The sequence below is a fragment of the Oryzias latipes genome, chromosome 21, assembly GCF_053564925.1.
Source record: "Oryzias latipes strain Hd-rR chromosome 21, Olatipes_Hd-rR_3.1".
Lineage (NCBI taxonomy): Eukaryota > Metazoa > Chordata > Actinopteri > Beloniformes > Adrianichthyidae > Oryzias > Oryzias latipes.
The window spans coordinates 26,534,818-26,797,504 of record NC_136257.1 but is presented as its reverse complement, the minus strand read 5'-3'; the positions used below and the strand labels follow the sequence as shown (position 1 = coordinate 26,797,504).

Here is a 262,687-nt window from a genome sequence, read left to right as displayed (position 1 = left end):
TTATGGGATTTGAGCCTAACTGTAAGAATTAAACCAAGTAAAGGTGAAGTTCAAAGGAATTAAGCTTTGAATAATAAGCATTTATTTTTACACTATGAGGGAAAAGCAGAGGAGTCAATGTTTTTACTTTAAGGTTCCTGAGCAGCACATTACCTCTGATCTTAGCCTGAAATCGACTGTCACTGGCTGAGGTCAGAAGGGGTCAGGCCTATTGATTATATCTACAACCTAATGCATGCATGTGCAATGGACACATCATTTATTTATCAACGTAGCTGTAATATACGTTTCATTTAAAAAAAATGTAGAATAAGAACTCTTATCTATGGTGAGTGTATTTGTGTGTTGAGAAAAAACATTTTCAATCAAAATAAAATAGAAAAATCCTCTAAAAGCACACGTTCTTCACATATATCTTGGAGTACATAATATATATAACACTGAAATAAACTACAAATGCTATTAACACACAATTTCTTGCAGAAATTCATTATTGTAGCATAGAAACCACGATCGCTATATTTGGGGTGAAACACACGTGTTAGTGTTGCAAAAACCAAGAATGAATGGTCTTAACTTCATTAAATCCCTGCTTTTCTCTCACACGGGCCCTATAGGCAACTGTGCAGTTGCTATGGCAACCCTCATTTTACTCCCAGACCTTACAAAGCTGCTCAATAAAGCTTATGAACAATGAGAAGTAGTTTCCCCCCCTTAAACAGCTGGGCATAAGCTTCCCTTTGTACTGTTAAAAAAAAAAGGCACGATTGCGTCAGAGCTTTAAGTGATTGGTGTGAAGGTCCAGAAAAGAGCGAGTGATGGAGAGAAGGAAGCATCATCATGTAAAGAATATACAGTATTGTCTTTTTGGGTACAGCATGCCTGTGATCAGAAGAATCCAACTGTTGAGAGTCAGGAGTTTCCTTCAAATATAAATACAGATACTTTTGAAAATTGGTACATATTTGTGACACAAAAAATATCCTTTATTCAACAAATAAATTATAAATATGTCACTTTTGCTGCGTAGTGTTTTATAATCAAACATTTGTAAAAGAAGATCTGCATGATTTATTATTACCCGAGAAAAGGAGAACTAAATTGTCCCAAATTTTTGTTCTATATATCATTTCTTTTAGAGATTTCAAAAGGTAAACTGATCATGAAATTACATTTTGTAAATATTTCTTTAGCTTTTGCAGGACTTTTGAGAATAAATGAGTTCAGCTTGTTGTTCTTGTTGCCCTCAGAAATAAAGCAAACGCGTTTATGGCTTCTAGACGCTTGGAAAGCGGCGTTCAGCATGAGACATTAAACATTTAATATGCAGTCCTGCTCTGTGGTGTGTTTACAAAACGAAAGATTAGCAGAGTTCATGTATTTTTTTAAACATGTATTTCATTCAATAGCAATACAAACATCGATACATTACAAAATAGTTCATAAATGAAAAGGAGCAGAAGGAAGAAAACTTGTATAACTGCCCCATCACCCCAGTTCCATCTGAATGAAGCTGCTACACTATTCAAATATACCGGTAGTTGTAGAGTTAGATAAGCCAATTCCTTTTTAACAGTTCTGGTACATCGCCTGTCCGTCCTGGGAGAGGATCCCTCCTTCATGTGGACATCCCTGAGGTTTCATCTTTTTTTTTAGGAGTTTTTCCTTACTGAGAAGGAGGGTCGAAGCGCAGAGATGCCAATGCAGTTTAGTTCAATTTAGCAATCAGCGATTGTATTTTAAAACTTATTTAAATTTTTGCACAATTAGTGAAACCCGTTTAGATATCTGCAATTTGGGGCTATATTAACATCAAGCTGCTATTGACTCAACAATTGTATGTACTGAATATCTTATTTTTGTTTAGTCGTTGCTGTGTTTCTTTGTGTACTGATGTTGCACTTTGGTAATTTATTTGGTGAATCTTTTTTTTTCCAGCTTTGAAATAATAAGGGTGATTGTTGATGCTCCAGATGCAATTTCGTTGTTTTAATGACAATGACAAATAAAATGAATTTTGAATCCTGAACCGTTATATAAAAAATACTGTTTTGGTAAACAATTGTTTTCATTATTTTTCTATTTATTTGGGAATGTTGTTATTTAGAATAGCTTAATTAAAGGTTGGTTGAGTTTTTCTATATAAAACAAATGCTGATAATGAACAAAGCTCTATACTATACAATAAAAATAAGTTGTGTTTCAGTTTTACATGCTGAACCCCAGACTTACAATACAGTAAAATTAACTTGATGTAGATTTTTACCTTCCAGATATGATTATGACTCCTAAAGAAGTGGTTCCATTTCTCTTTTTAAATTATGAAAAAGAGAATGAAGGTGTAAAAAGTGTGACTTGGCCTACAGAAACAAAGTAATGCATCAGTCTCTCCAAACTTGAAATAATTTTTCTCTTGAAGATTAAGTATTTTTATACATTTGCTATGTAAATCTTTTTCTAAGACACCCTAAAACCTCTGAGTGGAACCAGTAAAGAATAAATGAACCAGACTAGCTAATTATTTACAAGCAAAGGTTTAACAATCCATCTCTTTCAAACCCATTGAACCCTTTGTGAGGCCTTGAGGTTGCTGGGGCCTATCCTAGCTACTCTTGGATGAAGGCAAGATAGCCTGGAGAGGTCTGTTTCAGGGCCACACATTCACATGTACACCTAGGGACAACAAGCTAACAACAAGCCAAAGCCATCGATTAACCTATAACCTATACATTTTTTTGGACTGGAATCCATAGTGCCTGGAGAAAACCCACTGATGCACGAGGAGAACATGCAAACACACAAAGGTTCCAACAGGGATTCAAACCAGGAATTTCTCACTGTGGGACAAGCGTGCTGATATATCACTGTTCTTTCTTTTTTTGGATTTATTTGCACCTTTGTAATACAGCTTCTGGCTTGAAACTCTTTTTTTTAACGTATTTCTGTTGTTAAATAAAATGTATTTACCAGTACTTTTCTGTGGCTGTTAAACAAAATGATCAGATCATCAGTATCTCATCTGAATCAATCAAGAGAGGCAGACGAGGTGTGTTTATCATGTTACCTGCAAGGTGCAACATCTTGAGGTCTTGCAAACAAGCGTCAAATGCAATCAAACGGGGCACAGCTGATGAACAACTGACGCAATGTGTTTTTCAGACAACTAGTGGGCAAACACCAAGTGACAGGATCTCTGAACTGCAATTCAAAGTCCATTATCCTCCATTCATAGAAGCCCCTCTGTCAGATTGAATCTGTGTCACCCCAGGCCACCCAGACACCCTCAGTTGGTGTCACCTCCAACCACGGAGTCTTTGTCACTTTCCTTGATCCTGATCGCAGTCGAGTAAATGAAAAACAAAACAAACAAAAAATTGAAACCATTTGTTGAACACGAAATGCAGAACAATACAAGAAAATTACTTTATTCTAAATGACACGAGGTGAAGTAAACATGGTGCACACTCAGTTTTATTGATGTACATGTAAATGATCTATTTTCATTCCAGAAAAAAAAAAAAAAAAAAAAAGAGTTCTTCACCACAGTTTTTTTAGGAGTGCAATTGCATTTAGCTGCTCTGTGCCACAAATGTTTTGTAGACTTCTTCTTTACGGAGTCCATGCCCAAACACACAAGTGAAGGAGAACAGTCTGAAGAACTTAACAGAAATATATAGTTTCATAAATGGAACCTCCCACTCAAACACAATAAATATTTCTTTGACTAAAGCTACAAAAAAAAAAAAACACTTCTTGGATGCTAAACCCCTCTTAAGATAACTGGATAAATATGGAGTAAATAAATACAGGTAACGACACTCAACAATGTGGTTCAGATATTGTGGGCTCACCTGTACACTTGCTCATGACAGAAGTAATTGAATAAAAGCAGTAATAAAGGAAACACTGACTTTATATGTGACATCAGATATCCATGAATACTAGAGAAAAGGAGGACTTTGGCCACAGAGAATTTCAAAGGGTTGGATGAGACCACGAGAGAAGATGCTTGAAAAAATAGAAGAGCACAACACTTTGTCTCACCAAGTCTCTGATATCTAAGGCCTCGGGTATTTCATAAAAATGCATCCTCCAGCTCCCGATTCTTGTATTGTTTTTTATCTGCTTTGCTTCTGGCTGACAGATTGATGCCTGTGCTCTGCGTGTGAAGTTTTCACAAAAGGAGAGGATATTTCCTGACTGTCCAATGTTATAAAACAGATTAACAACCTGGGTAAGAAGTCCTCTTCTCACAAGAAAAAAACCCCAAAATCCTAAGCTGTCCTTGGACCTCGGACGCCAAAGCAGTGTGATTTAGAAACATTCTGCTCCGTCTTCTCTACTTGATAAAACCGACTATAAAACTTTTCTGCAGCAGAGGGAATAAAGCATCTGGATCTCAGGAATCTTCACATTATCTGAACAAGAGCTTTGCTGTGTGATGCACTGTACAATATCCCTGAAGGAACACCTTCACCACGGTTCCTCTCACTCCATCGTTTCTCAGTCGGAGAAGGGAGGAGTCGCATTGACTGGGAGAAAACCCTTCACTACTTGTTGATGTCTTCATTGCGGATGATCTTGTAGGTGATCCAGTAGAAGACGTTGAAGATGAGGAAAGCCAGAGGGAAAGCCGCCCTTGAGATCGTGTCTATCCTCTTGGCTCTGTCCACAAATTTTTTCCTCATGGCGTCAATGTCCTTGGGAGTTGGTGGTTGAGGGTTTGGAGCGGGAGTCGTGTTCTTGACAGCTGAGCTGTTCTTGGTGCTCAGACACTGACTTATGTTGTAGCTCGCGTAGTTAAAGCGGCCGTCACGCATGTCCTCCTCCTGAGAAACACAGAAAAATTATACAGTTTTCCTCCGAATGACCAGAGGCGTCCAGAACAGTTATTTTATTTTATTTATTTTTTACATGACAATTAACCGTGAGATACTCCAAACACCTCTGAGTTAATTAAAAGTCAGGGGATAACTGGATGCAATTTAATGAAACGGCTCTAGAACGACTGCTTCGGGGGACAAATCCCAATTCCAGCCAAACAAAAATAAGACTACACTTCAGTCATGAAAACACCTGCAGCTGTCAGCAAAGTAACAAAGCAGAAAGGAGACTCAGGGACCGGTAAATAGTTTCAGTTATTCACACAACGTTCACTTCATGGTTAACACTTCTGAAGATTGATCCCTACACGGCTGCACCTGAATTATTCAGCAAAGAAAATAACAGAAGGAAGAACTGAAAATTTTAAGCGCACGGTTATGAGTCTGACAGGCCAGAGTTTGACTTAGATGAAGCATTTTTGAAATTTAGCTTCACTATCATTTCATGACTGATGATATAAATCAAAATGATTTAGATTCATGCAGGTTCTTCATTTGATTTAGCAACGAATGGTCTGCAAGATTCAAGAAATTCCTAAACATCTTCGTATACTTTGAGATTCCAATACTATACAACTTAAAAGTGTAGCTTCCTTTTTGGGAACTAGAAAGTAAAGAAGAAAGTTGATCTAAAATGTTTTCCTTTTATCTTTGCTTGTATGTCATGTGTTCTATATTTGAGAAGAATAGTTACTAAAAATTAACTGTATGCCTGGTAATACAGTCCATTCAGTTATGTGTATTTTACAAGACTTTTGATCTGTTTGTGAAGTTTTTCTTTGAATATGTGGCTCCAATGAAAAAAAGCAACAACTTTGTAATATTCTCCAAACCACACTGGAAAGTTAAGCCTTTCTCAAAAAGGCTAAAAATATAGAATACTAGATGTTTTTTCCTTGTTATAAGTGAAAGAATCTGCCAAAAAACTAAAATAATTTGTCCTAGGGAGATTCCTTAAATAAGCAGTGATGTCCTGCTGTTTTAATACAAATACATTTGGAAATTAGCCATAAAACACTCATATTTAGGTTTATTGCTCAGATAATTGGAAATATTATGTCTAAAATGTGTATTGCTCAAAAAAGAGATTTTTTTTTTATCTATAAAGTAGGTCTCTTAAACACTTTTGTCCCTAAATATACTCTAAAATTTCAATCACTGCATAAGTCCCACATTCCCTATGTCTCGCCCATGGTCAAAAATTAAACTTCTATCCTGGTGTTGTTAAATACATTTGTACAGTGTTAGGAGTCACATAAAACTTCTTATTGTCCTTAACTGCTGATCCTTTCCAAATCCAACTTCTGTTTTAAAACATTGTTGTCGTTGTTTTAAAAAAAAATAAAAGCTTGATTAAACATTCGCTTAGGATTATATTCATTCAAGGTCAAATGACTCAACAAGAAAATGAAAATTGTCTTAAATCAAGTTTGTTGCATAAATTTGAACTAAACTCCTTTTGGAAAAATAAATTAATCACTCTCTTCTGAATTGTAAAAATCTCACCTTCCCTGCAACAAACCTACATCATGATGCTGCCACAACCATGCTAGACTCTTTGATCTTGGAGCTGTTAGAATATAATATGATATATAATAATAATAATATAATTTAATAATGAAAGAGAAAATTAAATGCAGCAGCATCTCCCTTGTGCAAAAAGACTGCAAGAACAAGACTTGTAAAAAAGTAAAATGAAAGTGATAATTTCTGTCCACATCTAGGGCTGAGACAGCTCTGGGGTAAAAACTATCTTATCTGTTTGTTCTTGTTCGTGGTGTCACCCAGAGGGCAACAGGTTAAAGAGGTGACGTCCAGGGCAGAAACTGCATTTGGTGACATTTTGTGATTTAATACTGTTTAGACATGAACTTAAAACATTCAAACTGTTCAATCTCATCATTTTGTTTCTTTGTGGTGTTTCAGGCACTGGATTATATTGTTCACCAAACTTAAGTGTCTTTTATTGAAAAATTGCTTTTGTGCGATTATTTATCCACAACACATTTTGTGCTTAAGCTGCTGTATTGTTTTTGCTAATTTCCACATCAGATTTCTGCATTTAATCATCATAATTTGTCTGGTTTCTGTCTGATTGTTGAAAAATGTATATGAAAACTCAAAAATGTCATCAAAATGTTAGGTCAAAAATATCAGAATGGAGTTTGAGGTTGACGTTTGAGCCGGATGAGAATGCCATAAGCTCCATGATGATTCATCTTAGAACTAATGCAGAGAATGTGTGACGGACTGTTGATCGTGGCTTAGGCATTTCAATATGCTGCTGTGCCAAACAAAGTCTAGTCTGCAGACAGGATACTTGCAAACAGTTTTTGGAAACCAACCTTCTGATTCCGTCTTTGTCTTCGCCTCAGTCGGAGAAACTCTTTCTGTTGCCTGGAGACAAAATTAACCCCGGCGTACTCCAGTAATGCGGCAAACACAAAGAGCAGACACACGGCCATCCAGATATCAATGGCTTTTACGTACGAAACCTGAGGGAGAAAACAGAGATATTATGATTGACCACATAACATAAAGAACAGATAAAAATTTGACTTAAAAAAGTCTTTATTTCCATCAAACTTTCTTTTTTTGCATTTAAAATAAGTCTTCTTGTGCAGCGTCCCTGATTTAAATTCATTTTCCTCATATTCTGTTCACTCCTCCAATGAACTGTGACATTTAAATGATTGCATTTGTGCAGCAATATCTGTGCTTGGATAAAACGTATCTGTGTTGCCTGCAGTGTCAGGTACAGCAGAGAATAAACCGGTGGGAAATCTTTCAGCATCTACTAGACGGAAAAATGAATTATTACGACAGTGCTGGACTGGATTTGCTTCTTTCAGAAAAACATCTCAGCTCTTTGAGAACACGTCAAGTAATCATTTTCATGATTTGCAGGTCTCAAAGGCTTCTTTTGAAATATTTATCAGTGTACACGTCTTTTATGTTTTTCATGATGCAGCTGATGCTGCTTAAGACAGTGACGGCAGTGCTTCTTCAGATTGGCTTTGCTGTCAATATGCTTCATGACTGACAATAATAACCTTCTGCAGACTGGAGGTAGTGCTTTCATGTTAAACATCATTTGAATGAAAGCATCTCGTTTGCTCTGACACAACTGCTAAAGATCATGGGATGTGGACATGATATTGAAGGAGCTGCTTGGCTCTGCATTTGGTTAGTTGGAAAAAAAAAGGATGATTGACTGACATTTGAGTCTGACGCTGCTAAAGTCAAATATGATTAGTTTGAGTTAAAAAACTAAGGGCAGACATTTCATGGAAGGATTAGTCAAAGACCAAAAAGTCAAGGGTTTTTAGTGAACTTTCAGTTGCCCTACTTAGAAGTTAACGTCAAAACTTCAAATACTTTTTAAATGCATGTGTTTAATGTCTTTGTGAAATAAGCGAGGGCTTTTTCTGGGTTCAAATTCTCAAGTTTTCTCAGAAAACTTCAGTTCTGATATCTTGATCTATTTTATAATCGTTTCCCGTGGTTGTTTAACTACGGTTATGTAGTTTGTTTTGTTGATGTTGCCAAAATCAAAAATCAAAAATCAAAAATAACCTAGTTTCTGCAGAGAGGCAGGAGTTGATCAGAAGTTCGCCTCTGAGTTGTCCAGCCCCGTCCCGATTTCCCATCATCCTTTTGTTTACACTCTCTCCTCATAGCTCACAGCCCCTCACAACCCCAAGCTAACATTACCGGTGCAACAAAAATGGTGAGCCACATTGGAGTTATCCAGCTGTACAGTTTAGAGCCAGATGCCAGCTGAGAGTAGGAAAACAGAGATGCACATTAATATATTTTTCTACAAGTGGATGCATCAGAATCGAGTGGAGCTGGAATCTTGTGGCCCACCTACCGTAACACCTGCATCACAGCTACAGGCTTTTTGCAACCACATTTTTTTCTCATTCACAATAATCTGACCAAAAAACTAGTCAGAAAGGCAATTTTAAACTTCATTTCCTTAATATATATCCGCTTTCATCAGAAAAATGCCAAAAATGACATGTCAAAAAGACCAAAACCACCATTTTCGTTGGAGTTGGTCATCAAAAGCTATGTGAAAAAGATCCGTTTGAAGTGAAGTTTTTCTTAGACTTGTTTTTATTGAAATTGATTTTACTCATAAATAAACAGAAAAATACATTGCAAAAAAACCCTTAAAGGAAAATCATTCTCTTTTTTAAAAGGCAAGTGCTCAATATTTTTCTATATTGGGGGTTGATGCTGCTGCGTGTGCGGAGTCCGATAGATGGTTCTAGCATCATCACAGATTTATGATCTTTTACTGTGCTGTGGCGAGATTTCATCATCTGCTGGGAATTGGTAGAGCACAGCGAGCAGGTGGGGTCATGGACCTGGTGAGGGTGGTGTTCAAGTATGAAGATGCTGAGTGTCAATTGAATCTGGCCTGGGGATCCACAGAAGCCAAAGCAGAGATCTGAACTGTGGTCTGAAGTGTCTTTTTTGGGCTGCTTAAAAGGTGCAGCAACATTTTAGATCACCTAGGCGCGATAGAGTGGGAGCCTTTGTTGAAGAGCATAACAAAATCAAGCTGGGAGATGATGAACCCCTGCACAAGGAGTTAGGATGGCTAATCTGACTAATAGAGTCTGAAATACCTCGTCTAGCAGAGGGCATCACTGCATGTGCAAGAAGTGGTGAGGATGCTTTCGGCCCAGACCCAAAACAATGTTCTTTGGAGGAGGTGTGGAGCACAACGAAAAGCTAAAGTGAAGGAAAGAGAGCTGCTCTCTTTATTATTAACAGTTCATGAGGACAACACGTCCCTAGTTATGGATGAGAGCAGATTTTTGCCATAACTTCAGGTTAAAAGCATCAAATTTGTTTGAATTACACATCATTAAATGATGATGCCACTATTTTTTTCAAGTAAACAGGGCAGAATGAAAATCTCTCCACAATTATGTATCAAGCTACATAATAAATATCAAGGCACTGGTGTTAAATAATTCAAGACTGCAACAATACAACAAAATTAGCTCCAACACCATTCAACCATGGGAAAACTATTTAGTATGGTCCTGACGATTAGGCACATACATATTTTTCTTGGGAGCCTTGAGTGATAGATCTAACAGATGATACTTCAATGTTGGTGTTTATGCTGATCGTTCTGGAAACCAATGCTTTAAAGGGTTTTATTTTGAGAAAAACTGAACACAAATCCATATAATTGCTGCTTCTCTTTTTGTTTTAGAATGATCAAAAGCCATGTACACTATAACCGTATATGATAAGAAATAGGTTTTCTTCTTTACTATGAATAAAAATCAAAATCATACTTCATGTGTGGTAATCAAGTACAGAAAACCTCCAAAAAATACAAAATATAAAACATAAATTTCAGAAAACACAAGTTGAAATATCCATTTATATATAAAAGTTTAAAATAAGGGAATATAACAGCTAAATATATTCACATTACGGAACTAAGCTGTAACTTCAAGGTTTTAAAGTGCTTTTGCTTTCATCAGGTATGCTGTTTCACAGTTTTGGGGCCGCCATTGAAGAAGATTTATCCCCTTGAGTTTTGATCTGAGACCCAAGAACAGCCAGAAGGAACCGATTTGAAACCCTGAATGTTCCAGCTGTCGAATGAGTCCGTGAAAGCTCAGATAAACAGGAAGCTACTAAACCTTTGAAACATTTGAAGCATTTTTATGTTTTATTTTTAACTGCATTCGAAAAAAAGGCAGGGTGAGAATGAAAGGAACAACACTGGGTTTGTTTTAAGGCAGCAGTTGTACTTTGGACAGTTTGAGGGCATCTTAAAGATGACAGACAGCAACATAGACGGAGATGAAGGCGTCTCAATGTGCTGTGATAAATCCTAGTCATCTCTTGGTGGTTTAGCTTTCACCAATGACAGCGTTTGAGGGTAATAAAACTGGTTTCCACCACTAACCTTATTTGATTGTTGAACTTCAACTCCCAAATGACAACATGAATTTTTTTTTATTATTTGCCAAATTTGATCCCAAAGCTAAGGAGGCATATTGCATATATCACTAAAACAAAATCAAAAAAAGAAAATTACAAACTAAAAAACATGATGGGCACCAACCTCATCTGCTAATTAAAACAATTAGAGGAGCTTTAAACAAACGTAGAAAAGTCCCACTGTGTCCATTTCATAGGCATGACCTGTGTCTCTTTCTTTATGTGTTTGTCATGATGTTGCCAACCTCCTGTTTGGTTCTTCCTTTGTTGAGGAAGTATTAGTTATATTAACCAGACAAACAGTTTTAAGCTTGACAGAAATATGGAAAATTTGAAGAAATTGAAAGAAATACTGAAAATTTAAATGAAAAAAAAAACAATAAACCTAAAATTTGTCAGGGTTTGGGTTTTTCTGCCATTTTCGCTTCAGAACCACCTGTGACATCCCTCCTCTTATGTGGTGTACTGAATAAATGTCCCATACATTATCAGTACTTTATACCATAGTCAGGGTGAATGCTTGATTCTGATTGGCTGCTACGTGTGGATTGAGAAAGCGATAATGAACAGTAATAACGTACACCTAAAAATGGAGTTCCGGTAACATAGATTACATTTTCTACATTTTTTGCTGCCATCTTTGAAATAAACTTTTGCCTCCTCATCTGGACTAAAACACACAGTAGGAGGTGAACTTTCTCCCTGAATTGATGCTTTATTAAACCCATCGTGACAATCAGATCAGAGTATATATCGCTTAAAAGTGATTTAAACATAAAAAAAGTAACAAGAATAGAGTACTAAAAACAAAGTACAAAACATTGAATACTTATTTCTCTTCTAAGTGATCATGGTATAAGTGGGAGGATGCCTTTCTAAGTATCCATTATCAGGGAAACTAACAGACTTCATGAAAGCAACTGTTTCTCTGCTTCATGACAGGTTAATTTTTGATAATGGACACCTTGGCGGCATTATCCCTTACGTACGCTTACGTACGCCATGATGATGAAGCCAAAAAGAGAGGAGAATTCACCTTTGGAAGAGAAGCTCTGGATCCAGAGCTCTGAGTGGTCATGGTGAGCACGGTGGTGATGCCCAGCGCCACTCTGGCAGGAGCAGCATCCATGTTGATCCAGAATGAAACCCACGAGAGGATGACAATGAGAAGAGACGGAATGTACATCTGGATCAGGTAGTAGCCCATCTGGCGCTCCAGGTGGAATTTAACTTCAATGCAGGTGAATTTACCTGTTGAACCACAGGATGCAAGTGAGGCGTTAAGTTCAGATGGAAGAAAGCTGAAAATGAGCATCCATCTCACCGGTGTTGTAGTGTTTGGTGCAGTAGCCCAGCTCCTTCTCCTCCTTCATGATGAACTGAGGCAGAGTGAGACCTTCTGAGACCTGCACCGCGCCGTACTCCAACCACTCAAAGACCAAGTCATTCATGGTGTAGCCGACTAATGATGACAAAAGCACATCCGTCAGAAATGGGGCTGACTTGGCCTTCAGGGACGACATATTTAAGTGAATCCTTGCTTACAACTTTCCAGCTGCATCGTGCAAGTCTGAACATCCATCGGAAAGTTCTTCAGATCCATCGGGCATGACAGAATGAGAGTCAACCTGTGATGTGAGACAATATCAGGGGGGGGTTTGTAAGAAATGGATTTATTATGCATAGATTTTGAGTTACAGATTGAAAAAAAAAGAATTTAATTACATATGTAATTTCTTTTCTGTCTCTTCCAGCATCTCATACAGGATTCAATCACACCTTCATCACCAAAACTTATAGTCTCAGTGATGCAATTTGAGGGGGACAGTCTGCCCACTCAGTTGTTTCTCCAATGCAGGGAGAGCACGGTTAACCACTTTTCATTTCTCCTGTCCGCCAGCTCTACCTGCACACCTGTGCACCATCAGCTGCTCCCCACACGGACCTAAAATTGATCTTTGTCGCATCCCATCATTGCAGAGAAAATTGAAGGCTCCATGCTATACGAGATGCATGGAACTGAAAGACAAGGCATTTTCCAAGCTGAATCTTGCTTTAATGAAGGTCTGGCAGGGGATTGAAACACCACCTTGTTCTGAATGCAAGTGTGTGGTGGTTTTACTCAACCCTGACTCTTCAGTATTCACTCGATTCCATGTTTAGAGAGGCTATGAAGGAAAATACTCACTTCTCTCTTTGCTTTGGATTTTCAACCAAAGCCTGTGAGATTAGTTTCTCCTTTTAAACCTGTTCCTTTACCATTGAAAAAAAAACGATCGCACTTTAGAGTCCACTGATGTTCAGCATATTATGCTTTTTCGAAAGAGTGATTGTAACAGATAAAATCAATTTAAAACTGCATGCTTTGGACTCTTTGATGTATGAATGCAAGGAAAGAATTGAGTGAAGGCCACCTTGAGAAACCTTTGCATCAAAGCTTAACGTTTCTTCTCTGTACTCCCCCGGTTAAAACGCAATACTTAATATTCCGCACTGCAGATACACTCAAAAATTATTTTAACTAAGAACTGACTTTCTGTCAGTTTTCAAAGTTTAGCACTTCAATGAAAAAGATGTTTTGAAAATGTTCTTGTAGCGTTTTATGGATGATGAAGGACATAAAGAAATTTAAGCTTAAAATTGCTTTTCTGAGTATTTCTTTATTTATAGATTGTGAATAAGGAGCAGAGGGGAAAAAAGCTGTTTGAAAAAGAGCTTATTTGTGACCCCCGACAATATACTAGACGGGCCACATGCAGCCTGCTCTGTTCCATTCTGATGCATACACTTGAAGACAAATGGATCCCTGCACTGTATGTCTTTTTCTTTGTCCGGGTGGCTTATAACTGTACGTCATAATAGCTTCAATATCGCTCGCCAATCAATCAATCAATCAATCAATCAATCAATCAATCAATCAATCAATCAATCAATCAATCAATCAATCAATCAATCAATCAATCAATCAATCAATCAATCAATCAATTTACTTGTTGTCAACAAGGTAGAGAGTAACAGGTAAATACTCTAACACAGCTACCGTGTAGCATGTAACAAACATGTTCTAGAGTTACTGTTAATAAAATCTGACTGACATATCTATCTGACTTTTTTGTCTCCCTAAATACCCGTTATAGTTTGATGTATCTTATATATGATATAAGTTCATACGTTTTACTGATTTGCACAGATGCTTTTTTTTTTACACAACCCTGTATTTTATCCGGGCTAGGGACCAGCCCCCCTTGTGGCTACATAGTTGGGCAGTAGCACAAAAGGTCTTGCCCAAGGACCCCCACTAGGTGAAGCTTATCATGCCCCCTGGGAATCCTGATTTCCCTTGTGCTAGTCCTACAACTGAGCCATCCAGCCTCTGTACAGTGTGGAAAACATGGTAAGTAAATTCCAAATATGTTTCGTCCAACACCTCTTAATGATCCCTGTTAAAAGTGAAGCTACTTTTTAATATTCTGTATCTTGCATTTTGTGTTGCCTCATATTTATTGTCCACTGTACCACCAACATGTCAATGGGCAGAACCTCAATTTATGAATGCTTTGGTTGCTTAATATGACAGATTAACCCTTACAACCCGGTGCTTCACCTGATACTGTAGAGCACAGTTCCATCCTTGAAGATGCGCAGCAGCTTGTTGTCTGTGGTGACATCATGGAAATTGGCTCCCTTCTCATTGGCAAAGAAGAGGTCGGGCTTCCATATGGAGTCCAACATGGACGGGTCCAGGTCGAGGGAAGAATCTGGGTATTTACTGTACGCCAGCCGAGGGTCATTCCACTTCTGCCGCAGGAAGATGTTCACTCTGTAATCCTGCGGAGAACCAAAGCGGCTTTGCATATTTTGTTTTTGCAGAGGCTTCAGCTGTGTGAGAACGTGTGCTGAAGACATGGAGTCAGCCACATGCATCCAGTTTTATATCATATGACTTCTTCCTCTAAGTAAAAAAATTAGGAAAAGAGGTTAGAAATGACTAAAAATAACATAATCACAGTAGATTAGTCTAATAAAATATATATTTACTGAAGTAGCTGGTTAATTTGATAAATAATACAAATAGAAGCAAAAAGGAATACTTTATCTAACAATATTCAAATGTTTGATCAACAAAACGTACTTGGTATTTAAATTAAAATTATTTTTGCATCTATTTTTGACATAAAACTGTGTTGCATTCATTGCTGTCATAAGGAAATGAATGATGAGTGGAAATGCTTCCTGCCATGCTATCACCTGCATGATTTTGGAATTTGCATTTTAAAAAACTTTAAATTTTACGTCTTTTATTCTGTCCTGAATTTCACAAGAGCTGTTTAATGAAGTTTAAAAAAAAGTGACGGATTAATTAGACGTGCCTGATGAGAGAATGTTTTAATCCACTGTTAGCCGCTTAAACTGTGTGTCAAAACGCTCAATTGTGAGGCGTAATTGATGTGTCATGATGATGGTGAGAAGCCTGTGTGTTGTTTGACGTTTAATCGGCATATTGGCGGCTCCGACTATTTGTACTGAAACTGTTTAATTCCCTGGCAGTCTAACAGCTCTTTAAACATAAAATATCTCACATCTATCAACCATTTAGTTATTATGGCTCCTTATTTATCCTGATTAGTTTTAATTCAGCCTCCTAGGTTTTATGTTTTGGGGGCTGGATGCCTCCATAATTCACACATTGTACTTGTTTAAAAACTCCCCCCAACACCACTTATTAGCTCCACTAAACTCTGAATATCTTGTTTGGATTTGTTGGATAAATTATTCCACCAGAGCACACAGAGGACTACCGGTAGTTTGGAAAGTTGGTCTCTAAATTGATCGTGAAAAGAAAAAATGAGTTAAAAAGTAAAAGGTGGATGAAATTTAAAAAAAGAGCGAAGGGACAGCAGGTTGATTAAAAACACCTGCAGAGAAAAGGCTCAGGACTTCACGACACTCCACTCACCATTGTAGTTTCTGCTATTGAACCAAAGCTGTTGATAAATATGTTGCAGGTAACATTAACTGGTGGACCTGCAGGTTGAGGGATATAAATAATACATTGACACATCGTACAGTGAGGAAATCAAGCAAAATGCCAAAACAACTCACCATGGTGGTCTCTGTGACAGAGCCGAAACTGTTGATAAAAATATTGCATGTAACGTTTACAGGGGGACCTGTGAAATGGAATGAAAGTGACATGACAGGAGAAAGCCTTAAGCCAGATGTATCAGCAAGGATAGCTGGAATAGACATGGAAGGGGGAAAGGGAGGGGAGGGGAGGGGGGTTATAAGGAAAATTGGGACTGCTGGGTAAAAAAAAAAAAAGAAAAAAGCTGCTTCAACATGTATTCAAACATGCATCAATACAACGAGCAGCAGGTGTTGGTTAAATGGTGACAATGTTTGCCAGGTTTTCCTACATTCCTGATGAAGTGAAGGTGATTTCATGATTGTCAGGGGGGAGATTTTGTAATGACGTCTGCTGTCGTCCTTCCCAGTTGTCTTGTTGTTTAACAGGTAGGTTGAAAACACATGCACACACACACAAAGCCATGCAACCAAAGAAAAGGCAAGGTAACAGATAATTTATTCACTTGATCAGAAAAAAATCACGTCAGCAAGTCGGACAACTATTGTTGACAAGTATTGTATTTTTCAGAGTATAAGTCAAGAGGGTTTTTTTTGTTGCATAGATTGGGTGCAGGACTTATATTTGATGTTTGAAAAATCAATATTGCCTCATAGATTTTTTGTTTTCCCGCTAACAACTGGTAGCGCTTTAGCAGTTGTTTCCTGCTACACTCAAAAAAATGATTCAAGCCCCTCTTTCATGTAACACAAGTAAATGCTGTTTGTTTTATTTAAATATATTTATTTTTAAAATATGTATCTACATTTAATAGGCCTAACATAAAATGTATTAATAATTTCACCTATAAACTCCAGTTATCCAAAATAAATGGGTTCAATCAAGGGGGCATGCTGTGCACATGTGCTGTGGCTGCAACGGAATTGAGGCACTCCCTTTTACACGTGCAAAATCATTCTCCGATGATTATTCTTTTATTGGTTGAATGCCGTTTTCCTGTTTCTCTTTGTTTATTCTTTTTATAGTATCTTCCGCCATTTTGCGGGCACAATTTTTCCCCTTTTTTAACCATTCAACTATTAAAATGTTCAGCTCTTTCGTCTATTGCCTGCTATGACTATTAGTCCTTCGAATCCTTCGACTTTTTGAAGAGAGAAAACTGTCGTTTGTGTTTTTCCACGTAAAAAAACGTACTGTGGCTTGGAATCATTTCAACTCGGTTTCTCACAATAAGGTTATACGCGATGAACCTCATTTATAGAAAAATGATTATATGTCATTATACTGGCGAGTTTAAGTAGCCACAGAAGAGTTAGATCAGTGGATCAGTCAGTTGCATCTACATGCTGAGGTTCTAGGTGCGAGACTGATGTCACACAATGTTTTTTTGCTTTGCCTTCTTTTGCAGTAAGTATGTTTCATTAAGTTAATGGATTTCTTTCTGTTTGGCTTTTGTGATAAAATTGAGCTCAAGTAACTCAATCATATTTCATTACATGGAAGAATTTTCTTTGAGTTGGGGTTTCTCATATTTATTGGATGGAAATCCTGCCCACAATTAAATTGAGTTCATCCAATTAGTTATTTTTTTGAGTGTAGCAACCGCCAGAGGGATTTGTGGGTAAGTGAGTCAGTATTTGCTACTGACAGAAACGCAAAAGAAGAAACGTCGTCTAAATCAAACATGGAAGAGAATCTGATCATTCTCCTCCTGAACTTTATGATATTTTTCGTATTTACGTTGAGACATTATTATTCGTCTCAATTTTATTGTTTCCATCCTCGTACTACCGCGGGACAGCAAGTCATCAAGCTGGGTAACAGAGAGATGAAAGTACCGCTGGAAGCGCCGTCCTTTAGATGCAGCTCCTGCAGTAGCAGGTAGATCACCATTAAAAGACCAAACCCAACATGGAGACGTGTTCACAGATAATTCTGTAGAACTTTTAAAGATAAATAAACCTGCTCTCTCAACATCATCCGTGTCTTCTGTTCATTGTAAATGATACAGTCAATGCTTCCATGTAGCGATGAGGCTATAAACTTGACAGTAGCTTCTCCCACCCTCGACGGGAGTGTTAAGTTTATAAACACATTTTTAGACAAGCGTTTAGCATCAGATTTGATGCAAATTGATAGAGAGGCATCAGACGCGAATTTGACGTGTGAATCACGTTCAGAATGAACGCAGCATCACACTGAGCTTGGCAGATTAGTTCAAAAGTGTTGCACTTTTCTCCCGAAAGTGCGACCGATGCTCCAGAGTGCCATGTACATGATTTTTTTCTTTTTTATAGTGCACTTTTTGGCTCCTGTGACTCATACTCTGGAAAATACAGCACTCGTTTAGCCACAAGAAACTCTAAATATGTTTCATTTTGAATTAGTTCAAAAATAAAACACTGCCTTTCATAATTTTCTTCAATTTATACTTAAAAAATTATCAATTTTTACATGTTTGTTTTTGAAATACCAATAAAGTCAGGTCATTTCTTTTTTCAGCACCGTTGAATGGGCTTAACAAGCTGTTATAAATAATTTTCCACCACAGAACGGTCTGGAGTTTCATCTCCGTGGCTCGCTTTCCTCGTACAGTCACAGTAAAAAAAATGTTCTCCCCTCCAGCACAGATGTGGAGTTGTAAGTCCTTCCCGGTGCCCTTCCCCCTGTGTTTTTCTCATCAATATTGCATGACTCTCAGTATTAATATTTGCTTGAGTTTGTTGTCAGGTTGCAACATTTTAACAGCAGAAGGAAAGAAGGAAGGCAGCTCCTTCTCACAACAAACTCAGCAAGAAAATCTGGGTCAGACTTCAAAAGCAGCGTTCAAAACTCTTCAAAGATTGACTCGCAGGTTCCCAACCCAAAACCATCTGTTTACACCGCAGCCGCTCCATCAGGATCTGTTTGTTTTCTGTGTGTTCAAGACTTCTGGAGTCCAAGAATATGGCACAGATCGAAGCACAAACATCTAGGAGTGTGTGTGTGTGTGTGTATGTGTGTGTGTCTCTTAATAACATCTCCTTTCATCTGAGGTCCACCTCAGCCTTTACTTGTCATGCTAAATGGAAGGAAAGGATCTTGTGTTTTTTGAATCCCACACTCAGGTTGTTTTGCCAGCTGGAGTCCCCAAGTCCCACCCCACCTGACCCAATCTGGAGTGAGAAAAAGCTCTAGGCTCTTCACACTCAAAAGAAGCTGCGTGTGTCCTCTGCATGTCAGCAACAACAACAGAGGGACAGAGTCGCCTGCAGCCTTCCCACCAGGCCTCCATCCATAATGTGGGATGTCATGGGGGTTCTCCCTGATGTCAGAACCAGCCTTTGGGAGTGTGGCAGTTTTATCTACAAGCTCTGTCTTCTTTTCTATTTTTAAAGTGTAACCCATCCATCTCAAACAATCTGAAAACAGATTTGGAGATGGTTTATGATTTAAAAACATATTTAAAGTGAGAGGACTAATAATTCTTAGTGTTCTCTCACAGTCTTAAAAGTACATTTGTGTCCACACTTTCAGTGCCAGCTTTGTGCCTATATACGTTTATGCTAACACGTGGGAAGTGAAGTGTGTGCATTTTTCCTGAGACAACAATAAGGTAACAGACAAACCTTTAAAATTGGGTCTTATGCGTGCATCGTACCCGGACGTACGACCCATGAGCGAGTCCAGAAAGTCTGATGGCGACATGTTGGATGATCTGGAATCGTGCTCCTTTGCATTCACAAGTCTGGAAAAATGCATGAACGACAGGAGGAGGAGGAGAGAAACAGCTCAGAAGCTAGAAGATAAACCATATCTCTTGCCTAACAGCTGCCTGGGAGGGATGGGTGCGCACTGGAGAGCCAAGAAACGCGTCAAAGCAGAACTGGATCATTTTGCCTATAATTTATCTCTTACACAAAAAGCAAAGGGTTTTTGTTAATTGTGAAGGTGGAATCGCAGCAACATAGTTCAGGCCAAAGATAAAAAGATGATTAGCATTAAGTGCGCATGCAGCTACAGGTTCGTTATATCAAAAACACGTCAAATGCCACCGGGATGGACAATGCGATATTCATCAGGACAAACATTCTTACGTATGAAATAACATAAAAAATGACTAATTTAAATTAAAAATAATGAAAGCTGGGGCTAACTTTTAACGTTTGTCGGAACTTCTTTTATTTTTCCATAAAACAGCTTGAGAAAAATTAAAGGTTTTTGAAAAAAATGTTGTGTTATTTATGGAAAGGATTTGAATGAAAGAAATGATTAGTGAATACATGAGCTTACCCGCAATTTCTTGTCTCCATCAAGTATGTAAATAAAGCTGCCAAGACCTTAACGAAGGAGTGATTCATTCCCGATGGTTTCCCCATCTGTTCACTTTTTTATTTCTCCCATATGTTTACATTAGTCAAGCACATAATCCAAACAGGGGCGCCGCTTTTCTCCGGACCACGTTGTTTCGGCTGCCTTGTGTCACACAAAAATACAGGAGACATTCCTCGATGCAGCCACAGATCATAGTTTACTTCCATGAAACTCTGACTCCCCGAAGCGCATGGCAGAGGGATGAAGGAACAAGAGTCCACCGTTCACGCGTGGAGGAGACGCAACTCTCTGACGCGTCGGCTGGTTGCTCTCATCTGGCGTCGTTGGAGAGCTAAGGACTTGTTCTGTTAGAACCCCATCCTTGGCTTGGGAGAGAGAAATCTCTGCTCAGGTGGGGGACCGTCAAGGAATGGAAGAGGAACGCCTTTTTCTCAGTTCAGCACCAGGACAGCTCCCGGTTCCGTTACGCGCAAGCGCAAGATTTTTTTTTTTTTTTGGAAAAAAAGGTGGAGGGCGTGTGTTGGGTTTGAATACGTCTGATAAATGAAAAATGTAATCACTAGAAGGGTATCCAAACGTTGCCTCTGGTTACTGTTACATCAGCCGTGGTCACATTTGAATGTTGTCTTACGAGAGCGCGCAACAGGGAAACTCCCAGCGCGCGCAGATGCGCATTGGGATTCACAGTTTTTTCAGGTGTTTCGGGTTGAAGGAATTCAACATGAGCTTAGATAAAAATTACATTTACAATCAGGACATTTTTTTCCAAAGACGCATGTCATCTGAAATATACATCTAGATGCTGTAGGTGTCAAAGCGCACGATTGACTGGCTCTGTCCTTGAGCCCCTGAAATATCAGCTCATTGCAACTGTAAGTCATCATGGATATGAAAAGTGTAAACAAAGGACGCACCGGCAAGTCGCCGCTGGGAGAGTATTTGGTACCCTGGTTGCCGTGGAAACAGATTTCCGAGGCAATTCAACGGAGATGCTGAAAGGTTGGCCTCCTAAAGCGAGACCAGGGAGAGCCGACTGGAAGACGCAGAAGGAAGGGAAAATAAACTACAGGTCTGGCAGAAGCTTCAGGGTGAAGTCTCTGAGGTTTACTGGGCCACCATGCACACTAATTCATTTATTCCGTTTGAAGAATCCCTCAGTCTTGGTGCAGAGGTTGGATGGGGAGCTGATAGTTTAACAGTGTGGGTGGGTTCATGGAACGCAAGCCTGAGTGACTCATCTCACATGAACAAGCTTGTACGTGCAGAGGAGGAAGCAGCTAAACTTACAGTTTCATTCATTCGAGTCCAACCGGATCACATGCTTCACCGTTACCCACAGCTAACATTTCAGTCGGATTCTACATCTCAGCTCAGCCTCAGGAAGAGTCATCGTCCTCCTCCTCCTCCTCCTCATTACTTTTTGTCCAATGAAAGGTGTCACATTGTATCTGCTGCTCAGGAATGCCACCTAAGACCTGCTCCTAAGGGGATTTAACATCACAAACACAAGTTGAATGCATGTTTTTTATTTTCTACATGTTCTTAAGCATAAATTGTTCATGTCTTTGTTTATTATTCATTAGATCATTTGCTTTAAAAATAAAACTAAAAGTAAACTTTTTTCTTTTCGTGGCTACAAGGGAGCATGTGCATATGCAGAAAGTTAAGGCTCTGGGTAAAAATAACAGAATAATAAGAGCAGCTCTCTTCTTTAATGAATACAGCTGCTAAGACCTCAAAGTAGCTCAAATCCATTATTTCTCATCTCTAAGACAGCTGCAGTTGGCCTTTCTCTATAATGACAATTTGCAGGAGCTTCATTTGGCCCTTGGTTTCCACGAGGAAGAACTTTAAATCGGGGGGGGGGGGGGGGGGGTGTCATGTAATTATAGTAGAAAAGGTCAAACCTTCACAGTAATGAGGGGAGAGATGGAGGTGTGCCCAGCCCCCCTTCACTTTGAGCAGAGAGATAAAAACATAACAATCCTTTTGACAACAAGTGCCTGTCCCTTTACACAAAGCTATTAAAATGACAGTCTGAAGGCGGGTCAGCGGGCCATTTCACAGCTGCCCACACACAACAGAGATCTGTGCTGCCTGATTGTGAGCTGGGAATTATGGGATTTATATGATCTGGTTTATTAAGTCATCTGAAAGGATTTGCTGCTCGATTTGTAGCTAAGAAATGAAACCAAAGACTCTTGTTTTGGCTGTGGGAAGCAGGTTAAAGCGGTTGGTCTGCCACCAGCGCACAGGTGGTTGTTACTGATCCCCATCAGGATTTGATGACTGGACAGCTCACCTGGAAGCAGCAACAAATCAGCTTCACCGCGCTGGAGCTCGTGTGCGCTGGGCTGGAGACAATCGAGAGCAGCGATGTAGCCGTTGCTCCATCGATTCCCAGTCTTTATCCTGCCTAATGACTTTTTTACTCCATAATTCAACTTGTGGAGCTGGATTCAGGCCTGCCAGGGACATGTGGAGGCAAGGCCAGATATAGACATGGGCGGAGGGGGGAATGCCCCCTTAAAGGCTGTGACTACCCCCCAAATCCAAAATTAACAAAATAATTAAAATTTACAACAAAAAAATTAATAAATAAGCAAAAACCAAAAAAAAGAAGTATGGATGGACAAATGGGCAAATAGACAGACATAAAAAGGAATAAATAAATAAAAATAAATAATTTCAGCCTCAACAGGGCACAAACTAGTGTCCTGCTTGTGCCTGTCCCAAGCCCAGTAAATGCAGAAGGTGGTTTCAGTAAAAGCACTGAGCTACTCATGAAACAGATGTAAAAAAATGATCAAAAGATATATGGATAGACGAACGGATATGGTGGTTTTCTAAACATTTTAGGGGCTCAGAGGGATGTGACACCCCGAGCTCTCAGCACACCTACTAGCCCCCCCAATATTTTACCTGCACCCCACAGTGAGGCTGGCTAAATCTGGGCCTGTGTTGGGATATTTTTGATGGCAGCGTGCTGCCGGAAGAAAGCAGCGGATTTAATGAGAGTATTTGTGAGCAGAAAGAAGGATTTGGCAATAGTGTGGTGCCAAACGACTCCACACAATTATCATAAGCTCTTTGTCACTGCAAATTGAAGCTATTTTGAGGTTCCAATACAAGGGAGTGATAAACTCACTTAGATTGCACAGTGACACACTAACTATGGAGTAAAAACAACCGAATGCACATGAGGATGTTAGTCCTTCTCCCTCAGGCTAAGTGTAAGAGAGCAGCAGTGGTCTTCTCTGTAACTCGTCTGTCAATCACGCTGTTTTCTTATCAGTGGGAGCACTCTGACAGCCACAGAGCCTTTCCCCTTCACTGAGCACCGAAAACCCCCTGATCCTCCGTCTAGACCTCTCATACATCCTCCACAGCCACTCCGTCTCCATGGGATCAGCCAACACCCAAAAGAAAAAGAAAAATATTAGAAAAGGCCACAATGCTTTTACAGGAAATATACATCATCTTAAACGCTGACAACTCTGCCTACTTTGTTAAGCAATTACTCTTCAAGCGACAGCATCTCCATCATGTTCTCATCGCTGATCTACACGTCGGGATGTCTCCCCTGAGTTTGTGTGCTAAGAGCATGCACATGTTTCTTCTCCCACATCAGACGTCTGCTCCGGGTTGACACTGCCTCACAATTTTTCTATTTCCAGCTCACAGGCTGAGCGTCGTCGCCGGGGCTGTGCAGCTGTCAAACTGATGAAGAATAGATCAAAGATTGAACACAATTCCGTTGTTCGACTGGCTTCCGTAAACTTTTACTTTTATTGGAGCTTAGATGAATATTTTGGCCCAATTATCCATCAGAGGGACACTGGCAGAGCAGTGGTCTGTTTTTCCTGAGATTTTTCAGAAATCTATCCAACGCAGAGCGCCTCACTGAATATTGATGCTTGCTGATTTCCTCCGCCTTTTACCAGAGTTTTTTCGAAAGTTGCTGTTTGCAATCTCTCAAGCGGCTGTCAAACAGGTGGACATTGTGATTCATGTCACACAGAGGATGAGTGGGCTTTCTGCTGCAGAACCATGTATGTGGCACCTATTGCATAAACTTGGTTTCATAAAAGCGACAGGCGTGCGGGGGGGGGGGGGGGGGGGGGGTATATTAAAGGTGACATGCTCAAAATGAATCCAGTTGTGCTGAAATGAGCAGCATGCGGTCGTAAGGGAGAGATGTCTTTGCTGTTTCTGTCTCGCTGTGCATTCAAACTATATAGTGTCTGACTCTTGGAACTTGAATTGTCCCAGGATTTCTTTTTATTGATTGTAGATGTAGGTATGCATGGAAGGCTGTGTGTCCCTCACATAGTGCACCCCACCTCTCTAACAGTGACAGCTGGGACATGCTGTTGCCCCCCACTCATGACCCTGACAGGAGGATGCAGAGACAAACATCGGATGGATGGGAGAAGCAGAGGTGGTCAGATCACTGGTAGGCCTGAATAACAACATCTTTTGTCTTTAGTCTTGACTGAAAGTGGAGATTTTAATACATAATCAAACAATGGTTTTATTCAAACAAACTGTCTTTAAATAAAAATAAAACCAAGTACATTATATTTGGATATAGAAAACTGGAAAATATTTCTGAGTTAAAAATTGAGGATGTTGTTCTTGAAAGAGTAAATGAAACAAAATTTCTTGGAGTCATTTTGAATCATACATTATCATGGAAACCACACATAACGCATGTTCTCTCTAAATTGTCCAAATCATTAGCCATTCTACATAAAGTCAAGTATTTTTTAAACACAGCTACAAAGTATATTCTATATTTTTCCCTCATAATTCCTTATTTGACCTATTGTTTAGAAATCTGGGAGCATAGTTACAAGTCAAACACAAAACCTATTTTTATTCTGCAAAAAAAAGCAATTAGAATTGTAAACCACTCTTCATACAATCAATCCACAAAACAAATGTTTCCAAAATTAAGAGCAATAAAATTTTGGGATTTAGTTGATCTTAGTGCTGGAATTTTTATGTTTAAAGTTAAAAAACAATGTGTACATGCCAAAATACTGAGTTTGTTTGAAATAAAAGTTAATAATTATGATTTTCGGGGTAAAGATATGTTTAAAAAGAAAGTGGTCAGAACTAATGCATTAAGGAATAGTATTTTTGTTCAGGGTGTCAACATGTGGAATTTATTATCTGACGATCTGAAGAATGCTAACTCCATATTTCAGTTTAAGAAAATGTATAAATTTAAAATATATCAAAAATACCTTCTGGACTGAGAGACTCTGGTGGTTGTGAGGTAATTTTGTGTTTGTGTTTGTTTTGTTCCTTGTTTTTTTCCTCTTCCTTTTTCTTTTCATATTTACGGTTCTAACAATTTGTAGGTAGATGTGATGTTTGTATTCAGGGTTGGGGAAATAAGCCTTGGCTTCACCCAACACCTTTTTCGGTTAATTTTGTTCAATGTTCATGTTTTTTTTCAATGTTTATGTTGACATTGTTCAGTGTCAATGCCTATGTTGATGTTTTTTTAAGTTTTTTTGTTTGACATAACCGAAATAAATATCTCTAAAAAAAAAAAAAAAAAAAGCTACTTTTACTGCTACGCTTGAGCTACATTCAACTGGCCACTTCCAATAAAAAGTCTATGTCAATGAGCGTGATCACGCCACGTTTGGGGCTTCAAAACTCTCATGTTCACGCGTCGCTACACAAGTTCCTACGACTGATTTCGAGCTCTACAAATAAAGCGCACAGCCTTGAACGCAAGGTGCAACTTAAACGAGGTCTAGCTTTGACCAATCAGGGACTCAGATTTGGTAGTGACGTACTGATGGTATCGCCTATAATTCACAAAAGTGCCAGCCGTTTGAAAAATTACCATGGAGGAAAAAATAATAATTCTTGTTTTTGCCCACACGGAATTATATGACACTATCTCTGTCATTTTTGGGAATAAAGCTTTGATCTTTGACATTTTGCAACCAGCATCTTTCAACTGTAGGTGGCTGAAATGCGCTAGTATACAATAGAAAAAGAAGAAGAAGGCTTTCCCTACTTGTCCAGTGTGAACACCATTGGCTAAATACGTGTTCAAACATGCACGTTTAGCATGTTCTTGAATGTGTGTACGTAGCTTTAAGCTATGTTCACAACAACCTCACCAGAAAACGACTAGTGAGCACTTCCAATGAAAAGTCCACGTAAATGAGCGTAAATTAGTGTTTTGGGCTTCCGGGTTCAAGACTCTTGTGTTTAGATGTAGCTACACAAGTTTCTACAAGTTTCAGGCTCTAGGTACAGAATGTGTTACTATTGAAGGTGCTTTGCAAGGTAAACGAGGTCAAACTTGGACCAATCAGAGACTCAGATTTGGTAGTGACGTATAGATGGCATCTCTTTTTATTTACGGAAGTGCTAACCATTTAGCATCATGGAGGAGAAATTAATCATTTCTGTTTGTGTCTGGCTGGAATTACAGCATATGACACTAAGTCTTTCATGTTTTGGAATAAAGATGTGATAGAAAAAGCCTGGAGCAATATTTACGACATTTGCACCAAATGCTCTTCCAACTATTGGTGGAAGAAATGAGCCAGTAAACAGTAGAAAAAAACAAAACAAGAAAAAGATGCCCCCCTCCCTGCTTGTCCAGTGAATATGCACGTTCAAGAAGGCACATTTACATTTCACATGCCCTTTTCTGCTCATAGATTTACACAGAGAAGGGAATTTATTTGTCCTTTCCTCTATTTTTAACCCTTGTGCTATCCTAGGCACTTTACCATTGGGAGTTGGGTCATCTAGACCCACTAGACAGTGCATGAACCTATTTTCTTCAATGATTTGTGATCTTCACTGGTGTCCATGGATTACATGAAATCTTTCCACCTTTATCCACCTTTGACATGGTAGGGAGAACACGTCAAAGTAAGGGTGGGGTCATCTAGGATAGCACCAGGGTTACGTAAGAGCAAAATCTTTTATAGGAATGGTTCTGCAGCCTACTGAACTATTACCAAAAACAGGCATTATAGCTGAAGGGGATAAAACTCCAAGTTTCACATTTCTAAATGAACTCTCAGCGCACAAAATCAAACCGGGCTATGCAGAATTTTTGAGAACTCGGTAAAAAAAAGTCAACTTCACAGTCTACCCATTTAAAAAAAAATCTTTTCTGTGAAGTGCACCGTTTCTGGTTGGTATTCGTAACATCGCGTTTGGTGTCGTCAAAGGAGGCTCTCTGTGAGAAGAGGATTCGTGCTCCGAAGATTTTGGGGGTAAACATAGAATCTATGTAAATTCCTGCCTTAAGCAAACTTTAAGAATGTCACGTCTATTTTCAAATGTAATACCACAACCCCTTAAATAACTGCTCTTTAAATAGAAATTTGTCTTATACTTCATTCCATTCACGTATATAATATATATATATATATATATATATATATATATATAAGATGCTGGAAAAAGGTTACTCTAACAGAGCAAAAGGAAGATTGTACTTCTATATTTTACTTGCTTTATTAGTTTTTTAAAAATTTGCATTATAGTTGCACAAAATCAAGGATTTTAATGGATAGTGCTTTAATATAGCTATCATGAATGTTTTTATTTCATTAACAAATAAATTTCTAAAAAAATAGTTCAAATACAATTGTTAATCCTGTATTTTATGACTTTCCAGACAGTTTTGTGAACATGACAGAGGCTTGGATTTGCTGCTGTGAAAGCCACCTTCAAAGTGGGAGGTGGACACAAAAAGGAGCTGTCAAGATCGTCTGATAATAAAACCCGACAGCTTCCTCTTCTTCATTTTACTTCCTGCCTTTTATAAAGCCGAACTCATGGGTAATTTAAAAGGCAGCACCTGTTCCTCCATGCGGCGACGTCTCCACAACACAACAAACTACATAACAAATAAAATGTTGTTGGAAAATGTTGGAGACAGGCTATGCAGGGGTTTCACCGAAGCCCTGATGTAAACTTTAGTTCACTGCAAAGTTATTTCCAATCATTGCCATGGGAACAGGGCTGTAGCTGTCACTTCTCTGAACTGAAGATCGCCTTCCTATAAAGTCTTCATTCAGTGCTTAAAAAAAATTGTGCCAAAACTAACTTTAAGTAATGCTAAAGTCATTTTTTGGATTTTAATGAAGCTTGTTTGAAAACTTCTGCCATGTATGCCATCCTGAGATAAACATTCGGGAGGCTAAAAAGGAACATTTTGGAGCTGGTTGACAAAAACTTAAATTATTCCAGGAGAAAAGAGTATTAAATGACATTAGTTAGCCTTTTTAATTCCACAGTTTGGACTTCATACTGAGCTCTGTCTGCTGCAAGGCCAACCTCATTTTCGGTTTATAATTTGTATTTCCTAATGACACCCATCAGCTCAGTTCTCCTTTTCAGCAGCTGTGCTGAACTGCAGGTTATTTTCATAAAGAAAATAAAACGGTAGATTGGAAATATATATGTTTCTAAGCATAGTTTTATTTTTTACATCTAAAGATTCAATTTAAAGACGCCATAATGTTTGAGCTGATGGTCTCCTAAGCAGCATATGCTGAGGTGTAAATGTACACTGGGCACAATGTCAATCATTGTCATTGCTCATCACATCTTTGCACTGCTTTTCCCACTCCAGCCCTGTTATCACTTTGGAACCATTTATAGAACACTGTGGGGCAGTAAACACGGTTTCCATGGAAACATCACAGAGACACACGTTGATAAGCGGATCGGAGCATCTGCATTTCTCTGATGACGAATGAAACCTCAAAAGCTGGGAAGGTTTCAGCCGGCAAAGCAATTAAACGCAGCCTGCGTGTTGGCCAGTGTGTAATTTAAGGGATCCACGTAAACACAGACGCATGTTTGATTTCTCGTCAAGCGATAAATAAAATCAATCTTATCTGCTTTTGCCACCAGCGCACTCTGGCTTTGCCTGACCAGCTCGGCGGCCAGCAGGGCTGCTGCTGCTGCTTCTGCTTCTGTGTCTGAGAGAAGATGCAAATGAACAACAATCTCCAATTAGATTTAACCTCACAGATTGATATATTGATCTGTTGCTGCTGTTCTCATTAAGCTGGAGAGAAGCAATTACGCCCAGTTTCATTTGGCGTCATCATAAGTCTTAAGCTAGTGGAGAGGACAGAGTGATCTGTTATATTTTAACAGGAGTCATCCCAAAAATAATAGTAAAAGAACATACAGAATGAAAGAAATGTCTGACATAAATGGTGGCAAATTTTGCTCATTTTTGCTTACTTAAAACGTATTTCTGTATCTGGGTTTTGAACCAGAAAATTGCAAATATGGGCAGAATATAAATGAAAAAAGATTGCAAAAAATAAATATACTACAGATAATGCAAGAAAAAAAAATCTTTTAAGTTTTAAAACAATAATTATTTAAAAAATACATTTTGATAAAAGCAATAATGAAATTAAAAAAATTTCTTTATTATTTTTTTGTTACTTGGAGCTGTTTTTCATTTAAATTGATTAAGTTTTTCTAACTTCTTCAAGTTTATAAAAAAAAATATTTTTTTTCAGGCCTTGAAATAAATTAAATATGACATAAATAGCTCAGGAGATTTCCAATTATTGAAACTGCAATAAGAATGAAATCCTAATTTTTTGGTATCTTTTAAAAATGAACAAATGTACAGTTATGCTTTTTGAGTTTTCCCTTTTTGATTGAGGGTTTCACCTTCTGTCAGTAAAAACCTTTTAGGTTCTTTCTAACAACTCTGTAAAGTGCAGAGGACAAACATGGGTTTAGAGAATTGAGAGGGGGAAAGAAAGTAAAGTCCTGTCATGATGTAATCTTTGGTAAAGCTTTGATTTTGGAACTTTTCAAACCAGAAGATTCAGATTCATGCAAACAGTTTGGAGAAGCTTTTTTCCACCCATCATGATATTTAACAAATTGAACTGAACATCACTTTTCTAACACTGTTAAAGCTACATGGACGTAGCCTCGGACTACATTTGTCATTCTGTTGTGTATTGAGCTCCAATCAATGAGTGATGAACTCTTCCATTGGCTGTTTCCTAATGAAGCTAAGTCTCCAGGGGAAAACGTTTCTAATGGCCTCTGTCAGCAGCTCAAGTTACTGCCTTGTTTTTTTGTGAATGTGACCCAGATTTACAGAGGTCATTAAAGGCAACACATGTGGTGAATTCAGTGCGCTGTGTGTAGGTCTAGAAATGGCTCAAATGAATGTTATGGGGTAATTCATGAGAAGAAAAAACTTTTATGGTGCCGAACCACACCAACCAATCAGTAAACGCCAAAAACCAATATAAAGAACACTTACAAACGCAAAATAAAGGCTGAAAAAACAGCATTAGATTTTAGGAAACAAAACACAATTCCAGAAACAAAAACACAATTCCAAGAAAAAACGGAAAACAATTTTTTTTTTCCAGAACGATCAGTGATGGCCCATGGTACCTATCTTTTCCAGTTTCTTACTTTGTTTCATTTTGTTAACATTTAGTTTTGATTCTTAGAAATTACTTATGTTTTCCAAGAAATTTTATTTATATTTTGAATTTTTGTTATGGTATCTGGAATTGTGTTTTTATTTATTTAAAAGTGTAATGCTGCTGTTTTATTTTTTGTTTTTGCCTTTTTTAATGGTCCGAATTTTTTACATGTTTTGGCGTTGAGTGATTTGTTGCTGTGATTTGCACTTCAGGGCCACCGTAGCTTTGTCAGGTCAGCAATGAGTTAATCTAGCACCTGTTTAAATTGTGGAAACCCATTTTTTTCCCCATGATGCAATGGAGCCACGCACAAGAAAACATAAACAACCTCATCTGCATAAACAGTGTAACAGCAAAATTGCACGTAAATCATGTTAACCCCGTCTTGGGAAGTTGATTTACTGAGACAATAAAAAGGAAGTAGAAAAAAATGTGCAGTGTAATATGTAAGACAAAGAAATAAGGCCATAAATCTGCTCAACTTCCCTGGTTTTCACCATGACAGCCGCCAAGACTGCTTCATTTTACAGAACAAGAGCTGTGGCAGAACCTCAGAGGAACCTGTTGGAGAAAAGTGGCCAGTTAAGAAGCAATCACCACACCAATGGCTTTTCTGGACATTACGATGTGTCCTCTTCTTTGATGGAGTTAGCATGAAATCACAATTTTGAGGTCGGCAAAACTTGTGTGGCAACACGAGAAAACGGGTTGACAACGCCACCTGGGGCTGCTGAGCCCCAGGAAAATATTTTGAAGTAAGGCAGGTGCAGGTCCTGCTCTAAACCAAGGCAGAGGCTGTGGTTTTGTTTTAAAATATAATTTATTAGGATTCAGTTAAAAACAATGTTAAGAAACCTTTTAATAAAACAATCCTTGATAAAAGTCAGTTAAAAATGTTCTGGAGGAGGAGCTTACCGAGGTGGCTAAAAACAGCGTAAAGACAATGCAAACACCCTTTTGTGAACCACTGCACACGTGAGGGAAACCACACAGCACACTGGGACCCACCACCAGACACAGCAGTCCACCACCTCGGCCTCCTACCTCCTGAAACAAGAATAAAATTGGCAATATCAATAAAAGACACACAATTAAAAATAAAGATTAAAAAGATGATTAGTGTTCCGGGGCGCTGGTAAGCCGCCCAACCACCGCCGATCAGCTGGTGGGAGCCGTCCACAGTCCGGTGAGATGCCGCAGCAACGAGGTCTCCGTGAGCTGGGCGTTCGCTCCAACCGGTTCCGTCGTGGCGGGGGTGGGACCCGGACAGAGAAATCACCGCAAAAACGATAAAAGCAAAGCAGCAGCAGCGGGCTCCACCAATCACCCAGTCAGTGGGGGATATCACCAGGAACCGGAGCGATGCGCTCCGTTCCCATTTCGCCTCCACCCCAGTCACAAGCCCACCGGCTGTACGACCTGGAGTGGTGACATCCACGGCACTGCACTTCCAGGTGCAGGAACCCAGGGAGGCAGTCTCAGGCAGGAATGAGCAGAAGCCAGCTCCGTCCCGCTATATAGGTGGCCTGGTGCTAATTAGCAGCACCAGGACTGGAGTGCCTACACCTGGGAGCCCAATTAACTCATCCTGCTACACTTGGATCAAAAAATTCTAATTAATAAATAAAGAAATAAATGAACGAAATGAGATGCATTCATCTCTAATTGGCGCTAACAGTGTGTCGGGGGGACGATACAGCAGCGAAAAAACCTGCTGGAGACCAGAGGAGAACTATCACAATGTTAATGGCTTCTGGAACACACAGTTTTAATGAAACTTGAAAGATGCCTCATTACCTATAAGCACTCAGTTTAACAGAATGGATACTGAAGTTTGTATTTAATGTGTAAACATTTTTTCAAAAAGTACTGGCTGCGCTTTTTTTTTAAATTGGCAAAAATATTTAGCTCTGTCACAAAATAAATGAGAAATGAATGAAAATATGTAATCAGTTTAGTGGCTCCTCATAAAAATCAGCCATTAAGATTCTATTTCAAGCTTTTGAGTTCTACATCATCCCCCCCACTGAACTGAAGTAATTGATCTGAATGGCTCCTTTAATTTTTCATTGATTATGTTTGACAATTTCTATATTAATCCACCTTAAATTTGTTTTCAATCTTTAGATATTTTAATTTTCATTTGTATTTCTATGATTGTATTGTCATAGTTTATAAATGGGATTCTCCAGCCTCTGCTTGCACACGTTTCCCAATCCAGCAATCGACTCCAAGCAGCTTTGGTTTATAGTTTTCAAAACTGGGGATCTCAAGAGTTCAAAAAGCTGGGAGATGTGAGACGAGCACACAGGCACCTTAACACAAAACTACATGCTTTCATTCCTCAGTCAAAACCAGTGCAGCTGCTTGGATGTGATACCATTCAATAGACACAAGACGCCTGTTATCCAATAAATTCATAATTTCCCTCAGGTACAGTGGAGCTCACCACTTAATCTCACAGTAACACAACAGGAGCCCCGAGAGAAATATAATTTTCAACATTTGTGACAAGAAAAAAAATCACAAAAATGCCTTTTGTTAATTGAAAAATGCCTAGTAATCTGCTGATAAGTGAGCCATGCAGAGGCTCCCTACAGCTTTGGCTTCAACAATGAGCCGTCCAGGTTTGACTCTTGTGAGTGCTCGTCCCAGAGAAGCATTTTGACAAATGAAAAAATGTGATGGGTGTTCAGGTGGTGAGTGAGTGATAAAAAAAAAAGACACAACCCCCCCTGAAAGAAAACAAACGTCTCAACAGGCAAAACCGACAAACATCCGTCAGTTGAGAAATCATGGAAGGAGCTTAATTGCTGGAGCCCCTGCTGATCCCAGCAGGAAACTGCAGAGATTGTGATGGCACACATTCATCACAAAATACACAACGGCACATGACAACTTAAGGTATTAAAAAGTATTGTAGTAAAAAAAATATTATTAAACTACTTTATTATTACTTTGTGTGTTCATCTTTACAATAAATTAACAGATTCTTTAAGTTAAAGTTTAGATACGCTTAATGTTGTAGCTGTTAAAGTCTACGACTACATGTTTAAATAGTCCAGCAGGTGGGCTTTAACCAGATGGAATTGGGGGACGTGGATGCGAGACGAGCCAAAGGGGGGGTCCACGGCCAAAAACAGGAGTAGAAAAAAAGTGTTTCTAGTGGTCTTTTCATTATGAAATATGCCATTTTAGCCATTATTTAAAAATCTGTGTTGTTTTCTTGGACATAGTTTCTGCAGAGCAGTAGGAGTTCATCAGAAATTCAACTCGGCGTTGTGGCCGGGACTGTTGGCGGGGAGTAAGCCTGTGCTCATTTTCCATCATCCATCTGTATTCTCCTGCAATCATACAGCCCCTAAAGACCCTAAGCAAACATCACAGGTGCAACAAAAAGGTTGAGCAGCATTGAGTTTTGAGGCAGATGTCAGCCCACACGAGGAAAACAAAGATGTATTTGGATTTATTTGTCTGGAACTGGAAGCATCGGAATGGAGCAGAGCAGGGCGATTGTGGCTCTCCGTAGTAACTTCTGCGTCACATCTACAAGCTTTTTCCGACTGCATTTTTTGTCTGCTCCTGATTCCCAATGACTTAAAACAGTAAACACTAAGAAATGCAATTTTCTTAACTTTATTGCCTTGAAATGCAAAGAGGCAATTAACACAACTGCAACAAACAAAAACAAGCGTTGAGATAGGGCATATTCCAGTAGACATAAGAGCACATGTAAAAAGTATATATATATATTTATATATATACTCATACATACATGCTTTCACATCCATCTTTTAACACATAGTCACATGTACAAAATAGGGGCATTAGGACGGCGACAATCGTTCAATGACGTGGTAAACCTTTTTCACACACAGTGGTCACTCCCATCCATCATTTTGAAAAAAAACATCATTTTTTATTGTAGTTTGGCAGTCAGATATTCCATCATGTAGACTTAAGCCAATTTAGAGTAATAATCTTTCTTGCAACCATCAGTAAGACATGTAAAATATAACATTGGTCCTTTGTTAGAGAATTTTTGTTAAACAAATCTAAAAGGACTATAAGATGATTCATGGGTAGATCTGTCCTTCTTTTTTTTGTTCTCCCAATTTGGGACAGACCTAAAAGGCATAGAAATACAATTTTAAGCTTAATTTTCTTTATTTTTCTTTATGTATGTCTTCATGAGAAAAATGCTACAAAAACATTTTTAAAAAAAATGCTAAAAACAAAAATTTCGTTTGAGTGGGTCTTTAATTTGTAAAGCTTTCCCAGAGTAAACATGATCAGCTAAACGTCTGTTTTTGAATATTAGGAGTTTGATACTGAACAAAAGGAGATTTTTGAACCACAGCGAGATGGAAGATTTGGAAGATTTTCCAACTATGGTTGCATTGCTACTAGTACAGGTGTGCTGCGTGTTTCACTCTGTGAGTGACTCAAGTAAAAGTCTAAGCCAGAGGTCTGCAACCTGTGGCTCTGGAGCCACATGCGGCTCTTTTAGCCTTCCACTGTGGCTCTTTGATTGAAGAAAATATTTTTTTTGAAAGATTTATGAATTTATGGTTTCTATAACAGTACAAAAACTTTTTGACAAAATATTTTCACCCTACTGAAATGACCTTACATCAAGAGGCCTTGTATTTCCTCCAGAGTGCACACATTTCAAATACTGAAACATTCAAAATATTCAACTATGGTTCAAAAGTTTGAAATTCTTCAAGTTCTATTTATTATTAGGACAAATTTAAAGCTAATTGTGCTATGCTGTAAAATGCTGAGTTTAGTCCAGAGGGAAGAAGATAAATATATATATATATTTGCATGTACTTCATTTTTCCCTTTCAAATGGATCTGAAACCAATGAAGTGATATTTACATTCAGTTTAACATTAGTAAGTAGGAAAAAGGAAGGCTGCCCACTAAAGTACACCTAAAATAATTGGGAAAAAATGCCTTTATTAATTTATACTGTATTACATTTTTCATTGAAGTAAATTTGCTACAGCAGCTGTAGTCCAGGGTGTCTTATTTTTTAAAAGAGTAAAAACCAAAGTAATGAGTAGAATAAAATGCTATCTTCTCTTTGTTTATCCATTTTTTAAAATTTATGTCTAATAAGCTAAAGTTCAGTTATGTATATCATGAAAGAAAGTAACAAAATTACAAAAAAATCTTGATTATTTTCCAGAGGTTTGAAACAAGATTTTGTGGCTCCTACCAAACTGTGGTCAATGAGAAACCAGCCTGTATGGCTCTTTTTGTGTTGAAGGTTGCAGAAAACACTCGAGAATTCTGTAGTTATTGTTGTTTTCTTGCATTTGTTTGTGTAAAGTTCACAAGTTGGTCCACTAGGTGGCAGCAGAGCATTATTGGGAAATTTTCTGAAACTACAACTTTATAACAACTTAGTTTGTTACCAGTGACGCATAATTATGGTGTAAACTCAGCAATAGAAGAACTGAACACACATATCAGATATTTTGAGGAAATACTTTATGGGATAGAAACAAAGGGAGTATGTTTTATTCTGGGATCGATAAACTTTTTTTTGCACGTTTTTTCCTTCTTTTTATGCTTGCGTGAGTTAAGCATTTCGTCTTTGACTTTGTGAGTGTTTCCTTGGGGGAGCTGCAGTCACCCAGCCATTGCTGCAGGCAGAGTCACATGACTGTCTGTGTGGCAACTTTGTTTTTTAATCTCTTTGCTGGATTTTCAAACTGTAGCCACTCCCAACTCGTTTTATTGAAACCAAATAGGGGGCTGCAGATGGATCATACTTTGTTTAAAGTCACTCTTAGTTTTTTTTCTTCCCCAAAGCATTTTGAATACATTTGAAAATATGGCATTAGTATAGGAACTTTTTTGGCTTTACATTTGAGATCTGAGCAATCATTTTAAGATCTTCCAACTCCCAGCTGTGCTGCTTTGTGACTACCCTCCAGAGCCTCCTGGGTGATAAATCACATTAGTGCAGTGCTCCCTTTTATGTTCATATCTCCCCTCGGGTTCCTGCTGTTGGTCCGCTGAACTTTTTCAGGGTCTGCTTTGACTTCCCAGCAATCCGCTTTTTGCTGACCCACAATCCTTCCAAAACTTGACTTTTATTACATTAGGGTAAGCATACAAGTAAGAGATCCATTTAAATGGAGTCCCACATGTAAACAAGACTCAGTTTTATTGGGAAACTAAACCATATAAATCCTTTATAAAACTGTTTGTGAGCTAAACAACATCATTCTTTTCCACTTATTTTTGACTATTAAACCAGATGTTGGTTCCACACAAAACTTCATGTGAGTTCAAAGTCCTGAAAACAGCTGAACTGTTGTTTGTTTCAAAAAGATAAAAACGTGCATTTCTTCAGCTTATTGAATCAGCATCTGAAGATAAGAATGCAAAGTCTCCACTGCATTTTCTCTGGTGTATCTGCCTCTCACTGGATGACTTCTGGCAGTCTGAAGGTAACTTGAGCTTCTTTTTTGAGCTGAGGCACATTTTTGGTGATGTCTTTGGGTGTTTTCAGCCTTTCAACATTAGGTGACCCAGCCAGAATTAATCTAGTTCTGGCTTTTTCCCTTAGTATTGTCGGTCCAGAAGGGACTCCACCTAAGCCATCGAAGGCTTTTTTTTTTAGCTGCTTCTAGGGATTTTCTCTTAACGGGCTCGTTTTAGGTCAAGCTGCATGACGGTCCTCCACATAAACAACCAGCAAGCCTTTGCAACCCACCACAATGGGCTCACAATGTTCCCTCCACCCTGATCTTCCAGCTTCCTGGTACACGTTAACCACATGTCTAAAGTCCTACCAGACAACAGAGAGTTCAAGTACCAGGATAAATTTCCTGAAGTCCAATAAAGCACCAGGCCAGACTTTAATGTGGTAACCACCATGAAAAATGTCGGCCTTCTCAAGTCCATTTGCAGCTCCAAACATTCACGGCCCCACTTGTTCTTGACCTCAGCTCTCATGTCTTTAAGGGCTAAAATGGTACCTCTCATTGCTTTGAGCTTTGTTATAGCATGATGTTGTAAAAGCTCCTAACTCTTCTTGCCCCATTGCCGCAGTGCCAACCACGGTCCTGCACCTCAGCAGGACCCCTGTGCATCACACTACAGCCAGTTCACACCAGGAATCCCACAAGTCCTGCTTTGGAGTCCAGGTAGAGCAGCGTCTCTCCAATGAGTGTGACTCTGAACTCTTTCTTTTAGATGTGTTGTTTCCTCAACACGGAATTCTGCTTTGCTTAGTCTGCGTGGGAATCCCAGCTGCCTACAAAAGGGGATAAAGACTTCCCTTCATCTCCACCAACAACATCTTTTTGTATTGATATAAACACACACAAATGGAACTTACAAAAAGGATGTTGAAGAAGCCTCCAAGAGAAAAATAAATCACACTCGTGATAAAGTTTATAGTCTTCTAAACTACTAAACCATTAAAGAGGGAAAACGTTTAGTCATATCTGTGTGAAAGGCATTTTAACAACCTCTAAAGATCAAAAAAATTATTGATCATCAGAGGTTGAACTCTGGATAGACTGTTTCCCAATGTAGTGGTTATTAGTGACCCTAAAAAACTGATTGGGCATCAACCTTTGTTTTAGGGTGTGATAGATCTTTAAGATTTTATTAAGACTTTTTTTCAGGCATACCTTCAAACACAGGAACCTTACATTAGCTAAACCATATCTATCCAGAGCAATCTGTTGTGGGAATGTAAGATGATAACACCTGATGTATTCGAAATTATTACAAATGACCCTAATGATTATCATATTTTTACACATTTGATACGTTTCTCAACTTTCTTGACATTGCAGAAAGTGTTTTCTTTTTCAGATTTCTTCTCTTACAAATTAAAATCAAGAAATTCTTAACCTTTTTTTTCAGCTGTTCTGAAAAAGAGCAGAATAATTTCAAATCCAGATGGTTTACTGTGCTGCAGAAAAACACAGGCGAGAGATTTTTCAAAGCTTGGGAGATTTTTAAAGAATTTTTTTTTTCCTTTTGATTGATTAATTATATGTTGCATTATAACATAGCACATTTGAAAATGCCTGCAGGCCAAACCAGCTCATAGCTTCTGATTTGGTGCCAGCTTTGGCATTAAACTGCTTCTCATGGTGAGCTCATTCACACAGACCGCCTTTTCTTCTATCATCATTTTGAAACTATACTGGAGTTAGACGCCTTTAACTTTGTCTTTATCATAACTATCTAACTAAACTTACTTTAGATTTATTAAGAAACTTGGCTGTGGTCCTCCCCCATGGGTCGTCTGTGGCCCTGTACCTGACCGTGTACCTCATCTCTGACTCGTCTCTACTCCTGCTCCTAGACTTGGCTGTGGATCCTGCCACTGGCTCGCCTCGCACCCCCAGCTGTACCCCAACTCCATCTGGATGAAGCCCATCTGCTGGACTATTTAAACATGTAGTTGTAGAGTAAGATAAGCTAGTTCTTCTCTAAGAGTTCTGGTACATTGCCTGTCTGTCCTGGGGGAGGATCCCTTCTTCATGCGGACATCCCTCAGGTTTCTTCTTTGTTTCCGGAATCAGTTTTTTTAGGAGTTTTTCCTTACCGCGAAGGAGGTTTTATGGGCAGGGATGCCCAGTTTAATTAGGGCAGTTTAGAATTTTCCGATTGAATTCTATGTATTCATGATCCTTTTGATTTCATATATACTTTACAATTACCGGTACGAGGCCCATTGAGACGACTGTTGTTGTGATATTTGGGCTATATGCAGTACAGACCAAAGGTTTGGACACACCTTCCTATTTATTTGAATGAAAAAAAAAAATGAAAAAAATCTGGGACAGACATAAAGGATCATTTCTCTGAATAAGATAGTTTGATGGAAGCTTAAACTAATCAATCATCTCAGTGAGAAAACAAACGGTCAAGAGTCTGATGAATGCAGAACAGCAAAACTTCTTAAAGGACCTCTTCTGTGATACTAACTTAGTATTGAAACTCATTTTAATCTAACCTTCTAAACTGTTTAGAGTGTGCTGTTCGTTTGTGTCTTTTGAATACCTGCTGACTGCCTGCTGCTGTGGATGCTGTAGCAGCCAGCGCAATGCTGGAACATTCCCATGTAGATTGTCTATTCACCTACTCACATTGCTGTAGCAATGTGCACACACAAAAAAAGCACAAAATGACTGTGGCACTTTGAACTGGTGATAACAAAATTACCCGCTAGACTTCCAAGCCCACATGAGAAAAATGCTTGAACAGCCAAACAGAAGCAAAAATCTTTGTGGCAGGTCAAAATTGCATTTATTGTTTTTTCCTCTTGATTACTCTGAATAGTATTTTAGGTGATGCTTTGCTTGAACCAAAATCGGGTCACTTCTTATTAGAAACTCAATAACATCCAAACCTCTCACTCCTGGTTGTTTTTAATTTGCTCACGTTTCAGAGGTGTTACCCACTGCCTCTTCCAGCACAGAAATACAAACACTCTAGGGGAGAAATGTAAATCAACAGAAAGACGGGGGCTATAAATTCAATGTTTGCATTTTCTGCACTCCAGAATTGTCTTTTAATTTTGAAAGGCACTGGAAGAACAAGAAGCCTTTGTGGAAAGATGGAGAAACTGCAATTTTTAACTAAAATTATTGACACCTGACATAGGGTAAAGCTGCTGATGCTTTGTCTTTAATCCTACTTAATCCAGAATAGTACATTATAGTCAGCATAGTGTTACTTTGCTCAGTTGTTAGAAACACAGACATAGTTTTTGTTCCAGAGAATAACAAACTGCATCCACTGCTGTAGGGTCAAAATTGTAACTTTTTGCTAAAAAATAAATGAAAGAATTAAGAAATTGGTTAAAAAATTAGAAGATATTACTCAAAAACTCAAAAACAAACTTATTTTTAGCTTTTTGGCAAAATGTGTCAGGAGTTGACAGATCAGATGTTCACAGTTGGGCTTTTTTTCATTTGTCACATTGGGAATTTGCCCTGTTTGACCGTAAAACAAACCACGGAGATTTCCCTATATTTTTTTATTTTGCAGGGAACTAAAATAATGGATTGGATCAGGGGATGCTCTGACCTCCTTGGATACCAGATACTAACATGAGTGGATGGATATTGGCATTTCTCCTTGAAGACTTTCCAGCTTTGTGTCACCACCCACAGAAGCAGAAGAATTTAAGATAAGATTCAAATCAGAAAGCTCAAGCAAACACGCAGGCAAGTTTTCACAAAAAGTGATATGTAGGGTTCAAATACAAACATTCCAGACCTAAAGCTCTGAGTTCCTCCCTGAATTCATTTTGTTCAAATGTTCCTGCTCTTTGGTAACAACCTTTTTGGATCATTTATGAAATTTTTGAATGTGAAACGATTTTGTTCTTCCTTATGTTACTTGTGTCTGTTGTTTATCTCCTTTTACTGCATTGTTTTTATTTTCAGTTTGTTTACAAAGTTATAAATACTTGTCACTACTTTTGACACATTTTGCCCCTCTTTAATTAAGCTTTATTTAGCCAATGCAATTTTTTTAATGCTTCACTTTTACCGCATATTTTGCATCCATGTTGGTAATTTATTGGCTCATTTGTAACCTGAAGGAATTTTGTGGTCATTCAATAAAACTTTAAGGCTGTTATGGATTTCACTTTGGTCGATCGACAAATCTTTATGGTTGATTTGTCTTCCATTTAGCTAGATTTATTGTACATCTCTTGTTGCAATTTTTTTTTATCTTGTTTTGATCATTCAGCTTGTTGAAATTTGTGGCTATTTGGGGAGTAAGATAGATGCATTTTTTTATGATAAATCATACTTTTGGGATAAGATAAGAGGCCAAGTGACAAGGAGTCAGGGGGCTCCTGGGTCTGTTCCCAGTATTCAATAATATTTCCATGAACAGTTTGACTTGAAAACAAGGAGAAAATAAAAGTTTGAAATGAATTTAATTTTTAAAGAGTCATTTTACAAGACATAATGGAGCCAACATGGAACCTCAGAGTGTTTCTGACTAAAGTTCATTTCTCTGCTCAGGTTGTTGCGACAACGCTGGCGCGTCAATTGTGTTATGAAGGACTCTGATGGGATTAGAGGTGATGAGTAAACTTCTTGACGAGGACTGAGGAGGTGAGGAAGGAGGAGGCAGGATGAACGATCCTCCCATCATCTAATCCCCCTCCGTGGTGACGTCAGGCTGTCCGCCTCCACAGGGACGCGGCGGAGCGCGCGCCGAAGCAGCCTGCAGTCAGCGTGCAACCGAGGACGCGTCACCAGCCGAGCTGCGCATCAACTTTCCAGCTGGTCGCTTTTTAACTTGCTGGTTTTTCTTTTTTTGGAAACTCCTGAGACGCAAATAAAAAAATGGGTAAGTTTAAACATGAAATGCTGCTGTAGCTGTATGGATTATTGCATGACAGCGCGCGCCGCTCCAACTTTTGGAGCGCGCAGATTTGTTCCACGGCAGTGAACTTTTACTACTTGTTGAAGAGCTGCAGAAGCAGATCGCTGACCTGACCCGGTTTCAGACGAATCGGCATTAGATCAGCCTGCCGAAGCAACTCGAAGAGCGATTAGGGAGATTATGGAGATTCCTCCAGTCAACTCGGAACGAGTCAGTCTGCGGAGGTGTTAAGTCCAGGTCAGCCAGCCTGCCTGTTGCCTCCTCTGCACCGCCTCAAGCTCAAACTGCCACAATCAATCAAATCAAGTAATAACAAAAAGGTATCTCGCAAGTATTGCAGCCCGTTTCATAATCAATGTCATTGTTTGCCGTCCTCACTGATTGATGATCACGTGAGCGTCATGGTGAAAGGCTGGTATCCAGCTCCGCCTGCTTTCTGATCAAAAATCGCTGAATCCTGCACACAGGTTTTATAAAAAAGCCCTTTAAATGACTGTTGTGACCCTGCAGTGTGAGGAGGATTTAGGTGCTGTGGATATTCATTGAGCTTCAAATGACTCACAATGAAGGATGTCAAATTTGATCAAGTACTTAAAAAAAAAAAGTACTTTTTTCATTTTTGAATGTGGTCTTTGACATTATGCTCTGTCTGCTTCAGTGAAATTGAGGTTAGGGATGAACATTGTGTGAGAAAGTGTTCCAATGCTCATTAATTTGCCCTGGAACACACACAGAAGGTCTTTGTGCTCCTAATTTGAGGCTGTTTCTTTGTGTGACTTCGGCAGCTCTTAATGTGGAGGGAGAACTTTTCTGGATTGCAAGTTTTATAGCGGATGTCCCGTGTTAGTTATTCCCCAAAGACTGTTATTCACTGTCTCACAGCGGATATTCATCTGAATAGCAATGGAGTTTTGTGCATTGTTCATTTGCTTAAAACTCCCATTTCATTCAGACATTCTGTGAGGCCTTCTTATGAAAAGCATCTTTTTGAACATCAGGATCATGTTTAAATAGAGGTTGACATATCACTGTAAACCAGCTTTTTGTTACCCGAGCCCCAAACAATGCGGAAATCAGATGTAGAGAAATGAAAATAAAAATCCCTTCTTATCAAACTTACATTTGACTCATGTTTATGGGACTTTTTCCATGAATAAGACACAACTTGGTCCCAGAGCTTCTCCTCCGTTCGTGTTTGGAATGAATTTACAGCAAATTGGTCTGAGTGAATGCTGAGGGAGGATAACCTAACTTCAGCCCACCGAAGTCTTTTGATGTTTGTTCTGTGAACCCAGCTTCAGATCCACTTATCATTCAGCCCGGTGTTTGCGGAACATGTTGGCATGAAGAGCATTTTCTTTCAGTATTGTGGTCATGCACACACGGGGCAAAAGGTCAACTTAACAGAGTTCTTTCATTTTTTTCAGCTGAAATTCATGTCAGTTGAGTGCATTTTGGGGAAAAAAGGGAAATTGATAGGAAACTGAGCTGTTCAAATCCTGCAAAATAGTCAAGGACGTTGGCTATGTCCGAATTCCCTCTCTACTCCCTAACCCCTGAAATACTATCTAGTACAGGGCTATCTAGTGCCCTAGATTTTAATGGATATTTTATAAAAAATTGAAGCTACATTTATTTTTTCAATTGAAAACGTGAAAAAAAAAAAACCACTGCATCGTGGTCTATATATGCCAATCTAGTGAGCTTTGATGCTCAATAGTTTTTCGCAGAGACTTCTGGGAAATTTCTAGGATACTGGATTCAGACGCACCAAAAAACAAAGCTGATTGTCCTATATATTGCACAAAACTGCGAGTAAAGATGGAATTTAGACAGAGCCATTGTTGTTTTTATTTGAGATGAATCCAAATCACAAAAGCTATAGCGCCATTCTTCCTCATGGAAACTCATACAGTTGTCCTTCTTCAAATGTCCACAAGGGAATCAATCATTTAGGTTGGAACCAATAAAAGAAATCCAAATATTACACAAAAAAGGCACAAGAATGACCCAATTGAACAAAATTCAGAGGTTCTTATTTTTCCAATGTCACTTATTTCTGGTGTATCTTAGCAAGGATGTCTGGAAAGTGTTGCATCAGGAATGGCTGTCACCGACTCACTTGGTGAACCTTGTGCGTTTTGACCCCACATCCTGAGCCTGACAGGAGGAAAGACTCGTGGCTGCTGAGGCAGATGTGGCTTGGTACTCTCAGAATCGATAGCTCGTCGACAAAAACAAAGCCAGGTAGTTGATTTCCTACTTTTGCTTGACTTGTGATTATTTTGCTCCAAAGCAAACTGGAGGTCAAAGTCTTGAGTTGAAGATACAAGAGAAAAACAGAAGCCTGATCCATGCGTATTTTTGTTTTTTGTGGACTATAACCTTCATGTACAGCCTAAGCTCTTCTTTAAAGTCCCACTCTGATCATCTTTTGAGAAATTTTAAAGGTGTTCCCAGTGGTCTTTTAACTATGATGATGCCATTTTTAATCAAAGTCCCCCAAAACTGTGTTGTTTTCTGGGACACAGTTTCTGCAGAGCAGCAGCAGTTCATTATAAATTCACCTCTCAGGTGGGCGGGACTGTTGGCACGAAACAGTCTCGCCTCCCCCTGCCCGCCAGCCAAAACTGAAAGTTTTCTGTTTATGTGCTCTCACACAAGTTTACAGCCCCTCACCCCCCCACCTAACATTACAGTCATGTACAAGTGAATGCATCAGAATGGAGTGGAGCAGGGAGCTTGTGATCCACTCAGCACATTTCTATGTTAAGAAAACGATCTTTTTCAATCTGCATTTTTTTCGCCTGATCCTGATTCATAACGGTTTGAATAAAGAAATACTCAGAAATGCAACTTTAGGCATAATTGTCTTTGAACATGTCCTCCTTCATCAGAAATATGCCACAAGAACATGTTAAAAACACAATTTTGATTGGAGTGGATTTTTAATTGTCCATAAATTAATATCCTTCATAATGAGGTAGCCATTGTTACAATTGCAGCATTTCTGGGCTTCTTTTCATTTGGCGAAAGAAAAAACTGTGTACGACAGCAAAGTCCCACTCTGTACTTTCTAAAAGGAAACATGCTACAGTTCAGCGAAGACCTAATTTATCTCCAGCTGTCCCTCCTCCTCCTCCTGCTCCTCTCTTTTAGGGGTTCTCTCCTCTTCAGTGTGTTTCTCCTTGCAGGTCTGCTGAAGCATGCCTGTAAATTTGCAGAGTTAATAACTTTGCAGAAAAAAGATAGAGAAGCACTGATTATGGTTAGTTGAGAGAAGGAAGGCGATATTTCTGCGTGGGGATGCTTGCTTAAGCATGTGCCCCAACTGTGACAAAAGCCTAGGGACACAGAATGAAGAGCGTGGGGACGTGACCGTCTGCCACAGAAAGAGGATGACATTTAAATGTTCCCGCTTTGAGCAGAAAAATGAACTTTGATGACAAACAGAAGCAGCTGATTGTCTGTTGGATAAATAAAGCTGTGATACAGTCTGGCCTTTGTTGTTTGTAGACGTTAGAGTGGCCGTGTTTAGCAGGAAAACACGGACCTGCACAAGTTGATCTTTAGTTTTGCTCTTGGAGCTGCCATTCGTTCATGCTCGCTCAGTGGGGATGGCTGCATCAGTGCTTTGTTCACAGTCAAATGATTGTTCCAGAGGGCCTGCGGGAAATAATGGGTATGGGTCATCAAAGACACGCTGCAGCTGATGAACATTTACTCAGTGATCCAACATGGATTTTTCTGCCCACTGTGCAGCACTTTCCATAGCATGCCAATGAAAGCAGCACTCTGATATCCTGTTGATTAGGATAAAGCAGGTTGATGCAACTTGATGCATGTAGAGTTAAATAATGCTCTACAAGTGCACTGTAGCAGAGGAGCTCGCACTAACCAAAGCCTTCAATCTGTAGAGGATGGGATGTGAGAACAGGAAACCTGGGATCTCCTCAAGGCTTCTTTAAAGACCCACTGCGATGAAAACTGTGTTTTGGTGTTTACACATGTTCTTGTACATTAGGAAAAATAAGCCCAAAATTGCACTTCTGAGTATTTCTTTATTTAAAGTTTAGTGAATCAGCAGTAGATGGAAAAAAAAGCAGTTAAAAAAAGATCGTATTCCCATTTTAATGCATCCACTTTTAGACAAATGGATCCATGTATGTCTTGCTTTTCCTCATCTGAGCTGGAATCTGGATCAAAACTGTACAGCTGGATAGCTCAAATACTGCTTGTCATTTTTGTTGTACTGGTAATGTTAGGTTGGGTGTTAGGTGTGAGGGGCTGTAAACAAAGAGAGAGAGTAAACGGATACATGATGGGAAGGGAAGGGTTTACTTTATGCCAACAGTCCCTCATGTAACTCAGAGATGAATTTCTAATGAACTACTGCTGCTCTGCAGAAACTGTGTCACAGGTGTTTGGATTTTTAATCACAATTATGCCATTTTAAATATAAAAAGTAAAAGCCCTTAAAATATTTTTTCAGATGTAACCACTGATTTGTTTTTGAGAATGAAAAGAAGTCCAAAAAGCCTTTGGATGTGTGGATATTCAGACTTCTCTTCTCAGGATGAAACCTCTGTACTTGAAGAGCATGTCGATGACAGTTGTGTCAGTCAGTAGAAAGGAATGCTTAATATAGCCCACAACAGAGCTGATTAGTTTAAGCTTCTTCCTGTTGACTTTTATAGATTTTGAACTATTGCAGGCTCTTTTGTCTATTGTTGAAGTCATTTAAAGAGGCTACAGACGATTTAAACGTTGCTCTCTGATACCAGACTGGGTCTGTAGTCCTACATAAACCGCATCCATGTCTGTCTGTATGTGGATTTAAAAAGCCACATCCCTGAAGTTCAAACCTTTGAACAAAAATGACTGGGAAAGAAACAAAGATGCACAGTCAAAAGCTTTTAGCCATACGTGTTGCTCTGCATCCTTGCACAAAGCAGATTCAAATTGTCAGGAATCGGTATTTCTTTCTTGTCTTGCAGTTTTTTGTTGTTGCTTGGTGCAAGTACGACTGAATAAATGATGAGGAAAATGCACCACATTCCACTGATTTGATTAGGTCACCTGCTGACTTTTATATTTGCTTTTAATTAAATCTGCACTTAATAACCAGTTGAGCTGTATTTTTTGCATTATTTTATGGGTTAACATATATAAAATAGTAAAATAAATACAAATAAAATTTAAAATAATGTGTGGTTAAAATAACAGACTTGATGGTCATTATTAATTTTTAATTATTATTATTATTTTACAATAACTTTTTTTTAAATAACAATGTTCTGTTAGTTTTAATGTAAGAATCTAATCCACAGAATCCAATTCGTATACAAGTTTATTTGTTAACTTTACATCACTGGTTGTGTGAAAACTGTTCCTATAGCAATTTTTGGGATGAATTGATTCAGTGATTTGGCAGCGATGCACAGAAATAATTTTTAAAGAGATTTCTGTGTTCAGATTAGATAACCTAAATATACTCTGAACATGTTGGAGCTACTTTGTGACATCGACTCCCGCAGTTGGAGCATTTTAAATGCCGTGTTTACACAGTAACCGGGGCATTGCAGGGGCATTTGGAGGAGTTGGGGAGGAGACGGCGCAGGATGTAGTGATGCATGGCTGAACGTGCAGGTTTAAAAGCTCAAGGATAAACACTGGTTTTATTACAAAGGTTTGAGCTGCTCTTCACAAGGCATGAAAGGATTTTTAACTGATGAGAAAAAGCCCCAGCCTGTTTAACTTCTTGATCTTTTTGGTCATAACGTGCATAACAAAAAGTCATCCTGTTCCATCATTAGACTTTTGCTGTGCATAGATTATCTCATAGGTTTTTTTGGGGGGGGGCATTCATTCGGATCTTTTTGGGGCTGCAGAACCAAATTATTTTGGTAAAATGTAATCTTACAGCTGTACTGATGGATCTGCGCTGATGTTTGGGTCTGATGTATGGAGTTGTCTATTAGAGGGAAAAAAACCTAAACAGGTTATTTTCAGAGAAAATATGTTTTAATTTCACAATTATTTCACTTAAAACTATTTTTTTCTGCCTTCATTTATTGTGCTTCCATAAACTTTGATAGTGAAAATAGAAAATGTTTGGATTTTTTGTTGTGTGAATTCCTTTGCTGTCCATTGCTTGTGCAACCTTAGCCACGGTCAAATGACTTAGAAATAAGTCTACAATTCTTACTCTATTGGCAGATTTTCTTTAAATATGCAGAACCAAGAGTTCTTATTTTCAGAAAAAATTCTAAGATACGTTTTCTTAAACTAAGATTATTTTGTTGCTGAAAAACTTTCTTGATAAGCTTTTTTTTTTTTAAACAAGGACTTTTTACTTTCTTAAAAATTCCTTTTTGCAGTGTAGCAGTTGCCTATAAGACTTTGCACAAGTGAGGATCTTTGTAACCTAAATTAGGCACCGTTGCACAAGCAGGACTTCAAAATCATTGCTGACATGCTTCCATCTTGTGTAAATGCTCACTAATCTGCACTAAAGTAAACTAAAAATTTTCTTTGAATGAGGTACTTGTTGCAAACTCCAATTTCTCATATTTTATCATCAGACTGTTTGTGTTCTTGTTTTAATCTATTATTTCCTTCTATGGAAAAAGAAAAAAAGAATGCAGATTTTATTTCCAGATTCGGAAAGATTTGAACAGAAAGTGAACCAGAAGCCTGAAGTGACCGCAGCTCACATGTAGAAATACTTAAGTGAGCTGGGAAGAAATAAAGGGGCCTCTAGCTTATTCCCCAGTAAGATCCTCTGTCTGTGGTGAGAGTAGAATGCATTAGTCTGCTTTTCAACAGTAGGAGTCTATAGGATTGAGCTGTTGGCTGCGAGCCCACGGAGTGTATTCAACCCTCCACAGATAGGTCTTTGTCCACAGCCTTTAAACGCAGCTGCTAAACAACCCTAAGACAAAAGCATCTGGGGTACCCCGGCACACCAATGAGGAATGGTCTCCATATGAAGAGCTGTGCCAGACAGCCTGGGATCCCTGGGCTGCGGCCAAATTCAACACTTGGGAAGAATTAGGCAGCAATTTAAATGAATATCTACACCAAGCCTCTCATGACCGCTTGCACTCCACGGTGTCTAGAAATGTTTGCAAAAACCCCGTTGAGGATCTTCAGCCTCGGGCATCGGCATGGTTGACACGAGACGCTGGAAATGATGACTCATCGTCACTCCTCTTGCTGTGCTGTGGACCCACATCATAACAGTTATAGGAGTCACTTCGTCTTTCCAGTTAAATATTTTCTGTCCAAGAGGTATTAAAAGTTATTTACCTCCAGAGCAAAATCCAATACAAAAAAAGATCCATTTACATTTTTCACGCTGATGAAAATCTGCAATAAAAAAAAAAAAACTGGCTAGACTGACATTCATTTGCATAAGATGCACTGAAAGATATATATAAAAACATTTGAATTTTGAACCAGGCGAGAGGCTTGAACCGCATGCACATATGTTTTTTTTGTTGCTCAGTGTGGGTTCACTACAGGAGAAAAGAGAAATACCAGCTCAGGGAAGAGGAAATCCCAGATGTTTCTGTCTGAAAAACATGTTGGCCGCGTAAGCCACACGCAGACCAGGGCGCAGATCAGCTCACTGTATAAGTATTGTAACTGCACCACTGAGAGGCCTCGTAAGTCTCTTTGGCTTTTGGCCTCTGCACTATGAGAAAACAATACGGTGAAAGCTGAAATTCTGTAAGAGAGCAGCTCATGGACTGTGTGAATACTGCTTTATATTCTGGATTTTATCTGTGTAAATTCTGAGTATCTTAAAGTCCCACCCCGATCATCTTTTCATCTATTTCAAATCATTCCCAGTGGTCTTTTTATTATGATTTTTACCCTTTTAGGCAAAATCAAAACATCTGTCTGGTTATAGGGCACAGTTTCGGCAGAGCAGCAGGAGGTAATTAACAATTCTCCTCTAAATCGGTGTGGAGTGAGCCTGCCTTCATATCCCATCATCCCTTTGGTTACAAGCTCTCCCACATACCTAGAGCTATAAACGCCAAGCTAACATTACCAGTGCAAAAAAATGGCAAGCAAAATATAAACTGTAATATTCTCAGTTACAAGACATCCACAGCGCTTGGACTAATCAGTGTGGTCACTGCAGTTTCAACTTCAGGACCAGGTGGTTCGGTTGCAGATGCACTTGTGGCTAGTCACCCAGAACTGTTCAAAGGCATCGGGAAACTGAAAAACTTTCAGGTGAAGCTTCACATAAATCCTGACATCAGACCCACAATACAACCACATCGACGTGTACCCTTTCATATTCGAAAGAAAGTGGACGAAGAGCTTTACAAACTTGAGGCAGATGACATCATTGAGGATGTTACTGGACCAACACCAAACATGTCACACAAATGTGAACACCACATAAACAAGGAAACTAAATACATGGATCTAGTCGTCTACAAGTGGATGCATCAGAATGGAGAGGAGCAGGGAGCTTGTGGCACCACCAATTGTAGATTTTATGCAACAACTGCAAATTTTTTCCAACTGCATTTTTTTCGTCTGCTCCTTATTCACAACGATGAGAATGAACAAATACTCAGAAATGCCATTTTGAGCTAAATTTTCTTTATATATGTCCTCCATCATCAGAAGAAGGCCACAAGAACATCCTAAAACACAAAGAACACCAATTTAATTTAGTAAAACATTTTTGTTTGTTTTGAAATGAGTCTTTTCACAGTAAGAGTCGTTTTTTGTCTTAGCCTTTGCATGCACTGGTCACTGAGGATGTCATTATTTAGATGCCAAATGATGGGACCATAAATCTGTCAAAGGATTTCCCTAAAAACAAGCAGTAAAGGGACGAGTGTCCATCCTTTTCCCGTGTTTGTCACATGTCGAGCAGGTTGTGAGTGCAGGAAACAAATGAATCGATGCAGGGAAGATGAACCTCAATGCCCAGGATCCAATTCCAGGATGTGGGAGACACCAGAGGAGCCTAGTGCAACAATGGCATTAAAGTAATATAGGTATTACCCCCTCTGCTGCCACAGAGCTGACCCTTTCTGACTTGGAGGGGTCTACCCAGCTTTGGTGAGCGGGGCTCCATCTCATAAGGTTTGGAAGTCGCCGGAGGGTTTGTTAGGGGTTAAAGTCTGAGGTTAAGGGTGAGAGGTTGGGAGTGTGATGCAGCGGACAATAGGACAGACGGGGGAGAAAGCAATCCCAGCAGCTGAGATGGAGGGGAGGGGGGTATATGGGAAGGTGAGGGGTGCTCATGGGAAGAAAACCCAAGATAAGCCATAGAGCCACGTCTGCTGTCTCTGCGCTTCATTATATCTCTATTGTCTGGATGTGTTCACATGTCTTCATGCCGAGCAACAAGTGGTTCTCCAAACTCTATTTGCTGTTCAGGCAGCTGCACTTTGGAGGCTTTATCTGTGTGGAGTGGACATTTATCCATCCACTGTTTGATTTCTTCTTTAGAATGTCGTGCAGAAGATTTATCTTACGAAAACACAACAGCAGCACCTTCAGAGCAAATTGCTTGGGTCAGGCGAGGATCCATTCATTTGACTTAAGAATGGTGTCATGTACTTAAAAGTAAAAACTCTCTGTTTGCTTTCCAATCACTCTCCTCTCAACAGAGGAGGCAATTCAGTGGTCTTGTTGCTGAGCTCCTTATAAATATGCTTACATGGGAAGGTATTATCTTTAAAGGATTAACAACTCTAAAAGAGGACAGCTGTGATTTCATTTCAGTTATAGTAAATGCCTGTCATACATTGTTTTAATGTTAGGTAGTTCCAGTTTGTGATTTTGTTTGATTTTTTTTTTTTTTTATGTTGAAACTAAAAAGTAAGTAAGTAAGATTGGATCCACTCCAATCAAATTTGTGCTTTTGGTGTTTTTAACGTGTTGCCTTTTTCTGATGATGCAGGACAAATATTAAGAAAATTAAGCTCAAATTAGCCTGTTTGAGTATTTCTTTCTTCAAATTGTGGTGAATTAGGAGCAGACTACAAAATGCGTTTGAAAATGATCGTATTTGTGTCAAAGAAAGCTCCGCTCCATTCTGATGCATCCAACTTGAAGACGACTTGTCCTAGCTGGCAGCTGGTTCTAAACTGTACGACTGGATAGCTCCTGTATTGCCCGCCGTTTTAGTTGCAGCAATCACATCAATAGGGAGGGGAATGGAAACAGGGTTGCTCAGCAACAACTGCCCCCCCCCCACCATAACTCAGAGGAAATTTTGCAGTGAACTACTGCGGCTCTGCAGAAAATATGTCCTAGAAAACGACACAAGTTTTTATTTTATTTTTTAAATTTGGCTAAATATCATAGTTAAAAGACCACGAGGAACACTTTTAAAAAGGATCAAAAGATGATGAGAGAGGGTCCTTAGAAGGGCAAAGTCCTCACATATTGAGCTTAAAAATGTATACAAATAACTTAAAAGACATTTACTACTAAACTAAATCTTTCTGTAACACTCATAAGACTTTCCTGTTATTTAGATAAAAATTAGAGAAATATGTATCTTTGATCTATAAACATGAATTTACTTCACAAACTACTATTAGACTAATTTTCTACTGGAAACCTTTTAAAACTTTTATCATGACTAAAATCAAACATGAGCATTCCGTAGGAAAATCGTCTGTAAAGCTTTTTGTTTGGCAACATTCCCCTTTTTTGTTGAAACTTTTTACACATTGAATCAGCTAATTAAATATTCTATTTTTGGTTTGCTTGAGGATCTGATTAGTTTGTATTAAAGTCAAAACGTCCTTTTGCAGTGAAGAGACATAGAAACCAGTACAACTTTATCACAACTATAATCAGTCCTCAACTTATTGCCCTTTTGACAGTTAAATCAAAGCAAATCCGAGTAAGTGGATTATGTTTTTTGTTTAAAAGGCAGGCTTAAGCCTCATGATTCTTCTTACAGAAGACTTTTTTTAAAAAGATTTTTGTAATAACTAACTTTTCAGATCACGACTGTTTTCATTTAGTTTTAAAGACACAAAATAGTTTTTTTTTTCACTTAATTAAAGTTCTGTTCTGATGAAAAGCGTGTTTTTGACATGTTCTTGTGGCATTTTTCTGATGATGGAGGACATCTATAAAGAACATTTTTTTTTTTTTTTTTTTGTGAGTGGGCCATTGGCTCCCTGCACCACTCCGCAATGGGGAAAGAATAATGGGGGCGGGGTTTCTCCACAACTGTCCCGCCCACAACTCTGAGGTGAATTTCTAATAAATTACAGCTGTTCTGCAGAATCTATGTCTGAGAAAACAACTCAAACGATGGACAACTTTAGATAACTTCTTCTGCTTACTGTCGCACCAAACCAAGGTGGCAGTATCCAAACCCATGTAAGCTAGAGCGGCAGGATAATGGGGAGCATGTGTGCCTCTGCCTCCAGCTCACTTTGGCCCAAAACCGCAGCAGCAGCGGAGGTGCCAGAGACTCTGGCTTGTAAAGTCAATTTCAGAGTAACAAAAATGGCTGCCAGGCATCCCTGAGTGAGTGTTGCTTCTTTTCCAGTCCAAAACGCGATGGTAAGGCAAACATGCAATTAAAGGAGTGCTGAGTCAGGCGACCTGGCCATTGTTTGGTCAAACACTGGAGGGAGAAATAAAACCTGAATTCAGATGTAAAGCACGTCTCTGCTGGCGCTGTGTCGATTAATAAGAAACGATTTATTGGTTGATGGATATTTTATATCTCCTCAAATGGTATGGTGGTTGGTGTAAAGACAATATCTTAGAGGTTTAATAATATTGGGTTCATGGTTTACTTAAACTCAACAAGTGGAAACTAAAATTCTTCACATTGCTGAGCATTTTGAACCCTTGAACTAAAGCTGGAAGAAGACAGTTTGAGGTTTTTTGTGTTAAAACTGCTTCTTGCTTGATGATCAGAAAAAAACATCGACTTTGACCAGTTCATGTGATTGAAGGTCTTTGAGGTCACATTTAGATGGATTGTAAGGAGAAAAACAGCTTCATTTAGCCTTTGTTCTTTACTCTGCTGTGACACTGAGCATGGTGTCTGATTTTTTTTCTTTCTGTGTACCCAAAAAGGTTACAAGGAAAAAATAAATGAAAAGTTCCCTGTTCTTAGGATTGTGACTGAGCACAAGGATCATTATAAAACCTCAGTCCACTGTGGTTTCTCCTCTCACTCCACATATATCTCATCATAATGAAATTTGGCCTTTTTTCTTTTTTTTTAGGGATAAAGCTCTGAATTTTTTTCATAGAAAAAAATACAGCAATTGTTTTTTTTCTTCTACAAACCCATAACTGTTTAGCCAAAGTTTTGCATAACTTAAAATTGTTCTTCCACGGGCCTGAGGAAGAAAATGGGTCAGTAAACAAATGGATCCATATAATTGGTTTGTTGTGCAGAGTTCCAGTAATCAATGAGTCGGGTTCATACCGAACATCCCAGTGACACACAGCCCAGATCGACAGATGAGGAGATCTGAAAGTAGGTCAGCCTCAGTCCTCTGGAATGAAGCTTTGTGACAGCAAGAAATTGCCAAAACAATGTTTACAAAAATCTTTCGTCCAAATTCGGGGAATGTTTCTTCCATGAGTGCAGGAGAAATGTTCCAGGATGCTTGGGCAGTCATTCCAACTCTCTGCTGCAGGCTTTTTTTTTTTTTTACTCATATTAAACCTTGAGTTCTTGCTCACACAATCCACTCTTCCAGATTGGCTCGATCCATCCTCTCTGTCTGCTGCAGTGAGCCTGTTTTCTCAGGCTGTCATTGGGTTTAAGTGGTACCCGAGCTAAGGCACAGAACTCTGAGAACTCTGTCAGTGTGAACGAGGCAGAGTGTGGGTCTTCATGGATGAATGAGCACTGTGGAGCATTCAGGCCCCCCAGTTTCACAACTTTGAAAGGTTGACCCACAATGAAGCCTCCTTCATCACTATTCAGATTGTGTTCTCAAAAAAAGGGAGTGGCCCTGCCTCAACGCAAAGCCTGGAGCATGCAGGCTTCACTGCCTACATTCATTCACATTAAAGTTCTATTTTTCCACTGGCACCGAGTGTGTCTTGAGTTTTTGGCAAAGCCGAGGCTGATCCATCTGTATTTCTTTGGCTTTAAGTCTCAAGGCCCGTTCACACCGGGACGAATTTCGCCGGCGATTTTCGCCGACGTTTAACGCCTCGTGACTAAACAAAGGGCACCAATGAGAGTGTGCACACCGACGCGAAAAAACGCCAGGCGTCAAAGCGTCAAAAAAAAAAACGCCTCGGGTTCGTTTTCTTTTTTTGACGCCTCGCGTCGAAATCTATTCGACCAATGAGAATGGCGCTTTTGCACACGCGTCTGGAGCTTCTGAAGTTACAGTAAAACACAACTTGGGGGCGCTCAAACACAAAACTGCCTTTCTGAGCACACATACCAGCGAAGAAGATAGACGCCAAGTAGCGTCTACACTGCCGCGAAGAAATAATGACGGACATTCTAAAATATCCGCGAACCAAGCACCAGTTGGAGCTACTGATGCTTGAAATATTCATGTTTTCTTTGTATTATTCTGACAAGCGCGTAAATACTTGCTCTCTTCTTCTGAGTGAAAAGCGACTTTAAGAAGCGTAAAGTTGCGCAGCGCCACCTTGTGTACAGGAGTATTTCTGTTTACATTAAGCGCCATCTAATGTCAGGGAATGAAATTGCATGTTTGCTCGGCTCATCGTCAGCGAAAATCGCCTGGGTGTGAACACAAAAAACATGGCGAAAAACGCTGGCGAATAACGCCTGGCGAATATTCGTCCCGGTGTGTACGGGCACACTGATCATCTTTTAATCTATTTTCAAAGCGTTCTCAGTGGTCTTTTAATTACGATCATGCCATTTTTAGCCAAAATCAAGAAATCTGTGTGGGTTTCTTGGACATAGTTTCTGCAGAGCGACAGTAAGTCCTTAGAAATTTGTCCCTAAGTTTCGTGCGGTACCACTGATGTGGAGAATGCCTACCTCTACTTTTCATTGTCCCTTTCTTTACAATCTCCCGCAAGCTTGCAGCCCCTAACACCTGTAACCTAACATAACCAGTGCAACAAAAAGTGGAGAGCAATACAGGCGAAATCCAGCCGTACATTTTTGAGCCAGGAAAACAAAGATATTCATGCATCTATTTGTCTCGAGTGGATTCATCGGAATGGAGCAGAGGAGGGAGCTAGTGGCTTTCTTTCCATTGTAGGTTCTACGTCACACCGACGAGCTTTTCCAACAACATTATTTTTGTCTGCTCTTGAGTCACAAGGATTTAAAAAAGTAATTATCAGAAATGCAATTTGGAGCTTAACTTTCTCAATATATGTACTCCATCATGAGGAAGAAATGCCACAAGAACATCTTAAACACGCCAAAAACATTATTTTCTTTGGAGTCCTTAACTTACTTATTAAGGTCCAAATTTGAAAGAAAATTCATAAAAAAATGTATACATTTTTACTAATTTTGTTTACATTAGCAGCAGAGATTTTTTTCAGCTTTTTTGAATGTGGCGGAGTAATAAAGCTCTGGTCGTTCTTGCAGCTGTTGTTTCTACAGTGCCATTTATCCAGGTTTTCACAGGACTTGCACACGAAATGCTTCAGGATTAGTATAGCAGTTGTTGTTATGGGATCCCCATTAAGTTTTCTTCCCTGACCCCTGTTGCTCCCCTCCTGGGCTAACCCCCCCCCCCCCCCCCCCCCCCCCATTTCTGAGGTTTAGCATCCGTGAGAAGAGTCCTCTCCCCCCTGATCTGAAAGGCCTCTCTCATTAGCATGCCTCTGGGGCTTCTTGGCCTGTTGTTGCCAAACAAACACAGCCAAGATCCTCTTCTCCGTCTTCCCCACTATCTATTGTCCAGGCGTCTCTCATCATCACATTTGTCTCTGTTATTCTAGCTGCTTCTCCTCCTAACACCCTCACGTCTGCTTGCTTTTAAAATCTCTCAAAATTTAGTCTGCCTTGTTGAATCTGTTTCAGCCATTTTCACGAGGTGCTTCCTCTGTTGTCCAAGTCAGCCCAGAGGATGCTGTGCTTCCCTGTTTGGATCCGTCTTCTTTTCATGTGTCCGCTTTATGGCTTAGAGGTTAGCAGATGTAGGGGAGAGCGCGGTCAGGGGTCTGTTAATGTATGCTGCAGGAGCAGAGGGCATATGGTGGCAATCAGAGGATTAAGAGTTCACCCTCGACCACAACCCCACATAGTCGGCCCCCGCTTAAAGACTGTAGTCCAGTGGGAAAAAAAGAGCTTCCATATCCTTTTTCAGCACATCAGCTTTCCCTTAGCAAAAGGTAGTACACTTGAGGTTTATTTTATTAAGTATACTTGAGTACATTATAGCAATTAAACTATAGACTAGGGGTGTCCAAATGTACGCAGCACTGTGGATTTGATACCCATATATCTGTTCCTCTTGTTTGGCCCCTTCAGGTTGTTGCCATAGATTTACAATGACTCATAACATAATTTAGTCAATCACAATCAAGAAATTGTTCACACAGTTCCTAGAAAATGCTGGGAGCTGCATATTATTGATTTTATGACAGGAGCCTGTGGGCCAGTGGAATTTTCAACGCGGGCTGCATTTGGCCCACGGGCCAGACTTTGGACATGCCTGCTGTAGACCATAAGTGTATTGTAGGAAGTATACTAACTTAATACTTCTTCAGAATAAATTAGAACAAATTTATTTTTCATTATATAGATAATATCTAAGAAGTAAATGTCTAGTGCCTCACTTTTAGTATAGACTAAGGTTGTATCTGAATTTCTTCCCTATGCACAACATGCACTATATAGTGCGTACGCCATTTTAATTCCAAAATCCAGTGTGTTTGAAATTTCCCAGAAGCCTCTGAGAGAAAACGGTGAGCATCTATGCTTACTATATTAGCAAATATCATTATTGTGAAGAAGAACATGTTCTTAATAGCTTTCCTGGTTAAATAAAGGTTAAATTAAAAAGAAAAAAAATATATATATAACCACAGTGCATTGCAATCAAACAATTTTCATGTGAAAAAATATATATTTAATTAAAAAAAAATCAAGTTTTCATCTTCAGAACACAGTGGATTCCTAAATAATTTTGGTAAAATGTTTATATTTTTAGGTTTTCACTTCGGGAAATTGGTCGTAGTGAACATAGTGTCCGAATTGCACTATATAGTCCCGCACTGTAGTTTTTTAGTAGTTGGAGAGTAAGGAGGGAATTTGGACACAACCTTGTACACTTAAATGGAGCACTTTTTGCTTAGGGTTTACATGGAACTAAATCGAATGTCCTGAATTTCTTTTTACTGAGCCTGATAAAGCGTGACTCATGATCTACAAGCAGCACCTCGCATTGTTTCTACATGAAACCCAGCACAAAAATGCACCTTTTGTTTTAGGAAACCAGAATGAAAACAGGAAATACAGTGCGAAGGTGGAAGCAACAGGGATGGAAGAGAGAATCTGCTGAAAAAAAACATTTTCGTTGGATAGAAGGGAAACAGCCATGAAAACTGCACGCAGAAACCAAGACTGGAGGCAGAACAAAAGAGAAATCCCAGAGCTGACTCTGGGCTTTCAATGCTGATCAGACTTTCTTCAGCTTGATTGCTTTGTTTCCATAACAGATCAGCAGACATCATTGTACATTTGTGTTCAATATATTGTTAATTTAATAATAATTTAGTTTGTGCAAGATTGCTGTTGCTTTAGCTGCTTTGCATCCATGAGCTTTGTTTTCTGAATTCAATCAACGCAGGAGGTGTTGAGTATTGCCGCCGGTCACCATTATGGAAGAGGAGATCAGTCAAGTTAAACAGATGAGATGAATGGAAAGTGTAGTGATGCATGAACCAGTTTGAGTGCCAAAATACTTAGCCACAAGTTATTAAAGTTATTAAACACTTCTGCACTGAAACATTTACAATTAATTTCCCTAATTTGGGTTATTTTTATGATCAATTTAGCCTTTTTTTAAGCTTTCAAACAACAAACTCGGCAGAATGTGACTTAGATGGGTTGAATTAGTGGAGGAAAATGAGGAGCAGCGGCATCTGGCAATAAGCTGTGCTTCATGAGTTGTTGTTCTGTGCAGAGATTTGACGTGAGAGAGGAGCGTAAACAAAAACAAAAAATCATACAGTGTGTTTATCCATTTCTCCTCATGACATATCTAGATGTCACCAAAGCAATCAGCTGGAGGTGAGTCCTAGTCAATCCTGCATCCTTCTTTTAAACGATATTTTGGAGATTAAATTAAAATATGTTCTTCATTGGAAAAAGCATTTGAGCCAACAACATCCTGCACTTTTCCACCATATGTTCTCAAACATGGTTTTCTGACAGGTGGTTCTGATAGAATAATAAACACAAATGCTTAGCATTAGCTGTAAAAGACACATCTGCTTGTAATGAGCCAGAATTGGAACAGAATGCTGTTTTTTCTAATGGACCTGGAAGGCTGTTAGTGTTTCAGCTCAGAAAATGGAAAACTGGTTTTGTCTTTAACTGAAACGGTTTTTCTTAATGTAGATTTTTTCTCTTTACCCCTTGATGACTGAATTTATTAGCTATGAAAAAATGTTTTATGCTAAATGGAGGTCATTTTGGAGTTGAAGTGGTTTGATGCATATTTGCATCAATAGGCATTGATGAGTAAATAGATGTCGGATTGTTTTATTTATATTTTTCTATAAATATTGTAAAGAGAATGCATTAATTTTACTCATTGGAGGAAAATCTAAATTAATTTCTGCTGTAAATCCTATGGGTAGCATATTTTTCATTCTTTCATCTTCTAAACAGTTTGTTCCCTTTCGGGGCCACTTGAGGACGAAGGCTATAGGGACACTCTGGACAGGTCGACAGTCTGTCGCAGGGCCACAATCACACACCCATGCACACTCACACCTATGGACAATTTACAGTAACCAATTAACCTATGAAGCATGTTTTTGGACGGGGGGGAGGAAGCCAGAGTCCCGGGAGAAAACCCACGCATGCAAAGATGTTCTGTTTCAGGTCCCCCAGCCGAGACTTCAACCAGGGGCCTTCTTGCTGTGAGGCAAGAGTGCTAACCACTGTGCTACCGTGCAGCCCAGGCGTATTTTTGCATTTGCAATTTTCAAGTTATATAACTGAACTGATAGCCTGTTTTGTAATTCTGCATTTAAAGTTAGTTAATTAAGCTAACCCAAATGTGGAAATATCGAAGCCAAGGTCCCAGTGGGAAAATGAAGCTGTGATTACTCAATGACTGGGTTTCTCAAGAAGCGCCGTCAGCTGCAAGAGTTAACGATGATCCCGAGCTCCAGCAAGCTGCAGTGACGCACAGCTGTGATAATGTATTTAGAGGAACCAGGACAAACATTTGCTGTGAGTCAGCCAACTATGACTTCAAAAGATAAAATATTTCACAAAAAGACAACAAAGAAAACTGCAAAAAATATTAAATAAAAACATTTCTGTGGGGATTTAACTGGATTTAAATGGATATAGTGTTGTTGTAAATCTTTGGAACTTTTTTTTTTTTTTTTTTTTTTAAACTGCATTTTATAATCCCAGGAATATATATTCCTTTTTTCCAGCAACATCTTTAAATATTTATTTTGGTGCATATTTCCCAAACTTACGGCTAAACTTGTTTCATGTAGTTTTTCCACTACTTTTTTCTTTCTTTCTCATTAACCGTCTGTATGAGCGACAGATTTGATAAACAGGATCCTCTCGGAGAGAGGGTGGTGGCTTCTGTGGTCCATTGTAGCCACTCTGTGTGGAGGGGCACACAGGATGGAGCCCGGCAGTGGGCTTTTTACTGGACCCTTCAGCCTTTGGACCGGAAGAGCAGAGTCATGGCTCACTGCTGCTCTGAAAGGCCTCTGAGAGTCCAGTGTGATGGACAGTCCTGGACTTCACACACTGGCCCTTTGTGTTGAAGTTTCTCGGACCCTCAGTCTTTTTTATTTTTCTACTTCCCCAACTTTTTTTCCACACAGAAACTACTCTCCCTTCTCTCCCTGTGACCCTAAAGTGACAAACAAATGTTCTGCTTTCAGACCAGACACTGTCACAACCAATAGTTGCTAAACTTATCAATCTAACACTGTTTTGATACCGTCTGCTCTTCTTGCATTCCTGTCCTGCTGTAAGTAGATGAGGACTGAAGTCTGTTGAAGAGTTTTCAGTTCTACCAAGCAGAATTAGTCAAAGATTGGGAGCATGTGAAAGCCATTGGAGGGCCCAATGTGATTTTTTTTCTTCTCCCCCCCCCCCCCCCCCCCCCCATGCGCATGCTACACTGTGCTGAACAGGCCAGTAGGCTCAGGGTATCATTCACTCTTCTCATATCCAGCTGGGAATCATAAAATGCAGAGACTGGTATTTCTTTTTGGCAAAAAAGATAAATGGGGTTTTTCTTTTTTCAATGCATCTCTGTACTGAACAGAGCTTTGACAGCTTTGTGAGTTGTCTCCTTTAGAGAGGAAAAGCTGCTAAGGTAAATCTAAATCATATTTCTCGACTCTTCTTTTTAGTTTAGCAACTGCAAAATAATCTCAGTTTAAGAAAATCTTTAAGAGTCTTTTCGAAGAATTCAACTCTGCTTTTCATCAGTTTCTACCAGAATAAAAGTCATTTGTGTCCTTTTTATGGATATCAAAACTTACCCAACTTCTTCAGCTAAGAAAGATTCAAAGAAAGAATAAATTGGACATTGATGAGACATGTTTGCAGATTTCTGCTCACTTAAAAACTGGTTTGTGTTTATTAAAGTAATCTGATATCAGCACTGATCTGTAATAAAATCTTGTGTGCAGCGTTGCATGTTTGCGGCAGTATTTTCTGGTTGTGACATGATTAATCTGAGCCAAAGGTGTGGCCACCTGCCAGCTTTTTTCTTAAGAAAGAAAAAAAGCTGAAGCAACCCTGGAGACTAAAAAAATCAGACTTGATTATATAATGTCAGACATAATCCCAATGCTTACTGATCATGACTGTTTCAAAGCTGCTTTCATGGTGACTGACCAACTCAATAGTTGAGAAACAGCTGTTCAAGTTATCTCTTGACACAGGTCTGACAACATGACTGTTGATCTGGCGAGATTTTTCTCACCACTTAATATGTGACTCAAGATTTCTGCAGTGAGTCATCCCAGCAGAAATCTCCAGGCACTTTCCTAAGTGATGACTGAATATTTATGCTTTGGGTTTAGACATGTCCAGGCTGTGCAAACATTAAAACCGTACGCTTATTATTGCTTGTTGGCAGTTTGATTCTCTTTTATAGCAGAGCTGTTTAGGTTGATATTTCAGAAATATTATGCATTTTCGTGGTACAAGCACCAAATTTTGCATGGGTTGCACTTCAGGATCTCCTCTTTCGGTAAAACATGTTTGCCACGAGAAAAATCCAAAATGATGGCTATACGCTCAATTGTAACAAAAACTTCAATGTCTATCTGCCCCAGTCTCAACATGCAAATGCAATCTTTTAACTTGAGGGGTACCTATAGAATACTATGGTATTTCGGAAAGAGGGGGTACTATTAATGCAGTTTATAACTGTGCACTTTTAACTGTATGCAACTGTATTGTCTTGCATTCATCTTAGACCTGTTGTTCTGAAGTCTTCTGCTTCTTTTACTGTTTTGATTTGTGGAACATATTCATAACAACTGTCTGAACAATCAGTTCAGGAAGTTCCAGAGCCATCCCCAAAACAGAGCCAGCTAACTTATCAGCTCACTCAGAGCCGGTTTGGCTTTAACTCAGCTTGCTGCTGAAGATAATGCAAAGAAATATGAGCTCAAAGAAAATTTAAATATCGGTCTCTTTTGACTTTTGAGGATTTGTACTTTTTTTTTCTTTACCTCCATGATTTAATGTCTGATTTTATACCCAGTATGAAGTACGTTTTTTTTAAGACATCCACAAAGTAGTCCATCATTTATCTGTACGCACTGTACTTGGTGTTCTGTCCACCATTGATAGACCCAACAACTTCAGGGTCATCTGAGTGCTTCTGCAGCTGACAGGGGCAGGACTGAAAATCTGTGAATTGCACAGCTATTTTGTTCATTTACTTGAAAGCATCTAGACCGCATGTTAAATTCCATAGTTGGGATTAGTCAGAACGAGCAGCGCTTTCCTTCACAGGGATTTTATTTACTTAAAAGCTGGGCTCCTGTGGAACGTTGTGATCTGCAGCCCCCTCTCCCCTCTGATGTTCTCGCAGCAGAAATGTGGGCTGCGGCTGAAGTTAGTGTCTTTGCTGAGGGAACCCTTGTTGAGTTGTGGTCCAAATGCCTCCATGGCAACTCATCTCCGCTCAATGTGGGATGGAAATATTTTTCTATCTCCCGGTGCAACACAAACAGTCAGTGAGGTTTGCGACTGTGAAGGTATTGGCTCAGCAGTGTTAAAACAGTATTTATCTGTTCTTGTGTATCATTTTTAGGAGTGTAAACATGGATGAACTTTAAAAGTCGTTTCAGGCAAACAAGAATATCACATATTACCGAAAGAGGGGATCCTGAGGTACATTCCATGCAATCATTTCCATGTGTATGTAAGTATTTAACAACATACAAATTGGCAAATTATAAAGATAATTTAACAATATCGAGTATTTTTTGCCAAGGCACAAATTAAATTAACCGTTGTGCTATCTTAGATGACCTTACATTGACATGTTCTCCCTACCATGACAAAGGTGGATAAAGGTGGAACGATTTAATGTAATCCATGGACACCAGTGAGGTTCACAAATCATTGAAGAAAAAAGGTTCAGCCCACTGTCTTGTGGGTCTAGATGACCCAACTCCCAATGTTAAAGTGCCTAGGATAGCACAAGGGTTAAAGCTGCGAGCAGCGTAGTTTGGCCCACAGGACCCTCACTGGCTACATGCCCTTACTCTTCCCCTTTTTCCCTCCCACACTGATCAGAACTGCACATGACAAATTCATTAAAAAAAAACACTTTTTTCAAAATGACGGTTTTTCTATTGGCTTTATCTCCATAGCAACAATTTTATTTTTTGATCGCCTGGGGTGACGACAGGTCTATATACATTTTTTTTTAAATCAGCAAATGTGAATTTTTTCATTTCCATGGAAACGTAGGTTTTTGTCAACTACGCCCATGTCCCTAATATGTGCACATCATATGTTATACAGTATAGTTTCATTCAGCTTCAGCCAATGACTTGTGTTAACCTTTTTTTTTTACTATAATCTGCTAAAACGTCCAAGCAACAGGGGAACGCCACCTGCAAGCTTGTCGTTCAAAATCTACAACATATTTCCCAAGTAGCTTCCCAATGATGCTTTTTACACAAGTGATTTGGTCCCAATTAATCTCTTTGTAAAACTGTCCATCTTTAAAGTATAAGACCTCTTTAAAAAATGTTTTTGTTTTTATTTATTGTCCATGACATGGTACATTTTTATGGACCTAATTCTTCAGAGTTTGAGATCAAAACAGTTTTAAAAAGGGGCGAGGCCGTATTATTGCTGGTCTAACACTGGGTTGGCGTTTGGGAATGTAAACTGCAGAGCTTTGGCTAAACTAAAAACATCTCTTATCCATGCACACCTTTGGAGAATCCGTTGTGTTTTTGCACCTGTGACTCTGTGACATCAACCTGGTACTACGCTGCGACTGTTTTCTTGTTTCTGTAGTCACTGTGGTGACATTTCAGACTTCAGAAGATCTCATTGGACGAGGCCCACCCATCTGGGTCATTTCCCGCTCATTGCAGTTGGCTGACATAGATTTCCATTACAGAACTCTGACTGGCTGGACTTTCATTGGCACACTTTTAAGTGTGGTAATGAACTGTCAAATGCAACATAAAGGCAGTGGAGAACAGAGGCCTCAGGGGTAAACATGGCTCAGCTGGTGAGGTGTGCAAAGGAAGCTCGCTCCATGAAGCATTACAGGCAAATTTTGAGATATACCAGAACAAATTGTGGTGGATGTTGACAGCAGTTCCCCTCATGTCCGCAAAAGGCCGCAAAAGTAAGAATTTGCATTTCCATGTTTTTTGTCCACAGGTTGCTTTGAGTGCTGCATCAAGTGTTTAGGCGGCGTGCCCTATGCATCCCTGGTGGCGACCATCCTCTGCTTCTCTGGCGTGGCTCTGTTTTGTGGATGCGGCCATGTGGCTCTGACTGGCACTTTGACTATCCTGGAAACCCACTTTTCCAGGGTCACAACCGATCACGCCATGCTCACTGATGTGTAAGTGACAAAGCAGGCTTCAGGGCAGATCCCTGTAAACTCCCAAGAGGAGGATTTATCCGCAAACTGGAAAACCGAAATGTTTGTAACTTTAAAGTAAAGCCCAAACTTAACAGTTTTTTTTAGTGCGGTTTACATTATCAGCTGATATCTTCCCCCACATTCAGCTGATCTCAAAATCTATCCATATATGTTTTTTTTTTAAAGCAGGTCCATAAGTTCCAACAATAAAATAAGACAGTAGATGGGAGTTAGCACATGTTTTATAGATCAGGAAAAACTCAGATTCTCCTTATGGTGGACGATTCCCAGAAACAGGCATCAGCTGTCATCTCCACGTTAAGGTATCTCAGTTAATCACATTCATCTGTTTGCATTTAAGTGATACAAGTTCCTTCTGTTTAATAAATTTTAAGCAAAATAGTAGAGCATGTAGACATTTTCTTGTGCTACATAAATATTTAAGTGCAGCTTAGGCATTTTTTTCCATGTTATGTTGGAGACGGACTATTTTTGCCTCACAATTCTTGACCTTGATGTTCCTCTTTAACAGAATACAGCTGATGCAGTATGTCATCTATGGCATCGCTTCATTTTTCTTCCTGTATGGAATCATTCTGCTTGCCGAGGGCTTCTACACAACCAGTGCTGTCAAGGAGCTCCACAGCGAGTTCAAGACCACCATCTGTGGACGCTGCATCAGTGGAATGGTATGTTAAAACAACCAAGGAGCTGCATGGAACTTTTTAAACAACTCCGTTTTATGGCACATGTGCAAAGACCTTAAAATGTGCACAACAGATCTGATGAAGCAAGCGTTGTGCTGTTTTTTTGCGTTTTCAGTTTGTGTTCCTCACGTACATCCTGGGTGTGGCTTGGCTGGGCGTGTTTGGCTTCTCCGCCGTACCCGTCTTCCTCTTCTACAACATGTGGTCCACCTGTAATGCCATGAATTCTCCAACGTTCAACATAACTAGCATCGACTCCATCTGCGTGGATGTTCGTCAGTACGGTAAGAAAGAAAACGTCTCTTTCAGATCAACCTAAAAGTCCCATTACATGTAGATGATGAGAAAATTATGCATTTTGCAGAGCGACAGTTTTTCACCAAAAATTAATCTGAGTTGTGGGTGGAGCAACCCCACCCCCCTCCCTGTCAACCAACTCTAGGAGCTGTTTGTACGCTCTCCTGCTAGCGTACAGCCCCTGACCCTCCCAACCTAACATTACCAGTACAACAAAAATGGCAAGCAATATTGGAGCTATTCAGACATACAGTATTGAACTAGATTCCAGCTCAGACAAGGAAAACTAAGACGTACATGGATCTATTCTACAAGTGATGGAGCGGAACAGAGAGCTTGTAATCCGCCCAGTATATTTTCGAAGTCAGAAATAAAGTCATTTTTAAACGGCATTTTTTTCCATCTGATTCACATTGGTTTAATTATATAAAAACCCAGAAATGCAATTTTGAGCTCAAAGTCAGACTAAAAAGTCATTTAACCCAGAAACATATTAAAGATCAGAACAACAATTGAAAAAGCAAGATAATTAATAAAAAACATTATATTTTAACAAAAATAATTTACAGAAATCAAAATTATGCGTTAAAAAACAAAGCACAAAATGAAACCGGAAAAGGTAGGTACTATGGAAATGATTGAATCATGAAGCTTGATTTTGGAATTTTGAGTTTATTAAATGCATCTTGAATGTCTGTATGCTAATACAATTTTCATGATTAGTACAGATTATAGTTTTCAGTTGAAATGATGGACGTATGGCAGCGAAACCTCATAGTACTAACCTTTTGTCGTTCTCAATTTACCTTGGTTTAGCTTTTGGTTGTTTATATTAAAATTAAAAGTCTGAAAATAAAAAAATTAAAAATGTTACTAAAAAGCTTTTGTTGCTTTGTGTCCATCCAGATTTCCTCAACAATCTGTTCATTCTGAATATAGAGTTGAATTATAGCCTCTTAGAATCTATTTGTAAACTGTTATCTTCCAAATTTAAATGTTTTGCTTCTTGTAAACCTTTTGCTTAAGCGTGTTTTAGTTGCTAAAATAAATCAAAATTAAAAAAGAATTCTGTTGTTGCAGGAATCATCCCATGGAACGCCACCCCAGGAAGGGCCTGTGGATCTGCTCTTGGTGAAATCTGCAAAACCAGCGATGTAGGTTGACGTTCCACCTCTCCGTTTTTTTTTTTTTTGTTAAAGTGTCCACAGGGACACGTTTTAACTGTCAACTCTTCTTCTTCTCAGTTTTACCTGTCCTATCACCTGTACATCGTGGCGTGCGCCGGGGCAGGAGCCACCGTCATCGCTCTGGTAAGCTCCTCCCTGCTCCTCACCCTCCTCCTTTTAGTCCACCTTTGCACCGTTTGAATGAGCAGCATCAAATGCTCCTTTTCTCCTTTCTGTGTGGTCGATGTAACAAGACCGGAGATGATTATAGGCTAGATTCTCCTCAGCTTTATTTCCATTTGCTGTTTACTATCTGCTTAGCGTTTGTACTTCAATGGGTGGGACCAGTGTGGGGTTGCTATTTCAGCTTTAAAAAAAATTTTTTGGTAATTTTATATATCAGAACTCAGATTTTAAAACCGTTATTTTTTTAAATTTTTCAACTAAAAAGTGACTGATCGCTAACTTGTGGTTACATTATTGAGGTCAACCGCATGTTCTCTTACCACCTTCTCTGTTTTCTTCCACCAGCTGATCTACATGATGGCTACTACTTATAACTTTGCTGTTTTGAAGTTTAAGAGTCGGGAAGACTGCTGCACTAAGTTTTAGTCTGGTCCACAGCGTTTCATTTGGCTGTGCCGACGAGTAGAGACAGTTGCCACTGACGACAAACTAAAAAAAACAAAACAAAAAAAAAAAAATAGAAAGGTCAAAATCTCTTCATTAGTAATCCCATGACTTGTAAATAGCTGGTTGTATGCTTCCTTTAGCATTTGGTATCCAGGGATTTCGCCTGTCTGAGGGCATTTGGTGAAAGTTGTTGGGAGAGTGAGGCGTTGCTTAGTTCACTGGTTTTGTTTCGCTTTTCTAGACTCTTGTTTCTGGAGGTTTGTCTCCATTGTATTCTAGAGAAATGTGCACAGGCAGACATCCACAAAAGTGTTATTTATATGCGTTATGTGTGAAGCTGGTCCTGGCCTGTGAAAAGGTGCCAACTGCACGGAAAATGCAGACACAAAAAACAGTGTTTAGCACGCATCAGTCGGCGGAAGTCAGAGCTGAAATGCAAATCTGCATGAATTTCCCTTTAAGATACTTCTAAGACAGGGATGTCTTAAGGGCCATACTCCTGGATGTTCTCCAACATGCCCTGCTCTAACATGTTCAAATTGGCTGGACAAACCTGTACCAGGTAATCAGTCACGACAAGGGCTTGGTTATCTGGAAATCATGCAGACACGCCGACCCTCGCAGCATGGAGTTGCCTTTAGTTGGTCTAAGACATGGAGCAAACTCACACACATAACCAGCATTAGCCTCTGCTGTTCTGACAGGTGTCTGATGACAACCCACACTTTTATGGCTCCGTGTTTTTGATTCACAGATCAGCCATCTTGATGAGACCGTTAAAAAGTGACTTTGGTCAGTGCTAAAGCAGTAGTCGAGTGCCTTGAGTTTTCTTTTAATTTATTTCTGCAGCCTTTAAATCTACGGTGCCAACCCTTTCACAAGGAAAAAAATCAATATAGTATTTTTTTTTGCACAAATTTAAACTTAAATTGATTTTAAAAACCTTTTCTATATTTTGCTGATGAGAAGATATTTCAAACACAAACTACACCTGCCTACAGTGAAGCAGACATGATTGGGGAAGGTTGTGTAACTCTGCATGAGCCTCAAGCTGCAGTTTATTTCACATATCCTGCAAAATAAAATAAAAAATCCTGTTTTTAGTGTGGCATGAGTTGATTTCTTTTGTATTATGACAGCTGATGCTGGTATAGCTTCAGCTATGAAAATGTTTTCTTTTTATCTCAAAGTGCCATTAAAGAGCCATTTGTAATTTTAACCTTGAGACTGCATGCTTACAATTACTTATACTCCATATTTCATATATTTAATTTCCTCTTAAATGTTACAGAACTGTAGCTATTACTTTCTATATATAAAATAAACAGTCTTTGTTTACAAATGTACTCTTACCTTGTGTCTTTTTTTCTATTGAGGAGTGTGCAGAACTGTATGAAGCACAGACGGGTCGCTGAATTTCATGCTTTGCACTAACCTTCTGCATTTACAGCTGCACAATGCATGCATGCATGCACCACCGCTGTCTTTCTTCCATCACTTTTCCCCCCTATTAACGGTCACGTTCTGGTTTCCTGCAGTTATTGTAACGTCAAAAGTTACAAGAGTTGTCTTTCTGTCATGTCCGGAGATAATCAGTCTAAAAAAAAAGTGAACTGTATGTTCGTAGAGTAGCTCAGTCCTGTAGCTTGCTTTGCATCTCTGACATGCTCACCGGCCATCCACCTCACCCTTCTCTTCCAGATCCACTTCCTCATGATTCTCTCAGCAAACTGGGCCTACCTTAAGGATGCCAGTCAAATGCATGCCTACCAAGACATCAAATTGAAGGAAGAGCGGGAGCTGCAGGACATCACCGCACGCTCAAAGGAATGCCTCAATTCCTACACATAAGGATTTTTCATCCGTGCAAACACACGCTACGTGACATACAAAACACTGCGGGCCTACTACAGCAGCCTGTTTGGACCAACACTCTGCTCAAATAACCGGCTGGCTGTGTACACTGTGCAGTACTAACCCAGCTTCTAACCTCCTAATGCATCCGAGCTGCTTCCTGCACTAACTCAAAAAGACTTGCTACATACAGATTGCAGACTTTTTTTTTTTTTTTCCCCCCGATTTTGCAGGAAGAAACAATGCCGATGATCCTTTTGTGGTAGTCATTTTTCCTGCTGAACCTTGATGGGTTAGACTATTTTTATGCAGTGGATAACAACAGGTTTATTTTGTCTGTCTTATGACCCTCCAGCTTTTCCAAAGTAAGAGGTTTGGTTCTTGTTCTTTCCCTCGTTCACAGGCCTTAAACCAAATTCCAGTGTCAAAATGTATTAATGGAACAAATATTTAAAAAGTAGACAAAAAAAACCCTGCTCTAATAATATACTAAGAATTTGACTGCATGGCTGTTTCAGCAAATGTTCTAATGTTAAGGATGGGTCTGTAATCCAATTCTGTTTCACAGATACTCAGAATATTAGCCAATTTTTTCCATTAAAAAGGGTTTATTTGAAAAAGATGTCTCAAATTTGGGACAAAGGAGGAAAAAAAAAAACTCCACATGCAAAAATATTGCAATTTACATGTGAATGCTACTGCATTTATTGGCAACATAAAAAACACAATGTTAAAAAAGGAATCAAAAGTTTAGATGTAAATAGAAAAGACTGCTGAGTTCATAACACTGATAGTGGTTGTAAATTGTCATTTCTGTACAATGTTATTCAAACCATTCTGATTTCTAAGAAATAAAAAGCCATCCCCTATATATGGAACAGCAGGTTCAACAATGATTAATTTGTTTTTTAATGACTACATTTCTATTTCTTTTGATTTTCTATAATTGCATTTTTTATGTGCAATTGTAACATGTAAGAATTACTTATGTAATCTTTTTCTTAGTTACAGCGATAACTTGATGTTTTGTTGTTGCATGAAGACGACTGTTTCTGCAGAAACGTGATGTACAGTGAGATATTCTGACATCAGTAGTAGGCAGCTTTTGCCCTATATTCTTACCAATTAACTCCTTTTATAGCAATATCATCAGTGTAGATTCGTAGTAAAGTCTTAGTTCATTTGACTTCTTTTTGTAATATTTTGAATTATAGTATACACATTCTGTATGAATGTTGAGCGCCTCTACATTTTAATTGTAATGTACCATTAAAAAGAAAATTACACCACCAGTCATTGAAAAATGTGTGTAAAGTAAAAACAGAAAATGTAGCCAATGTATGCTTATGATACAGAATGTGTTATTGGGTGTATGGGAGGGAAATAAGACTTGTGTAAAGATAATGGGAATTCAGTGTTATCTTTTTGTTCCTTGTGTTTGAACCAAAAAAAAAGTAGTTTCTAAATCACCGGGAGGACATCAATCAATCACCGAGCACCGTCTGACTGGAAACCCCCTTTGTGACATGACTCAAATGGCCTGATGACTGTTTTTATGGAAAGAAATAAAACAAATGGTTGTACTTTTTTGGTGCTGATATGTGATTTTATTTTACAAGTTAGTAAAATGTACAGATCTGATTTAAAAAGCAACACATTTAAAAAAAAAAAAAAAAAATAATGTAGAAATAAAAATTGCTGTTGAAGATTTTCTCACCAGAAGTCATCTTCCATTTCTTTGGGTGAATGTAATGCAGCACTGAAAGGAAACCAAGTCAGTGAATAATAATTTAGAAAATGCATAAAAACGTGCATCTATAAAGATATTAAAAAAAAAAAAGAATACATTTAAGGTACATCTGTTGAAGAAACATTGTAACTTTTAACCATGATAATTAAGCTTTTTTTTAAATCTAAAATCAATTAAGCAGTATAGTATCTGTGATTGAGGTTACCTTTGTTCTGTGTCATCATTAAAACTAATGTTTTCTGGGCTTGTTTGTCCCGCCTCCTCTCTCTGAGGACTCTAAAGAGAGAGAGAGAGAGAAAAAAAAAATCAACACATGAAATGGAAACTACATCTTAAAAAAAAAAAATCACCAGGCTTCCGTCTACTTGGTGCTCCCCACCTCTTCACGCCGTTTCTCTCTTGCTTCCAGGACCATTTTCATGTACTTCTCCAGTGGATTTTCAACTTTTGACTCCTCCCTGCTTTGATCTGCCTCTTTTTTCTGCCCATCGTCCTCTTCTTTGTCAACTTCACTTTCTTTTTCTAGTTGCTCAACATTCTGCAAAAGCTGGTTTAAGCAGAAAAATCTTAACATTTATTTAAGGCTAACTTTTTTCTGAAACATTCCTGTCATTTTCATTAAAGACCCACTCCAGCAATCAAAGAGTCCCCAGTGTTCTATTAATGATGATTATGCTGTTTTTTAGCAGTTTTCAAGCACATTGTTTCTGCAGAGTGGCAGTAGTTTGTAAGATTTTCGCCTCAAAGTTGTGGGCGGGACAGTTTTCACGTTCCTGATTCATCAAGATTTGAATTAAATACTCAGAAATGCGATTTTAAGCTTACTTTTCTTAATATATGTCCTCCATCATCAGAAAAATGCCACAAGAACATCTTATCACCAAATACCCTTTTTATCGGACATTTACCATCTCTTTCTCAAGCCTCTCCAGTTCTTGCTGCTCTCGCTCCTTGGCTTCTTCCAGCTCCCCCTCTCGTTTTTCTTGTTGGTCTTTGCGTTCCTTTTCCCACCTCTGCTCCTCAACATCTTCCTCTTGGACTCTGGCAGATTCCCCCAATGTCTGTGGCATGTTTGGGGAACCTTTGAATTTAAAGTAGATTTACAGTCTTTAGACTCTAAAAGGTCTTGAATACCATCACGGATGCAAGAAAATCTAGACACAACAAGAAAATGTAGTGCAATATGAACCATAATTTGAGGTTAACAAAATGTGGGTTATTACTGGGAGGAACTCACCCTCTCGAGCCTCAGAGTCGCCTGGGTCCTCCGGGAGGTCCTGTGGGTGGGCGGTGGAGGGGCCATCGGGGGCCTTCTCCGAGTGAGAACCAGCAGTGTCCAGGAGAAGCTCTGGAATGTGGCTGGACTCTAAAGGGAGACACGCACAAAGAGGTCTATTATGCAGCACCATAATGAAACCGGGCCAGAGGACCAGCACAGAATTCATAATCAGCTGTCCCCTCATCTTCATCATTGTGCCAGACCGCTGAAAGGACACTTTGGAGGCCGGTCTCGCACTCACTCATTTAAACTAAGGGAAGAAATATAGTTAAATTGAAGCTCTGTTGAGCATTTATACATCTTATTTCTTTGTTTTCTGGAATAGAGTCAGTGCTTTTCTGCATGCAAAACCCACAAAAGCTTTTCATCTGTTAATGTGGTCCGAAGTTTATCTAAATAAAATGTATTTTCAATTCTATGTTGTTTGGTTTGAGCGTTTTTTACCAAGAACTTCTGTAAGATCTTCAAGTTTGATCTTCTCTGGCTGTGGGGAAGACTCTGAGCTGGAGAACACTGGCCTGGACTCCAAAGGACTGAAAAGAAACAGGAATAAACATGAGCCTATTAACATGCTACACCTTTACAGAGTGAAAGGCAGACACACAGCTTCACAGCGTCCTTGTCAAAGTCACGGCAGATGGTACCTGGACTGGTCTCGTGCTGTGCTCTTGAGCTGGGGACTGTGAGGTGGGCTAATCTCGGGAGAGAAGTCGGCGGCTGCAGCGGTGGCGGCGGGGGCCCGTTTGAATGATCCGTCACAGAGCGGCTGAGGGGACACAGCCGGAGACACGACTGCCTCTGACAGAGAAACAGCCTTCTGTTAGGAAACAACACTGCCACTGGAGAGTCATTGTTCTGACACTGACATGCAAGGATGTTCAGAAGAACTCATTGAACAGCACTTAAGCTGTGTGTGGAGTTTTTAATAGATTGGAAGCGATGGGTCATAAAAAAAAAAACATGCAAAAAAACATTTTCCAATACCTTCAGCCCTTTTTTTGTGAAGCTTCTTCTTGGTGGATGACTGTGATCTGCAGGATGAGTGCTCTGATGAAACCACACTTTCATCCTGGGGTTGTTCTGCTCTCATAAATAAGGGCTCAGCCAATGATTGGTGCCTGGGAACAGCTCTGTGGAGCTGGTTATAGTCGTCTAACGAAGTCAATCTTGGCTGTGGAGCAGGTGCAGGGCTTCCTGGGTCATCAAATACCAAAATGGAGGACAGGACTCTTTGAGGAGAGTGTGGGGTAAATGGAGACTTTGATTTGTGTGAATGGTGTGAGTCTTGTTGCCCTCTATGGGGGTTGTTGTGATGTGAGGGACGTGCCTGCTGTAGTAAAAAGGGTTTTGGGGAGAGTCTGTGTGAGATGGAGGGCACTGCCCTCTGCTGGTAGCTCCTGTACGCCTCCTCCAGGCTCTCTGCCTCCTTCTGCAGCTCTTGGAGCCGGGTCTTGGCTACAGCGACCAGCTCCATGTCGGGGTCATGAGAATCATACCAGGGCGTCTTGTGTCCTTGTGAGGTCCCAGCTGTTTTCCAATCATCGTGATAGCCTGGCCTGGCCCCCAGCAGACCCCTGTCCACATAGATGTCAGGAGGAACCAGCTTGTCGGGGCTGAACTCCAGCACTGAGCGATCAACAAGAGACGGCTTGGGGTTACGCAGCACTTCATTTTCAAGAGCTGTCGGCATCGATTCAAACCCACAGAAGAAAATGAGGAGGGGGGAGAAACCAAAAAAAGGATGCTGAGAAAACCCGACCACCATTAAAACATCCAGAAACACTAAAGAACAACTAAAGTCTTGAGTTTTAATGCTAGTTAGTCTTCACAATAACATTTAGGAGCATGTTTGACAATCAAACATTTCCACTCATGCCAGAAAATATGTTTACTATGCAAGGAACATGCACAACAGAAACTAATGCAGTTTACAGGGAATTGAGCTGTGTCTGAATTCATTTACTAAAAGTCTATCCAGTGCCCTGGATTTTAATCAAATGCTCATAACTTGAAAAAAAGATCCGTAAAACCCCTTTTTGTCCTTTTTTGAGCTCTTGTGAGACGATTCTCAGTGGTCTTTTAATTATGATGATGCTGTTTTTAGGCAAAAAAAATCGTTTTCTAGGAAATAGTTTCAGCAGAGCAACAGTGGCTTATTAGAAATTTACCTTTGAGTTGTGGATGACACCATTGGCATGGAGCAATCCCACCCCCTCTTCCCCTTCCTCATTCCTGAAAGCTTACAGCACGGACCTTGTGGACAACCGAGTGTATTTTCTACTTTTTCTCTTTTACAGATTGCATTTTTTCGTCTGCTCCTGATTCACAACAACTCTGATAAAGAAACACTCAAAAATGCAACTTTGAGCTTAATTTTTGAAGTTAATATGACCTCACCCATTTGCTGAAGTAAAAATCTAATGTTGCTGTTCACCTTTTGGCATATCCCTTCAGGGGTCGCTACAGCGAATCAGCTTTCATTGATTGCACAGGTGGTTTGGCAGTGATTTTCATGCTGGATGCCCTTCCTGACAACATTATTTTATCCAGGCTGGGGACCAGCACAGGGAGACCTGAGTCCCCTTGTGGCTACATACTTAGACAGTAGCATAAAGGGTCTTGCCACACTGGATTCACGCTGGATGAAGTCCATCGCGCCCCCTGGGAAACAAACCCTGGTTTCCCATGTGCCAGCCCTACATGCAGCCAACTAAGCCATCCAGCTGCTGCTTGAAGTAAAAACTAATTAACTTTTAAATTTTTATAAAGACAATTTAGGAATTCAGTGTGTTATAATAAAGAAAACTGGGATGATTTTCATAAAATAAATTTACATCAATTTTCTTTCCATTAAATTGTTCAAACACAATGCATTGTGGCGGCCATGGTACAGCGGTAGGGCGGTCAACCCATGATCGTAATATTACAGGTTCGATTCCCGCCTTGCACACCCATGTGTCGAAGTGTACTTGGGCAAGACACTGAACCCCACCTTGCCTCTGGTGGGAGGTTGGCGCCAGTGTTTGGCAGTGGAGCCGCCACCAGTGTGTGAATGTGTGTGTGACCGGGTGAATGGATCTGTGACTGTAAAGCGCTTTGGGCCTTGTAGGTAGAAAAGCGCTATATAAATATACGCCATTTTATATTTGCCAATCTAGTGAGCATCAATGCACACTGATTATTTGCAGCAAGTTCTGGGAAATTTCCTTTTTTCTGTCTTTCTAGCTTATCCTGTCCAACAACTGAGCTAACAGATAAGAGCTGAGGGCCTTTTGTCTTGGACAGATTTTAGTTATACAATAAGGAGCTATGCATCTTCTGATAGCCAAGGTGTATATTTGGATAAACCCCCCTTTTTGGTTTTTGTATTAGCTTGTATTTATTTATTACATTTTATGTTTTGAATATGTATTTTCTGTCTTTTACAGAAGGAAGAGAGAGGGGAAAAGTGTGACAAAGAAAGACAAAAAAGGTGTGTGTGTGTGTGGGGGGGGGGGGGTGTAGAAGAAAAAAGAGAGAGGGGGAAAAAGTAAGGGGATACAAGTGCCAAGTTGCTCATTTGAGAAGGTTATGATTTTAAGGTTTACATTGTTTATACTAAATTTAAGAATTCTGGGAAATTTCCACTGGATTTTTTGGAATTGCGGATGTGGACACCCTGACAAAATGGCGAACGCCCTCTATAGTGACTGAATTCAGACACAGCGTGAGACACTGTGCTCACACACGCCCCGTCGTGCTACCTTGCTGAGTGTGCCGAAGCTTCATCTTCAGCTCTTCAACGTGGCTGTTCATCCACTGGGCTCTCTCCTGGTGATCCAAGAGCTGAGCTTTGAGCTGAGCACAGCGGTCAGACTGCAGAGATCAGACAAAAACATCTTCAACTAATTATGTACACACAGTGGAAGATCTGTGCAAAGTACAGGACAAATGTTGGCAACAGGAAACACAATAAAGCTGCCAAAAAAGAAAAATGTCGCTTCCCACAGTTAGTTCACTGATGTGAAGGGACTGACCTCATTTTGAAGCTGTGCCTGCAGCACCTCCCTTTGGTTGTCAAAGTCTTCCTCATCCAGTCTGCGGGCATTCTGCAGGCGCTGCAGCTCCACCTGCAGAGCCAGCTGCTCTTTGGATGGCGTGGCCATTTCTGAAATGGACAGTCTTTGGCTGAAACCAATCCATACTTCACTGATTTTTAAAGAAAGAAACTTTACAAAGCTGCACCTCTGTCTTTAACTGAAAGGTTAAATACATAGAACTTATCGCATATTGGCGACTTCTTTTTTTTTACCCATTTCATCCTTTAACAGCAGAATGAATACTGTACCCCATAAAGAGGAAGACTTTTATGTGTCGTTGATAGAGAGCTCCTGTTCCTGCTCACAGTCATTCCACTTCTCAACAGACTTCTATAGCTGGTTGTCTGCAGAGCTACAACCGCCACACAGAGGCCCCCCATTGACAGGCAAGACACACTCACAAAGACTCAGCCAGAGGCAGGGGGGCAGATTACCATGAATGCTGCACAGTAAAACTGAACCTCCCAGTCATGAAAGACCGGGACTCTGAATACTTCATGAGATTTGTCATTGGAATGAAAAATATATTAAGAAATTTAGCTTGCAATTACATTTATGAGTATTTCTTTGTTCAAAGTTTTGCGAATGCTGTAAGCTAGCAGGAGAGCCTGTAAACAGAGAGCTCTCAGCAACAGGAGTAAAGGGTGGGCGGGTTCGCTCCACGCCACACTCAGAGGCGAAGGAGGTCATCGCCCTTCACCTGCATGGAGACGGCGGTTCTCCTCTCTGACTTCTTCCAGCTGCTTTTTCAGCAGCTGCATCTGCTCCTGCAGCTCCGTTCTTTCTCTTCTCAGACTGGGGTAGTCGCTGGTGCTCTCCAGTCTTTCCCTCAGCAAATCTTTCTGTTGAGTCAGCAGGGAAATCTGCTGCTGCGCTGTGTCAAGGTCAGCCTAAAAAAACCAGAGAGGACGTACGATGAAACAGCAAGTAACATCATCGAGGAAGCTTAAACAAATCACACAAGACAAAATAACGCTGGGTATTTCATGAACAGCAGCAGCCGTTCTTTCTTCCCCCCAAAAAACTTTAAGAATGTGAACTATTGTTTACCTGCAGCTGTTTCAATTTGGCACATGTTCTGCTGTGTTCTTCTGATCTGGCATTAAGGGCAGCGGATTCTTGCTGGATTCTAGCAGCTTCAACTGAGAAAAAATAAAATTGTGAAAAATTAAAACAGGACAAACAAACCAGTAATACGTTATTAGTTAAACAATAAAAATACTTGCCTCTGTTTCTGTTCTCGTTTTCGGTGAGTTTTTCTGTTCTTTTGATGAACTCTTCCTTCAGCTCGAGCTGATAACTGATCAACAACAGTTGATTGAAATAGAAAAACAGTGTCTCAGTTTACATCTAATAACAACACTCCTTCTGTTTACAAAATGACATGCATATGAAGTCCTGCTTTTATAGTATTTATGCACAAATAAAACCATTCCCACATGTGCCTAATGTTGATTAAAAACAAAAGTGGTAACAGTTCTACTGGCTAAACACAACAGCTCCATCCTGTGGAGCTAAACCAAACTATTTTTCTTATACATTAAAAAATATACATATGAAGATAAAATGTTTTTCCCTATACCATGAAAATTACCTGGATAATTCATTTTTCAGCTTTTGCTCATATGTGTCCTCCATGGTTTTCACAGCCAGTTCTCTCCTCCTCAAGAGCTCTTCAGCTGTCTTGACTTTCTCTGCATGAATCTGACAAGTCCTACGCAGGAAAATGCAGACTTTAAGTCAGCATTTCAAATGGGAAAAGGTCAAGTAGAAAAACAGAGAGATCGTACTTTTCAAAAGCTTCCATTCTCATCCTCAGTTCATTTTCTCGGTAACGAAGGCTTTCGATGTCTTTCAGCGTGGACTGTCTCTGCATATACATGTCTTTTTCTTCAATCTACCAGAGGGGAAAATAAAAGTTAACAGAGTCAAATAGACTTTTCAACTTCAGAGTATGGAGTATGTGCAATTAACAGCTTTTAGATATGTACATTCAGAAAAATGTGGCCCGTCTGACGTGTTTTCTATGAAACAAATAAGCTCTTCGTCAAACATTTCTTCGTCTGCTCCTGATTAATTTTGATTTAAATAAAGAAATACTCAGAAATAAATTTTGAAGCTTATTCTTTTAATACATCTCCTCCATCATTAGAAAAATGCGACAAAAGCGTCATACAAACACCAAAAAAAACGAGCATTTTCAAAAATCAAACTTGCTACATTATATAAAATTATTATATATGCTTATTACTCTAAATTCTAAAAACCAACAACAAAAATGAAAATATTTGTATTTGATACAAAACCTATGAGCAGCACATTAGATAAGGCTGAGTTTGTCCAACGGGAAGCGAAATGTTGCCTTTAAAATAAAAAACAAAGATTCCATCACATCTTTAGCAGTGCTGCAATGGAGCAATTCATCTTTTTTTTTTGCAACTTTTAAGAGTGGGCAGAAATGTTTCCATTGAATTGGCAAAAATTGACAAATGGAAAAAAAAAAGATGTTTGCAAATATTTACCTCTTTGTGCTTTTGTAAGCCCTCAATGGCGTTCTTCTCTCGTTCCATCAGTGCTTTTGCCTTCATTTCATAGTTTCTTTCCAGTTCTCGCTTCAGATTATCAAACTCTTTATGGAACTTTGACTTTTCTTCCAGCCTCACCTTAGCCATTTCAACTTCTTTAAAATGATGCAGCTTGAAAAAAAAAAAGACATACAATTCAGGTATGGGCGGAGCAACAAATATGAAATCAGAAACAATGCTTTGTGTGCACAAACCAGCATGCATGTAAGCGTGTGTAAGAATAAATACCTTGACATTCATTGAAGCCTCCATCTGTGTCTCAATTTCTCTTTTATAAGCAGCAAGTTTTGATTGAAATGAAAACATTTGGTCCTTATTGAAATGTTCATATTCCTTATCAATTGTTTTCATCTTCTCTACTGCAAATGAAAAACAGAAGCAAATCTTAAAACCTGTGCAGCACTTTTAGTGTTCACATTAGCAAAGCATCTTCATACCAAGAGATTCTCCATAGTTTGATGCTGTGGTTGTCTGAGCATCTGCATCCTGGCGTGGACTGGGAGCATTATGGGATGTCAGATGGGTCAAAAGGTTGAACAGGAAGCCTGTGGAATAGAGTTAAACATAATAGAGTTAAACCCAGAACTTTGGAAAGTGGAACTTTGGAAAGTGGAGCAAAACAAACTGAACATTTAACAAACCTTTGTTGTCGTTTTCCTTACATGCCTGTGATGCAAGAAAGATCATATAATGAGTAACAAATACACTTACCTTTTTTTTTTTTAAATAATGTTTTATTTAAAGGTGGGAATTACCACAGATTTGTACAGTTTTGACTCAGGGTTAATCTTGAGAATTTGAAGGAGGTCATCTTTCTTCAAAACCTAAACAAAGACAAAGATCTTCATCAGAAATGTGTTCTTCATGTTTCCAAGGCAACCACGTCGTTTACACGGGGAAAAAAATGAGTCACGTGTACCTTGTCTTTATTTAAACCGCTTTCAGGGCAGAACACAGATAGCGTGTACTCATAGCCCGATGCTTGGAGATGATCCGCTACGATGCTGTTACAGGCTGAAGCTAGTAAAGTATCGGTCTTCAGGGGGACCAGCCTGGGAACCGGTTCCTGTCCCGTTAAAGGCGGGTGCTTTAACTCCTGGATGAGCTGATTCCGCAGCTGCGCCTGAACAGGATCCAGAGAAAAACCACTGAGACAGCTTTCTAAATATAAAGAACACATAACGAAGTGCAACTTACTTTGAGGGAATCAAGAAAACCTTTGCTTTTGAAAGTTTGGTATAATCTTTTTCTAAGTTCATCTGAGGAAAACGCCTCTACTTCTTTGGAAGTTGACATAACAGCAAGGCGTGAAAAATGAATTGATCCTTGTTTCCAAACACAATTCGGGGCCTTTCAGTAAGGAAAATATAGTTTAAAACATTTTAAAATAACTTACAGTAACAAGAAAATAGCGCGGTAGCAAACAATCAGGGAAACCATTTAAATCTGTCAACGGACTACTCCAATTCAGGCGCATTGTTATGACGTCACAAAACAGACACCCTACCAAAGAATAAATAAATAAAAATAAAATAGAACCAATACCGTAGATCTACATATTTTAATGTATTAAATATTTAATAAATTTAATCTCTTATTCGTGATAAAATGTATATATGTATACATTAGCTTTTTTTTATTGACCTTTAAAATGTCATGTGATTACAACGTCATCTTTATGCGTCTTCCATCTGACTCCCAGGAAGCAAATTTCAACAAAGGTCTATTTGTTGCCGTAAAAACACAAGTAAGACTGTACTCATTATTTCCTTTTTTATTACTTATAAAACAATTTTAAGTTTAAAAACCATTCAATCTGCCCATTTTATAAGCGATCAATATTAGCCTGTGTTAGCTAAAAACCATTGCAGTCCTTACCGCGATATAAAAACTAAATCTCTTGACCCCCTCCTCATTGTTTTGCTTTTGGAAATTGATTTCAGAGGATTTGCAGGTTAGATATAAAGAAGACAAAACGATGTCGGCAAGTTTTTACTTCGTCATGGTTGGACATCGTGACAATCCTGTGTTTGAAATGGAATTTTTGCCAACTGGAAAACCTGAGTCTAAGGTAAACATACTGATACTCCAATTACATAGCATTCGTGTAAAATTAACCAGTTGAAGTTAGTCTTTATTGCGTACATTAATTCATTTAATTGGTTAGACTGGTTTTATAACTCGTTTGCTTCACGTGTGGTATTTGCTTTTGTTTATGTACTTCATATTTCATATGTAGACTTATAATTTGTCTCTTTTTCTTTTTTCTCCATTTTTTGTGTGGGTAAATACTGGACATTTGATTTTTCCCCACTGGTATTGGTAAACTCTGTGTTATCCTATTTCATTTTTGACTCCTATCGTTCTAATATGTCATAGGATGATCACCGTCACCTGAACCAGTTCATTGCGCACGCGGCCTTGGATTTGGTGGATGAAAACATGTGGCTCTCCAACAACATGTACTTGAAAACTGTTGACAAGTTTAACGAGTGGTTTGTCTCAGCTTTTGTTACAGCAGGTCATATCCTTTGTTTCTAATAATCTATTGACATTTCAAAAATAGTGTAGTTATTTCTCAAAGCTGTAACCTTGTTTTTAGTTGTGGTACATGTAAACAAAGTTTTCAAACTGCTTTCTTTAACTGTGTTCCATACAAATCCGATTTATCATGCTACATGATGTGCGACAGGAAGATGGCATTAAAAACTTTTTTAATGATGTATATGATTTATACATTAAGGTAAGTTCTTTGTGGTTAAAGTGCATCATATTTGATTGATTTGTGATATTTAGATCTAATCTTATTCCTTTATTTTTTGCAGTTTGCTATGAATCCGTTCTACGAAATCAATGCACCAATTCGCTCCACAGCATTTGAAAGGAAAGTCCAATTTCTGGGAAAGAAACATCTCCTGAGCTAATCACATTACAATGATTGGAATGCATTGTTGTGTAGTCTACCAATCACACTCATTTTTGTTCTTTCCTGTTTCTGCAAGTGTGAATTCAACAGGAACGCTGGCTTGTATAAAATGTCATCCTGTGTAAATTCTGATATCTTTAACTTGTCACTAAACATCTGATTGATAGCTTAGTGCTTGTTATACAGAAAACACTCATTAAAAAAGGGGGAGAAAAAAAGAACAACCTTGTACTTTGACATTATTAAACCTGATTTGTTTAAGGTGTTGGACTAAGAGCTGCCAAGATAAGGCTGTGGTTGATCACTGGAATAATGAGTAGTCATCAGGCTATAAAGCAAGAATGCAAGACACTTTCAAGGGTGTTTATTGATCATTCAGCATATACTAGTAAAACTGAATCTTAATTTGAACAAGAAACATTTAAACCAATAGACTAGTTCATGTTTAATCTTCTGTTTCAGACAAAGACTTTAAGCCATAAAACAGAGTTAAGAGTGCTTAATCGAGTTCAGATGAGGAACACAGCAATAATCATAACCACCACTTGATTTCAGTAAATTCATTCTGCGGTTGCCAATGGTTACTTTTTAACGTTAAAAGCAACTTAAAAAATATTCATGTTTTTCAAAACAAAATGCAATCTATTTAAGCTGATGTTTGCTTCATTTACAGAACATTCTCAACTTCCAACAGCAAATGTTCTGATGCACTAACAGCAAGTCTTCGTTTTTTAAATATTGAGCTTTCGTTTATTAGTCATAAAAAGCAGTGCAACAGCTATTTCATAACTCCAATGTTTAGAGATTTTTATGTGCAGGTATATTTTAAATATAAATATTTGTGATGAAACCACCATAAACCAAGTTCAGGATCCCTATAATAGACGCAGGTTCATCACAGTACCCGTCTAAACAGATTTGAGAAGCAAGTCATTTTTTTTATAAGGAAAAATCCATTTAAGAATACTTAATTTACGGATATACACATTTTTTTCTTGATTTAGCAAACAATCTCAACACCTATTCTAGTAAAGCTTGCCTTTGGGACTGTGGCAGAGCCGAAGTCATGCATCAGTGCTTTGAGGTTATGTGTGAAAAGAACATGTATGGATTTAGTGTTTCTTTTCGAAAGTTTCAGCAGAAGTCTTTGCCTTTAGCTTATCAAAAAGTGTCAGTAGCCTTGTTTGAGTAAGATACAGCAATGAACGCCAATGTTTTCCTTCCTTCTCACGGATTTTGAAATGGTGGCTCCTTTAACAGCAAGCAGCAGCAGAGCGGGGCTTTCGGTGGAGCTTCACTGTGTCCGTAGGGATGAGGTGAACTGTTCTTTCTTCCGCTGCCAGCACTCTGCGCACTGCTTCTTCAAAGGCTACTGCTACATTGGTGGCATCTTTGGCACTGGTCTCGTAATAAGGATAATCACCATTCTCCTGGCACCACTGCCGGGCCTCCTCAGTCGAGACCTGCCGCTCCGTCACATCCACCTTGTTGCCCAAGACGACGAACGGGAACTTTTCTGGCTCTTTGACATCAGCATAATAAATGAACTCTTTCTTCCAGTTGCCCAAGTTGAGAAAACTCTGGTGATCGTCCACACTGAAGGTGAGTAGGCAACAATCAGAGCCACGATAGAAAGGAGTCCTCAGGCTGCGGAAGCGCTCCTGACCCGCAGTGTCCCAGATCTGCAGGGTAACCTGGCGGCTGTCTACCTCGAGGTCTTTGTTTAGGAACTCGACGCCGATGGTGTGGAAAAGATGGGCATCAAATTTGTTGGTGACGTAGCGATTCATTATGGAGCTCTTTCCCACACCCCCATCACCCAGCAAGATGACTTTTAACAAGGAGGTTTTTGTTGTCATGGCTCTTCTTCAAAGCTTTTCACCACTCCTGAAGTAAAGCAACTTTTTAAAAAAAGAGGGAAAAATTATTAGTGTTATTTGGAACGAAAGGAGAAACATCCGTAACTGGAACACAGAATTTGTGTGTGTATGTGGTGCTTTCAACTCACCCCGGATTGATTTCGACTTCCCTCACTTGTCCAGATCATGTGCTGTGAGCCCCAGTCCAAAGTAAGTCACATGCTAATTTGTTAAAAGTTGATTTAGGAGAACCGTTCTCCAGCTTCGACAGCACAAACAGTTAGCCTAAAATGACAGACGGTTCAAGACATGATTAGCGGTCCAATCAATGACTTTCGAAAAAATAAATAAATATCTATACATAAAATACAGCTGTTCTGACCGAATAACTGCGTTATGGGCAGATACTTCAACTTTCTTTAATGAATTTGAAATCAAATGTGCAGATTTTTGTGTTTTAGCCTACTTGCTGTTAGCTTAAATGTTAGAAAACAAGCCAACAGCTGAGCTAAACAAGCTACAACATACAAACTCAAATTGTGCTACTCTGTCATTTTTGTCGTATGTATTTTCTTTTTACACGGTTAACCGATGTTAACGTACCTTATTGTTCGGATCGAGTTGCTGTCGAGTCGGGTCTGAATAATAAACAACCAATAAAACAATGCGGATGCATCGACTGACAGCTTGTTGTAGCGTCAGCTTCCAGCGTTTCCTGTTGAACTCCTATGCTAAAGCAACTAGCTGCTAACAACTAGCTAACGAGCTGCTTGGCTGTGGCTTCCGATCACGTGATCTAGTCAGGGTCCAGGCAAAAAATCTTTCAAAGTAAAATATTTATACTGGAAAAAACATCAAACACAAAAGTTAAAACACGTGTTTTGTTTATTTATTTTAATTTTGTTTTTAACACTACAAAATCAAATAAATTTTAAATTGCATCTTTCAATATCATCCACCAGAGGGCGCCAATCAATCCTGTTTTTAAATGGGCCAATTAACCAAACATGAATAAAACATGTGAATCTTATGTAGTGCTTTTAAGGTAAGGCACACACAGCGGAAAACATAAATAGAGAAACAAACTCCAAATCCAAGCAAAGAACTAAGATGAGAGAGGTATTCTGGGAATTCTCCCCAAATTAGATCTCATTAGAATTTGTTGTTGAGAAGTACTGTAGTCTGAGTTTCAGTTTACCATGTTTGTTTTGTTTTTTCCCCCAGTCTGTGGAGGGAAATGTACACGGTAAAAAGTCAAAACTGTATACATGTTTTTATTTTAAAGTTTGCAATAATTGAAGTGGTTTTCAATAATGTTTCGTAATAGGTGAGCAGTTGCGAGTAAATTGCAGTTAAATTCAGTCTTTCCTAATATATTCTGTATATCTATTTCTAAAAAAAATGGTTGTGGATTTCAATGTTAGCTTCAGAGATTGAACAGATCCCTTTCGTTTTATTGCCAGATAACATTATCTTAAAAGCATTGGTAAGACTTTATGTATATTTCACCTAAATATTATTCCATTAAAAAGAAGAAACAGAAGGAAGGTTGGCAAGATTGGAAAACAATGTTTAATGAGTGAATACATCACATATTTTATGCAATTAATTCACTGATTATCCTGATATTATAACAACAAAAAAGCCTTCAAAAATACTTTCTGTGATTATAGTTTTAAATCACCCTTAATTTCACATTCCATCTGGCAGAATACTTCAGTTGTGAACGAGGTGTGTGCACAATCGTGTTAAAGCCAATATTAAATGTATCCCCACTTTTTTCCTGAGAAATATGTCCTGTATGTTACTGTTCAGAAAATTAATTGTGTCCAACGGAGTGATGTAGCAGCAGGTAAATAAAGTCAGCTGCACTGACTGTACATGTTCTTTTTGAGAGTGGGACTGCACTGTTTAAGAACTCTGAAAGACTCCAGTAAGAAGAAGAATTCACAGGGAAAGGAAACTCAATCCTTGATGTGTCTTCTTTGGCAGATGATCTCATGGGAAGATCGTCAGAAGATTGGACTGGCATCCTCTTGACAGAGCCCTGAGGTCAGCGCAACATTATCCAGCCCTATTTCACCTCCAACACCTTTTCCACGCCGCGCTTCAAAGACGATCTATTCCAAACCATATTTAAATTAGAGACAAAAAAAAACACTTCCAAAATGGTCATTTTTTAAAGTAGTACTTGTGGTCATGAGTGTTGGGCTTTTGATGAAACATTTATGTCTTACACATTTGCAAATTTTTGGTTAAAGAAGTCTTAATACTTATGAAGTTAAAAAAAAATAAAAGAACAGGAACTCACAGACTGTGGAGCCTTTTCTGTCCAGGCCACAGACAGGAGCTCTGTCTGCCAACCTTCTTCTTTGCTTTGACCCTGCTCCCAAACCGGATAAGCGTTGTTCTCCAGCAGCACCTTTAATGTTCCCACATTTTGGCCCAGTATGCGGTAGTCAAACATGAGGCAGAAGCTGGCCTGCTGGGTCCGGTCACTGAGAAGCAGCTTTAACCTGGCCACATCCTCTTTTTCCCCAACAAGCCCACTCAAAGCCATGAAGTACCCACCTGAGAGAGTTAAATACTCATAAATATCTGTATCTGTGCATGAAAAAAAAGTGTGAGTGTCCTTGTTTTGTTACCATTACTATGGTACGCCACAGTCCAATCCATGTCATCTGTCTTGTCTTGGACCCATTCACATCCTCCCTGATCGAAGTTGCAGTCTAAGAAATACTCTACAGTGCATAGCAAGAAACAACAACAACATAAAATTACGCAAAAACGTCTCAATCAACAATCTACAACTCTGACAACATGTTGAATTACCATCCTGAGTTTGTCCAACTTGGATTTCCTTGATGTCCTTGGCTGGGCCAAACACAGACTCAAACTCCTGTGAAACTGTATGTTTATGATGGAACCAAAAAAGCAGTATTTGTCAGAAAAAAGCCATTGAGTTTTGAATAAATGCATCAACATGTATGTAATACAGGCAAATACAGAGGTACTAGAACTCTCTCATCTCTCATGTGTAACATTAGGAGCAACATGTTTGCTTGTGTGCCCATATTTCAACATTTTACTACTTTATGTTCATCACACATAAGGTACAATGTTTGCATTTTGTTTACCCAGTAATTGCTTAACCTTATTTTTAATTGAAGATCAGGTGAAGTGGTTTGATGCAATTATGCTGCTACTGCTCCAAACTTAATTTAATTTAGCATTTACAAGAAAGCAAAAATATTTTTTTCATAGTTTAAAATACATTCAGGAATTAAGGGGTTAAATGTTGTCTGTTCTTCTTAATTTACATAACATGATTAATATTTGGATGCTTTTTATGTAATACTTATATCTGCTGTTGCTTCTTTGTATTAATCCACCATCAGCTGCTTATTGTTCATATTAGTCAATGATTAAACTGAGTTGTTTATAATCATGCATTACCAGTCAAATTTTAAAAATAGCTTTATCTTCTTTATGTTAGGCCTTACATTCAACATTTTCTTTATAGATGTAAAGGTAGTTTTTTTCAACATTCATGTGTAGACCTGCTTCGGTCTAATGACCTAATATGCAACTACAACTTTAGGATTCAAGTCCTACCAAACTTTTAAAGCTTTTGCAGCAAATCACCCGTCGACATACAGCCTTTGGCACTCAGTTGATTGACAGCTGGTGGGATTGAACCAGCTTAGTTAAAGTGGGCTGGTGTTGCAGGGGTCTAGAGGCCTGATGACAGACATCCCCGCGGGGACTCAAATCTGTTAGCACAACAGCTGTTTTTGAAAAAAGCATAATAAAAGGCTCAGGGATTTTGAACCTGCCCGTCCCTCCCTCAGCCCCCTCTTGAGGGACGGTAAAGCAGTGAAGAGAAAAAAAAGAAGAATTTTGACCTTGAGTCTTCTCATGTCAGAAGAGGGAGATTCCTGTGTAGAGGTGATGAATGTCCTGGAACCTGTCTCCTCTTGTTAGCGGAGAGCTAATGCTTGCTCCATTTTGGTTTTTGGTCTTTTAGTTCATATTAAAGTTAACGTTTTACTCCAAGTAAAGACAAACTACTTTATGAGTGTGTCATTTATTCTTTTTGTCAATTGTGTTTTTATTTTCGTTAAATTGATGGCTTTTATTCAGATTTGATCTACTTTTTAGCCGGAATGAATGAAACCGCTCAGAGTTGGAGGGAAACCTGAAGTAACAGGTCCTATTTTTCTGTGTTCAAAAGGTTAAACCTGTGTTTACTTAATGTTCCAGGTGCTATGCAGGCAGGAGAACACAATCCCTGTTAAAACAAACTCAGTTTGGTCACCAAGCGTTCTGTCGGCCACCCACTGTGGATCCATTCCCCCCAAAACAACAGCAACTTACTGAAAACATCTCCCCTTGAATTGAGCTTGTTGTCTTCCACCTCTTCTTCTTCATCCTCCTCCTCCTCTTCCTCTTGAGGTAATTCTTCTGCCTTTTTATCCATGTGGTTGCCAACGTAGACCTCTCCATCATAGTCAAAAGGCTGCTGTGGGATCTTTGGAGAGGCTGTCGCAGCCGGTTCAGGTATGGCGTTTTTGATGTCCTCTTTGCTCAGCTCACCTCCCAGAATCACCGGCCTCACTTGGGAGTCTGGAATGGCTGCGGGCAGGAAAAAGGAATCAGATTACACACATGGATTCTCCATCATAAAAAGCGTTTTAGCAGCTGTGTTGTTTGTGTGTGCTGTGCGGATGTATTCTCTTATTAACATCCTTTCAGTTACTTACAAGTTTGTTGATTGAGTACTTTTCCACATTAGCTGCGCTCCTAAAGATGCACATTTGATGGCAACATTCAGGACTGCATGCAGAGGAAGCATTCCTCGGGATAAATTAGTCTTTTCAGTGCACAGACATGCACCCTCGGTCATGCTTTTGTGTTAAAGACCCACTCTGATGAAAATAGTTTTTGGCGCTTTTAAAATGTTCTTGTGGCCTTTTTACTGACATGTATCAAGAAATATAAGCTCAAATTGCATTTCTGAGTATTTCTTTATTCAAATAGATAATTCTGGTACAACAGAAAATGCCATTTGAGTAAAAGCTTATTTTTGATGTCGAAAATAGGTTGGGATCATGAAGGGGAAGGGGGGCGGGGTTGCGTCGTGTCAAGCGTGCTGCCCACAACTCAGAGCGGAATTTTTAATGAACTACCACCGCTCTGCTGCAACGATGTCCCAGCCCAGTTTTTTTCCAACCTTTTTAAAGCCAAGGTACACTTTTTCTTTGACAAAAATCTTGCGGCACATCAGCAACCAAAGATGAAAAAAAAAGAGAAACTCTTGTTGTAGTTTCTCCTCGATCTCACGTTCAAACAAAAAGTTTGAAGTTTCAGCTGTTTTTCCTTAAAGTTGCAATGGTTTTTAATAATAATTTTCAACTGAAAATTGGCCCAGGTGTTTTTCCCCCTCCTGTTTATTAAAATGCAATTTCATGTAAACTTCACAAAACCTAAATAAAAGGACATTCTTTCTAAACGGTAATTTAATTTTTTAAATAGACCTATTTTTTATGTTTGTGCAAAAGTAACTGTAATTTTTAAATAAATAGGTGCAGCATGTTTGATAAATATTAGACAAAAATTGTATTAAAAATCATTATATTCGTGTTTATAAGTTCAGTTGTAACTACACAAAAAATGAACACGCTGAAGTTTTATTTGTTTTTCTTTAGTCTAAATCAAAAATGTAACTTTAACAAAAATGTTGTTTTTATTTTTGGGTGATTAAATTGTTTCTTTTTAGTTAAATGTGTCTGTTGCCCACTTTACCTTAATCCCGTTTCTTTTATTTTGTTATTTCTTATATTTAAACGGAACCTTAAGTTTTTCAAAAGTGATTGAAGGCTAAAATTGAATTCCCTTCAAATAAACATGATCAGAAATCAGCTGTTTCTTTTACAAAGATGACTTGGACCAAAAACTGAAATCTTTGACTTTAATTCCTTTGTTCTCCAACACACAAATGCAACACACTTGAAGGAGGACTAAACTGTTTCTAAATTTCATTAAGAAGCTTTGCAGACTTTTAGAACAGATGTTTGCGCTTCTTGTGCTTCACAACAGCTAACAACAGCGCAGTAAGAGAAGCTGGAACATTAATGCAATGCATCATGGGAACTGTAGTGAAATGCAGTGGTCCTGATGCTGGAAAGTCTTACGTCTCTGAGCTTCTTAATTTGAGTCACTTTTTACACAGTCGGACACCGGAAGCTACTAGGGTTGCAGGGGTAATCCGTAGGGATCACTATCCCCGATTCTGCACAGAGACCTTTCACAGATTGCACCCCCTCCCTTCTCCCTCCCCCCCTCCCTCCCTCCGTGCGCTTCATTTAAATCAATTGTCTGTTTACATTGAATGCGATTTGCGCATCTAACTGCCGTCCTCCACCTTTGATTTAACACGCGTCAAAGTTGCTGCTGGATGTTTGTCCAAAAGTGCGTTTAGAAACCTGACGCCCCCACCGCATGTGGGAGGAGCTACCGTTAAACATTTTTTCCCGCCCTTATGAAAGACTCGGAAGATGCTGAGAGATCTGGTGCATTCGTTTTAAAGAGCTCCACAAAGATGTCGGCAAACTGCTTAGTGTGAAACCTGCGCCTTTTTTGACAAATGTGGTCATAAATGTTTTTGGATCAGTAAAAATGAGTAATTAGTCATTTCCGCACACATGATCATCTCACACGGAACACTAGTGTGCACACTGGTTGAAAAACACAACAACGACACAGGTTTTTAGATTCTGGCAAAAAATGCCATTATCGTAATTAAAAGTCTTCCGGAAAAGCTTTCAGATCATAGGTCATAGCTCAAAAGATGATCGGAGTGGGTCTTTAAGGTGCAGATGCTGTGTGCATTCGTCACATCCAGACACAGGAAGAGTAAGGAGGTGTTTGGAAAAGTAGGAATGAGGAAGTGAACAGATGAGGTTGCATGGCACTGAGTGGAAAAGTGAAGTGGCATTTTAGAGGCTCACCATTGAGGGAATAATCTGCACTGCCTTTGTCTCCATCCCACGGTCTCTGATAAAATGGCTTAGCTACAAAAAAATAAAGGCATCTGCATTTACACTAAAACCCCTGACCTGAAATACATGTCATTTGGAAACATCTGGCTCCTCCTGCTCCAGCTCCGTCTTTCCTCCAGCTTTTTTTTTTCCCTCAGAGAGCTGGATATTTGCACAACTGCATTTTCAATTTGTGTTCATCTAATGGTAAAGCCTGTAAAAGAGCAGGAAACCAGTCTTGGCAGGACTTGTATTTTCTAATGGTTAAAGAGTCTGAGTAAATTCTGCAGCTGTGAAACTGCTTCAGACCCGTCTGACTGACTCTGTCGTTTGAAAGAGATCTTAAACATGTGTTTTGATGTATTTTGCATCTTTTAAAAAATGATTTTAATCAGTGTTGCAGATCCTTAATCTCACCGGAGCATTCAAAGCCGTTCCCTCGGAAGCCAGAGTTGCACCTGCACTTGTAGGAACCATGAGTGTTCAGACAAACGGCGTGGCGGCTGCACTTGTGGGTACTGGACACACACTCATCTAGATCTGGAAGAGGAAGACGTCTGTTTTTACAGTCAAAGGTAGAAACTTCTGTAGATGTTTCCTGTTCATAACACTTCCTTGTGGTTCTTACCTAGACAGTCATATTTGCCATTCATGTATTTCAAATCATAGCCATCCTGGCACTTGCAATAGTAGCTTCCAAAGGTGTTGACACATTGTCTGTTGTAGGGACAAAGGTTCTTCCCAGTTATGCATTCATCAATATCTATTAGAGTAAAAAATAAAACAAGGTTAATTAAATTGAGCTTTTTTGTTGTTTGTAAAAATTCTCTTCAAACTGTAGGTTTATTTCAATTTTAAGTGTACACAAGGTTTACCAAGGTTCCCTTTTGGGAAACATAAAGTAAGTAGCATGGAACTGGCCTGTAAAAAAATGCTTTTTTGTAATCAAAGCTTTCCTGAAGTGTCTGATATTTCATCTCACTTCTGAAAAGACTTGTTTTCGCAATTCTTCTTTCTTACGGCGCCTTTGAGTGACATACTCAAAAACTCACCAAAATTTGCATGCACCTAGTACGCATTCAAAATACATTTTTGGAGTTGTAAATAAGAAAAACAGATATAAAAAATGAACATGATCCACAATCTCTTATGGGGCTCAAAAACAAATAGTTAAAACCCATAAATGAAACCCAAAGACACACGTTGGGGATATCTAAAGTAAGTTTTGAAAATATTATGGGATGACCATTGCTTTGCAACCATTTTGTGATAAAATCAGATATTTGTCTATTTTCACATTTTCCCACGACAATAATGACATGTCACACCCCTGCCACCAGGTTAAGTCTACGACCACAATTGACGTTTTGGTGACCTTTGACCTTTGGAGAGGCCGTCATCTTGAATTTTCCCCAAATGTTACAGTCCCCCCATCTGCTCAGCTAGTGAGGCCTGGTAAAAATGGAGGCAGTGCCTGTGGGCCATACAATGCTGCTCGGGAATTTAATTCCCTCCCTAGTTTCCTCCTACAACTCTGAGAACACATTAAAGTTAAAATTATATTTTATATATTTAAAAACAAATGTTTCAGTTATTCTTCCCCCCAGTTCACCTTAGGGGTCCTTTTGACCTCAGATGTCTCTATTTTTTATAACTGCACGACCTTATAGTCAGTTATGTTTTATCTGCTGCAGACAACATACTCTTTACTTGGCTGTAGCAATAACTGTTTGATAAAAATGTCAGTGTGTTCAGTTGATTAAAGTTACCCTATTCTTTTGCAGTCTGTTTGGCACTTAAGCAAAGTCATGCTCTTGTTTTGCTTTAAGTCTTTTTTTTTTCAAAACTGTAAGATCAATGAGAATATCTCTGGTTGAATACTTCCCCTGTGAGATCATGTTAATTTGGCTCCTTTGTAGTTTAGGCAATTTTATGGGAAGATATAAAACCTAATTACACCACTGATTTACAAGCCAATTATGCAAAAGTATGTAAAATAAACCCCAATTTAGTATTTTTTCCCAGAATACAAATGCTTAGAATGTACACAACACTGAAGCCAAAGTCAGCCTAATTTTAAATGTTTTTCTTTTTACAACAAAGTAATTTTGACATTGATCTAAATGTTGAGGCGTGTGTCCAATCATGCATTCCATTCATGCAAACTTTACTTGCATGAGACACATGAAAACATTTGTGAGGGACAGCTTACCCACACATGTCCTCTCATCTTGTCCCAGTTGCAGGCCTGCAGACGGACAGAGGCAGCGGATCTCCCCTTCTACTTCCTCGCAGCCGTACTGACAGTGAGCAAGAGAGCATGTCCTGGAATCTGCACACATCAACGCAGCACGCGCACATTTTCAGACACGCACAGAACAGCTGCTGCTTTATTTTTTGCCATGCAAACTAGGGACTCACTGGAGCAAGAGCCGTCCGGCATCAAGGTGTAACCATTGAGACAGTAGCACTTGTAACTACCGTAAGTGTTCATGCAGCGATGCTCGCAAGGCCGAGGTTTCAGACCACACTCGTTTGAATCTAGAAAAAAAAAGAAAGATTGGAAGTGTCATCTTCACCTGAAAGCAGACCGAAATTGTTTTAAACCACCAAATTAAGCAGATTAAAAGACTTCATTAAATAGTAATATGATAAATTTTGACATTTTGTCAAAATAGAGAAAAATATTCTAATAAATGCACATTTATTTCCTTTTATTTATTTTTTTGTCCTATGTTACACTATTTTGGTGCATGCCACCAGTAATTCTTTGTACAACTGAATAATGGATTCCGTATTAAGTATTTTATCATAAAATGGTATTATGGTGTTCATTTTCACACACAGAAAGTCTTTATTGCTCGTTTCCAAATAGTCTTAAATCAGAATTAGGCAAAAAATTGTCTAAGTAAAAAAAAAAAAAATCTACAAAAACAAGATACAGCTTTTAGCTCAGTTTTCTTTATCCTCCATCATCAGAAAAATGCAACAAGAACATGTTAAAAACAGAAGTTAAATTGGAGTGGGTCTTTAAAAAGGACAACAATGAGGCAAATCTCAAATTTCCATCTGTGTGTCAGCCTACGTGTGCAGCACTACTCAACCATTCTCTTAAAACAGAGACTTTATTGGATGCAGATGTAATATTTTCAGTTTTATCCAACCTCCCATCAGACATTCTGCTCATCTTTGCAATCGTTGTATTTCTGTCTATCAGAGGGACAGGATAAAAAAAATTGTGTTTGTTGACATAAACTAGTTTATTTGGAACTGGTTTTCTAGACGCCCTTTGACTGACCTCATTTGACCCACCTTGATTACACGTCTTTCCTGTGTATCCAGGGAAACACTTGCATTTGTTTGGGCCAACACACTCGCCGTGCTTGCAGCCGTGCTCACAATGAGCTGGTAAAACAGTTAAAATGTAGAAAAAAAAACAGTCATGAATATCTGCGGCATCGAGGAATGGATTTCAGTCAAACCACACATTTTTGGTTTAAACTGCCCCCCCCCCCCACTTTCTACTTGTATAGATCTTTGCTTCCTCAATTTTATGGTCATGAATCGAAATTGTTATCCCTCTAGTGAAACCTTAAGTATGTTTAATTGGTGGAGAGATAGGAACTTAAGAACATAATTGACTTCCTCTGATGAACTGAATTACCGAGTGACCTTCTAATAGTTTTTAAAATGCCAGTGCTTGGATTAGAGGTTTAGCTATAGAAGCATGAGACATCATTTTGATGCTTGGACAAAACACCAGAGAGCCGACCTAAACGTCCGTGGAAAAAGCGCTCGGATGCCACACAATCCTAAAAACTGTCAATACAAGTTAACTACGGTAGTCAGAAAGTGTTGGTGAAGAGTCAGGCTTTAGGGTCATTTCTTACCCTCACACAGCCCTTTGGTGTTCTTCTTCCAGCCATAGCAACACTCCAGCCTCCTGCCGTATCGACACACTCCGGGTTGGATTCCAGTGAGGACTTGTCGGTAGTGTCTTTGCAGAAGATGTCAACAGTAGAAAGTGAGACATGTGGCTTGTTATGTCCCACAGCAGTCCTGGACTGCAAGCACCATTGTTTTTACAATTCTTCTTTTTCAATTTTAGCAAGAATTTGGCCCCTGCCACATACTCAAAATTCCCCAAAATGTGCATGCATCTATTACCTGGTGAAACAAAATTTTTTGGCAATACCCCCTCCCCACAAAAAAATATGATATCACAGCAAAACTTCTTCATACAATATGAGAATAGAAAAGTTTCGCTCAATCGATCACACACACATGCCACGAGCTTACGTCTACAACCACAGCTGAAGTTTTGTTGACCTTTGACCTCAGGAAAAAGCCACTATCTTGAATTTTCCCCTTCACTTTTAGAACCTTCTACGAATTTAAACTGATTCTATGAATTTCAGTCTGTTACCTCCTAACTCGCTGAGCATCATTTGAAAGCTACTTAGGAAAACAATGTTGGTGTTAAAAGTTGTTGATCTTTAACGGCATTAGCGTGATGAGCACACTAAAGTGGTATTTCTTTATTGCTCGTACATTTTTACCGGAATATTCTGAAAACTCATTACATGAATTGTTGGCTCAAGCTGAAGGAAATTATATGACATGTGATATGAAGATATTAGAAATGTGGGCGTGGTCAACACAAAATCTCAGTTGTCAAGGAAATCAAAAAGTTTTTGTTGCAGATTCTTGTAAAAAACATTTTATTGACCTGTTCGTCACCCTCAGGCAATCAAAAAATAAACAGTTGCTATGGCGATAAAACCAACAAAAAAGTCTTTTTTTTAACATGTAGTTGTGTCATGCAACTATGACCAGGATGGCAGAAACAGAAGGGGAGAGTTTAACAGTCAATCAGCTAGTGAGGGCGGGTCAAAAGGGGGTATTTAGTGATTGCTGGGCCATTCCATGCCGCTCCCTGCTTTAATTTTTTATTTAAAGACACTCGGGTTAGAATGCAAAGCGTCGATCTACAAATCAAACTTTATTTCTGTGAAATATTATCTCAATTGCGGCGCAGAAACAGAGGTTTGTTCCCTGTTGTCAAGTCTTTTTGTATTCCTTTGGTTCACAAATACATCAAGTTCTTGTTTGCACAGCCTTTCCAGTTTCCCTTTTTAAATGGCCCCCCAAAGCAAACATCTGATGTAAAAAGTTTCATTGAAGGCTTGTTTGGTGATAGATGTGGTGCCCCCGTGGAGCAACAGCCAGCTGACAGGAAGGAGGAGCGGGAGAAAAACACACTAATCAGACACTTCCTGTGTCACACATTGAAGCCCCACACACCACTCCAATTTCAGCGCCTCTTTGATCTTTTACTCGGGTGAAAATCTTCATGTAGTTATTCTGAGTTGGGGTTAATTAGTCAGGATTACTTTATTCTTTGGAGATGCTGTTGCAGCTGTGTGTTTTCAGCCTGTTGATTAATTTCTGGAGTGGTGAGCGAATCCAAGGATGCAAGGGGGGGGGGGGGGGGGGGGGCTTGTTCATAATTCAGCTGTAGATCAAACTCTGATAATAAAAATGAAAAGAATCTGAATCTTTGGTCAGTAGGTCTTCAGGAATCTGAGACTTGATAGGAAATCCACCAGAATAGTCCTCGCAGGAGGAAACTCTGAAGTGCGACAGGTGCTCTTTGGTTATTTACAGTTGCCATGCCGCTTTTAGCTGTCACACACTCTGGGCCGCATGTGCATGCCATCAAAACAACTGCTTTTCTGTCATAAAAAAGTTTAGAAAACACTTTTACATTTTTGTGCATTGTGAGAAAAAACTGAGCTAAAGTTTTTAGGGGTTATCAGGTTCCTTGTCCTGATTTAATTGATGTTTTTTCTGCAATTGGAGAGGCTATGAAGCAGTAGATGAAAATGTGTCTGACTTGAGACAAAAGCTTCTTTAAAAGTATTTCCAGTTCTTATCCTAGAAAGTTGAGTAAAAAAAAAATCATCTCCAAACTTTCCTTCATCCGACCCACTTACCTGTGAGCGTTTGAGCTGCTTGAAATGTGGAGCAGGAGAAAAAGCACACCGATCAAAGTGAATGGCTGCATGACTGAAGTTTGTTTCCCACAAAGACAGGCTTTGGTCTGGATGTTCTATCTGTTCCTCCAAATGATTTACTGTCATAAAACTTTCTAGATGGGAGCAGATCTCTGTTGGGTTATTGCAAAAAAAAAAATCATAAAAAAAACCCTTTAAATCCAGACTACAAAATAAAACTTTTCTTTTTCAGTCTCTTTTCAGTGCTGCAGCTGAAGTCTGTGTCCCATAATTTGCTTCTCCTTCTTCCCCTCTGAAATTCCAGAGGTGGGTTGACGCTCTAAAATGACACTGCTCTTAGACTGTGAGACGGATAGGTGGTAACTTCTGGAGGTGGGTTTGTAAGGGGAGGGTGGGATCATACTTAGGGAGCTTTTTTCTTCACGTAAGCCTCACTGAATTCAACTCTTTTGTGGGGACAGCAGCAGATTTATTCATTTTGTTAAAGAATCACTAGGTATTAACTGTGACTTTTTCTCAAGTTCAAAAACAAACCTGAAATGCATTCGGCGTTCCACCCCCTAGCTTTGCTTTTATGCATATTTGGTAGTATTTGCTAATTGTGGATCTGAGGCGCGTCGAGGCCTGTCTTTAACAGATGCAGCCCTCTTTGATGCACACAGGTAGCTTGTAAAGATTCACTCTCTCATGCTTGTATACTGCAGGCTCAGGCATTAAAACGTTCTTAATGAGTTTGCACATTTTCAAAGCCAGCTCAAACATCTGGGCTTGTTTGCTTGTTCTCAACAATGTGCTTTGGGGGCAGCCACACCATTTCATGCTTGTTAGTTTTCATGTTTTATGTTAAAATGCTTTGGTTGGTTTTGCCCGAATTGACAGTTTCTGTCATGGAGTTTGTGGTGTCTGTGCGGTGGAATAGCAAGAAAAGAGTCGGAATGTCTACGATCAGACAATTGCAATAGAGTTTGGATGACAGGGAAGCCTGTGGTCAGACCCTGTAGTTGAAACTTGGGAGTGTGTGATTATTCTGCCAGACCTTCAGCTCTCGTCTGGGAGGAGAAAAGTTCCAGCTGTTGAAAGGTGCTCAGACGTCAGTCAGTTTGATACACAGAGAGATGACGGCTCTTTTGAAGAAAAAAAGGTTTGATCGATGCTTTGATTTATGGCAGAAAATATCCAGATATATGTCAAAGTCCGTGAAAGTTTGAATAAAAGATAGTGTAAAAGATGCACGGGTAAAATCGATTACTTGATGACAGATGGATGGATAAATAGATAGATGGATAAATAGACTGATGGATACATAGATGGATGAACAGATTAAAAACCTTGTCAAAATTATGATATACTGTGGCTACATCTGTTTATTATTAACAAACCATAGGAAAAAAAATACAAATAAATTATCGTTTGTGCCAACAATGTCAAAAGAACAACAAGAACAAATCCATAACTTGTATCAGTTAAGTTAAATGGGATTTTTCTTGCTTAGTTGCATAAAATGTTAGTAAAAATTGCAAGATTATGATTATGAATCCAGAAAAAAAACCTTTTTTTTCTGCGTTTTCAAAGCCTGCACACATTTGCTCGTATGCTTTTGCTTCTGAATTTGTTTAGTTTAGTTTATTAATTTATCGGGACAGCATACAAATACATTAAGCTTAAAAAGCAAAGATGCTTGCACCAGATTGTAGCTTTATAACAAATTTCCGTGTTTCAGTGTCGTCTGTGGAAAACGTATTGTTTAAGTGATCATACAGAGTAAAAAAAGCTGCCCTGCCGAGAAACGAGGAATTACTTAGTGTTAAAAATCATTTTTTACAGATCATAACTACAGTCAGGACCATAAATATTTGAACAGAGGCACATACTTTCTAATTTAGTTTCTGTACATTACCACAGTGAATTTTAAATAAAACAACTCAGATGCATTGAAGTGCAGACTTTTATCTTTTATTCCATGGGTTGAACAAAAAGATTGCATAGTCATGTCAGCTGGCTGTTGCTCCATGGGGGGCACCACATCTATCACCAAACAAGCCTGCAATGAAACTCTTTACATCAGATGTGTGCTTTGGGGGGTCTTTTAAAAAAAGGGAGACTGGAAAGCCTGTGCAAACAAGAACTTGATGAATTTGTGAACCAAAGGAATACAAAAAGATGAACACTTGACAACAGGGAACAAACTTCTGTTTCCGTGCCGCAATTGAGATAATATTTCACAGAAATAAAGTTTGATTTGAAGATCGACGCTTTGCATTCTAACCCGAGTGTCTTTAAATAAAAAATTAAAGCAGGGAGTGGCATGGAATGGCCCAGCAATCACTAAATACCTCCTTTTTGGACAATTGACTTCCATGCAATAGCATGGAAGTCAATTGTCCAATTACTTATGAGCCCATGAAATGAGGGGATTGTGTTTAAAAATGCTTTAGTTTTTCACATTTTTATGCAATCTTTTTGTACAAACCATGGAATAAAAGCTGAAAGTCTGCAATTCAATGACACCTGAGTTTCTTTATTTAAAATTCACTGTGGTAATGTACAGAAACAAAATGAGAAAGAATGTGTCTCTGTCCAAATATTTATGGTCCTGACTGTATATTGTGATAAAAATAAACTCCTGCGTGCAGTTGGCTTTTCTAGGTCATTGTTTCATAAAGTATTTAAAGTATTTACAACATCTTTGTTCTTCTACATACATTTTGAGTTATAAATTTGACATTTAATGTATTAAAATATATATGGAATAGTGGAAGGTGGCCAACAACCTGCAATCTTGCACTTTTATATATCAATGGCCTCTCTGATGTTTAAAAGTAATCTATTTCTATAAACATTTTTGTCAATAAAATGTAAGACGAGGTAGCTTGAGCTGTGGAAAAAGCACAGACACCTGGGCATTTTAAATGACATTGTATTTTATACAATTGTTCATGATATTTATTTTACAGTCCGTGTTGTGAAAGATCAGTTAAAAGATGATAGAAAATGAATAGAGGATTTTTGTACAGTGCATTTTTGCCCAATAGTGTCTAAGGTAAACCTATTGAATATGATAAAATATGTAAAGAAAATACATGAGTGGTCATATATTTTCTTGGCTTATCTGATGTTTACTGCCAACAAAACTTTTTTTTTCAACCCTTGTGCTATCCTAGGCACTTTATCATTGGGAGTTGGGTCATCTATACCCACTAGACAGTGCTCTGAACCTTTTTTCTTCAATGATTTGTGATCTTCACTGGTGTCCATGGATTACATGAAATCTTTCCACCTTTATCCACCTTTGTCATGGTAGGGAGAACACGTCAATGTAAGGGTGGGGTCAACTAAGATAGCACAAGGGTTAAAAGGCCCTTCTGGTTTGCAGCACGGAGTACTTTGCAAAGAGTCCTCCTGACAGTCTGAGAAAAAGCTTCTGGCTGGCACCATTTGAAATTCAACACTGAATCAGTAGATGTCACTGCAGCTCCCTCCACTTGTCTGCAGACAACCTGAACCTGCAGAACAAGCTTTGGTTAACCCGTTTCAATTATCTAAACCTTCAAAAAGGTTTTCATAAAATACGTTACAGCGTTATTTGTAGATTAAAAAAGCGATAAAATAAAGATGACGCCTCACAATTTAATTTCAATCCCTCATACTGTATATAATTTACCACATTCATTCACATAAAAACTAATTCACTTATGAACTTTCTTGTGTTGGAAATCTATGTGAAAATGTGTTTTTGATCCCCAGTTACTGTGCGGACCTTCAACTATGTCAGGGATAGGTGGTGTAGGACTTGAACATGTAATAAAATGACCAGAACATGACCAAAAAATATGTAGAACTAAAAAGAGTGAAACAAAAGAGTGGCGCACGTGACACCTGACAGCGACAAACTGAAAACCAGACACTTCCATAGGCTGAGGGCAATTAACTCAAATGAAGGCAGCTGTGGACCATGATCAACCTGAAACTGGTGACAGAACACGACCAAAACATAAAAATCAAACTAAACCACAGTACCCCTCCCCTAAAGGGCAGATCCCAGATTCCCAAACACCTGACAGGAGGGGACCTGGAGGAATAAAACAAAAGTCCAGATATTTGTTTGGGTTCCTGCAGCCCAGCAGAAGTGAGGGATGACATGACGAACCCCTCCTCAGAAACAGAAATTAAGAGGAGGGGTCCCGACGACTCTCCCAAGGGACAGGATACATGAAGGGGAGCAGCCCTGACCCTTCTCAGGAACAGTCATGTGAAGAGGAGCGGCCCTGGCGACCCTCCACAGGAACAGGATAGGAAACATGAAGGAGCTGTCCTGATGACCCTCCTTAGGAACGGATAAGGGGAATGGCATAAATCAAACATGGCTCCAGGAAAACCCATCTGGCATGGCATAGCATGGCGTGGACTGCAATGGCAAATAACCCTGCCACTGCAGCAAAAATTCTCCTTCTGGGCCCAAGGTGGCCAGGTCATCTGCTCTGTTATACTCTACTTTGTCACTTCTTTGTTGCTCCCAGGGTTTTGTCCCGTTTCAGTTTCTTTATTAAATGTTTTAAGTTTCTCTCACCAAGCCAAATCTCCTGCATTTTGGGTCCTACACCTCCAGTTCCTGACAAACTATTTACAATGTCTGAAGAAAATTCTTTGTTTACATACTAAGTTTAAGGTCTGACATCAACTTTTTATGTTTGCATTCTAAACTTGCAAATATTTCCAAAAAACTTGTACTGTGAAGTTATTTTATCCGTCACCAGGTGTCTCTGTTGTCTTGTTCTGTGAAAGGACTGAAGAGGAGGCATCACATCCTTAACTAAAGTGACTAAAAAAAGTATCTCCTGTTTGAACAGCCGTCTTCAAACATTGGTATTTATTATGCCAACAATGACAGTCTCCTAAATCTGGAGCCAAGAAGTGTGAGACTGCAGTTACAATGGCTACCCATTTCTGCACCCACAACTAGCTTGTAATAATAACACTTATTAATAGTCCGCTGTACTCCTTCATGACTGTATTTTCTTATCAAAGAACTCTGTCCTGTGTGTGAACATGGGTTGCAAAGGTTTTTCCATCCAGACACTGACTGAGGATTGTGGTGCATCAAGCAAATGTCTTTACTATAAAAGGGAAATGAGGCTGTTTGAGAGTTATTTTGAAAGTGATGTATGTGCACAACCACATCCTGACCTCAAAGGGAGATGCAACCAAGAGCAGACTGCAGACATCACTGACTGCTTTGGCAATCGGCCACAGCCCATCAAAGATGGAGTTGCGATGTTTGACAGAATGTTATGAGCACGGCCGTTCAGAGATGTATGTAACATTTGCTGTTAAAATCACTCTGCTCAGCTTCGAAGGATGTGCACCACTCGAAGATCCGCTTCATCGGCCCGTTTAGCAGAAGTGTCAGACAATGCACTCTTTGTTTTAAGTGTACTTGGAAGTTGTGATGGTTTCAGGAAGGGGAGCTGTCAGTTCCTCTTGCAAAAACAGAAGTGACTGAAACAAATGCAAAGAGCAGCTGGTGGCACAAATACAGTCAAACCAGGTTACTTAAACTTCTTTTGTTGTTACTTTTCGTTTAGTTACTGAATCAAACAGGCATATCTTTAAAGATTTAAAGTTCTAGCTTTTTTTGATTACCTAAAAAATCAAAAAGCAGGATTTGGCCTCAGGTCTTGTCTTCATGCAATGATAAGTCAAAAGCACTAATGTCAGAGCTGTCATGGCGGTTTTATGGGAAACTCTCAGGCAATGAAGAAAGTTAATGTGGTCACTCATTACACATTAATGAGATTTAAAAACATCGCAGTGCATTGTTCCGTTTATATAAAAGCATCACTGCACATGTTCACAGCTAAGCACCAGATAGTTTTTTTCAAGCTTGCATTTCTCAGACTTTCTTTTTTTGCTTTTAAAGTCTGCTACCCTGACCAGGGAATACTCTTTTGTGTTGGCTGCTTGTGAATCAAAACTGTCAGTAATGCTGTCTTGCTGATGCTTATTTCGGCTCTAATCTTTATTTACTTGCTTGTCTGATATAGCAACACTGATAGCCCTACAACAGACTGGCGATGTGTCCAGGGTGTCCCCGGCCTTTGCCCAACAGTAGCCAGGATAGGCTCCAGGTATTAAGCCGGTTTGGAAGATGAATGGGTGGCAACACTAATATGGCAGCTTTGAAACCCTGCCACCATTTCTATGTGTTCATCTGTTGTGAACATTTTTTCTCAACAATCAGATTGTTACCTGATCCACCTAGGGATTGCTGGGGTTTGTTTGTATTAGGTTTAGTTTTACACATTTGTTTCTAAAGAGTCTAATCCATTGTAGTGGATCATGCAAACTGCATGTTTAACAGAATGACACATGGATCCCTTTCACCTACTGCTCCGTTTCAGCATGAAAACATTGTAGTTCTTGTATTATGTCAGGGATAAAGCCTCTTAATTTAAGGGTTGCTATAATGATATTACATACCTGTTTTGTTATCACCAAAAGCCAATGAAAATGAAAACAATAAGGTTTCATATCCTGTTTTTAACCATAAAGTGCAGTTTCTACTGCAAGGAGGAAGCATTTAATCCAAGGATGATAAATACCCAGACATGGCATAAAGTGTATAGTTGCTGTAGATAAATTTGATGTGAATGTATTATATTCTGTAAATTTCAAATTAATTGTAGTGCTGCCAATGCATTGCACAAAAGTAGAAGCAGCAAAAGGAAGTGATAAAATGTCATGAATAGCAGAAGTAGGAAGTTCTGCTTCCTGCACAATCCCAGATATTTAGTTTATATGCAGGGTAATTGCATTGTGTCATGACAAGCTTTTTTAAACTACTCTAAATTTATCCCATATATTACTCCCAAAAAAGCAGTTTATGTGTATTGTAAGTCCTGTTGAGACATGCTGCATGCCGCCCACAGGATCCATTTGCAACTGTCAGAAGAGTTACATGCATCCAGCATTTATCTTTGGAATGCAGCGTGTCAGTGCAAAGACATAGACTTGAGTTTAGTGTCATCACAACAGTATCTGTCTGCATCGGTTGTTCTGACAGTTTTCAAGCTGTCATATTTCATATCCTCTGCTAACACATCTGTGTGTTTTGCACCCCTGAAAGACTCTGTGACGGAGCATGCATTTGCCACACACGTCCCAAGTACCTACTGATAATGTGATACAAAAGAGCTGCTAAGAACAACCGGATCAGTGTTATCTATTTACAGTCCATCTGTAAATTCAAGTGCTGTTCTTAAACCTGCACCTCTCTAACCACATCCTCCTTCACACTTTTGAAACATTTAGAGTCAAAAATCCAGTCATTCGGTTCTTGATTGCAATGAGAAACAGATTTGACAGGCAAGAATTCATGGCTGTTCTTTTTTGTTTTGTTTTAATTTAAACTTAAAATAATGTGTGCGCAATGTAGGAACAGGCATCTGTAATTAGGGAAACATTTTGGAAAAGTGTACTGCAAGTTAAAGAAACATCTGACTGTGTATGAGAAAATGGATGGAGCACTGTCTGGAGATGATCTGTACAAATAAAAGTACTTAGTTACAAAATATCATGTGAAGCACTTAAGCTCTTTGAATCCATCTCTATCCTGCTGGTCTCTTCGGGGTTTTCTTGAAAAATGTTCAGAGATCTCTACTGTAGACTTAACTTTTGCATGAGAACCAAATACAAACCCTGTGGTTTATTACAAAAATACAGTTGTTCCTTGCAGTGCATGTGACCCACAACAACTTTCAGGCCAAAAGTATGACTTTCACAGAGCATTAGGCTCATAGAGTAAACAAGTGTATCTAAAAATACTGCCAAAAGGTATTCATTCTACTCTCTCATCCTGTTTCTACTCACACATCCCATGATTTCTGCCCTCTGAACTGTCTGGACTTTTAATTTAGGCAAACTGATGTCTCACTTCATGCTCATGTCTCTCACTTCCTGTCTCCTATGTTCGACATGATCACAGCCTACAAATGATTGCTCTTATAAAACTAACCACCACTTTGTTCCCTGTGCTTTGCCTGTGTGATGCTGTAGTGGTCAGGAAAAAAACAATGTTTCAGGTGTAGTCTTTTAATGCCCCAGAAGCTAAAGGAAACCTTTTAGAAGTTAAACTCACAGCTGATATGTTTCTAATTTAAACTAATCTAGCAGGTCACTTTGAATTACATACCAGTCCAAAAAAGAAACACGTCCATCTAACTAATAAGACTACTAACGAGTTTTCCATTAAATATGAAAAATTACAGGCCAACTCATTTTGTTACTAGAGTATAATGTCATCAAGACACTAACATCAGTATTTAAATGCTGAGGTCAAATGACATTTATGAAAAAACTAAAGGGCCTATGTCATGCTTTTCTTAAGCCTTACAGAGGATACTATATACATATGTATGATAATATATAAAATTTGGCACACTGAAGAACAGAGTTTTTATGAAAAATGAGTGTTTGCAGCCTGTTTACCTACCCTGAAGTAATAAGGCTCCGCCTTTCGCTCCATGTGGGTGGCACCCATTTCATGGCGTCAACCCAGAGCCGGCCTCAGCAGAGTGTCTGTGTCTCTCCCCCCCCAAAAAAAACACCATCGGAATTTTTGCAAAAAAGGATGTGCATATATTGCACATAAAATGAAAAGTGGTTTGCCGATCACTGCTAGCTTCCGTGGAGAAAGTGGGCGTGTGTGATAGCCCGGGGGCGGTGCTGGCAGCACAGGCTCTTCCTGGAATGGGCTGTTCTCACTTTCATATGTATGAATGTGATAACCAGCTCGTTTTAGCGGATGGGAGGGGGGGGGGCTTCTGCTTAGAGCACAGGTTTTAAGAGGAATACTCAGAAATACTCCAATATACTCCTGGATCAAAAATACAGCATTGGGTTTGTTTGTTTTTGTTAAGAAATTCATTTAAAGTTTATTGGTGCAAGATATAGGCCAATTAAAGTAACCTCACCTGTGGTTGCCAGTCCACCTCTTAATTAACTTTTAGAATAGTAATTTTGAAAGGAAAGCATCCCTTTACAAAAAGAGTACACTTGAAGTGTATTTTATTAATTATATCTGAGTTTAAGTATAGCAGGAACAGTATACTGTATATAGACCATGTACGTGTAGTATAGGAAGTACACTAACTGAATACTTGTTCAAAATAAACTGGAACATTATTAGTTTACAAAATAGTATCTAAAAAGTAAAGTACAGTTAAACTGCCTCACTTTTAGAATAGATGAAGTATAATTATAGTACACTTAAATAGGCTACTTTTTGCTAAAGTTTGTCAGAAATCTGATGTTGTTTTTTTCAAGGTGGAGCTAAAGACATGCTGCGAGAATTTAGTCTTTTTTGTGTAGTATATTTTTTACAATAGAGAAAAAGAAATGCGTGAATTCAGGCAGAGTGAGATTAGAAAAGCAGAAATCCTTTTTCCTGACAGGTGTTTGTTCCTTATCAATGAGGCCTTCGCATCTCGGCAGCCTAACTTCGACTTTTGTGATAACTTTCCACTTTCAAAACAGTGAACTTTTTAACAAAATTGTATTTTCTTGTTTAATTATGGGTTGATAGCGGTGTATGAATAAAGTTAATTTATTGATTTGTCCTTTTTCATTTAGTTCATGTCAAATGCATTCCCTAGGGCAGGGTTGGTCAACCCTGGTCCCCAAAAGCCTCAACCCTGCCTGGTTTCCAGCTCTCTCTGGACTTCTTGATGCTGACTACCTAAACCAGGTGTGTTCAGTCAATCAGGAAGTGGAATCACTAGAGTCAGCCAATCAGCAGAAAGATGGTCAAGGAGAGCTGGAAATCAGGCTCTTGAGGACCAGGGTTGGCTAGCCGTGCCCTAGGGAATCCAGCAAGGGTGCAGCCTATATTGTAAAAGGAGTAAAGCAACAAAAACAATGTGAGGTACTATAAACCTTAAAGATAGATACTCTAATTTTCACCAAAGTAGAAAAAACAAGCTAATATCAATAAATTAATGGATGCTATCTCATGAAATAATGTGAATTCTACCGTCTTTGTTTTTCATTTTTTACCCCCACAACTCTTTGTGTAGAAAAACAGGTTAAACGTTTGTGCCTAAAGACTCAAGTGACTGCCCTGCAGCAACAACAGCAGTGCTGTGTCGCTGCAGTTCAGCTAGGTCACACCCTCAGCTTTTGTGCCTGTTTTGCACAGTGACAGCTTATTCCTGTGGGTATGAAAAGGAAAACAGAGGACTTTTGTGCGCACTTTGAGAAGTAGAATTATGAACCTCTTTTGTCTATTTTGCGCACTTTAAGAACCTGAGTATGAACTTAAATTAGACAACTGCAAAGATTGTGTTGCATTGCATGAGGTAAAAGGTGATCACATCAGATACTGTCTGGTTCTCTGAGGCCTGTACATTTTGTGTTGGAGTATCTTGACAAAAGACAAGCGCTCACTAATGCAGACTTGTGTTACATTTTTTTTTAATCTTTTGTTTTTAAGGTTGGGAGTAAAAAACAAAAGTCTTAAAATTTTCTTTTTGAGTGTAGAAGTAAAATAAAGGACAACAGCAGTGCTACAAATCACATGGCTCTAAGTATAAAAATTGATAAAAGAATGTTATACTTCAAAATATTTTATAGTTTTTAAAGTATGAAACTGTTTAGTGTTCATTTGACCTCTGCTGTGAAACATAGAATGAACTTCTTCAATGAGGAATTAACTTTTTAAATAATTTCTTGTCAGCTGAAATTAGGTAAGTTAGTATATGGCACCTTTATCAGACAAAATCACAAAACCCTTCACAAAATTAAAATGAAGGACATAATCCAAGAAAATGCAGAAAAAGTTATAAATAATGTTTACATTCAGCGGATTAACTGAAATAGTCACAGTAAGGACAGATAAAAATAAGGAAGAGCTCTTCTGAACAAAAACTTCTTCATCTGTCCTTTGAAACACTCGGCAGAGTTTATCTCTCTTAATGACAAAGGGAGGAAATTCCAATGTTTTATGGCAAGTTTTAGCGATGGTTAAACATTTTTGGTTTGCAGACCTCATCTCTTGTCAGGTCTGAATATAAGAAACAGGCAAAACAAAATTTTTCTCTTCAGAAAAAATTCAGGTAATTTCTAAACCACCAGCTAATTCACAGAAAATAGGAAAAGAGAAAGAGACGAGGAAACCTCTGGAATATTGCACATATTTACTTTTCTAGAAATCGCTTAACTGCCCCCGACTTAAAAAGAGCCAGAGCTGATTCTTTACTAGACTAAAAGACAGAAAACATGGTTTAAGAATTGAAAAAGAGACAAGAATTAAAAAGTGATGCTCCAAGAAATGTTCATTGGTCATTCTGAGTGAACATGAGCCTGGTGTCAGTTTTCTCATGCCTTGGCTTCATGCAGTGCAAGAGGTCTTTTCTTCGTTGCCTGAACCACAGCCACCCTAAACAATGTCGCTGTGTCTTATGCTGACCACACCACAATCAGGGACTATTGTCATTTCAGCCATTGGAATTGTTCACAATTCTGACAGTTAGCTTCATGTTTTCTAGCAACTATTCTCTCAACTTGACTTCAGCCTTCATTGAGTTTTAGTGTGTGGAGTGAGAATAGAAGAGTACTATCAGGTACAGTTGATGAGGCACACACAGAATCACTAAAATACAGCTACTCAGCCGATGGTGACAAAGAGGTCATGTCACAGATCTAAACATGGCTGCTCCACCATCCTGTGCAGTAGTGGGAAGCATTTTGTTGTACCAATGCCCCCACAAAGTCTTTATAAAAAAAAAATAAAAGTCACAGAACAGCTACCAAAGAGTGCATGTTTCACAGGACAAGCTGTCAACTGGTCAGTGATTTTGCCAGAGGTCCAACATTGGAAGGATGAGATGTTAGAATAACCCAAAGTTAAAAAGCACACCTGAACTAAATTGTCATTTTTAAGACAATCCTTTATGCAAGCCTGAATAAGCAAATGCAATTGGTTACATGCAGCACAGTTTTCTCTTCTAGTAACAAACCATTTTAAAGAAAAAGCCCATTAAAAGCTCAACTTTTATCTATATAGAACTGGAAGGGAAATAAAACCAAAACTGCAAGACAGTTAATTCCATTTCATTTTTAATATCCAAGTGTGAATTCCAAATTTACATAGACACCTTAGTGAGCATTCAAAGGCAGCCAGAGGTTTTAGAAGAGGATCACATTGTGCCAGGTTCTTAATGCCACACTGAAAACGAGGCCCGAGCGACAGGTGACCCAAGCTCCAATGTCCACATGAAGCCAGAGGACCATGGAGTGAAGCTGGAGATGATGGATGTAGAGCCATTATAGTTGAGTGTTTCAATGCTGAAAGTGGGAATGGATCTATCCTGTGGCTGAAGAGTGACTGGGAGGTTTGATCTTCATGAAGTAGACACTGCCTTCTCCTGTTCAATGGCTGCAAGGAGAGCAAACATTAGAATGAGAAGCAGTTTTACAAAGAAAAGGGGAGCGTTTGTGCAGATTTCAAGAGGGCAGCTTACTTTCTTTGGAGGGCAGTGTGTTTTTCTCTTGCGTCTCAGTTTTCTTCAGCTTGGTTTTGTCAAACCGGCTCACCTCAGTGATGTCGGGTTTGTCAGCCATGTTTCCAGAGAATCTAAGAAAACAGAACGCAGTACATTTTAATGCAATTCATAAAATAAATCCCATCAGTTCACATTACAAGATTTAAAAAAAAATAAAAATAAAGCTAAACCTCCAATTTCTTCTTGCAATACTAAATCCAAGCATGTAACATGTCACATTTTATTTTTATTGGGGAAAAACAAAGTAAATTAATCTGTCACAAATTTAACAATCACCATTTCACAAACTACCTAAGAGCTTAAATGAAACAAGTCAACCCATCCACCTACCAGGAGTTTGCTCAGAGAGACGACGGGACCACACAACCCTTTCCTACAAGAGCAGAGTACTGAACTGGCGCTCCATCGCTCAGTAAATACCATTCTGTATGCTAATAAATTCGTGACGTCACATCCGGAACCGAAAAACTGAAAGGTCATTTTTCCGCTTCCTTCTGGTTTACAGAAAAAATAAAACGAAGCTTTAATTCTGCCCTATACTTTTGAGGAAGCGGTTGTCATTGTATTTTAAACTTTAATATTTAGCATAATGTGGATGTATGGAGTGAGTTTATTTAAATTGACACGCAGTGGCTCTGACACGCAGTGGCTCGACTAACACGAAACTAGTTCCAGGCTTTGCCATATGCGCCATCTTGTGGGAGGACACTGTTAGTTCACTTGCAAACATTTTGCATCTCAACTTTCAACAAAAAACAGAAGAACTTGGTATAATTTTTTTTCTTTTCATATGTTAAATAATTATATACGTTCACATAAAAATAAATACCATAAGGTCAAATGCAATTTGTAGTTTTATTCAAACCCAGCAGGACCATTCCAAACATTGCAGTCTCAACATGTGTCAAAAAGAAAAAAGGTAAACCATTCATAAATATATATATATATATATATATATTTCTATACACACATATATATATTTATTAATTAATTTTTGCACATGAGTTATCAAATTTATTTTAACTACAAACATTGAAGAACAGCTCACAGTGGAAAAACAACCCATTTTATTGAACAAAAAAAAACAAACAATTATCCTCTGCTTTATTCATTGGTAAAGTATTTGGAATATGTTTTGTTGTACATCCCTTGATTATCTTTTCTAATGACAGTTTTGAGGTTTTGCCAGAACCAGGGCTCTGCAGCTGCTGTCCGTGGCCATTCCACAACACTTTTCCCACAGAGCCTCTTCCTCAGGCGCAGGAAATGAGAGTGCTGCAGGACGGGCTCTAGCATGAGCAGCACAATCACATCGACATTTTCATCCAGCAGTCTCTGGTGTGCTAGATACATTGCCATCTTGAAGATTCCTGTCTTAACATAACCCTCTGTTAAAACAAACAGGGTCTTGCGGCTGTATCGGATGCTCTGCATGAGGTTGTCTACCAGCGGGACTCCTGGGGGCCAATCTCTCTCCTCCAGACACATAGGAAGATGCTTTTCTCCGTCTTCTTCCAGTTTAACCCGCAGGTTGCTCATCACCCATTCAGATACGTGTGAGTCTTTAGTGTCATATGTCACAAAGACATCATAAGCATTGTCTGGGAAGTTCAGGGACTTGTATCCCATCAGTTTAGCTTTCAAATAGTGTGTGATGTACGAAAAGTCCCAGTAGAATAAAGGAAATGCTGTTACCAAAAGCATAAAAACAACAATTATAGATGTTGTGACGATGTACAGCTTCAGTGCTAGATCGTCATTTACACACTGCCTAATGTCAAAGTAAACTAGTGGTTTTCCCTTTTGGTTTTCTGGCGTGTCACAGGTCACTGCAGTTGTCAACCTCGGGATCTTGATGGGACTGCTTTCGATCCATAAAATGAAATCTAACGAATCACAAATACATTGGAGCGGATTCTTGTGCAAGAACAAAGTCCTGATGTTGTTCTCATCTCCGAAGCTCGAGCTGTTAACCAAAGTCAGTTTGTTAAAGCTCAGACTCAGAGTCTGGAGACTTTTTGGACCATTGAACAATCCATCTTTCAGGTGGAAAATGTGGTTGTGACTCAGATCTAGTAAAGTCAAAGACTGCGTGATGCTTGAATTGATTCCTGCAATGTAGGACAAAGAATTGAAGCTCAGATCTAAGATCTGAAGTTGATGGAAAAACTTCAGTTTGTCCCAAGAAAAATCTGTCAGCAAGTTATGATGAATGCTGAGTTTGGTGAGGTTACGAGGCAGAGATTCATAGACATTGTCGGGGATCTTACTAATTCTGTTGTGCGATATTTCTAAAACAGTTAAATTGTGAAGATTAGTGAAAAGTTTTGTGTACGAACCGTCTTTTTCTTTCCAGAGAACGCCAAGGGAATTATATGCAAACTGAAGTTCTGTCAACGATTCGCTGTGCAGCTGCTTAGTTGTTAAAGTGTGAATGGAGTTATGACTCATGTTCAGCACCTGTAGGTCAGGAAGATTCTTTAAGAAATTCAGATTATGCGTAAGTCCGAATGCTTTAAAATAGTGTGGATTGTAACTGAGGTCGAGCACTTTTAGTTTTTTTAACTCTTTGAAGGAGTTGTCATATGCCAGATCAATCTTATTGTAGGACAGGTCTAAATATGTCAGATTAGGCAGTGAGGAGAACTCTGTTCCATTAAGAGCTGCTGAAAATCCATTTCCTGAGAGGTTGAGACATGCGATATCTCCATATCCTTCAAACTGCTTTGGAGAAATAAAGAACAGGTTATTAGAGCTGAGGACAAGAACTTTTCCGGAGTCAAAACACTGCTTTTTGATAAAAGCATGTGTTATCTCATAACCTGTAGGTTGTGAATGTTGCGTGAGCGGTTTGAAGGAAAGCGGGGACCTCTGGTTGTATCCATTTCTTGGGGTTGGCGTGCGTGTCACCGGAACGGGATAAAGTCGGTTTTCTGCGAGGTATATCATTTTCAGGTTTTGGAATTTGCTAAACACAGTGGAATCAGAGTGAATGATAAAATTGGTCCCCAAATTCAGCGCAGACAAGTTTTTAAGCCCATACAGAGATTTCAGAGTGCTCTGTTCAATGTTCTGAAAGACCAAGCCCTCCAGGTGCAAAGTTCTTAATGATGTGAGGTTTGAAAACTCTTCAGAAAGATTCAGAGTCCTTGGATAACTCTTCAAGGCATAGTTGAAAGACAAGTCGACTCTTACAAGGCTGGGGAGGTATCGGAGGAAGGCTGCCTCCTGGGTGATTGCGTTTACTAAAAAATTAAAAGAAAGAAACAGCTCTCTAAGTTTGTGGAGCTTTTCAAACCAGGAAGGTTTTAGGTACTTTAACGAGTTTCCTCCTAGATTGAGAGTTACAAGATTTACTAAATTTTGAAATGCATCAGGGTGGATGGTGAGAGAAATGTTAATGCAAGTGACACAGGGATATGGAGCGTTCTGGCACCTTGGGCAATTTCCCTGTAGCTCAAGTTCCTTCAAGTTGGTCAGGTTTTGGAAATCATTTTTATGGATTTGCTGTATATAATTAGAAGCAACAGACAGGTTTTTCAATGACTCTGGCAATCCTTTGGGAACTTGGGTTAAGTTGTTGAAAGATAAATCCAGAGTTTGCAGTGAGGTCAAGTCAGCAAAAGTGTCATCTTCGATTTCAACCGAACGTCCACACGGGTCCCACATGTAGCAGTTTTGAGACAAGAACAGCTGCGTGAGATTTTTTAAGTTAGCAAGCCTCCTCCTATCCAGCAGCAAGATCTTGTTGTGGTCCAGCTCCAGGGTTTCCAAACTAACAGGGAGATTTGCTGGTATTTCTTTCAGATAAATACCTGTTAGCTGCAGCTCCTTAAGCTTTGTGAGGTTTTTGAAAGAATCTTCACCAATCGTCATATTCTTGTTCTTGTTTGCCCAACTAAGCTTCAGCCAAGTCAGATTTGACATGTTGGAAAATTCATTCCCCTTAATTGCCTTAATAAAGTTTTCTGATAAGTCAAGATCAGTCACATTATGCGTTATTCCTCTTGGCACTTCCGTCAGAAGGCGGCCTCTGCAGTCAAATTTGACTTTTGTGGTATTATAGGCAGTGACATCGCAGGGGAACTGTGCCGACATCCACCTTGGCTTGCACGCAGCGTGATGGACTTCATGATGGCAGAACAGAAACAGGAGAAACAGGTGACTCCAAGACCTGAGGGTCTGCAGACAAATAAGGAAATCAGACACTTGTGTTGAAGTCATTGCTTCTGCAGTCAATCTTTTGGATTTATTCTGGGGACTTCCCTTTTCTTTTTCTGAGTCAGAAACTTCATGTAGACAGGCACTTCTAGTAAAATAAAGTGCCAGGGTTGTCTGTATGCTCCTTCAAAATTATTTAAAAAATGCACCCATCCCCCTTTTTTGTAAAATGTGAACATCAATCGTATTTTTAAAATATCAGAAAATGTTGTTCCCCACTTAACCAGCAGGTGCCAGTAGCGTGCAACAAAAGGAGCCACAGACAGCTCTGTCATAGGAAATCTGTTTTCATTATGTCCCAGGTTTATAAAATATCTTACATACATAAAAATAAAATTTGAAAATACTTTGAATCATAAAAGTATCATAGGAACAGAAAGTATTATAAACTAAATAAAGAAAACTGCAACATGCCTAGTTTTTTTTAGTCCATTGGGATTATCTATGTTTATTTTTTGTAACAATGCTTCAAAACTGTACATGTTTAGTTCTTTCTTTTAATATTTACTGTTAAATATAGCAAAATATTGTCAAAGACTGTGCATTGTCAAAACACTGAAAATGTGTTTTTAATGCCATGTTTTGTTTTAAACTGCGATATAGTTCATTTAGCTCAATTATCGGAAATTACTTGTCTTCCTGTAGTCGAATTAGCGTGTTGTGCTTTGCTGCGAAGATATTGAAAATTTGCAGGAAGAAGCTAAATTTGTAATAAGACATTTGTTAGATACTTATTTTACAGCTTAATCTAGTTCAATCAAACTGACACCACAAATAACTGTCAAAAGCAAATCCTTACAAACTTCAACAAGGAATGTGACAACATTTATTAACATCAGGAATCAGATTGAACACGTTGTATTTGAATTCAAACAACAAATCATTCTTTAAAGGTTCCAAAAAACATCAAAACAGAAAACCAAAAGCACAAACTGTACTTAAATGAACATATTAAAGGAAAACATGTAAATAAGAAGATACCAATTCACTTTCATTCACAAACATTAAACAGAGAACTGGATTACATGGGTTTTCCTTTTGTGCGCAATAGTATTGTGTTAACAAAACTTACCATTGTGCATGGAATATGTGAGTCCTTAGTAAGATTTGAAGACAGTTCCTAACCGGTTGATTCTTAGGCACTTACAAGTACTGGAAACGTGCAAAGAAAGAACATAGTGAAAGCTGCCTTTATGTACATCTAAGGCAATCGTGGTCAAACTAATCTTGCTTAGCTTCCTTGTTCTTTGCAGCCCCATGCTACAGAGCAAAAGTCCCCATGGCAGGACTGCAATCCGAAACTAGCATGTTTGTACAAAACTCTGTGGCAGAGAAGCTGTTTGTAATTTGCAGAAGTGCTGTTTACTTCTGTTTCATTTCCTTTTTTTTCCGGCATGTTTGGAGTTTTTGCTGGCAGCTGATAAGCAGCAACATTAAGATCATATGGGAGGTCTAACAAAGGGTGCAAATCATTTTCTAGTAATTGAGGCAAAGAGGGAATTAGCCAAAAAGACAGACTTCTGCATCAGTTCTCCAAGTTCTGATATTTTAATCCGTACAAGGGATTAAACATGCTGTTATCTACAGTGACACAGAGAACAATGCCATTATATTGTTCTTTTTTCACAGTGTTTCTTTGAAGAGATTGTTGTATTGTTTGTGGCTTTCAGTGGCTAAAACACTCCTTAGGCTAAACCAGAATAACTGCTGTGCCTGAGGGTTTGCTGGCCACTCGAGGACAGAGCGCCTATATAGCCGCTTTCGTAATTGCAGATACTTTGAGTTGCAAGATACTTTTTCCAGGAAAATCAATACGATAACATCGTTTTTTTCATCCATTAGTCTTTGGTGGGCCATGTAGAAGGCCGTCCTGAAGTTCCCCCCTTTGATGTATTTTCTGGTGAGAATAAAAACAGTCCTCTTGCTCTTGTGGATGCTTTGGGAGAGGTTATCAATCAAGGGGCATCCAGGGATCCAGTCTCTTTCCTCCAGACACAGAGTCAAGCCACGGTCTCCACCCTGCTCCAGCTGAGTGCACATCTCCTTCATCACCCACTCAGACACTGCTGGGTCTTCTTTGTCATAAATCACAAATGCATCATAGATAGCACCATGAGAGTGCAGCCGGCGGTATCCTTTTAGCTTAGCCCTGCAGAAGTGGTAAATGTACCAGACGTCCCACATGAAGAGATGGCTGGAGATGGACAGCGTCAAAAAGCTGAGGACAACAGACGTCATGAGGATGTAGAGGATGATGGACAGGAAGGGATGTTGACAAGCCAGTAAGTCCACGGAGATCACCGGATGACCTCTTTGAACACCAGGAGCCACACAGGTGACGTCGGTGCCAAGTTGAGGGATGGTCACGTTGGTGGTATTGAGCCATTTCACAAACCAAGTGGCGTTGCAGGTGCACATAAATCTGTTTTTGTGAAGGAGCAGCATGTCCATCTGTGAAACAACATCATCTGGAAAGCTGGATTGTTCAATGTACTGGATGTGGTTAAAACTAAGATCCAGATACTTTAAATTGAAGGCATCCATGAGAAAATGGGGTGTAAGTCTTACAATCTGGTTTTTATGTAGTATAAATTTCTCAAGTGATGTGGTACAGTTTGACAGCACGCGTGGGACAGTAGTTAGATGGTTTTCACTGAGGTCTAAGACCTTTAAAGAGCGCAGAAGCTGTAATTCTCCCCATGCAAAGGATTTCAGTTTGTTTCCTCTGATGTAGAGCTCAGATAGCTTGTCAGGCATGCCACCAAAGACTTGACGTGGAATAAAATTGAGATTATTGTGAGAGATATCGAGGACAGTCAGGTTAAGTAGGTTTTTAAAATAATTAACATACCTAGTGTCTCCATCTCTCCACAGCATATCTAAGCGATTATCCCTGAACTCTAACCTCTCCAGGGATTTGCTCTCCATCTCTGTGTTGGTGGATGTAGAGATTTTATTGTGGTTCATGAGCAGGGTCTTGAGTTTTGTCAAATTCTTTGTGAAGTTAAGCATGTGAGTCACGCCCTCCGACTCAAAATAATGGTTGTTATTACTAATGTCCAAGATGACCAGATTTTCAAGCTCTTGAAATGCAGTAGAGTAGAGAAGGTCCAGGCGATTGGATGAGAAGTCAAGGTACTGTAGGTTTTTTAGATGAGTAAATTCTGATCCATTCAGGCTTTGGCTCATTGCATTCTCAGAAAGATTCAGACATTTCAGATCCTTGAGATTCAAAAACCTCGAATGCAGGAAGAAAATGTTGTTCCTGCTCACATCTAAGGTTTTACCAAATTTACTGCACTCTTCTTTAACAAAAGATGTGACAACTCCTAGTTCTTTATCTTTGTACTTGCAGCTGCGCGCATATTCGTCGTATCTGAAGTAATGTATCTCTCGCACTTCTTTGTTGCGGTACTGATCACTACTTGGCATTGGAGACCAGAGCAAGGGTTCTCCATCAGGGAAGACAATATCATCTTGATTGTCAGATGGAGAAGATATTTTGTTGTCAGATAGACTGATTATTTTAAAACTTTTTAGTTCCATCAGAATGCTAAGGTTTGCCATTTTAATAAAGTTTGTACCAAGATCTACAACTTCCAGGTTAGGTAGATGTTTCAAAGGAGCAATACTCTCTGGCTTTAGCTGCTGAAACACATAGCCCTTCAGTCTGAGGATTTTAAGTGACTCAAGCTTGGAAAAACTGCAGCTCAGCCTCAGCATTTTAGGATACCGCTGGAGCTCATAGTTAAATGACAGGTCGAGCTCTTCCAGTTTCCCCAGGAACCGTGGGAAGTCAGTGAATGCAATTGCTCTAGCTAAAAAGTTGGATGACAAATCAAGAACTCTGAGATCTTTTGTTGTGGCAAACCATTCCGATGCTACATGTGTCAGGGAGTTACTGTGCAGACGTAGAATCTTTAGCTTTGTCAGCTTCCCAAAAGCTGTCTTGCTAATGTGAAGCTCTGCATTATTTGGGCACGGGGTGCAAGGGAAAGGCGCATTGTAACAGCGAGGACAGTTTCCACTAATGTCAAGGATCTCAAGGTTAGTTAAGTTCTTAAAATCTTCATCAGTGACTTCTTGAATGTTGTTGTTGTACAGGTAAAGCTCCTTCAATCTTTTGGGCAGGTTATGTGGGATGAAAGACAAGTTGTTTGACTTCAGAGACAATAAAGTTAAATTGGTAAACTGTTGAAAGGCACCATCTTCAATATCATAGGAAGCGTTGCAGGGATTACGGTAGTAGCAGTTTTGACCAAGGTAGAGCACCTGAATGTTTCTTAGTTCAGAAAGGTTTGCCTTGGAAATGTAGAAAATGTGATTCACTTCCAAGCTCAGAAGAATCAGGTTTGAGGGTAAGCCTTTCGGGATACTGTTGAGCTGGTTTCCATCCAAATACAACGCTCGCAGTTTCTTCAGTGCCGTGAAGGTGTTCTCCTCAATCATCAAACTTTTGATGCACATGCGGTCCTTGGGGCCGATTTTGATGGGCACACAATTGCACCTCATATCAATCTCGGTTAAGTTGTCCAGGTTGTAAAAAGAGGTGGAGTTCAACGTCGGAATGTGGTTGATGGTGAGAGTCAGGTTGGTGGTGTCCCTGGGGATGCCAGGGGGGATTTCCTTAAGGTTTCTCTCCGTGCAATCCACCTTGAGCCCCGAGCCATTGTTGGCCTCACTGACATCGCACGGCAGAGCTTTTGGGTAAGAAAGGCCTGTTGTCCATAAAATGTCACAACACCACAGACCCAGGAATGCCAAAAACATCTGCACAGACAGATACAAGAGATGTGTGCATTAAAAAAAGCTGACGATCAAAAGGCACAAGATCCACAACAAATAGGCATCATTGCTAAATATTTTCAGCTAACTTAGATATTCCATGGTTTTCCTAAATGTACATATTAATGTGTCTTTTACTCACCAGATGGACGGGCATTCTGTTGTTATAAGGAATGTGGAGAGAGATCCTGCTTCTGTTGCCAGGTTGAACATAGTAATAAAGAGGTGTAACGCTGACAATCAGTTCTTAGATGATGACATGAAAGTAACAGATGGCTGTCTTAGCTCTGTGTGTGTATAATTATACAGAATCACTTCCTCTTAGTGTCTTAACACATATATGCAAAGCTTCTATCTTTTGTTAAATCTGTACGGGTTGATTGGTGGCCTAAGAATGATATTTTATGTTTTCCTTTAGCCTCATACAGGAAATACTGATCTAGAGTAAAGCAGAACATTTCATTCTGGCATGTTATTCTTTTCAGACTACCAATAAACACTGAGTTTCATTTCTCTTTAAGCTGCTGGGGAAAGTAAAACCTTGTGGGAATGAGGTTTGCAAGGGAGAAATCTTTTTTTTTATGTAACTTGTGGCTGTTCTTTGGTTGTGAGATTTGACTTCCATTTGCATTCAACTGTTTGTGGTTTCTAGATACAAATGTATCTATTTATACATTTATTTTTGTGTGTTTTGACTTGCTTTATTGACTAATAAAACTATTTGTTTTTAGTTGGATGTATTTGCTTGTTTGAATAAATATGTCTCAATAAAGAGAATACAAATATAAAAACAAATGTTCTTATAAATCCAAATTAACCTTTGTAGATCGATGAACAGCTGTCTTTTCCTAAAGACATTTGACAATAAAGAAGCCTATTTATTTCTGTTTCCACTTGACCACATTTCCTTTGTTTTAGGGGTGTAACAATTAATTTAAAAAACAATTTAATATCATATCATATCATAATTTTTGGTTGCTGATATCATTTTTAGTCTATATCGGTTCACCTGGAACGATTCGATTCCCTGACCTAAAATCGAATCATGACATATTTAGCCAAAACTTCAACCAGTGTGACATCAAAATGGTACAAATTAGAACATTCTACCACACTATATGGTCACATGTCTTTTCAAAGTGTTTCCACACATTGGCCTGTAACGATAGTTTGTTAATCTTTTGGTGCATCACATGTGTGTTGTCCACTGTGATGCACTTAGTCATTGCAGTCAAATAAACCTACCATATCTCAATCTAAATGGTGTTTTCCAATATCGATAGAAAAAATGTATTTCCCTTTGAAACTTTTGAATGGAATAGGCCGATTCGATTTGATTAAAATCTTGCCTCAGACAGACCCATCTGATTGGATCTTAAACACATAAATCGATTAAACAATTAAGTAGATTAATCGCAGCACCCCTTCTGGCCATAGTAACATTCCTTTGCACAGCAGACATGTCTGCAACTACAACAAATAAACATGTTCTGACACACGACCTGTGTGGACGGTTTACAAGTCATGACTGGAAACTGTTCCAGTTGTAAATGCAGCACTCATCCGATTCTTTTATAATGCCAAAGATGTTATAATTTCTGATATTTTGACAGCTAATAATCAATTTAAGCCTCAGGTTGAAATTGAAACCAGTCCCTCCTCTCTGAAATGGGAAAGTGTCAGTTGTAACACCTCTGCCAATTGAATAAATGACAAATATAAGTTAAGTTCAAAATCCTTTAATTTTTTTAACTTGCTCCCTAGACAATGCACCGCAAAACATTTGATCTGCAAATCAAAAAATAATACACGTAAGAGGTGGCTGATTGTATGATATAGTGTTTTGAAATAATCTCTCAGAAATAAAGCCACATTTCAGAAACAGCTGTCAGGTAGCTCCTGTTTTTTATGCTCCTGACTATGACTGTCATGTCAGGAGATGTGATGAAGCCCTAAGACTTTGAGGTTTGAGGTTTCACAGCCTCTCCTTCAAACTTCATGTCTGCAAAACTTTTCTCACAGGTGGAGATTTCTCTCACTTTGAGGAGATATGTCCACACATTTCTGACTGTAGAATAAATTTGTCTTATTCTGTCTCTTTTTCCCCTCTCTCTGCACACTAGATAGCACAAGCAGCCCATCAGGAAATATCCACGTTTCACGTTTTACGTTTAGGCTAGCTACAAATAAAGATAAAACCCATCTTATCTTTAAAAAGTATTGGATGTTACATTTTCGTTAGGTTTCTGCTTTTGGTTTTCCAATTAGTTTTCATGGTAAGTTTATAAAAAGCCTTCATCTGGTCCCTTCTATAACGTGTGAGAAACTTTATTGAATCCAAAAAAAAACATTATCATGTAATTAAATATGACACAGCATAGTCATGCTTACAATAGACACTAATTCTTTGCCCTTTGTGTTAAAACTAAAGCTCTGGAATCCCTACGGGAATCATAGAAACAGTTATGAGTAAAAAGCCCATTTGCTGAGACTTTATGGACCACTGTCTTTTTTAATTTTTTATTTTGAGATGAGTTATTCACCACAAAAATTGATTATAAGCCATTTAAATTCTAAATATGACTATAGTCATATTTAGAAATAGACATTTGCACAATCTGAGGCCTGACTGTGACTGTGCTCCCAAAGGAGCCTCAAATGTCCATGTGACAAATTTAGCATTTTAAAGGTTTGTCTTCAATGTAAACTTAGAGAAATAGTGCAAAGGTGTGGCTGTTTTGGAAGAGCTTCTAAGGGAAAGCTCCTTCTCTTCTGTGGTTTTGCTTTTTATGGTTTTGCCGTTGAATGAACGGACGCAATTTTAGGAAGTGCAGCAAGACTGAAGCACAAAACACGGCTACAGAAATAAATCAATTTGTCAAACAAAAAATATGAACATTTTTAATGTAAATCTGGTCCCAAGACTATTACTGCAGTAGTTGTTCTATGGTTTACTTAGTTTTCCACACACTTCTTTATATGTTTGCCTATTTTTGTGTATCTGTAAAACACAAATGCCTTTTTATCATGTGCTAATGAAAAAGACAACAAATTAATTTGTATTTAGTTATTTTCTCACAAAGTTGTGCCTGTCAGCTATCAGCTTATTAGCCTTTTCGGTCAGAAAAATTAGAATTTAGTTCTGTGAATAACCTTGACAGGTGTGTGTCAACAGCCTTCCCTTCTTACCTGCACAGTTGTTCTTTTTAGTTATCACAGAGAGAGTAACACTGTTCTCATTCAATGCATCTTGTGTCAACACAATGAAAAGCACTAAGGTTGAAATTCAATATTATTTGGGAAATGGCTGAATAACTGGTTTACATGTGCCACTCATAACTTCGCTAAAAGTGTGGTGTTGCTATGGTAATGGAAGATTTTAAAGAGAAAAAAAACAGAAGCTGACAAAAATCCTTTCTGTAACATTTTTGGGATTTTATTTAAATCTTTATTGGTGGTGACAAAAATAACAGTAAAGTATTCAGTATTCATGTGGAAAGTTTTCATTAAATTAAGTGACTTAGAAAATGAAAAAAAGAAATTTATGCATTGCCATATTTTAATAACAACTTGTGAAAATTATTTGTCTAGAGCTTCATATAGCATATATATTTGGCCAACATCATATATATATATATATATATACAACGTAGCACTGTGAAGTTATATATATATATACCGTATATATACAGTATGTATATATATATATATGTATAATTTTTACAATTTATAAACAAGGCTCTTATAAGCTTTCTAAATAACGAATGAATGATAAAATAATTGTTGGTATTTGATAATTTATCCAAGAGGTGATTTTGATAGAGGCCTTTATATAATCTATCAAAACTTCAATTCATATATATTTTTTTATATTTCCTTTACATAATAAAATACTGTATTCACAAGGCAAGGTTTTTTTGTCTTCACAGCAGTTCACATTGGTCGTTAAACCCATGTTTCAAATGTATGGCTTTGAAATCAAAATAACAGTTTGCTGTTGAGCAATGTTTCAAGTGAGTGAGACAGTGTGTTTACAACGACAGACATGGTAGCAGAGTAATGTGTCAATGCATTCACAGTTTGGTCACTGGGGGAACCTGCTGCAGCCACCTCGGCTGCTTTTAACAGACACGCGTAGTTCACGATGACCTCGTCCACTTTGGCTACCACCTCTTGCCTTTCGCTTTCAGTGTTTAGGCTTTCCATGAGTGACATGCAAGCTTGCATTAAGCAGCAGAGTGAGTGGAAGCTGTGCGTCAGTGTGAGTAGCAGCTCCTCCGGGCTGCTGTACTCTGTGGCCATTCTACTGCAAGCTCCACTCAGTACTTTGGCCTGTGCAAAAAGCAGTTGGGAACATGTTTCTGTGTCAGCCGCCTCTGGAACATCACATGTGGATTTTTTGTTCTCACTGTAGTGAAACACCCCCATCATCTCTAAGGCATCCTTTCGTGCAATTGCAAACCCTGTATGAAGACTATAGGTTTTTCCCTTCATGGAGTGTATATGAGCTAGCCTTTCTTCAAGGCTCATGTTATCCATATGCACGGTCATGTTGCTCTTTTCAGATTTACAGTCAGGATTTTCCTTTCCCCTGACTGAAACTGAGCTTTCAAAGACCGGAGCATGTGAAGGCATATCTCTGTCTTTATGGCCACCTTGAGTGTTTGGCTTTCTCCTGAGGAAGCAGTGACTGAATGGCCCTCGGCACTTCCACGTTCCCACATCCAGCCTGTGCGCTGTTGTCTCCTGTAGCAACACTGAGGCTCCTGTTGACCCACCAGGTGAATCAGAGGCAACTGAACCCTGGGACACACTCTTGGGTAGGGTTTTGGCTGAAAATACCCGTTGCATTTTCTGAAGATCTTGTGACTGCAAATTCAGATCCTCATTCTTCCCCGTAAGTGTGGCTTTGGTCTTCTCTATCAGTGCTTCTAAACTCCGGGAACCTGGCATGAGGGTGCTCCAGCTCCTCCTGACCATACGCACCTTGTGTGGCTTCCTGAGGTTACCTGTCGTCGGGTCGTCTGAAGATCCGCTTGAGTGGGAAGCCAGGGCGTGAGGGTCGGACTCAGGACTGACCAGTGTTAGCCCGCAGGCTTCTGTGCTACGTTGTAATGAGAAAGGTGACATGTTTGTGGTGCTGGTACTGGTCTTGTTACAGATGGCTAAAGATGACTCTTTCCCAGCCTTCTTCAGCTGTGTGCAAGCTACACTAGGGGTAGTAGGAGAATGAAGAGAACCGTTAAGCATTTTGATAACATTAGCAAAACGTACACCTTTTGATTATACATGGAGAAACAGTAATGCCAGAAACTCCACAGTTTTATGAAGGTCAGAAAATTAAACAGAGAAATAAAACAAAAGTACACATCCTTATTTACAGAAATCTGATGTTTTTGATCATTTAATGTTTTATTCATCCCTGATCTTATAGGTTAAGTATGATTATGATGTGTTTTTTAAAAAAACATGTTTTGTGGCATTTTTTGGATGGTGGAGAACATATTAAAATAATTAGGCTTAAAGTTTTATTTCTGAGTATTTCTCTTTTCAAGTTGCTGTAAGTCAGGAGCAGACGAATAAATGTTGTTTGAAAAAGAGCTTATTTGTAACATAGAAATAACGCTGGGTGGGCCACAAGCTCTGAGCTTTAAGCAAAGCCGAGGGGAGGAGGGGTGGGGTTGCTTGCCCCAATGTTCCTGCCCACAACTCAAAGGACAGTTTCTAGTGAACTACTACAGCTCTTCAGAAACTATGTCCCAGAAAATGACACAGGCATTCAGTCAAACTGTTACTGTTTGAGAAGTTTTGCCCCAGATGGATTTATAGTTTTGTTATAGCCATAATTTGGATGATTTTTTTTTTTTACTTTCACTTCAAGGTACTGTTTTGAAGCAATGCTACTCCAGAAAGAGTAAAAGTTCTGGATAGTCCACCTGCCTCTGATAACACCTCGTCAGAAGCCGTCCAGGTGGTGGCATTCTCATCAGATGTCCAAACCACCTCACCTTTCTTATCTTGAAGTTCTGGAGTACTGACTTTAGTCCCAGTTTTTATTGAATCACTAAGATTCAAGTCTTGTCTCTTTAGGATAGTTCAGCTGTCCTGCAGAGGCAGCTTATTTCAGATGCTTCTTTTATTCGCTGCTTTCACCCATAGCCCTCAGCTGTGGGTGTAGGCAGCGGATGATGGTGACAGGTAAATCTGTCATCAAGAGGCTTGCCTTTTGCTCAGCTCTCTTTTACCACAATGTACCAATACAGTATTTGAATTACTGAGCAGCTGCACTGATCTGTGATCCAATTTCATTTGAATTCTTTCCCAGAAGGCAAACAACATGCTAAAAAACTGCTCCACTCTTTAGAGAAATTTCTGTCAAACCCAAAGAGGGCACTGCAACTTTTTTCAGGCAACCCTAATCATTAGACCTAAAGGTATTTTCCACCCTGGTCACTAAAATCTTAATTGCAAACCACTGTTGCTTGAGCTGTAGACCATGCCTTGATGAAGAGACCACACCAATGGTAAAGGTAGCGACGGTATTCTTAGGCTTTCAAACCAGTAATCCCTCTGCCACTTTGGTGTGCTACAAAATTTGGTCCTTAAACGTTTTGAACGGAATCTTCATCAAAATGAATCCTTGGTGAAGTCCAACTATAACCAACTGCAACCGTTTAACTGCTGGAGATACAAACCATGTTTCTGCTCTCTTTGTAAAGTAAAGTGGTCTACCGGTTGTGGACTATGGACCCATTATTTGCAAATCAGACCCCAACTAGGATATCTAGAGTAACACACTTAATTTCACTTGTTTTATCCAGAAAACATTAAAATCAGATGTGCAAACTGTACTGTTTCTTGAACTCTACAAAGGATAATTAAAGACGTTGCAGCCCTCTTCACAATCAAGTGGAAGAAAGTTCTCTTTGCCATCACAAAAATGGCCACCTGGCACAAAACCCCTTCCTACAGGGAAACGTGGTGACAGAATATCATGCTAAAGGAAGGTTTACTGTCAGAGCCTTTATAGAATTCAGATTTGAAAGTAATTGTGCTAAATTTGAAACAGTTTTAAAGAAAAGCTGATTTTCTTAACCCTTGTGCTATCTTAGATGACCCCACCCTTACATTGACGTGTTATTCCTACCATGACAAAGGTGGATAGAGGTGGAAAGATTTCATGTAATCCATGGACACCAGTGAAGATCACAAATCATTGAAGAAAAAAGGTTCAACACAATGTCTAGTGGGTCTAGATGACCCAACTCCCAATGTTAAAATGCCTAGGATAGCACAAGGGTTAAGAAGAACAGAACACAGGCCTAGTTACAAACACTTGGAGATGCACTCAGATAATTTTTTGATCTATTTTTAAAGCGTTCCCAATAGTTTTTTAATATGATTATTCCCCCCACAAAAAACAAAAAAACTGCGTCGTTGTCTTGGACATGGTTTTTAGCGTATTTTCTACTTCCCAAATTAACTCTTTTCAAATGATATTTATTCCTCCTCTCCTGATCCACAATGATTTAAATAAAAACATATTGAGCTTATTTTCTTTATATATGCACACTGTTAGCAGTTGGATATCCAAAAAAGGTAATTTATTCCCAGTGACTGCATTTGGGAATCGTATACATTTTTAATACTTTAAAAAAAGTTTTTTTCCTAGGAGATTTGGACAATATCTTCACATTCACACTTAATGCAAAAATATGAACCCAAACACCGTCCTGTTTAGTCTTACCTGTGGTTTCTTTTATCTTGGGCACTCTGTGACTGCTGTCTCTTGTGCTGCTATGCCCAGGCTCAGCACTTGTGGCTGCATGGATCTTCCGCAGCAAAGTGGGGTCCATTTGGTGCCCAGATTTACCCTGCATGGCGGGACCGTACGCCTTTTCATCAGCAGCGATGTAATTCAGTCCCTTAAGGGAGGACTCTGAGAGTACATGCAAGTTGTCTGTTGTGCAAAGTGGGGAATCCATAGGGGTGACACTACTGCTGCTGCCAGTGCTGCACCCAGCATCTATAGAAGAGCACTGCGAGCTTTGGAGAACATGAACTCCCTCACCTTGGATAGATGACATGCGCTTGTTTACATGGTATTCATACAACCGTGTTGGATCTTGCTCTGCCTGCGAATGCTTTATCTGCTTCTGCTCATTATCCTGTAAAGTGGCATCAGTCTCTGCAGGGATGGGCCTTTTGGTTGTGCTGAGGAAATGGGCATTTAACTGTTGACTTCTTTCATCTAAGTCTTGTTTCTCTCCCTTTGCCGTGAGTCTGTTTGCGTGGGAAGCCTGTGAGTCATTCACACATTCTGGAGCAAGATTCTCTGCCATTTTGTTTCCTGGTGCTCTCTGCTGCCATTTTTGCTGTCTGTCCTTACAGTGAATTCGTCCCAGATCAAGCTGGTTCACATAGAAAGAATCCCTCACCGTAAAGGTGTTGTACCTCCCTACAAGGTGAGGGGGTTCCTCTTTAACTGAATCTTGAGAAGACTTGAGAGATTTATCTGAGGAACTGCACACATCTCCTTGGATTCTGCTCTCTGTCTCCCTTTGTTTTCCTTTCTGCCTGCTCGTTACTGAGCCCATGTGCATCTTAGTGAGGAACTCACTGACAGACTTTATTTCCATCGTTTCTGGCTCCATCTCACCGCCATCAGAGGGAAATATCTGCGAGGAGCCGACAGCAGAGGATTTAGTCTCCTCCTGACGATGGTCATCTGCCGTGCTCCCGGTTGTCTTTTCCTCACAGGCATGGTATCCCTCTGCAACATGGATTCTCAGGTGGTTCTCTGAATGCCTCTGAGCAGATGCCAGCTCGGAGCTCTCCGTCATCTCAGAGGAGTTTGTCTCATTGCCAGAATCTGACGAATCTGGACTAAATGCACGTGATATTTCTACACCTGTGTACCACAGAAAGACAAACACCTCGTTAACATTTTTAAGCCAAAGCAAGAAAATCAAAGAGTAAGTCACTTATAGTTGGTGACGATGATGGGAAATTAACAGGAGGGAAAAGCTGAATGACACACAAAGATGAGCTGTTTTGTCTGACGAAAACAGCACTGTTTTGTGATGATATTTCAGGCAGATAATTGTCTTCAGTTTTCACTGAGAGTTTTTAGACCTACAATCAATCAAAGTCATTTTTCTATTCGACTGCATTTAACGGAAAAGCAGTCGTTTAAAATTTCCTCTTGTCTAATTCTTTCCTGTACAGTGAAGAAGGAAATAGAACGAAGAAGTGTGTGTGAGGAAAAAAAAAAGAGGCAGCTGCCATTTGGACAAAACCGCAACTCAGCAGCTTGATGTTCCTGTGATCACAACTGCTAATGTCCTCCGGAAATCCAGGGTCCGTGGTGTGTAATCAAACCCTTTATGGTACTTTAGATGATTATTGGTCACATGGAAAAAGAACCTCAGTTACTGAGCATTACAAAAAAAAGTTGCATTTGAATGTCAACATGTCACTCTGACTCTGACATCTGAAGTGAAGCAAAACGAGAGCATTCACAAATAAAAAATAATCATGCGGACTGATTTCTCCCTCTGTGAGACTTGCAGGAAGCCTCTGCATTGAGGACAGGGTGCCTCGACACTCAACTGGATGTAAAATCATATCATTCAGGCATATTGATCATTTTTTCTCACATTCTTGTGAAGGGTTTCTCAGGTTATAGCTCTCCCGTCAGTTAAACAGCACAATTATGGTAACTGGAAATGTTTTGCTCTCAAATAAGAATCAAAGAGGTAGGAAAGCAACCATCAAACTTGGAAGAACTGGCAAAGTACAGCCAAATTATTAAAGAATGTAGGACAGAAAATACTGTTTTATCTTATCAGCCGCATCGTTTCAAGTAGTAAACATGTAATGAGAGTGAAAACTACATGACAAACAAAAAAGAACACAAATGTTTAAATGAAATAACCAAAACTCACAAACTGAAACATGGAATAACATGAGCTTTATTGAAAAAAACAAAACAAACAACAAAAATAAAAGTTGAAATGAATGCCAGGGGATTGTGAAATGTTAGTGGATGAATGTTACAATAGTATAAGAAGAACCTCTGCTGCTCTCTGACTGCGCTGGACTCTGCTCCTCCGAAGCAGCGAGGGCCTCTAGTGCCTGCAAGGTTGACACCACTGCATTGTCCAGAGGCTGCCCGGGGGCCTCTGCTCCATGGGTGGGCACTGAATCTATTAGAGACACTGGGATATCGTTGCAGCCCTCCTTGGCTTGAGCTCGGGCTCCCTGCTGCTCATCTTCATCAGAGCTGTCCCTAAAACCGGGAGGCGGAGCAGCAATGGCCATGTTAAGGGAGTGCAGAAGCACGTCGTTGTCCTCGTCGTCGTTGGCTTCCGGAGGTGGGGGTAGTGAGGTCAAGTCGATAATGTCGTCGCTGGAACCTGAGAGCGAGAGCAATGTCGGCTTGTCAATGTCACTCACTACCATGTCTTCCTCACAGCTTACGTCATCGTCATCCTCTGCATCATCTGTCGTCTCTGCATAGCAAATATCATGCAGCAGTGGCTCCTCAATGCACTCAGTAGGACCAAAAATTTTGGTGGAGTACTGATACCCTTCCTCTATAGCATCCATCATCTTATAGTCCTCCTCGAGGCGCCTGTACATCGGGCTGTGATTGTCTGCAAGCTCTGGGCCTTCATCCATCAGTCTCTGGTAACCCAAATTTTGGGGATTCACACTGTCCAAGGGAGGATCCCCAAATATGAAAGAGACCTTTGCATTCCTGGAAGATTCCTGCGGTTTAGGTCTGGGGATGTTGAGATAAGTTTGGGAGCAGGGCACACCGCAGCATTGTGCCCTCTCCATCGAGTGAACAGAGTGCTGGGGGTGGTGGATCTCCGTTATGTACATGGGTTGGCCTTCACACCTGCTGTGGTCGAGGTATTCACATTCCTGGTCGGAATAATCTTGGCTGAACCTCTGATTGTTTCTGTCTTCACACCCTTTATGGGGCACGCTGTACGTACACTCAATGGCCTGATAGTTTTGCTTCACTTTTGCTGCATGGCCTGCAGAAAAAAAGAGGAAGCATTAAAATTAGACAGAGAACTTTCCGCTTAGTCATTATGTGACAGTTTGAAGAATAAAAAAAGTTGTTTCCTTACTGTTTGTATTTTTGGCCACATTGAAGATTGAGCGCCGAGAGTCCACCAGTAACCTGTAGTAGCCGGCTGTTAAACAGGCCAGATTCATTGCATCAACAGTCTCCATTAGAAGAGTTATGGGCTGTAAAAGATACAAATCATCATGTGACAATTATTTGTGTCTGGTATCCAGTTTAAACATCTGTTTACACTCAATAAAAGACTAAACTAATGTATCAGTGACTCTTTAGTAAGATGTAACAACTTGCTTTAAGACAATAAATCTTGTTGAGTAAATTGATATATATATATAAATACTGTATATATACATTCTTTTTTTAACAATAAATGGGAAATAAGGGTTTGATTCCCAGGGGGCCCAAAGAGTTTCATCCAGTGTGGGTCCTTGGGCAAGACCCTTTCCGCTAATGCCTAACTATGCAGCCACAAGGGGGTTGAAGTCTGGGTCCCCCTGTGCCGGCCCCCAGCCCAGATAAAATACAGGGTTGTGTCAAGAAGGGGATTTGGCGAAAACATCTCCGCCAAAACACCTGTGCGAATCAGTAAAAGCTGATTTGCAGTGGCGACCCCTGAAGAGATATATAGCTGGATTTTTTTTCACTTATAACAAGGGGAAAAACATCTTGTTTATTATATATATATATATATATATATATATATATATATATATATATATATATATATATATATATATATATATATATATATATATATATATATATATATATATATATATATTTTTAGATGGTCATGGTGAAAAAAGTCCACTAACCTTAACATCCAGAACGTGCAGTTCCACTCTAACCCTGCTGTCATCTTCTGTATACATTTCAATCCGGTTGACATGGCTGAAATCAGCAAGAAGTGCCACCAAGTTTGTTTTAGTGTTTATAACATGACTGATGCCATATTTGGGCCCCACCAGCAAAGTCACTTCTGTGTGCTTTTCGCCTTGCTGTGAAGGGGAACAAGAAAATGCAAGTGAGTTCGTGGGACTGTGCAGCATGGTTTTTACACACATTCAACGGCTTTACTCACAACTAGTGTGGATTTAAAGACACGTCCTCCATAAAGCCTCAAGTCACTGAGATACTTCAGGTAATGGACCTTTGCCTGCAAGGCAGTCAGCTGGGAGGCAGAAGGACAAGTGAGGTAGAATTAATATTATAAAATTACCAAAATATAACAACAAAAGCACTAGACCAGGAGGCTGCAACCTACAAATTTAAGAGCCACTTTGGTCAAATTCTCACTGACCACAACCCAGTAGGAGCCACTAAGTCTCACCCCTTTAGAGAAGTACGGCACTGCTTTAAATATATGTTGTCACTATTATGATAAAAATAAATTAATATTTTTGTTTTCAGAATGAAGAATATAAACATAAGTACAAATTTAAATGTATACATACATAAATATACATATACACTTTAAGATGGCTTAACTGAAATGAAACAGCTGGATGAGTCAAACTTGATTTACCTCATTCACACATAGACACACAAAAAGCATTTCTTTATGAAATTAAAATCATTTCATTTTTTATTTCAACTAAAGAGCCACAACACAGGGTTAAAGAAGCTGCATGTGGCTCCAGAGCCTTAGGTTGCACTGCACTAGACTGTCTTTGAATGCAGTCATTAACACTAATTTGGTTTTCCACTAGGTGGTAGACGTGAGTCCTTAAGTATAAAATGCAAAGGAAATGCACAAGTAAAAGACATTTTAGATGATGACCCTCATTGTAAAAACAAATAAATACACCTAAATCTTAAAAATAACATTACATTATAAAAAGTGAGGCATTTGATTGTTGACAAGTTAGATGGATTACTTGAAAATGCTTTGAGTAAATCTAATTCATACACAGAAAGTAACATAAAACATTAGATATTTACCTTTTTACCAGGTGGGACAAGATTTTGGTTGGTTTTGAGAATGTGGGTAAGTGCCTTTTTGATATTTTTCTCTTTCATGCTAGACAGCACAGCAGGAGGCAGAAACAAAGCCAAACCCCACTCTTTCCTGCAGGGGCACAAATAATAAACAATGCTCTTTATGAATCTGACCAGCAACCAATTTACTTAAACTAAAATTGATGCTTTCATTATTCAGAGTCAAGGTTGTAATCATTCATATCATAATTTTTGGTTGTCGATACGGTTAATAGTTGATATTACGAACGATCCAATTCACTGACCTAAAATCGATCCAGGACATCTTTAGCCACAAATTCCGCTAGTGTGACATAGAGATAAATATGGATACTAAACAGTGTAGGTGAAGTTTTTCTAGATTATCTTCCTCGCAAGGTAATCAAGTGTAAATTAAATATGTGTACAAACAAACAAGTAAACAACAATTAAAGGCAAATCCATTCACATTTTAGTTTCATAAAGTAGAGCCTATTGTTGTTTTTCCACACCTAAATGATACAAATTCTTAGAACATTCTAGCACACTGTATGGTCACATGTCTTTGCTAAATTCAAAGTGTTTCCACACATTGGACTGGAATGATGACCTGATCATCACATGTGTGTTTTCCACTGTGATGCACTTGGTCGTCATACGTTATAGTAAAATAAACCAACCACGTCTCAATCCAAATGGGATTCTCCAATATCAATATAATCAATTTGATTCATTTAAAAAAATACATTTCTTATGGTATAAATCAATTAGATTAACAACTTGCCTCAAACAGATCTATCTGGTTGGATTGTAGGAGTAGAAATTGATTAATTCATTAATAAATTAATTATTACACCCGTAATTAGAATAAAATATCTTTTTGTTGAAGCAAACACAAACACGGCTGAGGTGCTTCTCCATTTAACATGACTCAGCAATATCTACTGCTGGCATCAGTGTGAGGAGACACACAGTTTGACCATGAAACCCAATCCACTTACTCGATGTACTTCAGGGAAACCTTCTGGGTCTGCTTGGTATTGATGGTTAGAATGTACATCTGCAGAGCAGCCAGGCGGAGGGCCATGTCGTATTTCAGCTCAGACCCAAATCTCTCCAGGACCACGTCATTGCAGCTCTTAATGTCCCAAAAGATAAAAAAAAAAGAGGAGGTAATGCTCTGTAAGTCACTTATAGCTGCAAACACTATATTATGTGTTTATTCACCTGAACGTAGAGATACTCAAATGCTACTGCATCTCTCCTCAGCAGGTCCACGGGGTCCTTTGGGACAAAGGTGATGCGAAAAAAGCACTTCATCTTGTGGGACCCAGGTCTCTGCGTCACCTGAAGCAAAAGCCAGACACATGGGTGAGTCATATTTCTTCACATTTTGTTTAGTTCAAATGCACTTAGATCACAAAAAAAGTACTTCCTTTAGCTTCATCCAAGAGTTTGCCAAGTTTTCTACTGGCTACGCCTTAAAAATTTATGTCCATATAAAAATATATGTGCCTATAAAAGCTAATCTCTATGATGAGTAATCACATTTCGGAAATTAAATTTACAAAAAAAAAAGACTAGATTAACTTTGCAGAATGAGTTTGGAGATGTGTGTTTAGTGTTTTGTAGCATCCAAGAGAGCACTCTGACCTGAGTTAGCATCTCCTGCTCATGCAGAAGCATGAGTTTGCTGGCAGATCCCTCAGACCTCTGCTCCAGCATCAGAGAGAAATGCTCAATGCTCTTAATGGATAGCTTTTCTTGCAGGGTCAAGATGACATCCTTTCACACAGACAATGTCAAAGTTAATCCACACTCAGCAGCAGCGGCAGCATCCCGGCTCAATGCCATAAACATAAATCAAGTTTTACATAACCCTTCATAAAGACATTTTCAAACTAACAATAAAACACGCAACTTCACTACAAGATAAAGAAGATAACTGTAAATGTTGCAAATTTTTTTGTTCAAGGATAATGTTTTTAGTTCAGACATGAGTTTGTCAGTCTGCCACATGGATGCATGGTTGCGCTTCATCATGTGCAGTGCAACTGTGAATAACATTTAACTTTAAACTGACATTACATAAGGTTACGTAACAACATTTCTAAAGGAAAAGCAGATTCTTCCCAGCACCTACCTTAATGGATGTTGTGCTGTCAAATTTAAATGATTTAGTTTGTCCGTTCTCCAGGTATACTTTCAGGACGTTTGGCATAAAAAGAAGAGAATTGTCCTTCACTGTTTCCTAGGTGCAAAACGAGAATCATATCAGCAACAAATCTCATCTTTTCTAACAAGATTTTTGTAAACTCGATTTTGTACATCAGAAGTTGACATAGACTGGAAACAAGAAACCTCAAAGCTTGCTATGTTGAGAGATAACCCATTAAACAGCTGTATTAAACATCAACATCAGACATAAGACGTCATATTCCCCTCATATTTAGATAAAAAGTATACTTCTTTTTGTGCAAAATTAACTCATTTATTTTTTTGACTTTCAGACCAAAGTAACTTTTTTCTGTGTACATTATTGCCCACGAGTACTAGAATAATAGCATTTTGTCTTGCTTTAGTAAAATTCCTTACATTATTGCAGGTTTCACACAAAATGAAAGTCATTTTTATTATAAGTATAAAAAGGTATATGTAAATAAATAATTAATGTATATTTAAATAAATCACATTACATTTTCATAAATCTACTATGATTAAGATGTAAAGCCTAATTATAATGATTATATTACCTACCTATAAATATGTGAATCCATACATATATACAGTAATAATTAGGCACACCAGGTTTCTGAATAAGTGAACCATGTCATATGATTTAAAGAAAATCATTAAAGGAATGTTTATATATTTTTTAAAGAGCGTACAAGAGAAAAAGCGTCATCGTTGTAATTAGCTGTTTAGTGATTGAATGGGTCAACACACAGTGCTTACAGCTATTATAATGAATAATAATAGAGGAGGTGATGTTACTCTGACAAGCTTTTAACTGACCATTTTGTGTGTCTCTAGTTTCAAACATATTTTAAAGGCCGACTCCAATAAAAACTGGTTTTGTCGTTTTTAACTTGTTCTTTTGGGATTTTTCAGATGGCTGAGGACATATATAAAGAAAATTAAGCTTAAAATTGCATTTCTGAGTATTCTATATTCAAGACATTGTGAATCAGGAGTTCAGTAAAGCAGAACTATCCGGCTGGATAGCTCCAATATTGATGGCCATTTTTGTTGCACCGGTAATGTTAGGTTAGGGGTGTGAGGGGCTGTAAGCTAGTGGGAGAATTCGTAAACAGAGTTTTTAGTTATGGGTGATGGGAAGGGTGACAGGGTTGCTCCACACCAACTGTTCCATCCAAAGCTCAAAGGTGAATTTCTAATGAACTCCTGCTGCTCTGCAGAAACTATGTCCTAGAAAATGACACAGGTTTGATTTTGACTGAAAAGGGCAAAGAAATAATTAAAAGACCACTGGGAAAGCTTTTACAATAGCTCAAAGGATGATCGGAGTGGAACTTTAAGCTGTAATAGTGGTGAAAGTCTTTCCAATTAATTAACTATGTTAGTTTAAATTTGTTCTGTCTGTGTGACTCCTTCAGCATTTTTCTGTCAATCGTAATCACGTAGAACATGTTTTTAGTGATGGAATGTGCCGAATGTGCCGAAGGTGGACACAGTTATAGTTGTGCTGATGCGCGTTCCCTTTACTATTGGTGAGTTGACATGGCGTTTCTGGTTTCCAGCCTAAAGAGTCGTCTCCACACATTAGACGTGGACAGGATAAAGCTTTGCTCAGTGTGACTTACTGGAACCTGTCCATTGATGATGACCTCTTCAGCGAAGCGAACCTTAACAGGATTAGTCTTTAGCTTGGCCTTTTTAGCTGCGCTGATGAATGCCGACTTGGGTGACTTTCGAAGTGATAAAAGGAAAAATAGTAGAGGACAATGAGCTATTTCAAAGATGAGTCATGATTTTTATACTATATTATACAATTGAAGGACACTTTTTCCCTCTTGAAGGTTGAGATTCTTGTACTCCTCTCCTGCCATAAGAAGAAGACACGTTTCTTAAATAAAGTCATAAGTCTGCAGAGGAATTCCACCCCCTTGCTTTTTGGACTATTTAGGAATTTTTCCTTCAACTTTTATTAATCTATCATCGCTTATGGTTTAATAAGACACTAGTATCTGAGAAAATGACAGCGCTCGAGTTACCAGCCACTCTGGAAATGCAAGTGCTGCTGTTTTGTTCTACTTTCAGTAAGAATGCAAGAATTATTCAGTTTCCACTTCTGTGAACTACATACAAAGACCTCATAGAGCGTTTGCTCTTGGCAGTGTGTTTTCATCACCATCTGGTGCTCTGTGACTTGAGGAAATGTTTGTGCGGCGGCAGGTTCGTATGTGGTTTTGAGAGGATCTGAGGCTTTAGGGTGAAAGGGATCTGAAGGAACGCCACTCCAATGCCAGACTGACGCATAATTGATCCTTCATCAGCACATTAATTGTATGTGACGAGTGATTTGCTTTCAGAGAGTCAACAAAATCACGTTTTAAATGCCATAAGTTCATTCATAAAAGAGAAACCTACTGGGTATGGCTGAACAACGGTCAGCAAAATGGACTCCTTGCAGCTCCTGGAGAAAAGAAAAAACAAGAATACACAGTTATTCTTATTTATTTGGTTAGTTTGATGCTGTGGAAGAGCTAGAACATTGTATTTGGGGGTAGGAGTGGACCAGAAGACTCGGTGTGATGGAAGGCCATTACAAATGAAAGGATTAAACAAGTGTAAAAAAAAATGTGCACAAGATTTCATTTAAAAATCTTGCTTTCGTTATTTGTGCAGTTATTTAAAGACGCTTGTGTTGATGACTTCTTAGTCTTTGGCAGTAATATTAATATTAACTCGAAAATTGCGGGGTAAGTGGGGAGCAAAGGTTGTTTCCCTCCTGCAGCTCTGTCACTGGTTTTAAGTAAAAGAAAGAAAAAAAAGGGACAGGGGTGAAAAAAAGTCTTCTAATGTGTCATTTTGTCATCGAACCGCTGGGATTTACAGCACACAGACCATTCAAGGCCACAAGAGTCACTATGGCGCAGCTAGATGGGCGCCTCTCCCTGTACTGTTTACAGTTTTCCACACAGGCATGGTCAATAAGCCACCCAGCTCTGTCACCGAAATGAATCTAATGAGATGCTTGGAAACACATCAACATCAGCCCTCGACTAAATCACAGTTAATGGTGCAGGTGGCTGAAATTACCTATTTTCGCTCCAGCTGAAATATTTAGAATAAATTTAAGTAAATGCTTCCAATGGAAATTCAGATTCACATCAGCTAGAATTAAACATGTTTCGTAGTTTCGTTTAATTTTATGAGGTGTAAATTCTTACCTGACGAGGTCGATAACCCTCTCCCTGGGTGCTGAACTGACTTGCTCATCATTAATCATGATGATTTCGTCTCCTGGGATCAACTTGCCTTCTGACGGACCCCCTACCCAAACAACAAACAAGACTTCAGGCGGCCACATTACAACATCAGCACTAGCTTGATTCTGTTTATTTCTTCATGATTCAGTCTTCTTTCTTGTGGCTGAAAGCTTTAATGAGAGCTTACTCATCGAGGGCTGTTAAAATCCATGAATCACCAGCTTAAACTCCTGCCTTAGTGGATTTTCCTCCCAGCTAAGTTTCAGGAGGATTTCATCTAATGTTGATACTGTACAGGATTGCATGAGTCACTGTGATAGGAAAGCTGATTGTGCAGTCGCGTCACGTTACCTGGCGTGACTGAGCGCACCACCACAGGTTTTTCACTGCCTGCAACAAATCCAAAGCCAAGCACGGGGTCCCGCCGCATGTCCACTTTCCGGGGCGCCGGTGGGACAAACCTGTCTCCGTCCAGGCGAACTTCCTCCAGGGAGTTGCTCTGGGATAGTTGGCTGACGGAAAAATAGAAAAAACGTTTATTGCTCATTCAGGCAAATTATAAATATTTTGTGTTATTCTCAAGTCAGAATTTAGTTTGGGGCAACATAATTCCACTGAGACCATATTTTAGAAATGTGGTTTCTAACAAATGGTTTGTTAGAAACCACATTATAAACCACCATACAAAGATTCTAGTTTATTTGGTTTGTTAGTTAAACAAAGTCATCAACTTTATAAGCAAAATATTAATAACTGCTTTTCTCTCCTATGTTTTAGGAATTTTGGTAATAGCTTTTTTATCAATGCTTTGTAATGCATTAAGGTTGAAAAATAAACATTAGTTAACTTCTCACAACTGCATTAATAATACATTTAGTCATGTAAAGTAACTTGTAAAAGTAAATGTTAACATTTGATTTAAAAGTTATTTAAAGCAGTATCTATCATTAACAAAGGGACCCCTTATATAAAGTTAATATCATATAATTTTAAACTATCAATTAAATCACCACAGCTTTATTGATACCATTTAAAAAACTCGACTAACAGATGTCTTATCTTGTATTATTTTTGGGGATTTTTCCTTAAATTTTGAATCTTTGAAATATAATAATTGTCACATTAAAAATGAATTGCTTGAAAAGGAGTGGGAGTCATGCAGGTAAAAATGAAGGATATTTATGACCATGAGAAAGTGACAACTGTTATTTTAGACATCTGATAAAACACTATTATAACACATGCCAAATGGGTTTGAGATGAATATAAACCAGTGGACCAATCGTATCTTTAAAGTCCCTCTCCAATCAACTTTTTTTTTCAGTTAAAAGCGTTCCCAGTGGCGCTATAATTATGATTATGCCATTTTTAGCCAACAAAAAAAAAGTGTAATTTTTCACACCTCCAACCTACCATTATCTGTGAAATAAAAATGGTGAGCAGTATTGGAGCCATTGAGACGTACAGTTTTGAGTCAGATTCCACTTTTGACGAGGGAAATTAAGACGTACATTCGTACAGTCGTCTTGATCAGAATGGAGTAAAGCTGGGAGCTGGCCCGCTCGGCGTATTTTTTACATCACAAATAAGATCTTTATCAAACGGCAGATTTGCATATGCAACTGTTTCACAACTATTTGTACAAAAAATACTCCAAAAATGCAATTTTCTGTTTAATTTTCTTAATATATGTCCTCCACCATTAAAAAAAAAAAAAAATGTTAAAAGAACAAAAAATACTCTTTTCATCGGAGAGGGTTTTTCAGATTTACACTAAGAAACCAGAACATCTTGTCTTTTGTCAGCTATTTTCTTAATCAATTGCAACTAGAAATGGCATAAAAACTTTTCTCTCTACTTTATTAAAGTTCTCTGTAATCATCCAGGGCTCCGAATACAAGCACAGACTGCATGCAGGCATTGCTTTGGGTTTTTTGGATCTTTCTCTGTCTTCTCTCCTCGGCTGCAAAAGCAGCAGCAAAGGCAACTCCATATGGTGCCAACAATGCTGGTTAATTAAAGCCGTGGGCGGGCAATGTGTAATTCACAGTTATTCTTGACACACGTTCTATTCAACACTAAATACTAACAATTAATCTTTCATGGCACAAAGACACATTGAGATCTGTCATTGGCATCTGCAGTAAAATAGAAAAAAAGGGATGAAAAAAAAAACAAGTTCAGAAATGTTAAGTAATTGTTGGCTGAAAATTGCAAAAAGAGCTTTAACCCCAGCCTTGAAGACAAAAGGCCTCCTGATGTACTGTAAAATGGTAAATACTCAGGCTAACTTAGAGTTTAGATTAGATTTTGAGTATTTTAAGGACATAAAATTAGCAATAAGTTTTCAAAAAGAAGAAAAGAATGGAAAGATAATAAAAAAAACTATAAAAAAGAGTTAAGGAAGAAGTAGCAGTAATTTTTAAAAATGTTTTTTCTTAATTATTTCCTATCTTTATTGCCTCATACATATTTCTTTTACATTCTTAATGGTTAATGCAAAGCTGCATTTAAACAACAAAACATAAATGTATTGATCACTCAAATCAAATCCAGCAGAGTTGTTTAAATTGGGATTAAAAAAATGCAAAGCAGAAATCCTTTAAATTCTGCATCTAATGATCTAAGATGCTGTATATAAAACATGTTTTCCTCCTTTAAGTTGATTTAAAATCCAACAAACTTGAAACCGCTTGCGATCAAAAGTGCATTCACAGATGGAGATGCTGCTGATGCTGAGAGGATGAATATTTTCCCCACATCTTATTTGTTCTAAAGTAGTAATGTCATTAGAATGATGCTCTGTTCTGGTACTGCAGTGTTGCCTCGGGTCCCAATGCTTTCAACACCAGAGTTTTGATGTTGTCCTGTGCATACAGAGATTTCCTCAGATTTCCTACCCCTTTCATTTAGCGATTGACTGCAGATGAATTTATGGCATTCTAGTTATTCCTAAATTGTACAAAAAGAAATTACAAAATTGTTTTAGACTGTGAGGTTGTAATTTATTGTAGATTTGTATAAAAAAAGCTGTCTTTACGGAAGATTTGAAAGTCTCATTAAACTAATGAGAAGCAAAATGTTTCACTCCATATTTTAATTTCTCAAAGTGCATGTGTTTTGTCAGTTTCACATACTCTGTTTGAAGATAGTTTGTATTTTACAAAACTACAAATTACTTCCAATATTTTGATAGAAACTTGGAATATCACCAAGTGTTTATCCAAAAAACATCAGGATAAAATCTTATGTACATGAAAACAAATCTGATAGGTAATCCTGTTTGTCAAAGTTAGACCATTACCATCAATAAAACAAACAAATAAAGAGCACTTGTATAAATACAACTAGTGCACAGTTTACTGTATCCTTTAAGAATTTAGAAAAAAAAAACACTTAGATTAAATTTCTGGAATATTTTTTGCATTAAAATGTCAAAGTCAACAGATTGTGTCCCAAGTGACAACCATATGGACTTATTCATTCAGGAAGAGTGCTGTCCGTTCCCCTGTTCGGCCACCTGCTAAATATGGCCAGATTCCCACTGTATAGGAAGCAGTACATGTAATTCTCTCCAATTGAAACCATTAACCGCTAGCGTTTGCTTCACAACATCCAATGTTCATGCCAAAAGCCAAACAAGGATGGCTACAATAGACAGCATGAGATCCTGGACCAGAGTCATTGTATGGGGAGAATTTGCCACTGTTTCCTACAGCATGTTTGGATGAAGCGTAGTAAGCCTATTAGCAAAACAATATCCTGTTACTCTTCCCTGAAAGCCTGCTTTGATGAGGTTCACAATTTGTTGGCGCCGAGGGGGTAATGTGTGTCTCCCATGGGAAACAAGCATCTAAAGCTCTCAAATCTCTTAATCTCAATGTCTCAAATCTCTTAAATACTTCAATAAAGTCAGTTTGGATAATGAGCTCATGTTCACTTTATTTGGGAGACAATGCCATCCTGCTGGGCTAAGATGTATACATGCTGGAGTCTTATGGTTTTAATTCATACGATAATATTTTTTTTGTTCAACTTTTTAAGTGATTTGTGGAATTCAAAGACTGCCAGTCTTTGAATGTGGAACACTTTAATCATGTCGTCCTCTCCCACAGATGTGTCCCACAGAGACACAAGGCAGTTCAGTGTCAGCATACTGGAACCATAACAACACGAAGCGAGATGGCCACAGACTGTCTCAGGAAGACGCCTTTGATTATTTATGAGTCTTTCTCGAATTTAGAAAGGAAAAGCTGAAGCCCAGCAGCCTCTAGGAGCTGCTTCATGCAGACACGCTCTGCATCCAGCACTCTCACTGTTCCTTACGTCTTATGTAACTCCGCTGACATCACGCTTCTCGTGCCATAACCCATGTGTGACAAGTGCTCCACTCCTCTTGTGTTACAATTATCAGGTATGCAGTTTTCTTTTTATTTCACAAAAAGATGCAACAAAACTGACAATATTAATTTTCTCATGCAAGTCTAAACCATAATTTTCTTTCCAATTCTACTTTTTGTCCAACATTATACAGATGCAATGCTTTACAAGAAAAAAAGCAGTTAAATATTTTGTGACTGAAAACAACCTGCATTTTAAGGATCCACTAATAGCAATTTTCTCTATGATGTTGACTTATGTGACAAATAAGCATACGACTGAGCCAAAGCAGCAGATAAAACAAACACCCACTTGTTACAATACAGCACTATCAAACATGTGAAGAAGCAAGCGGTACCTGCCAGCAGAAATTCCCGGAAGTGCCAGTTATGAAGGATCAATTAAGCTAAAAGGTTGTGATGACACAGTCATCCAGCATCCTCTGAGGATGAAGACCTCTTGATCAAAATGAGCCCCTGTGCAGGTGAACATCATCTTGCGCAGCAGCATGCAGACTCACGCTCTCTAAAGTCGCTTTCTGCATTTTGTAGACTGCTCGAGGAGTGTTGTGGGAGTATGAGAGGGTGAGAGAGAGTGAGCGATGGCAGGGGCAGAGTGTGCGCAGCAGCAGCAGAGGGAGCATAAAATCAGTATTCTGAATGCACCGATGGAGACGACGTGGAGGCAGTGACGTGGCCGGAATAATCACAGGTTGGCAAAAGATCTGAAACATCTGGGACGGGGAAAGCTCCCCCTCGGTTTGCTTAAACACAGGGCACTTACTTGATGTAGAAGTCACGCCCCTCTCTGCTGGTCCCCATGTCCCATCCATTTGGCGGTCCCTGAGAAGAACTCCAGGTCCCTGACGGGGGTGGCCAACCAGAGGATTTTGTCCTGTGGCTGTAGAGGAGAAAAAAAGAAGACTTTTGCCGAACATAATTTTGACTTAAAGACCCAATCCAATGAAAATCAGGTTTCATTTTTCTCATGATGGAGGAGAAGCAGAGAGGGAAATAGGCTCAAAACAGCATTTTTCTGAGTATTTCTTGACTCAAATGGGAATTGGAAGAAACTGTGGCAAAGATTTAGGTGATGCAGTCAACAGGCCACGAGCTCCCTTCTTCACTCCATTTTGATACATCCACTTTCAGACAAATAGATCCATCTACATCTTTATTTTCTGAGCTGGCATCTGGACCAAAGTTGTATGTCTGGAAAGCACGGATATTGCTCACCCTTCTTGTTGCACGAGTAAAATAAGGTTGGGGTTGTGAAAGCCTGTAAGCCATAGAGAGAGCGTGTAAACAAATGGATGATGGGAAGTGATGGGAAGCTTACTCTGTGGCAACAATACCGCCCACAGCTCAGACGCAACTCCTGCCGCTCTGCTGAAACTGTCCTAAACTGCACAGATTTTGTGATTTTGGCTAGAAACTACATGAACATAATTAAAAGACCACTTGGAAAGCAAAAGAAGAAAGCGGTTCCAGATCAAGTTCAAAATATTATTTATCATGAACATCTTTAGATCTTTCAGAGTTCTTATAATTAAATCATAATGAAATGGCTGTATTCAGGTCAAGCGATATGAAATTGTCCGACTCCAGTGTGACAAACAATGTTCCATTAGCACAGTTCAGTCACTGATTTCAAATCAAATTAATTACATAATCTAGCCACACAGGCTGAGTTGCTGTGCCTCAGTCTCACGCTTTAAGAGGCATGAAATTGGTTTACTTCTCTATGTCAGCACATTAAAGAAGCCCAGCGACATTCTTCCAGTAAACTAAAATAGGTTTATCAATACCAACATGCTTCCTTAAGTTTTATTTGACACTTTTGGAGTATTAAGGACCACATCTTTGTGCCATCTCATTCTCTCCTACCATCAGCACACTGCAATCGTCCATTTCACGGTGCCACAAGTTGGCGGTGAGCAGAGAAAAACCGTGATTAGTTCAAGGTTTTTTTTCTCTTTCTTTTTTTGCCTGCTGAACCTCCATTTGTTCTCTTTATCATTGTCTTTCCGTCTGCCCACTGGTGATGCCATGAAAGCTGTGGCATTAAGTCATGTCGCTTCAAAGGCTTGTCTGCTGTGTAACGGGGCTCTTTGCATTCATTATTCAAAGCTCCTCTTTCTTTCCCTCCAAATGTTCTTCCAGTTACTGTAGCGGTGACAAAAACTGTATGCATGTGTGTAAACACAAGTCTCAGTATCTCAAGTCACACACATAAACCAATGTGCATGCATTGGTTTATGTGTCTATCACATGAGAAAAACTATGCCATCTCTGCGTATGAGCCAACACAGTTTACAAATATGTTCTATAAAGGACTAAGAGAGTTCATAACACTAATATAAAAGCACTTTTGGTATATTTTAACTAGATTATATCATCATCAATTCATGAAATAATAACCTCTGTAGTGAAAAATGCTTTTTCTTCCTCTTTTGCACTCATTTTGAGGTCTCTAAATACATCAAGCTAATTTTCTCTCCAGTGTGACAGTTTGTTTGGGGATGTGAGTGTTTCCACTCGGGTATAGATTTATTTGACCTACAGTGCATCAAATGTGTCTGGGCTTTGATGATGTATATTTAGAAAAGCCCAAACGATGCCGTCGGACAGAGCTGGAGTCACCAGCCTCTCAGAACACTAAACCGACTGTCATGTCAGTGCAAGCATGTCACCCATTCAGTCAAGAAATTAAAGTTCTACTCACTATTTTTACGGGTATTATGTCTAATTGACTAAATTTAGCTTTGACATTTTTCAAATGACTTCAATTGATACTTACATAATCAGATGTAGCACCTGAAAAATGTTTTTTGGAGCAGACAAACTGTTGCAAAAAGTCCATTGTCTTTCAGCTTCAGTGTCCCCTCTACCTTAGCAACACAATCATGGACACTGTGATCTTTGATTTCTTTTGTCTGCAGATGGGAGGTGGGTCTTGCTCCTGACTCTTAGCACTCCAGTGTGACAGAAAGAGTTCACTCGCTGGTGGACAGTGAAACTGATAGTCCTCATCCAGCATCAATAAGTAATGTCCCGCAGAGTCACATCGGACTAAATAATCAAGTGCCAAGTAGGTAACCAATGCTGCACAATTCATGAACAGGTTATCCAAGAGTCAGAGTACGGCAATTAGACGAAGTAGAAGACACAAATTAAAACCCAAAAGATGCATAAGCAATTGTCTGCAACTTGTACAGCAACTAAAACACATTTTTCGAGTCACCAACTTAAAAAAAGCAAAAAATAACATCAAATTTATGGACATGTGTGGTTTTTCTGAAACAAATCAATCATGCTAATGCATGTAAGATGAACAAATATAAAAGTTACTGGTTGAGAAACAGTGAAAAGGTCACTTTCAGTCCCACATTAAAATTGCATGTCTTGCATGATTCTTACCTTATCATCTTAGTACACTTTATTTCCGTTTCTATGAGTACATGCAAGTGAGCATCATAGACAAGGCCATGACTAACAAGAGTCCATTCCAGCACAGACACTCTAGTTAGCTTGAATAATTTACAGTGACAATCTCCACCAGGGTTGGCCATACAAAGCCACACTCCCACACCACATGTCTGCCATTACACATGGAGGACACAAGATGTATTTTTTTATGATATACTTATAACATGATTTCCTTTGACAAGTGTTTTGCATCAGTGACTCCCTTCAGAGAGTGGCTGTACAGTTCATGTGACTTTATGTGCCGATCGCCAGAGGTCCAGGCTCTGCCTTTGCTTTTAGGATCTCACTGCATTCCCTGCACGCTCTATAGAAATTGACAACATCTCCTTAGGTCAAAAAACAGTACTTGATGCTTCCTTTGGATCCTCGGCTATAAAAATCCTATTTTTCGGTAGGAGGTTTTTTTTCACAACTCATTCGTACTAAATTAATTTTTAGTAAAAAAAGTCGTGACTATTTTCTCCAATCCTCATGACGTTAATTGCAGGACAAAAAAAAAAACAAATATGACTTTAGATTCAAAGTGATGCTCGTTTTTTGAGTGTTTTTCAATTCACCAGAAAAATGCAGATGTAGAGCACTGATGCCATTTTGTTTAGATATGAAATTTGAGCGTTTCCAGGGAGGAGGTTGAGGTAAATGCTAGTTAAGTATCTCAGACAGAGAGGAAGCACCCTGATTAAAGGATCTCTTCCTCCACTTCTCTTCCAGAGGCATCCCTCATTCTGTTGAAGACACCTACTACTTTCTGTTTAAAAGCATCTGCTCCCTACTTTCATTATGGTCATGAGCCTTGGGTCCATGGAGGAGCACATTACAACATTTGAGCCTTTAAATGTCAAGGTGCAAGTGTAAAGTGCACCATCTGTTTGTGCATGCTCTCACATAAAGCATTCCCACTTTAAGATCAGAGGAAAAAAATGTTTTTTCTTCCTCATTTGGCATCAACCCAGACAGAGGACAGAGGGGTGAGAACATTTCCTTCCAAATCAGAGAGTCAGCTTTCCCCATTATTTCAACCACATATTGTATTTCTGTGTTTGTCTTTGTAAGCACTGATGTTGTTGCCATGGGCAACCATGCTATCCTGAGCAGCTCTCTGTTGCCTCTCTCTATATAAAGGTTTTTTGGTTAGTTTATCTATTCTGTGTGGAAATAAAACAGCATCTGGGAAGCAGCCCGCCCACAATGATTCTCCTGCTGTTTTACGGTTAGCTAGGGAGCCTTTTTATCCTCCATATTTACATTGCAAACATTACATCTTGTTTTTTAAAAAGACTAAACGCTTGGAACGTGGATTTCTTTCTTTTTTTTCTTTACTGAGTAAACACAGTAAATCTGTATCAGATTAGAAAATTAAATCTGATTGCATGGACAGAGCCATCTCATTACCTCAGTGGTAGAAATTTATCCTTTTGATTAATTTTGAATTGCTAAATTAAGTTTAAAAAATGCAAATCTGAATCAGGAAATGTGTGTTTTTCTGTTCATGTCATTATTAAAGTGCATTTTCCCTCGGCCGGTTATGCAGCGTACTTTACTTTGCAAAATGTTAAGCGAATGTAGTGATGAACGGAGCCTGGAGGCTGCAAACGAGACCCAGGGTCTCCTGCACCTCTTTGTGCTACTCACTGCTTTCACGCTAAAAGCTCCAAAGGACAGAAAAAAGATTAATGCTTGTGACCTCATCCACCAGCCAGCTGGCTCACGTTTCTGACCCAGAGCTGTTTCTGATCTGCTCCTCCCTGAAAGCTTCTGATTTCAGCAGCTAAGTATGACAGATCTGTATGTCTGCATGGAGTCTGATGAACATTTAGGCTAATCAATTTCTATCCAGACAAGTGATTTCCTGTGCAAAAACATTCAGAACAATGGATTAAACAATGGATTTTTCTGTGAGCTGAAGAAAGTTTGTAGAAGACAGCAAAAGTCACAAATTTGATCCCAGTACTATTTAGAAAGACTTAAATTTACAGTTATAAGCAAATATTTTTGAAAGTCCCACTACCATCATCTTTTGATGTATTTTAAAAGCGCCAAGTTTTTTTTAAGTTATGATTATCCTGTTTTTTAGCCAAAATATATTTTTTTAAAGTGCAGTTTTCCAGGACATTGTTTCTGCAGAGCTGCAGGACTTTATTAGAAATTATTAGAAATTTAACTGAGTTGTGGGCACTCTCCTGCTAGCTTACAGCCCCTCACAACCCTAATCTAAGATGACCGGTCCACCTGTGCAAGAAATACTGGTGCAATCCAGCAGTACAGTTTTGAGCCAGATGCCACCTCAGACAAGAAAAACAAAGACAAACATGGATCTATTTGTCTCCAAGTGTATGCATCAGAATGGAGCAGAGCAGGGAGGTTTTGGGCTTGCTATTGTTAGTCACACCTACAAGAGGCACAGGAGCAGACAATGGAGTCTGCAACGGGAGAGCTAAAGGGGCTAAAGCAGTTACACAACGATTTAAGAAAAAGTTTAGTTTTCCTCACAAACTTAAAGTGGTATTTCTGTACTGGTCATGCTTAACAATATTACTTCTCCAATAGCTAAACCTCACATGCATTACTAGAAATAGAAATCCTCAATAATTATGTTAAATTCAATTTAAATTACATTTTAGTTCATTAATATTTTTCTGCTCCACAGAGATAGCTGAAATGCAATAATAAATAATTACAGCTGCTAGAAAGAAATCACATTCGTTTTTTTGCAAACGAACTTACTAGTGTCAAAACGAAAATAAAGTGTGCCATTACACTGAGAGCTTACAGGAAGTGTTGCATAAACGCTCACCACTTCTCTGCTGTTGTTAAACCACATTTGTGCACATAGTAAACATGCAGTCTCATTAATGTCATGCAGGGTTATGCAAATTGTTTAGCAAATGTTGAGCCGACATGCAATTATTTTCAGCTGACTAACACTGAACTGTAGGGTTGTGTATTTTTGTTTGGCTTAAATGAGCTCGTAAGATTCTTTTTCTGTTTTCGTTGAATTTGATTTTGATCTAACGCTTATCAAATTGTTCAGAATTTATAAGAGATAAGACATTAAGCTTTAGTATTTATATTTTGTTGAAATAAAAAAAAAATAAAAAAATCTAATACTATAAATAAGTTAAATCAAACTGAAATAATGACAATTTAAATGGTAAATGGCGTATACTTATATAGCGCCTTTCTTCCTACAAGGACAAAGCGCTTTAAAGTCACAGACCCATTCACCCAGTCACACACACATTCACTCACACATTCACACACTGGTGGCAGCTCCGCTGCCAAACACAGGCGCCTGCCTACCACCAGAGGCAAGGTGGGGTTCAGTGTCTTGCCCAAGGACACTTCGACTCATGGGCATGCAAGGCAGGAATTTAATTTAACCAAAATGAGCGGATTTGCTGCCCAATTAAGAGGAATGTGTGAACCTAACTATTAGAGTTATTATGAAGTATTTAACTCTGGAATGGAAACCTCATAATAAAGCATGTTCAGTTTAGTGCTATTGTAAAAGTGAATGTTTGTTTGACACCTTAAAGTTTTACGTCATAAAAAAGAAGTACTTAAACATGTTTTTAGGGAAAATCCGAATCGTTGAAAACAACAACACTATTTTTGGAGTTAAAACAACTTAAAATATCTTCCAAAACTAAAACGGAAATAATTCTATGTGAAGAAAAATGGTTCAAAGTGAAGATGCAAGAGCGATAAAGTTAAATATTAAAGAGCATCATGCAGTTGCTGCTACAAATGAATCAACAAGCTTTAAAATCATGAGCATCAGTCATTGCAAAAAACAGTCACTGATCATGTCATATATTACAAAAGGAAAAGCTTTGTAAAACCTACGGCATGTCAGGAACTATGATAGAGCATTACATTAAGATGTACCTCTCAGAATGTACATGACTTAACGTTTTAGTTATGCTAAATCTGTGCCGCCGTCAACTTTTTGGGGCTGTGATGCAACTTTGAAGGACCATCTTTTGGGCAAAGAAAGGTGGATATGCATGTTTGATTTTTATTAAAATAAGCATGGAATGAATCAAATGGGTTAATAAAAAGTAATAATAATAAAGATACAGAATAATAAACTTGAACTCCTGAATGGACTTATTTAGAAAGTTTGCCAATACTGTCTGACCCTAACAAGTTTGAGAATGGGTCAGGGTGATTTTTTCTTTTAAATAAAATTCCTCACAAGTTGAAAAATCACAATTTGACCAATGCTACTTTATTATATGGGAAATGTTTCCAAGAAAACTTAGATCAACTAGGTCTTAAAAAACGTTTTAATTTTTATTGGTGTCATGAAAGAACTTACACAGTTATGTGGGATAAAAAAGTAAAACTTTTTCTATATATTTTTAAATTGTTTTGGGTTCATTCTGTATGTGTCGAAATAAAAATATAATTATATGTTTACACTGTAGGCTAATATCTATAGATTTGTTTTGCATAGACAGGGAACACCAGCAATGTTGACACTTTTCTTTGATTTCAAGGAAATCCCTAGAAATGTCACACAACTACATCTGCGGCTTGTTTGGATAAGTGATGCCCAAAAAATACTCTGACCACAAAGAGTCTTTTTTTATTAATTTATTTTAGAATCACTACGTCATATTGATTTGATATATCTATGTTTTTTTTTTAATTTTATTGTCTTTTTTACAACTAGCTTTGAATAAACCAATCAACAACAAAAAATTCATCAAGAGGAAAACTTGCCAGTCCCGCTAGCCTTCTTATGCCTTCACCTGCTCATCACACCAAGCTCAATGGAAAGACATTTGCTGTTTTTCTGATTAGCATTTTGGCTGTGTTACCGTTTTTACAAAGGCCCTTAATGTTTCTTTAGTTTTGTTTTCACTCTTTGCCTGGTTGGAAAGTTCATGTGGATTCATGCTGACGTAAACAACCCCATGGTTCACTTTCAAATAAACTAGGACCCTTTTTACAGACAGCAAAGTTTGTTTGTTTGATCCACATTATTTTCAGGCGAGCTTAAACTTTTGACAAATGTAAGGAAACAATCTGAGGAAATAAACTCTAGTAAGAAATAAAAAACATTCTACTAAATGGATACAGTAAACAAGTGTGTTAAAATATTTCTCAATTAAATTTATGCCAACAAACAGAAAGGTAAAAAAAAAAAGTACACAAAACAATATAACAGAGGTGCTGACACACAAACAGAGACATTATTATAGAAGATCCCTCAAGGTGATAGGATTCAGTTTTGATCCACATACTGCTATGACGGCAGGCTAAACAATGAGAGTAGTCTGTGTTATATAACAGAAAATTACTGCCACCTGTTTAGATTCCCTGCAAGACTTGTTTTATCACATTGAAAACTCAGTCCTTTTTTGGCCAGGAAACTGAAAGACTATGACATTTTGTTGGAGCTTTAATGACTCATAAGAAATATTGATACACTTGACTGTTTATGATCAGATGTTCCTCCTGAATAATGAAGGTTTTGGTGACAATAAATCTCCAGGCAGGATTAATTTTTACCAGCAGATCTACAGTTTGTCTGCATAAAGTGGGCTATCAGGCATAAAATAAAAGCATTATTTCAGAATTAGTTTGTGTGATGTTCTCACACAGTGTTATCATGGTTAGTAAACAATTAAACCCATCATAGTAAATGGAAAAAATGTGTAACATAATTCAGTTCATTTTTTAAAATGCATGTTTATATAGATTTGACAGTAATTCAGTATAAAGACACTTTCTGCAGAACATTACACATGTATGAACTTAGACAGAGTTTAGATGGATGAATAGCTTAAGCTATTGCATCCACCCCCACTTCTATGCATCTTACTTGCTCATTCATTCCACATCATACATGACTGCACAACTTGCTTCCTTGAACGATCAGTAGCATATTTGTTCCCACGGCTCCACACGTGAGCGTCATGTCACTCTGCAAATCGTGCTCTGAACATGAAAAACATTCACCGAACAGGCACACACAGCCAAAGATAAGCAATAAAGCAAAGCACATAGCAGCATTTGTTGGACTCACCCTGACAGCTTCGGCATCTTTACAAAGCTGAACACATCCATGTGTGCTGCAGACTGCAGGCAAAGCTACACAAATTTTCCTTCACTCCGATTCCATTGTCGCACACTGTATTAGGCAACAGGGAATAGATAATTCAGGGGGAAAAAAAGTGGAGCTTCCACAAGTCAGGTGGAGAGATTAGTCCTGTTGTCTGAGCCTCTGCATGGCTGAGTGATTGCTGTGTCCGCGCCTCAGTAGCACAAATCCACAGCCCATAGAAAAGGATCTGGCAGTGCAGCTTCCCCCTGGTTACATCCTTCAAAGCATGCCTATGTTAGCTGCGTTAAGCCACCTTCATTTAATTTCTAACGCTGTGGAATGATGTGCAGGAGCCGCACAGTAACAACGGCTTTGGAGAGAGGCAGAAGGGAGCATAAGCGAAAGGGAGGGAGGAACAGGGGTGGCGATGCTGGTGGGAGATGTGCATCAGACTATATAGGAAGGCACCGTAATTACAAACAAGCAAGTGACAAAGCAGTCACCCTAGAGGAATGTCCCCCCCCAAAAAAATTCTCTGATCCATCCTCAAACTTGTGCTCTTTTTTCCAGGAACAGACAGAAGCACAAGGGAGGATATGACAGATGCTAATGTGACTACAAAAGCAACACAGGAGCAACAAAAGCAGCTGGAGCGATGGGAGGACCTGATGTGTCTCCTCTCCAGCTGAGCTCTTTGACTCACAGTTGCATGTTTGGATACCCAAACTGTGCAGTGCATTTATGTTGACCTTTCAGAGCAGTTCAACTGCTGCATACTCTATCTCAATGATGGCATTCATGAGAGGCCTACAAACATTTCATGAACCCACCCCAAAGTGGTTTGAATTGGACATGAAAAATTGAAATGCATGTGTTTTTTTTTCTTTTTTTGTGCCTGTGCCTCATGGTACAAGTTCTTCTTTAAGATAAAAGTCCCACTCAACAAACTGTCACTTTGTTAGGTACACCTTTCTATTACCAGGTTTGACTCCCTTTTGCCTTCAGAACTGCCTTTATTCTTGGTGGCATAGATTCAACAAGGTACTGGAAACTCAGAGAGATTGGTCCATATTGACAATATCACACAGTTGCTGCAGATTTGTCGGCTGCACACCCATGATGCCAATTTCTCGTTCCACCACATCCCAAAGGTGATCTATTGGGTTGAGATCTGTGGAGGCCACCAGTGAACTTATCGGTACGTTCAAGAAACCAGTCTCAGATGAGTCCAGCTTCATGACATGTAGCCTTATCCTGCTGGAAGTAGCCAGCAGAAGATGCTACACTGTGGTCATAAAGGGATGGACGTGGTCAACAATACTAGTAGGCTGTGGGGTTGTAACCATGCTTAATTGATACTAAGGGGCCCAAGGTGTGCCAAGAAAATATCCGCCACACCATGACACCACCACCACTAGCCTGAACCGTTGATACAAGGCAGGAGGGATCCATGCTTTCATCTTATTGATGCCAAATTCCGACCCTGCATCATCCAAATGTTGCAGCAAAAATTCAGACTCATCAGACAAGGCAACGTTTTTCTAGTCTTTGAGTCAGTAGTCCAGTTTTGGTGAGCCTGTGTGGATTGTAGCCTCAGTTTTCTTTTCTTAGCTGACAGAAGTGGCACTCTGTGTGGTCTTTTGCTGCTGTAGCCCATCTGCCTCAAGCTTGGACATGTTGTGCGTTCAGAGATGCTCCTATGTGGACCTCGGTTGTAACCAGTGGTTATTTGGGTTTTTGCCTTTCTATCAGGTGAAACCTGATAGACCATTATTTGACCATTCTCTGTGAACCCTAGAGATGGTTGTGGGTGACAACCCCAGTAGATCACCAGTTTCTGAAATACTCAGACAACTACGTTTGGCACCAGCAACCATTCCAGCTTTCTTCCCTATTTGATTGCTCGGTTTGACCTGCAGCAGATCGCTTGACCATGTCTGCTTATCTAAATGCATTGAGTTGCTGCCATGTGATTGCCTGATTAGAGAATTACGTTAACTAGCAGCTGGAAAGGTGTGCCTACTAAAGTGGTTAATGAATATTTTTTCCCTAGATGTATCAGTTTCAGACAAAATAAAAATTTTAGTTCATTCCCTGGAAGAGGAATGACCTGAGTTCTAAGGTCCAGGAATCACCTTCCATAAATCACATGTAACCCTACTGTCAAAAGTGATCAGGAGCCAATTGACCTCATCTCTAATGCAGGGTGGTGTAATATTTTTATCTGGTCTCTTAGAGTTTAGATAAAAGGAGCTTCACAGGCCATTCAAACAGTGTCACTCTGATTTCCTGCTTAGTGAAGCACAAGGAAATACTAACATCAAACACATTCTTATATACTTTATACATAATCGTATTTATGGAATTTTCTTATGAAAACATAAAAAATGCATGAACGTTGAGTTTGAACCTCAGCTTGTAGACTATAAAAATATAAATTAATCCAGTCAATAAACGGATAAAAGAAATTGAATGGAGAAAGAAAGAAATCGTACTGGTTGATTTTCAAGAAAATCCAAACCCTAATTTGTGTTTTCACTACTAAGCAGCTACTAGTTTGTTGAAATGTCACAGCATGTGAAGCTCTGTAGAGTGAGTCAATGTGCCTTTGCTGTGAGTGATACACACAATCAGGGGTGTTGTCACTTCCGCTTGGGGTCAGGCTTAAATTTGTTGCTGCACAAAAAGACGCAAGTTGAGGGTCTGAATCTAAAATGAGCTGATTCACTCATTTGTTTTGATGTTGACGTAAATCATTATGTTATATATAATCTGAGGCACCAATATTTTAAGAAATATTCATAGAGGTGTGATAAATGCACCAAATAGTAAGATCATACTAGAAACTGTGGTGTCCTGTTGGAGGCAAACCTCAATACTTGGTGTACTCTGAGCCTGTACTACTACGTGTTAGGATTTTTGTCTTAGAGACCAGCGTGAGTGGCAAAGGATACAGGGTTGGATAGAAATGTGATCCAAAAGCAAATGTGGCTGAAGCTTTTGTCGTTTAAACCCGGCTGATCTGCTAATCCTCCTCTCTCTTTGCTCTGAGTCCATTTCAAAACAGTTAATTTTAGTCATTTTGGAGCCATTTGCAAACACATTTGAAAGTCAGCAAGGCTTCAGTTCTGCAGATTTGAATGTTTTATTTGACTTGAAGAAGAAAAAAACGAAGCAATTTGGGAAGTTGCCATTAAATATGTACTAAAAGGACATTTGAAAAAAAAAAACATTACCCACTTTGACCAACTAGACTCCTTTATAACTGCTTCAGAGATGTCAGAGTAATATTGTATGCAGTTTGGGATTTTCATGTAAATTTAACATCTAACTTAGACTTATTTTATCATTTAAAAATATGCTGTAATCATGCCCTTTCTCTTTATCTGTACTTCAATAACCTACACAAGATTTACAGTTAAAAAAAAAAAAACTCTTGCCAGACATACTGACATGTCTGAGTCCAGACCAAAAGAGCCTACATCACCTCAATTTATGGTCCTATTAATGATTATAAATGAATGAATCCGTCAGACTGAAACCCGTCTGACTGATTAACTGATTCAGGATTGTGAAAGGCGGAGGGTGGCCATCTGTCTCACCTGTCATTTGATCAGATAAACTTTAGGAAAGTTGCCATTTTGAAAGTATAATTTTACCTTTAAATGTTGTCATTTCTACATTTATAATGCCATTTAGGTATGTAAATACCATCTTGTTCAATCAATCCATGTTTTACTTTTAGTTTCCTGTTAATATGGATCTTTAACTGTGTGTTTTTTTTCAGATAGTGTAAATGCATTTTTTATGTTTGAGATGTGCACACCTAATGAAACATTTGGTTTATATGACATTTGGATACTAAATGCTATAGAGAGCACAAAGAGCACATTAAGCTTCATGCACACAAGAGTACTTCGTAATCCATATTTGGATGACAACCTAAACCAACCGCTTTGCAGAGTTTTGGTTTCTTCTGCACGTTTGTGAACCTGCATATGCCTGTGAGCCACCTCCACACATCCCGTTCCCAAACTCTCAGTGTGACACTGATTATGTAGAGGCTGCAGCTGATTTATTCAGCGAATTAAACAGCTTTTTGGAGTTTGAAGCACTGAATACTGCTTTGTCATGAATATTCAATGGTGTGACTAATTTGGATGCAAAGTGACGTGTTACCTGGCTGAGCTGTAGTAGGCTTGGCTTTTAGAAGATTATCAAATTGGTTTTCAGGCTTTATTACACTAGCTAATTAATGTTCCCCAGTAATACTGAGAGACTGACGTTCATTTCAGATGGAGCAAATAGGACTTTGAGGACACTGTTAACTGCCCGCGGAAGACATTAGACACACAGAAGTAACTGTGTGTGTGATTACCTTTTTAAATGTGTGTATGATGGGCGTGTTTATGTATTCATCCAAGTATATTTTAGGGCAATATATACAGTGGTTTGAAGTATGTAGTTGTGATGATTCTGCATCACTCACTGCCTGTGATGGCTCCAGGTAATCAACCTCATGCTTCCCACCTGCGTTACTCCTGTTTAAATAGACTACACACAGAGAAAGCCCTATTCACATGCTGTGGGTTTTTGGGTTGGGTTGTGGAGGGTCGTATAGCGGATCTAAAAGGGGAGCACAGGTGGATCTGTCAGTTCCACTGAGGTTTGTGTAGCTATCTTAAGAGACATTGTGACCATGCAACAAACGATTGTCGTGCGTGCCGTAAGTGTAATGTAAAGTATTTGTAAGGCTTATGTAAGCTGCACACACTCATGATATTCCGGTGATGCTGTCGTATGGTACCTTTTTAGGAAGGTGTGACTACTGAGTCCTTAATGACCACGTGGCACTGCCGCACGCACAGATGATACTGTGATTCTAAGCCCATTGCTCAGAGATGACCCTCCCTCTCTCTACTTGGATGAAATCTCTTCTTTTAAAATCTGCTGCGATAATTATCATCTTGACATATGAGAGAAAAAGACCAAGAGGATCATCTTTGATCCTCGGGAGGTGAAAGCATTCAGCCCTGTCACCATTAATAACAATACTATAGAAACTGTCACATCCTTTAAATGGGTGTACATATGGACAGTCTGCTAAACTGGAACGTTCACACTGACTTTCTCTGTGCCCGTCTGGCCCAAGGGATGCACTTTTTATGACGTCTGAGGCTCTTTGGTGTCAGTAGCAAAATAATGTGGTGTCATGGTTTGGGTTTCTTTGCCTTAGTTTTTGCTTCCATTTTGTTTCTGTCATGTTTGAGTTCTGCTTCCTGTTTTATTTTGAAGGTTTCTTGTATGTATTAGTTTTGAGTTTTACTTCCCTGGTCCCAATCTCTCTGTGTCTTGTCAGTCCTGTTTGTATGTACAGTATGTCTTGTCTCTGCCTTCCTCTTGTTCTGGTCCCTACTATCATTCCCCTGATTGTCTTCTCCCATGTCTGTCTGGTTACCCTGACGTTTGGTTTTGTTTGGTTTGCCTGCTCAGCAGCGGTTTTTGATTGGTATTAAAGCCCTTTGCCTTGGAACCTTGTGCCAGCCCGTCTCTGCATTTTGGGTCCATCATCAAGCCTCGGACCAGACATGTGGACCTTTTATACATCTGCACTTGAAAGTATTATCCGCTACGCTCTGTGTGTCTGGTTTGGCAGTTTGTCTGCTGAAAACAAAATCAAAATTGGTAACATGGTAAAAAGAAGCTATGAAGGTCACAGGTACAAGCGAAATCCCATCTTTGTAGCAAATTTATGAGTGTTCTGTGACGCATCTTGCTTATAAAATCATATTCTGTTTTCTGACTTGAAATTATTACCATCCGGACGACGCTTCAGAGCAGCCAAATATAAAACCAACTGATATAAGAACTCGCCAGCCATAACACTGCTGAACAAATTGTAACAGTCTAGAGCAAGTACCTCTGGTTGTTATTTTTGTGGGTGTTCTTATTTTTATGGGTGTTGTCTTATTGTGTATGTTTATTCTGTTGTATTCTTTATGTTGGAGCTTTGGGCTTTAGCCAAGACAAATTTCCCTCACAGGACAATAAAGTATTTTATTGATTGAAGATTGACTTTAAAGGGTCTATACCATTCAAAATATTTTTTGGAGCTTTTAAGTGTCTTAAAATGTTCATTTCTCACAAAAAAACAACCCCGAAGTGGTATTATGATCCATTCATGCATCTCTAAGTATTCCTCAAAAAACCTGCACGTCGAGCATAAGGACCTCCAAACCCACGAAAAAGAGCGGGTTCTCACATTGTGACATAGAGAAGTGAGAACCGCTCCTTCCAGGTGGAGTCTGCACTGCCAGCACCGCCTCCAGGCTAACACACAAACCCATTTTCTCCGCTGAGCTAGCTGTGATCTGCAAACACGCTTTTCATTTTGTGCACAATATGTACATCTTTGCAAAAGTTTGGATGTTTTTTGTTTTCGTGGGCGAGGCACGCTGCTGTGGCTGACCTTAAGTTGAGGTCATGAAATGGACAGAACCAACAAGGAGGGAAAGGCGGTGCCTCAGAGATCGAGTCTTCTTACTTCTGGGCTGAAAGAAAGCTCAGGAAAATAACTCATATCTGATAAAAAATATTTTTTTGTGTGCCAAAGGGAATATGTTATTATGTACATGACTATAATTTACTATAAAAGGTTTAAGAATAGCATGATTTAGGCCCTTTTTGTGTTTTCCTCTAGTTGCTTTTTTATTCAATTATTTCTGATCAGTGTATACTCTCATTTCAATCATCTGCTGTTTGATATTGGTCTACTTAGGTTTTCATGTGTTGGTACATTAAAAATAATTTTTTTAGTCAATTACATGTCTGGAATTTGTGCAGGCCAGTTTAGCAAACACCCTTATTAATTTCTGAGCAATGCACTTGCTTTCCAACTGAAATCAATAAAATAAACAGTGTGTACTGCAGGTTTTTTTTTCTTCCAAATTCTGCACTCTGTACACCAGAGTAAATAGGGTATCTGGTCATGCAAAAAAAATGTAAATCTGTTATTTTTATTGCTGGTACTTCATCTTTGCAAAGAAGCCTTTCAGGACACAGTGTTTCTGCTAAATTGAGCCAATTTTCCTCCCAAAGGGCATTGCATACAGCATAAAAAGACACGATGTCTCTGACACTTCTGAAACAACAAAAACAAAATTGTGAGTGACAAAATCGAGATGTCAACTGTGCATGTTTTTATTTAACAACAATTAAATATTTTGCCTTTCATGATTAAAAAAAACAAGTCCCTTAAGATTTATTTCATGAGAAACTCTTTGACAAAGTTAATTTTACTGTTTGCATCCAAATGTCACATATTATGTTATGACATAAATTGCAACAGCTATGTCAGTAACCTTTAGGACTATTTAAGCTACATTAGATAAACCTTAACCAGCCAACCACATTGATGCTTAATAAATTTAAGCTACTTCATTTTGAGTTACAGCGCTCTCATACTGCGCTGGCCTCTGTTAACTTGCAAGTCAACCCACATCACAACATTACAAATGTACACAGACATCTCAGCACATCAAAAAGATTATGTAGAGACGGGAATGTAGGTGACACACGTCTTACGTTTAGAGAGAAAAAAGGAAAAAGCTCAACATGTAGCGCCTGAATCAGGTTAGATTTGAGAATCTATTCTTATTTATTGTGGAGTAGAGGAAGCTGAACACAAATCTATGTGTGATAGTCATTGTACATACTGTACCAGCTATTCTAGTTCTGTTTTGGTTCTGGAAAATCTTTCATCTGTGACTGTGATGCTACCAGGCTCCTGTCCCTGCTCTGATTTTGAGAATGCAGTGCAGGAAAAAAAAAAAAACTAAATCAAATGAAAGTAAAGTACGCAGATTTTGGAGGGATTCCCCACTCCATCAAAAAGCTAAGTGTGTGTGTTTGTTCTTTGTTTTTTTGTGGGTGAATCTGTTATATTATAATAGAAAAGACCCAGTTTGATGAGAATTCTGTTTTTGGTGTTTTTAACATGTTCTTGTTGCATTTTTCTGAAGGTGGAGGTCATACAGTTTACATAGGGATGAATAATATAAAAATTGCATTTCTGAGTATTTCTTTATTCAAATTGTTGTGAATCAGGAACAGACAAAAAAAAAAACACAATTTGAAAAAGATTGTATTTGTTATGTAGAAATATGCTGGTTGGACCAGAAGCCCCAGCTCCGCTCCATTCAGATGCATCCAGTTGCAGACATGTCTTCCTTTTCTTTGTCTGAGCTGGAATCTGGTTCTAAACTGTATGGCCGGATAGCTCCATTATTGTTCACCATTTATTTCACCATTAATATTAGGTTGGGATTTTAAGGGCTGTAAGCTAGCTGGAGAGAGTGTAAACAGAGAGCTTTCACTAACGGGGCGGGGAGGGGGGCCGGGGTTGCTCTGCGCCAATGGTCCTGACTCCCGCCCACAACTACAAAGCTAATTTCTAATGGACTACACAGCAAAGACCGAATCTTAAAAAAGTAAAAATATCCTTGTTTCAAGGGATTTTTAATTTTTAATAAAATATGTCTCACTGAATTCAAAGTGAAGCCATTTTTCTTTCACCATTGGCAAATTTTTGTTTATTTAGTTTTGCCACTTTTAAGAAATTTGAACTATTTCTAGGGGGCATGTTTTTACAGTATACTCATGCTCTCCAGAAACTATTTTCTAGACAATATCAATTTTTTTTATTTTGGCTAAAAATGGCATAACCATAAATAAAAGACCACTGGGAACCCTTTGACAATATTTTGAACGATGATGGAGTGGGTCTTTAAGTCGCATCCAAAGTTGGGTGAAATCAAATGAGTAAACTCCGTCTATCTTTTGACAGGATACTAAAACAAAGTACCTCAACACGAATTCAAAGAAAATAAAAAAACATCAAAACATCAAAAAAAAGAAGTATTACAATAAAAACAATTATCATACCTAACAGGCAGCTTTTACTGCATGACTGTTAAGGCGGCTCTGTCTTCCCCTCTGGTCACCAGAGTTCTAGACCCATTACATCTCCCAGCAACCCCAGCGAACAATTTCTGGATGCCACACACCTGACTTTCATTTACAACCACTAGTATACGTAAGCACTGTACTGAGCTTCACTCAGTGCGAAGTATTGTTTGTGCCACTCTGCCTGCATTACCGAGCGTTATATCTGGACCTGATCTCCTGATTTCCTGACCCTGTTTTGTCTCTGACTCCACTTGCCCGGAATCTGACTACTCCTGTTTTTTCTCTGATGCTCCTATGCTCGTTGTTGACCCCTGCCTTCCTGATCCTGATTTAGATTTGTTGACTTTTAGCTGTGCTAATAAACCTGCTGCAATTGGAACCAGGCGTCTGCCCGTTTTGTGACAGATGCTCCACCCTCAAAAGTGAAATGTGAGGAGAAATCAAACCTAACGAGGGCAAATCATTCATACATTTTTTTGCTTTCATTTTCCACCAAATTAAACAAGGTTTGGTCCTTCAATAACTTTATTGCTTTATTTCTCCACAAGGTTTTCGAAGCTAAACCATAATTTTAAATACTACAAATATATATCTACCATATGTACAAATCTTTACATACTGCTTTGCAAAATTGTCTTTCAAAAGTGGTAATTTACATAAATGATCAGTCAAACACAGTCACAGAAGATCAAACTTATTTTCAAAGCAGCAAGCATAATAAAATTCTTTGTTTTTTAACCGCAATTATGAAAGAGCGTTTCAGCCTGTAAGACTGATGCAGAACCTCCAACTCATAGAATAAGTCTAAAAAACTGCATTGTAAGAAGACACTGCACATACATAAGTAGAGATCTACTCACTGAATCACAGTAAAGATGCCAAGATTATTGTCATCTGGGTCCATTGTTGGTGAAACGTGTAATCAGACTTGACGCCAAACTTGTTATTGTTTTTTCTTTTCTTTTTCCAGACCTCTTCAAGCGTTTTTCACAGATGAGTAACTCTGTCCTTCTGTCTCACTCCAAACTTTCTTGCTGGTTAATTTTGACTCAGTCATCAACTGAGTTTGTCTCACTTGGCTGTTCAGTTATTATTACGTACAGTGCCTGTGTCCTAGTGAGTGGTCAGTGCCCTGAGGGAGGGGGGGGGGGGGGGGTGAGCTTCTCGTTCCAGCCTCAGTAATAAAATAGCATCACATTCCAGGCCAGTGCATTAGAAAACACAGAGATCAATGTTGAACAGCTGGATGTCAATGAATTGCTGTTCTGGTTCGAGCTATCCCCACTTTGCAGAGCGTTTATAAAAATAGTGTTTGCCTGAAATGCTGCATGAAAGCTTTCAAAAAGGTTAGTGCATTTGTGTTCATCCATATGACATTTATGTTGATTGTGTTTTATTTGCACTATTTCATCCCAGAAAATGTCATTTCCTTGAGTATTTCACATAAACACTGAACAAATGTTTGGAAATGCCATGTGTTTTATCATCCATGAGAGCTTAAAAATTAAGCCTTTACCGTAATCTCGACTCTATCACTGTCTGCCTGCCAACTGTCACCCCTAACAGGGCTCAAACTAAATCCTATATAAACCACAGAATTAGGTCTTAACTTTAATATTACACAGCAGCACCAGGTATTATTTTTACTTTGCTTTTCTATTCTCCTTCATTGTTTGTTTGCAAACATCAGATTGTCATACTGAGCTTCTGCCCCACTCCAGTCTATTTGTTTATGCACTTTTTTTTAGTGCATTTTCCCAAAGCAGTGCTATTTTAACATCACGGTATTTCACACTGGATTATTGCATGTGATTCTCTCATGCATGAATGGCATACACAGTCTTCCATTAGTTATGAACTGAGGCACGTGGCTGCCTTTGCAAGCAAATGGAGTTGCTTGTGTAACACATCCCATGCCGTGCACAAAGAGCGGAGTATGACAAATCAAGTTCAGCTTGGTTTATGACATAAAAGAAAGCAGAAGAGCTCTGAAAAGAGCACTTTGTTTCACCAAAAGGCGCTACACCTTGATGAAGCTGCTCTCATTTTAAAACTGCACTAATTATGTAAAGAGTTTCTGTTTATTTGTCCAGTGGCTAAGCACGGCCATATGGCCACAATGAGATGTTGTGTGATGTTCAAGCAAACCTTTCTCTGAGATAAAGCTGCACATGAAGCCATCCAATCATGTGGCCCGACGCTCGCCCCTGGGCCAGAGAGCGCTGCATCAGTGGCCTGGTTTTCTGAGTCACACAGGTCGCAGCGCTCAGAGTGGAGACAAGCAAAACACGCACTGTGTATGCAACCACGAATCACATTAAGCTTGTTGTGCTGGGATTACAATGGCGGTGATTTAAGATGGTCATGATAAGGCATCTGCGTTCCTGTTCTCATCTGATGTCTCTTTTGCTCTGAGTGGTTGTACGGCTCATTTGTTTCCTTGGAACACCGTAAAGCTTCATGGAAAATTCCTCAGCTTATTTGACGTCAATACAGTTTTGAATTTCAGATTAATAAGTGAAATGCACTTAAGGGCACGCGAAAAAAGAACATCAGAGAACAGCAAATGACCAGAGCAAAAACTGCCTCCTTCTTCAAGAAATAATGGAATGAGATCCAAAACGATCTTCACTCCATTAAAGGCGATAGGAGCCTCACATCATATCCCTCCAAGAGACTTTTTCATTACTTTATAGAGCACAGCAAACAGGAAATGCAGTCATTTGCATAAAGTGATGAGAGTCACTCCATGCAGAACAGAAAACGCAGATTAATATAATGTGAGCTGCTGCTTGGCCAACACAGAAGCTTACTAATGTGTTTGTAAAAGCAGCGTTTTCTCCAACATGGCTATTAATGCTGTTTGCTTAAAAATATTAAAAAATGATTATCTCTGCTCTTGATGTCAGAAATGTCCCATATTTGTAATTAATCCTGTTTAATAAAACATGTCAGACAGTCGTAGCGGACGATTCATCTCTACATTTAAAAGCACAGACTGCACACTTTCCCATAACGCATACTTAAAACACGCCATCATGCTGCACTAAATTCAGCTGCAGTCAATGAGATCCCAGAGTTTTTACATTCTTCAAATCAGATAGCTGCCTCTTGTGTCAACAGACAACAGACGCCCCTCCCTGCAGCCGGGGGAGGATAGGATTCACTGCATCCAGCAATTATCTGTAATGCTGGAGAAAAATCAATGTGCCCATGGAAAGCTGCTAAGGTCACCAAGTCGAGACTGTCACTTGAATCAGAGGCAGCGTGTTGCTGAGCTTCAGGCTGGGCTCCAAGGCTCGAATGGATATCACGCATCCCTCCTAATTGCATGGATTACGCTGATTATTAGCCTAACAATATGGAAGATAATTGCTTTTCACATCGCGATCATGTTAGAATGGAAAATGATTTTAGTCACCCATTAATGAAACTGAAGTATCACATTAAAATCTTTTCACACTTGATTTCATTTGGCTGTTAATTTTTTTTGTTACTGTATGCGTTCAATACCTTTTCACATGTTATTTAGTTAAGTCACTTTTTTATTTACTTTCGATTAAAAATGTGATTAAAAATCTTTTTGTTGTTGCTGTTACACTCTCTTAACTCATATTTAAAGACTACACTCTTTAAAGGCTAAGTTTACCTGTTATGATAGCAAAGGAATATATTGTATTGGGTAGAATCCAATGCAGGAAACTATAGATATTGATTTGATAAAGCAGTTATTCTTAGATGGCTAATTTGGAATAAATAAGAGAGCTATAAACTCACCCTGGCTCCTCCTTATCCAAACACCTGGTAAGACAAATTTCGTTTTTTCTTCTGCCATCAAGAGCCATGTCCTTTCTCTTTGGTGGGCTCTCACAACTAGAGCTAATGAAGGAAAAGCTCAGAATGTGCCCTCTGAGTGGCTGAGAAGATCCCAACAGACGGTAAAGGGAGGGGAGGCCTACTTTAAACAGTGAATATCTGCTGTAAATTCTATTAACTGCAAGGGGATATTTAGAAGAAAGGGAAATCAATACCCTGTGGCCAGTAATACTTAAAAAATCAGGCTGGGGAAGGGGAGTGAGAAGCCATAGCTTAGCCCTAACGCACAGATTGCGTCTATAAGTGGTTAATCAAGTGCTTGTCTGACATCTAGATTGCATTTTCTTCTCACCATTACTCAGATTTTCCTCCTTCACTGCAGAGAAGATGGGCTATCAAATGTGAGACGTGTTGATCTGAGTAATAATGGCACCCACGAATCTCACATGGAGGCACTTTTCTTGGAAGATTGAAAGTGATGTTTCGTTTTTGCTTCTCCGTTTACAGAAGACAAGTGCGCTCCGTTTCAGTTTTGCTCTAAGTGCATCGGCACAATGCTCACGTGCACGCAACTCTCAAAAGCATACGATGTAAGTATCTGCAAGGATGAAATGGTTCAAATCTGCAGATCCCACTGTTTGCCTGTGTAATCGGAGGTTTACCCAATGTCAGAGCTTTGCAAATAGTCACTTTGTGATACAACACTTTAGGAAAAAACGATCACAAACAGCAAAAAGTAGGACGACATTTCCAAAAGTCTGTGTCACCGCCCGCAGTGGCCCTATTAGTCATTACAGGTTCGTGATGTTTGGCTTGCTTGACAGCACAGACAAGTGACAGAAAAGAGACACTACAGAAGGTTTGGACAAATTTAAGACAAATTTTCGATTTAATCATGTTTTCTATGTCTTACAGAGTCAGCCGAATGTTAACCAGTCATGTTTCAGCAGATATAGTTCTTGAAAAACGGCTAAAGTGAAGCATCTAAAGACTCCCATGTAGACTCTCAATAAAGAAATAACATGAGAACTAACAGGAAAAACAGCACATTCAGTGAGTAAATAGGTTTCTTCCTGCAATAGTAAATAAATAAAGCAAATCTACCACAACCATTCCCAAAGTCCAGAGAACAGGATTCCCAATTTCAGTCATCCACATGTCCCCTCCTGTATGTTAAACCTTCATTTCAACAAGATCTGGGTCCTTAGATGTTCAAGCAATTTACCAAGACTTTTACATCTATATTACATTTTTAACCACATCTGACAGAAGTCTGTGGTAAATACAACAGTCGTGACAGAAAAGTAAACATCCGCTGTTTTCTTGTTTGTGATCTGCTACCTAATAAACAAAATACTGGAATCAAGGAAATAGCCCAACCAAACCAGCAACTCAAGATCTTTAGATAGTCAACTCGATCATACCTTACAAAAGACTCTTACCTCCGTTTTAACTCCAGCTACTTTACTATGCAATCAATACATTTGACATAGAGGTGACATATTAATGTTCTTAGTTTTTAAAACAAGCGTTATTTTTAAACAATTTTTTTGTTTGTGGCTAATTGGAAATATTTAGGATTGTATTTAGAGGAAACATTGACCAAAATGCAACCAGATGGACGTATCCAAAATTAAATAAGAAAAAAAGAAAGAAAAAAAAAGAGCAACACGCAAGTCTTTAAAAGTGTTTCTAAAAAGTTGTTTTTTGTTGTACTTTTCTCATGTTTAACCCTTGTGCTATCTTAGATGACCCCACCCTTACATTGACATGTTCTCCCTACCATGACAAAGGTGGATAAAGGTGGAAAGATTTCATGTAATCCATGGACGCCAGTGAAGATCACAAATCATTAAAGAAAAAAGGTTCAGCGCACTGTCTAGTGGGTCTAGATGACCCAACTCCCAATGGTAAAGTGCCTAGGATAGCACAAGGGTTACATAAATTGCATAGGGTTTGTTTTTACATGAGTTCAAAGTTTCATTTCGTTTAAGTCCCACTCCAATCATCTTTTGATTTCAAAAGCGTTCCCAGCGGCTATTTAGTCAGGATTGTGCCATTTTTAGCCAAACTCAGAAAATCTGTGGGGTTTTCTAGGACATAGTTTCTGCAAAGAAGCAGCAGCTCATTTGAAATTAGTCTCTGAGTGTTAGGAGAAACTGTTGGCGAGGAGTAAGGCCTTCCCATTTTCCCATCATCCATCTGTTTACACACTCTTCCGCTCGCTTACAGCCCCTCACACCCCCAACCTAACATTAGCGGTGCAATTAGAATGATGAGCAATATTGGAGCTATCCAGCCGTACAGTTTTGAGCCAGCTACCGGCTCAGCTGAGGAAAAAAAAGACGCACACAGATCTATTTGTTTACAAGGAGTTTGTGGCTTGCTGCAGCGCTGCAGCGCTTTGACGTCACATCTACAAGGTTTTTCCAACAGCATTTTTTTCTGCTTTATGTTAACAATAATTTTAATAAAGAAATACTCAGAAATGGTCATTTAAGTTTAATATTCTACATACTGTATGCCCTCCAACATGAGAAAAATTCCATAAGAACACATTAAAACATCAAAAACACAATTTACATTGGAGTTAGTTATTACCAAAGCAAGCTTTCTATTGATATGACAGGCTTAGCCTGACTCCTGGTTTATTATTTTGAAAACACTTTCAGTGAAGAGTGACTGAGATAATGATGTTGATGCTTATCAAGCGTATCACTTTTGTTCAGTCAGATTACAAGGCCATGAGAAATGCTATAGCAGAATGACACCGAACAGAAGACTATATGGACAATTAAAGAGCTGCTTCAGAAGAAAGGTTTGATAAATGCTCCAAATTAATTGTTTGCACTGCAACCGTTCCTCTCTGTTGGAGTAAAGTGAGTGTACTAATGCCACCTAGTGGCTTTTTACTAAAAATAGACCTTTTTCTGAGTGAGTGGGTAGTGATTACACCCGCGCTGACTCAGACTCAAGTGACAAAGCATATTCTTTAATGTCTTTCATTGACCTAAATGTCCTCAACATGTTAAATTAAATTTTAATAACACAACAGTTGCACGTCTAATGTTTTAAGCCAAGAAATCAACTACAAAGATAGCCTTCCACGTCTTTTGAAACCTGTTTGGTGTGAGACATCTCTTTGTCAGCAACTGTTACTCATTTTTATCTCTACTGTAACTCTGCACAAAGCCATTTATCAGAGTTTTCATCATTTTCGTTCGATGATGTAAGCTTCACGGGGTCACAGGAGCAGTATTTCTGTCATCCTAACGGGGTGAGTGGATGTGTAACCTGCACCTATCCATGTGAGACACGACAAAACAGGAAGTCTTACAGGAATCTGCCCTCCAAACCTCACCCCCCCACCAAATAAGTGGATCAAACATACAGCCGCCCAGTTATCACTACTTCCCCTGTCTGTTTGGTGGACTCTGGTATCTGATAAATCCTTATCGAGGCCATACAGTGCTGGTTCACATGTCATGTTATCACATTGGTCTCTTCCCCAGGGCTCCCACAGGAAGGGTCTGTTCAGAGGGCATTGCATGCCATGTTTCTCAACTACCTTAAAATGAAGAGAAAATAATGCAGTGTGACAAAGTAAGGGCAGGAACTTCAGGCAAACTCTGGGCAGCATTTTTGTCACCATGTCTTGGGCATGTGATTGTTGATTTGGAAGGTTCAAGTTTCATTCTGCTTGATTAAAAAAAAAAAGAGAGACTTTTGAGAGAAGCAGCATACGGTTCCCAGAGGTTGCAGAGTTTACCGGTAATCAGCATTGATACATATGTCATACATGACATACATGCTGATTCATGCAAACATTCTACATCCAGCCACACTCTCACATCTGGCACATTATTAGCAGAAACATATTAATGTGCCTGATAAAAAAAAGTTCATTTTTTCCTTAGTGTCAGGATAGTAACAGGACATTAAAGTAAATTTTAGCCTCGACTTTTTAAATTCGTTTTGTGACTTTCGATTCTTTGAGTGCTGATTTAAGGTTTATTTTAAAATTTCTAGACGTTCTTGAAACAAACAAAGTAAAAAAAATAATAATTTCAAGAGCTTTAGTAGCAAATTTAAGCTTTTTGTATTGGTAGATGCCTGAAGACAATCATCTATAAAAACATTGGTGCTTGAAGTGTACCGGATGATGTGAAGGACCCAAATGCAAGAGAATGGTTGAAAGGCAAAAACTTATTATGGTAGATAAGCTAAAACAAGAAAAAAAAACCCATTTAGGTTGACTGTAATATAACAAAAACCTTCAACATTATGTGACAAAATAGATAAAGACAAGATAATCTGGCTAAAAGTGATCATAAATAAAAAAATAATCATCAGAGGGATAACAAAAATCTTTAACTGATTCATTTTAGGCAGTAAAGATGATCAAATCTACAGTTTCGCTGCATTGTAAAAACTCGATGAATGGCCTCTCAGCTGGGAAAAAGTACCAGCTTGAAAAGATCCACAATATGACATTCTGAAGTACTTCACGGGTCCAAATGATCTGTGTTTTAGAGAGATGTCTGTTGATCTACTGAACCTAAATTTGACCTGGAAGGTTTAAAGATGGCTGCCAGCCTGGATGAAGAAGGGGACACTTTCAAGCAGATGTGAAGCACAGCAGTGACAGTACCATAATGTGGGGCTGCTCTGCTGAAACAGAGGGTAAAAAGAAACAGATGATGACATGAAAAGTACCTCTTCAGTACATACTGAAGACATGCCCATCACCAAACTCTGGCGTCAGCTTTGTGGGGCGACTGCAGTAGAAAGGCATGTGTAAGCAAAACGGCTCAAATGATTGACTCACCTGTTAGGAAGAATGGGAGAAGTCCAAATAAAAGACAGGCTCTTCAGCTTTAGTTAGATTGTTTTTCTTTTTCTGTGGGAATCCTGGATTGGTGTTTAAAGTCTTTCAGCGATTGTATTTTTTGTTGATCCCACATCTTGTTTATGCAACTCCTAATCATGATACTTCCGCCAAAAACTTATTTTATTAGACTAAGAATTTACACCTAAATGGCATTGTAAAGCAGACTAGCAGGACATTTAAAGGAATCTAAAGCTACTCACTCCTTCAGCAAAGACTAAATAACTTGTTGGCAGCTGAAACACATCAATCACTGCAGTACTTTTCCAATGGGAGGGTCTTGCGTGTTTGCCTAATTCAATGCAGATGGTAACCTTTTTTAAATGTTAATAAATTAAAGTTAAGAGTAAAATATCTAAATATTTAATTTCTCGTTTTGACTTGGTGAGTGTTTGTAACTTCTAACACAGTTCCAACTAACTAACGCAACTAACCAACTAACGCACCAATCATTTCTTCTCCTTTGGAAAGCGCGTTTATTTGCAAAAGGTGCGTAAAAAAACAAAAAAAACAAAACAAAAAAAAAAAACAAAGAAATAAAGAAAGAAAAAAGCTTTTGAGTTTAACTAAGCAAATAATAATTACAAATCTATTCATTTGAAGTGGATTAACTAAGTGAAATGATTGGGCTGCAGGCGCACACACCATTCCCACATAAATCAAGAGTCGCTCTAATCCAGCCATGTTCTGTTTGTTTTTAGCGTTTTGTTGGGTGTTAACATCCATCTTTAAACATTTTTTGAGATGTTGAAAGCAGGAAGCTGTGAGTCAGAGCTGCAGGGAGGTGGAGGAGGCGATCTGAGGAGACAGGCGCGTATTTCATAATCCTGGCTGCCTGGGACCGTGCGCGCTGGGCGTTTTGGAGACCATCTGTGGAGCGCCATCAAGTTCGGATTGGACTCATGGCAGAGATGTGAACGTGACTTTTCCACTTCTTTGTTGAATACGTGGAAAGTACATGAGCCATGTCCGCTCATGGACTGCTGAGCAGTGTTTTTTCGTGCTCACTGAGCCCCAAAAGTATTTCCAAGCGGAGACTGACTCAGACCAGGAGCCTGGACTCTGCTTTGACGCGGAACTGCGGCACAGAAGCGGAGGAAACGTCTTACGAGGTGAGCAGCGTTCAACTGCAAACTTCCCAAAAACTGGTGTGGTCAGCCATTAAACAGATTGTTGGACTTAGGATTTGTATTGGAAATGTGCAGAATGCTGTGCTGCAAGAAGGGCACAAAAAGTTTTTTACGCACGAGTTTTCTTTGATCATCTCACAGAGTACCGCTTTGAACCACAAACTCTTTGGGTAACTATCTTATTTACTTGTTCTCATTTCCGGCTGTGGCTTGAATTCCCAGTGGATGATGTAGTCGAGGTAGGATTAAGAGTTTTTTTCCCTCCTTATATTGAATGAAACCTTCTTAAAAGTGTCCTGGAAAAAGTTTCAAATCAGTTTTGCAATAAAATCAAGTTAGTGACGACTATGAATCGCTATGTGATTTTGGTGCTGGTGTATTAGTGTCACTTTAAATGGTTTATTGCATTCCTTTTGAAGTAGATTGCATCTGCAGCCCTTTTTAGTGAAAAAAAAAAAATAAGAGTGCTTAGAGTTGCACGCCTGACCTTTAAGGAGAAATCTGCATGTGGGGCTGCTCTTTAGCTGTGAAGATGCCTGTCCAGTCTGCAACCTGTTGGTTTGGTATAGATTATGAGGTCATCTATTTGGTGTTCATGCCATCTGAATCTGTGCATGTCCCTGCAGGACTTGGTGCAAACGCTTCCAGCTCAGAAGGGACACACTGGACTTGAGCCAGCACTGTAGACATAAATGAGAAAAACACAGGATATCAGGGAGAAAGATTGAGTTTGTGGAACTTGTTGTGGTGGTGCCTTTATTTACAGTTACATTTTCAAACAGAGGGGAACTGCAGCTGAACTCGGAGGCCTGAGATCCTTCCTGGAGCCTCACATGACCGTGCTGTCAGCTTAAAGCTAGTAAGCGCCTTTGTATGCAAACCTTCCTCCAAGTCACTAATCAAAGTCACATTTCATGGGCAAACACATAAATTATTCAAGCTGTGCTTTATTGATCCACAATAGTATCCAAGTAACCAGCGAACAACAGCAGTGAAATCAGAGTCCCCGTTTCCACACAAGACTTCCAAGGATCCCAGGACGCAGAAAAATTCCCAATTCATGAGACATGCAGCTTTTTCATCACACTCTTAAAAAAATCTGTCCTACTTCTGTCACTATGTAATTAAGGATAAGAACCAAAGATTTTGCTGAAGGTGTGTCAGGTAATTGATTGAACATGTTGCAGTGGGATGCTAATGTGTTCCTGTGCTGAAGCTTTTATCACAGACTGACATCAGAAAATTAAAATAAGGCGTGCCCAACTGGTATGTTTGATCTATGTTATAATGTACTTTATATGTTCCATCACTGTTCTTTATTAAGAGCTCCAACACAGTCTCTGCAGTCTGAGCCGAGATGGAAAGCAGAGACATCTGGTTTACATGAATAAAGCCTCAACTCTTATTTCTCACAGTACAGCAGCCTGACCTGATCCTTGGCTACAGTCCCTGCAGGCACATATTTTTATCCACCAGAGACTGTCCGTTTGCATGACATGGGGGTCAAGTTTGCTGATTTGCAGCTGCTGCACCCTAAAATCAAGTATTTGTCAGAAAAATGGAAAAGCATGTTGGTTGTAAACACAAGTGTAAAATTACTGTTTAGCTGCAGTTCATCCAAAATGACACTTGAATGATGTCTTTCCCAGTTTACATAACAGACAGAGTTGGTTGAGGTACAGGGTTTTCTCAGCCAAAGTACAAGATGCGTTCTGTTAGAATGCAGAAAGGCGAAACTGAGTCATGGAGGTGTCAGAGGGCTGTGAGAGACAAAGCAGCAGTCAAACACTTGTCCTAACTTGATTTGCACTGCTTTCAGTTGCACATCTTACCAAATGGCACAGAGACTCTCATCTCGTGGCATCTTGGAGATTCTGCAATAGTCAATGACTGTGCCTTTTGGCCTATAAGTCGATTCCTTTTTAATGTGACAATAATCCCATCTGATCTTCTAACATGCTTAATATTGTTTACAATCATGCAAAGGTCCACAGTTCCTTCAAGACTCGTCTGCTTTGGTTTTGCTTTGTTGCTGGGTAAGCTTCATGGCTTTGTGAGAAACAAGGAAACCTTAGAACTTGAATTTTTGATGCAAAAATCATTTTAATTATGTCAGCTTCTTTTTTTCCGATTTTAATTTCCTCATGAAAGCCATTTGTAAGCAGGAAAGTGATTATAGATGCATTAGTGAAAGAGTAGCTGTGCAGGATGTTCTAAAGAGCCAAATATAAGGGTTTTTTGGAGGAACCAATTGTAGTCCTGTTGTAATCTTGAGAGGAAATATGAAAGCCATAATAAAAAAAATAAAGACTTCTTTTTTTGTAACTTTCATGCAAGAGACAGTTAGTTGTGTACTTGTTTCTGTGGATCAGTCTCCCTTAATTTAGAAAAGATTTATGATCCTTTTGCTTATTTATGAATTACTGACTGATTGCTTTAGTTTATATCTGTGTAAACAAACTTTAATTCTTCATTGGAAGGGTTTAAAACTAAACATTGTCAGAAGAACAAGTTAGGCATTTAAAACATCTTTAATTGCCACAATGTTCCAACCATGCTGTTTTTAATAGTATGATGTTCCATAGAGTTGTGTTGGGCTTCTGGAATCTGACATGGTTCTGATCCCCAAAACTGACTTATGAAAATTAATAAATTTAATTAATTTAATTTAATTAATTAATTAATTTCTTGTTAGATAATTGATTGTTCTTTGACTGCTTTTGCTTTAAAGAATTTTTTTGTATTTTTCTCAGGCAAAAACTTATTGGTTCATTTTTTTTCTTTCATTTTCCTTTTTTTGGTCCCTTTCGGGGTCACGGGGCTGCCGGAGCTTAACCCGGCCACTCGTGGGCGAAGGCAGGGGACATCCTGGACAGGTCACCAGTCTGTCGCAGGGCCACAAATCACACACCCATGCACACTCACATTCACACCTAGGGACAACTTCGAGTAACCGCTTAACCTATGAAGCATGTTTTTGGACGGTGGGAGGAAGCCGGAGTCCCCGGAGAAAACCCACGCATGCACCGGGAGAACATGCAAACTCTGGCAAAAACTGCCTTCTGTTAGTTGTTAATGTCAAAGTTGATGATTTTTTTATATAAACTTTCAGCCTTTGTTTAGTTTATATTTATTGTTACTTTAAAATGTTTATCCGCTAAACAATGGAATGGCTTTGAATGGAAACTTAAAAAAAAGAATTCTTGAAAATTATGAACAAATAACAGTTCTAAATATTATAATTACAAATAGTTCTACATTTAAATGAGTTGAATCAAATTTTTAGTAAAAAATACTCATGAACTTTATCTTTTAGAATGAGACCCTGCCTTAATATTGACAAAATGATAGTTTTTTTTATAGGCTTTAAATCTCGCCATAACTCTATTGCTTTTACAGTCAATACATAGAAGTTAACTGTGATCAACTCAACAAATGAGAGGCTGCCAAAGCATTGTGTTTCCTTTTGCTGCTGTGTGAAAGAAAACAGGATTTGTCTTTTTTTTTAATTCTAAATAATAAAATGTCTTTTCACACAATTGAATAAATTATAATATTAATTTTACCTATTACTATCATGCCTTTTTTGTGCAGATTTGCCTTCAGTGAGTGCAATAATTGACTTAAAAATATCCCACAACAAAAGAAACAAGGTTTTCTGTATAAAATATGATTTTTCTCTTTCTTTTTATCACTTTAAAGCATAGAAGCTTCAACAAACACCAAAATGGTAAAAAGTTAGATAGTTGAATGAGATGGTACAGGGCAGGATCCCCTTTTTTTGCTGTTTACACCTGAAACGCTGACTCGTTCATGAAAAGATACCAGAGACGATAAAACGCCTAAAATGATCTTTATCTAAAAATAGAAACGGTCTACTTCTCCTCCTCCTCAAGCTATTACATAGTAACAAAAAACCCTAACCGCTTCATTACACTGGTTGTCCATAAGCCAAATTTCAATATTTTATGATTTGAGCTTTGATGTGTTTTTTTTTTGTTTCTTTGCTTTACTTAAAATATCTTTAAGGAACGATGCTTGCGTCACTGACTTTCTTTGATTCACACAGCAGGTGAACGGCTTCAGGGTGCATTTGTGAAGATTTGCTAAAATGTTTTTGTTAGTCATCAGTGTGTGAAATATGCAGACCAGCCTGTCTAGCACTTATAGACAGACTTAAATCTGCTTAAATCTTTAAGTCCCACTCCAACTACATTTTGGTCTATTTTTAAAAAGCGTTCCAGTGGGTTTATATGCAGTTTTTGGCCAAAAAACAAAACAAAGAACGGTGTAGTTTTATTTGACATAGTTTCTGCAGAACAGCAGTAGTTCATTAGAAATTCACCTCTGAGTTTTGGGGGAGACAGTTGGAGCGGGATTCCCTTATTTACACCCTCCTTAGCTCACAGCCCGTCACAACCCCAAGCTAACGTTATCGGTACAATCATAATAGCGAGCTATATTGGAGCAATTCAGCCGTACACATTCCAGCTCAGACAAAGAAAATGAAGACGTATACGGATCTATTTGTCTGCAAGTGGATGCATCAAAACGGAGTGGAGCAGGGAGATTTTGCCCCGCCCATTTCAGTTGCTGCATCCAAACATGAGCTTTTTCAAATGGTGGGTTTTTCATCTGGTCCTGGCCCATCATGGTTTGGAGTGGGTCTTTAACCCTTGTGCTATCTTAGATGACCCCACCCTTCCATTGACGTGTTATTCCTACCATGACAAAGGTGGATAGAGGTGGAAAGATTTCATGTAATCCATGGACACCAGTGAAGATCACAAATCATTGAAGAAAAAAGATTCAGCGCACTGTCTAGTGGGTCTAGATGACCCAACTCCCAATGTTAAAGTGCCTAGGATAGCACAAGGGTTACATCTTCTTTGCTCCTCCTTTGTTATTTCTACTGATTCTACATTGGCTGAATTCTTCCTGTGAATCTTCTTTAAATCAGTTTATGTTGTGGGATTTCATTCTGATGTTGTTGTTCTGAAACAGATAATCCATTCAGTAAAAGCTTGTCACCTCTGGTCAAGAGGCATGATTTTTATTTCTTCAGGACAAACACAATACATTGGAAACAGACTTCTTGCGTTTGCACAATTGCACATTATCCAATATTATTGTTCTATTCATTCATTCATTCAAAAAAAAAAAAAAATGAATGAATGAATATTGTTCTACTGTGAACTTTTTTAGACGTTACAAATTCTGCGATTTGATTCTGTTACCAAACGTTAGGAAATTAATTTATTTCTAATTTAGTGTAAACTGTGTGAAATGTTTACCCAAAATCTAAAATAGATAAATAAAACAAATAAATAAAACACATTAGAAAACAGTCAATTCAGTGTTTGAGTCTTTACCTCTTTTATTACAGATAATAAAGTTTTAAAAATTGTTATTAAAAGGCCTTAATGCAGCTTCAGTGAACATACCTCTTCTTCATAGTTGCTTCTCATCATGTGTTGAAGGCACTAAACTCCTCCTGCCAACTCCTCCCCAAATCTGGGATTCATGCATCAGGGGATAATGTGAACAGGTCTCAACTTCCCCTCATATTTCATTGCATGCAGCGACACCTGATGGCTGTCCTCAAGCTAGGAAAATATGAAGTGTTTAATGTGGAGATGACGCTGACTCTATTCATTTGGAACTAAGGCTTCTCCATGTTTGTGGACTGTGGAGCGGAGATGCAGGATCCTTTTGACAATCATTTCGTGAGTAACAGACTGTATAAATGAAACTATTACCAGTAATTTGATGTGACAAAAGGCTTAATATGGACTGAAATTGTTAAAATCTTCATATTTTTCTCACTAATGTGACTCATTTTAGCAAAACCTGTGTGTGTTATTGTGCAATGATCCCTACCACCGGCTCAGACAGTGGTGCCATGTTGCTTTAGCACTCCAAGCATCCTCTGATGATAAAGAAATCCTAATCTTTATGTAACCATTTTTAATTTCCAGAGAGATTACAGCAGTCGTGAACAGTTTTTGGACAGTAAAAAACTTTTGTGTTGTGTTTTTTTGTTGCTTTAGTGCTCCAAGCATCCTCTGATGTTAAAGAATTCTTCAGTTTTAAGTAAAACCTTTTAAAATTCAAAGAAAAACCAGCGGTTGTGAACACTTTTTGGACCAAAAAGACTTTAGTATTGTGGTTTTTTTTCTGCATTCTTTTTTAAATAGATCTGCCAGCTTAAGCAACTGGGGGAGTTCCAGATGTTTTCTTTGTGTTGCATAGAATAAAAGTAATGCCAGCTGTGTTATTTTTGCAAATGAATGCATTTTTTCCACTTCTAAAGTATAATTAACTGTGAACTCTGAAGTAAAACAACATGGACAAAAGTGGGAGGGTTCCTGTGGAAATCTCCTTTTGTACTGTGGCACTCAATGGTCTTTTGGAGCACAGAAGAATATTCATTACCTCGCTGGATCTCGTTTAAGTGGTCTTGATCGGTGTAATCTGAACTTTCCATCTTGCCATATTGTATGAGCTACCCTGTAAGTTTCCTCTCATTGTATTCTAGGAAGCGTGTGTGTGTGTTTGAACAAGTCTGTGAATTAAAATTAGTGCACAGCCGAGTGCACCTGTATTTAGGAATTGTGTTTAGTGAAAGGGGACAAGGCTTGCATGTCATGCCCTTTCATACATTTCAATGGGAGGCTTGACTATACTATTGGAATTCTGAGAAAACTTTGTTTTCTTAAATTTTGTTCATACTAGTTAGGCTGGAGACTAATTTTTTTTTTGAGCCAAATATATCTCAGCTCAGGTCTTTGATTCTTTTGGAAAAATTTCCCTTTTATGGTTCCTTTCTCAATGTAAAGGTATAGACTATAATCTGTACTAATGACATGCCGGGGCAAAGAAAATCTTACCTGCCCGGGAGGGGGGAAGGAGCTTAGAACCTGGAGTTCCACACAGAGAGCACTTAGTTTTTATTTGAAGATGCCACTTCGCTGACAGAGCAAATCTGTGGGAACTCGGCTCACGATCACATCAAATATGGAGAAAGTTTCCACTCCCTTATAGTCACACAAGAGGAATGTCCAAATGAAACGGGTAGATAACACCAAGCATGACTCGCTCACAGCATTTCCTGTTATCCGTGGCATAAACAACACAGGCTTTTCGCTTTTTTTTGGGACTGCAGATTGCCAATTCTTATTAGGCATTTTTTTGTCCTGTGGAAAAAGCCAGAAAACAAAACAAAAGAATAGACAAACTTGTTATGCAAGCTGTGTCCTCTGTTTCTGTTTCTGTAGAATCTAGAGCACTTTCTGCAGCATCAGCAGTACATTTTAGGAATAAGTCTCCTAAAAGACATACACAAGTACATATGTTAGTTCAGTTTCTGTAAATAATGGTTAAGGATTCCTTAAAGGGAATAGTTAATGCTTCTTTATAAACAACTACAGAACTTAGATTGTAGGATCCTGACAGGTATTGTACTTCTGGATAATGTAAAACATTAAGAAACCATCAATTTTATAATTTTTACAATAAAAAGAAAGCCTCAAATTCATTATTAGTTAACTAAAAGATGTTATCTATTACAAATAGTACATATTAAATTATTGAAGTCTTATTATTTATTATAAAAGATAAAAGTGCTTTTGTATTTTAATTTATCCAGAACAAGATTCCTTAACTAAGTTAAAAAATATTGATGTCTCTGGCAACTTTTACAGATTAAAATGACAAAAGTACTTATTTTATAAAGAAACCAGGATGTAAACCCCTTCAACGTATAGTTACTCGTACCATTTATTCCAGGACTGCTGCAGAAATGTAGAAATACCTTAAAGGAAAAAAAAAATATATATATATTTATATATTTTTTGTGTGTAAAATTGGAAACAAATTCAGGCATGAATGGGTTAAATGATGTAAATAAAAACAACATCGTGAAATAGAAAAGATTAAATAATTATGAAACTCTAATCAACTGAAAGCATTCTTGAATAAACTGTCTCTTAATGCACTGTAAACCTCTGACTTAACTTAAGGCCATAAAATCTGTTTTCTGATGCGAGTAGACAGATGTTTTCATTTGAGCAAAGCTCATGTTTCTCCTCTTAGTTACCAAAATACAAACTATTTAGTAACCCCCAACCTTTGTCCAGTAAACATGAGGCCTTGTGTTTGTCATACTTTGTATATCGTAAAATTTGCTCAAAAAATAAACATAAGGATAGCAATTTTTAATGTTTTATTTAGCTTTTAGTTTGTTTGATAAAGTTTTGAACATTTTTTTGTATTCTCTCGTAAAGTGTGTTTTTCCACCTGGAGAGTTTGCCTCAGTTCCCCAGGGGATTTCACCCATCTCAGATCCTCGTGTCTGTTTTTTTAATCCCAGATCGGAGTGATGAAGTTTAGATTATGGCTCTGTGTGGGCCTCACATTCTTGCACAGAGTTGTTCTTCTCCTTCGTGTGCGTTTGGATTGTTGTAAGGCTGCACAAAGAGCCGTGACAGATACTTCCTCGATCACGCAGTGTGTTTTGTACCACGCTGGGTCGCATCTTATGTATTTTAGACGGTGCGTGCCACTGTAGCACAGAACTAATACCTTTATTTGATGGAAGTGAGGGACTTCGGTGTAAGCCTTATCCCAATAATGAGTCACTAAGCCTCTTTAAAACATGGCTCATATGATTGGCTCAACAGTGGTGGATCAAAGCTCTGTAATCTCCAGCGCAGTGATGCTCGAAAGGTTGAGAATTTCAGATCAGATTATTTGCCTCATTATTTCCATAGCTCCAAATCCTTAGAATATCTGTGAAATATTTTATAGTTTATTTTACTACACACTGCAAAACGTATGCATCACAGGAACGATAAAAGATTAAACTCACTAATTAAGGGTTGGCATCAATTTAAAAGTCTATCTGGATAGTAAAATGATTCCAACATTTTGTCTTCTATTTTAACTAAAATTAATGCAACTATTATTGATGATGTGTGTGGCTGAAATTGAGATTTAAAAATCCCCTTTATGTGAGGATTTTAACCTTTTGATCACAAAAAAAAGGAAAAGTCACGTTATTTTATTTATTTATTTTTACAACAGCAAGTATGAATTAGCAATGACAGTTTTTAGTTGTGTGTTTCAGTCTGAATTTTTGTATTAATGCCCGCCCGCATTTGTTTTCAGGGTGATTTCACCTGGAACAGTGCGTTAGGATATAACGTTTCCCTGAAGGCCGTCCCCCTGCAGAGCCTGTCGGAGTTGGAGCGGGTTCGACTCCAGGATGTTGCTTTCAGACGCCTGCTTCAGTGCCACGATCCGGGCTGCCACATCACCATACCAAAATGTACATTAGCTCCTCAAAGTTTTGCATTCACAGCTGCTTTCTTCACCGTGACGTACAAAGATGGATTGGGATTAATGTTGTTTGACATTTTCTGCACTATTTAGCCGTTTGGATTGCTTTATCGTCTTTTCAATCAGCCCCCAAAAAAAAAGCAAAGTAAGCATGACCAGCGATTACGTAAACCAGATGTTTTTGTCTTTTACTTTTCAGATGGTCACAAGCACAAGAAGTCTCTTAGGAAGAAGTTGGATTCACTATCTAAAGAAAAGGCAAAAGACAAAGGTAATGCTGACGTTAAAACAGTCATTTTTCAAGTTTTCTTCTGGCTCTGTTAATACAGAAATTTGGCGCTCAAGGGGTTTTGACTGATCAGAATAGTACAATGTAGAGGAAACTGTGATATCCAGGCTGCAAAAAGCCCCACCCTTCCTAGCAATGTTGCAAGAAAACGATCTTCTCTTACGAATAGTGGCAGTCGAGGGAAATAACTAAAACAATCTTGAGTGGCGGCTCTTTCGCTGCTGCCTATCCTTCAGCATGCCCAGCCCCCTCCTTCCTTTTTTTCCCCTTTTGTTTACAGAGGCACTTGTTAAAGTATGTGCACTCTGTGTATCAAGTGCACACGGCAGAACGCCGCTCTTGCTGTGCCTCCTGCATTGTTTTAATTTTGACCAGGATTTATTTAAAAGCTGAAGTCTGAGAGAATTCGCAACTGCCTGGTTTTAGTTGCTTCCAATGGAAAATTGGTTTGAAAAGAGGAAAACAGACCAGAAAAGGGTCATTTAGAGGATCTCTGATGACACAAAGATAAAAACTGAAGCATGTGAACTTTAAGTCTCCCTCTTTTGCTTTTCCCCTCCTCATACAGAGACTGCCCCACAGGCGTTTGGCATACCGTTGTCTCATGTCATATCCAACGACCGCAAGCACAAGCTGCGGCACGATCACCCAAGAGAGGAGCACAGTAACCCCAATGAATTGATGCTATCCCTCCCTCACCTGTCCTCTAGCCTGAAAAGGGTTATCAGGGAACAGTCCAGCAGCAACTCATCGCTCAGCTCCACATCAGAGACCCCAAGTGAATCGCCTCTGCAGAGCACACCAGACACAGCTCCGAGGACGTGCAGGAGGGTAGGCTTTCCTGTCAGAAACTCGGACACACAAATATAGAGCAACTGTCAAATTACACCCTTGGTAGATTTTTGTGGGATTTTGTTTTTTCCTTTAATGTGTGCAGATTAGGAGACAACTTTAAAAACAAAATGACAAATTCAACCACTTAAAGTCCCACTCCAATCATCCTTTGATCTATTTCAAAAGCGTTCCCAGTGATCTTTTTAATTAGGATTGTGTCTTTTTTAGCCAAAAAAAAAAAAAAAAAACCTGGGTCGTTTTCTAGAACATAGTTTCTGCAGAGCGCAAGGAGATTAGAAATTTGCCTCTGAGTTGTGGGCAGGCAGGCCTATTGGTGCGGGTGAATCCCGCCGCTCCTTCCGAGCTGAGAGCTCGAAGCAGGGAGGTTACAGCGCCTCACAACCCCAAGCGAACAATATCGGACCTATCAATCCGTACAGTTTTGATCGAGGAAAATGATTTAAATATACCGTACTCAGAAATGCAATTTTAAGCTTAACTCTCTTTATATTTGTCCTCCATCATGAGAACAATGCTACAAGAACATGTTTAAAACACCATTTTAATTTTAGTGGCTCTTTAAAAGCAGCACAGGATCACTTGCTTCTCCAATCACTGCATGGTTGTCCTCCATCTGTTGGCCAGGGCGGAGTGTCTGTGGATTGCATCACAGACCTTGATGATAGCCAGTCTCGGCTTTTGGAGGCCCTTCAGCTGTCTCTCCCTGATGACGCAACCACCAACAAAAAGAAGCAGCAGGACAAAAAGCTCAGCCTTAATCCCATTTACAGACAGGTGCCGAGGGTGGTTGACCTCTGCTGCCAACATCTGGAGAAATATGGTACAGATTTATAAGAGCAGACAATAAGTTGCAGCTGTGTGCAATGATTGATGATGTGCTGGTGAACATTACTCACCATGTTTGCACCAATGGGGTTCTCTGTCTTTGTTTAGGCTTGCAAACAGTTGGAATTTTCCGTGTTGGGAGTTCCAAGAAGAGAGTACGGCAGGTAAGAATCTGTGCACATTGAAGCAGCTCCTCGCACTGATAAGTTGCTCGCACTGAATAAACATTTAAATTTTACGATATTCCATGCAGCTGCGAGAGGAGTTTGATCAAGGCTGGGAGGTAATCATGGATGAGGAGCACAGTGTTCACGATGTTGCGGCTCTGCTGAAAGAATTCCTCCGAGACCTGCCTGATCCACTTCTGACGAGAGAGCTCTACACAGCCTTCATCAACACAATATGTGAGGAGCAGACGTGCATACTGTTGCAAACAGTTCATGTTGTTCGGATTTCTTAATTTATAGGCCACAAAAAAACTGTCAAATATTTTTTTTTTCCCGCAGTGTTGGATGACTCAGACCAACAGAGTGCGATTCAGCTCCTGATTTTCATGCTTCCTCCTTGTAACAGCGATACACTACAGCGCCTCCTCTGCTTGTTGTCTACTGTGTGCACACATGCAGACGACAGCCTTGACAGTGACGGAAAGGAGGTAAGAGTAACTGAGATAGAAAATGATGGAAAAAAGTTTTTTTTTACTCAGAAAAATCTTTACTCCATCGTACTTAACCCCATTTTTGATTTTCTTGGTGATTGAACAAAAAATGTCTTTCAGAAAAACTTTCCCCAAAAAACACAAAACAAGAACTGCCATATCTGGTGAATTCGATCATTATACAGATGTCCCATCTCTAATTTCTTATTAAATGGTGTAAAAGGAACATGATAATGTCACCACAAAAGGGCGGAATCTAACGGTTGGTTGTGCGAGTCCCAAGTCTGTGTGAATGCATAGGGTTGTATCAGGAAGGACAACCAAATTAAATCACAGAAATCACAAACATAACTTTATACCACATTAGTTGTTGCCCAGGTTAACAACAACCCCCACAGGGGCTGTTACAGGGTGCTGATGGGAATTGGATGACTGTTGGTGGAAGAAGGAGAAGAGGAAGGTGTGTTTATAAGCAGAGAAAAAAAGGAAAGGCAGAAATGTAGGACTTAGAGTTGGAATTTTGTCAAGGGAAACTAGAAATCTGATGGAAAGATGGATATTCTGTGTTTCAATAGACCATATGGAAAGGGAGCATAGGTCACAGATTGGGAGCAGGTTCAAGCTGTTTTATCATGAGGACTTAAAGGACAGGTTGGACACAAAGGAGGAAGAGGTGGATCTGTACAGGTGATGCAGAGAAACAGTTCTGCAGCACGTTACGATGAGAAAGGACAGAGATGGAAAAGGGTTTAAGAGGTGAGGAGAATTTTTGAAGAGTTGATGAATGAGGAAAATGTTTGACAGCACAGTCAAACACAGAAGTAGCAAAGATTAGAAGTGAGGAAGACACTGAAGATGATGAAGAGTGGAAAAACAGTTGGTGCTGGCAACATACATGTTGAGGTACGGAAGTGTTTAGGACAGGTGGCAGTAGAGTTTCTGATTTGAATGTTTATCAAGATCCTAAAGTGTCAGAGGATGCCTAAGGAATGGAGGAGAACGGTTCTGGTGCCCATTTTTAAGAAGGGAGACATTCAAAGTTGTGGAATCTACAGAGGATCAGAGCTGATGAGTCATACAATGAAGCTATGGGAAAAGGTAGTGAAGGCTTGACTGACGTCAGAGGTGAAAATTTGCGACCACCAATAAGGTTTTGTGCAAAGGAAGAGAAACCCAGATGAGGAAGATCAGAAGGAGTTGCATTGTGTGTTGCATTAGTTGAAGGTGGAACTGCACCAAGGATCACCTTTGAGCTCCTTTTTGTTGCTGTGGTGATGGACAGGCTGATAGATGAGGTTAGTCAGGAATCGATGTGGATCATGATGTTTGCAGATGACACTGTGATCTGTGGTGAGAGCAGGGAGCTGGTGGAGGAACATGTAGGGAGGTGAAAATTTCTTCTGAAAAGGAAAGGAATGACAGTCAGCTGCAGCAAGACTGAGTATCTGTAAATGAGAAGAACTCAATGGGAATGATGAGGTTACAGAGAGCAAAGGTGAAGAGGGTGGAGAACTTTTAGAACCTTGGGTCAACAGTCCAGGGCAACAGAGAGAATGTGGGAAAATTGGTTATTTGGCGCATGTAAGCAGGATTGAGAGGACAGTTTCAGGTGTAATGTGCGACCAAAGAGTGTCAGCAAGAATGAAAGAAAAGGTGTAGAAGACTAAGGTGAGAGCACCCATGTAGTTGGTTTAGAGACAGGAGGCAGAGCTGGAGGAAGCAGAGATGAAGATGCTGAGGTTCTCTTTGGGAGTGATGAGGATGGGTAGTATCAGGAATGAATGTTCGTAAAAAGGATGCTGAAGGAGGTCTAGAGGAAGACAAAGAGGAGGTTCAAATTTAAGGATGACGTAAGATTTGTTGATGGGAATCAGAGGGATGCAGAGGAGAGGAGATGGAGACATGATTTGCTGTGGTGACCCCTAAAGGAAACTACTCAAAGGAGAAGAAAAATAAGTTGTAGCACAAACATGATACATGATGATCTCCTAAGATTTCCTAAAAATATAGTTAAAGATCTCTCTCATTGCTGCAGCTGAAGCACACAATGTTCCTCTGTGGAAATAAGTGTATATATTGTCAAAATGTGTTTATACTGTAGCTGTTAAACAGCACAGGGCATATAAACACATGACAATCGAGTGTGCACATTTTATAAACAGCCCACATCTATTTATATATATGTCTTGGCACCCTGTTAGTCACAGATGTAATTTTAATTTTATAGTTGATACTTAGAGAAGAAAATGTACTGTAGTGATGCTGCATTTGGACATGTTCTGGATTCAACCGAGATCTTTCTGCACAAAAGTAATTTTATTTTATTTTAGTAATTTTATTGATGGATTTGAAATTTTGCTTCCTCCAAATATGTTAATTCTTCCCTCTGGTCCTGAAGCATTAGGGACACTTGGGAAAAACATTCCCAAGTATTTTTTTGGGAACCCAAAACATGTTCAGTCCTATTTTCTTGTAATAAATAAACTTTTCAGTTGGTTGAATTGTTTTATTAAAATTGTATATCTTGTTTTTCTTTTAGATCCCTGGAAACAAAATGACGTCGCTGAATTTAGCCACCATCTTTGGACCCAACCTGCTGCATAAGCAAAAAAACTCAGACAAAGAGTTTGCGGTGGAGAGCTTTGCTCGTGCCGAGGAGAGCTCAGCTGTCATCAGTGTGGTCCAAAGGATGATTGATTCGTACGAGATGCTGTTTATGGTAAGTCCTGCTCAAGTCAAACCAGAGAGCACAGCACCAATTAAAGGCAAAGAGTTAATGAACAGTTCCCAGGTTTTATATGAAACAATCCCTGCTTTTTAAATTGGCCTTTTAACAAAAAACAATGGAAACCACCTAATGAATTTAAACTTCACCTTTTAGAAGCTTTTTCTTAGTCTTTTAAGACAGAAACCTCATAAAATTAAGTTGCATGAACGCTGCTTGCTGTGTTGCCAAATGAGAAGCCTCGCTGTAGGGGTCTATTAGTGTGTTTTCCAGCCTCAGCTTTGTTTATGGAAAACAACATTCACCTCTTCATTACCTTTTCTGCTTTCACCAGAGGAAATTGTTCTAGGGAAACATTCAACACAGGCCACCAGACATTTACTTTACTGGTGAATCATTACAGCTGAGATTTCTTTATTAAGACATGTCATTTTGTCTTTATTACGACATTCCTGCTAATTGCTCGCCATGATGCGTCTGCTCTTTACAATAAATGAATGTAGCGCTCTAGTTGTAATTTTCTTTTAACTATCTTTCACTAAAGAAAACGCTTAGGACCCACTCCAATAAAAATTATATATATATATATATATATATATATATATATATATATTTATATAAATATAAATATATTTATATATATATATTTATATAAATATAAATATATTTATATTTATATATTATAATATAGCACTGGAGCGCTCATCCTGGCAGCTCAGGAACAAGCCCTGAGCACCAGAGCGATAGAGGCTCAGATCTACCACACCAGACAAGACCCAAGGTGTAGGCTGTGCAAAGAGGCACCTGAAACAATCCAGCACATAACTGCAGGGTGTAAGATGCTGGCAGGTAAAGCATACATGGAGCGCCACAATCAAGTGGCTGGAATAATATACAGGAACATGTGTGCAGAATATGAACTGGAAACCCCAAGGTCAAAATGGGAAAACACCCCCGAAGGTTGTAGAGAATGAGAGGGCAAAGATCCTGTGGGACTTCCAGATCCAGACTGATAGGATGGTAATGGCAAACCAACCAGACATTGTAGTGGTGGAAAAAGAACAGAGGAAAGCCGTTGTGGTGGATGTGGCAGTGCCAAGCGATGGAAACATAAGGAAGAAGGAACATGAGAAACTGGAGAAATACCAGGGACTCAGAGAAGAACTGGAGAAAGCATGGAAAGTGAAGGTGACAGTGGTGCCTGTGGTAATTGGAGCACTCGGGGCAGTAACCCCCAAGCTGGAGGAGTGGCTACAACAGATACCTGGAAAGATCTCAGACATCTCAATCCAGAAAAGCGCAGCGCACAGCTAAGATACTGCGCAGAACCCTCAAGCTCCCAGGCCTCTGGTAGAGGACCCGAGCTTGGAGGAGAAACCACCCGCGGAGGGTGAGAGGGGCGTTTTTTTTTTTTTATATATATATATATATATATATATATATATATATATATATATATATATACAATCACTAAACAATAATTAACTAATATATATATATATATATATATATATATATATATATATATATATATATATATATATATATATATATATATATATATATATATATATATATATATATTAGTTAATTATTGTATAGTGATTTTTTTCTTTTTTTTTTAGGTTCCTGCCGACCTGCAGAACGAGGTCCTGATGAGTCTACTTGAAACCGATCCTGACGTCGTGGACTACCTGCTGCGGAGGAAAGCCTCTCAGTACTCGTGAGTTTACTATGCAATTGTCTTGAATTGTACTTAACCCTTGTGCTATCCAAAACACTTTAATGTTGGGAGTTGGGTCATCTAGACCCACTAGACAGTGCTCTGAACCTTTTTTCTTCAATGATTTGTGATCTTCACTGGTGTCCATGGATTACATGAAATCTTTCCACCTTTATCCACCTTTGTCATGGTAGGGAGAACATGTCAATGTAAGGGTGGGGTCATCTAAGATAGCACAAGGGTTAAAATGAGACATTTTTCATCAAACGTTCATGTTTAAATGCTTAAAAAGTGATTTTAAAGTGTGTTTAACTTGTCTCTGCAGAGAGCCCCGCCATCTTAGACCAGAGGACCCTCTGCCTCTTACTGAAAGATGTTTTTCCAATGACTCTCTGAAAGCATCCAGCGGAGAGGTATCTCCTTATGACAATAACTCCCCTGTGCTATCAGATCAACTGCTGTGTAAATACTCAGGGGACAGCACACATTCCAGAGACTCCAAAGTTAGCGCTCATTCAAAAGACGGATCTGGAAGCTCCTCTCCTGCTTTTTCTATTGACAAAGGTGAGCTTATTTTTGTTCAAAATTATAATAGCTTAAAGATTTAAATTCACATGTGAAAACTTGATAGTCAAACTTACAGATGGATAGTGGTAAAATGTTAAAATAATAAAAGAAAGAAGTTTAAGGTTTTTCCTGAAACAGTCGTAGTTACAGACTTTTTATTTAAACGCCTGAACACAAGTGCATTTCTGTGATACATTCATGTCCTTCACAATCTGTGGGATAAAGCAAAGAACCTGAGACATTAAATCCAGTTTTTCCCCACAGCCAGTAAGCCATAATAGAAATACTAAAATAAACAAACTGAAACTGTAAGGGTTTATGTAGAACATATGTGAGGATCAGGTCAGGGCAGTCAACCTAAGTGCAGGAGACTAGGGACTGGCAGGTCACAAAGAATTATTAAATGAAGAGGAATAAACAAAAGCTGTTGGACGAGCCACAAAATACTTAAACTAAATAAAAAAAATTAAACTTTATTAAAACAGGATTAAACACAAGAAACTACAGGAAAAGTGACAGGAATAGGGTGAAAATGTGACTACAAGAAACTTCCCAAGGCAAGAGAATCATATATATGGGACTAAATATTAAACTACATGATTAAATAAATACATACAAAATGTAATAGAAGTTACTTTTATTACAGCCTTCTGGAATGTGGAGAAAAACTTTGAGCTAATTTGAGATCTTTTTCACTTAGAAAAGGAAAATAAAGGATAAAACGAGGGTTGCACACTGAAGACTGGATTGAGGAACTTTTTTAATTCAAACTGGGCGGCTGAGTCCAAACCATTGACTGTACATGAGAACTGGACTGAGTAAGTGTGACGTCATGGAAAATGGTTTACTTCCAGCTCCAAACAAATGAAGTCAATTCGCTCGCCATTTTTCTGTGACACGGACGCTGCCATTTGGAGCCAGACGACATTAGTAAGCAGTGATTGGTTCGAGTTGGTCTGAGGCAACGTTTCCATGGAAACTAGAGTCACCAATCAGGAAAGTGGGCTCTGGAGAAACTGTCAATCAAACGTTTCAAACATTCGGTGTTGGGGCCAGTTTGTAACTTGAGTAACTTGTTTAAAAAAAAAAAAGGTAGCAGAGAATAGTGATTCTGACTGAGTAATAGCTGTTTATTTCTCCATAGAAGTGTAAGTGATTTTGACTTCTTGGAGCCAGTGGGTAATTCCTGTTTGGAACACCAGAGGAGAGGGGTCACTCAGTTCAGCTCTCAAATACAGTCAATGGTACAAAACTGCACCTGATTTTAAGGGAATTCTCATTTTGATTCACGTCATTCCTCTGTTTTGTCTACTTACTATTCTGAGTGTTTAAGTAGTCAAATTTTCAAATGTTAATTCATTTTATTCAAGTTTTAGCTGTTGCTGCAACAACAAAACCTTTAAAATGATGCATGATTTTAAACCTTGGTTTGCATTCTTTCGTAATCCTTTTAAAATTCTCTAAGGTCCTTAAATTTGACATCTGACTTAAACAAGTGCAAGTCAGTTATGATGATTGTTTGCTTTGACCTCATTTCATACCCAAATCATCCCACACTAAAGCAGCAAAAAGCTGAGTTTTAGATTTATAATTTTTTTAGAGCAGGTGCCCGGAGGTCTGAGACAGACAGGAGGGCAGGTTTGAGTCTGACCGAAGGTAAGACAACAAAGGTGCAGGAGGAACAAGTCATTTGAAAAATTTCTAGCACGAATGAAAAGAAAGTCTGAAGTGACGAAACCGGGTAAGCCGATACAGCAGCAGGACAATGGGAGTGATACTCTGTTGAGTATCAGTGGACTGAGTGACAAAGAACAGCAAAACCAAGGATGTGCTGGACTTAAGAGTTTCAGAAAACACTGAAGGGATGAGCCAAGGATCACTTAGGACACCTAGTGGAAAAAGCAGGCAATGACAGGAAGAAAATCCAACATGTAAAAGGTCAAAATAATGAATAGAAGAATCTTTTCTGACAATTATTTCAAACTTTAACCCACTTTATGGCTCTCCTGCCTTCTATTGGAAGCAAATAAAGGGAAGTGTTTGCCCAAAGCAAAGATTTTCAAATCCCACAGTTAAAAGATGCACATCATGAAAATATTTGAGTATCAGAATCTCGGAGCTTTGCAGATGGACAACGTCGTAATACTTATGTGATTGAATTATTGCTGAGGCTAAAGGGGAAACAAAAGTCAGCTTAAAAAGAGAGGCATGACTTTGCTTCTGTTGTACTTTCATCATATGATCACGTATTAAACCAAGGAATCCAATCCTCTTAGCTCTTTTTCTCCTTCCACCCCCCCAGAAGCTTTAACAGACTCTTTCTGGGAAACCTGGCAGGAATTTTGTGGGAAGGATTTTACCGGCCATCACATTTCTGGTAACTGACCCCTTTAAAAAAATAAAAAATGTTGTTCCAGATGGCCCTGAGAAGTGAAATTAATGCTGGGCTTTAATAAATGACTTTTCTCAGGCTCCCTTGAAGATGCATCAGAATGTGACTCATTTGGATCATCAGAGGGGCTGAGCTGTCACCAAGGTAACAACAAGCTTCCCGTCAGACCAACGCAAACGTCATTGGGTGTTTTGGAGTCCAGGCCCCACCTCCCTGTGTCTCGCAGCAGCAGCGGTCCTCATGACCAGAGAGAGCAGAGACAGCGAGACTCATCCTTACATCACTCCCACTGCAGCCAATCGGGTGCTATTAGCTCAGACAACTTAACACAAAGGACAGGATGCCCTGCATGCCCTTTTCCAATGAACAGGATGGATAGTTGTTCCCCATTTCCCAGTTTCAGACCCGCAAGAGAAACGTCCATTTCTCCCACCATCCCCTTTGTTCCCAGCCATCACCCTGACCTCCAAATCTCACCACCGGCCCAGCAGAGCCTCTCTCTCCGGACTGCAGATAAGACAGACGACTCTCGGTCTGGAGGGGAAAAGGGCGCAGATACCTCGAACTGTCCGACAGTGGAGTGGCATGTTTGGCAGAAGCTGCCTTCTGAAAACCAAGAACCTGTGCCTGAAACTTTAGTTTGATGCAGCCTTCCCTGATAGGACAAGGCCCTCTCCTGTTGAATCCCCATGCTGGCATTGTTTGTAATATGGCCTCTAATCATTTATCCTAAGAAAGATTTTGCATTAATGGTCAGTTGTTTATATATTTTATAGTAACAACTCTTTAAATGTATTGGGTTTTAAAAATAGAGATTATTTGCCACGCAGCCTTAAAAAAACTTTATTTAAACTTGAATGTCAAAAATAGACTTGAATATTTTTTTTTATAATGCTGAGTGTAAAAATACAGCTTCTCACTATCTTATAAAATGTAACATTATAAATGAGTTTGTTGTAGGCACATCATTGTAACAGATGCAGTTTATCCATTGTTCTATTTTTTTTCTCCTCCATAATATTAAAACTGGATCCTTTGTTTGGATACAACTCACTATCAAACACCTATTTCACACACATCTACGCTTTTTGCTGTTACAGTGAACTATTCCTTTAAGTTTGTAGAGATGGATATACTTATAGATATATATTTTTGTATCTTTTCAGTATTTAATAAAATCATGTTTTCCACTTCTATTTTTGCTGCTATTTAATAAAAAAGGAAGATTGATCAATTGTAAAAATTATTTTAGAGTCAAGTCAGTCTTTCATTTTTTATTTTAGCATTCCCAGTTGAATACGTCCCTTATTAAACTAAACTGACATCTGAGCTGCAATGTCAGGAGGATGAAACTTTTGAACTTTGTGGCTGTGTTGCTGTGGAGCTGTAATTTTCAGCTTTAGCTTTGAATCAATGCTTCTCTGCCGTGTTGGAGCCGGCTCTGAGCATCTCCTCCCTTTTCTTTGATCCCGATTGCTGTATAGGGAGTTCATTTGTTAGGCAGCCAGCACCACACACTGACTTGACCTTTGTGTGGATGGCAAAAGGGCAGGCATCACTCACTGCTCACACTGCGATGCAGCCAGTGCGGATAAACCGTCCAACCCAGAATAGGCCAAGTATCTGCAACACCGTTTCAGTTTAGGTTTACTTTGCCCGTTCCTAAGGATTGTATTATAATAAAAACCAACCCAGCAGGGTGGAAGGATGGCAAGGCACAATAATTGTGATATCGTTTTGTGCAATATTTTAATAAATGCCTTTATAGTATGGAAACATATTTCCCTCATTTTTTTTCTCTTTGTGTTTTGATATCTATTCTTTGAAGAATGATATGCTCAACACACACCAAGGTATATGTATGCATTATGTAAGTTACATGCATAATGAGGTAATCATAGCAAAAAGTTTAGAATCAGGTCCCTACCCAAACTGGCCACAAGAGGGCAGCATAAGACCAGCAAACTGTTGTTTTATTGTTCTTTTCCCCCTAAGATTATTTAGGTGCTGATGTAGATCTAGTGAACTTTAACACTTCAATAAAAGTGAAATATGTTGCTTATTTTAACAGATCTTTTTAATACAAAAGAAGTTATAAGATCAAAGTATTTAATGGTTTGTTTTTTGCAACAGTTTGTGTGCACTTTGTTTTTAAAGAACAGACAAGGTTTTCAGTAAACTCAGGACAATTTATAGAACTGCAGACAGTAAGCATTGCAGTGTATTTGTAATGTTTTAAATGTTTAATTGCAATACATCATAAAATTAATTAACTGACAACATGCCAAAGGTAATAACCACTCATATCTTAAGTTTTTATGGAATTTAAACGTTTAAAGAAGCACAGTTGTTGGAGCCAAATTCCACATTTATACCTATAAAATGAAAACGGCTGTAATATTATGTCTTAGAAAAGAAAATCTGCCTTACTGTAGTTTTTTTTTTTTTTACTTGATTTATTAATAAAGAACATAATAGTTAAATCCTTTGAAGTCAGAGACTGTCAAATCTATGATTGAGAGGTGAAATACACAAAGTTCTCTTATTTCAGATACACATACATTTTTTTTCTCCAGTAATCATCGTCTGCAGCTATAGAAAACCGTTTTTTTTCCAGAGTCCCCTTTAAAAGTAGCAACAGCTACATAGAGGACAGAGGAAGGTAGCTCCTAAAATGTGAAGCACTGTTCCTGCAGTTTCAAGGACAAGATTGACAGAGAGGTTTCTACAGAGGTAACAGAGCACAGTGGAGCTCATTAAAAGTGTTAGTCATCCGCTATTACTTTCAAATAAAATATTACAAAGCTTCAGTCCTTTGGCTGTCATTCCAGGCTCCAAATCTGGACTACTTAATATGCTGCAGCAGCACGGTGCATTTTTTACTTTAGAAACCCCAGAGACTAAAATTTTGATTTCATTAGCAACCAAGTTGAGAGGCCTTGATCTAATTTTTAAAAAAGTTTTTCCAAAATCAATCAGGATATGTCTTTAGTTGATCTTCCCAGAATTAAAAAATACTTCTTATGGTTTCAGAATTTTTCGGTTTCTTGTTCTTTTTTACGTCTGTGTAGGGCGTCTGCGGATTTTCTGTCATGTCGTGAAAGCTTTAGGTCAAGCTGTTCACTTCCCACTAAGTCCTTTAGCAATTCAAGATTTGACCTCTGTCTACATGTTATTTTTGGGGGGTGGGAGGCTGGGGGATTTAGGTCAGGACATCCTGGCAGAAACTTTGAGACTACCCAGCTTTTTTCTTTTCTTTTTTTATTTTCATTTGAACATAAAAAAAAAAAGAAACGTTTGGCTTAAGCAAGAGCGGCCCCATATCATAATAAACCCCCCACCATGTTGGTTGATGTGACTGTTTCATTTGGGAATTTTCCACAGCATTTTTGTTGAATCCTCGACTCCATTGGCTTTTCAGTCAATACTGGATTAGGTTTTTCCATCACAATCCCTCACAAATAACTTTAGCTGTAATGTAAGGGAGAAAAAAAAAGGAATTTTAGGAGGCCTTTCGCTTTAATCCAAAACATTTAAATCACAAGCAGCTGGATTTAAGATCTTGAAGGTCCTTGTAGATGATTTACCTTTGATCTAAAAGGTCAAAAACTGTTGGCATCCCTACTCTGGCATCACGATATTTTTTTTATTCTAAATAGCATCCCCCGAACAGAGCGGTTAAACTTGGTTAGCAGTTGTGTTGTTGCATGAAATGTTTTGTTAGTTTCCTAAGTAACAATAGCACTTATCAACCTATGGTAAAAAAATTGATGCGACAAATAATGGTTTGGATCAGTTTTGGTCAGATTCGAGAGTTATGAGCTTTTCCTTAGCTGCACACTGCAAAAACTGAATCTCAAGACAATAAAAAAAGTCCCTTGCTTTAAAAAACAATATCTATACATAATATCTATAAATATCTTGCAAGAAAATAGTCTTATTAAGAAAGTTTTTCAAAAGCAAAATAATCTTAACTTGAGAAAACATGTTTTAGTGACTTGATATTTTTTTTTTCTTTAAAAAGAATTCTAGGTAGAGGTCATTAAAGTTTGAAGAATCAAATTTGGTAAATAAAATAAAATAAAAAATAAGGATATCATTGAAAGCATAAGGATAATTTTAATTCTTACCCTTTTAGTTTAAGAGTGTTGAGCCAAACAGATCAAATACATGTGATCATATTTATGACCCATAAGTACCAAAATATGTGTAGCTTAAAATTCTGCTTTTGTTTTTTTGCTTGAAGTCTGAACAAGAATTTCTTTGCCTTTAAGCAGCACTGCTACAAAATATTGAGAACAGAGGAAATCAATACGCTGATGAAAAGATGCTCAAAGACATCAGCAGCAGAAACACAAATGAAGTAGGTGGTCATATTCAAAAGCCAATATGAGAATGTTTTGAGAGACAGAGTCATAAATGGATCAAAAAGCTGATTTATAAAGATATTGTATTCTAATAATATATGATATCATAATATATAAGTATTAGATCAAAATAAATAAATATAAACAAGGTTAGTTCTGATTAAAAATCAAGAACTAGTTTATAAAAAAACTATTAAATGAAGTTCCAAATAGGATGCGGATGAAAAGAGGTTCAAGCTGTTTAGTGTATTCTGAAAATGCATTGTTCCTTCTAAAGATGATACCTTTTGAAGTAGAGCTCCAAGTCATTCATTGCAGTTTGACTTTTCTTCTTTCCATTCGATTCCACCATATGCTGAATCAAGTGATTTTGATCATGTTAATTTGATCACGCCTTCTTCAATCTGCATGGAGCCACACAGGAATTCTTCTGTCGCAGAGCCCCAAAAGTCCTCACATTGGTGCCATCTGCTCAGTCTCATGCTCCAGAAGGTAAAAATTGGATAAACGTTCTTTTATTTTAGTTTTTTTTATTGAGACACCATGCTAAACAGGTAGAAAATTCCTCAAATGTGGTCTTTGTCCAAATGTTTATGATGCTCAGGTGTTTTTAGATGCAAAGTCTCAGTTTAGAGCAATTTTAATCATTTATGCAAAAAAAAAAAAAAAAAGTGGTTTATCAGGTTAAAGATGCATGCAGAACAAACAACAGAGTACGCAACAGCATAGTAGGTCAAATGAAGTCAGCCTCATTATGTCAGTTTTTTGGCAAGTCCAGGCAATGAAAAAATTCTGGTTCAAATTACCTTGGAAGGACATTTCAGTACACTAACAGGCAGCTTTCAACAGGCAGCTTTGCTCATTCTTCAAACTTGTGCAACACACAGGAAAACATGTGGCTGAAAAATGACTCAACCACAACATCAGGACTCACAGCCGCCAGCTGTTTTTTTTTTTTTTTTTTTTTTTTTTTTAATCTGACTTGTCACAAAAACCTGTGCACTCACAGATTCCTTTTAATTCTTAGTAGAGACTTTGTTCCACTGAACAATCACCAGGCATATGCTCGGAGAGCTGATATTTCACAGCATATGTTACGTGAAGATATGTGTGACAGACAGACATATGGTTATAAAAATGAATGTGCCACAAGTGCGGAGTTCCACCAACACTGTGGCAGTTTAAATTTTTTTTTTACGGAAGACCTATCAGAAACAAGTTTATTATAAATTTTTTAATCTTATTTTATTGACAATAAACATTTGTAGAGTGGCTTTGTTAACAGTCTGTTTACTCTGATTACAGAAAAACTAATTTTGCTGCAGATGAAATATATGGAGCCCTGGATATGACATAAAAAATAATACATTGTTCCCTCAAATAAGCATTTTGTGCACACAAATTACTATTTTATGTCCGCAAGTTAGTATACTGTACACACAATTTAGCATTCTTTGTGCACAAGTTAGCATTTTATGTGTGCAAGTAAGCATTTTGTGTGCACAAGTTAGTATTTTATGTGAGCCAGTGAGCATTTTGTGTGCACAAGTTAAAATTTCGTATGCACAAGTTAACATTTTATGTGCACAAAAATACTAACTTGTGCACACAGAATGCTAACCTGTGTGAAAGAGATGCTAATAAAATTATAATTTGTGTCTACAAACTACCACACGAAATATAATTTGTGACCACAAAATAGTAACTTGTGACTACAATATACTAACTTGTGCACACAAAATGTCAACTTGTGCATACAATATATTGATTCGAGCACACAAAAAGCTAACTTGTGCACAGAAAATGCTAAGTTGTGCATACAAGATATGAACTTGTGCACACAAAATGCTAACCTGTGCACACAAACTGGTTTGCAGAAATTGCTAACTTGTGCGCCCATAATGCTAACTTACAAGTTAGCATCCTGTGTACACAAGTTAGCATTTTGTGCACACACAATGCTAACTTTTGCACACAAAATGCCTATTTGAGGGAACAATTTATTTTTATTTTTTTATTCTCATGTCCAGGGCTCCAAGCGAAGTATTGTTTGGGCCACTCTGCCTGCATTATCGAGTGTTACATTTGGACCTGATGTTCTGTTTCCTGACCCTGTTTCTGACTGTTTGCCTGCTGCCTGCCCTGAATCTCACCTGGATCCTGACTACCCCTGTTACTTCTCTGATACTCTTATTGACCCCTAACTGGCTGACCCCGATTTAGCTTTGTGGACTTTAACCCTTGTGCCATCCTATGACCCCACCCTCACGTTGACGTGTTCTCCCTACCATGACACAGGTGGATAAAGGTGAAGAAGATCACAAATCATTGAAGAAAAAAGGTTCAGCGCACTGTCTAGTGGGGTCCATATGACCCCACTCCCAATGTTAAAGTGTCTAGGATAGCACAAGGGTTAAGCTAGGCTGATAAACCTGCTGCATTTGGAACCATCCATCAGCTTGTTCTTGTGACAAACATCTTATTTAGTTATTATCCTGTCAAATTCATCTTCTTTCTCTCAAAAGCAGAGCAAAAAGGTTAAACGCTCAAAGGAGGAGGGTAAAAACAAGGACTTAGATTAGAATGTGTTTTAGAGTTTTGTGGGATATTTTTGTCCATGAGGTGGAATTTTTTTGTTCAGATGATCAGCACCTCTAAATTAGGTTCTTCCTTATACCCTCACTCCGCCCTCTACACATCTGGTTTAACGGCTTTAAAGTTACCTTACAACCTTGTATAGAGATGGCCTGCTGGAAATGTGCTGATGTTAGGCAACTCGTCATGCCCAGAGGAAGCACAAAGGTATAATCATCCCGCCTCAACAGGTGTGAAAGTCCCCTCTCATCAAACTATACTTCTTTTTTTCCCTACGTGGAAAGAGCCCATTGGAAAAAGACTGAGAAAACAGATGAACAGATCCTCACCTTTTTTTCCTTGATCTCTACAAAACTATATTACTACAGAGCCCGTGTCCTGACATTAAAAAACTAAAATATAACTCGTTCCCACATAGTAATATCTTGTTCCCACAAATTAATATCTTGTTCGTACGAAATAATATTCCGTTCCCACAGGATAATATTCCGTTCCTACGAAGTACTATTTCGTTCCCTCGAAACAATTAAGTTGTGCGAACGAAATAGTGTCTTGTTCCTTCAAAATAATTTTCCGTTCCCACGCATTAATTAATTCGTGCAACGAAGTAATTATTTACATCATAAGTCATTCATAAACATGGATTGCTGCTTCGCCTACCGGACATAGCTCCTAGCTTCATAAATACGGATGTGAGCAATAGTTGGATTTACAGCAGATACCTTCACATATCTGTCTGTGTGTGTCTCATTACATTGGATTAAAGACACGGAGGATGTTTAGAGATCAGATTTATTTATTTTAAAAAGCTCTAAAAAAGCATCATACTCGTTAGCAGTCACTTTACATCCGAAGGCTAGTAGGCTGCATGCTACGCATCCCATCATGCATCACGCATCACAACCAGCCAATCATTTGTCTTGTATAACTGTGTCCCTATAACTGTAGTTATAAGGACACAGTGATTGTTCTTGTTGCAATATGGGGAAAACGTGATGCACAATGGGACACGTAGCATGTAGCCTTCTGGCCTTTGGATGTAAAGTGACGGCTAACGAGTATGATGCTTTTGTAGAGCTTTTTAAAATAAATAAATCTGATCTCTAAACATCCTCTGTGTCTTCAATGCAATTTAATGAGACACACACAGGCAGAAATGTGAAGATATCTGCTGTAAATCCAACTATTGCTTACATCCGTGTTTATGAAGCTAGGAGCTAAGTAAGTCCGGTAGGCGAACCAGCCAGCTTGGGCACCCCTAGATCTTATGATGTTTTTCGGAATTTTATCGAGACAGTAATAGATCGATAATTCTTGTTTTTATTTTCCCCCTCTTGAACAAACGTGGGTCACAGACACGGATGTAGCGGCAGAAAGCGGTTTTTGCAGCAGGATGGACGGAGAGGGTACCAGGATGTGAATGAACCCAGACATGAAAATGTGATTACCGACGCTTTTGTGCTTTTTAAAATAAATAAATTTGATCTCTAAACATCCTCCGTGTCTTCAATGCAATGTAATGAGACACACACAGACAGAAATGTGAAGGTATCTCCTGTAAAACCAACTATTGCTCACATCCGTGTTTATGAATGCCTTATGACGTGAATAACAGGTTAATGATGGGCTAGGTAGCATGTAGCCTACTAGCCTTCGAATGTAAAGTGACTGCTAAAGAGTATTTTAATAAAAAGACAAGTCCTGAATATTATTATTCCTATTCGAACCTAAACTACAATATCCATACCGCACCCGAATGCCGGCAAGACAAGCTAAAGAGCTCTGCGGCGGAGCTAGGTGCTATATCCGGAGAATCGCTGCGGTGTGGCGAAACAGCAAGCTTGGGCATCCTGAATCTAATGATATTTTTCTTATATTCATTGAGACAATAATACATTTATCATTCTTGTTTTTCTTTTTCCTTTCTTGAACATTTGTGGGTCACAGAGACACGGAAGGTACCGCTGAATGCGGCTTTTGCGGCCGGATGGAGAGCATATCCGTGTTTATGAATGACTTATGACGTGAAAAATTATTATCTTGTTCACACTAATTAATTATTTCAAGGGAACGAAACAGTGTTTCGTGGGAGCGGAATATTATCTTGTGGGAACGGAATATTATTTTATGCGAACAAGATATTAATTTGTGGGAACAAGATACTTTTTATTTTTTTAATGTCAGGACACGGGCTCAGTACATTTCCATGTGGTTATATCTTTTATACCGATTCAGTGTAAACAAATTTACTGTTTCTAACAAGTTCAATCTTATTCACATTTCTAACAATCTCAATTTAAAATAATGATCCCACGTTTAGTTTTGAACATTTTGCTGGGAATCTGTATTTAAAATAATTTGACATCAGGCAAGAAAGAACAAGACTTGGGTTCAAAACTATTTCAAACTTTAACTGCTATGTCCTCTCATGCAGAGTAGAAACAAATAAAAGTAATACAAATGTAACTTTTTAAATAATAAATACTTTAGGAGAGAATCTACATTGTTTTAAAATTCTGGAGGTCATTTTCATCACTTTTGTTTATTTATTTGTACTGTTTTTTTTGTGCGAAGTAACCCCTACAATGAGGGAAATCTTCTAAAATGGTGAAACAAGTTTCTTTGTGTATCTCTTCATGAAATCTGGAAGCATTTCCGGACAGCATGGGTTTCATCCACGGTGGGTTTCAGTTTAAAATCTTTGTAACTGCTTCACATCATACTTATTTAAAACCAAACATGTTCGCCTTTGATTTTGAGCTGAAATTAGATCAGAGTTTTGGATGTTCAAATGTCGTATGCTCCCCTCCGGCAGCTTTTTCATCCAACTCCCAGAGGTCGGCCAACAATGGCAGGAACGAATGTTGTCTGAGGCAGTCGAGAGAAGAAGCTCTGCAGCCGCTTGTTTTCATGGATTAACAGAGCATCCAAACCCAAGATGACATCCAGGTGACATCTGTTTTAGACAGATGTCTAGTTTTCATAATTAACTGTCCTCAAGAGGTTTTGCTCATGATACATAACCTAATTTACTGCTTCCCATCTTGTACTATTATTTAGTAATAAAATGCTTTTCAGCTTCATCCGTTGGGTTCTTCGTGTCTGCGTTCAAAACAACCTGCAGGCAGGGTTTGGGAAGTTTCACAACAAGTGTCACAAGCCTGTTTCTAAAACTTGTTTGCAGACAAAACTGCAGGGTATAATTGGAGTCATTGTAGAATGGGTTTGTCGGCGTTGGTTTTAGGACTCCTGCTCTCCTGGGGCACCTTTTCCTAACGCTTCTGGATGTTTTTCACAGATATTAATATTCAATAATTTATCTAGGAATAAAAAAGGTCCTACTTGGCTGAAACATCTTGCTTTTTCACTTGAGGGATACACACCCAATTTCTAAGATATGATCTCGTTATAACAAGTGGAGAATTGTTTTCCGACTGACTCATCTATCTTGTAGGATGAATTCTCATAAGGGTGGAGAAAACCAATTCTCTTCTGCCTAATCATGTTTTTAACCTAACCTTCACTTTTTTTGTCTGACTGCTGTGAGCCTCAAGCATTCTTAGTCTGTAATAAAACAACAAACCGATGCACAAATAGTTTGCGTGACTGAATGAAATGTTTCACATGTGTTGGTCTGAATACATACGTATATATGCAAATTGTATACGTGTGTGAACATTAGTTGTATTGTGTGCATGTTGACATGTCTTGTATTTGAACATTATTGGAGCCAACAAGTATGTTTATAACATTTGAGTGTGTGTGTGGACAGGTCCCGCCCCTTTTAGATTTGTTTTACTTAGGAACCTGACTGTAATGATTAGAAACATCCAGCAACTTGTTGCTTTATGCTGCTTCACAGTTCTACCCCCCCCCCCCCTCCCTTCTTTAATCACCACCCCCCTCTCTCTAACATCCCTCTCTCTTCTTCCCTCCTTTTCTTTTCCATCCGGTCCAACCAAAGATTGTTACAAATATAAGTGAAATGAATAAAGTTTAGCCTACATTACAAAAGGGGTAAATTCAAATATACACCCAGTGTGTCAAAAGATTGTTAACCCTGTTGTAACAGTAAAATATGTCCTACTCAACAGGCTTTAAGCTCTCATCTCTGTGCTCAGCTGTTGGACAGGACAAGTTAAGAAAAAAAAAAACCCAACAAACCGAAAATGTAAAATTAAAAATAAAAACATATTTCTATCATTGGCCAATCACATTGGTGGTGGAAAATTGTGTAGGAAAGGCAAAGTTTGGTTTTTAAATTCAACGGGAAGGTTTAAAAAAGTGTTTGCTTTGAAATCTTTGATTTAAAAAAAATAATTCTGACACAACATTGTGATTCCCCTTGAAATAAATCTTTGTAATTTTCAAAAAGGTTTTAAAAAGTTGTAACATTTTTCATGATTTTTGGACCTTGTCTTTGCCCTTTATTTTTGATCTATACATTTATTATGTCTTCACATTTTTGAACTTTGATATAAAAATAACAACCTATAGTTTGATCTTATTTTTTGTGATGTTCTGCAGTAAAAAATACAAAATTTACCACTTGGAATGTATTTTTTTTTTGTCCAGCTTCAATTTTGGAATTATTACGAAATATAAAGAAAAAATATTTATAATAAAAGGAGCTGGGATTGTACTACTAAAATGGATTTGAAGCATTGTTATAAAAAACGATTTTAAAGATAAATTATTAAAGCAAGTTTGTAAAAAAAAAAAAAGGCTCCTAAAGGTCCTGCATCATAAGGGTTAAATTCAGCCTTTTTCTGAATGTGACAAGATTACCTCGTATTGTCACTGCAGACGAAGAAAAACAGGTGGAATACCTACTTTTTTGGGGAAGATTTTAGTATTAACCTCTGTGGATGACAAACAGCTTCCTACTTCCTTTCAGTGACAGCTTACGGCCGGATTAGTTCCTGCTCTCATTCTCCTGTATAAACCTGTAAAGCAGATGAAGGTGCAGTGTGTGTCAGGGCTGTGTGTGTGTGTGATAGTGAACTCCACTAAAGAGGTGTGTACATACAGAACACCTTCAGTTCTCTGTCTCCTGTCTGTCCTACCTCCAGGGAATTATAAGCTGTCTGAAAGTGGTTCTCTGTTTTAGTCTTTTTTTCTTTCAGCAGAGAGACCCAGAAGCCTTCACAGCTATGGAGAAGAAGGTAAGATCAGTTCAGGCATTTTTGCCCGGCTACTATTCAGGCTGATCAAGGACGAATGCGTCTAAAAATGGAGATTAATGACGGTAAAACGCTCAATTTATGTAATTTAGCAGGCACAAACAAATGGGTAAACAAGTATGAAAAGTGAAGACAAAGTACTAGAAGGTATCTTTGTCACTCTTTTTTAAAGCCCATGTTAAAAGTGGAGCCAAGCATATTGTCTTTGTAACACGCACCCTCTTGTTTGCACATGCATGACATCTGCTGACAGCTGAGTACAGCTCTGTTCCATCAGACTCCCCATAAAACAGCTGCAGACTGAGTTATTCATCTGGCAAACAGTTACTATAACGTTCTCAAAGTATAATAAAATGCTCAGTTTTGTGTATCTTTGAAACAATTGTTTATGGTTTTAAATGAGAAGCATTCCTTTGCTGTGGTGGGAAAGTAATGTCCCGGAGAAAACTGGGGCTCTGGGTAACTCATTTGCTTCTCTCTTTTGGTGAGCGTTTAGATCTGCTCTAAAACAACATACTTTTTGGAAGAAGACTTTCCTTGTGAAGAGATTTGCCCAGAGAACTTTCTTTGGAATTCATCTCTGATTTGTTGTTTGAAGGTAACCCCACCTTCCTGTTGATATTTAGCTCCTTTTTTCTTTAGGATCCACTCTGACTAATTGAAAACATGTTGTCTCTTGATGAACTGCTCCTTCAGCAGCTGTGAGTTCTCCAGGTTTGGGTATTTTGACAAGCTGCAAGTCGATTCTGGATTGTCCAAACATGGGGGGTTGTCTTTGTACATCTACAGTGTAATTCTGAAGGTATGTTTTCGAAATGTAGACTAAAGCTAAATACTATTAATGCAATGAAAGATTTTGGTTATTCAAGTACGTGAGTGACCACGTGTGTCTGCTTGTGTTTAGAAAACTGCTTAACTGTTATTTAAGGAGGGTTGCCTCTACAAATGTTTCATTTGTATCCTGAGAATGTCTCAGATTTGTGGAATGTGTCCAAGCAGTCCTGAAGGAATGCCGTGATGGGGGGATAAGTATTTAGCTATTCCACATTGGGTCAAAAATTCACAACAAAATATGTGAAACATTAGTTTTGTTTTAAGCTTGCAGGATTATCATTAAGACAGAAGGACCTTTGTGTGTTTTAATAAGATAATAAGATGTTCTGCATTAACAGCAGCATCAAAAATGCCTTGGACTGAGCTGGTTTGGTTACACAAACAAGCCTTTAGCCTGCACACAGATGACCCAGATTCAAACATCTGGGCTTCTGCCTTTGGCTTCACCAGTCTCCCTGGACATGTGGAAACAGCCCACTACAGTGAATGTTTCAGTCCCCACAATCTTGTTGAGATCTGAGAATTTGGAAGTACTCTCATGTCAAAGAAGAAAGAACATGAATATATGAAACATCTTTGTTGAAAAAGTGGACCTGCTCTGGATACATGGCATATTTAATCCAGCCTGGCCAGGTTCAGCATCAGTTTAGTTTAAGGGTTAGGAGCTAGCTTTCAGACTGGACAGAGACGGTTAGGGCTTCATCTGCCTCATCTATGATAAGATCTGATCATTCATAGTGAATATGACACTGCGCTTCTGCAGCACTTCCTGCAGAAGCTGGAAGCAATTACAGACTCCTCCAAGCAGCAAAAGAATGCAGAAGGAGTTCACCCCTCTCCGCTTGTCTGGGATACATCTTTTTTTCTTCCCTCTATTCCTCAAAAAGAAAAAAGGAAAGGCCACTGCAGTCAGGCAATGCAGATGTGGTGTGGACCAAACACAACATATGACTTTTTTTTTCTTTCAAAACCCCTTCAAGGATTTGTCTCAGTGAAAATGCAAAACACGGTTAAGTGTTTCAGACTGTTGTTTTTAACCATAACCTATCTGTATTTGTAAGTGATAAGGAAATGTGGCCATACTTGTTAATACTTCATGACCTTATAAAATGACATATATTTTGGAAATTCCTGTGCATCCTCCTTTTTTTAATGGCTTTCTGGCATTTGACAAAAGACCAACTCCGATGAAAATTGTGGTTTTAATAAATTGAAAAATTCAGCTTTAATTTGCATTTCAGAGAATTTCTTCATTCAAATAAATCGTGAATCAGCAGGAGACGAAAATATTGAAAAAGAGATCATTTGTTATGTAAAAAATATGCTGGGTCGACCACAAGCTCCCTGATATGGTCTATTTTGATGCATCCACTTAATTAAAAAAATTACATCCATGTACGTCTTTGTTTTTCTCGTCCGAGCTGGGATCTCAATCAAAACTGTACGACTGGATTGCACCGATAATGCCCGCCATTTTTGTTGCACCACTAATAGGGGTGTGTATTGGCAAGAGTCTGGCGATATTATTTGTTTCAGTCAGACAACTCTTGCACTAAGAAACATTTATTTCACAAACTTAATTTTCACATTCTTTAAGTTGGCATTCACATCTTTTTCGTTTTGGCATAAGGCTCCGTTCAATTTCATGAGATACTTTCCATAAAACTTTCGGGTAACAAAAGCCCTTAACGGAGCCCACAGGTGGAAGCCGGGGAGGATGGAGGGTCGAAGAATGAGCGCGGAAGGTAAGAAAGAGAATGAACAACTGCGCACCTGGGCTTAAATAGGACGCTGAGCAGGTGAGTTAATTGACTGAACTGCCCTAGGGAAGTAATCTGTAAAAACACTGCCGAGTGTGCCTGCCTGAAAATCCGACGGGTCGCTCATTTCACCACAATTCACCACAATTTGCTTTTCACATGGTACTGGCAGCAATGTGGCACCGAGTTTCGGTTGAGTATCCATCCCAAGCAAAGTAGTACATGTCTCATTACAACAAAAACTGAGAGGCTGACTGAACAAATTTTCTGTTGTTTAGTGCAGTGTAGAGCTGCTGAAAGAAGCTCAGTGTGCTGCCAACTGGGGGTTCAAGTGGAAAACAAGAATCAGACACTGAGGGGCACTCTCAAATAGTTAAATAAATATGGTCAAATGAATATTTGATCGATTTGGTGATATATCGCCAATTTGATTTTTTTTCCCCCCTACAATGTTAAGTTGGAGGTGTGAGGGGCTGTAAGATAGTGAAAGAGCATGTAAACAGAGAAGTCTCAGTTATGGCTGATGGGTAGGGGGGTTGGGGATACTCCATGCCAACAGCCCTGCCCACAACTAAGAGGTGAATTTTCAATGCAGCAGCAAGCTGCTCTGTAGAAACTAGAAAATAGACAAGTTTATTTTTATTTAAGCTAAAAATAGCACAATCATGTAAAAAAATAAAAAACACTATGAATACTTTTAAAAATAGCTCAAAAGACAATCAAAGTGTGTCTTTACCACTGTGTTCTTCAGTATCTTAAGTTGAATTCAGCTTAAACTCTGAACTCCAAAGGGGTCAGTGGGACAGACCAAATAGTAGAGAACAGCAGTGACAGCTGATTCTGCTGGTAGCAGAACCAGGACACATCATAACTAGAGGAAAGGAATCAATGTCAGGTCACTGCCCACAGCACTTCTGCAGGCTGTGCCAGCTAATCATGAGGCACAGTAAATCCATGCAGACACTGGCTGATGTCTGGAGAGTGTGATAAAATGCTCCAACAATGAAGACGGATGGAATCTTCTGCCTATGCTAAAAAGCAGCTCTCTCTTAAATCGAGTAGATAAATGGCAGTGTGTGTTCATTTGTTGTGCTCATTCATCTGACCGATCCGTGGATTGATAGCGTTACTTAAAATGGGTTCAAAAAAACAATTGTATGTATCACACAATTAGATTTTGTTTTTGATTGTTTTTTTTGTTTTTTTATTTTTTCCCAATCTTAGTGTGCAGACATTACTTTCATCCTGCTGTTGTTAAAGTGAGGAAGACTTTGGACAATCCAGGTGACTAAAATCATAACCTCTGAAAAAAAGTCAATCCTAAAGCACGCTCATATAACTCAATTAAGCACACACGTTTACATTTTGATTTGTTAATTATCTGTGATCTGCTTTGTATCACAGATGGAGTGAAGGGATAAAGAAAGGATGAACAGAGCTGTATATAAAATGTGACAATGCACCATTGCCCTGGAGACTGGTCCCATCTGTTTGAGGCCTGCCTGTGTAGTTAGAAACTCATCAAAATTTGGTCCCTGAGGTTTATGCCCCCCCCCCCCCCCCTTTGTCTCTCCATTTGTTACCCCTTTGTCTTATCGCTGAGAGGGTGGGGAGTCAGGGGTTACCTCAACCCCAGAAGGGGGAGAATGATGGGTCCAAGGCTTAATGGAAACCGTCTTCATGAAATGGCCCAGTGGAAGTGACGCTGCTTGGGCATGATTTATGCTCGCATGAGTGTGCGGTTGGGTGGGGAGCTTTAGCAGCAAGGGTGGGTGTGTGAAAGAGACCAGCCAGGATGCTACTGTATGTTTTGTTTGTTCTATCGTCCATGTGGAGCAGAGGAATCAGCTGTCAATAAGAGTGACATTTTGGACCTATGGTTCAGAAGATCACTTTGGATTTTACCATGTAAGTCTATTTATTATGTTTTTTCTACTAGTGACATCCAATTGTTTCCTTCTGGTTGTTGTAATGCAGCTTGTTCTTCAGCAATTCTTCAATCTTGTGGGCTTCTTTGCCAAAAGTGCAATATCTGACAGGATTTTGGAATTTCTTTGTAAACCTTGGAATGTTGCTAGTCTCCATTTGGGCAAACGCCAAGCATAAAACTAAAATCCTACCTTGACAATTAAGAAGAAGCAAGGTAAAGATGTTTAGTTTCTACTTCAAAAAAGTACATTTTTTTTCTCAGTCAAATTACATAACATTATAATGAGTCTGTTTTGCTGCAGCTTCTTCCAGCAGGGCGTGCCTGGCCCCTTTCAGGCCTTCCCTCCAACTAATGCAGCTTGATGTCCCAGCCGTCACCAAAAGAACTGCCTCAGGCACCATGCGGCCTTATTTAATGGGAATGAATATTCATTTGTCTGGAATAATTGTTGTGACAGTGCTGTTATTTATTGATAAGGGAGGATTCTGGGATGTACAGTATAATGCAATGTTTTGCCTTGAGGTCATTTTATGAGAATTACACCACAAATATCAGCATTATCACTGCCACTAACACAAAAACATTAAAATCCTTTGTTATGCGTAGTGGAGCGGATCTACAGTCTGTTTGTGTTTGTTTATGACAAATTGATCAATGTAAAAAAAGCTAAAAAAAACATTTTGAGGAACTAATTAAATGCAAAATGTAGTTTTACACAGAATTTCAAGGTTTCAAAAACCCAACACAATGCAATTCTAATCCAGGATCAATTTCAGTTTCCAGGAGACGAGGTGGGGACAGTAGCTAAAACCACAAACCAGACAAGTGGTGTTTTATAGAGGATAAAAACAGAAGCAGACAGTTTTTTCCCCATCCTATGTTTATTACAGTTCAAGGAAGGGCGTGACTTTGGTTTGACCTAAGAGCGTCAGACTCTTTTCATTGGCTTTTCATGCCATGGTGACTCTATAGAGTCCATGTAAATGTAAGCTTTATGACATCCTATTGCAGTGAAATGAATCTCTGAGTAAGAGCAATACACCGAGGCAGACAATTTATGGATGTTAAATGGCCTTGGGCACAGGCTGCAGCAATTCTCTTTTGATTTTCCTGCTGATGAAAATGACAAGGAAGGAGGTGTACATTTTAAGGACTGATGGGAGAATCATGCACCTTTGCTGTCTGTGTGTTTTACACGTAAAATGGATTTGGGCTATGCTGTTCACAAATCCATTATTCCGTTGCTAATGAGTGCAGGTTGAACCAAAGCATGGGCGTTTTATTCTGCAGTTTGTTCTCATGTCTCCTCAGTCAAAGTGTTTTGTTGTGCTCAAAGCAAAGGCGAGGGATCTCTTTCAGGTTGTCGAGCTCGCAGTGTCTCCTCGCATTTTCTTGGGAAAGGCAGAAGACTCTAGATTGGCACTGGCCGTTTAGAAGGAAGTGTGTTGTGAGAGAAGGCAGTAGGCTTGACTGAGAAACAAACAAGCTGTGAAGAGAGAGCTGAGGGTTTGCCAGTGAAAAGATTAGAGTGGCATTTGGCTCAAACTCCAAAATGCATCACTGCTCGTGCCACAGCACCATGGCAACGAAAGCTTTATGCTTTCTTCACAGTCCCCCCGCTGAGGGTCCAGATTGTTCCAAAGAGTCATTTAGAGATCACTCAAGCTGACCACAGCATTTATAGGGTTGCACATTCTCAACAATAATACCTTATTCTTAAATGTGTTTGAATGAAACTGACATTTGCTGTAATCTGATTAATGCTTTGTTTGTACATTTTTTAAGTAAATGTGAATTAGTAAACTGGATAAAAGCCTATTATGGATGTGCATGTAACCCTTGCATGGCTCCTAAACGCAATCCATCCCAGAGCGGGGCACCTCTGGTCCTTGGTGACCAATCAGGAAGTCTTCCTTAAGCAGCCCCTCACCTCATCATCAAATGTGACTGACAGTCCCCCCATACACACACACACAAACACACACAACAAAAAGGGGCTATTTACCTCCTCATTTTCTCATGGGACTAAGTTAATGATCCTGGCCAAAAAAATAATACAAAGAGGGAAAGGCATGAGAAGTCAACGCCTGGTCGAACCATTTGGAACACTTTCTGCTTCCTTTTGAGAGGATTAGAGAAGAGGAGGCTGCACGAGGAGAATTTTAGAGATAGCAGGAAGGCAGATGAAGCAGCAGAACCCAGACAGAAAGTAAGAGGTAAAAGAAGGCTTATGAAGATAGCTGGTACTTTTTTATGAAATCTCTCTTCTTCATTCATCTGTCACTCTGGCTGTGGACTCACAGACGTTGAGGTAAGGTAAGGCAAACTCTGAATCGCTTAGAAAACCTGCTGAAATTTTTTTGTTAAACTTTGAGACAACATATGAGCATTTTCTCTGACTTAATTCAAATACAAGCACACACAGTTACACAAATATCCTCCTTTTATTTTCACTGCAATTGACTTATTTTCATGCATTGCTGCAGGAGTTTTCATGCTGTAATCATGCTGGCCTCACAGCTGCATGAGCATTGGCCCCTCTGCAAGAAATTAGCATGGTTATGTTATCTGTCAAACCACACCTTATGGTCTCTTTTTTATTGTTTTTCTTTCTCTCAGATTTCTTTCCCAACTCTTTTGAAGGCTGCAGGCCAAACTGAAACTCAGGGAGCTTTAGCTTACTTTTGATCTGAAATGAAGCCATGTCTTATGTGCTGTGCACAGCGGAGGCATTTGCCTTTCAAAAAGATATATTTATGCAAAAACTCACAAGCGAAATTGTGGATAATGAGATGATGGCACCGGTTTAAGAGTGAGGTGAGAAACTGATCAGACTTCATGTAAAGAGTCTTTTGTTGGGCTGCCTTCTGTGTCAGTCTGTGCTTATTTGTGTTTGGTGTAATCTCCGCGCAGCTGTGGACTGGTGAGCAGATGACAACAATCTGAGACAACTTTCAAGACTTTTTGAGTCAGGCATCACTAACTCCATACATTCCTTTCCATTTCAGTGATTGAATCCACACTGACAGGGTGTGATTGCTCAGAGAAAAAAAATATTATTGACAGTTATCTGCCTAAAGCTATTTTTTTAAGCAGTTCACTTGTCATTACTGTTGAATGCCAAAAACAATTGACTGTTAGTTTAGCCGTGGTAGAATTTCCACCACTCTATTGACAGTGGATCACTATTGTATTCTCCAGAGATTCACAGAAATCCCATGTTTGATTTGACTTTATTGAATTTTCCCTTAAGCTTGGAAAGGTTTCCAAATCCAAAAGTTAGCTGAGGACAGTGACAAGCAGTTCAACTTGTGCCTAAATATGGTCACACTCTGTGGTTCTTTGCGGTTTAGCCCTCCGAGCCCAACAACGGAGCTTTGTTCAAAGTTATGGCAGCACGCTATGCTCTGATAGCCCCTGAGTGATGGACCCAACGAGCAAAAGTTCAGCCCCTTTCACACCATTGGATTACAGAGCAGTTTACAGCCTACTGCATTTATCAGGACACTAAGTTTCTGACCCTCCTGCAGGCTTAGGACTCAGAAACTAAAGTTAGCAGAGGAGACAAAGGAGTAAATACAGTTGCATTGGATCATCTTTACAGAACTTAAACTGGGTGATTATAACAGATCTTTTCCTTCTGTTTGACTGGAACAATGAGGCAGGTAAGTCAGATCCTAAGAATATCATGTTCCTGCATATCTGTGTTTTCTACTAAACAGTGAGTCATTATGCGTTTCCAGGCAGGGATCTGTTAGTCAGCTCATTGGATGTTAGGGTTTTTCCTGATGTTTTTAACTGTGAATAATTCTTGAGGGATTAAATGACTTTAAAAAAAAGACTAAGGGGGTCGTATTTTTAATCAAAGGGCACAGAAGAGAGTGGATTTTCCAGAGTCAAAGAAGTAGCTTTGTTACATCTTTAAAAGCACAAGCTTTCCCCTTTGTTAAAGAAGAAAAAAACTTTTCTTCTTCTTGAAAGCCTTTCCTTTTCATTTTGGCAAATCAGAATAAAAAAAGTCACGAAAGAAACGGAGAAAAACAAGCAGACCCTGAGGTTTTACTTATTAATTAGTAACTCCTCCTTGTGAGAAGGAATGTTAGACATCCTCCCACCGGTGCACTAGCTCTGATCACTGGTGTGACTAATAAATATCAAGTTGTCACCATGGCAACACATATGGAGTCCTTTACAACATTGTTTAAGTGAAGAATCAGAAGGAATATGGGAGCAGACGCATTTGTGTGAGTGATTAAATGAATACTGCTTTTGGAAGCATGCTCACTTCAGTAAAAACAGGAAACTTGAAGCTAAGTTTCCTCTGTGTTGTTTCATGAAGCTGCCACATGGTGTCACTCTTTGAGCTTCTTTAGTTGCAGCAGGGCACGCTTCTGCAGAATCTGCAGAGTTTCCATAACATTTTGTAAACGTAGAAGCAAGATGAGATTAAATTTGTGCATTTTAACAGTTTTTAGATTAGAGATAGACCTCCTCTGATTGGACTTCAGGTTAGAGCTGCATGTTTGGAAAGTCACATTCCGTGAAGTTCCTGTGGTTGTGGAAAGGATACGGTGCTTTCCCGTTGATGTCTCCTGCCAAGCTGTGGGGAGGAAATGAGAGTTTATTGCAACTGGTGATGCAGACCAGGATGACCTGTGAGGTACAGACAGTACGAGCAGTGAAAGTTAGGGGAAAATAACTTGAGGAAGTCGGGAAGTGAGTCAATTAAAAACAATAAAAACACATTTTTGTTTCTGTCTGAAAGGATACTTAAGCCAGGCTTTAATTAAAGCCCCAGCAACTTCTGATTCCGTTTCTCGCCTCCATGTCATCATATTTGACAGATGTGTTTTTAATTCAGTCGCCAAGATGTTTAGGTTGGTAATTAACTTGTCCTCCATAATAATTTATACAGCAGCATTGGTGGCTGTTTTATTCAGGGCCAGGCTCCATTAGGCTAATCTGGGTAATGTGCGCAGCTGCAGATCAGGTGGATTTGTCAGTCTAATCAGCTGGCTGGAGCCTCTGCAGCTGTAAATCACATTAGGCCTGAGTGGGCTGTGCAGAGCTGCCTGCTGCAGGAAGCTGTGACCGGCCACGCTTTGGTCACAGCTACGCAGTCAAGACCGGATTACAGATAAATGTGTTAGGTGTCACCCGCAGGAAAGAAGACAAAGAGCTATCACACTCTTTCAGACTCTCAAAAGCCAACATGGTTCAGAGCTATTATTAAGGATGATAAAAGACCATAACCAAAAGGATTAGAGAGTGCTTGTGCAGGAAATTGCCTTCATATCTGAGGCACTGTAATTGTTTCATGTCTAAATTACCTATAACTTCCTCGTCAAGATATGAATGTTAAGTTAGTTACCAAGTTTGTCTTTTGAGAGCGGGACAGTTAACTTTATGTAACTTGTTTTAACATAACTGCTCATGTTAGACACTGACCACCCCTCACATTTTATCAGCTGTCCAACATTTAAGCTTTTAAATTTGATGGACAGTAAAGGAGCATTTGGGGGTAACTTTGCCTGAAGCAGTTATTCAAACAATCATATAGTGTGATTTTTAACTTCAAATGGGTCTTACCCTGAGCAGAAAGTGGTCTACTTAAGTATACTACAAGCATACTTGGTCCGTGCTTAAATTGAGACATATACTTGAAGTTTACTTTTTATATACTATCTTTTAAACTTGAAATGTTCCAATTTAGCCCGAAGAAGTATTCAGTAAGTATACTTCCTACACAATGTCTGTAGTAGGGTTATGATTAATCAACTTAATCGTTTAGTTGATTTATATTCCTACGATCCAGCCAGATAGATCTGTCTGAGGCAAAGTGTTGGTTGAATCAATCTATGCCCTTATAAAATCTACTCAAAATGAAATGAATCAATTTATAATGTATAGAGGAAAATACCGTTTGGATTGAGGCACAGTAGGAGAAAACATAAAAACGACAGAGTTCCATCACAGCAGACAACACAGGTGATGGCAGCAAAAAAAATGATCAAATTATCATTACTGTCATGTGTGGAAATACTTTGAATTTAGCTAAGACCACCAGTGTTGTAAAACGTTCTACTAATGTTCTGTTTGTATTGTTTTGATGTGGGAAAACAGCAATGGGCTGAACTTTATGAAACTATAATGTGAATGGATTTGCCATTAATTCTTGTTTACTTGTTTGTTTTTACACATATTTGAAATACACTTGATTATCTTGCAAAAAATACAACAAAACTGAAAACTTCCCCTTCACTTTACATTAACCAGGCATTTATCTTTGAGTCACTCTGGTTGAATTAAATTTAGGTAAGTGAATTAGATTGAATCAGATCCTTCAAGCTGAATCAATATTGACTATGAATTGTATCAAGAAGCTGAAATTAATATGACTGAATTGAATCATTGTTAAAATGAATCGTTACACCCTTAGTCTATGGTACTTGATATACTTATTCTTATAAAAGAGCAGACTTGTTAAAATAAACTTTTTGCTAAGGGGAAAAAGGTTTTTGGGCTTTTTTTTTTTGTTTATTGACAAAAAAAAATCCTAAATATTTTCAGAATCTGGCTTAGAAAATCATTCGTGTCTGTTTATCTTTTCAGTGCTCAAAATTTGCAGGGAATGCGACCGGCCACATTTTTCTATGATGAGTGATGTTCTCGTATATGTTTGGACAGCTGATATGACTCACAGTGGTCTGACAGATATTCAAACTTTATTAAGAGAACACCACAAAACCCTGAATCTGAGGTTTGATGCTGTGTACACAGTAAAAAAATTCCTTTTTCCCATGATCCACCAGCAGGAAGTCATTTGCCAAGTCAGATTTGATACATATGTAAAGTCTTTCAGTAAAACTGTAAAGAGAAATTGGAAGTTTATTCTAAAGTTCTTCCATAAATCTTTTTCAACATCATCTTTCTTTTTCCACTCATAAAACAGAAGTATTTTTGGATGGTTTTCTGACAGCTGGAATTGACAAGCGTACTCACTGAAAAAGCAGACTAAATTGAATCCGGGAGATGATAAAAGAAGCTCCCAGGCAATGGCAGTCACATCTGTCTGTCACGTTCTGCAGCTTGTACCCACAGGTTTCTCTGAACTTTAGCATGCTTTAATATTTACAGTGTCTGTCTGTGTCGTATGCTGGATAGTCTCTCTGGGGACTCCTTGAATGACACGGGAATCGAAAAGGAGCGCAGCAGGGATAGAAGCACACGGTAAGCAGATGGCACCTCGGTGGCTCCCTCAGTGGTGTCAGCTGGGATGGACATGGATGTTACAGATGATTCTGTTGGTTCTGGATCCATATGTGGTCTTAGACCAGAGGCTCAGTGTAAGACAGTAAAGTTTCTTCAGAGTCAGTTAAGTGATAACGTGGAATCCATACCTTGAGTTGCTGAAAGGAGCTTTTCTGTGTTCTACATGGCTGTTAAAAGGAGGAGGATTAAGCAGATCGGTGTCTGACCTAGAACTTTCTTTTTCTCAGGTGTAACACAAGTTTTTATTGTCATTTTCTTTTTTCAAATCTTTGAATGCCTGATGAAAGTGGCAGAAAAAGTATCATTTCATGGCATTGTGATCAGTGGGACAGTGAGACGAGGAAGCCTGAAACTGATCCTGAATGCGTGGAGTTTCTGAATGGACAGGACAGGGAGGACACTGACCTGCATGTGAGGTTGTGGGCTCTGCACAATCTCGTCCCTCCACTAATTTGCTGATTTTGACTCGCCCTCTGCTGCTTGCCGTTGTCTGCCTCCCCTCTTCTTCCAGTACTGGCCAGAGCTCCTGCTGCATAGGTGGAGCTGGCTTTCCTGGAATTGTCGGGCAACTTTTCCTGTTGTGCTTGCTACCTCTTGCTCAATCTTTTGCCTACTTGACAGCTCAGCTGCAGGATTCTCGTGATTGGGAAGACTTGTGCCACTCGGATGCATTTCTCCACAGAATGTCAGAGTTTTGTGCTGTTGCATTAGTTGTAGGCATGTTTTTATGACTCAGGTCGGAAGTTTTCCTGCAGCAAAAATGTCTCGGCAGTGCTATGTTGGGCGAAATCCATCGGTGGGTAAAGTAAACTGTGTATGAATGGGAGAGCTTCCAGGAATGTGTAATGTTACTGTTTGCAGTGGCATCTCGCCACAGTCTTATTGTACAGGCTTTTTGTGAGTAGACTACATGATATTCATTTTATGGCCACTGGCTAAAAGGGGTTTTCCTCTTTTCTTTTGTGCTTAGTAAACTAAGCTTTTTAAATGCTTTTTATATTCAAAAAATGCATTTGAACCAACTGACAAAAGCAGCTTTTATTTTGTGGCTTGGCTTGAATTGTGTGCTCTTATGTTTCAGCGTTTTCTTTTGGCTCATATTTTAAAGATTAGCAATGATCTATCAATGTGTCATGTAAGTTATTTAAGACTTGAGTGAAGAGGCTATCTTTGATTTTCTGAAACATTTCTCGGGCAAATCTGTTTCTGAATGTGCAAAGCACGGAATAGCAAAAACAAAAGCGAACAATTGCATTACATTCCCAGAGAAAATCTTGTAACAGAATAGCAGAATAGTTGCAAGTTTCTATCTTTGAAAAGAAAGGAAAGAACAAACCCAGGTCTTTTCCCGAGAGGTAATTGCTGGATCCTCGCAACATCAAAAGGCTGCTTGTGCCCGACTGTCCTGATAATCAGCATTTGCCCTCTTCACACATAATGAGTGAAAGTAGAGAGTTCACATAGAGAGGCGCTGTGAACACAGTGAGTCCACTTGCAGCTGGGGTGTCTGAGTGGCCAGGAACAAAGACTCAGTGTGTGAGATGCTGTGGAGCCCCAGCCATCAGCAAGCAATCCAATACACTTCTGCTTGGCTGAGCTGTCAGTTCCAACCGGCCTGCTCACCCGTGAGCTGCAACATAGAGCAGAACACATGCAGACTACTCCAGATGAGCCCCTGCTACAAACTTAGCTTTTCCAAACTGACACAGTGCATCTATTTTTAGTGCACAGGATTTTACTTCATTGGCTGCCTGCATGCTTCTAATTTCTCTGATTTTAATAGTATATCAAAAAAGTTATTCCAAAAAATCAATATATATATTAATATTTATAAGAAATTGCAGACACTCTGTGTAGGACCGGTTGTGAGTGTGCTTAGTAGAAAAATCTACAGCCTGGGAAACTCAAGTCATCTCTACAGAGACAGAGTATTGTTTAATGTGTTTTTTATTATAATTTACAGGTAAAACACTGATTTTCTGTTAGAGTTTGATGTAAAAATTCATTATTTTATTTAACGTCCCACCTGTGTTCAGTTGAAATATCTGTTTTTCACAAAGAAAATAGGTTAAGGAAAAAAAAATTGATATTGTGAATCTTGAATTTCTTAAATTGGAAATTAAAAATAAATCAATTTCTTATTTTCAAATGGATACACAACCCTAAATAGGTGTTAAATTACGCTCTTAAAACACTTGGGCTATTTCTCCAACCCAATTTTTGGATTATCCATGTTGGAATGTCTTTTTTGGTTACTTCTTGGAGCAATACTGACTTCATTTGAACACAATTTATGTTTTTGTTATGATTTTTCTTAATTGTCTCTGTTTTTTCTAAGTAAAATAACTAAATCTAATCCCTTTTTTTCTAATCCCATTATTATTGTCTAAGTTAATGTCATTGTCATTTTTTACAGATAGCTGATCGGCTTCCCTGGATTTCGCCAACATTTCTGCCTTGTTTTTCCTGAAAATGGAAACACTGGAGTCAGAGCTGACCTGTCCAATCTGTCTAGAGCTTTTTGAGGACCCGCTTCTCTTACCCTGCGCTCACAGCCTTTGTTTCAACTGTGCCCACCGAATCCTGGTATCCCACTGCACCCCCAGTGAGCCAATTCAGTCCATCAGCGCCTTTCAGTGTCCGACGTGTCGCTATGTCATCTCCCTCAACCAGAGAGGCCTAGAGGGACTCAAACGCAACGTGACCCTGCAGAACATCATTGACCGCTACCAGAAAGCCTCCCTGAGTGGACCCAACTCTCCCAGCGAGACTCGCCGGGAGCGAGCCGGTCCTGAACAAAAAGCCATGTCGTCCCCCGCTGACCGGGTTCAGTGTCAGTTCTGTGAGCAGGACCCTCCGCAGAATGCTGTGAAGACATGCGTGACCTGTGAGGTGTCCTACTGCGAGGAGTGTCTCAAGGCCACCCACCCAAACAAGAAGCCTTTCACAGGCCACCGGCTGATCGAGCCGTTCCAGGATTCCCACCTCAAAGGGATCATGTGTCTGGAGCACGAGGATGAGAAGGTCAACATGTACTGTGTGACGGATGAGCAGCTGATCTGTTCATTGTGCAAACTTGTCGGCCGGCATCGAGATCACCAAGTGGCAGCTCTCACTGATCGCTATGAGAAACTCAAGGTGAGAAAACAGTTTTTTTGTTTTTAAGGAATACTATTGGGATGCAAACATTCCCATCACTGCAATTCCCTTTAGAATTCAAGATTATTTTTTTATTTAGATCAAAAAACATCCGATAAAGCATCTCCCTATTACATGATACACAATATCACACTGCAGCTGTAAAAACCCTGCTCTTTCATATCATCATCCGCACATCCTAACTTCACAAGCAAAGTGATAAGGAACTGTTATAGCCAACGTTATATAAAAGTTTTATGTTGCCTTTCATGTGCAGTGGAAGTGGAGCAGTGGCTTTTAAGAGCTGGTGTTAAAAAAACTTCAGAAAAAAAGTGAAAAGAATATTCTTAAGAAAAGATTTGCTACCCCTTTCAAAGTTCATGTTTTACTTTACACATAAATGCTCTTCAGAAATCTGTGGAAGTCCTTACATCTCGCTGACAAATGGGGGACTTAAGGAAAGCGCTGCTTGAGAATATTCTTTTGTTGCTAATTGTCAGAGAAGCAAGGGTTATTTGTAAGCATTATTTATTGCATTTTGCTTTCTGAGCTCAACAGTTTGAACAAAACTGATTCATACTATTAATTTGTGCTTTTCTGACTCAGACTGTAATATTTAGTGTCTGAGTTAAAAGCTGTCTGTTCAAAAATAGACCCGCATAATAGTCAAAGAACGTTTTTATGCTCAATTTGGGAAGCTGAGATGGCCTCGATAAAGTATGGAAGCACGCCACCTGCTAAAGCATAAAAAGAAGGATCAGATTATAGGTTTACAACAAGATCAAAAATTTGCAAAAATCACTGATCATTTCATAGTCATGCACAAAGCACTTCTGCCAAAGAGGTTTTAAAACCTGGGAGCACCAGGTTAGCTCTAAACATGAGTTTTTGTAACATTTGTTGGATAAAATTGGAACTGGAGTCACAATATTTCTTTAACAAGCTTCCTCAGCCATCTGCATTGCATTCGACTGCACAAAAAGCTGTGTCCTCCTTACCGTCTCACAGTCTCCACGCATGACCCCACAATCAGTGGTTTAATGTATCACGCTGAACACTCTGAACCCTTTTGTGGTTTTCTTTCTCAATGCTTGCCGGTCACAGTGGAATTTTGGGGACACTTTGGGGTCGGTTTTGTCTGAGGAACGGTCTTAACTTTTCTCCTTTTGTCTGATCGTGCTGTCATTGTACAGAAACCCCCCCACCGCTCTCTCTGCATGGGGCCTGATCGCTCACAGCAGGAGGCAGACCAGGTGATCAGCATCATTTCTTTAATGGAACGATCAGTCGCAGTCATCTGCCTGAACAAACGCAAGCAGTCAAGTTAAATTGAAATATCATTTGAACCAAAGTCCCTAATGAAATATGGTAATGTGACCTTTGTTGTTATTAATCTACGAGTTCAAGATTTCATTGTTGTGGGAGTGATTTGATTATTTTAGCTACTAATTAATGTCAGCAGAAGCATTACTTAATAACATCCTTCAGATGATTAATGACACAAGATTCAAGGGGAAGGAAGTGGAGCAGAGTCCCGTCTTCCTTCTTGTAGATTGTTGCCTAACATCAACAGCCTACTTTCCACTTTCTTAGTGCCCTTGAAATGAAGCCGGTGTTTTTCTTATGACCCCATTTATTTTCATTTTTTATTCATTATATAGTTAATTAAACCATTTTTTACTGTTAAACACCCGAAGCTAAAGAGGAAGTAGCTGTTTTTATTCTGGGGAGAATTTATTTGAACTTGATACGACCACAGTGGCCTGCTGAGTGCAAAACTCTCCTCCTATTTCACATCTCTAACGTTATATATTTCAAAGCAAACGCATACATTTTCTCGCAAAGTCTGAAGTGGAACTGTACTTTTTTTTTTAACCTGCAGGCGACACAATCCTGTTTTTTTATTTCATTATGACAGTAATGGTTTTTTAATCACATTTCTACTTTCACACATTGAATGTAAAATTGGGAACAAACACTTTGAACTAAATTTAAATGAAATCTATTTGAACAGCACGAGAGAGACCACAGAGTTCAAATGAATGCGAATAAAGCAAAGTAATAAAGACCTTATATTCCTTTTATAATGAGATGACTGTAGCCACCTCAATCACATTGCTTTCTTGATGTAATATATAGAAGCAGTGTAATAACATGAACTGCAGGCGGGAACCCCTGTGGTCTTCTTTGACGTTGTGACTTCGGTGTTACTGAATTTAATTGGGTTGCCTTTCTGGATTTGTTTTAGTGAAATCCACTGAAGCTCTGTCAGATTCGTAAATTGGGACTCGAGTTAGGTTTGTGTTTTGAGCTTTTAAGAGTCTTGTTAGGCTGTCACTCAGGAGTTTTTTTGTGGTTTGCCTATTTTTCTGCTTCTTTCTGGAAGGGTTATTGCATCAGAAATGGGGTTATTAAGTGTTGCTTCTTAAATAATCTCCTACATAAACAGACAGCACAAGTTATGCGAAAGAAGGCGAACATTGAAACACCAAAAAGGCAAAAAGAAAGTAAGGGGGGGGGGGGGGCACTATTGGTACGGGGCAGGGGGGGTTGACGGGTCGGGGTCTCCGCTGAGGCCATCGGCGGTTTCCCCGGCCGGTTGGCTGCCTCGGTCCCGTCGAGGCCTGACCAGAGCTCTTCTAGGGCCGGCGTTTGGGGGTGGGGGCCTGGGCTTGCTCCGGGGGGGGCCGGCGCTTTCTGGCTCCCCTCTCTCTGTGTGGGGGTGGTGGTGCTGGGCCTGGGGTGTCTGCGCCTCCGGGGGTGGGGCCCCGGGGCTGGGTGGGCCTGGCCCCCTTGCTGGGGGGGGGGGGCGGGGGACGGCTGTTTGACCACCGGGGGACAGTCTATCATCTGTCCCCAACTTACCCCCTTCCTCATATAACCTCATAATAGGGTGAGGGGGTGGGGGGCTTAGCCTGCGATGAGCCTTGGGGGGGGGGTTTACTAGGCAGTGACCCCCCTCCTGTGGTTGCCGTATGGAGTGGGCCCCCCCTCTTTCGGTTTTATTTGCACCTTAGACATGTAGGGCCCTTGGTAGGGGGGGTGCTTGGACATCACTGCCAGCAAGCAGCGGATGTCCTCCTAGCACCCTACCCGCCAATTTTAACCGCACCTTAGACATTTAGGGCCCCTTGGTGGGGAGGGTGAGGGGACGTCACTGTGAGTAATCAGGAGACGTCCCCTTAGTGCCCTACCCACCAATTTTAACCGCACCCCCCTTAGTACACACACCCCTCCCCCCTCAATATATACATCCCAACATAAACACACACACATGCACACACACACTCTCTCAAACACACATACACGCACACACATTTTGCAAGGAAGGTGGGACCTAGGACCATCTGTCCCCTGCCTCTTCCCTGGTGGGGGGTACGGGCCCCTTTGCAACGGCGGCTGTGTCCCCGGGGTGCCGGCTTCCTGGGCCCGGCGGTGCTCTCTCCGCGCGGTGGGGGGGTTCACATTACATCTGAGCCGGGGGTGTTCGTGTCCCTGGGGGGTGGGTTCTGGTCCTTGCTCCTGAGTGCTGGGCCCCGCCAAATTTCCAACTGTGGCCGAGCCTGGTCGGGCCATATTTACAACACCCCTTGTGGGCCCTCTTTTTTCCCCGGGGTTCCCCCCTTCTGGGCGGGGGCGGCGGGCCCCTGCCTCGCTCCTCCCTGGACCAACCGTGGGCCGGGCGGATGGCTGCCTGGAGTGCGGAGTGGGTCTCCCTTGGGGGGTCCTGGCTCGTACCTGGGGTTGGGGCGGGGGGATGCCCGGAACTCCTGGGTGGTGGTGGGGTGCTCGTCTGGGGCTGTGGGCGTCCTTCTCCGGTGGGGCCCTGCGTTGGGTTCTCCCGGCGCGGCGGGGGGGCTGCTCTCCTGGTTGGGCTGGGGCGGCGCCCTCTTTCCCTCCGTGCCTCCCTGCTCTCTGGCTCTGGGGGCCTTGCGGCGGCCCTGCTGGCCCTGGCCTGGGTGGCGGGCTTGGTCGCCCGGGCGGCGGTTGTTCCCTGCCGGTTCCCGTGTGGCGTTGGGGGGATTCCGGCTGCCGCTGCTGGTGCGGTGGGGGTCTTGGGGTGGGGATGGCTGGGCACTCTCCCTCCTTCTTTTCACGTTCCACCATCCATTTTAGAAGAACATAAACACTCACCTGAGCACAGGTGTTAGCTCAACGGACTGAATGACTGAAATATTTCACACTAGTTGGTTTTAAGGCATAAGTATGCGTGTGAACACTATCTGTTTTGTGTACATGTCGACAGGTGGACATTTTTGCAACTAACAGGTGTGTTTATAACATTTGAGTGTGTGTGTGGACAGGCTCCGCCCTTTTTTTTGTTTTTTTTTTACATTTGAACCTTACCATAATGATTAACAACCAGTAAACTTGCTGCTTTATGCTGCTTCATGGTCTTATCCCCCTTCCCCTCCTATTATCACCCCCTACCCCCCCTCTCTCTAACGTCCCTCTCTCTTCTTCCCCTCTTTCCTTTTCCGTCCGGTCCAACACCAAAGATTTTCAGACATGTTTGAAATTAATAAAGTTTGGCCTCAATTACAAAAGGGGTTTATTCAGACATACCTTTGGTTTGTCTGAAGATTAATAACCCCTCTTGTTAAAGTAAAATATGTCCAACCCAAGAGGCCCTCAGCTCTCATCTGTCTGCCTAGCTGTTGGACAGGACAAGTTAAAAAAAAAAAAAAAAAAAAAAAAAAGAAAGTAATTCAGAACAAAACTAACAAATCAAGTGCCATTATGTGTCTAATTCATGCTAAACTTCAACCCATTGAGTATATAAGAGCGAACTGGAGAGAGTGTAACGTCACCGACAGAATCACCATTTTCTGCGATACGGACATCCCCATGTTGGAACCACGCAACAATAGTTAGCGGGGATCAGTCCAAGTCGGTCTGAGTCAACATTTCTATGGCAACCACTCTCGCTAGAGTGAACTTGGGAAGCCACACCCCTTCCACTGAAAGCAGGCTCCGGAGAATCTGTCAATCAAATGTTCGAGGTAGGGGCCAGCAGGCACCACATGCTTTTATTGAGGCCTCTGATTGGCTAGTTTATAACTTGAACAACATGCAATAAAGAAAAAATATATCATGAAAAAAATTAGGATTATCAAGAACATGTTCAAAAGAGGTATCAAAGCGATCAGAGCAAGAATGATTATTCTGACAAATATAATTACTGAGTAATAGCTGTTTATTTCTCGATAGAAGTCTATGGGATTATGGCTTCCTGGGACCAGCGGGTACGTCCTATGTGGAATTCAAGGGTGGAGGGGTCATTCAGTCCAGTTATCATATACAGTCAATGTTTCAAATGTAAATGCCTAACTGGACACGTGCCGCTCAAAGAACAATGTTGAAGCCAAACAAGAAACGTAACGCCGACACAGGATACAATGTTAGATCCTGGAATCAACCTGTTAGGATTCCCTGAGGAAGGGAGAGCATCTGATCTGTGCAAAGGTGTGGCACCAGAGGCATTCCCATTCAAAAGGAAATTGCTATTCTTTCCTCTCATCAGGTTCAAATGACTTCAGGAAAGAGACGTCCATTAGAGGGAAATGTGTGACTGTGCAAGAAAGATAAATGGGGTTGAAAGAGCTGTATTTCATTCTTTCTCTCATATCCATCTGCTCTTTATGGCTTTATTTGTTAGTCACTTCCCATAAATAATAACAAACCATTTGAAAACTTTAAAGCCCATCCATTTGGCTCTGTTTGAAATCCTAAAGATGAATATGTTATGGTCCATAGACCACTTCAGAAATGTGGAACTCAAGACTTGCCTTTACCTGCATCTGAAATGGCTTTCATCACTTTCTTTTTGGTATGAATAAATCATATTCACCAAAGCAGTAAAATGAATTCTGCTATTTTTGTACACAGTGACGCACACTCCTTATGAAATCACAATGTGACACACCTAACAGCCGAACATGAAAGTGGTCCCTTCACTGTTTTCCTAAAGCTTCGAGTTTATGCAACCCTTCTGTTAGCAATCAAAAAGACGGTCACTAAAAAAAGCAGAGATTAATTTACATACATTTCGGCTATCAAATTTGGGGAAAAAAAATAAATATGTGTGTTGAAATAAAATGCATTTTCATGGTCCAGTAACCATTTTGACACTTTTTCTTGGATAAAAGGATGAAAATATTTATTTTTTTATTTTGAAAAAAACAGTTACAAATTTTTACAATTGTTGCTGGATTGCTTGATTTGATTTATTGGAATTTAATGGCTTAAAAAAAAACAGAAAAAAAAAACAAAGAAACATTAACCCATTTCTAGTATAAAGTAATATATTGATAAGAAAGTAAAGAAAAATGAACAAAGATAAAAGAAGACGATACGATTATCAAATAAAGTCAAATAAAGTTTGTTTTGTAGCTAAACGGAGTGGAAAAAAGCACACTTATCTAATCTTATCCCTATTGTGTTATTTCTTTATATATTTATATATAAATATTTACATAGTTGTCATAATCTCGTTTTTTGATCAAGTACAAATTATTTGTCAAGTAAAATGGAGTGTCTATTGATTATCCTCTAAAAACAATGTAGCATAATTTCCATTAACCTTCATGGATCAGATTCCTGGTGCTCATGGATTACCATCAGAAAACATCATCACATTGACACAGACATCATTCAGCAAACACTTTGGTGATCAAGTAAAGAAAATCATTAGCCTATTTAAAAATATCAGAAAATGCTTTTACATCATTTCAGTAAACATTACGCATCACAGGTCATTAACAAAAATTGAATTAATTATCCTAAAAAAAATTGTACTTATTCTGCAACGTTCATGTTCAAACACATCCTCGTCAAACTGATGTTAAACTACATAAAAGAGATAAAAATACACATCATATTTAGCATTAACTGTACTGGCATTGTACTGAACATGACTGTTTTTGTAATAAACATTAGTTAAATATTTTATTTAAATTCCCACAGTATTCCACTTGCTTGTAAATGAACTTTGTGATGACTTTGAAATAATGGAATAGAGGGTTTTCATGTTATAATATCTTGTTTTAGGATTTTTAGTTGGTAACATTTATTTACACTGACAATAATTGATCTATGATACTAGTTAGCATTGACCTTTTATTTTTTTTAAATAATACAGACTTTTAAACTCAATGCTGGTGCAAACCCCAATTACAGTAAGAGATTAAGTTAGCACTGTAAGCCCTTGATCTCAGTTGGAGATTACCATGGCCAGGGTTTAGTTGTCCAAATCACTGGCAGATGCTCTGCTAAGCCTCGTGGCTTCAGCAGGCATTTTGATGGGATCTTTGGCACACCACAGGGAGGGCTCTGGGGGTGGTTCACACTAATCGGATTTCATTGTTAGCCAGTACTGAAAACAGTTGACCAAAAATATATTGTTACCACATGTTTCCATACTCAAACAAAGCTTCATTTGGTTGATCATACTTTGGTAGTGATCATATTGTAACAAGTGATTTTTTTCTATTTTGTAGAAAACCTTGGATTCCAACCTCAGTAATCTAATCAAGAGGACCAGCGAGCTGGAAAACTTGATGGGCAAACTTATCCAAACATGCCAACAAGTGGAGGTGAGGTTGTTTGTCGGCCTCCTTTCAGGAGGAAATTCTTGCTCTCTTAAGCATTTGGCAACAGCTACTCCTTAAATTATTAAAAGCATGATGAATGACTGCATGTACAAGCTGCATTTTATCATGTCAACAACACTGAGTGCCCAGAGGGAGACACAACTGAAATTCCTTTAATGTGCCTGCCACATATTGTTGGAACCAAACAACAAGAACATCATGTTTTGGCTCGATGTATGAGAATGACAGGATTTATATCGTCAGATTTTGAAACCTCCACATTTTATTTAAACAAGTTTTCTTTCCAAGAAAACGAAAAAAATCTTTTACAAACCTATATCGCTTGAAACTGATAAGATAATTTCATTTAGTTGATTAACTACATTTTGTGGGATATTCAGACATGGTCTTCAAATAATGATTTTATGACCATATGAACTAGAATCCACTTGTTTGAATTGATTTATTTTTTATACAAGTTTTCACGGATCATAATCTGATAAGTGGTCAGTGACGTGTGACCAGTTTATTTTGAACTAAATTCTAGCATTTGGTGGCCTCTGGCCTGAGCAGCTCCAGCAATTTGTTACTTTATCTGCCATCTTATTTAAATGTGAACAAAGAAGATTTTATGAAATACACCCTATTTTGTCACAATATGATATGATTGTTGTGTGAAAAAGGCAGTTAGTTTCCGAGTGCACTCACCTGGGTTCCTTTTTTCAGCTCTTAAACCATGCAGAATTATGGCATGCTTTGTTCCAAAACATTTAGATGGCAGGGGAGTTTTCAGGGAATGTGTCTGCTTCAGGATGAGCATTCAGAATGAGGAAAACCCTGGTTGATGGGTCAAAATGTCTTCCTGAGCTCAGATTTAAGGTCAATGGTCGCGAAACATAATTTAACACAATAATTGAAAAAAAGTTAAAATAACAGATTTGTTTTGTTGTTTTTCTACTTAAAATGATGTTTTTCAATGATTTTACAGTTAAAGTTTCCCTTCTATTGTGTTCTTATATCCTTTTTTTCTTTTATTAAAACACTTTGGTGCTTCAATTCTACAAACCTTTATGCATACAGATTGACTGGATTAATTTAATTTTTATGTTGGTAAAAAGTCACATCAATTCAGCTTTAATGTCAATACCATGACCTGTCATTACATATGTCATTTTGCCACAAACTTTTACTTTATGAATTGTAAAAATTAAACAATAAATTGACTGAGATATGTAATATTTAGGATTGCGCAAAAAATGTTTAAAAAATCTAGACAGAATCATCCAAACACTGTTTTTATGTTGTGAAATTAGATTTTTATTTCAAAGTTTCTGGTAAATTAGAATTTTTGCTCACTAACATAATATTGATTCTACTGTTCTCAGCCTTTAAAGTAAAATATGTGAAGAATCAATAATAATTTTCTGTCACTGTATTATCTTGAATTTTGATGTGTCCAGGTGAATGCATCAAAGCAAGAGAAAAAGCTTCAGGAGGAGTGTGACCTGCTGGTTAACATCATACAACAGCGGAGGCAAATCATTGCAGCCAAGATAAAAGAGGGAAAGGTGCTTTCTGAACAGTTTTCTTTTAACTTCATGCTGTTCGTTGCTTTGACCTCAAAAGATAAGTATGTTGATCTGAATCTTTCGATCCAAACAAACTGACATAACCTTTTTAAGAATAATGACACTTTTTTTCAGTATCTAAAGGTTTTCTTTTAGTTTTTGTCTGCTCTGAACAGATGTGACTTTTTATTTTGGAGCCAGTTTAACAGGAAGTATGATGGCAAATGTTTACTACAATCATAAGAAAGCCTTGTATTGTGTTACAACATGAAAAGCATCTCTCAGTTGGAGAAAAATGTGCAGTTTATTGTTAAGGTCTCAATTGCTTTCAGTCAAGCTGCCAAATGTTAATGCTTAGGCAATTTAGTTTGTGAAATCCACTAAACGTGCACAAATCTTACAACGCTGTCTGTGTGTTTCTCTGAAGGGTTTGGTATGGTTTTTTTCTCACTCCTGGTCCTTTATACTTGAATGAAATGTTTAGATCATTTTATTATTATCTGGGGTGGCACTACACAACAGATTGGTCTTTATAGCTAATAACAGCTGTAATACAGAAGCACTCTGTATGTAATTTTACAAACAAATACTCCTGGTTCAGCAACTTGCTTTTTTCTTATTTTGGAGTGGTTTTATTGTTTATCTAGTAAAAAAGAAAAATACAAAAACTTGTGTAGAAACCTAAGCCGGTAAATCTGTTTCCAATAAGTCGTTGGTAACTTTAAGGAACTTTCAAGGGGTTCAAAGATATTTAGCATGTCTTCAATATAATGTGACATGACGTAAAGATATAGCAGACAAAAGATCTGTGAGATATAATTGTGTGTAATTATTACATTGATTCACAACACAGAAAAGTCCAAACTTTTTTTTGTCCACTCTTGTGGTTCCGACCCATGAGTTAGGTCGCATATTGATCAATTATAGTTTGTCTTATTTGGATTTGATTTGATTTGAAATGGTTTATTTCAAGAAATCAAATAAGAATAATAAACAAAAACAATACAGTCATCAGTTATACATTCATACAATGACGAATCAAACAAGGATAAATAGTCATATTAATAAATATTGCTTGTTTGGTTGATTACAACATCTGTTAGGCAAAAAACAACACATTCTCTTAATCTTATAAATAATATAAAAATAATATAAAAAAGACCAAAAAGAAGGAGCACATTTCTCCAATTTTTAAAATTTCTGTCTGGCTCCCAATCGATTTTAATGTTGTTTTATTTAATTAAAATGTAATTATTGGAGTCCTCAGGTCCTCAGGTGCAGGTCTTGCTAGTGGTCCCCAAGGTCAGAATAAAAACCCACATTTAGGCCACATTCCAGCACTGTGGTCCCCACCTGTGGAACCGCCTGCCTGAGGATGTCGGGGGTTCATCCACTGTGGAGGTTTTTAGGGAAAGAAAACAAAAAATCATCTTTTTAGCTTATCTTAAAATAGGTTTTTACATGATTGTATGAACTGTCTTTCTCATTTTTTTTACCCTTCATATTTATGTTGGGCTTTTTTTGTTTAAGATTACTAGATTACTAGAATAGATTTCCCACATTGTTTTTTAGTAAAGCACTTTGTGGTGTTTTGTAACAGGAAATTTGCTCTTTAAATAAAGTTAGACATGAATTTAAATTCTGAAAAAAGGAAAGATTTGGGCTAAAACTAAAATTACCCATTTTTGATTGAAAAAAGACAAGAATAAGAATGTAGAACTTTCAGGGCAAAGTAAAATTTTGAGTTTTAGTTTTAAGTTGAGAATACTACATTTTCATACAGATGGTTGAACCCTGTCCAGGTTAATTCCTGGTAACATAACTTTAGAACAGAGGTTTATGGTTTTAGAACAGCCTGCTCATTTTCTACCTCCATGTCATGTTTCTCCTCAGGCTATGAGGCTGAGAAAGTTAGCGCAACAAATAGGCAGCTGCAAGCAGTGCATCGAGAGGTCATCCTCCCTCATCTGTCATGCTGACCAAACCCTCAAAGAGAGCGACCACGCTTCCTTCCTTCAGACGGCTAAAAGCATCTGCGAGAGGCAAGAAAATACTTAAAGCCAATACCATGAAACCCTATAGATACAGCCGATAAAACAGTTGCCATGTGGTTGTCCTTTTTTATTACAGAGTGTCTATGGCAACAGCCTCCTCTCAAATCCTGTTACCAGAAATTAACCTGAAGGATGCTTTTGATACGTTCACTTTGGACTTCTCAAGGGAAAAGAAAACATTAGAAGGCTTGGATTACTTGACAGGTAAATGTTTGGCTATGTAAGTCAATAATATTGATATTTAGCAAACGTTTCAGAGCTCCATATTTATTGCATGCCTATTTTGTCTTCTAAAATCAAATCCATTAGATTAAACTTGGAAAGGCATGCAAATGTTCTCATTTTCAGAATCATAAATGTATTACCAAAAAAAATGTGATTTCTCTACCTTATCTTTATTCTTGTGGTTTTAGCTTTTTCTCCACTTTACAGTTTTTATTGTAATGCTAAGGCAAAAACACATTATCGCTTGCTTGTAATTGTAATCCATGTTCTTAGTTTGAATTTGCATTGTAGATTTTTAGAAACTTTTTTTATTCTCCGCATGATTCATACAGAAAGCATCTCATGGGAATGATGCATACCTCATTTTTAGGAAAGCATGCTTCCAGAGGCTCTAAAAGGGTGGAAGCAGTTGGTTTATGTCTGTTGTGTGGGTGAAAAACAAAAGGCTTGCAAATCTAGGCGGCAGTGTTTTCCTCAAAATGAAAAGGGTTTTGATTATTTTTTTCTGCTCCTGTTGTGCAGAAAGGGTTTAACTCTGCATGGAGGTTGTAGCTGTAATAGCTGGAGGAGCTCCAGTGTAGATTAATTACACTTGTCAGACACAAAAGAATGGTGCCGTTTATCCAGTGCAGGTCTCTGCATCATTCTTTTTTTATTTTTGTTTGTCACTTAGGTTTTTTTAAATGCAGAATTAAGTCTACTCAGCTCTTATTAAATGTTCTTTTTTTTATTCTGCAGCACCAGAACCACCGATGATCCGCGAAGAGCTGTGCACAGCCTCATATGACACAATCACGGTTCACTGGACATCGGATGATGAATTCTCGGTTGTATCATATGAACTTCAGTACACCATCTTCACTAACCAGTCTAATGTTGTCAGTAAGTCGGTAATTTATCTTGTTAATTAGAGTACAGTTTATTATTTCTGGTAGAGAAAGAGCCTCTGATATAAGGATTCTTTTCTTTTTTTATGGAGGCCTTAAAATTGCCTTCATTGTTGCAATGCCGGGGCATTTTATTGTGTTAAAACAGGAGGAGCCGGCAGTTGTTTTTTGGCTATTTGAAGCGGTTTTATATTTTATCATTGATTTTTCAGTAACAAAAAGACGTTAACTGGCATTTTGATTTTCTCAGCCTCCAGCTTTATTTTCCAATTTCTTATTTGTATTTTTTTCTATCTGCTTAAACAGTTATCAGGTTATGTTTTATAAGTCAGAAATAGATGTCATAGATTATAAGACTAGTGATAATCAGGCAGAGAAAGTGTTTGTCATTGACTTTGTGTGTGTGTTGGGGCTTCAGGTTTGTGTAACTCCATTGATAGCTGGATGATTGTTCCAAACATCAAGCAGAACCATTACACTGTTCATGGACTCCAGTGTGGGACCAAGTACGTTTTCGTTGTGAAGGCCATAAACCAGGCTGGACATCGCAGCAGCGAACCAGGAAAACTCAAAACCAACAGTACGCAGTTTTTATATTTCTGAAAAATAATCAAACACAACTTTCTGATACAAATGGAGAAATGTCCGCTTTGCTTTCTAAGGTCAGCCATTTAAATTGGATCCAAAGTCTGCTCATCGGAAGCTTAGAGTGTCTCATGACAACCTAACAGTTGAGAGGGATGAGACTTCGTCCAAGAAAAGCCACAATCAAGAAAGATTTTCCAGCCATAACAGCTACGGAGTCACAGGAAATGTCTACATTGACAGCGGCCGTCATTACTGGGAGGCTCTGATCGGAGGAAGCACCTGGTAAAAGCCTCATCAGCTTAGAGAAGCACTTTACAGCACAGTGAGGTATTTTTGTCCCCAGCTTTTTTCTGAAATCTCATCCTTAGTTGTATGGACTCTTGCAGGTTTGCCGTGGGGATTGCTTACAAGTCGGCACCAAAGCACGAGTGGATTGGGAAAAACTCAGCCACCTGGGTTCTGGCTCGCTGCAACAACTCATGGGTTGTCCGTCACAACAGCAGAGAAATTCCCGTGGAGCCTTCGCCACACCTGCGGCGGCTCGGGGTGCTGTTAGACTATGACTCTGGGTCTCTGTCCTTTTACGACGCCGTTGCCTCTCAGCATTTGCATACATTTGAAATCAGCTTTGCCCAGCCGGTGTGCCCAGTCTTCAACGTGTGGAACAGGTGTCTGACCATCCTCAGTGGGCTGCCTGTGCCTGATCACTTAGAAGGGACGGACTACAGTCACTGAGGACACCTGAAGGACAGAAATGAGAGTGAAGGAGTACAAAAAAATGATACTCATTGGAGTTATTTAAGACAACAATAATATGCACTTGCCATTTTTGTGTTTTTTTTTTGCTTTGCACATTAGGTATTTGCTGGGTGTTTTAATGCTATTCTTATATTTTTTTAAATCTAGATATTTGTAAATGGACTCCAAATAATAATTTTTACTAGTATTTTGGTATTTTGAAACTCTGACTGTAATATGGCTCCCCCCTTTTACTCACATCCTAATATGATGAACCATTAAGAAATTATTTTCAATTTTGTTTTTGTATATTTGTGTATTGGACTACTTTAATTCTTTGGTTTTTAAGTGTTTGGATTTTTTTAATGATGCACTTTGAAGACAAAAATTACCACCATGAAATGTGAACCATTTCTTCCATCATTGCTAACGTCTGTGCTCTGGAAAATGCACTCAGAATAAAATTAATTATTAAGAAAGCAATAAAAGAAATTCCCTTCACAAGCTTTACCCTCCTTCGACCTAATGTTTTATTGTATTTATTATTTGCAAATGTGTTTCCACAGTTTAGAACTGTGAAATAAGTCATCTCACGACTATTAAAGCTACGAAGCTAGACCACCAATTTTTTATATATACTGTATATATTTTTTTGACAAAATCCAATGAAAGAAAACCTCTTGTGATGTAACCAGCTAACATTTTCACTGCAGACAAAAATTCCTTTTGCAAAATTTATAAATTCATACAGAAAACAAGAGCTTTTACCACCTCTTGATGTTTACACACTTTTACTTTTAATTTCTCAGGTGGATTTGAAGAGATTTTTTACAACACTGTGCTAAGAAAACATTAGGAACATGAAGAGAAATGTCAAAATTCTGGCTATACGGTACTCTGACCTGAACTGAGCCAAAATGTCAACCCTGACAGATTCACTCTGGCATCTCTTTTTGTACTGGCATAATTTGCCTTGAATTCTGTAGCGTCTCGTTTCAACAAAGAAGACAAGGGTTAAAAAAAAAAAAAAACTGAACTCTCTATGACCTCACCATGAGACACCCTGCAGACAAAGCTGTAATACCCAAGCAGCAAGCACCACCTCCTTTTCCATGTAATGCCTCCAGTGCTTGATTTGAAAACCCTTTCATTGAGAATAAAGGCTGCTGCTTTTAATTCTGCATAAACTAGGAATTTGCTTGTGAATTAAGGAATATAATAATAATAATAATATTAATTATATATAATATATATATATATATATATATATATATATATATATATATATATATATATATATATATATATATATATATATAATTATTTTTACATACATTCACAAGCAAATTCCTAGTTTATATATATATATATATATATATATATATATATATATATATATATATATATATATATATATATATATATATATATATATATATATATATATATATATATATATATATATCTTCCACTTTCGGCTTCTCCCATCAGGGGTCGCCACAGCGAACAAGTCGCATGGTAAATTTGGCAATGTTTTACGCCGGATGCCCTTCCTGACGCAACCTTCTCAAACCGGGCTTGGAACCGGCACAGAGGTAGGAATATATATATATATATATATATATATATATATATATATATATATATATATATATATATATATATATATATATATATATATATATATATATGTATGTATGTATGTATGTATGTATGTATGTATGTATGTATATATATATATATATATATATATATATATATATATATATATATATATATTGGAAACAACCACGCAAAAAATTTTGTGTTTAGGATTGTGTTATCCAACGGGTTTTATTTACAATATAACCCTATGACATATTTCACTGCAACTAACTCCTATTTAATAATTAATTTGACTATGATGAAATCAGCATGACTGGACATAAACATTGCAATTGACGTATGTTAGATGATGCTTCAGGTGTAAATGCAAGATACAAGGCTGATTCGTAGAATGAAAAGACTTGGAAATGTGATTTCAAGTATGACAAAATTTCCCCAGTGCTCCACCTACTGGATTTCGTTGTGTGGAAGCGTGTGTGTGTTTGTATGTGTATATTTGTGTGTGTTATAAATAAATAAGTAAGTACATGACGTAACTTTCCCAACCAAGATGTAAACATGCCATACTGGTCTGTCTGTCTTGATGTGTTCGCTTTGTGATATTATTTTTGATAATGACATCATAGGCTTAAGAAGGAATTCAGCTTGTGGCGAATAGAGACACTCAGAAAGGATTAATAAAACAATATTATACATTCAATCCCAAAAATGTTTAGGACAATGTAGACTTTTAATTAAGAACTTTGAAATTATTTTATAAAGAATAAATATTAACAAGAGACACATATTCCTGGTGCAAGGTTTTGAAGTGCAAACAAGCTACAAACTTTTTACGTCTTTTATATAACATTTTCTTGATAGAATATCCTTTGTACTTGCTGTCATTCAGTTCTCCTAATTATAAAGGTATTAGGATGTGCTGCAAGCTTCTCTTCTGTCTTGTTCCATATCTTGTGAAATTTACAAGCATTAATTAACCAACAAATAGTGTTTTTATAAAAATAATATAAAAATAAATAATATTTTTTCCATCCAATTCATTCTGTACAGTACTTTGTAACTATGCTCTTTGTCTATTTACTGTAATACTGTAGGCCACAGCTTTTACTTAATTTGCTCAATTGTTTAATTTGAAAATGTAAGACATGGCAGTCTTAAAATTAGCTTTTAACGGCTCTACATCAAACCACCAAACTAGCATCTTAATGAACTCAAGTTACCGTAGGTTAAGTTCAAGTTATATTTAAGTCCAAACTTAAAACTTTATCATAAAGTTCTTGCAAAGTTTGTTTATCTGGTGTATTTTATTAAAAAGCTGTACGGAAACTGTCTCGTTTCTTCTTATTCTTCTTTTGAGTATTTTTAATTTGTTTTACACATTGTGTTACTAGGATGGTTACTACTGCGTTACTGGGTTAACTTCTCTGAACACTGACGTCCCTCTGTCAATGAAAAGAGCTCTGCTTTGCTGCCATTGGTCCATATTCATTATGTGGAGAGAAAAATACAAGACGCGATTACGGAGGTGGAAAACTGGTCTTATGACTGGGGATTCAAATTTTCAGTAACTAAAACAAAATGCATGGTTTTTACTAGGAAACGTGGAACTGTTTTGAACTTAAGGTTATATGGAGAAGCAATTGAGCAAGTACATAGTTTTAGGTACCTGGGTGTTATATTGGATACAAAATTGAAATGGAGAGAGAACATTGATAGTATAGTAGGGAGATGTAAGAAAGTCATAAATATAATGAGATGCTTGAAAGGTACTGGGTGGGGAGCTAGTGCACAGGCTTTAAAACAAATATATATTACAATGATTAGGTCAGTCACAGAGTATGGAATTATTGTTTACAATACAGCGTGCAAAACATTATTACATAAAATAGAAGTCATCCAAAATCAGGCTTTGAAAATATGCACTGGGGCTATGAGGTCAACTCCTGCTGTGTCATTACAAGTTGAAATGGGGGAGCTACCATTGAAACTAAGAATTAAACAGCTGATGCTTAACTATTGGGTGAAAATACAGGGTTGTGTAGATGTAGAGAACATGGTTAGGAGGGCTATTGATCCTTGTTGGGAAAGTGATAATGGGACAAATGAAAGTGCTGCTTGGAAATTAGCTAGGTTAGCGAAAAAAGCAAATATTCATGGCAAAACCCTAGTTAAGACGTTTTTGTACCCGACCACTCCTTTCTGGATTTTTCCAACTGCGCAAGTGGATTTGTATCTCCATAGAACAATGGAGGATAGAAAAGGGAAGGGAAACTGGGATGAGTTAACAGCAGACAGATTAGACACAGCCCACGCTTCATTTATACCCATATATACAGATGGATCTAAAGACCCAGCAACAATGCGAACTGGTTTTTCTTTCTGTATCCCTACATTGGACAAATCTGTTGGAGTTAAGACGTCAAAGGATCTTTCAGTTTTTACAGTTGAAATGTTGGCAATATCATATAGTTTACACTGGCTAGAACAGAACAGAATTGGGGATGGTATAATTTGTTCAGATTCATTGTCAGCTTTGATGTCTCTGAAGTCATACAATTCTGAGAGCAGATCAGATATTTTATATGAAATTTATGAGAGTTTGATCAGGTTGGCAAACTTGAAAATAAACATCAGATTCATGTGGGTACCAGCACATAGGGGGGTGGAGGGAAATGAAATGGCTGACTTCCTGGCAAAAAGGGCATTGAAACGGGGAATAGAGATGGAAATTCCATTAGATAGGACAGAATTTAGGGCAATTGTTAGGAGGCGTATTATGGAAGAATGGCAGACACAATGGGAAAGGGAGAGGAAAGGAAGACATCTATTTAGTATTCAGGACAGAGTAGGGAGAGGTATGAATGTCAGAGTAAACACCAGAGATAGCTGCATAATATCACGGTTGAGGATGGGACACACTGGTTTAAATAATACATTGCATTTGATAGGGAAACATCCAACTGGTTTGTGTGAGTGCGGGAGAGGGGAAGAGTCGGTGGAGCATGTGCTATGTCAGTGTGAACTGTATAGGGAGGAAAGACGACAACTGGAAAGTAGGGTACGGATGATAGAGGGTGAGCAAATGACTTTAAGGAAGCTTTTGGGAGGGGAGGAGAATTTCAATGGTGCGATTATAGGTTTTTTGAAAAGAACTAGGTTATTGAGGAGAATTTAGTTTATTATTATTATTATTATTTTTTTTTTAAGTTACATTTGGTTAGGTAATCCCCACTCTGACCCACACTCCAACACAGTAGGTGGCGGTAATGCACCTTCACGTTAGTGCCTCCCGCCAATAAAATCACAAGAAGAAGAAGAAGCCATTGGTCCATCCTGTTCGCCTAGCCCCGCCCCTACTACCGGAACAGGAAGAACCTGCTTCTGCTGACGTTGAGGCTGTGAAGTGACGATGGCGTCCACAGATCAGTCTCTTCTGGATCTAACAGACAAGGAGACCCGAGAGAAACTCTCCTTATGGGACCGTCGCACGGACCCCACCGCCCCCCTAACGGAGAAGCAAATGGACTCTGTTCTGGAGATCCGAACCGCCGCGGAAACTCTTTCTGTCCCTTCAGAGGTGAGATGGGACTCTAATACTAGCCTCGTTAGCCTAGCTAACATGCTAACTTACTTTGCAAAGGCAAAGGAGAAACAGTTTGAGTAGATTTAGACATTCTATGAGCAGCAATTATTTTGTTTTATTCTGATAACAAATATTAAACATAATATTTATAAAATTTCAGCTATCGACAGCATGAATCGCTTGAGTTTGTGCTCTTCTCTCTGAAGTTCTTAGCTTCAGGTGAAGGGTTGCTGTTAGTGTTTGCAGAACCAAACAAGCTGCTGTTGTGTTACTTTGCAGCTGCCCATCGAGGACCTGTGCAGCCTGTCGTCTCGGTCCTTACAGTCCCCGTTCACAGCCCCCGTCCCCGGGTCAACAGAGGACGTTCTCCTCAAAGGATTTCAGATGCTGGAAATGGAAAATGACAGGATAGAAACAGCTCAGCAGGTTTTTTATTTATTTTTTTTAATTTTTTTTTTTTTTTTTTGGTCATTACAGCCATTTTAACACTTATTACAGCAAAGCACATGCAGGTGTGGATTTTATGTTGGAAGATTTTTTCACATTTTATTTCCACTCTTCTTGCAGTTTTTTGCCTGGTTTGCCAAGTTGCAGGCCAACATGGACCAGGATGAGAGCGCAAAATACAAGTGCGTTTCCCACTGTTGATGTCATATTGTGTCTGTCCACAAGTGTTGTTTCTAGCAGTACAGTTAAATGGAGTTAAATATTTGTCAAAGACATATGTAAAGAGTACAAATTCTTAACTAGGAAACAGTGGATTGTATATTTACTAAAAAAAAAAAGAAGAAAAAAAGTAATATGGCCAAGTAATCAAAAATGATGCTAATGCTTTACTACATTTTCAAGCCAAAATGTAAAGTTATTAACCTAAATATAAATAATTAAACCTAATTAAAGACCCACTCTGATCATGTTTTGATCTGTTGTCAAAGTGTTCCCAGTGGTCTATCAGCCCAAATGAAAGACCTGTGATGTTTTCAAGACCATTGTTTCTGCAGAGCGGCAGTAGTTCAGTAGACATCTTAGATTCTGCTATTATCAGACACGGCTGTGTTTTTTCACATCCCTTATAAGTTTCTTCGTCAGAGTCCTCATCAGGTGGTAGTGATGTGACGTATATAAAAACAGTTGATTGGGACTGAGGCGGAGTCACCTGTCAAACTTTGACAGGCGGCTCCGCCCCTTGATGTCCGTTTGGTGCAGGAGGATGTTGCTCCAGGTGTGAGAAAGCAGGCAGGCCCCCCTCATCCCGGTTCATGGAAGTGTGGGCTCACTTTCGCTCTGCTTACGGGCGCTCCCGCTAGCTTAAACCCCCACAACCCCAACCTAACATTACCAGTGCAAAAGAAGAAAGGCGAGCAATACTGGAGCTATCTAGTCAAGCAGTTTAGTGCATGATGCCAGCTGTCATTTTTTTTGTTTGCTTCTGATTCAGAGCAATTTCTACAAAGAAATACTCAGAAATGCAATTTTAAGGTCAGTTTTTTTTTTTTTTTTTGTCTATGCCCTCCGTCATCTAAAAAATGCCACAATAACATGTTAAAATAATGTTTTTCATCATTAATTGCACATTTCCTGCAAAAGTAAAAGGCAAATTTTTGTTATAATAAACTATTATTGTTTTAGGGAACCCTCATATCCAATATACAAAGTCAACGCATGTCTCCGCTTCCTCTAGGAAAACCAGAGACGAACTAAACTGCTACCAGGAACACTGTGATGCTATTTTGAAGGATGTCAACGAAGCTCTTGAATACTTGGACTCCCTTCAGAAACAGTACTTGTTTGTGTCCAATAAGACCGGTGCCTTACATGAAGCCTGTGAGCAGCTCCTGAAAGAACAGGTGGGACAGAAACGGCATGCTTACTAAAATATTAAAGAGACTCCTTTAACAATACAGTATGAACATTAAAAGCACAACTACTCCTCAACATTTGTGGAAAACCTTAACACTACTAACTATATTTATGAAAAGTTATAAATATATATATATATATACATATACATATATTTTTAAGTGTTTTTTGCTAATAAAAGCTAGTACTTCTTAAGATATACATGTTTATATGTAGATGCTTTCTCTTTTACAGTCAGAGCTTGTTGAGCTGGCAGAGAATATTCAGCAGAAACTGTCATATTTTAATGAGCTAGAAAACATAAACACGGTAAGCTGGGCTTTTTCCTTTGCTTTCAAAAATGCACTGTTACTTATTTGCTTTTATTTAAGCTTTAGACACCGCTCAAAACGATCAAGCTTGTAGAAATGCAATATAGACAAAAATGTGGATTGAAGTTTAAGTTGTATGATAACCGATGCAAACAAATAACAAAACGTGATCCAGCCTTTATAGCTTTAATTAATCTGGGAATTCAGCAAAAATGCGTTGAATTAAAAATACAATTGTTGACTTGATGTTTGATATGGCTGTAAATATGATCTTTTCTTTGCTACACTTACAGAAACTGAATTCACCAACTCTATCTGTAAATAGTGAAGGTTTTATACCAATGTTGTCCAAATTAGATGACTGCATTGAATATGTTTCCTCTCATGTAAGTAACCTGCATTTTCCATATTTTTTACTAGTATAGTACTTAAGAATTGGCAGAAAACATTTAAGTTGATTATATTTAAGTAAAATGATTTCAGATATACTATTTTCTGCATCTTGAATAAATCATAGGGCTTATTTTGTTACTCATAAAAACACAAATTAGTTTAACTTTTAGTTGACAATGAAATGAACAATAGTTTGTTATTCCAGCGATGATTATTTTGAGGGAGAATTTGTAAATTTAAACGATCCAAGTATAAAAGTAAATGACAAAATATGAATGATCTTTATTCTTTATCGTTATTTAAGATCTGGAACACAGAATTCAAAATTAAATGTTTGTTTTGTCATAAGAATTTTTTTTTATTCCTGTTTAATCGATTAAATTAGTTTAATAATTCATGAACTTTTCTAGCCAAATAATTCAAGAAAAAGGAAATTAATTTTATACATGTTTTTGTGTGTTTTATTCACGATTAGAATGATGGTAACTTTATTTTGTTTTGTTTGAAATGACTAATACTTGTTTTTCTATTTATTACAGCCCAGTTTTAAGGATTATCCAGTTTATTTGGCCAAGTTTAAACAATGTTTGTCTAAAGCTATGCACTTAATGAAGGTCTACATTGTAAACACTATGCAGTCTCTTACAAGCCAGTTAACAAAAAGGGTAAGAAGGGTTTTAACTGTGTTTGTGTGGTTTCCCTTACTTTACTGTAACAAAATATGTATTTCACCACAGGCTTTTGTCAGCATGTTTTTGTTTTCTTATTTTATAAATCTTTTGACACTAGATTATATGACTATCAAAAGTGTTTTGCTACTTCTTGTTTAAATATAAATACATCTGCAGTTGCTTTTCCACATTGTATCTTCTTGTACATCCTCGTATTGCCTTTAGGTTTGTTGAAATATTTTTCCATTAAATAAACCTACGGTAGTTGAACAACAGTGTTTTTTGTCCCTCCAGGATCCAATGGGCTTAACTAATGCTGACAATGCCTTTACACTTTACTATGTTAAGTTTCGAGCTGCTGCTCCTAAAGTTAGAGTGAGTAACATTTGTTTGGAACATTAACATGTATGTTGCAAATGTTTCTTAGATTTTATACCATTTTTTTTTCTCTTTATATTCCTTTCTCCCAGTCACTCATTGAACAGGTCGAGCAGCGATCAGAGAAGATTACTGAGTAAGTATCATCATTTTCCTTTAGAACAAAACCACAGGAATCCCATCCATGCCATAAACATTTTTCCGAGCTTTTAATCTGAATTTGTTCTCTCATGATCTGAGCAGATATAGTCAGCTTCTAGATGAAATCCATCAGTGCTATCTCACCCAGAGAGAGCAGCTACTCAGTCCCTGCATCACATCCACCATTACAGACTTGACCAACCAAAACAGCAAAGACCACTGTGCACTGGTAAGCCTTTTTAAATGGTTTTGAATAGACGCATGATCCTTCTATGGTCTTTTAAACAATATTTTAGAAACATACAAAGCTTTGGGCTCAATAAAGAAAAGCATATATACAGTGGGGCAGAACAGTATTTATTTAGCCACCAATTGTGTAAGTTCTCCCACTTAAAAAGATGAGAGGCCTGTAATTTTCATCATAGGAATACCTCAACTATGAGAGAAAAAATGAGAAAAAGATATCCAGAAAATCACATTATCTGATTTTTACATAACTTGTTTGTAAATTATTGTGGAAAATAAGTATTTGGTCAATAACTCAATACTTTCTTATATATCCTTTGTTGGTGATGACCACAATCAAATGTTTTCTGTAAGTCTTCACAAGGTTTTCACAAACTGTTGCTGGTATTTTGGCCCATTCCTACATGCAGATCTCCTCTAGAGCATTGATGTTTTGGGGCTGTCGCTGGACAACACAGACTTTCAACTTCCTCCAAAGATTTTCTATTGTGTTGAGATCTGGAGACTGGCTAGGCCACTCCAGGATCTTACGAAGTCACTCCTTTGTTACCCGGGGCAGTGTGTTTGGGAAAGTTGTCATGCTGAAAGACCCAGTCACGTTTCATCTTCAATGCCCTTGATGATGGAGTAAGATTTTCATTCAAAATCTGAAGATACATGGCCCCATTCATACTTTCCTTTACACGGATGAGTTGTCCTGGTCACTTTGCTGAAAAACAGGAACTAAGCAAGATGTTTCCACCCCCATGTAGAGTGCTGCATTGGGATTGGGTCCTGCCGGGTCCCGCGGGACCCAACGCGAATCTCGCGGGAGTGGGCGGTTTGAATTTTGCTCCAGGCGGGATTGGGCGGCTGAAAAAAATTCAGCGGGATACGGGAGGTTGCCTTGCGACATGATGGAGAAGACGTAGAAAAGAACCTCACACGAACCGGTACCGGTCCGTGGGTCATTTGGTACCGGGCCGCACAGGAAAAAATCAAATGACTTATATTACTTCCGTTTTATTTATTTTGGAATCTGAAAATGTTTTATTTTGAAAAATTGCCAGATTCTCTGTGACATCCGTCTATGTTACTCTTGATGCAGGTCAATTCGCTCGTCTCGGTCACGTGATAGGATATCGCTAAAATAAAACTCAGGAGCTAGCAAAATAAATAAAAAACAAACGTCTTTGGAAAGTTTCTTTGCCAAGTGGAAAAGGCCCAGCCAGGAGACAGAAGAGGAGCCTTTGACTTCCAAAAAAAGAAAGCTACATTTAATAGACAGTATCAGTAGTCCTACTTAAACTACCGATTTATTCCAACGGGAGATTCCCTCGAACCATTCAACATTGTGGGCAGTTGGATTTTCCATGCTCTTATTTTGAAGGCATGTTTAAATGTTATTATAGCGACCAGAGAGCGTTGCGGGCAGAGAGGACGTTGCTCATGTCATAATTCATGTTTATTGTTATGTTTAGAAAATACCACAGTTTTCATGCAAGTCATATAATTTTGTTGTACTGTAGTGTTGGTCACGTGCACGTTTGGTCTGCTGTCGGAGTTCCACAGGCTGCAGGGGTTACTGTCGGAGCTGGTAGCACTGGGAATTAAATCAATCCCCTTTGCCTGCTTTGGTCAAATTAGGGTTGGGCACGGGTGTTTGTTTTTGGCTACGTGTCCTTTCATCTGGCAGTTATGTTGTTTCACCCTTAGTTATTTCTTCCTGTTGTGTTTACTTCCTTTTAGCACCATGAGTGTGGGAAGGGGAGAGGATGATGACACCTGTGCGATGTACAATGTTTAGCGTGTCAAAATGAAAGTGCAGAGTACGTCTTACCACGTGTCTCTGCCTCTGTTGTAGGGCTCTACCCCCATGCTTTACAGTAGGTATGGTGTTCTTTGGATGCAACTCAGAATTCTTTCTCCTCCAAACACGACGAGTTCTTATCAAAAGGTTCTATTATGGTTTCATCTTCACACCAAGTTGCTTACCTATTGCAAATTTGTTCTTTCCAGGCTGGTGCAGGTCAACAATTTTGTTTTTAGTGCCAAAGTGGAGTTTGGAGAGTGACTGTTTGAGGTTGTGGACAGGTGTCTTTTAAATACAGTGTTCCTCCGGGTATTCACATTTCATTATTTGCGGTTTCACGCATTCGCTGATTTATTTTCAGTCATGTGACTCTTCCGGTTCAGCACAAAACCTAAGCTCAAAACGCTTGTATGAGACTTTTGCTTCCGAATGAGGTGCTGCGGGGGGAGGAAGGGAGCAGTGACGAAGAGCACACCAGCCCTTTGGCTTCTTTGCCGGCTGTTAAGAAATATTTCAGCTATTTCAACCAGTTCCTCAATAACTATAACTGAAGTTTGTATCCCTAAATGGAGAAATGGCATCAACTGACTCAGAAGCGGCCGGAAAATATCCCGCAACGGTGAGGAAGATAATCACGAAGAAATAAATATCATCTGGAGCAGATGTTTAATATTGATGAAACGGGCCTCTTCTGGAAGAAGATGCCCTCTCGCACTTAACTGAAGAAGGAGGAAGCACGGGCTCCTGGATTTAAGGCACAGAGCGACAGAGAGAGAGTCCTAATGTGCGTTATAAAGTATGCTACGGTAAAGTTAATGGCTCTGGAAAAAAACAAAAACTACCAGTATGTTGAGCAATATCCTAATTTTCTTTAATAAATGATTTTAAAGGGGTTTTTTGATAGGCGTACTTTGGTCGAGGGGTCGGGGTTTGGTTCTCCATATTTGGGTATTCGGCATATTTGCAGGTGTCTCTGGTCGCTAACCCCTGTGAATATGGGGAGAATACTGTAGATGACCAGTCCAAACATGGGCCATTAATACAGGTAATGAGTGGAAGACAGAGGATCCTCTTACAGAAGATGTTAAAGGTCTGTGTAAGCCAGAAATCTTGCTAGCCCAAATACTTATTTTCCACCATAATTTGCAACTAAATTCCTTAAAAATCAGGCTGTCTCATTTTCTGGATTTTTCCCCCCCTTATTTTTTCTTTCACATTTGAGTAACCTATGATGAAAATTACAGGCCTCTCTCATCTTTTTAAATGGGAATAATTGGAAAATTGGTGGCTGACTAAATGCTTTTTTGCCCCACTGTAGATTGAGTTAAAATATGTTAATTATTTTTTTACATTTAAGGGTTTTAAAGAGTGGTAGTTTTTATACCCTTGGTTTTTACTGAATGTTATTGACTTTTTCTTGTTTAAATGTTCTTCTGATTCAATGAGGATCTCTAGTGTTTCAAAGGCTTGCTTTTTGTTTTTAACATTTCTTAAGTCATTTGTTCCAACATATCCTAATCATTTCTAAATAACAACATTTACAAATAGAATCATGTTAAAATCAAATCACTTTAAGGGAAAGCAGTTTTTTCCTACAGCTGTCTCTTTATAGAACCCTTACATTCTCCTAACTAGGGCTTCACAATGTGAGGAAAACTCGAGATTTGCAGTATCAATGATCAATATTTTGCGATGAAGATATAACTTTTGATACATGAAAAAGTAAAACAAATAAAAACATAACTTCCATTTCACTGCAACAGTTTAATTTAAATAAAAGTCAACATACCATAATTATGCCCCAAATGACACTTGTCTACAATGGAGGCGAACATCTAACATAAAAGGGCTCTTTCCGATTGGTCAACAACATGAAGGGGTCCATCTGATTGGTCAAATGCATAAATTGATTTATTTGATTCGTTAAATACTTCAGGCTGCCATAAGATTGTTTAAGCACATTTAAGGTAACCATTTATTGCAATTTTCGCTGTCTTCTGGGATATGCGTATTGCACAGTTTGATATCACGATAACAATAAATTTGGGATTTATTGAGCAGATCTACTCTTTACCATTGTTTTATACTATAGACTCATTAGTGCACATATCCATTGTGCCTATAAGTATTGTAAACTAATGATTAAACACACACATCTGTTAACACCCGATCATAGGGACCTGTTCCTAAAAAGAAATACTATAGAAATATCTTTTGTAAACTTCTGATTTTATATATAAATATATTAGATGTACATGATGCATGTATCCAAATACAATTATTACCCAACATATTGCCTATAGGTGACCTCCGATCTCTTACCTATATTCTGCTCTGTCTGTTTATGGCATTTCTTTTTTGGTTCCTTATGTTTGCACACGTCCAGAGATTTGTAAACTTATATTGTCATTTTTTCCCCCTCATAATTTTGTGACGATAAAGACGAGAATAATTAACAAAATAGTAAGTTTTATATATCCCATTTCAAAGAGAGTAGTCACAAAATGCTTTACAAAAGGAAAAAGCATAAAATATAGCACACTTAAAATTACATACAAATATCAAAAAATAAAAATACATAAACATATTAATAAAAAAAACATGTACGCAAATAATTTCTTTTATTTTTTTTTAACTAATTAAATACATGCAATTGTTACTATTTGATACATAAATAGATGTGGGTACATTGGGACTATTACACATATTATTTTATGTATGTGTTCCCCCCACTGATTTTCAGTGCGGGTTTGTTTGCTGTTCTGATTTTGTTTTGTTTTTTTTCAACTATTTTTCTCTTCCTTCAGTATTTTTTCCCTTTTTTTTTTAAAGTAAAGCATGTGTGTGAGTTTTATCATTTGCAAAATGCTATAAACAGTTCATAAAATGTCAAGCCTTTGATCATAATGTGAGGATTGTGTCTTTGTTCAGGTCCGTAGTGGCTGTGCCTTTATGGTCCATGTGTGCCAGGATGAACACCAGCTGTACAACGACTTTTTCTCTAAGCCAACATCCAAACTCGAGTAAGCAGCACTCAACAGACGGAAAACGTGTTTACTTAACACAAAGAGGCCATTGTCTGGAACCACACAGACAAATTATTCCTGTTTGCATAAGGCAGAAGCATTCTGAGAGTACCATGACTTGTGTAAAGAGTTTAATTCTCAAGATATGTATTACCTTGTTACCGGTACTTAGACTTGCTTTTGAATTTTAACCATCTTTAAGTTTTGAGCTTTTCCTACTTATTTTTTTGACAGTGAGCTGTTAGAAAAGCTGTGTCTATCTCTGTATGACGTCCTGCGGCCACTCATAATCCACATCGTCCACTTGGAAACCCTGTCAGAGCTCTGCGGCATCCTTAAGAACGAGATGCTTGAAGACCATGTTCGTAACAATGGTAGGTTGGAGCTTGTCCTACTCTTGCAGTTTGAGTATTTTTTTATCAAAATAAATACAAACTGTATTAGAAGCATGTGCAGCTGTTCTGATACTGGGCTATTTTAAGTTACTTTGAAGACTCACTCCAATAGAAATTGTGCTTTTGGTCTTTTTAACTTATTATACTGGCCTTTTTTTGATGATCGAGGACACATGTGAAGAAAATGAAGTCAAAAATTTTTTTTCTAAATGAATCGTGAATCAGGAGTAGACGAAAAAATGCCGTTTGAAAAAAGAGGGTATTTGTGATTTAGAAATGATGCTGGCTGGGCCACACTAGGCAGCTCCCCAGGTGCTGTAAGCTAGTGGGACAGCATGGGAACAGAGAGCCTTCAGCAACAGTGAAGGGAAGTGGACTAAGATATTTCCACACCAGCAGTTCCCCCTGCAACTCGGAGGCAAATTTCTAATGAACTCTGCAGAAACTGTCCTAGAAAATAACAGTTTTTCTTTTTTTTATTTTGTCTAAAAACGGTATAATCATAATTAAATAATTAACATACAGCTTGGGACAAAACACAACAGCAACAAACTATTATTTGTCCTTAATGTTCTGCTTCTGGTGAACCTACCTGTAATCTAATCTGTTAAACATGGTAGACACGATTAAGAACGTGCATGATAAAAACTTCCTTTGGGTCTCTTCTTGTGTACTTAAATTGTTCTGCAGGAACAAAGAGGTTTGTGGGAAATAAGGTGGCTACTAAATCCTGAAGTTAAACATCTGTAGAACTGGAACTAAAGCTAACAGTGCATTAAAAGACCAGAAATGTTGTCTTGAGAGTGAAGAAGTTGTAAACAGATTACAGAGGTGGCTCATTCAAAGAAAAGAACAGGCGGTGCCTATCTGAGGAAAAGAAATAAATTGTAATGCTAGATCTTTACTTAAATGTCGCCACATCTGAGGTGGTTGCACAGCCATTAGTGCTACAGGATGGATAACTTTTTTTATATTTAAACAAATGCTAATGACAAACGTGAAATGTCAAAGCTCATGATTGGCTGGATGTTTCCTCGAAGAAGCAGCTTGTGTTCTCAGCAGTGGAACACTCTGCTGCAGGGAGTTTGTTTTGGGTGCTGTCTGCATCCCCTTTGTCTATCAACATATCCAGTATGATAATATAGAACTTATGTTTGGTCAGTTTTACTCTTGAAATTGTAGAACTTGGTCTGATTTGCATCATTAAGCAATCTCTAAAAAATAGAAATGTTTTATTTCAGTTCAGCACATTTGATTGTGCTTAAGAGTTTTATGTACGGTAGTTTCTTTTGGAACAAGACAACATGATTATTAAAACATTTATTTATTAAGAAAGGGACATTAAAAAGTAAACATGCCAGCTTTTACCTATAGGCTCATTTCCATCTGCAGTCCTCAGGCAGGTTGATGTAATTGAAGACATAAAACAAAGTTTAGGAGGAAAAAACTGCACTTAAGTATATAAGACAACATAAAAATGGAAAGACAGTATAAGGCATTTTTAAATTAATTTCTGTTTATCTTTAGAAAGTTCTAATTCCTGGTCATATGTGATTACATATACAACATGGTCATTGAGATTGTTATAGACATATTTTATGCCTCTTAAATGGCCTTTATCATAACTTTTTTGAGCTTTGAAGTGTATTATAATGTAAAGTGTTAAAGTAAAATATGTCCAACACAAGAGGCCCTCAGCTCTCATCTGCCTGCCTAGCTGTTGGACAGGACAAGTTAAAAAAATAAAATAAAAATAAATAAATAAATAAATAATGTAAAGTGTATTATAACCCCAAAGCGGTATTTTGATTCAAGCATTTCTGAGTATTCCTCTAAAAACCTTCTCTCTGAGTACCACCCGCTCCTAATCCATAAGAACTAGTGGGTTCTCACATTATTATTGTGATGTAAGTAAGTGAGGAACCACCCCCTCCAGGAAGAGTCTGTGCTGCCAGCACCGCCCCCAGGCTAACACAAACACCCACTTTCTCTGTGGAGCTGGTGGGGATCGGCAAAACACTTTCCTTTAATATGAACAACATGCACATCCATCTTTGCAAAAGTTCAGATGTTGTTTGTTTTTCGTGGGGGCGAATTGCAGACACGCTGCCGAGGCCGGCTATAGGCTGACGTCATGAAATGGGCAGTAACCACAAGGAGAGAAAGGCGAGGCCTCAGAGATCGAGTCGTCTCACTTCCGTTTAGAAAAATTAACTCCTAATTTAACTTTAGTGAGCCAAAGGTAATCATATATATAGATATAGTTACTCTGAAAGGCTTAAGAAAAGCATGATATAGGCTCTTTAACCCTTGTGCTATCTTAGATGACCCCACCCTTACATTGACGTGTTCTCCCTACCATGACAAAGGTGGATAAAGGTGGAAAGATTTCATGTAATCCAGTGAAGATCACAAATCATTGAAGAAAAAAGGTTCAGAGCACTGTCTAGTGGGTCCAGATGACCCAACTCCCAACGTTAAAGTACCTAGGATAGCACAAGGAAGGGTTAAATGAGAAAATTAAATAAAACTTGTACTAAATGGCAAGGTAATTGAATTTTGTTTGGTTAAAAAGGCTTTAGAAAAGTATTGATTAGAAAATGCTTGCTCCTAGTCATAAAATAATAATCAAACACATTTTAAAAAACTATTTATAAATTCTTAGTCACTACAATAGAAAAAAGTTTAACATTGATTTTTAACAACAAAAACAAAAACAGGTCCAACGAATGTACTAGGAACCCAAAAGACAACATAAAAAAATGAATCAGCGGTGGAGTAGCTAATCGCTCAGGGTGTATTGTGCCTTTACCCAACAGTGGCTGGGATAGGCTCCAGCAACCCCCTGACTCCAAAAGGGTTTCAACTGGGTTCAGAAAACTCATGGATATGTGTTAACCTCTTTCTGAGTTAGAAGGCATTATCTTTTAAAAAGATAATGACAATGTTTTTTGGAAAGGGGGGTGTGTGTCTATGTCTGCATCTGGATGAAATGATTCCGCCATTGAAGTGATTTTCTGTTAAGTTCATTGATTGTGGTGTGAACTGTGCCCCGTTTGCTTTCATGTGTAGCTTCCCAGCTGGGCGCCTTTGATACTATGGTGAAACAGATGCTGGAGGATGTTCAGGAGAGGCTGGTCTACCGGACTCACATTTACATACAGACTGACATCATAGGTTACAACCCAGCTCCAGGGGATCTCGCTTATCCTGAAAAACTGGAAATGATGGAGGTAAGAGTTCTGTGTTCAGAAAAGTGACAAGACTAAATTTGGGGCTTTTTGTTTACATAATGGGTAGAACAACAAATATTGTTTAATCTTTGCTATTGTTGCTGGAAATGATTTCATTTTTGACACTTCAAAATACATGTCAGTGTTCTAAAGACCTTAAATACATGTTGAGTCATTTAAATTAAAAAAGAAAAATGGGACCCAATGCCTTCCTGCTTGACGCTCAGCATTAAGGGGTTGCATTGGAGGGGTTAAGCCACAATATGCCTGACTAGTTTGTCTGTGTCTACAGCTCACTGCTTCCCCAGGGGATGGGTCAAATGCAGAGAACAAATTTCACACACACAACTGTATGACAACTTAAGGGACTTTAACTTTAAAGTGAGACTTGCACTTATATGAAACACGTTTTTTAGTAGTTAAAGGCTTAAACGATCCACATAAATCAGCTGATTCTGTCTGGTTTTAGTAAGGAATTGCATATCAGTGCAAAGTCGATATGAACATTTCCTCCACGTCTGAATCAGCTGATTCACGGTGATCGTGCAAATGATCAAAGATCTACAGCAGTGGTCTCCAACCTTGTTTCAGGCCACAGAACAATTTCATGTTGGACAGTATTCTCTTAACTTTTGAGGGTAAAGTTTATCCCCATCTTCTGTAAAAATATCTGCTTTAAACTTTAACAGATTTTGTGTAGGAACCATTAAAATATGATATAGATTATTCCTTAATCCATAACTGTCGAAGTGGAAACTAGAAAAACGGACGCCAACTTCAGCCTCATCCAACTTTTAAGGTGAGACAGTTAAATACAAAAAGAAAACAACACTAAAACCTTTTTTTTATACAATAAGAAGCGTGAATCCATTGTTTGAGCATCTTAATTAGCAGCATTCTCATAACATTAGACAGCCTGTTGCTGAATATTATGCATAATTATGTTGTGGGAAAAACTGTTGGAATAAATCTATAATTGCAGTGACAATACCTGCTTTTTTTCCTATTAAATGCAGCTTTCTGAAGGCTCATCTTCTGTTTCCTCAACAACTTTTCTGCCAAAAGAAACTGACTTTTCTAGCTTGGGGGGGGTTCAATTTAGCTGTCGGCGCAGCCGCTTTAGGTGACTGGTGGATGTTTTTTGGACACGGGACCGAGCGACTTGTCAGAAATGAGTCGGATGTGTTGAGGAGAATCCAGTCGTTTTTCAAAATAAAACTTCCTTCAGAATCAAATGATAAACAAAAGAAAAAAAATGTAGGTCAAGTTTTTGTTTTTTTTTTTTTCTCTGCGGCTCGCTACCGACTATCCTACTTACCGATACTGGTCTGCTGCCAGGAGGTTGGGGACCACTGATGTCAAAGATGTCAAAGAGCATCTCTGGTGCTAAAGGGTTAAGAGATATCTTTAACTGTTATTAAAACATTTTGTTTCATACCGTTTTCGGAATTCCCAAAAGTTTTAATGACCTTCATGTAGGGCTGCACGATATGAGGAAAACTCGCGATATGCGATATTGGTAATTAATATTGCGATAACGATATAAATTGCGGTTTATAAACAAATAGCAAAAAAACCCAAAAACATCATTTCCATTTCACCATGCGAATCATCCACAACACTTTAGACATACCGGATCGGTCGAGGCCCGGGTTAACAACGACCGCCACCGATGCTGTTAACCTACAGGGTGTCGGTGGAAATTTGACTACTGTTGGTCGAAGAAAGAGGGGAGGCAGAAGGGTCCGTGGCCAGAGAGAGAAGGGAAAAGGCAGGAACATAGGTTTGAGAATAGGGACTCTTAACGTTGGCACAATGACAGGGAAAGGCAGAGAGCTGGCAGACATGATGGAGAGAAGGAAGGTAGATGTACTGTGTGTGCAGGAGACAAGGTGGAAGGGCAGCAAGGCACGTAGTATTGGAGGAGGATACAAACTGTTCTATCATGGTGTTGATAGGAAGAGAAATGGGGTAGGTGTGATTCTGAAGGGGGAGTTTGTAAACAGTGTTCTAGAGGTGAAAAGAGTCTCAGACAGGATGATGAGCTTAAAGTTAGAAATTGAAGGGGTGATGGTGAATGTAGTCAGTGGGTATGCGCCACAGGTTGGCTGTGAGTTAGAAGTGAAGGAGAGATTCTGGAGTGAGTTGGATGAGGTCATAGAGAGTTTCCCCAGAGGAGAGAGAGTTGTTATTGGAGCAGACTTTAATGGGCATGTTGGTGAGGGCAATAGAGGTGATGAGGAGGTGATGGGCAGGTTTGGTGTGAAGGAAAGGAATCTGGAGGGACAGATGGTGGTGGACTTTGCGAAGAGGATGGAAATGGCTGTAGTCAACACTTACTTCCAGAAGAGAGAGGAACATAGAGTGACATACAGAAGTGGAGGTAGGAGTACCCAGGTGGACTACATCCTATGTAGACGAGGTCATTTGAGAGAGGTTATTGACTGCAAAGTGGTGGTAGGAGAGAGTGTAGCCAGACAGCACCGCATGGTGGTGTGTAAGATGACTCTGGAGGCCAGGAAGAAGAAGAGAGGGAAAACAGAAAAGAAGACCAAGTGGTGGAAGCTACAGAATGAAGAAACTTGTGAGGAATTTAGGCAGAAGTTGAGACAGGTCCTGGGTGGTCAGGATGAGCTTCCAGATGACTGGGAAACTACAGCAGAGATTATCAGGGAAACAGGTAGGAAGGTGCTAGGTGTGTCATCTGGAAAGAGGAAAGACGGTAAAGACACTTGGTGGTGGAATGAGGAAGTACAGGACTGCGTCCAGAGGAAGAGGTTGGCTAAAAGGAAGTGGGATGTAGAAAGGACTGAGGAAGGTAGACAGGAGTACAAGGAAGCGCAGCGTAGAGTGAAGAGAGAGGTGGCAAAGGCCAAACAGAAGGCTTACGATGAGCTATATGACAGGTTAGACACAAAGGAAGGAGAGAAGGACTTGTACAGGCTAGCCAGACAGAGAGACAGAGATGGGAAGGACGTGCAACAGATAAGGGTGATTAAGGACAGAGATGGAAAGGTGCTAACAACCCAGGAGAGTGTACAGAAAAGATGGAAGGAGTATTTTGAGGAGCTGATGAACGTGGAAAATGACAGGGAAAGAAGGGAGGAAGATGTGGTTGTTGTGGAGCAGGAAGTAGCAGAGATTGGAAAGGATGAGGTTAGGAAGGCTCTGAAAAGGATGAAGAGCGGAAAGGCCGTTGGTCCTGATGACGTACCTGTGGAGGTATGGAAGTGCCTAAGAGAGACAGCAGTGGAATTTCTAACAAGGTTGTTCAATAGGATTTTAGAGAGTGAGAAGATGCCTGAGGAATGGAGGAGAAGCGTTCTGGTTCCGATCTTTAAGAACAAGGGTGACACGCAGAACTGCAGCAACTATAGAGGAATAAAGTTGATGAGCCACACAATGAAGCTGTGGGAAAGAGTAGTGGAAGCCAGGCTTAGGAAGAAGGTGGAGATCTGTGAGCAGCAGTATGGTTTCATGCCCCGTAAGAGCACCACTGATGCCATTTTTGCTTTGAGAATGTTGATGGAAAAGTACAGAGAAGGTCAGAAGGAGCTGCATTGTGTGTTCGTAGATTTAGAGAAGGCGTATGACAGGGTGCCGAGGGAGGAGCTGTGGTACTGTATGAGGTCGTCTGGAGTGGCAGAGAAGTATGTCAGAGTAGTTCAGGACATGTATGAGAGAAGTATGACGGTGGTGAGATGTGCTGTAGGTCAGACAGAGGAGTTCAAGGTGGAGGTGGGACTACACCAAGGATCAGCTTTGAGTCCTTTTTTGTTTGCTATGCTGATGGACAGGCTGACAGACGAGGTAAGACAGGAATCTCCCTGGACAATGATGTTTGCGGATGACATTGTAATTTGCAGTGAGAGTAGAGAGCAGGTGGAGGAACAGCTAGAGAGGTGGAGGTTTGCTCTGGAAAGAAGAGGCATGAAGGTCAGTCGTAGTAAGACAGAATACATGTGTCTGAACGAGAGGGATCAAGGTAGAAGCGTTAGGTTACAGGGGGCTGAGGTGAAGAAGGTGCAGGAGTTTAAGTACTTGGGGTCAACAGTTCAGTGTGATGGGGATTGTGGAAAAGAGGTGAAGAGGCGAGTGCAGGCAGGTTGGAGCGGTTGGAGGAAAGTGTCAGGAGTGTTGTGTGACAGAAGAGTGCCAGCAAGACTCAAAGGAAAGGTGTACAAGACAGTGGTGAGACCAGCTCTGCTCTATGGGTTAGAGACGGTAGCAGTGAGACAGAGACAAGAGGCTGAGATGGAGGTAGCGGAGATGAAGATGTTGAGGTTCTCCTTAGGAGTGACCAGGTTAGACAGGATAAGGAACGAGTACATCAGAGGGACGGCTCATGTTGCCTGTGTTAGCGACAAAGTCAGAGAAGCCAGACTGAGATGGTTTGGACATGTTCAGAGGAGGGATAGTGGATATATTGGTAGAAGGATGTTGGAGATGGAGCTGCCTGGCAGGAGGGCAAGAGGACGGCCAAAGAGGAGATACATGGATGTCTTAACAGAGGACATGAAGTTGGCTAATGTTAGGGTAGAAGATGTCCATGATAGAGTGAGGTGGAAAAGGATGATTCGCTGTGGCGACCCCTGATGGGAAAAGCCGAAAGAGAAAGAGTTTAAAAATTACACTCCAAATGACCTTTGTCGACGTAGGAGGCAAACATCAATATTGAACAAATGCATAAAGGGATTTATTTCATTTGTTCAATAGTTCAAGCTGCCATGAGATTGTTTTAGCACATTTAAGGTAATCATTTATTGCGATTTTTGCCGTCTTTTGCGGTATGCATATTGCACAGCTTGATGTCGCGATAACGATAAATTTGCGGTATATTGTGCAGGCCTACCTTCATGTATTAATTCTGCTTTGGTCCCATGTGCAGATTTTTAAATTAGATTTCCATTTTCCTCCCTCTGTTTTTGAACAGATGTAGCAGTAATACATGTTTTCCTTTTTGTACATACTAGAAAATCTCTCAGAGTTTGAAGGAAGAACAGATGAAGCAGATGTCACAGGAGTCCTCGTTTTCTGATGTGCAGCTAGAAGATGGCGGCGTGAGAAGAAACAACAGTGCTGGTACGCTTCTCCCGATGCTGATTATGTGTGTTTGATAGCATTGAGGTGAGAATAATTCGTTTTGTTGTTGCTTTCTTCTCCTTCGTTAACTGAATCCAGGCAGTTTAGAAGTGTCTCGCCTTCAAACGTCCATTTCTCCTGCGGATCTGCACGGCATGTGGTATCCCACTGTCAGGAGAACGTTGGTCTGTTTGTCCAAACTCTACAGATGCATAGATGTGAGCTCCAATTTTTAGAAAAAAAATGTTAAAACTTCAGTAAAATCTGTGATTTAATAGCAGCTTGCTGCATCTTTTATTCACGTTTTTCTTTATTTTTTTCTTCCAGAGAGCAGTGTTTCAGGGGTTATCTCAAGAAGCCTTATCTGCCTGCATTCAGTCTCTGCTTAAAGCCTCTGAAATCATCATCAAAAGCAAGGTCGGCATGAAGAAGTGCATTGTGAACTTTTGTATTTCTGATTGTTATGACAGAAACACTCTGACAATGTTTCTTTATCAGTAAAATTAGCATATTTCACATCAAAACATTTGTTTTTAGGAAAAAAGAGGCAACATTTAGTTCATAGCTTTCAAAGACTTTTCATTTTCTCAGAGGATTCAGAGAATTTTCAGTCTTTGTGAACAACCTGGTTACTACTCTGAAGTTACAACAAGTGCTGCTCATTAAGGAGCTGCAAGCGGAAAAGACAAAGTGGTTTTTTTTTGTAGCTTTGCATCAGTTTGATGAAGAAATTATGGAGAAACGGTTAGGAAGGACACGTTACGGGAGGCCTAATTACAGGTTTGCTCGGCGAGCAGATGAGAGGACTTTGATTGTATTTTTCACTGAAACTGGCACAAAAATCCTCTTTGTGGAGATCCTGCCAAAAGAAATCTATTTCCTTTGTCCATAAAATTAAATATCAGAAACCTGATGGTTAAAAAAAAATTAGGTTTGAATAAAAAATATATACATATTAGAGCTTTTAGACCGTGTTAAATAGAGGTACGTTTCTAGAAAATGCGCCCTGTCGCTCAGCAGGGAGCAGAAACAGGCATATTGTGTTTTCAGAATTTCCTGTTTTTTTATTTATGAAACCAGATGAGTATAAAGAAGATGGCTTCTGCAGCAGGATAATTACCCTCCACATGGGGTTTTTATCGACTTCACTCACTCCATATTTGCTATTAATATCTAGTGCTAAGTGACTCTAAATTTAAACGGCATAACTCACAGGAGATATGTTCCCTTTTGTTTGTTCCCCCTCTTTTTTATGTGTTTTTGGTCAAGCAGTACCATTATGTTTGTTTTTTATTTATTTATTTTTTAGGTTCAATCAGCACTTTAGGCTGTCTTTTTTTTTACCTTGGGGTATCCGGCAGATGCCCTTTTGTGTTGGCAGTGGTTCTAACTGCACTTTCCTCTCACTGCAGACACAGGTAGATGGGCAACTTTTCCTGATCAAGCACCTGCTGATAATGCGTGAACAGATTGCCCCATTTCACACCGATTTTGCCATCAAGGAAATCTCACTGGACCTGAAAAAAACACGAGGTAAGATAATTAAAGGCTGGGGGAACATTGGTTTTCAGCTTGACAAAGCCAGTCATTACATTTTCATGCTCATTAAGCAACTTGTGCCTATCACATGCACCGGTGGCAACAATTAATGTGGAAATTGTAATCCGACACCATAATGTACATTAACCGTTGGCTCACAGGGCAGACAAAGTCGCTCCATCAGCCTCTTCTTGGTTAATAACGTGTTGCAGTCTGAAGCACTAGAGGGCACTCTCATTCTGCTCCAACCCAGATTTAATCTCTGCTTTGTGTTCAGATGCTGCCTTCAAAATCCTGAACCCGAAGGCTGTTCCCAAATTCTTTCGCCTTAACAGTCACAATGCCATACTTGAATTCCTGTTGGAGGTACAGTGTATATAATTTATATTTCTTCCCTGTGGTTCTCCAAAGATGCTGTTCGTTTTCTGAACTTTTGATTTCCCCCCTGCTCAAGGGAAGCAGCACTTGATCGCGCTAAAGTCTTTTTCTGTGCGGTTCCTCAGGGAACACCAGAGATAAAAGAGCACTACATTGATTCAAAGAAGGATGTGGACCGGCACCTGAAGTTCAGCTGTGAACAGTTTATCCAGCAGCAGACTCAGATCTTTGTGGGGAACCTTGAAGAGTTTCTCACCAAGGTAACTGCTAGAGCGAAGGCAGACTCAGCCTCAGGCGGAGACGGCTCGTCCTGACCTTCGAATGTTATTTATTGCAAAGCTTTATTTAAAAGGGATCTGTTATCACTGTTAACTGAAGGGCTCTGTAGTTATATGGCAAGGTAGGACAAATGGATGCGTTTCATTCAGGACATGTCATTCAGCTGCAGGTTTATTGTGATAATTCATGCTTTTCATTTTTTTTTTTTGTTTACAAACTAATTTTGCTTTACTATTTGTGTAAACACTTGTATGTTTAGTGTCATTCAATTTGCTATCACCGCATCACAGAATCTTCTGGGTCTATTTGTTCTGTTTTGTTGCAGGTTGCAGCTCTTAAGAAGATGGCAACGGAAGGCGGACCCACTTACAATCTTTCCCAGCAACCCTGGGCTCAGCCTGGTAAGATGTGTGTCAGGGAAAGCCACGAGGGTCAGAAATCAATTCCTCCAAACCTCTGCAGCAAGCGCCAGAGGGCAGAGTTAGTGTTTTTTCAGGCGGCTGCTTCATTTTTCTTCTCCTCTCTTTTCAGCAAAGATCAACGACATAGTGATGGCCACCTACCGGGTGATGAAGAGCAAGCTGCCAAGCACTTTACAGAGCTTGTCCTTGTACTTGGCCAATAGAGACACAGAGTTCATCCTTTTCAAGCCTGTCAGGGTGGGTGGCGTGAAAGATGGGGTATAACACGTACTGCGTGACTCAGCTTCTTTTTCAGTCATCGTGAAAGCAAAAATAAATCCTCAAATCCCTTTACAGAAAAGTGTATTTGCATACTGCACTCGTATCGTTTTCTTTGTCCTTGTCAATTTTCCTTTGTGCGTTTTGCTGGAAAGCTGAACTGAGTGTTTCGTCTATTGTTGTAGATACTGATGTTATAGCTCATTGCAGTGAGCACTCTCCTGCCATGTAAACAAACCTCTTAAAATGTCTGAACTCATCCATGACACTCTGTTAATCCATTCACTAAGTGAGGTTAAATACAAAGCTAAAAGGCCATCCACTACACTTCGAACATGTAAATGGCATTCTTTTTTTTTTTCCCCCTACAAGTCTACTTTGTTGAGTATTTTTTAAATGTACCATTGAGGTTGTGCCCTCAGCCATAACTTGTCGGCATAAACTCTAAAATAGAGAAATCAGTGTGCTCCATGTGTACTGTTCCACGAGGTGCCAGGTGAGGCTGAACGAGACAAAAAGCAAAAATTCAGTGGTTGACATGGAAACAAGGTAGTCAGGGGACAGAGGCCAGATGGAAATGTGGTTTAATTTCCTTCCAGCACTCGGTAATAGGATGACTTTTTCTTTTTTTTTTAAACAGAATAACATCCAGCAGGTGTTTCAAAGGCTGCATGCTTTGCTACAGGAGGAATACAGTGGAGAAGACCTTCAAATCATTGCTTGTCCATCTATGGAGCAGGTACATTACTGTGGGATTAACAAGCTTTAAGGCATCTCTTAAATAATAAAGAAACTTCTTCAGCACATTCAGAGAGATTGATTAGTTCAAGCAGAGCAAACATTCAACGTTTTTTCTTGGCTCTTTTTCAGATTAACCTGCTGCTTTCTGTCAATAAGTAATGTTTGGTGAAGAGATGCTGGTGAACACCGGCGGGATTGCTGCATGAGGCTGCAGCTCCAGCCTTGACCTGAAACTGAGGCTGAGTAGGCGAGATGACCAGAGGAACTGCATCTGTGCTGCTTTCTACACCAAAGCCCCCCCCAAAAAACAATGGAATCCTGGTGAAGATGTATAACAGTCACTTGAGAGTTGGACCTTGGGTTACTGAACCAATCATTTTGTTTAACTGAAATTAAAAATGGTTTTGGAGGTTGGGGATGGTTACATGTGGTAGAAATCCTTACAAGGTGTATTTTCTCACCTTATTTTCATGTGTCTCAACACCAGAATGTTTGAAATAAAAGTTGTTGCACTCCTCATGAAGGTGGGATGAGGAATGGAGAAGCTATAAAGCTTACGGTCGACAGCTGACGTTCTAATTCCTCAAGACTTATTCCTAATTTGGAAGAACAGGATGGAAAACGGCAGAAAAACATTTTAGCGCTTTGTTTTAACAGTCTCCGTAACACACTAAATTGATGCTGGTGGCCTGTGTTACAGGTGACTGTCTGAAATCTTTCCATTCAACCTATCTGAGTGTTTTGTTTTACTATTGCAAAAATAAGATACTATTACATTTTATACTTAAGTCTTTCTTTCTCTTTTTTTTTTTAAATTGATTAAAAAAACAAAAGTAATGGACCAGAAATGTAAATAATCTGACAAGTGTATAGTTCTCACAAAATAACAAAAGAAACAGGACATTATCAGTATAACCTATGCTTTGGTGTTGTAAAGATATTTTATTTATGGATGTTCTAATTAAAAAGGTTAATAATGTTCCTTGTCCTTATTTCTGAAAAGCACTTAGTGGTTTAAATTCAGGGCACACTGCTGTTCCAGTTGCTTCACACAAATGACAGACTTCGGGTTGAAGGACATCGTCGGCTTTAGTGGCTCTTCTTGGCACCAGGTTGCTGTTTCACTGGCAGCTGCCATCTTTCCATCTGTGAAATGAGCTTTGGCCTTCCATGGGATGATGCCCTTTTGGTATGTCTTAAGGAACTGGAAGTTCTGAAGGAGGAAATTGATCTCCACTAATTTTTGCAGTTTTTCTTCTATGTTTGGTAAGTTTAGAGTGTATAACAGTAGCACAGATTTGCTCTCAAACACCCCCCTCAAACATGGTTTATGTTAATTATATGAGCATGTGCATATGAGGGATATGCACACGCTCATATAATTAACATAAACCATAAGGACTCACCTAAAGCTCTACTGTACAGTTTAACTGCACATCACAATTATGGGAGTTGAAAGCGACGCCAACGTTTTTGACAGTCTGAAGTCACAACCATAATGTGCTCTTCACCACTTCAAGTGTTGCATCATATTTTATGTCAAAACAGACACCCCCCCCCCCCCCCCTTCTTTTTTTGCCTTTTCTTTGGTTCACAGAAAAGAGTACGGTAGTTTGAGAAGACTTCTCCTAACCTGGCTTTATGTTGTTTGTGAGCTTCCACCTTACCATATCCCTGATTATATTCTAATTTACACACAAAATAAAAACAATAAATGAACCCTAAACCTAAATGATATGAAGTTAACTCTGTTTTAAATAAAAATTGTGTTTTTAACATTTTTACATGCTCTTGTGGCATTTATCTGATGATGGACCAATTAAGATTAAGTCTAACAGCGAATTTCTTAGTATTTCTTTATTTAAAATTGTTGTGAATTAGGAGCAGACGGATGAATCCCATTTGAAAAAGATTCTATTTGTTGTGTAGAATATACACTGGGCGGGTCACATGCTCCCAGCTGATGCATCCACTATAGACAGCTAGATCCTCGTCTGAGCTGGAATCTGGTTCAATAGTGTACGACTTGATAGCTCCAATATTGCTCACCTTATTTTTTTGCACCGGTAATGTTTGGTTGAGTGTGTGAGGGGTTGCAAGCTAGTGGAATAGCATTTAAACGGAAAACTCTCAGATATTGGTGATGGGAAGGGGGGGGTGGGGTTGCTCCATACTGCCGCTCAGCAGAAACTGTCCTAGAAAACGACAGTTTTTATTTTTGTATTTAAGGCTAAAAAAACGGCATTATTGTGATTAAAAGACAGATGGGAATGCTTTGAAAAATAGCTCAAACTATGATGGTAGTTTGACTTAAAGATGCTTTTCTTATTTGATCAATTCTATGGATTTTGTGACCAAACAAGCAATAAAAATGTTCAGAAACTATTTGCACTCATTTTACAGAAAATCCTCTATTCCATCAAGAAAGATTGCACTGAACATCTCTACGAGTTCTATATTAGCTCTTCTTGGGTTGGAAATTGGTTTTTAGAAATGCAACTTTAATACCACCTTTTAGTCCAGCACCTTTTACAGTGAAAGCACAGTCCATCATTTCCATTTCTGGGAACAAAGCCTCCATTTTGGCAGCAGAAGCATCATTAGAGAGTCAATAATGTGGGATGGCATATGCTTATGTCCTTTAATGTAGTTGAAGGTTTTTATAGTGTGCAACTAGAAAAGGGATGAAAGGGGACATTTGTGATGTCTCTGAGACACATTGTGTATAAAGAAGGCTTTAGAGGTTGGACACTTTGAATCCCTGCTTTACTGGGAAATGGAAAATTGCACATCAGAGATTGAGCAGAAATGTAATTTGGAAAAATAAATGTTGAAGCCAGTAAAGCATGAAAGTAAAACTGACCTTTCATCTCCTGTTAAAACTGTGTTATGTTTTCTGAAAGTCTCCTGTCATTTACACCTTTTTAGCTGGTAAAAACAAACTAATGCTGATGCTGAACTAATGGTAATGGTAAACTAGTGGTAAACACATGAAGAATGAGGCATTTGTTCATGTCGCATTCAAAGTGTTAGTGTCTCATTTATTTTCATGTTGCAAGCAAACGTTTCATTTATTAGTAACAATTTCATATTTCTTCTCATTACTAAGAGGAAAAACTTGATTCATATTGACAGAACCATGTTATTGAATTTAATTTTTTATATATATATTCATTTGAAGTTCCTCCTTAAATTGTTTAGTATGTGACAATTTCACACAAGTGAGACCATCATTGCATATGAGAATTGGACTGACTGTGACATCACCTATAGAAAATGGCTTACTTCCATCTCCAGCGAAATAAAATAAATTCAGGCTTAATTTATTCACGAAGCAGATGCCGCCATGTTGCATCCAGAAGAGGCTCCTTCCTGCCTTTAACCGTTCCCGGGATATAATGCTCACACCTGGGCTGTGGCACAGATCCGAGAGGCGGGTAGCCCAGTCCTCTCTGTCCTGCTTTTTTATTCAGTGCTCTCCCTGTTTCTGTCCTGGTATCTTCTCATAAAAGCCGATCGATGCCAGGTGCTCACCTGTTGCCTGTTCTGCAATTACGTCTAAGAGGAGTTCAAGGTCCTCGGGATTTCCTCTCACGGCGTCGCAGACCAGAACAAGGAGGCCTGGATTAATGCAATAAAAACACAACCCTTGTAGCTTTGCTTGTCTAGCATCACAGTTAAGTCATGTCTAAACATCACCTAAAAGCAGTTCTAATGCGGTTTTCATAATTTAGCTGTCAACTGATTTATGCTGCATAAATGTGACGTGAACATATCAACTTCTCATGATCAAAGTTACATTTGAGACAAACTATTAGAACCTGATCGAGGAAAAGGCAAGAGGTCACCCAAGTTAAGTCCTTTTTAGTCTGGAAAGCTGAAAACATTTCAAGGCAGTCCATTCTATAATTAGGACATTTTATTATACATGCTAAATGTCAGCCTGGTGATGGCTCCATTAGGGGTGACAGGGGATCTTCAAAGTCAGTTAAATTTGTCCTCTGGTGAACTGGAGCCATGGGATTGACTAGCTTGACATTACCTTCCCCCGAGGCAATGGTGGAAGCATGGACAAAATAATTTTAGGTTTTGAATTTCACTACCCAAAATCTGCACAGACTGTAATAGCTTCTAAAAGAGATGTTCATTTTTGGAGAGTTATGTCATGGTTTCACCAGGTGTTTTTTGATTTTTTGTTTTGTTTTGGTTTTTTTGCTACATAGTGTCTTCTTAAAGACCCACTCCATCGTTTGATTTATTTTGAAAGTGTTCTCAGTGGTCTTTTAAGTATGATTTCAACAAGGATAGATCTTAGGAATGCATTATATAATAAAGATTTATTTGTGATCCAAAATTATGCATGAAAGAGTCCATTGTCTTTTGGTGGTTAGGCTCTGGGTAGATGACGTCTTTATTCTGGTGGGATAAGCTCGGAAGGATGGATAAACCGCAAAGCCTGGATGCTGATGGTGGTTGAGGCTAGTCCAGGTGCAGAATAGGGCGTAGGAGGGCCAGCAAAACCATCTAGATTAGAGAGAGAAACGTCCAAAAGGCAGAGAATTTAGCTATTGGATTAGAGTGAAAGCCTAATTGATAAATGACGTGTAGAGTGAGTGATGTAAGAACCTAGCGTACCTAGATAATCAAGATCTTCTTCATTGAAAATGCACCTTAGCTACATTATGTTGCTTTTTTGCAGAAAATTAAAAAAAAACTTTTTTGTAGGACGTAGTTTCTGCAGTGCAGCATAGTTTATTAGAAATTTGCCTCTAAATTGTGGGCGGGACTATTGGTGGAAAGTAACCCCTCCCCTGCTCTCCATCATCCATATGTCTACACCAGTGTTTTTCAACCAGTGTGCCGCAGCACACTAGTGTGCCGTGGGAGATGGCCAAGTGTGCCGTGGGAAATTGCCCTCATTAACTGATCTAAAAACATTTCCCATCTCCAGGATTTTAGCTCTCTATTCATCCAAACAGGCCCTGATAAAACACTGAGGAGTTAGGACTATAAAAGATCGTAAAATACCTTTTCTTTGCGTTTATTTTATTTTATTAAAGACATTTTGATAAGAATGACGTACCGCGATTCAGCTGCACCTTCGGCTGTATTTTGGAAAAGTCCCGTGTTGGGGGGGTTAATCACATGTCATCGGTCTGACCAATCAGAAGTGCTTAAAGTCTTCACTTCCTTGTCCCGATTTAGCTCGTAAAGTCGCTCAGTTCTAACAGAAATACCAGCTAAAGCTCGTCTTTAGCGGTGTAGCTTTCCACAGAATCCGGTATCAGACCGTGGAACAAGTGAACAAAACCACGAAGCTCCGAAAACCGATCTTCGGCCGTTTTATGCACTACATTTCCCATGATGCATTGGGTTGTGAGAGTGACAGCGCAAAAGGAGATCTGTTGTTAAACGTCTTGAAACTAACGAACACACAAACTGTTTTTAAATCTTCTAACTTAACTTTTATTGCATCTTTTAGAAAAAAACAGCTGCAGTTTCCAGCTTTTTCTGCAACAATTATCTCAAAAATGCATGTGAGATTGTAGAGGGGCTGTAGATCAATACAGACTATGAGTTTCTCCTTTTTTTTAATTTTTGGATGCTGGTGTGCCGCGGGATTTTTTTTAAGGTTAAAGTGTGCCGTGGCTCAGAAAAGGTTGAAAAACACTGGTCTACACTCTACCCCGCTCTCTTACAGCCTCTCACAACCCTAACCTAACATTACCAGTGCAACAAAAATGGTGAGCAATATTGGAGCTTTCCAGCCGTACAGTTTTGATGCAGATCCCAGCTCATACGAGGAAAATGCAGATCTATTTGTCTGCAAGTGGAT

General features: G+C 38.9%; 12 protein-coding genes across 37 annotated transcripts; 5 read left to right on the top strand and 7 right to left on the bottom strand.

Annotated features, from left to right (window-relative positions):
* Window positions 1-3,399: 3,399 nt before the first annotated feature.
* glra2 (glycine receptor, alpha 2) lies at window positions 3,400-20,881 on the bottom strand. Of its 4 annotated transcripts, XM_020713044.3 has the most exons (10): window positions 20,224-20,714; window positions 19,560-19,678; window positions 15,969-16,036; window positions 15,823-15,890; window positions 14,470-14,693; window positions 12,411-12,493; window positions 12,190-12,327; window positions 11,902-12,116; window positions 7,229-7,378; window positions 3,400-4,829 (listed from the first exon to the last, which is right to left on the bottom strand). In XM_020713044.3, exons 3-10 carry the CDS (start codon window positions 16,015-16,017, stop codon window positions 4,551-4,553), a joined length of 1,206 nt encoding a protein of 401 aa, XP_020568703.1. In that variant the 5' UTR covers window positions 16,018-16,036; window positions 19,560-19,678; window positions 20,224-20,714; the 3' UTR covers window positions 3,400-4,550. The 4 variants fall into 4 exon arrangements, with proteins under 4 accessions (XP_020568703.1, XP_078795607.1, XP_004081837.1 ...); XM_078939481.1 differs by lacking the exon at window positions 15,823-15,890 and having other exon boundaries at window positions 20,224-20,881; XM_004081789.5 differs by lacking the exon at window positions 15,969-16,036 and having other exon boundaries at window positions 20,224-20,881.
* A 20,952-nt stretch (window positions 20,882-41,833) lies between these two features.
* gpm6bb (glycoprotein M6Bb) lies at window positions 41,834-71,665 on the top strand. Of its 2 annotated transcripts, none has more exons than XM_023951229.2 (7): window positions 41,834-42,107; window positions 65,218-65,404; window positions 65,958-66,114; window positions 66,248-66,416; window positions 67,510-67,583; window positions 67,674-67,739; window positions 69,930-71,665. In XM_023951229.2, exons 1-7 carry the CDS (start codon window positions 42,104-42,106, stop codon window positions 70,077-70,079), a joined length of 807 nt encoding a protein of 268 aa, XP_023806997.1. In that variant the 5' UTR covers window positions 41,834-42,103; the 3' UTR covers window positions 70,080-71,665. The 2 variants fall into 2 exon arrangements, with proteins under 2 accessions (XP_023806997.1, XP_023806998.1); XM_023951230.2 differs by lacking the exon at window positions 69,930-71,665 and adding an exon at window positions 68,127-69,570 and having other exon boundaries at window positions 41,842-42,107.
* Window position 71,666: 1 nt separating this feature from the next.
* Window positions 71,667-81,289, bottom strand: ofd1 (OFD1 centriole and centriolar satellite protein). 3 transcript variants are annotated; one of them, XM_023951226.2, is made up of 22 exons: window positions 80,973-81,289; window positions 80,695-80,898; window positions 80,531-80,599; window positions 80,417-80,441; window positions 80,213-80,320; window positions 80,004-80,134; window positions 79,713-79,886; window positions 78,981-79,087; window positions 78,785-78,904; window positions 78,417-78,490; window positions 78,241-78,332; window positions 77,891-78,080; window positions 77,128-77,258; window positions 76,855-76,966; window positions 74,096-74,791; window positions 73,756-73,909; window positions 73,556-73,644; window positions 73,070-73,198; window positions 72,741-72,913; window positions 72,212-72,379; window positions 72,038-72,108; window positions 71,667-71,841 (listed from the first exon to the last, which is right to left on the bottom strand). In XM_023951226.2, exons 1-22 carry the CDS (start codon window positions 81,069-81,071, stop codon window positions 71,796-71,798), a joined length of 3,162 nt encoding a protein of 1,053 aa, XP_023806994.1. In that variant the 5' UTR covers window positions 81,072-81,289; the 3' UTR covers window positions 71,667-71,795. The 3 variants fall into 3 exon arrangements, with proteins under 3 accessions (XP_023806994.1, XP_023806995.1, XP_023806996.1); XM_023951227.2 differs by having other exon boundaries at window positions 74,096-74,737; XM_023951228.2 differs by lacking the exon at window positions 74,096-74,791.
* Window positions 81,290-81,428: 139 nt separating this feature from the next.
* On the top strand, window positions 81,429-82,865 carry trappc2 (trafficking protein particle complex subunit 2). Its single transcript, XM_078939477.1, has 5 exons — window positions 81,429-81,522; window positions 81,719-81,846; window positions 82,155-82,300; window positions 82,434-82,518; window positions 82,601-82,865. Exons 2-5 carry the CDS (start codon window positions 81,754-81,756, stop codon window positions 82,697-82,699), a joined length of 423 nt encoding a protein of 140 aa, XP_078795603.1. The 5' UTR covers window positions 81,429-81,522; window positions 81,719-81,753; the 3' UTR covers window positions 82,700-82,865.
* A 185-nt stretch (window positions 82,866-83,050) lies between these two features.
* rab9a (RAB9A, member RAS oncogene family) lies at window positions 83,051-85,316 on the bottom strand. Its single transcript, XM_004081786.5, has 3 exons — window positions 85,164-85,316; window positions 84,710-84,845; window positions 83,051-84,602 (listed from the first exon to the last, which is right to left on the bottom strand). Exon 3 carries the CDS (start codon window positions 84,558-84,560, stop codon window positions 83,955-83,957), a length of 606 nt encoding a protein of 201 aa, XP_004081834.1. The 5' UTR covers window positions 84,561-84,602; window positions 84,710-84,845; window positions 85,164-85,316; the 3' UTR covers window positions 83,051-83,954.
* Window positions 85,317-86,113: 797 nt separating this feature from the next.
* egfl6 (EGF-like-domain, multiple 6) lies at window positions 86,114-98,047 on the bottom strand. 2 transcript variants are annotated; one of them, XM_004081785.4, is made up of 13 exons: window positions 97,597-98,047; window positions 95,491-95,597; window positions 94,913-95,005; window positions 94,022-94,141; window positions 93,813-93,932; window positions 92,229-92,363; window positions 92,018-92,140; window positions 91,571-91,633; window positions 88,938-89,195; window positions 87,393-87,467; window positions 87,206-87,301; window positions 86,872-87,131; window positions 86,114-86,680 (listed from the first exon to the last, which is right to left on the bottom strand). In XM_004081785.4, the coding sequence occupies exons 1-13, from the start codon at window positions 97,665-97,667 to the stop codon at window positions 86,573-86,575; spliced, it is 1,629 nt and encodes a 542-aa protein (XP_004081833.1). In that variant the 5' UTR covers window positions 97,668-98,047; the 3' UTR covers window positions 86,114-86,572. The 2 variants fall into 2 exon arrangements, with proteins under 2 accessions (XP_004081833.1, XP_011488156.1); XM_011489854.3 differs by lacking the exon at window positions 91,571-91,633.
* Window positions 98,048-109,718: 11,671 nt separating this feature from the next.
* On the bottom strand, window positions 109,719-115,608 carry tlr8a (toll-like receptor 8a). Its single transcript, XM_004081953.4, has 4 exons — window positions 115,468-115,608; window positions 111,283-114,356; window positions 110,133-110,245; window positions 109,719-110,047 (listed from the first exon to the last, which is right to left on the bottom strand). The coding sequence occupies exons 1-4, from the start codon at window positions 115,468-115,470 to the stop codon at window positions 110,013-110,015; spliced, it is 3,225 nt and encodes a 1,074-aa protein (XP_004082001.3). The 5' UTR covers window positions 115,471-115,608; the 3' UTR covers window positions 109,719-110,012.
* Window positions 115,609-115,782: 174 nt separating this feature from the next.
* tlr7 (toll-like receptor 7) lies at window positions 115,783-119,465 on the bottom strand. Its single transcript, XM_011489852.4, has 2 exons — window positions 119,323-119,465; window positions 115,783-119,165 (listed from the first exon to the last, which is right to left on the bottom strand). Exons 1-2 carry the CDS (start codon window positions 119,335-119,337, stop codon window positions 116,019-116,021), a joined length of 3,162 nt encoding a protein of 1,053 aa, XP_011488154.1. The 5' UTR covers window positions 119,338-119,465; the 3' UTR covers window positions 115,783-116,018.
* Window positions 119,466-122,590: 3,125 nt separating this feature from the next.
* Window positions 122,591-164,440, bottom strand: frmpd4 (FERM and PDZ domain containing 4). Of its 6 annotated transcripts, none has more exons than XM_078940240.1 (17): window positions 164,358-164,440; window positions 142,854-142,970; window positions 138,042-138,202; window positions 137,652-137,754; window positions 136,849-136,894; window positions 136,062-136,166; window positions 134,381-134,488; window positions 133,891-134,022; window positions 133,465-133,584; window positions 133,239-133,375; window positions 132,223-132,349; window positions 131,363-131,452; window positions 131,097-131,279; window positions 130,325-130,445; window positions 129,257-130,228; window positions 126,928-128,091; window positions 122,591-124,387 (listed from the first exon to the last, which is right to left on the bottom strand). In XM_078940240.1, the coding sequence occupies exons 1-17, from the start codon at window positions 164,423-164,425 to the stop codon at window positions 123,159-123,161; spliced, it is 4,983 nt and encodes a 1,660-aa protein (XP_078796366.1). In that variant the 5' UTR covers window positions 164,426-164,440; the 3' UTR covers window positions 122,591-123,158. The 6 variants fall into 6 exon arrangements, with proteins under 6 accessions (XP_078796366.1, XP_078796367.1, XP_078796365.1 ...); XM_078940241.1 differs by having other exon boundaries at window positions 122,591-124,392; window positions 164,358-164,439; XM_078940239.1 differs by lacking the exon at window positions 164,358-164,440 and adding an exon at window positions 161,441-161,645.
* A 5,607-nt stretch (window positions 164,441-170,047) lies between these two features.
* Window positions 170,048-191,030, top strand: LOC101169001 (rho GTPase-activating protein 6). 2 transcript variants are annotated; one of them, XM_023950985.2, is made up of 13 exons: window positions 170,048-170,396; window positions 179,583-179,742; window positions 179,953-180,024; window positions 180,611-180,873; window positions 181,522-181,717; window positions 181,831-181,886; window positions 181,976-182,126; window positions 182,229-182,377; window positions 184,920-185,099; window positions 186,731-186,828; window positions 187,154-187,392; window positions 189,698-189,772; window positions 189,866-191,030. In XM_023950985.2, exons 1-13 carry the CDS (start codon window positions 170,250-170,252, stop codon window positions 190,429-190,431), a joined length of 2,352 nt encoding a protein of 783 aa, XP_023806753.1. In that variant the 5' UTR covers window positions 170,048-170,249; the 3' UTR covers window positions 190,432-191,030. The 2 variants fall into 2 exon arrangements, with proteins under 2 accessions (XP_023806753.1, XP_023806754.1); XM_023950986.2 differs by lacking the exon at window positions 170,048-170,396 and adding an exon at window positions 175,983-176,140.
* A 10,745-nt stretch (window positions 191,031-201,775) lies between these two features.
* On the top strand, window positions 201,776-231,022 carry mid1 (midline 1). Of its 13 annotated transcripts, none has more exons than XM_020713050.3 (13): window positions 201,791-201,914; window positions 202,429-202,530; window positions 202,632-202,734; window positions 216,145-216,866; window positions 218,060-218,119; window positions 224,366-224,461; window positions 225,919-226,026; window positions 227,920-228,068; window positions 228,157-228,284; window positions 229,044-229,187; window positions 229,611-229,772; window positions 229,855-230,062; window positions 230,167-231,022. In XM_020713050.3, exons 4-13 carry the CDS (start codon window positions 216,201-216,203, stop codon window positions 230,513-230,515), a joined length of 2,070 nt encoding a protein of 689 aa, XP_020568709.2. In that variant the 5' UTR covers window positions 201,791-201,914; window positions 202,429-202,530; window positions 202,632-202,734; window positions 216,145-216,200; the 3' UTR covers window positions 230,516-231,022. The 13 variants fall into 13 exon arrangements, with proteins under 13 accessions (XP_020568707.2, XP_020568709.2, XP_011488147.2 ...); XM_011489845.4 differs by having other exon boundaries at window positions 202,629-202,734; XM_078939799.1 differs by lacking the exons at window positions 201,791-201,914; window positions 202,429-202,530; window positions 202,632-202,734 and adding exons at window positions 210,006-210,121; window positions 213,594-213,686.
* Window positions 231,023-235,446: 4,424 nt separating this feature from the next.
* cog3 (component of oligomeric golgi complex 3) lies at window positions 235,447-257,830 on the top strand. The gene is made up of 23 exons (XM_023950803.2): window positions 235,447-235,700; window positions 235,986-236,132; window positions 236,274-236,335; window positions 237,388-237,553; window positions 237,801-237,875; window positions 238,171-238,263; window positions 238,810-238,935; window positions 239,236-239,316; window positions 239,412-239,455; window positions 239,563-239,689; window positions 244,430-244,521; window positions 244,759-244,898; window positions 247,992-248,152; window positions 253,126-253,234; window positions 253,334-253,452; window positions 253,562-253,651; window positions 254,647-254,767; window positions 255,051-255,139; window positions 255,277-255,411; window positions 255,756-255,831; window positions 255,962-256,089; window positions 256,751-256,849; window positions 256,981-257,830. Exons 1-23 carry the CDS (start codon window positions 235,533-235,535, stop codon window positions 257,008-257,010), a joined length of 2,478 nt encoding a protein of 825 aa, XP_023806571.1. The 5' UTR covers window positions 235,447-235,532; the 3' UTR covers window positions 257,011-257,830.
* Window positions 257,831-262,687: the final 4,857 nt, after the last annotated feature.

Bases quoted from the DNA above. Each gene is read 5' to 3' on its own strand.
- mid1 (XM_020713048.3), top strand. From the start codon at position 216,201: ATGGAAACACTGGAGTCAGAGCTGACCTGTCCAATCTGTCTAGAGCTT. The intron at 224,462-225,918 runs GTGAGGTTGTTT...TGATGTGTCCAG, and splicing joins AAACATGCCAACAAGTGGAG to GTGAATGCATCAAAGCAAGA. The intron at 228,069-228,156 runs GCAAGAAAATAC...TTTTTATTACAG, and splicing joins GCTAAAAGCATCTGCGAGAG to AGTGTCTATGGCAACAGCCT.
- rab9a (XM_004081786.5), bottom strand. From the start codon at position 84,560: ATGACAACAAAAACCTCCTTGTTAAAAGTCATCTTGCTGGGTGATGGG.
- gpm6bb (XM_023951229.2), top strand. The intron at 65,405-65,957 runs GTAAGTGACAAA...CCTCTTTAACAG, and splicing joins CACGCCATGCTCACTGATGT to AATACAGCTGATGCAGTATG. The intron at 67,740-69,929 runs GTAAGCTCCTCC...CTTCTCTTCCAG, and splicing joins GAGCCACCGTCATCGCTCTG to ATCCACTTCCTCATGATTCT.
- frmpd4 (XM_078940240.1), bottom strand. From the start codon at position 164,425: ATGGCTCTTGATGGCAGAAGAAAAAACGAAATTTGTCTTACCAGGTGT. The intron at 134,023-134,380 runs GTAGGTGCTGGG...TCTGTGTGAAAG, and splicing joins ACAGCACAACATCCATTAAG to GATGTCATCTTGACCCTGCA. The intron at 124,388-126,927 runs GTAAGACTAAAC...CCCCTAGTGTAG, and splicing joins CAAGATAAAAGAAACCACAG to CTTGCACACAGCTGAAGAAG.
- ofd1 (XM_023951226.2), bottom strand. From the start codon at position 81,071: ATGTCAACTTCCAAAGAAGTAGAGGCGTTTTCCTCAGATGAACTTAGA. The intron at 73,645-73,755 runs GTACCATCTGCC...GTTTCTTTTCAG, and splicing joins ACAGCACGAGACCAGTCCAG to TCCTTTGGAGTCCAGGCCAG. The intron at 73,199-73,555 runs GTAAAAAACGCT...GTCTCCCTTTAG, and splicing joins AGATCTTACAGAAGTTCTTG to AGTCCAGCCACATTCCAGAG.
- tlr8a (XM_004081953.4), bottom strand. The intron at 110,246-111,282 runs ATAAAGCAGAGG...CTGTTTTCTTAG, and splicing joins TCCAAATACTTTACCAATGA to ATTCTCTGGAAACATGGCTG. The intron at 110,048-110,132 runs GTAAGCTGCCCT...CTCTCCTTGCAG, and splicing joins CACACTGCCCTCCAAAGAAA to CCATTGAACAGGAGAAGGCA.
- cog3 (XM_023950803.2), top strand. From the start codon at position 235,533: ATGGCGTCCACAGATCAGTCTCTTCTGGATCTAACAGACAAGGAGACC. The intron at 253,652-254,646 runs GTCGGCATGAAG...CTCTCACTGCAG, and splicing joins AAATCATCATCAAAAGCAAG to ACACAGGTAGATGGGCAACT. The intron at 256,850-256,980 runs GTACATTACTGT...GCTCTTTTTCAG, and splicing joins CTTGTCCATCTATGGAGCAG to ATTAACCTGCTGCTTTCTGT.
- egfl6 (XM_004081785.4), bottom strand. From the start codon at position 97,667: ATGCAGCCATTCACTTTGATCGGTGTGCTTTTTCTCCTGCTCCACATT. The intron at 93,933-94,021 runs GTGAGTCCCTAG...TGATGTGTGCAG, and splicing joins GCCGGACGGCTCTTGCTCCA to ATTCCAGGACATGCTCTCTT. The intron at 87,302-87,392 runs GTAATTCAACAT...TATGCACTGTAG, and splicing joins AGTTGGACAAACTCAGGATG to AGTATTTCTTAGACTGCAAC.
- glra2 (XM_078939481.1), bottom strand. From the start codon at position 20,309: ATGGGGAAACCATCGGGAATGAATCACTCCTTCGTTAAGGTCTTGGCA. The intron at 19,679-20,223 runs GTAAGCTCATGT...GCATTTTTCCAG, and splicing joins ATGGAGACAAGAAATTGCGG to ACTTGTGAATGCAAAGGAGC. The intron at 14,694-15,968 runs GTGAGTTGTTTT...GGTTCTCCGCAG, and splicing joins CTGTCACAGAGACCACCATG to GATTACAGAGTGAACATCTT.
- LOC101169001 (XM_023950985.2), top strand. From the start codon at position 170,250: ATGTCCGCTCATGGACTGCTGAGCAGTGTTTTTTCGTGCTCACTGAGC. The intron at 182,127-182,228 runs GTGAGGAGCAGA...TTTTTCCCGCAG, and splicing joins AGCCTTCATCAACACAATAT to TGTTGGATGACTCAGACCAA. The intron at 189,773-189,865 runs GTAACTGACCCC...GACTTTTCTCAG, and splicing joins TACCGGCCATCACATTTCTG to GCTCCCTTGAAGATGCATCA.
- trappc2 (XM_078939477.1), top strand. From the start codon at position 81,754: ATGTCGGCAAGTTTTTACTTCGTCATGGTTGGACATCGTGACAATCCT. The intron at 81,847-82,154 runs GTAAACATACTG...AATATGTCATAG, and splicing joins CTGGAAAACCTGAGTCTAAG to GATGATCACCGTCACCTGAA. The intron at 82,301-82,433 runs TATCCTTTGTTT...GTGTTCCATACA, and splicing joins GCTTTTGTTACAGCAGGTCA to AATCCGATTTATCATGCTAC.